This window comes from Tachypleus tridentatus, chromosome 7 (assembly GCF_004210375.1).
Source record: "Tachypleus tridentatus isolate NWPU-2018 chromosome 7, ASM421037v1, whole genome shotgun sequence".
Taxonomy (NCBI): domain Eukaryota; kingdom Metazoa; phylum Arthropoda; class Merostomata; order Xiphosura; family Limulidae; genus Tachypleus; species Tachypleus tridentatus.
Window position 1 is genome coordinate 57,237,111 of NC_134831.1, and position 210,694 is coordinate 57,447,804.

The 210,694-nt window shown below is 32.5% G+C and overlaps 3 protein-coding genes and 1 non-coding gene across 10 annotated transcripts; 2 read left to right on the plus strand and 2 right to left on the minus strand.

Moving 5' to 3' along the window:
* The first annotated feature begins 31,134 nt into the window (after window positions 1–31,134).
* On the plus strand, window positions 31,135–62,272 carry LOC143255732 (neurocalcin homolog). 3 transcript variants are annotated; one of them, XM_076511869.1, is made up of 4 exons: window positions 31,208–31,288; window positions 32,603–32,746; window positions 47,931–48,360; window positions 57,907–62,272. In XM_076511869.1, exons 3-4 carry the CDS (start codon window positions 47,983–47,985, stop codon window positions 58,102–58,104), a joined length of 576 nt encoding a protein of 191 aa, XP_076367984.1. In that variant the 5' UTR covers window positions 31,208–31,288; window positions 32,603–32,746; window positions 47,931–47,982; the 3' UTR covers window positions 58,105–62,272. The 3 variants fall into 3 exon arrangements, with proteins under 3 accessions (XP_076367982.1, XP_076367984.1, XP_076367983.1); XM_076511868.1 differs by lacking the exon at window positions 32,603–32,746 and adding an exon at window positions 46,730–46,835 and having other exon boundaries at window positions 31,217–31,288; XM_076511867.1 differs by lacking the exon at window positions 32,603–32,746 and having other exon boundaries at window positions 31,135–31,288.
* A 141-nt stretch (window positions 62,273–62,413) lies between these two features.
* On the minus strand, window positions 62,414–80,293 carry LOC143255733 (peptidyl-prolyl cis-trans isomerase FKBP1A-like). Of its 5 annotated transcripts, none has more exons than XM_076511871.1 (5): window positions 80,201–80,293; window positions 78,388–78,435; window positions 77,563–77,675; window positions 71,746–71,884; window positions 67,530–68,901 (listed from the first exon to the last, which is right to left on the minus strand). In XM_076511871.1, exons 1-5 carry the CDS (start codon window positions 80,214–80,216, stop codon window positions 68,873–68,875), a joined length of 345 nt encoding a protein of 114 aa, XP_076367986.1. In that variant the 5' UTR covers window positions 80,217–80,293; the 3' UTR covers window positions 67,530–68,872. The 5 variants fall into 5 exon arrangements, with proteins under 5 accessions (XP_076367990.1, XP_076367986.1, XP_076367985.1 ...); XM_076511870.1 differs by lacking the exon at window positions 80,201–80,293 and adding an exon at window positions 79,878–80,129; XM_076511874.1 differs by lacking the exon at window positions 80,201–80,293 and adding an exon at window positions 79,878–80,096 and having other exon boundaries at window positions 67,530–68,895; window positions 71,811–71,884.
* A 5,498-nt stretch (window positions 80,294–85,791) lies between these two features.
* On the minus strand, window positions 85,792–192,423 carry MED23 (mediator complex subunit 23). Its single transcript, XM_076511876.1, is given in 34 exon segments — window positions 85,792–86,057; window positions 90,991–91,076; window positions 91,375–91,495; window positions 94,329–94,540; window positions 99,330–99,402; window positions 107,151–107,310; window positions 107,983–108,120; window positions 116,617–116,715; window positions 117,061–117,179; window positions 119,079–119,188; window positions 119,697–119,756; window positions 122,157–122,267; window positions 124,481–124,552; window positions 132,759–132,867; window positions 138,186–138,239; window positions 140,002–140,068; window positions 142,532–142,729; window positions 145,315–145,484; window positions 147,062–147,236; window positions 148,015–148,169; window positions 151,660–151,834; window positions 152,423–152,505; window positions 153,342–153,544; window positions 155,589–155,675; window positions 158,554–158,757; window positions 166,935–167,030; window positions 167,730–167,842; window positions 170,569–170,638; window positions 170,772–170,876; window positions 174,913–175,017; window positions 186,322–186,433; window positions 186,925–187,049; window positions 189,128–189,247; window positions 192,186–192,423. Coding segments are annotated over 34 exon segments (4,080 nt in total). The 5' UTR covers window positions 192,240–192,423; the 3' UTR covers window positions 85,792–85,918.
* A 5,191-nt stretch (window positions 192,424–197,614) lies between these two features.
* LOC143258284 (U2 spliceosomal RNA) lies at window positions 197,615–197,799 on the plus strand. The gene has a single exon (XR_013032253.1). It is a non-coding gene; the product is annotated as a U2 spliceosomal RNA (small nuclear RNA).
* Window positions 197,800–210,694: the final 12,895 nt, after the last annotated feature.

The following is a 210,694-nucleotide window of genomic DNA, read 5'->3' on the forward strand; positions in this document are numbered from 1 at the left end:
GTCACATTATAACGCCCCCACGGGTGAAAGGGTGAACATGTTTGGCGCTTACAGGATGTATAGTTTCAAAAACGTTTTCATATTTTACTTGTAATTCTGTGAAACGTATTCAAGACTGTACTCACTGTCAATATAATGACCTAGCGGATAAAATATATAAGAATATTCTGGTTATTTTATGAAATATTCTTACACAAAGGCAGTACTTCAATAATAACCATTTTTAATGATTTAATTTCTGCGTTAAGAACTCCAGTAAAAAAAAGTTATAATAGCTACAAATTGCAGTTGAATAATCGAATCTATCATTATTCGATACTTGTTTTCATTTGTTTTCAGGTTATGGAAGGTCAGTGACGTGTAAACATAACCTCCAGTGGAAAAAGACTGCATAGATATATACGTACCAAAGTAACTGCGCTGTGCAGTGAAAATAAAATTAGAAAATGCATTTAAATTTATGCACGAATCTATTCGTGTGATAAGATTCTTTCAAGTTAAAAAGACTAAATATATAGTTTTCTTGTCTGTGAAGTAAGGCCCTATTTAGACTCATGAAACTAAAGCTAACTCTTATTTTTACGGGAGGAAGCTCTATTGATTGGTCTCAGTTGATGACTTATTATTGAGGACGCTTGTCTTGTAACATTAAGTTGACGTTTGGAAAAAAAACACACAAAACACGTTATGTAAAACAGTACTCTCGCAGAATCAGTAATAAAACAACGTGTACCATAAAAACATTTGCTCGATTTTTATTCTCATAACATGTGTAAATTTCGCTCAAGTAAAAAAGACTAAATATATAATATTCTTGTTCGAGAAGTAAGGTACCATTTAGGCTCACGAAACTAAAGTTAACTCTTATTTTCATGGAAAGAGGGTCTTTTTGTGTTTATTGGTATTCGCATGTATACAAATATATATATAAAACATGGAATAGATTGGTAAGAGATCCCAAATACTTGCGTGTAGACCTATTACAATTCTAAGATAAACATTGAAAGAAGTGTTTGTTGATATTTATTAAAAAAATACGTATTGGTATTAAAAGCATAATTTGTTTAATTAGAGACCATGAACATTCATATCCTTTTGTGCGTTTGTTGTTGTCTTTTGTTGCAAAATAACATTTTTCCCGTAGCGAAGAAAACCAATGTCTTGTTTTTGTTGTCTTCCCATAAGCCCAGCGGTAAATCGGAAGACTTATAATGCCAAAAGCTAAGTTTCGCAGAGATTTTCTTCGTGTGCAGTTGATCACAAATATTTCATCTGTAAAAATATTTGTGTAATTAAAAATTCACCTATATATGTAAATTCAAGCGGATAAGTATAATTGTTTGTTTGTTTGTTTCTGAATCTCGCACAAAGCTACTCGAGGGCTATCTGTGCTAGCCGTCCCTAATTTAGCAGTGTAAGACTAGAAGGAAGGCAGCTAGTCATCACCACCAACCGCCAACTCTTGGGCTACTCTTTTACCAACGAATAGTGGGATTGACCGTAACATTATAACGCCCCCACGGCTGGGAGGGCAAGCATGTTTGGCGCGACGAGGATGCGAACCCGCGACCCTTAGATAAGTATAAAAAACACATTTAAGGTTATAAAAGGTTATATAAGGTTATAAAATTTCCTTTCCGGAGTTGTTAAAAATGTATTTACTAGAATATTTTTCGTTTTTGGATTATTTGTTACAAGGCCTGTTTATTTGAGGTGTAATAAGATGTCATGTAGTAGAAACTAATGTAGGTAAAATGTAATTGTGAAATCAAGAACATCCTTAAGAAACGCTCTCAAGTTTCGATACCCGTGATTGAAACAGCACAGATATTCCATTGTGTAGCTTTGTGCTTATTAACAAACAAACAATTGCTTGTGTTTGTTGGTATTTATGTGCAAATAAATATATCTATAAAACATGAAATATATTGTAAAAAGTCTCATATATAGCATTGAATGTAATTCATATATAATATTTTTTTCTGGTTATATCACAGAAAACGTTATAATGATCCAAACAAAACGTATATGAGCTTCCAACATTGGAAAAACATTTATTAATGTATAGCCCATCAAAACAAAAGCATTATTATTATAAAAGGGTTCACCTGTCTACCTACCTTTGTATTTATACATAAAACTTATGAATTCTAGTAATTTTGTTTCTATAATCCAGATGTTTTACTTTACACAAAAAACACTTCTGAAAGTTTGTGAAAATAGTCGTGGAAAGGAAACTATCACACCAAGAAAAGTAATTTTGTGCTAAAATTGGTTTCTGTGCCTCTTTAATAAAAGAAGATTCCGTTTCAACACACTACGGAGAATTTTAATATCTTATCAGAATCACGTGGAAATAAACCCTCGTGGAGAATATGGTAGCCTGAGTAGCTTAACGAAGCACGTGAGGAATAGTGTGTCGTTTTTAACATAGGTACTTTATTCTCTAATGGCCTAAATGGAAAATTCTATATTTCTTTTATTAAGATTACTTATTAGATTTTTTCTAACAGTATTGTTAGGGACCCTTCTTTTACGCTTGTTAGCATGCATATATAAAACAGTTCTATTGAGCAAGAGTTTAAGCCCTATATGTTAAGAACGTTGCCATTGTGTCATATATTTCATTCTTCCATCGTTTAAATATCTTAACAAATTTTTAACAGAACGAAAATATCAAATAGAAAAACAGTAACTTAAGTAGTGTTTTACCAAAATAATTATTTGAAATAAGGTATACAGGCTTTGCTACAACCTAAAAGTAACTTAGAAATTATAAAACATACGATTATTTGAAGTATAAATTTTGAACGGTTTGTTTGTTTGTTTTCGAATTTCGCGCAAAGATACATGAGGGCTATCTGCGCTAGCCGTCCCTAAATTAGCACTGAAATACTAGAGGGAAGACAACTAGTCATCATCACCCACCGCCAACTCTTGGGCTACTCTTTTTACCATCGAATAGTAAGTTTGATCGTTACATTATAACGCCTCCACGGCTGAAAGGGTGAGCATTTTTGGTATGACGAAGATTCGAACCCGCGACCCTCAGATTACGAGTCGAGTCCTTAACCACCTGCCGGGCCCGTTAACTTTTCTGATGCTAGAAGTGATTTGAAAGTACGTACTTTTTGCTATTAAAAATATTTATTTTACATTTAAATGTTAACAATGATATACTTTAATATTTGATGTAAAAAAGCTTAATTATTATTTTTATTGAACAATTATTTATATTATTTTATTAATTAATAATAGTTAAAGTTTTAGTGAAATTTTATTTTTATGTTCTCCTTTGTGAAATATGCTTCATATTTTTTTCCATTGAGTAACGTTTTTTCTTAGTTAATAGTGATGGTTAACTAAAGCTCGATCAGCCAATAAGAAGCTGCGATTGCTCGGTGATTGTATTTTGTCTTAATTCTAAACAGCACACTACCACCCAACTCTGAGTTTTTTCGCACTGCTTCTAGTACTTACCAAGTATATAACACGTACATGTTTATTTGATCTCCAGTGTAAACTATTATAGATAATAGCTATTATTTACTTCGATATGGGATTCCCTTCTGTTTTATCATAAATCACCAGAAGATGAGAAGCATTTTCTAGAAAAAAAGGTGAGAATTGTTTGTCTTGGCAGAAACTTTGGGCAAGTTATTGTATGTTTTGTTTTAATTTCGCGCAAAGCTACACGAGGGCTATCTGCACTAGCCGTCCCTAATTTATCAGTGTAAGACTAGAGGGAAAGCAGCTAGTCATCACCACTCACTGCCATCTCTTGGGCTACTCTTTTACCAACGAATAGAGGATTGACTACCCCTTATAACGCCCCCATGGCTGAAAGGGCGAGCATGCTTGGTGTGATGGGGATTCGAACCTGTGACCCTTAAATGACGAGTCGAGTGTCTTAACCACTTGGCTGTGCCGAACCAATTTTGCAAGAAAAGAGAAGAGAAGCATGTTTCTTCGATAATAATATTTTAATTACGAACATTTTTATTGAATATGAATTTATCGCCAACGTTGTTTAACAAATATAATATAATATAATAACAAGTATAATAACAAATATAATTATTCAATTGCAATATTGAATAAGAGAAAAAAAATAATAGTAATGAGAGAGAGACAAAGAGACCTTTTCCTTTTTTTTCCACTGCTATAATTCTTCATCATTTCTAATACATTGGAAACGTACAGCAAGTACATAGAGTAGTAAATAGTTTTGAAAGTAAAAATCATGACCAAAAACAATTACAATAGTGATAGATGGTATGACATAAATATATAGTAATGCCAGTTATTTTATGGAAACTGCTGTATTCACCAAGAGGAATAGTTTTAAATATATTGTGAATGTCTTGAAAGTTTGTATATTTCTTTGATGATGTAAATTTCCATTTTTGAGCTGCGTGTTTTTCGAGATATTTTAGTTTATGCAAGTATGAGAAACAGATCAAAAAGTAAAAGGATATTTATTAAAAACGCCCCTCTATTATACATTCTTCGATTACTTTTCTTGCGTATAAAATATTAGTACAAGGCATTCAAACCTTTTTTAGTTCATATTTCAATATTGAGATATGAGAAGAATGCATAAACCATTCGTGGTCGATGATTAAAACTAGTCTTTCCCATAAACTTAGTGAACTTTATCTGTCAATTTGTTTTCTATTTATTGAAATTACTTCTCAAAAACTCGATGAATTTTGGTTCTATTTTTTGTTTGACTGTTAATGCACGTTTTTAAAGAAATTTAATGATTAACTTATAATTAAAAATTAAATATTGATTTTTGTTATTTTTTTTCAACATTTTTCAAATAATATATTTTTGTAACGCTCAAGACCTGACGTTCAAACTCTGAAGCGGTCAACGATTGACTTAAGTCATGACGCTATCTTAATTACAATTGACGTCAATATTTTAAACGATTAAATATTTTATAGCTGAAACAGAGTCAGAAAACTGGGATTTTATCAGAATTTTCATCGTGTATTTGATTTGGAGTACGGAATAACTTAAACATTAATTCACGTGATTAGTTAAGTTAATTATAATGTAGTGAAATCAAGGTAAAAATACCATATTTAGTAAAATTATTGTAATGGTTTTCTAGTGAAATGTTTCACAAAATTATGTTTAAAATTCATATAATTCACATAGTATTAATTTTTAATAATTATTAATTAAACTATATAAATGTGATTATTATACACGTATTTTGTTTCTAGAGGCCCGGCATGGCCAGCAGGTGAGGGTGATCGACATGCTCGCCCTTTTAGTCGTGAGGGTGTTATAATGTGACGATCAATCCCTCTATTCGTTAGTTAAAGTGTAGCCAAAGAATTGGTGGTGGGTGGTGATGACTAGCTGCCTTCCCTTTAGTCTTACACTGCTAAATTAGGGACGGCTAGCACAACTAGCCCTTTTGTAGCTTTGCGCAAAATAAAAAAAAAACACATTTTTTTTCAGGGTAATGATTATTACTTGTGTACTTCTAGTCATTTTTTTTGTGTGCAAATGTGAGAGTTGGCTTGCAGTATATCAATAAATTTCGGACCTTGAGAGTGACGTTCGATTACGTACGATGCTATAAAATATTCCCTGATTGTCATTCCTTCTTAGGTTTTTATAAGAGTGATAGTCTCCCCTGTAGTTAGTGCTGTATGTATTTATGGCTGAACCAAGCCACATTTTGATAATGATTTATAAAGTTTACTTGTTTTACTGGTCAAACTTGCTTTTCAATGATGTTTTTCGTTTGAATTTCTCCCGTTTTCGGTGCGGCGTGGCCAGGTGCATTAAGGCGTTTGACTTGTAAGCCGAGGATCGCAGGTTCGAATCCCAGTCGCACCAAACATGCTCGCCCTTTCAGCCGGGGGGCGTTATAATGTGACGGTCAATCTCACTATTTGTTGGTAAAAGAGTAGCCCAAGAGTTGGCGATGGGTGGTGATGATTAGCTGTCTTCCCTGTAGTTTTGTACTGCTAGATTAGAGAAGGCTAGCACAGGTAGCCCTCGTGTAGTTTTACACGAAATACAAAACAAACAAACAAACAAAAGTTAAGTTAGTCTTAGGGCATCTTCTAAGAAATGTTATATTACCATTAGTATAACACCTCTCGCACGTTTAAGTCCTCCTATATCTCAGTGGTATTTCTGAGCAATTATAACACTAAAAATCGAATATTTTAACTACAGTGGGAAGAGCATAGTTAGACCACTGTGCGACTTTGCTCAAATCAACAAACTTACTCTGCATTATTATACTTTGTAGAAATTCAGATGTAGTTATTACATATATTTATGATAGATACCAAATGTAATTTTTATAATCATCTCCAATGTGGGTGGTGATGACTAGCTGCCTTCCCTCTAGTCTTACACTGCTAAATTAGGGACGGCTAGCGCAGATAGCCCTCGAGTAGCTTTGTGCAAAATTCAATAAACAAACAAAAACAAACTTCTCCCGTTTTTTTGTTATATCCAATGTAATGTTTTTATGTCTATCAAACAGGGTAAGTCCAACCGAAATGTTTTTGCTTTTATTTACAAGTATTCTAATAAAGTATTATCTTTATATTTTCAAAATAATTATCTAATTATGCAAAACACCTTTTCTCCTAATGTGACTCGTTTTTTCTTCGAGTTTTTTTTATCAATTGGATCAGCCAAAGTTTTCTTTCACAAAATTATTCGGCCTTTTTTTATCGCCACTAATGGCTTTACTGTAAGTCTGAAATCTTATAACTCTAAAACCCGGTTTTGATACCAGTGCTGCGAAGAACTAGCCCGTTGTATAACTTTGTGCTCAATAATAAACTTTTGTTTTTCATTTATTTACAATTATATAAGTCAATATTGTTAACTACATAGAATCCTACAGATTAATATTATTATTTAATTATAATTTTCTAAGTTAACATTATCACTTGTTTATAATTCTATGTGTTAATATTATTAATTGTTTTACTTTTATGGGTTAATATTAATTTTTGAACACATTTTATAGAAAATGTTGCCCTCTTTTCGGAGGCTCAGCAATACGCTTGAGAACTTATCATGTTAAAGTTCGGTAAGCACACTCTGTAGGAGCACTAAATAAAACACATACGTCCATCATCGTATTCGGTTCTGAAAAATTACAAAAATGTATCCGTATGTCCGTATGTTATTAACGGACACAGACTATGTTTTGCAGGACAATGTGGAATAACGTTTCACCAAAATCAGATAATTTCGACTAAGTTACAGAGCAAAAATAGTATGAAAATCGATACCCACGATAAATATTTGTTGGATTTTCTTAACCTCCCTGAAACTTTAACCATCTAAAAAACTATACACTTTTAAGTTAGGTCATAGTCCAAATGTATTCCACTTTCATCCATATCCATTCAACCGTTTTTGAGAAATCGTGCTAACAAACGCACTCACAAATAAGGATGAAAATATAATATCCGTCCACATTCGGAAGCGGAGGTAATAAGGCTAAGAGCTTAAAATGGTTTATTTTGTTAGTATTTATAAGACACGAAGTAAACATTTTAATGAAGTAGAGAAATGTAAAATAAATTAAACGAGTTATATTATCTTTCAGTTAAGTCTAGCCACCTACTTAGATCAAAAATTAAAATAACCAATAATGCTAATTTAAATGTTTTAACCTTCTCATTTATAAATATTAGGATGCATTATCTTGTCCTTGGATACCTTAGCTGTTAACGACATTTTCGGCCGTAAACCCAATAATATCTCAAGAGGTTTGGATAGATAGGATATTTAGACTAGGTCTAAATCCAAATACTAAGTTAACAATGAAAAATAACCTGTCAAATAAAAGCATAATAATATAAAGTAAAATAATACAACTAACTATGTTAAATATTCCAGTCAATATTATTAAATAAAGTAATATTAGCGAAATAATAGTACTTTACTTGCAGAACACATAAACACTAGTTGTTAAATTCAGATATTGTTTTAGATTTAATGTTTAAACATCTGATTAGTATGGTTGCTTATATACGTTTTGCGTTTCGGGGAGATATTCAGAACATCATTTTGATTAAAATAATTCGTTGAGTGACATTTGTCAATTGTAGTGTCATATGACATTCAAAATTTAAAAACAAGCCGACAGAATACAAATATTTGAAATGTTCAAATATTATTTCAATACATAATACCACACTTTGAATGAAAATGTTAAAAATCAACTTTTAAATAATCAAAAAATGTGGAAAAGGATATTTAGAACAAAAACAACAAAGAAATGGTGATAGACTAATATATTTTTAAAACCTTTTGCTAAAATATTTAAACAGTTTTCAACACTAAAACATCACACGGATGAGCAGTCAATATAGAATTACCTTTTCATTCTTGGAGAAAATCCACTTATCCATGTGGTCTATTTCAATTAATTTTAAGGTAAGTTTTCAGGTTTAGTGTTATCTGGGTAATGTAATTCAGAGTTTCTATGGTATCTCAAGAGCAAATTAGTATATGTAGATAATCATTGTAGAAGTTACCCAAAATGTTTAAATTTGCCAAAGATATCAAGGTCTTGGGTGTTGCTAGCTCTGGAGACGACACTCTGTTTTACAGTAGAAATTAGATCGTTTGATGAGTTGCACGAATAACGGGTAGATATCATTCAATTAAAATATATGCTGTGTCATGCAGGGGCGTATTGCAGTTTAGATTATAAATATGATTTTAAGAGAAATAACCTAAACAGTAAAATGAAAGAAACGGATGTTGGCGCTTTGATTGATTAGTCTCTTAAGGCTTAAGTCAGGGGTCACCAAACTACAGCCCTTGAGGTCATTTTGTCCGACCCTCCAGCAGCTAGCCGCTTGGAAATAAAAAGTGACATTTAATCAAATGTCCGACTGTCCTAACAAAATAAATCACACCGATGGTCGTTTTAAGCTGGCAAACACAAGACGTTATGGTAAAAAGAAACAAGGTTGTCACGCGCATTTTTAACCAATAGGAAAATTCTTCTTTCGTCCTTGCTGCCCGTTTATTCATATCGAGGCACGTATCTATGAAAGCATTAGGTTTTCGAAAACAAGTACAGACTTAACCCTCGTCCTATCGACTTGTCTTGTAAATTCAGCGGCCTAGGGTTACCACTTCAGCAAGCTCATTTCTCTTAGTAGTCGGGTTATGCGCTTTTCGTAACTCGTTCTTAAGTAAATATAGTGGCAAACGTACGTTTCAATATATTTTGTTCGTGCATTCTTGAACCAGTACAATACTTTTCTCACAGCGTTCTGTGTTTTTTTATTTTCATATCCTGTTTTATTTTCACCCATCGTTATGGCTGCTTTTAAAAGAAAAAAAGTGGACTCTGAGTGTCGTGAAGAATGGGGAGAAAAGTACTTCTTTGTGGAAACAAAAACCAGAAAGCTACTTGTGTGATATGCACCGAAAGTGTTGCCGTTTTGAAAGAGTACAATCTTCGGCGTCACTATGAAACAAAACATCTATCAACATGTATGAAATTTTCAGGAAAGTTCCGTTCTGAGAAATTTGAATCTATGAAACGTGTTTTTTGAATATCAAAAGAATCTCTCCACGAGAAAGTTTGCTGAAAATGAATCTGTCACTCGTACAAGTTACAAAATAGTGCATAGGATGGCAGAGCGAGGAAAACCTTTTACTGATGGCAACTTTATCAAAGTGTATGATGGAAGCAGCAAATGAGCTGTGTCCTGAAAAAGCCAATTTCAGTATCAGCCTTTCAGCAATTTCAGTTGTACAGAGAGCAAAAGAACTTGGAGAGAACATCGCATTACAGGTACGCCAAAAAGCTAGAAACTTCCTATGATATTCTCTGGCACAGGATGAATCTACTGATCTCTCGAGTACGTCTCAACTTCTCGTGTTCATTCGTGGAGTTAATTTGGACTTTCAGATCACAGAAGAGTTGGCATCAGTTTGCAGCATGCACGGAAGAACAACTGGAGAAGACATTTTCATGGAAGTGCATAAAACTTGGCAAGACTATAACCTTCAGTGGAATCAGCTTAGAGGTGTAACAATTGATGGAGGAAAAAACATCGCTGGAGTAAAGAAGGGTCTGGTGGGGCTGATCAGGAAACAGTTGGAAGATCTTCAACTCCCAAGCGCTCTGTTTATACACTGCATCATACATCAGCAAGCACTCTATGGAAAAGACTTAGATATTTCTTGCGTACTGAAGCCAGTCATTTTTGCAGTGAACTTCATTCGGGGTCATGCACTTAATCATTGCCAGTTCAAGGCGTTTTTTGAAGAAATTGATTCGGATTTCTGTGGTTTGCCGTATCATACGGCGGTGAGGTGGCTCAGCTGCGGTAAAGTCTTGTCTCGTTTTTATAAGCTGAGAAGCGAAATAGATATATTTGTTATCGAGAAATATAGAGCCTATCTACTTCTGTCGGATCCAACCTGGTTGTCAAAGTTGTCATTTTTGGTTGGCATCACATCCCACATAAATGAATTGAACTTGAAACTTCAGGGGAAGAATAACCTTGTCTGTGATCTCTATAGAATCATTATAGGATTTCGGAGAAAGCTGTCGTTGTTTGAAGCACATTTGGAAGGTGGAAACCTCTCTCATTTTCAGTGTTTCAATGAGTTTCATGCTGAAATCCCAGAAGATGTCAACCTGGAGTTTCAGAAAAAGACTATTGGTGATTTAAATAAACATTTTTGGAGAGATTTTCGGATCTCGAAAGAATCGAAAGTGACATTCTCCTTTTTCAGAATCCTTTTGATTGTGTCATTGATGACGTGCCAGTAGAACTTCAGCTGGAGGTCATCGATTTGCAAGGAAATGACTTGTTGAAAGCAAAACCCAGAGAGAGGCAACTTATTGGATTTTACAGCTGCATACCTGAAGATGATTTTCCAAAGCTGAAGCAGTTCGCATCTGGTATGGCATCAGTGTTCGGAACAACTTATGTCTGTGAACAAGCATTTTCAAAAATGAAGTATGTAAAGTCGGTACATCTATCAAGATTGACTGATGAACATTTGGAAGCAATTCTAAGGATTGAATGCAGTAATTCAAAACCGAACATTGAAGATATTTTGAAAGCCAAATACCAATTTCATAAATCTCACTAACTTTTTTGCAGCTCAATGAAATTCAGATATGTACTCACTGTGTGCAATGTGACAATTGTTTTTGCTAATGTTACCTTCTTTGATAATCTTTTGGTGAATAAAAATGTTGGTTGTATTTCTGTCTGTTTTTTATTATATGTGTGTATTGCATGGCTAATGTGGCATCCTAAACTTAGTGTTAAGTCTTTTACAGAGAAATTTCGTTCTAGCTTACGAGTATTGAACTTAATCATCATGCGGCCCACGCTTCTCATTCCCCAAGTAATCTGGCCCCCTGTGAAAAACGTTTGGTGACCCCTAGCTTAAGTTATCCAAGAAGTGTACTGTAAGTGGTAGTAGGGAAAATATGATTTTTGTTACATTTGCAGCAATATTGAATATAAGTGTAAATACGATATAATTTCTATTATATATATCACTGGTTGCGCCTCATGCGGTGTATTGTGTTCATTCTCGGACGTTGAATGGTCAGAAAGTATTTAAAGACAGACTACTAGGGTGATAATGAGAGAGCAGAAACGTTTAAAAGCTAAACTGTTAAAGTTCATGGAATTTCATAGTGGACTTTGTTCAAGGACGTAGGTAATACTATTATTTGTTGTAATATGTGTCAAATACTAATAAGTTGATTAAGTAACAGTGGCAAATAATATTATTAAAGAGTTGGTAGTGACAAACGTTAGCTTAGACTTAACGTACAACTGAGCTCATTGATAAGGTACAAAACATGTTTTGCCACATAATTATCATCAAAAGACTAATCACTTGTCTCTTCTTATTTTAAAGGTAAATTTATCAACTTTAGTGGAAATATAAGGTAGTGATAAAAAGCGTAATATATTGAACTCTAATTTCAGGCTTAGCAATGTTGACAATAGGCTACATGTATTTAGTGTTGATTATTTATACTCAGATTGCAATGGTTAAGAGTTGTATATGTGTCACTGCATACAATTTTAATGGTAACATAAGTGTACAGAGTGCGTTTTATTTGGTAACTCTGGAATGGCATACATTTTTAAGGAAGCTACGGTGCCTTACGAAAGTATTCAGCCCCTACTAAAAATGTTTGTCACATTTTGACAAAATACAAAAAATGTAAAAATCTTTTTAATGAGCTTCTTTTTATTCAAAACTATAAAGATCAAACATAACACTGTTATGTGTGAAGGAGACTGAATTTCAGCAAAACTTGCAAAAAAAATATAAACTGAAATTTTTTGATTGCATAAGCATTCATCCCCCTAAGTCAGTACTTGCTGGAAACACCTTTAGTAGCAATTACTACGGTGGGTTTTGTAAGACTTATAAAGGTTAGCAGCAAAACAGACAACCAGTTGAAGCTAAGATGCCGTAAAAGAAATGTCGGGATGCTGTAGATATAAGTGTCCCAAACCAATTGTGATATTCTGGCATATTTTTAAAGTCACAAAAAATCATTGAATTAAGAAAATAACATTTTCTTTGGCATCAACTCAGTGACCAAGGTCTTTATGGACAGTTCACAACAGCAATCCAGCTCAGTTACTGTGCGCAGAAAGGGAGAGTATTAGAAGCTTACTTCTTTAAGTCTAATAACCAGCAATGGTTTAAGATAAATAACTTAGAAAATATGTTTTGGCCAGTATTAGAATTAATCAAACAACACAGCGTTAGAACGCTCAGGAGTGTTACCAATAAACACTATTGGTAATGCACAGTACATCCTTAACATCATCTTTTTTGTGTGTGAACTAAGTAATAAAGTTTTAATGTTTCAAATTTTACATAAATTAAATTCACGTTACTTGCAATTTCCTGTTAAAAGGTTTAAGCAACTGTACTTTAAAAATGGCTTTGGTGTTACGTTGCATCAGTTAACTTCGGAAACTCTTAAGAATAGAACATCATTTTTCTCTATACTGACAACATAACATAAGACTGAACACAACACTCCAACGTGCCCTAACCAAAAACCTATACAATGAAATTATAACCTCTCAAGATTTTTGTTCAATATTTCTGCTGATACAACCTAAAATCTAATGTGCCCAGCCACTATTAACAGCATGCTGCTTGGATAGCTTAAAACACCGATTAACTATGACACCAAGATTCTTTTCCTCCATAAAAACTGTTAACATTATTCCAATCAAAGTTATAGTTATATTATAATTGAAATCATGGTATCCCACATGCATTATCTAAAACACATTACACTATGTAACAAAGTTTTTAATTTTTCTTGTTCCTGGGCAGAAACTGTTATTTCCCATCGCTCATGTCTAGGTAAATGGGAAAGACCTATTTTTATCTTCAAACTTTGGTTTTGTAACTTGGGTAATGACATTTTTAAATTTACCCATTTTCCAGAACATTCCAAGTAGATTCAGTGATGCGTAGCTGACAGATAATTTTCTCAAACTTACAAGAATGTTCAAGATTGTTGTAGAACTTATGAGAATTGTTTCAGAACTTTCCATAGTAATATATACACAGGGGCTCACAACTCACTTCATCAGTTTAGTTCTAGATGCCTAAGTGAACACATAAACCTATCTTATTTTATCAGAGATGGCATTAAGAAGCTGCAAACAAATTGGGCTTTGTTGATAGTGTAACTTAATGTTTATGTTGCTCGTTCTAAGTTTGTAATGGTTTGTTTGTTTGTTTTGAATTTCGCGCAAAGCTACTCGAGGGCTATCTGCGCTAGCCATCCCTAATTTAGCACTGTAATACTAGAGGGAAGGCAACTAGTCATCACCACCCACCGCCAACACTTGGGCTACTCTTTTACCAACGAATAGTGGGATTGACTATCACATTATAACGTCCCCACGACTGAAAGGGCATGTTTGGTGCGACAGGGATTCAAATCCGTGACCTTCGGATTACGAGTCTAACGCCTTAACCCATCTGGCCATGCCGGGCAGTTTGTAATGGGCAGTAGGATCTTGTTTGTATTAAAAAGGAAGCTATTAGCTCGAAACTGGGTCCTGTTTTAAAGAATTCACTCCAATAAAAGCTGCCAACGGCAATGGCCGAATCAGTGCCTTTGATATTTTAAAACCTTTAATGAATCAATGATATGTATAAATTTAAAGCATTTCCTCTAAAGTAATGACTACACAATGTAAATTATCGGTAGTGCCATGATGTAATATAATCATATTTCTTTATGCAGTTATATATTAAATTGATTTTTTTACGTTTCCATCCAGTCCCGAATGTTACAAAGTGCATGTGCTAACATTTATACACAGGGAATGTTATATATTATAACTTTTGTTCACTTTATCCCACCTTTCCGTTCCGCTGGCTAAGTCTCATAGCGTCTAGTTCTAACATTAGGGTTTCAATAACCACGGTGGGCCGAGCACAGACAGCTCATTGCACACAAACAAACAATAAAAGTTCACTTAAATCCCAAGTCAGCATGTACGTGTTTTTGTATAGACTATCTGAGAAGTTATCTTATATCTGTTAGCATCCTATGCATCAAAAACATTTTCTTGTGAGCTTACTGTTTGTTTCAGTGGAATTTTAGACAGAGTAAACAATGGACTTGAGAAATGGATTTCAACTCCACTTTTCTTCGTTGAAGTAGAGGCTCGCCATAGCCAGGTGGTTAAGGCACTCGACTTGTAATCTGAGGGTCGCGGATTCGAATCCCCGTCACATCAAACATGCTCGTACTTTCAGCTATGGGGGCGTTATAATGTTACGGTCAATCCTACCATTCGTTAGTAAAAGCGTAGCCCAAAAGGTGGTAGTGGGTGGTGATGACTAAGCTACCTTCCCTCGGGTCTTAACTGCTAAATTAGGAACGGCTAGCGCAGATAGCCCTCGAGTGGCTTTGCGCGAAATTCAAAACAAACCAAACCAATCCTTGGGGTGGAGGTGTTTCAGGCAATGAGTCTCCACTTTTTTACCTTGATGATTTATTATCTTTTATTTGGTCATGATATTTAAGCCTGATTTTATCGTTAAAAGTCCATAGACTAATATGTGTGTTTTCTTATAGCAAAGCCACATCGGACTCTATGATGAGTCCACCGAGGGGACTCTTGTTTTTCCAGTATCATATAACCAAGAGTTCCATTATAGTTTGATTATAACTTGACCTGTACTATTACACAATACAAATTAAAAACAGGTGAATAAAATTTAAGATAAAAATAAATAAAACGATATTTAAAATTATAAAAACTGAAAAATATAAATTAAAATAATAAAATCAAAAAGTTCAAATTAATAACAAAATAGACTGAATGAAGATTCATATTTCTTTTAAAGTTTATTTTATTTTTTATTTCTTGTATAATAATTAGACTTTTTCTTTTTTATAATAATTAATAGTCATATTCTTTAATCGATCTTTTATAACTGATATCGAGAATTATTGATGTGAAGACTTAACAAGTGTACACATTGGAGACCTGGTCGCTAATCTTAGTACACATTTTTGTATAGTTTGTGACATTCTTATAATATGTGGACTTATTTTTCACCAGGCCACTCCAGCATAATTTATCAAATAACTTATATACACTTTTGTAAATTTTAGTAATAGCTTTACTCGAACACCCGTTATGTTTAGCAACAATTCTTTGCATATATATTTAGATAGATTCACCATAAATTGCACTATAATTCCAAATCCATCAGAGCCAGTTGTAAAATGACTAAAAAAATAGTGGTTATTTTCCCAATATGTGTTATTAGTAGCCGTTAAAACTTATTGGACATCGAATTTCATTTGTGCACATGCAGAAAAAAGTAGTGGGATTACTACTCTACCTGATGATACGACTACTTTTCAGATTTAATAATATTAATTCTAATATAACTTAATCCACTCTTTATAAATTATTTTTCTATTTGACTATGAAAAACAGTAATTTGAAATCAAAGACCAGTTTGTAAAGCAATCCGTCAAGACATGTTTTATTGAATGCCTTTTCCACGTGAAATAAGACGGCTCCGGTAAGATGTCTCTTACTGAGAGTGTCTTTTCTTATAGGAAAGCCACATTAGACTATCTGCTGAGTTTACCGAGGGGAATCGAAACCCTGATTTTAGCGTTGTAAATGCGTAGACTTACCGCTGTACTAGCGGGGGACGTTTGTTATTGAATTAGGCTGTTAGGGAATTTATAAGTCTTACTAGCTGTTCTTATGTATGAATGATGTTTCTTAGAGCAAGTTTGATAAATGTTTAACATTTTTATTATGTGCAAGAAACATCAATAAACTATTATTAAATACTCTTTCGAAAAGTTTAAATAAACAGCAAGTCAGGCTTATGGGTTTGTAATTAGACAGATCATTCTTAATCCTATTAGGTTTTGGAATCATGGTTATATAACTTATTTTACGACTTATAGGAATATATCCTGATTTCAATGATAAATTTAAAAAAACTGGTAACTTTGTTAATTATTACCTCTTTGTATTTTTAAGCATAATATATTGTATATCATCGAAGCCACGGACAGTGTCCTTTTTTATTAATTTCAAACTACACTGCATAACAATTGTTTTGAAAAGTTTTGCTTCCTGAAAAGTTTTGCTGATTGTGACAGGTACCTGGTGGGTATGCACAAATATAGTTTTGGTTTTGCTTCATCACGTAGGAACTCTGAGAAATATACAGTTAACTGTTTGCCGGCAATAACGCATTTAATTGCGTTTATGTTTCTAATACGCTGTTAAGTTCAACATAATTAAAGTGTTTTGCTCCTAATTTTTGTTTGTATTCAATGTCCGGTTCATCACGTTGCAGTGTCCAACAGTAGTAAGCAAGCCCTTGACGGATTCCAGTTGCCCTGATATCGTTTTTCCATTGTAGCAATGTCCTGGTGAAACTGAAGATTTCGATGAAACCATATGTGAGGGACAAATCTGGATGTGATTTTCGTGATCAGCAGCCAAAAATCTATAAGGAACACCCAACAGTGTTCAAGGAGCAAAAACTTTGTTGTGCAGTGTTATTAGTCCTCTCACTAAAGTTAATATCGTTACAATCAAAATGTAAAGACTTGTTAAGAATGTACTTTAATTACTTGGAGTTTTCCAAAAAGGCCGCGCTTATGTTTACAAAGTGCTACACAAGAAATTACACCATGCGCTTTCTTCAAAAAACACTATTTTAATACCAACTGGTACTTTTAAACATTAAATATAGCTACAGCAGAGTGACATAATAACTAATACATGTCTCAACTGGTCGTTTTGGCCACCGCTTAGCTTTTCCACACCTCTCTACTACATCAACACCAATTGAACTACAAACAACTCAACGGAAAAGAAGTCCCTCAATGTCAAGATCCACGTACCTTCTCTGACATTTTTCACAGGTTTCCGTCAATACAACTAGGAGAAACATAATCCATCGACTCAAACTTAAATATAAACGCGATTTAAATATTTTAAAATTAATACAAGATTAGTAAAGATCTATTGGCCAAGTAATAGATGGCCTTATTAAAATTTTATTTCTAATGTAGATATTAAGTGCACAGTTTGTTTTGTTTTGAATTTCGCGCAAATCTTAACGAGGACTATCTGTGCTAGCCGTCACTAATTTAGCATTGAAAGACTAGAGGGAAGGCAATTAGTCATCACCACCCACCGCCAACTTTTGGGTTACTCTTTTACTAACAAAAGTTGGAATGATCAAAACATAATAATCCCCACCCACACACACGAAGGAAAGACCGCGTATATTTGATGGGGTGGATATTCGAACCCGTGACCCTCAGAGTGTGAGTCAAGCGCCCTAACCATTCTTACATGCACAGTGTGGCAGTAATTGTAAAATGATGTAGGCCTAAAGTGTAAACTAGTCATGACTTAATTAAGTATTTTTTAATTGTAAGTAATAAATCTTTTTTTTTTACAATTAGTATAATATTAACCGGTCGTTTAACTAGAGTACCTAGTTAAATATTTACTTACAGATAACATTAAAACCAATTAGAATTAATGGTACAAAAACTTTTCCTAGTCTGTCGTTCTCAACTGGAATCAAATTGATTTTACATATTCTTGCTTTAAGGACAATTTAAAATTCGAAGTTTAAAATTCATAAGAATAATGTCATAAATACTTGAAGATAAATTAAAGGTGCGATGCGCAATGCCTTACCAAAGCATTTACTAAATAATAATAAATTACTGAAATTTTCCTGGTTTCATAAGATAAAATAAATACTCCACGGATATAACAGAGCATGAATCAATCAAATACAGAACTATGAGGCTATATTTCTTGTCATGATTACAAAAATGAAAAAAAAAAGACCCTTTTATGTTTACAATTCTTACTCTGTGAAGTTAAATAAAATGTTGTGTGCATCTTTGGAATAGACCAATCAGTTTCTTACATACGTAGTTTGTAATTAAGCACAAAGTTACACAATGGGTTTTCTGTATTTTGCTCATCATGGGTGTCGAAATCCGTTTTCTAACGTTGTAAGTTCTCAAACACTCCGCTATACCATTGGGGATTTAACGTTGTAAGTCCTCAGGCATTCCTCTGTGCCACTGGAAGAGAACAGACATTTATATTGATGATAGGGCAAACGTTGGATAATGGTTAGCGTACTGGACCATGAAACGAAAAACCCATTATTTGAGCCTCGCTCTGCCGTTCAACACACTTTTAACTGTGACAGTTAATCTCACTATTCATTTAAAGAGTAGCTGCATGAGCAGCGAGTGTTGCTGATTGGTTAACCTTCCTCGGTCAACATTTCTGAATTAAGAATGACTAAACTTAAGTATTAGAAATCTTTATCCTGACCTTATAGCCGTGTATCGTATAAGGTTTGGTTCAAGTTAAAAATACTAACAACTATAATTAAGACTTTTTCAAAAACACCTATTGTTTTTGTGATTTATTTATTGAATTTCACTCCCAATGCTGTGGTACACTAGAGGGAAAACAGCTAGTCAACGCCATCTACCACCAGTTCTTGGTCTACTGTAACTAAACAGCGGTATTGATCATCTCATTATAACGCTCACACAGATGGAAGTACGAAAACATTTGGTGGTGGTGTTCGAAAGCACCACATACAGGTTGTAAATCGAGTACAGTAACCATTAGACTAGGACAGGCTTGATAACGTGTAGTGTGAAAATTATGTGTAATAATAAACGCTGGTTCATTTTTCGTTAACGTAAACTTGACGTTTCTAATTAACTGAAGCAGGAGCAGAAAATGTCACCTGACTTTGAAGTTAAAGTTAACTTGTTAAAAGTTATCTGTAGTAGAATTAAACAAAATTGGGTGCTTCTACTGAAAATGATTATTTTTTATTGGTTTGGTTTTTATCAATGGATACAGCAAACAGAATTATCTGTTATTTTCTATTCTGTTGTAAACACAATTGTATTAGTTTCTTTGTTTTCTTTTTGGAACTAAATCACGTGTCTGTAAACACAATGTACCACGTTCATAAAAGGTGTCAGTCTTAAGTGTCTATAAACACTAAATACCACGTTCCTACAAGGTGTCAGTTTTAAGTGTCTGTAAGCACTAGGTATCACATTCCTAAAAGGTGTCAGTCTTAAGTGTCTATAAACACTAAGTATCACATTCCTACAGGGTGTCAGTTTTAAGTGTCTGTAAGCACTAGGTATCACATTCCTAAAAGGTGTCAGTCTTATATGTTTGTAAACACTAGGTACCACGTTCCTACAAGTTGTCAGTCTTAAGTGTATGTAAACACTAGATACCACATTCCTGAATAAATTATTGGGAATAAAAATTTGCACCTCTTAAAGAAAATACATTCCAAAACGAATAAAATTAAAATATAGCTAACTTTATTAATCCAAACTTACACTCATTACAAGAATAAGTTATTGAAGTTTAAGTACTGGTATTTTGATAGCTAAAAGTAGTTTCTAAGATATGCTATTAGACGATAAACTTCTCATTAATTTCTAGCTACTTAACTATATTATCTGTACTTTAAACATCTTTCGAAAACTACAGAAAGTACGTTTAATTACTATCCTTATCTAAACAAAGATGAATCTTTCCTTTTTCTATATTTTCAGATGAATTGGAAGTTTTCCATGGATAATTTTGATATATTTATTTGGATTTTTACGGGAAAGTTATTTTGTTGCTGATTTACATCAGAAGCACGTTATAAGATTGGTGGTGATGTTATCTGTCGGTAGTACGCCATATTGTGTAATATATGTATGTATATATATATATATATACACACACACATATACATTGATCGCTGATGAACAAGATATACATTAAACGGTTGGCTAACAAGCAGGACCATCCAATGCCATTATGAAACTATTAATTAAGCTAGTTTTCTGGAACACCACAAGTGCAAACTTCAATCAAGAAAAACAGCTTTTAGACGATTCTACGATGGAAGCCTCATTTGTTTGTTCGCTTATCAGCTTTAACGCAATGCTATACAATGGGCTATCTGTGCTGTGGCTGCAGCGAGAATTGTACTCTGAATTTTGGCACTATAAGTCCTGAAGCTTGCCTCAAAATTACTTTTTACTTCATTTACATTATGTATATGTAAATATACATTCTTTCTTGTTTTAAATGCAACGTTTTGTTATTTGAAGATATTAAATGAAATAATATTGGTGAATGTTAAACAAATTTGAAGCATACAGTTTTGTGGAATTTCAGACATGCAGTAGTTCAACGAAATAAGATGCCAGTGCATAAATATGCATATATTTTGTTGTGGAAGATTCGAAAACAACTGATATAGACAAGGCTAAAAGCTAGAGAAACAATATCTACCATGAAACTCGGAATACTTAAATCTACCAGTACACAAAAATATTAGTGAAGGCTCCGACAGCCACTACAAGCCAATCACTGGAAGCACTATAATTTCTAAAGAGACTTCAGTTACCACGACAGCTGTATATATACAGTGCAGGGGGTGCAAAAGAATACAATTTTACTCTATTTCCCAGCCAGAAAGAGCTCATCATAAAACATTAAATAAAATTCCTTGCTCTAGGAATAAGACCTTATATAGAACCACAAGAAGATTAACACTTCAACCGTTGCTATGTGAACACATCTGATAGCATCCTTTACAAATACAAATCCTTCTAAAAGCTAGCAGGCTTATCAAGATTATTCTTAGATTCATATAAATAAAATAGAAATTTATAAAAACAACGATCCATATGAAACGTGTCAAACCCAGTTCAAGATTGTTTCTCAAGGTGAATGGACAATATAAATAAGGAAAGTGAGTTCTTCATCTCTGTATACTGGAAGGGTCCAAATGTAACAGATCTAACTAATCTACAACAGTAAAGTCGGTTTAATTACCAGACATCAGCAGATGCTCCTTCCAATGTGTTCAGGGCGAATTCATCAGAATAATATATTATGAATATACTGATCATATACTTAATAAAGTTTTAAGCTCTTGACAAGCATCATTTCATAGCATTCATTTTCAATATTGGAAGCATTTTTAGCACGATAAAATATAACTGCTCATTCTTTATCTGTAACCTTTATGTTTTGATTTTTTCTCATGGCCAAAAAAGAAGATGTAACTTGCTAGTCTGTCGTAGTTGCAATGAAATGACAAAAGAGTAGATCACTAGTGTGTTGGTCATTTCTAGCCATCTGATGAACATTGGTATAATACAAAAGGTCTGGCTGGCAAGGTATATAGAAGGTATAGCGTGCTTAACATATGTTTACACATTCTTCTTTATTTTTTATTCTTAATCTCTTATGACTTCATGATAATAATTCCAGACTGTATTTTAACTTTAGATAGTGTATTTACGTTTTAGTATTTAAACATACCGTGCATTTCTAGCTTCTTGTAATATCATAATATTCTGTGTTTGCCAGGTTTCACACATGTGATCGAGAAACCACTGAATTTATTTTATTCTATACTACCTTTCTTTCTCATTTGCTGTTTCCGGAAACAGATAATACCTGTTACTGTCCAGGAAGAATATTGCTTAGTACTATACATTGTGTAAGGAGATCACAGCAATAACTATTCATGTGACGTATAGAGGTTAAGGATCAATCTGTATTGTAATGAGAATAGCCATCACGTGAGTTATACTGATCGCCATAGATGAGTTTGAGGTTTTTTGCACACTAATGAATGTTAAATTTAGTCATTGTGTCTGTAATGTCATATTTACACAATATGGGCTTTAACATTTCTTGGAGTGACCTAATCAAGGGGAGAAAAAGAGTTAACAACAACTGAAAGTATCCAATTAGATAAACGGTCAGTCTTGTTTATTCAAGCAAGTAGACATACACACCATGTTTGCGATTGGTATCCTAATAAAGAAAGTATGTTTATTTCATTTTACACCGACTCAAGTTGAAAGAAGTTTAGTATTATTTAGTAATCAATATATTGAATGACTTTTTTTTTATCTGGTGGACCTGTTTAATATATTTTTGCAGTTTAATCAGTTTTATCCTAATATACCATAGTTTTATGCTATTTAGTATCGAAAATCATACTTTAAAAAAAATACTAGTGGTATTTTTACGGTTTCATGTGATACAGGTCGGTGTCGTATGCTAGAGCATTGTATTTTTTGGAAGATAATAACGATACTTTTTATAGAGTTTGATCATGCAATGAAAGCATTAAGTAACATTCAAGTTACCATGCGAATGTTTAGAGGGACCAAAGGTGTGTCCGATGATTTTTCAACAGGCGACTAACATAGAACTATTAAAAGTAAGAATGAGTACAAACATTGACATGTGTTTTTAAATGTTAGTCTAATTTGTCTAGTGACGTCAGTGGGAAGGCTTGGAGGAGTGTGCATTCTCACACAAGTTTTACAGATACCTCTAAACGATAATATTATTCAGTAGGCCTAAAATTTGTAATTAAAACCATGTAAACTGCATATATTTTTTCTCATTTAAACGTTTGTTTGTTTTTGGAATTTCGCACAAAGCTACTCGAGGGCTATCTGTGCTAGCCGTCCCTAATTTAGCAGTGTAAGACTAGAGGGAAGGCAGCTAGTCATCACCACCCACCGTCAACTCTTAGTATTCTACGAAGAGCCTCTGGAGCAGCTACTTTCTGAAAACAAAAGATAAACCTGAAATACTATTTTTACACATGTCTGACTTTGAAGCCGAAATAGACAAATTAAGAGCAACGTGAAATAACTACCAGCAATACGGTATTTTTATCAAATTTTTAGTCCTATTGTTTTTCAATGCTTTGTTAGCTGTTTACGTCTAAATCGTAATAATGTTATTAATACTTACAAAAAGTGAGACTACATGAAAAATAGCGGTAACTCATATATTGTAGTGAAGACCTTTATATTGTTTTAACTGGGGTTTTAACGCAAGTTCATAACTTTATAAATTTCTAGCCTTCTTTCAGTAGAGTGAAGTGTAATATGAAAATGTATTAATCTACATTGTGAAAGATTTATTTTGTTTGTTTGTGGTTGAGCGCAAGGATACACAATGGACTATTGATGTTCTGCTTACCACGAGTATCGAAATCCGATTTCTAGTGTTGTACGTTCGCAGACATATCGTTTTGCCACTGGGTGGAGTGGATTTTGTAAGAAATAAACTAAAACACCTATACCGGGACTCGATTAAAATTTTACTTCGAGTACTATTAGATATGAGTTTTTATGTAATTTTATATCACTAATCCCAAATATTATGATGTCGTTATATGTCTACGCCTCTCTAAAAATAATGTAGACTGTTTATGTCTGCTATATATACCTGTTCCAGATTGCTCGTATTTGTCATGCCTATAACATTCACACACAACTAATCTCAAAGTGTTCTTTAAGAATTATGTTTAAGCGTAATTGTATCATTTTGCTCTGAAACTTCAACATTCACAACATTAAAGTCTATTGTTCTCAACAGTTAGAAGTGATTTGTTAAACTGACGCAGTTTTTTAACAACCTAGGTTGAATTTCGTTAAAAAATACCCAAATATTATGTGCGTGGTCGTCCCTACCTTTTAAGTTATAAATTAGAAGTGAGACAGCTAATCAAAACCAACCATCGCCAGGCTACCCTAATCAAATAATGTGATTTTACTGTAACTCTTATAACACACTCATAATATCAAAATGTGGAGCTTCTTTTCTTGTATGGGAGGAGGGGAGATCAGATACCAAATAAAACTATTTATAGTCGTTTGAAGGCCATGTTTATTTCAAAAATGATCTATTAACGTCATCATACTATGTATACTTGTCTAATGACTTTACCGGTTGCAATGTTCAACTGTGAAACTCTTGGACGATGATTAATCACCATCTTATCTCTCTGAATTGATCGTTTCCTACTTAATATTAATCATACCACACATGAGTAAACAGAAGCTGACGTCAAACTGTCAATCTCAAATATTTTAAACTTTACACATTTCTAAAATTATCATTATGTAAGAAGAAACAGGAGGGCACGTAATTTCACATTGAAAAATAGTTTCTTCGAAGATAACTGTGTTGCAACATAAAAACGAAGGAAATACACTACGTTTCTTACAGCACCAATAATGTCACAGTTAGTTATACCTCGACCAATTAATCGACACACTGCTTATTTATTTGTTTGTTTCTTTTAACACAGAGTAGCACAATTTCCGCTATGTCCATGTCAGGGAATCTAAATGCGCAATTTAGTATTGTAAGTCCTTAAAATTATCGCTGACTCACAGGAAGACCGATTCATTTATCCTTGTAAAAATCGAATATTAATTTTGTATTAATGTATATAGACAGATATTCGATTAGAACTTCTGATTTTGAAACAGTGAGCTATTTTACAGCAACTCTATCACAATATTTAAATCTTTAATGAAGTGAACGTGTTAAACAACTCTAACAATACGGTAATCTGTAATTATATATTTAAATATCAAGTTCATTTACTAAGGTACAAAAATAGCACAGTCTTGTGTCGGAGAGGTGAATTTTAAAATTCATTAGGTAACTATACATTTTATTAAACGAACAAAGGAAGCATAACAAAATCACGCATACTTAATTCACTACGATAAAATCAGGGGTTAGATTTCCCTCGGTGGACTCAGCAGATAGCCCGATATGACTTTTCTAGAAGAAAACACACACATGTTTTCAAAAGATACCTTATAAAAACCATGCTCTGCTAAGTTCTTTGAGCCCCGACATGACCAGGAAGTTAAGGCACTCGACTCCTAATCCGATGGTTGTGGGCGTAAATCCCTGTCACACCAAACATGGAGGCGTTGTAATGTGACGATCAATCCCATTATTCCTTGGCAAAAGAGTAGCCCAAGAGTTGGCGGTGTGTAGTGATGACTATGAAAGCAGCCTCAACTGTTTAAGAGTGAGATGTTTTTGTCCATTTTGATTTTTCTAAAAGATTCAACACAAATCCAATCACTGATACTAGAGATTGTTTTTATAACACATTATGTGAAAGCTGAACACCTAAATTGACAGGAAATGCTCCAATTTGTTACATATCAGAATAATTAAAATTAGTAGAAGCTGAAAGCGACGTTTTTTCAAAGTTTACTTTTATATTAAAAACTGAAATGTTACATTAGCAAATAATTGTGTTATTGATTTTATTTTATCTCCTGCAATAATTCCAGCTTTTGTCACTTTACATGTGTATGGTGCCATGGATATAATCAAGATTCCTTTATTCCTCAATAGATGGGAGGACTACACAGCTTTGATGTAAGACTTTTTTTTTTAATTTAATACAAATAAGTAGATATTAGTATTTTTAACCTTAGAAGCAGTTATTGATAAATTAATAGAGATATCAATAAAGAAATATCGTAATTACAAAACTAATAGAATCTATCCATTTGTAATGGAGTTAATCAAACTTAATTTTTTTAAAAATATATATAATACAACCGGAAGAACAGTATTCTAACCATCGATGTGAATACTACTTAATTAGAGCTAAAACTTTCTTTTCCGAACAGACTTAAAGGCTGGTAATAAAAAAAGGAAAAAACAATTCAGTATTTAAAACTTGTACAGTTTTGCAACAGATCATGGAAATCCAAATTTAAATACTGAAAAACGTATTAAAGCAAAATGTACCTCGTACCAAATACAAAGGCTGACTAGACAAACAACAGTCCATCCGATTTCACAGTATTCTTATGTATATGAAGAGTCATTTTGGACATTATATATTTGGAACAGATATGTGGTTACAAAGCGCTGAAGTAAGTTGTTGTATGAAAGCAAATGGGGAAAATATAGTGTACATTTATGAAGTGGACTTGGATTACAACTTCTCGTTTTTTACGACTTTGTTTAAGCTACTCTTTTCATTTACTTATTTTTATTTTATGTGAGAAACATGAACACATTGAGCTGTGGTGTACCTAGGAATAATTGAATTAACCTTCGAGCAATGAGATAAGTTAGCTTAATAACAGAAGTTTCTGTTTGTTTGTTTTGTTTGTTTTTTGTTGTTGTTTTTTAATTTAAACGCAAAGCTACTCAATGGACTATCTGTGCTCTACCAACCACGGATATCAAAGCTTAGTTTCTAGTGATGTAAGTCCGCAGACACCGCTGTGCAACTGGGGGCAGGAGATCCTGAAGGATATTTACTTGCGAAAGACTAGTGAATTTCTGGGTTCGTGAAAGAAAGAGACTGGACGCAATGAAAATAAACAACAGTACTAAATTAAGAAAAAGTTAATATTTATCTAAGCAACCGAACAGATCTGCTAAATAACTGTAGATTTCATCAGGATATTGATTACAAAGTATTATTAACACTCTTACATGGTAGGTGGGCAGAGAACAGACAGTCCAGTGTATAGCTTTGTGCTTAATTCCAAATAAACAGGCCCGGCATGGCAGGGTGGTTAAGGCACTCGACTCGCAATCTGAGGGTCGCGGGTTCGAGTCCCCGTTACACCAAACATGCTTGTCCTTTCAGCCGTGAGGGCGTTATAATGGGACGGCCAACCCCACTATTCGTTGGTAAAATAGTAGCCCAAGAGTTGGCGGTGAGTGGTGATGATTAGCTTCCTTCTCTCTGGTCTTACACTGCTAAATTACGAACGGATAGCGCAGATAGCTCTCGAGTAGCTTTGCGCTAAAATCAAAAACAAAACAAACGGAAGAAGAGTAATTCAAGAAAGTCTTGATAATCAAACATGATCAATTATTTTTTCACTGATAAATATAAATCGAATTATTATTTGACTTTTAGTTCAAAACTAATTTTGTTTCTGATTCAGATCTGATTCAGTTTATTACGTTATGTATTATAATATATCCCAGACGAATCTCCGATTTATTATGTCACGTATATTAGCGTATTAGGATTCCAAATATCCGAAAATTTTAATTTAAAAGTTAATTGAATGTCAATATGTATTAAATTTATGATATTGTTGTATGAAACACAAATACAGTTTAATATATAAATAATAACGCAATTTATAAAAACGGTTATAACAAATAGTTATTAAGAACGTAGGTTCATATACAAAATTCTTAGACACACACAAACAATATTTAGACTTCTATGTGGTCTAGAGCTGAATATTTTATCAATGTTTCAGACCCATGAGGTTTGTTTTGGAATCTCGCACAAAGCTTTGTTTTTGTTTGTTTTTGAATTTCGCACAAAGCTACTCGAGGGCTATCTGTGCTAGCCGTCCCTAATTTAGCAATGTAAGACTAGAGGGAAGGCAGCTAGTCATCACCACCCACCGCCAACTCTTGGGCTACTCTTTTACCAACGAAAAGTGGGATTGACCGTAACATTATAACGCCCCCACGGCTAGGAGGGCGAGCATGTTTGGCGCGACTCGGGCGCGAACCCACGATCCTCAGATTACGAAGCCCACGCCTTAACGCGCTAGGCCATGCCGGGCCTCAGACCCATGAGGCAAAAATTACTTTTATGTTGATACATAAATAGATTTCACTTGACGGGAATGCTGGCTAGTTCTGTTCTTGTTCGATCTAACGTGGTTTACAAGCTACTATTTACCGAGAAAGATATATAATGCACGTGTAGAAATACTAACGTCTGAAGGTAATTATCTGAAGTTGAACGGCTCATAATGTTCGAAATCTATAAACGTTCCTGGTCGAATATGTATAGTTTTGCGAATAATAAGCGTTAATCACAATTATATCTTCCGAGGATTGTAGTATACTGACTGTAGCTGACCAATAATATAAAAATGTCTCTTGGAGTCTTTTGATGGCTTGCTTTTATATATCAATCTCTCGAGATTCCCGAGCGTTCAGTAATGTACGCTGGTATTTTCGTAAACCAAATATTCTCTCGAGAATTTTCTACAAACTTAGAAAACGGAGGGACTTGCGCAATACACATCCAACAATATACATCAAATGCATAAAAAACTGTATTGAAACAAACGTAGGTATTAACATAAATGTTTAGCAGAAAATATCTTACAACACACTAAGTTGTGATATATTTATTAATAATTGAGTTACCCTTCGAGCAATGGGATATGTTAGCTTAATAATAGGAGGTTCTGAAATATGTTTATTTACAAAAGACAAGTAAATTTCTGAGTTCATGAAAGAAAGAGACTGACCCAATGAAAATAAAAATAAACAACAGTAGTAGATTCAGGTGAGCTGAATGTTCATTTAAGCAATCGAAGAGATCTGCTACATAACTGTAGATTTCATTAAGATATTGAACACATACAAAGTATTGCTAAAACTCTTATTTAACTGAATGGACGCTAAACAGAATAATGAGACCGGTCACAAGCCTAAACAAAATTAATAATCTATATTTAAGTGTAAAACACAAACACACTGTGTGATTGCATTTTACAATAAGCTTATCTCAGGTCAAGATTATTGGCTTACTCTCTTCAGTGATGCTTTATATAAAATTGATAAATAGAAAGTATTTTTGGTGTCAAAGAAACCTCTTCTTTATCAAAAGTAAAATACACCTCCATGTAACCAGTCATTTTTATTACATAACCATAGGTGGAACCACAACCTCTAGATATAATTTAAAAATATTTGAACGATATTGCTGTCAGTTACACAAGTCTAACGCCCCCCGCTAGTACAGCGGTATGTCTCCGGATTTATAACGCTAAAATCAGGGGTTCGATTCCTCTCGGTGGGCTGAGCAGATAGCCCTTTGTGGCTTTGCTATACAAAAAACACACACACACACAAGTCTAATTTATGAAATATTCTCCATGGGTGCAAATAAAATTATATATTTTGAGAATAACAAGGGAAAAAAGTTAACTCGAAATAAAATCATTTAATGATTTTCTTTAACTCGTGATATGTTAAATCTGCAAATATTCAGAACAAAGTCTAGAAAACTTATTAGATCACCAGTAGGAGATAGAAACACGTGATATATTCAAATATCATGCAATCGTTACACTATGTAACACAAATTTTGTTCCTGGATATTATGTGTTATTTCTTAATTGCTTATGTTGTAAAAGTGCAGAAAATGGCCATTATTCCTTTCAAAATTTGCTTTTGTGACCTGGATAATGAAATTTAGAAATTAACCTATTTTTCTATGTAAAAACGGGCAAATTTGCACATTTTCATTCACATAAGATCTGAATAAAACAACATAAAAATCGAGATTTACATGTATTTATACTAAAGGTATACAAAAAGTTTCAGACGTGAGTAGTTTTTTTGAGATTTTCGACTGTAATGTAAATCACTTTCACGTATCATCCCCCATATATAGTTTCCCATCATGTTTTTGTTTTTTTTGTACGCTCCTTGTTAGCGGCGTTCAAAGTCCAGTATATCTTAATGTAAGCGCTCGCCTTTCTCCTATGAGTACACTTCCATGATCTCCTTGAACTTATCAAGAAGAGTGTCAAGGATATGGACTTTCAGGGACATTCCTCAGCCCATTTTGCCGTAGTTCTTCACCAGAACCTCAACCAGTTCCACTATAATTTTCGGACTTGTGCTTGCCCAAGAAGCCCGAATCACTGCGACAAAGCTGCCTCAAGCTTTTTTTCCTTTCATACTGAGCTTCTTGGGGAATTCTGTGCACTCCAGGATCTTCTGTATTTGTGATTCAACGAAGACACCAGCTTTGATCTTTACCTCAGACAACTTAGGGAAGAAGTCTCGAAGGTACTTTAAGGCTGCAGACTCCTTATCAATAGCTGTGACAAATTGTTTCATAAGACCCAGTTTTATGTGCAATGGTGGGAACAACACCTTCTGGAGATCCATTAGTGGCTCAGACTTGACATTGTGCCTCCCCACAGAGAACTCGATTTGTTGTGGTCAGTGCTTCCTGTTGTAGTGCGCTGCAGTAGTATTTGTAGTATTTTTGGATAAGTGAAATTATTTGTAAATTGTTTACTTTCTCTGGTATAATTACAGATATCACTTTTTGATTACTTCACATTCAGTAAGTTGAATAAACTGTAAATATTATAAAATTACGATAAATTTAGTATCAAGAGCAATATTTGCTGAAAAATATCATAAAATTTGGAGAGGGCTGGAATGAGTGGTGATTTGACTTGTTTGAATTTCGTGTAAAGCTATACCAGGACTATCTGCTCTAGCTGTCCCTAATTTTGCAGTTTAAAACTAGAGGGAAGGCAGATAGTCATCACCACTCACCGCCAATTCTTGGGCTACTCTTTTACCAATGAATAGTGGGATTGACCGTCATATTATACGCCCCCACGGCTTGAGGGGCGAGCATGTGTGGTGTGGCTGGTATTCGAACCTGCGACCCCTGGATTACGAGTCGAGTGCCTTAACCACCTCGCCATGCCGGGCCAAATGGGTGGGTGGTGAAAGAAATTTTTTACACGTAACAAATGTACAATTTTTTTTTCTCCTACAAAAGCTTGTCAAATCGTTGTGTTACAGTTTTTGTCTTTTTTTCATAATTAAATCGCTTTCAGTACCCTTTCAGGCCATCTCCAAACCTTTTTGTTTTTTAAATGAAAGTGGGTTTCTGATGTTCAAATTTAACTGAAAAGGGCAAATGTATCTAATTGCAGTCAGCGTCATCTGTATAATACCGCTTGGGTTTGAGGCTTATGAGTTTGCTTGCAGTATTATCAGAGATTGTATGAAAATGTACAAATTACGAGTTTTATAATATAAATTAAAAGGTAAGAGTAATGTATTTAGTTTTTACCTAGTCTATCAATTATATCTAATGGTCTTATTGTATGTTTACTGTATATTTTCATTTATTCTTTTTATGTATTAAAGTTGAACTTAAAAGCTTACTAGAATTTGAACACTTGTACATTATTTATTATCACTACTGTTAGTAATGTTAATAGTATTGTTATTGTTGGTATTACTATTAGTATTACGTCATGCAATTACAAATTGTAGTTAAACGGTGATACTGATGCTGTAATAGATGGTATCCATATAGTCTAAACATAAAAAAAATCTTGATATAATTTCAGTAGAAATTATGAATTTTATGATTATTAGTCATAATATCTTCTTGTGTTTGTGAAAAATGCTTAGTATGTTCTAATTGTATGCTAGTTTATGTGATGATATAAAATAATTTTAACTGTTTATATCAAAAGGGGAGAATATTATTCTCAAAAGTTTGAAATTGAGTGTTTACCATGGTCTTTATACAAATTCAGACATTGTCATGTTACCATCTTTGTTGACAGCTCGAGTTATTAGTGGTCTATATTGCTTATAAGTTATAATCATAGTTTTTGAAGAGGATATGTAACCTATAACCATGTGTATTATTCAAAATAAAATTTCTATGCAGTTTTATAATTTTGAGATTATATGTAACTACAAGTCCTAACATGGAAGAAAAGTCCAAGTTTAAGCCTGTTAGTGTTACTGTAAAGATTTTATGTTCTTACAATGTTTGAATTTCTAAACAGAGTGTAAAACTGTTAATATAAAGTCATAGAAATATCTGTGTACTTAATAAAGTGCATTTGGTTGATTGTTTCATGTAAAATATTAAGAGTACATCAATGCATATATATGAATAAAGATAGAAAATAGTTGAAGTTCTAGCTCTGATTAATTAGTCTCACCGTGTATCCTTGTTTTTTAAATGAGCCAATTAAGATGTAGTGGTTAGTGTGTTGGGTTGTGGATCTAAAGTTCTGTGGTTTGGGTACTGTTACTTAAAAAAAAAGTTCTGTATTATGGAGCCTTGTTCGTTATAAAAGTGAAGGTCAAGTCTCACTATTTAGTCTGACAAACATATCCAAGAATTGGCAATTGGTGATTTTGACTAGCTCCTATCCACTTTGTTTATCTTAGCAAAATTTAGGGCAGCTGGAGAAAATAACCTTCAAGTGGCTTTGTATAAAGTACAACAAACATGTCTTAACCCTTCTATACCTAATTTTAATAATTAACACTTAAAACACATGGGCATCATTGGTTTTAAAAGTTAGTTATAAACATCCTTAACTCTTAAACAGCAACCATCATCAATTGATGCTGCTACCTACATTTCCACTGTGTAGGGTCAAATACTGTAGCTGTTGTTTTGTTGTGATCTTCAGTAGAAAACTGTGTTACTGAATGAAACTTGGTTATTTTGAGACCTCTCTCTTAACAATGGTGTAAGTAATTTATTATTTATTTTGAAAAGAAGAATGTTAATGCATACACACTTGAGAATAGGACATTACCACTTCAAACATTTTAATGTGTTTTGTTTTAAATGATAAAAATTGATTTTTATAGCATAACAAGATTGGAATCAAGATTAAACCTTGTACTTAAATATTAAGTCTCCATATATTATACTGCTAAGTTAAAGGGTTAACAGTTTGTACATTATTAAGCTATTATAGAGTACATATTTGATAACATTAGCTTTTGGAGATTTATGTACAAATCGAAATAAATGGTAAATGAAATTCTTTTATACAGTATTAGAGTATTATTGAAAGCTTTATTTGGAATGCTTTAATTTACATGTTAGCTAAAGGGCAGATCTCATTAAGTTCAATAATGTTAATAGAAGTAATCCTAAAAGACATATTTGCTAGAAGTGAGAATTCAGCATAAATATAAGTAGTTCATGACTAAGAGAAGATTGGGTTCTGTGAGCTAATCAGTAAGATAGTTAGCATTTCTTACCAACCTGTGCTACTTGTTTCATGTTTTTAGTGATAGATATAAATGAGTAAGAAATTATAAGGATATATTTTCCTTAAGTACTTATTTCACAATTTGAGAAAAAGCATATGTTGTTGTTTTTAATTTTATATTTAGGTTAATTTGTAGCTCATTTAGTGTTTTTGTTTCCATATTGTTGGGCCCTCCAGTGGCTCAGCGGTATGTCTGCGGACTTACAACGCTAAAAACCGGGTTTTGATACCCGTGGTGGGCAGAACACAGATAGCCCATTGAGTAGCTTTGTGCTAAATTCAAAACAACAACCATATCGTTGGAAATAGATAAACTTATTGAACTCAATGTAGAATGGCTTCTTTTTTTATTAACTAGTAAAATAATGCAAACTCTAGGCCACTTGTTTGCAATGATACTTTTTTTTTTATAATATTCTACAGGCCAAACAAAGAAATTTAACAGTTGCTTGTTAAAAGTACTTTCATGTCTACAGGACTGAACTAAGTAGCTTACTCAACTGATTCACTAATTGATTGATTAATTCACTTGTTTTTATATAAATATACATATATATCATAATATTTGTTTTTTTCAACATTTCTTGAAAATTCATAATGTTGCATGAAGATCAATATAATTTTAGTTTAATTTTAGACAGTGAACTTTATTTATTATATTCTTAGTCCTCAGTTAAAATTGTCATAAAATTTAGTGAACTCCTAAGTCATTAAATTAATCTATCACTTTGTTTATAATGAACAAGAATTTTGTCATCTTTTACTCTAATCAAGACATAGCATTACATAAACTTAAGCTAAACTTTTTTTGTGGTAATAGTTTAAAAAACAATTTTGAAATTTTAATGATGTATCAAAAATCATTATGCAGTGGTAATTTTTGGTGATTTCTTTCTTGTCATTATTAAAAACATTTTTTATAAAAATTAAACTAAGTATATAAGTAATAATAAAATTATAAGTTTACAAAGTACCTAAAAGTTGTTAATTTAGAGAAAGGAATAGAATCACCAAAAATTTCAAAAATAAGCTGAATCAAAATACAAATTTTATATTTTCAAGTCTACAACTAGGGACTCCAGAATAGTAAACCAGCTACGTTGGAAATGGTATCTACATTATTTCCTCGAGCTAAAGACTGCTATTGTGACTTCACAGAAATTGATAATTACTTCATACAAGAGTCAAAATAGGGATTTGTATCTTGAAAGTAATGTAGGCATTGTTTCTAGCCTAGATTTAGTTGTAAGCTTGAAAACAATTTTTTGCATTTTTATTCATTTCTGTATTTTGTTGATGATCCCTCTTTCTCTTTTTAATTATCTTAGTTCTCAAGATTTGTATGGAATATAAATTGTAAGCTACATGTGTGCAAGTACATTTAGTTAAATGTTGCATATTTTTTTAACAGTTACTGCTGCATTGGCTTTTTTCCACCCAGCCATTATTTACTGAGCCATGAGGTTTTGTGTAAACACATTTTTAACAAGCGTCAAGTAAGAAGGAAGCTCCTCACAACAACATTGCATATATTATGTATTTATAGTCATGTGAATCAACTTTCAATGCAAAATAACTAATTTTTAATAGGTCATGGACATTTGCAGTGTTTCTTGAAGCATATCTATCTAGATTTAAGAGCAGTATACCCACTTAGTTTTTCTGTAGGCTTGTGAAGCAAAAACATGAATAATAATAAAATACATGCTCACAATTTCATTGAAATATGAAGATCAGTAGAATATCTGCTATGGCAACTGTATACTGTAGAAAATTCACTGAAATACTCAGAGGAAACCATTTAGATACAAAGTATAACAGTGAACTTGAGAAATAATAAATCTTCAGCTGGCAGTTTCCAATTAGTGCACCATAAATTGAACAAATTATTTTCCAGTTAATGCATGATAGAAAAACAATTGATTTTGTCAATGTCAGGAGATGAAATAATATTAAAACTACCCTATGATATACTCAATACTGCATTCATTACTATTTTCCAGGTTTCTGTAAAATATTCATAGCCATTTTTTCTGTAATGGCTTGTAAAACTAATCAAAATATGACTGGAGATACATTGTTTACTCTAATAAAAAGGACCATTTCTGATTAGTAAAATGATGCTTAAATGGCTTCAAAGAGCTTATGTTGGTAGCAAAGAAGTTGGAAAATTTTAGAGACTGGAAGTTTCAACTTTCAAGAATCAACATAAAAATAACCTAACAGCCTTTCCAGGAACTGTACATAGATATTGGAGCAGCATACCTAACTGTTTTAGTTGTAGGCTTAAATGCTTGAATGACTTCGAAGAAACACTTGACCAGTATCTATGAAAAACTAATAAAAAATAGTCCTATAACCTGTGCAAGAGTTATTTTCTAGTAGGTTTAACTAGGTTTGAATAAAACATTCTTAGCTGTTTTTCTGCAGGCTTGTGGAACAAAAATTTTATGAATAGTGATAATATTAAGAACAAATGGATGAATTTTGCCTAACAATCAGAAAATAATTTTTTTTTCTGTTATCAGTATTGAAGCAGCTTTACTCATTGTGACAGAACAAGTATTTTTTGAGATGGTGTTTGCTTGTATATTGTGTTAGAATGTTTATGAAATTTCTGAGCGATCTCTTTTATGAACCATTATTGTGGTTCATGATGATTAAGACCATTCTGAAAGAATGCACTATAGAAACTAAAACCTTTATTGGCTGAAATATACTGAATATCAGTTAGGTGACCTTATTATCAACGGTTGTTTTGGAATAAGACAGCTAGGTGCTTGGACAGATATTTGTTTTAAAAAAGAAAACATTTGTGTGTAACTTTTTAGTTGTACTTTCACCTACCAAGAATGATAAACATAACTTCTGCTAGAGCATAGTTTTATTAAAAAGAGATGAATAATCTTAAGTCACTAAGATAACATGTTCAGCTATACTATACTGGAACTTAGTAAAAGGTATCTGGAATTTATGTAGAACTGTTTATAAATATATTTTCATACATCTCACATTTTAAGTTAGTCACATGTTTCTGGTGTCGTGCTTAAATGTTTTATTCTGTGTAAGTCATGTGATGTATTTGTGGATACATTTTGTTTGTAATTAGAAATTAAAACATCTTGGAAGTATTTTCTATGTCCAGAGATCTTATACCCCTGTGCCCCTCTGCCAACAGTTTCAGTGATCATAGTTCACTCTTATTTGTGGATCCTGATCCCAAACATCAGGCTCTCAGTACATTGGTACCCAAAATACATTCTATCCATATACAAGGGTTCTACTGATTGGTCAGATCACCAGAAGTGTTGGTTATTATTGTACACCTTCAGGGCCTGTGGTGGCTTGACTCAGAACTTATGGATATGTGGGAATCTTAACTATGCATGTAAAAGCACTGCAGACCTTTGAGTTAGGATTCATCATTCAGTTCATCAAACCTGTTGAGTTTCCATCTCTCACACATCATCAGATTTGGAACTTAATTCTAGAGCTATCAGAGTTTCATTGGTCTGGGGTTAGTGTGTTTTGCTAGTTTTTCTGAAGCTTTATACAGGGTACAGTCATCAATATTTCTTATTTATATTCATGCTTATATTATTCAAGGTTCGCAAGCTACTCTTTTGTCAATTTGATTTGACAGATTTTACTGGGATTGAAGATGTCTAAATTTGCTGCAGTTGTATCCTATCTGCACATTGCCATAGCATCCTGTCACTATATGCATTTGTTGTGAATAAGGCTCAGGTACTGCTGTTCCATGTTTTTACCTTTTAACTTGTATTTGTTTCACATGATTTCAACCATATCTTACATATTTTTTCATCACTTCTATTCTGTTGCACTGTGATTGCACCATTACATGGAGGACTGGTTTATGCTAGCACTACCTTGTCAATTGTCAGAACATTATATCCTAATTCTACTTTCAGATATGACCAAGGCAGGCTTCATTTTCAGGGCTAAAACATCTGTCTGGGTATTTTATATTTTTCATCTTATTTTTCACTTGGGCTCAGTTGATTCCCATCCTGCTCAGTTCTCTGGAATAAGGTGTTAGACTCTTACTACGCATCTCAAGCATGGATGGCTTTTTCTCTTCTTGGATTGTGGGCATTACTTAAATCCCTTATGCCTTTGGGATGAGACCACAAGAACTCCTTTTAATGGTCTTTATGCAACCAAGTTATCATAAACGTCAATTCACTGAATTATCCAGTTTCCTTAGTCAGGATCATTCTTTGATCTTGAGGGGTTGTAAGTTGAGACACTACTGTGATATATGTTTCTCTGTTGTCACCTTTCAAAGGTTTTCATCTTTTCACAAATGCCTTGCTTCAAATAAGGGTTGCTTATACCAATAGTCTGGAATTCCAAGGTTTATGTACGAACAAAGACATTTCCTTGTACAATGTTTCAGTATGTTTTGCTCTTCAGCAGGTAATGAATGCCTCATGGTCTGGGCTTATTAAGGGAAAGATCATCAGACTTCTCTCTGCTACTTCTGTAGTGGTGTCTTTCTCATTAAGGAAGCACTTGATCCAGGGCTCCTTGTTTCTGATTTTTGGACCTCTCTTCTTGAGACTGTTCCCATCTTACCACCCTACTAACTTGCCATGTTCCAAGGCAGCAGATAGCTTATTTCAATCATCACTGATTCTCCAGAATATAGATACTGCATTGCAATGCTCGGCAAGTTAGACGTCAAAGCCAGAAGGAATCTTGGATTAAATACACCTCCAGCATTTCTTCAACAACCAGCACAAAAGTTGTATGGGATAAGATCCGGAGGATGAGTGGATGATATACTTCTGCCCCCTCTCTATCTTAATATCTGATGGCCACAAAGTTGCAGATGCACAGAGCATTGCCAATACTCTTGGGGACTTCTTCACTCATGTATCTAGCTCTTCAAACTTATCCCCTTCCTTTTCAGCCATTAAAACACAAGTGGAGCATCTGCCTCTTTCCTTTTCAATTGACCATTCCTATGACTACAATTGCCCTCTTACACTGATGGAACTCAAACTTGCAATTCATCAGTCTGGCAATACATCAGTTAGACCTGATAATATACATTATGAGATGTTACGTCACCTTTCCCAGAACTCTTACTATTCTCCTAGCTGTCTTTAATCAGATATGGCAGGAAAATGTCTATCCTGATGCTTGGCGACAAGCTATCATACTCCCTATTCTGAAACCTTGGAAGGATTCAACGATTCCTTTGAATTACTGTCCAATTGTTTTGACAAGTTGTCTCAGTAAGATCTTAGAGAGGATAATCAATGCTCACCTCATTTGGTTTCTTGAATCAAACAACCTCCTCTCACCTACTCAGTGTGGGTTCCGAAGACAACGCTCCACGATAGACCACTTAATTTGCCTTGAAACATCAATCAGAGAAGAATTTTTAAGGCAACAACATCTTGTTACTGTTTTTTTTTATTTAGAAAAAGCTTACGATACAACATGGAGAAATGGCATCTTATGAGACCTTCACTCATATGGATTGTGTGGCAACTTACCTCTTTTCATCTTCAATTTTTTTCAATTCTTAATGAAGTGCCAATTCCAAGTCTGTGTTGGCTCAACACTTTCTCATTTTTCCCACAGGAACTTGGAGCCCCTCAGGGCTGTATTCTGAGTGTCACACTTTTCATTATAAAAATTAATGTCATCATTGAAAAGGCACCCCCCTACAGTTGCAGATGATCTTTTTGTTGATGACTTTCACATCTCATGTTAGTCATTAAACATGAGGTTTATTGAATGGCAGCTATAAACTGCAATCAATCAGACACTGAAGTGGACCACGGCAAATGGTTTTAAACTTTCACTCTCTAAAACCGATTGTATACACTTCTGCTGCAAACGGGGAATCCACTCAGATCCAGAATTCCGTTTTGATGATGCTGTACTTCCTGTCGTCCCTGAGGCTAAGTTCTTAGGTCTTATATTTGATTGTAAATTAAATTTTATATTGCATATCAAGCAACTTTGTATCAAATGTCTAAAAGTATTGAACATTCTTCCGTGTCCTCTCTTCTACTTCTTGAGGAGCAAATTGATACTCCATGTTCAAAATTTATCATGCCCTCGTCTGATTTAAACTTGACTATGGGTCTGTGGTTTATGGTTCTTCCAGACTCTCAGTAGTGGAAGTGTTGAATCCTGTCCATCATTAGGGGCTTCAGCTTTGCATTGGAGCTTTTCGTACTTCTCCCCTGCAAAGTCTGTATGTGGAATCTCATGAACCCCTTCTATATATTCCCCATTTGCAACTCTTTCTAATGTATGCTTCCAAACTTTGATCCTTACCACAACATCCTACCTGGAGTTGTGTTTTCCAACCACAATGGACCACACTTTTTAATAACAAAAAATCTGCCATTGTTCCTTTTAGTCTCTGTATCCAGGCACAATTAGAAGAATTGGATTTATCCTTGAATAACATTGCAGTTTTTTCAAATCAGCCTATTCTGCCATGGCAAATTACTGTCCCTAATTGTAACCTATCTTTGAGTCATCTGAGGAAAGCAGATACACCCAATTGGAAATATCACTCTTTCTTTGCTGAACATCTTTCACATGATCCATCCATTCCTATATATACAGATGGTTCCAAATCGAGCAACTCAGTGGGCTCTGCCATGGTTTGTGACAGTTCATTTGTGGCATGCAGATTCCTCCCTATAGTTTCTGTTTTCACTGCTGAATTTTATGCCATCTCTCTTGCCTTAAATCATATTTAAATAATGCAATATACAAATTGTACAATATATACAGACACACTCAGCTGTCTATTGGCCCTTGAATCTTTCCATGATAGTCACCATCCTCTTCTCATCACTATCGAAAACAAACTGGCCCATCTTTCTATCTCATTTGTCTCCATCCAATTCTTTTGGATACCAGGTCATGTTGGTAGTTGTGGAAATGAGCTGGCTGACAGAGCAGCAAAGTCTGTCTATTCTGGATCTATCATTCCAGTACCCATTTCATACATGGACTATGGTCCAGTTATCAAATCCAGACTGTGCACTAGATGGCAGGCAACACAATAACAAGCTTTTTCAAATCAAACCTTCTCTAGGTCTTTGGCCCTCTGCTTCTGTAAGGATCGAAGAGAGGAGGTTGTTTTGGCAAGGCTATGCATTGGTCATAGTTTTTTAACCCACCACTTCCTTTTATCTGATACTGCTGCACCAATGTGTGGTCTATGTGGTACTCAGATCACAATCACTCACATTTTATTATCATGCCATCATTACAATCTAGAACAACAACACCATTTTAACGGTATTTGTAAGGCAGATTTGCCCTTGACTTTGGTCCATGCTATAGGTGATACTGCCCATTTCACTCATGTTTTTACATTTTGAAGAGCCATTGGTCTTTTACACTTAATTTAAGTTTTTTTTTATCAGACTATATAGTGTTTTAGCATGATTTCTTTTACACATTTCAATTTTTATTTTGACTTGAACCCAGGACTGGAAAGGCCAACTTCAGGTGACTGACTGCAAATTCGAGCTTGATGCTTCAGTCTTCCTGGCAGTTCCTAATTTTACATATTTTACTTTTTACCTTAATTGCTCTATACCTCCACTGTACCACATCTTGTCTGGCACAGATAGCCTTGTAGCTTTGTGCCAATAAACATTGAATACCTACCTACCTACCTACTACATTGCAAGGTTATGTTGCATTGACTCTAATTTTTGAGCTCTGATTGGTGGGTTGGCATCTCACTGTATCACTCAACTATTGACAATTTGGTCTCCAGTGCCTCATCTTTGGGTTTTGGCAATGGATGCATTCTGCCACGACAAGGTAGGATTAGAATTCTAGGCCTTGTCCCGTCTTCATATTTTATGCATGGTACTCAATATGAGGTGTTCTAACCTATTGCTGGGTCCTGATGATAGTACCAGATTAGCTGCTACATTATGGTTTTTGCTTCATAGTTTCAGCCCCTTCCTGTTTGGTACAACCAGCTATTCAGAAGCTCAAGTTTTAAGCATGGAGATTATGCAGTCTTCCAAATAGCATTGAGGGTTTAATTGCTAAGGTTTCTATGTACATTTCTCAGTTTTTGCTTATTTTGAGATGACCATTTGCCATCCAAAATGACTTGCTTAACAGCAATAGTGTATTGAAAGGAGGTTGAAACCATTTTGGAGAGAAGTGTTAACCCTAACTCATTTTTTAACCTGGATATTTGGCAATGGTTTTTGCTTCTTGCACAGTTGCCCTGTCTAAGGCAGCCTTATTGATTGCCATTCAATTATCATGGCTATGTAAATTTTGAGTCTCCAGTACTCTGGATTCTTCAAGTAGCTTTAGGTCCTTGGGCCTAAATTACCATTCCAGTTGCCTGACAGGTATACTAAGATTACAGTACAGCCTTTATCTTCTACACCTATTTATGCTGTGACTTGTGTCATGTATTGCCTTTATCTGCAGGTTTATTTTTCATGGCTGTTGACCTACAGGCATCACTAGCTAGAATGATTTGCACTGTTTATCCACTGACTGCTTACTCATTTTCTGTACAAACAGAAGTGGGGTTTAAAGTCCTTTTCATCTATTCATGTTATCAGTGAGAGTTTTGAAGTTGTTTTTTTTTGCCTGCTCTAATGTCTTTAGAGATGCTAAACAACAACTTTTTCAAGCATCTCTTTGAAGATGAGGGTTCTTTTGCGAGTCAGGTCTAATCAGATTTGTCACATTTCTGTGTCTTTGAAGACCTAGTAAAATTGCCTACTGGAAGTTCTTGTGTGGACTAGTATGTGAATCTCCCCAATACTTTTATCTCACATTATTTGCTTGATATGGCAGTCCTCGTTTTAGGGTTGAATATTCCTTTTTGCTACCTTTCAGGGTCCCTTCCCTTGTTTTCACATAATTCTACTCTTTGGCAAGTGCTGCCCAGACAGGGGTACTTTTATCAAACCAATTCTACACTAGGAATCACAAATTCAGTATACTTTGTATATGTTGCAATAGGTTCTTTAAAAAAAGTAATGTTCCATAAGACCACCTGGAAGTTGACCAACTGGTATTACTTTACTATTTTGGACTGCCACTCGTGGAATATTGTGAGTAAAACACAAGGGGATCCTGCCTATCCCTACTGATCATTGAATTGAATAAATCAGGGTTAGGTTGCTTTTAAAAATTTAGAGACCTTGCTTCACCTATTGCACTGTTTCCAAAGCAGTGTTCCTAAGGGCTCCATAACATACATGTTGATAGGAGTGGCACCAGCTTAAGCAGAAAGCCTACCCATAATACCAGTTCAGATTTGATGCTTCACAATTTGATTGTGGTGAGTATGGCTCTTTTGTTTGACCAATATAGATTTAGTAGATTGTTCATGGAACATCTACTGTCTCCTCATAATTCTGAATGCAAAGTGATCCCATCCTAGGTTATCATAATTTTTTGTGCAAATGGAATGTACCTTGTCCACAGTTTGGGAGTGAGGATGACTGTTCATAATTCCAGGTTAGATGAGTTTTGTTTCCTTTGTTTGAGTAAGGCATATGTGATCTTGTCATTCCAAGCCTTAGGTGTTGCCTTTTGGGCTTCTTTAGGTAGAAAAGAAGGTTTGTACACTTCAGTGTTGCTTGCTTTCTTGTCATGATTCCAGCAGAACAGAATGCATCACTTTATGGTTACAGGTTGAGATCCACTTGTAAGTATATATAGGTATAATGTTGGGGTACAATTGCCCTAGCACTCAACATGGGATATACAGACTAAAACCCCTTAATTTCAACTCTGAATAGTGGAACTTGGCTATCTGGTATATTACTTAATTCCATGATACAGGAATTAAGTTCAGGGTGAAGATCATACACATTGATTTGTCTTCTTATAGTTTGTGCATATATTTTTTTCTCTTGGTTATATTAAATTTATTTCTTAAATATGTGTTTGTAATTTCCTTTCAGTTCAACAAGATTGTTCGTTGAAAAATTGCTCATAAAACAACAATAACTCTCAAACTGTTCTTCAAATATAAGACCCCAGAAACTTTTCTAATTTTTTGTTCCATGCAGTTTATTTGCAAGATAATGTTTACTTAGAATACATTCAGTCAGTTTCTTCTATTAACAAATATTAATTCAGAATATTTCTCATGGAAAGAACTGAAGTTTTGACATAGCCTTACCTCCTTTCTTCTCCCATGTGTTGCTAAAAACTTTTAAAGCTTAGTCCACCTGCCTATATACCCCTCATATTTTGTCATTCATACATATAGTATGTGACATTGTTTCTGAGGATAAATATTACCAAGGAAAAGAAAATTGGATTCACTTTTTCAGGCACCTTCTTAATTTGGTCTGTCACACTATACATCTTTATTTTTGTTTTTAAAGCTGCTTTATCAGATATGTAGTATATTGCATAATTCCTTTTCCTCCTAGTAAATCATTCTAATGGATGCTACTGTAAAGGACAGGCAATGTATTACAGACAAAGACAGTGTCGTAAATAAGCACACTTTGAGAAAAATGTCTATTGAAATGAGTTCAAAGCTCAGGGAGTTGAACCATAAGGTTTATTTCCCTTCCAAACTTCATTCTGTGGATTAGAAGAAAGTAATAAATTAGTCAGTAAAGCTCCTGCCATTCATTTGCCAACTGGCCTATAAGCAAATGAAGATGTGAATGTGTAGGGGTTGGTTTAAATTGAAAAGGTGGCAAACCTACAGGGTTGGTAAAAGTACAATAAAGGATTGTTAACTAGGTGAAGTGGTGATCTGTATTCTCTATTTAGTCTCATATGAAATTTATTGCTGGTACACTCTGGGGACAGTCAGAATCAGATTGGCCTTTCCTCTCTAAGACCTCTTTTGCTATGGAAGGCCATTTGGCTTTCACACCAGTTTCTGTACCTTTTGTCTGTCACCTGCACTTCCATTCCAGTTCCAATTGTATTCCTTGTCAGGCTTGCTCCCTATAGTGTTATGTGGTATGCACTGCCTCCTTTTAGGATTTGCATTTCTGACCTTTTATTGTTCAGTTTTCTCTGATCTATCTCCATCACACTGAGTTGTTGGGTTCATCAACTCCTTGGACTGGTGTATTTGGATTTATCCATGGAAGGTCTCCATCTCCTCAATATTTCTTTTTATCAGATTTGCCATGTCTTTGGCTGCTTTTTTTTTCTGTCAGAAGAAGAAGTCATTCTGGCCTGTATGTGGACTACTTCCTATTTTTTCCTTGCTCATTATTTACTCTTTCTGGCTGTATCTTTCTAAGGTAGAAATTATCTTCCTCCTGTGGTGATTCTGCACCTTTATTCGCCTTTGATTTGTATATGTATTTTCACAGAATACACTGGTAGAGTTATGATTGTGGAACCTCATCTTTCCAGTTGAGGTTTGGTGGATAAAGAGTCATGGTCATTTGTTTTTCTATATCATTATATTTAGGTAAACCATTTCTTGATTTGCCATTTCTCCCATGGATATTGAGTTTGGTTCAATTTTTTGTGTTATATAGTGGCTCTTCACCTACTGAAACTGGTTGTTTTCTGGTGTGATTTGTGCAATGGAGGATGATTTGAACTCCAACTGTATTTTACTATGAATTGCACTTATCAGAATGTATTTAGCTTGTGCACACCCTTTTTTTAGCACATGTTAGATTTATATCCTTTTTATGGACAAAGACCTGTTCCAGAAGCATTCCAGTGCTGTGCATGTGTGCTTCAGTTTCATTTCTGAGCATACCAGTAACTTTATTGCTAAAAAATTAAATTCCTAAGTATACTTACTTCTTCTTCCATTACAGCTATTACTAAACAACCAAGATTTCTTTCTTTGCCCATCTAAGCATTGACCTGATTTTTATTTCATTTCCTCCAATCTTTTATATCCCTCTTAATTGTCCATGGGGATATTTGTCTTGCGACACTCTCCACCTATGTAAAAATAACTTCTGTTCTGATACTGTATGTAAGCACCTCATTCAGGTATGTTAATACCTTTTCTCGACAAAGCATCACCAATGGGTTCCCCAATGCTCAGATCATTTGGAGATACTTTGAGTGTTCTTTATGTTACCGAGTTAATTTAAAAAAAATGGATTGGTAAGCTGATTTACTGTATGAAATTCTTGATTATTTCTGGCATGTTGCAAAGGGGGTCTCTCCTATCTCACATTTTACATCTAGTGTCACACAACAATTATGGGGGAAAATCACTTGTGGATGAGACTGTTCATGATATTAGTCATAGTGAGATGGAGACATGCTTTCAGTTCTGTGATGTTCTTCCAGGGAGCACTAAGACTTCAAGTAAAGGCAATCCATAACATTTGGATGAGAATTTGCATTGGAATTTTCCTGCACTTTCCTCTTGTTCAAGTGAAGTAAGGAGAGTACCATTGTCCAAAATTATTTGGGAGGTTAATAGTTTCACTCTGGGTCATTGTAATTCCACTGATATCAGACAGACTGAACATACCTCTTGATGGGAAGTGGGTCTGGGATGTTTAATGGAGGTTACTTAGGGGGTTAGGCCAGCTATATGGGTCTTATGCTCTCAGAATGCAGATCTAGGATGATTTCTTCTTGTACCTGCTTATTCTGACATGTATTTCATATGAGTATTTTTAAAGTGCCATGCAGCATGACTTGTTATCCTATCCACACTACACATATGTGCCCTGTTGATTGCTCAAGATATAATGGCTGATTGCCCAATTTTCTATACCAACCACCAATGGAATACTTTAGCACCATGCAGAAGACTTTTTTACAGCCCCTTAGCTCTACCTCTGAGTTATAACCCAGTGAGAGTAACACATTTAATTTTTATACATCCAGCATTTCTTCCATATCATGGAATTCTTGTGCTTTGTTTTGCAGAGTACTGTTGTAATCACTGTTTCTGAAGTTAAAATTTTTCTCACCTGAAAACCTGTTTTTGCCTAGGAGCTTGCATCTCTGTAAAACCACTCTATTCATTCTTCCCTGTTTCCACTGTATTCACATTATTAAAATATATATATTTATTTATTTATATAGTTATTGTATCTCATTCTTTTATTCATATTTTTCAGTCTTAACAAATAATTAATTTTGCATTTACAGTTATTTTTACAAGGTGAAACAAAAAAACGCATCTTTTGTGAATGTTCAGCATTTCTGAAGCTTTAATGAAGCTGTATTTATAAGTATACTATGAATTATTTATTTTCTATTCAAAAATGTTACTGTCACTCTTATTATCTTGCATCAGTTTGTAATTGCAACTGGAAAAAAAGAATAATTTATCACCTCGACTTGTTTTTGCAGTTTTATGAAATAAATTCTAGTGTTTTATTTTTTGTATGTTATGACTATTGATTTGTAAATTTATATTTTAAAAAATCTGTACTTCTGTTTCTTGTAATGTTCTCATAATTTTACTGTTCTCATCATTTGTAGAGAAATTCTGTCAGTGAAGAAGGGATGCTTCTACATTGATAATATGATGAACACATCTTACTTCCTTTGTAGTTGTAATAGCCTAATTGGAAACACTCTTGTACAGGTATAATGACAGCTCAAGTTGCAAAAGTTTTTGTGTGTGTATTCTTTTTATTGATTTACTGACCTTGAAGTTAAGTTGTTATAAATGTCTGTGAAAACTGAGTATATTTCAGATGTCCTTTGTTATCACAGTCATTAACAGCAGTTGTAGCTATCATTTTGCTATACTTATATAAGTGAGAACATTAAAGTTTTCTAAAACAGAAATAGTTTGTGAGATTTTTCTGATAATTCCATAAGAAAGAAGTAAAACCTAGAAATTTGTGTAATGAAATGTCTTAAAGGTTCAAGTGAGACATTTTCAAACTTTTATAGGAATGCATCCATGAACTATTGCTTCAGTCTTGCTTTGTAAACTGCAAAGAAATGAAATAGATAACTAATACCTCACCAACTATTATAGATTTTGTTAGCCAGTACAAACACAATAAAGTGTGCATACATAAAACCATATTCTATTAGTACCTGCTTAAGAGGCAAATAAAACTTGTGCAATTTTGAATTTAAACAATATGTGTAAATAGCAAGATTCATATGTTTCCCAGCATATGGCTGGTTGTGATATTATGGCATGTGGAATTGGCTCTATCTTGGTCTTCTGTTGGGCATATGACAGTTTAATAATATTTATTGAAAAGTCAATCAGTGTTGGCAGAAATCACGTTGGTAACCTACTTGTGCTTATCCTATTTGTGTTTTCTTATAGCAAAGCCACATCGGGCTATTTGCTGAGCCCACCGAGGGGAATCGAACCCCTGATTTTAGCATTGTAAATCCATATACTTACTGCTGTACTAGCGGGGGGGGTTTATCCTATTTAATTATGTATATATTTTTATTTTTGGAGTGTTGGTTAATACTATAAGAAATAAGATTAATTGGAATTGCTACAATTTTAACTGTTTTAGTGTTGGACTTATTTGAAGATAATTATACTTTTATTGGCTTCAGTATATTACTTTCTTTCAGTCTCAGTTCCTTGTGAATCCATTTTTCTAAATACTTGTGTTTTTGAGAAACTTAATTTTTTTTAAATTATTGAATACCCTGTTTGTCACCTGTTAAAACACTTTCCATTTATTTTTATTTTTTTCAGAAGAAAGACAAAAAGTGACCAATATACAGTTTTATTTATTGTCTTATGAAGGATGGGGAAACATAATAGTAAGCTCAAACCTGAGGTTCTAGAGGACCTGCGGCAGAACACAGAGTTTACAGACACTGAAATTCAAGATTGGTACAAAGGGTTTCTGAAGGATTGCCCCAGTGGAAACTTGACAATAGACGAATTCAAAAAAATTTATGGAAACTTTTTTCCATATGGAGATGCATCTAAGTTTGCAGGGCATGTCTTTCGTACATTTGATGCCAATGGTGATGGAACTATAGATTTTAGGGAATTCCTTTGTGCCCTTAGCGTTACATCTCGAGGAAGGCTGGAACAAAAACTCAAGTGGGCTTTTAGCATGTATGATCTTGATGGAAATGGTTATATTTCAAGGCAGGAAATGCTGGAAATTGTTATGGTAAATGTGTAGTATTTTGAGTTGTTTTTTTTTAGCTGACCTGATGTTTTTTCACCATTGTAGTTTACTTTGTATTACCAAGAAAAACAAGTCATTGGAGTGTGAGGCAAATGTTGCAAACAAAACCTTGCTGGATAGACAAGCCAGCTCTAATTGTAAAATATATTTTGATGTTATTGTGACTTATATCCTTACTATTTAAACTCCCTGTTGTCATTTCATTTGTGGTTTAATTTTTAGGTGATGTTCATGTATTTATATTTACATGCATCATTTTTAAGTAAGGCTTCTCTTTACCGATTGTTAAAATATTTTCATTATGAACTATAAACAAAAAATGTGTATACCAAGATTAATGAATATAATAAATTTAGCATATATTCAAAACTTTCAACTAATTGTTCTTAAATATGAAATTAATATTTTATATTTTTTGATATAAAATTGTTCTTAACACCAGTTTGTCTTGTATGTCAATATTTAGGAATCATGTAGTGCTGGTTATAAATTTTATATACTAATTAAGGTTTAATTGTAATCATTCCATTTTACTACTTGTTAGTATGACTAATTTCTTGCATAAGTTGTGTTCTAATAGTGACTTATGGAGGCACATTCACTTAGGATGTTGTAGCAGCTATTGTGGATATGATAGTGTGTTTCCTTATGCTGCCAACTATTTCAGTTCCAATCCCTTCATCAGGCTTTCCTTCCTCTCATTTGTGGAGTGACTAAGGATGAATATGGTCATTCCTTCAGTTGTTTAGCAGCAATATTTTTCTTAACAAAAATGAAAAATAGTTGAATTACCATTAAAAAATGAAAAGATATAACAGAGTTGAGAAAAAACAAGACCATTGTTTTTTTCACAAATGCATCATTTATTCATGTCTATGGTTTCACCAGTGAACACATCATCAGGTACCTTTACTGAAAAAAATCATGGTTATGAATAAATGATGTACAAACATCTTATTTCTTCTCAATTTTCTAATTATGGAGTTTCACTAATTAAGATAGTTTCAAGTATCAATTATAGAAAATTATTACTTAAAAGAAATGAAAATAAATATGTCAATATGGTACTTACCTATTCTCATTGTTATATATTATGATTTAAATAGCCTAAAACTAAGTTAAATGATAATTTAAATTTAGAAATATGTTTTCAGTATCGGAAAAGTATAATTTTTTTTTCAAAAGGATCACAAACAAATATTTTAAAATGTCAAAATAGCAACAAAACAAATAGGTTTCCTGGAAAAACTAAATACCAAATTGTGGTAATTGGGCCACAATTTTAATGTAAACATTAATCAAAAAACTACAGGTACCCTATTTAAATACCCTTCTGTACATGTCACACAGTATTACTGAGTTGCATTCAAAATTTAATTAAACCAATTTGCTCTCAATGTATTTTACTTAAATTAGCATTTCCAAATGTGCTGTCATTCATAGTTTTGTATTAGTCAAGTTAGTTTGTTCCTGAAAAAAAGAAATCTCTGAAACAGAGTTAAGCTATTGCCCATGAACTTCATGAAAATCATAGGGAATAACAAAGAAAGTATTTCTCTGTCACTGATAGTGGGACAAATATGAAAAAAGTAATTTTTTTAATGCTTGAAAACTGATAAACATTTATTCACATGGAAAAATTTCAACTTTCAACTAATTTTCTCTCAAAGGCAAATGTTTTAAATTTTCTTATGATAATGAAAAGAGTAGTAAGAATCAGTTACAGATGTTACTGAGTTTACTAGGCATAACTCTGCACAAACTAAGCCTTATTGTCACATACTGAAAATCATAATGCAGACTTAATTACTATGAATTAGTTATATTTCTGATACAGTACTTCCCCCCTCTCAAAAGATTAGCTATTCTTGTCCAGTGATGTCCTCTATGTACAATTTTTTTCTTTACACATGTTACAAGCCTTCTGCTCCTCCCTATGGAATCAAGTGACTCCAATATGCTTCTCATGCATCACTTCTCCACCAAAGGAGTGTGACATACAATGCATGCGACTTCTTCTGCATACCTCTACCAAACTATTGAGAGATCATCCAGAACTCTCACGACATTCCATTTCAGAAGGAGCTGATGCAACTTGATGCCCAGTGGTTGCTATGGAATCAAGTGACTCCAATATGCTTCTCATGCATCACTTCTCCACCAAAGGAGTGTGACATACAATGCATGTGACTTCTTCTGCATACCTCTACCAAACTATTGAGAGATCATTTGGCAGTGCTTGTGTTCAGACATGTTCCTTTGTTTGTTCCATGTATGGCTTTAGTATACTTACAATGTGATTTTTATTTAAATTACTTCCAAGTTTATTAAGACTGTTTCTTCAATTTAATTTAATTCCAGTTTATTGCAGACATATTATTATTAATAATTTCAATTTTTGGTTGACTCCTTTCAATGAGAAATTCTCAAGTTCATGTTACCACTTAGGGAGTCACACCTTTGACTAGCTCTGTATCACCAGCCTGAGGAGCAGGTAACCCAGTGGGAGGTTTATCAGCATTTATTTGCAGGTAGCTTAAATGTTACATGGGTCATCTTTTATCTCCAGACCTCATCCAACTTCCTTACAAATATGCTGATTCTGTTCAGACTAATGAGGACTTGTATTGCCTATTTCCACCTCCTGATTTTTCCATGCACCTCTTGAAGAGTCTTTTAGGTCTACTACAGTCTTTATTATTTTGTTTCTCAGCTATGTAATGTTTTATCCCTTTCCCCTATTTCCTATGGCCTGCATCATTCCTTACTTCATGACCAATCTTCATATCCCTAATTGGTTCCTCCCCTTCTCAGATATTCAGGTACATGTTGACCAATTTACCTCAGTTAAGTGAAAGGATTAGCATACCTCACTCCCCAAAGACTTTGGATCAGTTTGTTCTTCATATCATTATACACTTGTCTTTTTCTTGAACAATAATTGTTAGGTTCTAGTTCTATTTTACCTGTCTGGGAGCATTCTTTGAATCTCCTGTAAGTCTGACCCATGCCCAATTAAGTCTTCATATCACCTTTTTAACTCTTTTACGGTATTTTTCTACCATTCATTTCCTCTCTGACACTCTCCATTGAAATTCTAAGGGGCATTTTGGTTAAATCCTCTCTTTTCTTTCTTCCACAATGGCTCATTTGTCATCTTTGGCTTTGCATACATGATTTCTCTGTTATTTGAACCTTCTATGTCCTGATGCAACCTTCTCTCTTTTTAAATAGTAGTGCAAATCAGAGAGCTAACCTTATCTCTGATGTACTAAAAGCCTCTCCTTCTTCAGTTTGAATTCATGGTGTCAAAAGAATGTGGCTAAAATTTCCAAAAGCAGAGCATGTGTTACTTACTCATAATTATCTACACTCCTATCTGCCTTATTGCACAAACATCAAGGAATTTTGTGTGCTCTACTTTCCCACAATAATTAAGTTTTTCTTTTTAACATTTGTGCTGTTCATCTTGCTGCAATGGTCTTTCTGATGCAAATATTTCCATCATTATTGTATTTCTATAATTATTAGGAGCTTTACTTATGCAACATGCCTGTAGTCATGTTTACACCAGTGGATAATGATGATCCTGATTAATATATCAATTGCGTAGATGTTTGATTTGCAAATTTGCATAACACCAATTTGTTTTTGATGAAGCTTTTTTTTTTTTTACTCAAACCTAATTTCCTTTAGCATCTGCAGAGGAATTGTTTGTTACAGTGCTGTCCTTAAACCTGACAGAACTTATGCTGGTCTTTTTTTTTTAATATGTTATATGTTTTCAGTATTGAACCTATTTTTGTTACACATAAGGGTGCATAGCATGCAGGGGCAGAAAACTGATGATTTGTTTCAAAATATTTTTGTTTTATATCATTATAAGTTATTCTTCCTCCCTTCTCAGTCAAAAATATGTCTTCACAGATGTTGTCAAACCATTGGCTGGTCTTCTATACACACTCAGTATTGATTGTCATCATTACAGGTGTGATCAGAGGGGTTTTGCTTGATAGTTTTCTCATGCTGAATTAACATCCCAATTAGCTTCTCTGTAATGAATTGCTCATCAGTTGAAATCTGTTCTTATGTCTATTCAATGTCTTTGAATGCATATATTTTAAATGAGTTTGGAATTTTTTGTGACCTGCATGCTGTATACAACACACATTTAACTGCTGGAAGTAGACTGTACTCTATATGGCAAATTAGCAGTCAGTGGGTTAACACTTTCTCGGGAACTCTTTACCTTTTCTTTTGGCTTTGCAATCCCTTGATGCTATATCTTCACACATGCAGTCAAACCATTAGCTAGTCTTCTACACACACACACACACACACACACACACACACACACACACACACACATCAGTTGTCATCATTATATGAGAGGATTTTTACTCAGTGGTTACCTTATACTGAAGTGGAATTCCATTTAGTTTCTCTGGAATGAATTGCTTGTGTCTAGTCAGTGTGCTCATTTATCTGTCATTTTGTGTTAATACTCTTTTACGAGCTCTTCACCCATTTCGTTTATTCTTGCAATCCCTTGATTTTGAGTCTTACACTTTTCGATCTATGAAATACATCTTGTCTGATTCAGGAATGATAGCTTTTCTTTATGAAGCAATTCTCATGAATTGTGCTTACTTAAGATACCATCAGTGTAATTTTGCCCCATTCATGGAGTTCACCCTCAGGCCTGTTGTCTATTGAAATTTCTCTTATTGAAAATTATCTTCAAGTGTGGCTCATTAATAAGTTTTCCCATTGAAGGCTACCTTTTTCTTCCACTTTCTCTAGATATGAATCTTTGTACTGGTTCTCTCTCTTTAAGACTAGGATGGTATATTAAAGGATTATTATCTTCTCACAATTTATATTTTTAAATCTTTCTGTTTTCAGGCTGTTATATATGAAATGTTGGATTGTCATATGCAAATTTGAAACTTTTTTTAGTGGCTGAAACAGGAGCATTATAATAAATTTGTCAGAATAATATAGTATACTGCCTTGTTCATTTCAAATTCATTTTAGTTTTCTTATTTCATAAACTAAATCATATTTATATTAATTTTTGTCACCATAAATAAAACTGATATTTGTCTAATTTTCTTGTATGAGTTCAAGCTTGGTCCAGTGCAGCAACAGCAACTCGTAATACCAGTCATGCAATTGGTGATGGTACAGCTAATTAGCACACAGCACAGCATTGGTTTAGAAGATTTTGCTCTGGTTACACTGGCTTTAAAAGTGAGCTTTAGGGCCACCTCCAAACATCCATTAATGAGAAAGAATTTAAGACCTTAGATGAATCAGATACTTGTTAAACCATGATAGAACTTGCCAACAAACTCAATGTTCATTATTCAACATTTTCTGAGTGTCTTGAAGCAATTGGTAAGGTGAAAGAGCTTGATAAATGGGTACCTCATGAATTGACTGAAAACTATCAGACAAGACAATTTGAAATTTTTTCCTTTATAGAATTTTCACCTGTGATGAAAATTGGATTCTTTACAATGATCTGGATGGTGGCTTGGCTATGAAAAAAACATAAAACTAGCTCTTCACCATAAGAAGCTTATGGTCAGTGGTTGTAGGTCATCAACAGGTGTAACCCATTATTACATCTTAAACCAAACAGAAATGATTACAGTAGAAAAATATTGTTGTGAACTTGAAATTATGCATTAAAAATTATCATGAAAACATTGTACAATAGTCAATCTCGGTGAACCTGTACTGCTTTATTATAATGATCAACCTCATGTCTCACATGCTACTGTCCAAAAACTAAACCAACTTCAGTATAAAACTTTACCTCATCTGTCATATTCACCAGATATTTCTCCTATAGCTTATCAATTTTTAAACATTTGAACATTTTTTAAAGGAAAAAACCTTTGCAAACCAAAGGTCAGTTGAAAGTGCCTTTGAAAATTTCATTTATTAAAGGATGACCATTTCTTTAAAGATGGCATTTATAAACTTACAACTCATTGGCAGAAGTGTATTTGAGTATAAAGGAGCTTATTTTTTTTAAATAAATTAAACAACAAAAAGATGTACTTGTTTCCCATTTTCCTTTAAAAATCTGATATTTCATATGCAACACCATGATAGAAATGTAGGTTGTTCCATATAAATATCAGGATTTTCTGCCCTTACTACACTAGTGCATTTTAGCACTCACAGACACTTCAATAGGCAGGGTGAGATACAATCTTCTGTTTCTTTGGTTGTATCAGTGGTTTAGTCATTCTATGCTTGGTGCACTGTTGACAATGATACATCATCTCTTGATGCTTTAATCATTTTCAGTCCAGCTTCTCTAACAGTGGTTGCTGCAAGTACATCTTGGGAGAATTTTTCTTTGTCTATTCTCTTCATCGTCTATTTTAGATATTGGCCATTATCAGTTAGTCCCATTGTTCAGTTTTTTTTACAGTCCCATGTTGGACTTCTCCACTGTGTTTTCCACTCTTCTATTTCAAGAGATGGTCTTATTCCATTACTTTTTGGTACATTTTCCACAATGACATTTTAACTCCAGTTTTCTAACTGGCTGTTGTGTATTACTTTGTTAGTGAAGCTGGATTCTCTTCTTGTGTAATTTGAATGTTGTCCTATTTTATTGCAAATGTTTCTATCTGGCAATATACCAGTCTCATTGATCTATCTCGTGAAATTGATGCCAGCAGAATTCTGTTTTTTTTATTTTTCCAGTAGCTCATAATATGCCTTGTTTTTTTTTGTTTTATTTTCCATGTACTTATTTCATAATAAGGGCTTATGTGTTTATATTACAGTTTACCAAGCTACACATTTAGCCACTTTCAGTTGCCATAGAAGTCATGGCTGTGTTATCCCTCCTTTTTTATTTTTTTTATTCCTTCCCACAAGTATCTGGGCAGTATCTTCAGTAGGATTTAGGCCTAGTCTTCAGATGCCTCTCTTCTCTTTTTGAATCCTTCCCAACTTGTCACTCTACCATCTTTCTGAAAACAATTTAGTTTCTTACTTACTTCATTGATGTTTCTTGTACTCGTTTCTTTTTTCCAGGAAAGCTTTGTTATATCCTAAATGAACCATCTTACCAGGGGTTTGGAATGTAACAACTGGTCAGTAATTGTTTTTTCTCCTGTTGAGTTGTCTACTCTGGTTCTCCCTTTCAACTAAAGCTTTCTGTGTGTAGCAGGGATTTTTGTTACTATTTTGCAAGGATGGAATTGATGTCTAATTTACATTTTGTTACAATTTATGTGGCATGGATCTTCCTCCATTTACAATAAATAAATTGGTTTGTGCAGGTAATCCTTCTTGTTTATCATGACCTTTGTGATCACCTTAAGCATTGAATTTCAGGTTACTTCTCATCACATTTGCAATTTTATATTCATTTCAACACCGTGTCTTGCATTCCAGAATTCTATTTGCTACTTGTGATTATTCTCCAAGCTAGATGGAATCTCTTTCTTGTAAGTTTTTGTTTATTATGCCCAATTCCCATTGTTAATCATATCTAGGATGTCTGGGAATGAATAATTTTGACCTCCAAAAACACAAGAAGTGTAATATTCAAATAGTCTTTTCTTATATACCAAGAATCTGTATTTATATTGATTTCCTCTAATAGGGCTCTTGCATATTTTTATATTGTCCAACAGTCATGTTTACAAATCTAGAATTATCTGTGGTTGAAAAATTATTTAATTATATAAATAAAATATAATGAAAAATTATTATCTTTCTTTCTGTAAGACTTCAGGTATGGATTCATCCTTTGGGACTTGTATCTCATGTATACTTCTGCATTTGTCTTAGACAAAAATTACACTGTATATCCTAGAGAGTCATGAGAAAGTGTAACTTAACCCTTTGAAAATGATGTCTTGGGTGGCTTCATTGAATAATTTTCCCACCACCATGTACACATCCTTGCATAGCCTTAGAGATATTAAAAACCACTTCCAACCAGTTAGACATCTGGTGATGATTAGTTCCACTTTTATTTATTTCTTTATGTATGTTTTGATTTTCCTGTTGCACTGTTATCACATTGTTGAGTCAATCCTCAGGGATAACTAAGTTCTTCATGAGTATCGACCAGTTTTGCTGAAATGTGATTCATTGGCAGTTTTTGATAAAATTGAACAAGATGTACTACTTCTGTTGTATGTCCTTTTATAATACATTTTAGCCTATGGTGGTGAATGAAATATTATCTTTGTAATATAATACAAAATAATATAATACTTTTCTGTGCATACAGAAAAGTAGCTTTTATATGTAATATGGAAATTGACAATTACATGTATGCTGGATGATAAATTTATTAGGAAATATATCTAATAATGAGGTGGGCCCTCTTTTTGCCCAAAAAACAGCTATTTAGTCATGAATGTTGTATGGAATTCATAAAATTAGATAGGTAAGCAGAAGATGGTGATGATGAATGTCCTTCATATTTATCTCACACATGCTCAAATTGTATTGAAATCCAGGGATTGTGGTGGCTATGAAGGTGCCTCTTGTCTCTTATTTCATAAACCATGCATACACTGTTTGGGCACACTGAATAGAAGCATTGTTGTATTGAAAGATTCCATCCCCATTGGGGTACACATGAAGCAAATTATGAGAGTTGATGCTGAAAAAAGCTTTGGCTATATAAAGGGGCCAAGGGTATGCTGGGAAATTATGCTCCAAACTGTCACTTCATCACCAGAAGCTTGAATAGTTGGATCAACATAAAAGTGGTCAATTATTCTTGTGTTTTTCCAAACCTCTCTTCTCCAACCCAATGGAAAAAAAAATGAAAACCTTGATTCACTGTACAGTATTACCTTTCACCAGTCCTTATTAGTACAGTTTCTGTGCTCTTTAGTTTGCTTGAAGCATTTTTTTTCTTGTTGGTAATTGAGTCCAGTGGCTTATGCAGTAGTCTTCTATGGTCATAATCCATTTGTTGCAATGTTCTTCATAAGATGTAACTGTAGATGGGTGAATTACCATACACTGAATGTATATCTATTTATGATGATTGGCCTTTTTCTTTTCTTCCTTATGTCATTATGTGTTTATGGTTGCAATCCCTTCTTGCAGCAGACATTTTTATTAAACCTTTTTCATTGCTGATAAACACAATAACTTGTGTCTTGGAGCAGCCTGCAAATGAAACTCTCTTGGCAACTGTGGCACAGACAAGGCAAGACATGAATCTGTTTTCATGCAGCATTATCTTTACCTCCCACATCTGTTAGACAAACACAAATTTGTTTGTCTTAGTTACTTATAATGCAATAGTGAGTCACTTGGCATATTGTGTGATCTATCTAACTTGCTTCTGTGAATCTATAAGAGTACATAGTTCTTAATAAAAGTAGCCAGCAAGTATATATCTATATATTCTTGTAAGAGAAACATACTTTGTGGAATTTCTGATTTTTTTAATAGAAAATTATATATATTCTTTTATTTTATTTACTTTTTTTGTGGTGGTATTCATACTTTGTTTTTAATTAGGCTATTTACAAAATGGTTGGATCTGTAATGAAAATGCCAGAAGATGAGGCAACACCTGAGAAGCGTACGGACAAAATATTCCGTCAGATGGATAAAAATGTTGATGGTAAGCTGTCATTAGAAGAATTTATTGAAGGAGCTAAAGGTGACCCATCTATTGTGAGATTGCTGCAATGTGATCCACAGTCATCCCAATAATACTTTCTGGGGCAGTTCTTAGTTTAAATAAATTGATTTGTAACTTTTTGGTCTACCATTAGTAGAGGGAACCTCTTTGAACCAATTCATCAAGATTGTAGATAGTAGTAAATGTCTTGAGATATTTTACTCCTTTTAGAACAAGATCTCAGAATAATTATCATTAATAAGTCAGTTTATAATGTGATGTATTTTTGTTATGTACAAATTAATTATAAATGATTTTCATTTAAATTATGATAAAGATTTTTTATTAATTGTTACATTTTAATATCTTAATGCATTTTATGATATTTCAAAGCTTAAGATTTACTGTTAGTTTTTTAACAGTTTTCATTTTTTTTTCACTTATTTAAATTTCTATTGTAAATATGTTCATGTTGATAGTATAATGACAGAAATCCTTCTCATCAAAATGTTTTCCATGAAGTTAGTTGTGATTTTATAAAAGTTTTATGAAACTTTGTTTACAAAATTTTATTTTACTCGGAAACAATAAGAACATAATTCAACTTCTGAATGAAAAATGCTATATTGCAAAAGAGCAACAGTAAATACCAAAGAGAAGATTGTAGTCTGTGTAGATTGTAGTAGACATTTAATATTTTAAAACTGATTGCTAGAGGTGACAACTATACAATATCACATTAGTTTGTGTTGATAATGCTTTCAAAGCAATAATTTTTTAATTCATTATTTTAATGTGGAAAATGGATAATGAGCCAATATCCTATATTTTAATTTGTTTTGAATGTAACAGTAGCCTGTTTAATAGAAATATCTTCTATTATTTATCATAAGCTTTGCAGTAAAACACTAATCCTTCCCTTCCTCCAGAAAATTAGACATACTGTACATTGTAGTATGATATTAAATCAATGTAAAAACTAGCAACTTTCGAATTATTTAGTATGCTTTACATAATTGGTAACAAGAAACAAAATCTATAAAACTTTGCCAAATCATCATCGTTTACTTTCATTTTGAACACACACACACACATGCAGAAAACAAAATTAATCAAAAATTTACTGGACTAATTTAAATAGAAGTATCAATGCAAAAGTGACACCCTCCAATTTAAAAAAAAAGACTATTCAGGCTTAAACTATGCAATACTTATTATAGTTTGTTTGATAGAAATGTTTAACTCCTGACTAACTGAATTTTTCTGTGTGCAGCTTATTTTATAACTTTAATGGAAATTTACAAATTGATGCAGAAAAGATATGGGAACGGTATGGTGTAAGTTATGTCTGCTTTTATTTTTCACTAAGGAGACTGTTTTACACAATGAAATTTCATTCAGAAATCACTTATTGAACATAATATAATTTCATATTCACCACAACCAGTGGATATTATAACAAAATATAACTCTTATTTTCTTTACTTTCACTACAAGTTCTAAGAATTATTACTGTAGCTTTCTCCTATTAATGTTGTGGTTGACTAATCTGCTCCAGTAACAAGATTAGCTCAACAATGTGCTAGTTCTTCTGAATGATAGTAAATTTAATCCAAACAGAATAATAATAGTAAATAAATGTGATTAATCCTTTCCCTGAATATGTGATTTATTAAGGACTTAATTAAAAATTTATAATAATAATAACTAGTTTACTTAACCTAGTTCACCTCATAACAATTCTTGTTCACAAACACTGGTGGCATATCCAGCTGGCCTGATAAGTCCTGGTATTGGTTGGAAGGTCTCATTACCATTGGATATGGCATATGTAGTGTGGTTGATAGTATTAGTTAAAATACTAAAGATTATTTAACAAACCTACCTAGATCATTATTTTAAAATAAAACACTAACTGATAATCTGCCAAAGAAGGATAAGTGTGCAAAAGGATTGTATTGTACACACAAAATAATACATTCAGTTAATACTGAAATAAAAGTTGGTGTATAATTAGAGACATAAATTGACCTATATAAATTCTAGACTGTAATGGTTACATTTCAAAATATACTGGAAAAATTAAAGTGCTTATAGTATTAAGAAATAATAATGTAAATAGAGACAAAATACTTTGAAATAATTTATTTTTATAGGTAAGTATAAAATTGCAACAAGAAATTTTAAAACCCTACATAACTATGATATAATAAATTATATAGAATAAACAAGATTTGAAACATGTTCAGTGCAGCATGAGTAAAAATAATTCATTCCTCTCAGATTGCTTTTCTTATTATTACTGGAATACTTTCCTTACCTTTCTGATTTTATTTATTAAAAGAATTATATGCAATGTGGGAAACATTCTTTATAAAATAAAATAAACAGTTGTTTAGTGTGGTTTTTTACATATTTATAAAGAAATAATATATGAATAAATTAAGAGTAGTAACATTTCTTGACCTACTGATTGGATTATCATTAAATAGCAACTTTATTGGTTGTTTTTACTTCTGGTAAATATTTTACAATGTACTGTTGTTGTAAAGTGATATTAAGTTTCAGTACAGAAAGTGCTACAAGATACTGATATAAAATAAGTAAAAATATTGTGCATAGTCAGATATTAATGATTTAAAAAAATACTGAATATGAAGTAAATATTACTGGCATATGATATTTTGGAATTTAGTCATAGTGTTATATGAAATTTAATAAAGATATCTTGTGAAAAATGTAATTTTAAAATGAGAATATATTAGATTTGATTGTAGTGGAAACAGTAGCAGTTTTTTGTTTCATTTGTATGTAATTACAGAAAATTGATAACTTTGAAGGAAGAGAATCAACTATGTAGTGTATTCTTGATTATTCTACATTTAGAGTAAAAACAGTAACAAAAATATTGTGCCACCAACAAATGAAGTTACTTTTAAAAGTTTGGAAGGTGCTTGCATTATCATTAAAATATTGCAGAAACAATGATGGGGGACTTAAATAAAATTTCATGTATATATGCACTATGAAATATTTAGAAAGAAAAGATGGCATTAGATAATTTATTCATGTATGTAAATGTAGTTGCTTCTAAAGCATTTGTTAATATCTGTGTGATAACTTAGCAGTATTTTAAAGTATGTTTAACAGCAATAAACATTCCTGTCAGTGATGCTAGTCGTTTACTGAATTTGACTAAGGATGGATAATCAAATGCAGGTATTTTGATAAAAGTTTTGTTGTTTCAGTGGAGAATGTTGACATCAATAATTAAATAATTTTTCCAGAATTTTTAAAATGAAAGTTGCTTGTACAATTGAAATCTTTCATTAGCTTGTAAAATTAAAAATATTGGCTTTTTGAAACTGCAAGTATGGAAGCTTTAAAGTATAAAGAAAATTTCAAATGGGCAAAAATAAATATTGTGAATTCTTTAGTTTTTGAGACTGTGGTGCTGGAACCTTAAGTATCTGATATAACTCAGGTGACCCCCAAAAAAACTATTTTGAGAAATAGTGATTATTTTATAATTAGCAGAGAAATTTAAAGGATGCAGAAATGTGATAGGATAATAAATTATGTTGAATTTATGATTTGGAAACAAGTTTTAATGTTTAGTGTAATAAAATAAGAATACTTTTTGAAATGTGATAGGATAATAAATTATGTTGAATTTATGATTTGGAAACAAGTTTTAATGTTTAGTGTAATAAAATAAGAATACTTTTTCCTGCAACACTACATAAAAGATTCTGGGTTTAAATTATGTTACTTAGTAAATGGATCATCATTTCAGACATCACAGAATATTTTTATTTTTTCCACAAAATAATGCTTCTTTTGGTCGGCATAATATTTTAGCCATGGTAGTGTTGCAGTATTATGATATAAGGTAGGAGAGTAAAAATGTTGTACATATTCCATATTTAATTATTCAGTGTAAATTAAAGATGTTTTCTTAATATACAGTAACTTATTTTATAATTTCTTGTTAGTATTTCATCAAGATTGACTTGTATATTTTGATGTGATTATTACACTTTGAAATATATATAATGATAGTGTAAAATGAAAAATATTACTTATAAGGTTTGTTTTGAAAGAGAGAGAGCACCAGAATTTCCTTTTGGAACTGGAAAAAAATGTTTATTTCGAAGTGAGTAAAACTGTAGTTCATTGTTGATTACTGTACATTTGGGATATAATCAATGCCAATACTATTGTGCCATCAACAATAAAACTACTTTGAAAGCAAAGAAACTGTGTACAATATTATTAAAGAAATAATGAGAATTAAAAACAGAGACTTTCCAGGAGTGCTGTATGAAATATTAGAAAAAGGAAGACAAGTAGGCATTTCATTGATATACAATGTTAGTGAAGTTGTTTCAGAAATTTTTTATTAAAGTAATGACTAATAGTAGTAAACGTGTATGTATAATAAATTGAACTAAAAAGTTAGGAAATTAGATTATTTTGACAAAACTTTTCTTTTATTAGATATTATTATTGTAACATTAATAGGTTAACCTTTCCTACTTTGACTAGTTGCTGGAGATCTTTTGATAGTTAATGAAATTTAAAAACTGATTTTCCTGAACCTGTCAAACCTGAATAAGGTTTTGGTAAAAACAAACCTAATAATATGTAAAGTAGAAACAAATATATTCACTAAAGTTTTTGAGACTGTGAAGAAACCATAATTACCTGATACACTTCAACAGCCAACCCCAAAAAAATATGTATGGAGATACCTTTATTTAAATAGTTTTTAGGAAAAAATTTAAAAGGATTTGACTACTTTAAAAAATGCCTGAGTTATATATTTAACTATATAAACATAAATTGAGTATTGTTTTAAACAAAAGGATAAGTGTGTCGTTTTTCACCATAATTTTGTGCAACATTCATATCCTGAAGAACTGAAGGATAAGACTTATTTCTGTGATGTGCAGTTAAAGCGATATTCAACAGGTAGCCAAAATTTCCAACAGAATCCCAGGTTCTGGAAATTATATGCAGACAATAAATTGAACATATATAACAAATAAATACAAGTAAACAAATAAACGTAGATACAAATATGTGAAATTCTATATTCAAACTGTCCACCCTATCTTACTGCGTGAAGGGCAAAATCAAGGGACAGAATAAAAAAAAAAAAAAAAATAGGAAAAAATTAAGAAAGTGAGAATTGTTTGGATAACTCATTTTTATAGTGGCTTTAATGTAGTATCCCACAGATTTGTTTAAAAAAATTGTTTGTACTTTATACAGGTTTAGAAAGGTAAATTTCCTATACATCCACACAGTACATAAATAGATTGAGATTTGAGCAATTCAGACTCCAATAAATAAAGGATGAATAGAATTATGTCTAACTTCACAAACAAATTCTGAATTACATTTATGTACTTTACAAAAAATTGTTTTAACTTCACAGATAAGTTCTGAATTATATTTATGTACATCACAAAAAATTATTAACCTGCAACTGAATGCATTTTAGCATAAAATTTGTAGGTTATGACTACTGTCTTCAGTAATATATGCAAAGTTCAATATACATCAACAAAACATATTAGTGAAATATTCAGTTTTTTTCACTTTGATTAATATGTAATTGTGATTTTATTTCATAAAGATATTCTCATATTTTGTGGATATCTTGGATGCCTCATCTGCAACTTATTCTTTCAACACCAGTGAAAATGATTGGTTTACTATGTCTTTCTCTTGGTGAAATGTATTTAGTTATATTCAGTTTAAGAATAAATTGTTTACATTTATTATGTAAATTAAGATAACACAGAATACCATAATTATCTCAGTGCTGTCCAAGCTAATGAGGGTGTAGAGCTATGTTAATAGCCTAGCTTTCTATTTTATTCATAAACAATTTCCACAATCCAAGTGATAATGGGATGCCCATGCTTGAGCTGTGTGTGTGTCACTAACTATAAAAGGCTTCTTCTCTTTGTTACTCTTTTTACTTTTTATGTCATTTTTACAGCTGGTTTGTTACTTTATCTTTGCATGTCATTGCATACACTTGAAAACTACATCAAAATTGCACCTTACGTAATAGTTGTAAAGTTTGTTGAGAATGTTTTGGAATCCTAGAACACCTTTATCCCTATATTAATTGTTATCATGCAATGATTTGATCAGAAAATCAAGCTCATTCTTATAGCTGTCACAACTTGAAGTGATATAAACTGTGTTACAAAAGTTATTTCTATAATTATTTAGATTATTTTTAATTATTTTTACAATGTGTCAACTATGAATTCTCCAACTGTCATCAGGCGTTATAACAGATATTTTATGTGCATCATAGACAAACAGTTTTTGTGTAATCTTCTTTTGTTTTACAATTACGAATTGAATTATTTCATCTCGCAGTTGACTGTTTACTTTTATACACTTTGGTATACCTCTTCCTGTTTCCATTTTTCAGAAATCTGAAGCTACAGATGGTTTTCTACAACTTTATATAGTCTTTTGTATTTGATGAATAGATCTTTTTGTTGTTGGTTCATATTTTATGGTTAAGTTTGTTCAAAGAGATTTCTTTTAAATATATAGCCCCTAGAGATGGCTACTGATACTGTAGGAGTTAGTTGTGTATAGGTTTTGCAGGGCTGTTTGTATGTATAAATGTTTAGAAACGTAATTTTATTACATGGTCCTAAGGATACCTCAAAATACTGTACATACTGTACAATGACAGGGTCTACCTATAGGACTTCTTGGATTTAGTTGATTTCTTATGCTAAGTTTCTACTTATAGATGAGCATGAAACTGAAGTTTAATTAATTTTAGGCCTGTTGATAACCCTCCCTTGGAGTTTGCTGTAGTTAATGACACCTTTTGTAAGGAGAAGAAAACCATTATATACTGTAAATAAAAGTCCAGGGATACAGTTTTTAGGGGAAACAGGACCCAGTGTAAACATTAAGATCAAAGAACATAACAATCTTCCATCACACATTTACAAACATAGCATGAGGAATCAACATCCAATTAATACTAACAACTTTACTATGCCATGAGAACAACATTAATATGAGAAAAATAAAAATCATCAATATTTCTAAACTAAATCATAATTTAAATCAAAACACAAGTGTCACCCTATACATTTTCTAAATTGGAGCAAAATGCTCATGCAGTATTTCACTCAGTAGATGATAGTTACCTAATGATAGCCACATGAATGGTCATACTGTTGTAATAAAATTAAACAAAAAATAATCTACTCAAAAGCTGTATCTCTGAAATTTAAATAAAAATGTAGAGTGGTTTTCCTCTCCTCACAACTATCATCTTATGGTACTGCAAAATCAGCTATAAAAATGTAGGTAAGTATTCTTTCTATTATGCATTTTCTTTTCACTTATGCTGTGTTACAGCACAAGTGAATTCCATTACAACTCAAGACATGTTAAGCAGTTATCAGACCACTGACAAATGTCTCCCTATCAAATATTTCACTCAATAGCTTGGAAATACAGTACCGTGTAAATGTGTTAGTACACAGTTAAAAATGAGATTTCAGGCAATTTGCAGAATAAATATCAAAATTGTATTAATCTTAATATTTAGTGCAATATAAACTCTGGAAATGCTTAAGTTCAGTAAACAGTTAATATTTTTTGTGTATCCCTTTTTCTTTAATAACTGCAGACTGTTTTACAGGCATTGCTGCTATACATTTAATCAAAGTCTCTGAAAGTAACTTTTGATTTGTCAAATCCCAGATTTGGTCAATGAGTTGAGATTGGTGCTCTGTGGGATCTATTGCTTCATTTGAATGACTTCAGCAGCTTCTTTCTTAGCTAAGTAATTTCTTTATAGATTAGATGAGTGTATGGGGTTATTACCTTCTTGGTAATAGAATCCTTTAGCAATATGGTAAACCACTGGGTTTATCATAGCATAGCAGTATCTGATGGTAGTTGTGCAGGACCATTATTGCATCCATTTTCCAAATATCAACTGTTGCTTCAACAGAAAAACACCCTCAAACCATCATATTGCCTCCTCCATGCTTCATGGCAGGTGGTATGCATTGAGATAAGTAACTTTTGCCTTTCTTCCACCAGATATACAACATACACCTTGAACCAAATATTTGAAACCTGGACTCATCCATCTATGGCCCATTTTTCCAGTTATAAATGATTCAGTTTTTGTATTTTTTAACAAATTTCAGTCTCTTGATGACAATATTTAGAGATCAAAATAAAAAGTTTTTCAACTGCTACATGACCAAATACTTCATTCTCATTGAATCTTCTTGATACTGTAGATCTGGAAACTTTTCTGTCATTTGGTGCATGATCGTTTATCTCATGCTTCATATCAGTCGTCTTCCTTTTGTCCTGACAGTGAATAAACAAAGATACTTAACATCAGTATCAGAGTTTAGTTGCTCTTCCCTATTTTCAAATTTACTTGTCATGGTCTCACAATACAGGATGTATTTGACAGTGTTAAGGAAGCATTTTAAATAGGCACCAGTTTGTCAGAGTCTGAAGAGTGGCACAAGCTTTTATGTGAACTCTGCACCACTGACAATTTTCTACGTTTTTGGGCCGTGGCATGACAACATAACTTTATATATTGTATTAAACACTATTTAATATAATTTCTTTTGGCATATACTACTACCATATGCTAGTTTCTTTCTATATAGTTAAGATACTATATGGGGTACTATGACAGTTATTTCTGCCCCTAAATTTGAGTTATACATATTCAAGCAAAACCCTTTTAGTACATGCCTTTAGTACAAGTATATGGGAATTCTAAAGTATAAGTATTCTTAATTTAGCCCATTCAGTTGTTAACAAGGATCAGTGAGTCATTACCATAGTCTGGAAAGATTAACAAAATATTTTCTTGTCTTAACACTTTTGCACAGTAAAGGTTTTAATACTCTTTCAATTATTAGTAATTGAAACATCCAAGTTTATTGTAAGTTATAATAATTTATTTGTTAAATATGTAAAGAGTTTGCTGCTTTTCTTGTTCCTCATCACACCTCTTCCTCCTATAATTTCCACCATCTATTTAAATGTACACAGATGCAGTTTCCCAACACCATTTTCAACAGTCTAGTCATACAGAAATCCATAGGAATTTAACTGGTATGTCTTTGTAATAAATAGCATGAATACCCATTTTATTACACAGCCGCTTGAGACGTGATGGTTAAATGAGGGAGGTATGATTGGATGCCTTATGGTGAACACATACACTATGGGCCTTATTTCCAGATGGTGTTACGTATTAGATGTGGGGCACAAGGAGAGCATTTACTACTCCTGTTTGTGTTTATTGATTCTTACATATTACAATATAAAATAAATACAGATGCATAAAATGTTTTTTGTTGTTGGTTTACGTGTAACTTTACCCAAAACCTGTAAAAGCAAATTGAATTCAGCATACAGTTTTTTTATAGGAACGTGTATTTCAGTCTCATTTCACAAAATAAAATAACTTTCCTATTGTTATAAACATTTATTTAGTTCTATGAATCTTATAATTCTTGATTTTCATAATGTTATGGTTTGCCATTAGTTACATCAAAATCTTAAGAGTAAAAATTAAACATAATAGCACATATCCTTAAAAATATCCAAGATATTTAAAATAATTAAAGACTGGTATGACTGACTTCCTAGTTAAAGGTTTATCACAAATACACAGATGGAGTTAAACCCTCCCATCAATGAAGATTATTGTCTAAAAATATTATCTGCAGCTATTTCCTATTTATAAGTCAGCATTATCCCAGCTAAAGTCTTAGATATCATAAATTAAGTAATTTTTTCCACATTCATATGGAGAAATAGGGTGGTGTTTTATAGGTGTGAGCACCTTAGTTCAACAGCAGACAAAATACAAGTTTGGATTTTTTTTAAAAGGTATATTTATGGTGGAACAAATATCTTATCTATCATTATTAAAAATTTGTACTTTTATGAGCCAACAGGAAATCACCCATGTTCAGTAGAAATATTCATTACAAAGTGATATGAAAAAACTTTTAAAAATGACTATTTTTAACACATTCTAAATATATTTAATAATTACTATTCAATTATGTTGCAGATATTTTTATGAAATATACTGCCAGATATATACACACAGGTTTATGAATTAAGCTGTAAACCTACAGATGTATCCATCCTTCATTTTTAATAAGGAACATGGGTTCTCAGTAGGAAGTTTAATAAATACATACCACACAATTGAATTATATCATAATAACAAAATACTTAGAAAATAAGGAACCTGTTCAAATTGTAATACTTCTTTAAAATAAGTTTTTTTAGCAAATAAAGGAACTTTATTTATCAGTAATTAAAAACAAATCCCCTTGAAATAAAATTGTTATAAAATTGTTTTTTTTAATTTCAACATACCATGATTTTCCCATTACTTTGCAATTTTATATTTGGAAGTCATGATTTATTGCTGCATATCTACATCTCATATACTCTTTATATGTGGATGTTCAGATGCCCTCTAATGTGGAAATTTATTAGCTTTTTACATTAAACACCTTTTTTTTCTGTCAAACAGCTCGAAACACTACATGGGTTACCACCATTAAAACATTTGTACCAAATGCACCGATACTACTATTGTCTATAGAAGTTCCTGAACACCAAGTATTATTTTATGTTGAAACACAGTTTTTGATAATTGTGGGTAAAAGTGTTTTCATTTTATAAACTTGTTAAGAATAAAAAACAGCACTGCAGGTCTCCTAAGGCTCGATAGCAGCATTGAACACAGAACAGTTTCCTGTTACTCCAGTCGCAGTAGCTCCACATCGAAAATTAGGGTTGCATTAGGTGGGATAGTAATCCTGATTAAGGAAGTATATTTTTTTAGAGATATAAAATCTACAGTTCAAAAACAAAAGCAAAACTTTACTATTCCTTAAATACAAAGTCATCTCATAAGAAACACTTCTGTAAATACAGATAATCTAATAATTTCTAAGTGCACGAATATTCAAACATACGGAATTATATTACTCAAAAAAATTATATTTTGGTGCTGAATGATAATTCAGAAAAAACATCACATTTTCCAACAATAGCAGAAAGTATTGAAAAATGAAAATTTGAGTTTCAATGAATACATGACCATCTGAAAAAAGCAGCTCAAATAAGTTCTGGTACTGCACACGATTGATTACAAATAATTGTCTGTACATTCTTGTACATGAAAGTATTGGCATACAAAAACAAAATGACTAAACAATCACATTCAATAAATATATTACACAACTGATTACAAGCTATTAAATAGTTTTTATAAGGTACTTTTGAATTTTTAACATGCTTCAAAATAACATTATTATTGTAAGAAAAAACACCACATGAAACACTAGTCACCAACTTTAGGATTAAACATTCTATACATAACCTGACAAGAAACAAAATAATAGGTATTTTGTTTGATTTGTTTTATAAGTAACAGTACAGTATTCTATAAAACATTTAAATCAAAAGAAATAATAAAATTACATGCCTATAAACTCTAAACATTATACACTTTATATTGTAAAACCCTGAAAATTTCCCTTAAGTAATCAGAAAGGTGAACAAAATATTATTAACACTTTCCTCATGAGGGGGTGTCTTTATACTTCAATTTGTTGAATATTAAAAGTTCAATCTAGAAACTTCTAAATAGGGTGGTTCTGGATGTATCTTTTGAGAGAAATTTTCCTTTGTTAATTAATAAATGTTTAAGTGAAACACAGTATCTCAAATCTACATACTAGCAGGTACTAAAGTCGACCCACTGGGAATAAATTTAGCATACATCAATAAAGCCCCATTCTCAACATCACTAATAAAGCAATTGCCAACCTTTTATGTTTAGCTTTTAAATGAAATATAAACAATTTCACATGCAATTCAGTAAGGAAAGCCAAAGTATCATGATAGTCAGCAGTGGGATGAGCAGAAAGGAACAATGTGAAAGCAGCTAAAGGCATAATACTGTACTTGGCTTGCTGCACAATATCTACACCAAGGTAGTTCTAACCAGTTCCTGCATACCTGTGTGTCATTTGGAGACTTCCATGTTTCTTGTGTTTGACTATTAAGATTATGATGAGCTGATGGATTTCAGTCACCTTGCTACTTCAAATCACTTTTTGCAGTCCCAACACTAAAATAGTATGGGAAATGCCTTCTTTCTACTCAATAAAATGTCCAAACAATTTCACTTCAAACTGAGAAAACTGGACCAAGTAATTTTTTCTTTTTTTCCCCAACAAAAATGTCTTGCTGGCTCATGATTGGCCAATTAGTTTGTGTGTGGCTATAGATGGTCAAAATAGTATTTATGATATATGGAATACTTCAGATTTATCAAATAAAATTACACCACTCAAAAGGACAAGAAAATTTTGATTATTAAGAAAAAAAGTTACAGCTCATACTTTAATTTACCAATGGATTAAAGATGAATTAAGATTTAGTGTTAAGAATACTTATTATAAAGACATTACTGAAAGAACTACATTATGTTTATAAAACTAAGCATTAAGCTAAAAATTGTTGATACAATAAACTTTTGGTTATCCAGCTATGAAACACTTAATCTTTTCCAACCTCAGTGGCTTATCACCAATATTATGCATTTTGACCATTCATAACTAAGCTATTTTTGAAGTGCTCCTTGCCCCTTAATATGACTCATTCACCCACTAGACCAAGGCACATCACACAAAGCATGAAATATCATTACAGGAAAGGTTAGTTGATAATCTGTACCACCATGCAGATACATTTGAAGGATTTAAGAGGAAGATTTTTCACTATCCATTTGACTATGGCAAAGGCATGTGAAGCAATCAACACTCCAGAAAGCTTGCTTACAATCATGTTGGGGGTTTCAGAAGAAGAGGACAAAGACTTTGTTGACCTATAAGACGTTAGCAGTGGCAGAAAGAAGAAAAAAACAAAAGGCACAAGGAAAGAACCATTGAAGTAATTAAGGTACCAGACAGAGAAATTAGAAGAAGTGGAAAAGGAACATTTAGAACACTAGATAGATTGTGATAAGGATACTCCTATAACAGAGGATTTGAATAATAAAAATGCCATTGATTTACTGTAAAATCCACACCATCATACATTTCATGATGATTCAGAGAAGGATATTTTAAAGAAAAAGTGACATGGAAAGATGAAAGAAGTCACATTGAAGTATATACATTTATTTAACACAGCAAAAACTAAGATATCAGAAATTACACAACTACAACACATTTGCCATCAGTTTTTTTTAATTGGGAAAAGTGAGACTGAAGCAGCAGACAGTTTTTGTACATGTTCAACATGGTTTCAAAGAAGTGAGTACCAGTCAGTGGTCCAACTCTTATATCCAGGACCATCTGCATCAAAGGATCTCAAAAATAGGAGAGATATCAGTAAATGTTGAAACTGAATTAACAAATCCAGACCTCACAGTAGATGTCCTACTGCAATAACTTCACAAATCTTCCACTTCTCCACATCCCAATAATACTTCTTCAAAACAGCAACAAGTCTTAAATCAATTGAATAAATATATGTATAAACTAAAATATACATTTACTCATATAAAGTTTCTGAAATCGGTAATGTATCTTTTTATGAATCTTGCACCTATTAAAAGGATATCTCCTCAAACAGATATACTGATATACCTGAACAATGTGAAAAATAATACAATGAGAAACAATAAAATCTTGATAGCACCATTAAAGGATATATTCCTGGATATCCAACATCACCATAACCAAAGTCAGAAGAACATGTCAACTTGGCACGTTGACCAACACTCATCTAAAGAAAAGTTTTATAACAAATTAAATTTTGCTTAATATCTCAAAAACATTGTAACAGTAACTTGAAAAAATTCATATAAGTATAATGGTTCAAATTTTGTCTTGCCCTACTTTCACAGTAATTTATGATGCATAAAGAGAAAACTGAACTCAGTATTTGCTTCTCAATCAGTCAAACATGAATACATTTTAAGGGGAAAATTTACTTTTAATTTTTTAAAGCAACAGCTGAAAGAGTTTCATTTTCTGAATAAATTAAAGTTCAGAGACTGAGAAAAATATAAAGCATGATTCTCTCATAATTCTCTTGAAACAGTTTTTTATATTTCATTACCTTTTGAAGTTAAAATTGCAGCCAGAATTTATGTATTTGTTCACTTAGATTCATTTGAAACTGTCATTCCTTTCTCAGAATACAATTATAAAAGATATAAAAATCAGTTCAAAATCTTATACATGCTAGTTCAGTATATTAATTCCTAAACTAAGCCCAGATATGTTTTTGAATATCAATTTAGAACTAATAAATTATATTACTAATGTTTGGCTAATCATAATACTAATTAAACATATGATGGTTGACATTGATACAAAAGCATGAAACAAATAAAGCTAAAAATACAAACAAGAATGAATATATCACTACAAAATTTAAAGCTTGCTAAATGCTGATACTCTTGACTATAGTTAACTTTACATTTTAACTTTTATTAAACCCACACACATTTATAGAACTTCACTTATTTGTATATGCAAATTATTTATGATAGTTAGAGGTGTGCAGTTAACTCTTTTAACTCATTACTATGAGCATCAATTAGTCGCATACAATAATGAATTAATTGAAATTATGATTATATTGACTGACTGATTTCACAGAAATATATAAAATTAGTATATCCTCTTTTTATTACTTTTGATTATTCCATTATGTCATATCAGAGTTGATGAATGTAATCAGTTAATGATGTGGTATGCGATTGCTCAAGTCCAATAAAAAGATATAATTATACCATGATTAATCTGTTAAACAATACAGTAAAAGCAATGTCCTCTCCAATTATCAAAATAGCATCACATATAATTTACGAATATTTGTAATAATATTATAAAATCCTTTGTTTTACTAGCTTTCAAAGATAATTCTCCAAAACGTCCATCACAGGACCAGCTGAAAGGAAAGATGCCTTTCAGTGTGACTGTCAACCACTAATTTTTAATTGAAGAAAATTATGGGACAGTTTTGTACAATGCAATAAACATTATATTGTGCTTTCACTGAACAATTTCTTTAATCCAACAAAGACAGGTTCATATGTTTCACATAATTTTGTAATGACATGCAAATGCTAAACTACATGTACTATATTTAATTCAATCATAAACCTAATAATACAAAATAACATACATAAGCATAGAATATCTAATAACTGCTATTATTTAATGACTTTCTAATTAAGGTATAAGTATTGTAAAATAATTCAATTAGCTGACTGAAAAGAACTCTGCAACAGAAAGATTGTGGTCCCTATAATTCAAAAGGTGTTGTAAGAACAAGCTAGCTTTATATTTCAATCATTAAATTTAAACCTTGTCTTTCTATTTGTTACAATTTATAAAAGACAAGATGTGACAGGTCAGTACAGCATGTGGATTTGGCTTTCTAGTTTATATCTTCATAAACAAAGTAGTTTGAGGCTATAAAATTAGATTATAATATAAATATATAATTTATATCTTATAGGAGTTATGAAAAACAATGTGCAAGATGGTGAGAACAAGTGCCATGTGACAGAGGCAAATGAAAACTGAAAGTTATTTAAATATTTCCCTTTCAAAATTAAAACTTACTTAGTATTAAGAGTTTAGTTATAAACTACTTTTGATGTTAAGTTTATTTGATATACATTAATAATAAAGCACTTTAATCATATTTTAAATACAAAAGGTTGTAGCATGCACAACTGTTATTTGATAACAATTCATATATATATACATAGGCACACATGGATGTGACATACATTGGTTTTGTTTGTTTTATTCTTTGAAATTAAGCATAAAGCATCACAATTGGCTATCTGTGCTCTGCCCACCACGGGTATCAAAACACGGATCCTGGTGATGAAGTCCACACACATACCACTGTGCCATTTGGGACCTATAACTTGGTAAACATATACACATACTTAAATATCTTTTTAACCCAAAAGATGACACTAAATACCAATGGATAGGGATACAACAGTTTCTAAAAAGTAATGCATCTACAGGTATAAGTAAACAAGTAAGAGTATTAAAAATTATGAATTTTAATATGAAGTAAGAATCCTGCTACAAAACATAGTAAAACAATAATTAATCCTACAGTCACAAATTTACAAAATTTAATCTCTACTTTGGCAGCTTTGTATACCTATCTGAAAGTCAATGTAAGAATTCAATTTTATAAATATGCGATTGTGGTTTTAATTCTTGTAAAAATAATAGTTATCATGAATATCGCTATACTTACAGTTTATAAATGTTGTGTCCATTCCATAAACATATAATAACTGAACAAATCAATAGGAAACTTGAAATTTCAATGAAAAGTAGGTGTCACTGGTAGAATTACCATAAGTATCCAAAACAAAGTAAATGCAACAATAAAAAGTACACAAACAAGTCGAGTGATATTAGTTAGATAGATTTTAAAACAATTTCAACTAGCTGGAGTGTCTGTCACCTAGACAGAAGTTATGTAAGTTCATAATTTATGAAAGGTTATTTTCAGACAAGAAAAGTTGTTTCCTTCTATACAATTATAAAAAAATGCAAAAGCACCCATAAAAACAGCAAAACACAAACTGTGAAACTGCAAATTTGCATTTCTCTCTACATGGATACAACAAGCATTCAACAGGGACAAAGCAGTATTGTGTTTGTATAACTTTTACTGCAGCATTTATTTTGTTTTGAATATTTCTTATAACAATTCTACATACAACTAACAATCCATAATTTCCTTCCTCCTATCCTCATAACAGACAGCAAGTCTTTTTATTCCTTTAGAATAGCATATAACATCTAGTGTGTACCTAAACAATGTTTCAAACATGTCTATCCCACAATGTAGCATTTATGTTCTGACAGCCAAGAACTTCAAACATGATAATATTATAATGCTCTGAATCCATATTTTCAAAAGCTGGTTTGAAAAGCACAAGACTGACTTCAGTAAACTTCATTAACCTTGAGTTTGCCAAATTTTAATCAGATTAATCATCTTTGGAATAAATGTTTTTTGCAAAAACTATTTTGTATTTACCACTGTAATCTGCTGTATTTATCTTTGAATAAATTGCAGACTATATTCCTTGATGAATAGGTTGCAATCAAATAAGGACACCTTCTTGCATTTTGTAAAATACATACCATGCTAAATCTAGGCTTTAATGATAGCAAAGGATGGCCCAACATAGTATGTAGTTTAGAGAGGGTCTTAATAAAATGGAGTCATTGTGACACTCACCAGGCAAAAAATAAAACCATAAAACACAGATGTTTATCAATATAACAATAAACTTGTTCACACTACTTAATTAGCTGAAGGGTATTTTAATATTCAAAAACATATAAAAGATTTCCAATTTACCAAGGCTTTAGAACATAAATATTATACAAACTGTAATATCCATTAATTATTAGCAGTAAGAGTAATATGTGAAAACTAGTTAATATTATCTATAATGTTTCTATACATAGTCTTTGTGTCTTATGAATATTCAAATTCACATTTAATATAATAACCATTTGATTTCTTTTTTCCTGATTATACTGTATGAATTTTCAAAAACATTTCATTCACTGATGAAAATAACATCCTAATTTATTTAAACCTATAAAAAGTATTATTATTTAATGTTATTTTTCACTAATAAACATTAAGAACAACAACCACAAATGCTTTTTTCATTTGTGTATTTGCCAGTGTTTACCTTATTGCTTATCAGGGTGGGTTCCCCTTTGTTTGTTGTCTGCAAGATACAAACTTGTTTTCTGCAAAATGACAAGTAGTCCAAATAACCAAGCTTCAGAATATTAAGAAAATATATAAATGTGAATCTGTATTGCAACTGCCTTTTGCACCTACTTGGACATCTATGTTTACTTGATTCATTGAAGTCCTTCATAACTGTGTGGAGGCTCTAGAGGCTCACAATATTCACAAAGAAAATGTTTAAACAGTCATGAGGAGACTCTAACAATGGGTAGGTCATAGAGCTTGGGGGCCCTCAGATTTAACCACACCAAGTTATGTGAAAAATTAGTATTAACATATAAAGAGACATTCAAATTTAGCTTCTACAGTATATTAATTTATACTGAATTTTTTGTAAACACTGGCATGTACATGTATAGTGTTATTGAAAATAAGTATCAGAGTCTAGGTTTTAAGATTTCCATATTGGGTTCAAGTGGTTTTTACAAGAGGAGAGAGAATTTTAATTGGTTATTTAAACTGAAAAAATATATATATAAATGGTCATTCAAAATAAGGTGTGCCAAATTTTGCTTTGTCGTGAATTTTCATAGGTGATTTACTAATAGTACTCCTACATTAATTGTTAGTTTATATTGAAACATAAGCAAGTTTTACTTTATTACAGCTTACACAACATAACATTTTAAACACCAAACATACAGCTTTTGTGGATAGAGTAGAATTGGGGTTACAATATTGTGTATGTCCATTCACATACCTATTCTAATATCAAAATACTGTATTATTATTATTATGCTATTTTACAGACAAATGTTCATGATGTGCTAAAAACACACAGGTCCAAGAAGTCTTGATAAAACTGAAACAGAAACCCTTATAACCCGAGCACTTTCAAAAAGTGAACCATTCTTCTTCAGGGGCAATCTGGGAACCTGTCCCTGAAGAAGAATGGTCCATCCACTTTTTGAAAGTGCTTGCGTTATAAGGGTTTCTATTTCAGTTTTATAGTCAAATGTAATAGTTAAGTACAAGAAAATAAACTTAAGTTACCAAAAACAAGATTAACCATCACAGACTTACATCAGTAATTACAACAATAAAAAGAAAATAAACCAAAGCAGTATGAATCAATAACAATTCCAGTTATAATAATAAAATCCATAAAGACCAGTTTCCAAATTTCTCCAATATCTGTCACACATCAATATGGTCTTGTGATGAACATTCTAATTATAATGACTTATTTGTATGGTGTCTCACACAGTTGTTTTCAAGCTGGAGAAGGCAATAATCCTACAAGATATTTCAGTCACACATCCAAACACATAAAGCATTTAAAAATTGCTTGATCAAACCAAAATAAAAAAATGTTATTAAACTGTTACAGAACTGGCCTAGAATAATTGGGTTATACACATCCTTTTTTAATTTGATGACACAGTTGACATGTTAATCCAAAACAAAATACAGCTAACAAATGTCATGGTATATTGACTAATCCTGCTTCCACAGTATGATATTCATATTATTTTGATGTTTCATTTAAACCTTCAAAACAAAAACTTTCAACTTATGATGGAGCATTTTATTCCAAATAATATTCAACTGTTTTGTTTGGTACTAATGGTACAACAGCTTAAACTCAGATGCATATACAATTATGTTACTTATTTCTAAACAAGGACATTTACCTGTGACACTCCATGGTCCCAGCCTTTGATAACTTCCCCTTTGCCTATTTTAAACTTAAATGGTTGACCTCTGTCTCTAGAAGAGTCAAACTTAAAACCATTGGAAAGAGTCCCTATAAAACAAAAGTGGACAATTTTCACTCAATTATTTTTAACATTACACATACATTGTTCAAAATTTCTATTTTAATATAGGATTAGCCAAAAACATTAATACAAAAACATAATATAAATAAGTACCTACTGTTGTGTAGCCAAATATGCTTTGTTTCAAGTGCTGAATTATATTACTCCTAATAAATATTATAAAGTTAATAAAACATTTCTTCTTACAGCTATACTACTAACTATTGTAAAGGCTAGCACGCAAGTTTTTTATTAATTAATGATTGTTTGCACAAATGAAGGGGGGTGTATATTGATGAATTAATCAAATGTAATCTATTAGCAAATAATACTAATAACTCTAATTACTAGCATGACATTTAGTAATATCTATGGTTTGATTTTACACATGCATTACCTCTCAAAATAACAAGTTTGCAATTAACATATAGACGAATGACATTTGGACTTTCACAAAACCATATAAGCAGTGAATGTTGTGCTTATTTTTGTTACTTGTGTATATGTAACACTAAAATGTGAAGTATTACAAATCCATGATTTATAAAAATAATAGTATTAATTTAAATTGCTTTTATGAAACTTAATATTTATTACAGCCTAAATTTTTGTTTTAAAATTATTAAACAATCTTATTATTTTGAATCACATCTGAAAAAAACCAAACAAATTTGTACTGACCTTATTCTTTAGTCTTACCTGTATAATGAACTACTACTGTCTGACCTGTTTTGGGATAAGTCTGACCTGAATAAGATGAAATTAAAAATCATTATATTTCTAATTTAGCTGTACAATAAATCAATCTTAATAGTATAGAACATTCCATGTTAGTAATTTAATTTTCTTTTTTTTGTCATCAAGATACTTTTAACTTTAGATTATAAAAACAGAAATTGTTGACATGAAATATAACAAGTTTAGATGATGTCACAACATAAAAAACACTAAGAAAATAAAGCTTCACAATCTCCCAGCTTGTTAAACTTTGATAATAAATGTACAAGGAAACAAACTCTCCAATTAAACTTTTATTTAACATTCTTACGGCTTTTAATAAGAACTTAAGATTTCCTTTAAATCAAGGAGTATTAACTTTCATTAAAGAACTAACCTTTTTGCTCAGAAAAGTGATTAACAATTATTATTTTCATAATAATGCATATACCACCCAAACAATATAGGAAATCTGATTTAAAAAAAATTAAACTTCGTAAAGATATACCATATACATCATGTTTATCAAACTGATTAACCACAAGAGTGGTATTTGACAGATGCAAATCCTGACGATGACCGAAGAAGGTCGTTGTTCGTTCCTCTACGTAAAAAAACAGTCTCAATCCAGATGATGTCGAGAAAACCCACTTGTAGAGAAATATATATGCAAAAACGGCTCGTTTGGGTTGAGAGAATATTTTACATAGAAGAGCGAACAACGTTTCGACCTTCTTCGGTCATCGTCAGGTTGTTCGCTCTTCTATGTAAAATATTTTCTCAGCCCAAAAGAGCCGTTTTTACATATATATTTTTTTCTCCAAGTGGGTTTGATCGACATCACTGATTAAGTTTAAAACGTTTTAAATTAAATCCACAGGATCTGGCTATATATGGCTAGAGACTAAATATCTACACTTTCTTTCCAACGCCCCATTCTTATCTAACAATTTTAAAGTTTGAAGGCAACTGCATAGTTATCTAAGATTAAAGTGTGTAAAACTTTAAATGATATAAACATTTAATAGTTTATTAGAAATATATTTAAAGAAACTATCGCCGTTTCTACACAAGTTCTACAGACTTCCTCTGTTACAAAAATGGAAAAATAAAACTTTATAAAGATTTCAAAAATACGAATGCATAAAGGCCCATTTAGTGTCGTATATTCGATACGTCTAAAAAAAGACACGCTGTTTTCAGAACTTAAGAAACAGAAATAAAACAAGGTAAGACATGGATTCAAAGTTAGATGAGACTTTTAATGTATATTATAACAACACACAAACATTATAAATATTACTGTTAGGCCTAATTTAAATTTCAATATTATAAAATATTTCTACTAAGTTACTGACGTCCTAGTTAAACTGTACTTTGGAAAATATCACATTAATTTACTGTTTAGATATAAAATATTTTGAAATAATTAACATAACATATCATTGTATCAGAAAAATTTAAGATCATACCATCGCCTGGCGTGAGTGTTTCGATTTCTACTCCCATCTTATATCGTAGATACCCAAACTTTATAAGAGAAATCTTCAACCTCCTCAAATGAACCCAAAAACAAACTCTTTTTTTTTTTCTTTTCACACCAACTAATATATAGTGAATTCCCTTTTAGTACGCATGCGTAGAAGTAATCTGTATGATGTCAGAAATCGGATGTTTTACTCCAGGACTTAGTAGATGATGCGAGTTAGTGCTTAATCTTTATATGTAAAATTTATATTTTGACTTTTAAAAATTATCCCAAAAAACATAATACCTTATATTGCTCGTATAATACCTTTTGCTTTTTCCATTCATACCATTTGAACAAATCTTAAGTACAGTTATGGCGTACGATGACGAAAAGGTTTATTAAAACATTTAATGCGTCGTGGTTGGACGTTTTTATCAACGTTATCAAAACACACTAAAATATTTATAGCAAACATATTAATAATATAAATAATCGACTTTATTCATCAAAATGTTTTTTTTTTTTTAAATGAAACACTCAACGTTTCGTATTTCAGAACGGCTGGTATGACTATTAACACTTTTATTGACAAGGAGAAAACGACGTTTCGACCTTCCTAAGTCATCTTCAGTTTAAGAGAGTTTGAATGTGACCGTTGACATTCAAACTCTCTCTTTCTTTGAGTCCAATTATTATTTCTAACTCGACTTTACTGGTTCCAGTTGGACTCAATAGGTTTTAGCTGACTTCAGTGAGATAACATCATTGTCTCATTGATTGTTTGGGAGAAGAAAATGGGAATAGTACATGCTTTAATGGAAATTTATATTGGCAGCTAGAAACACGTTGACATCCAATTTGTTCCAGCTGACTTTAATGTAACAAACTGAATTTCTCCTCGAGAAATTATTCCTTTATCTTTCTGTCGGGCCATTTATCTCAGTTATGCTATATTTGATTTGTCTCTCAGCCATCATGGTAGTAAAATATTTCACTGCCTATTACTCTAAACTTTCTCCCATGCAGTTTCTTCGAAGTCAGATCACTGTGGTGCTTACCCCGAAGTAAGCCCGAATTACGGGAACCAGCTATGTTCCTTAAATACCCAACACAGTAGCATAAGCAAATTCTTATAGGGAGAAGGGTGCGTCGAGAGCAGGTAGGAGTGCGAGGAATAGGATTAGGAGGGGCGAATGTAGGCTTGATCTTTCAACTCATTTAGTTTCTTGATGATCTCATGTGGACGGAGCAAGAGGTCTGAGTCATGGATCCCCTGCTCACCCGTGGTTAAACTACTTTACACACATTACATGATAGCACACAGCACTCAAAATGGTACCTCTAATGCCATGGTAACCCCTCTCTGAGCTTTTGTAGCTAAGCAGATATACTGGTAACGTTAATAACCAAAACGATACAACATAAAAATGTTTGTTTTAATTTTGCGCAAAGCTACACGAGGGCTATCTGCGCTAGCCGTCCCTAATTTAGCAGTGAAAGACTAGAGGAAGGCAACTAGTCATCACTACCGTCAACTCTTGGCTACTCTTTTACCAACGAATAGTGGGATTGACCGTTACATTATAATCTCACCACGGCTGAAAGAGCGAACATGTTTGGTGCGACGGGGATTCGAACCCGCGACCCTCGGATTACGAGTCGAACGACTTAACCCACTTGGCACGCCCGGGCCATAGAAAATTTGTAGAAAGTTTTGTGAACAAGTTTACTCTATTAACAATATACTGCTCTAGTTCAAATCAGTAAAATATATGGTGAAGATAATGTAGTGTGAAGTTACAAGAACCAGTTTCTTCATCCTCCTAAATCTCCAGTAATGGATGCGAGCCAGGAACCATCATATACATAATGTCGTCACGCTAACCACTAAGCCACATCTGACCCAAGTTAATATGATTTATCAAAACAGATAAATCAAATTATATTCTAAATGTTAGAAAAAACTCCTTATTGATATAATTTGATTCTGAAAATTTAATCATTTAGTTTTAACTTCAGAACAATTTTCCTTTAAAATTATCAGCCAAACGAAAAATCTGCTTTAAATATTCCAAGCTACTTCCAAAGAATACTAATCACTATAATTGTATTCTGTATCAACACAAACATCATATAATATTGGAATAAAAAATTACTATTTATTATAAGTTACGTTCTAGATTTTTAAACATTCAAAAATGAAATTGATTTATATGTTTTTAACTTACATTAGCGTGTATAAATTACACATTTTACAAATGATATAATAAATATTTATACCATAAATATACTAGTAAATATTGTAACGTCGTAAAACGTTTAAGTTAACGTAATTTTACCAAACTACATTAAAAATACCGCTTTTGGAAATTCTACATGAAAGGGTAATAATCAAAAGACCAGTATTCCAATGGATACGCCCCTCAGTGGCACAGCAAAATGTCTGTGGACTTGCAACGCTAGAATTCGTGTTTCGATACCCGTGTTGAGCAGAACACAGATAGCCCATTGTGTAGCTTTGTGCTTAACTTCAAACAAATAAATAAAATTTCCATGGATATTAATTACACGATGTATACTAAATAATCTCTTCCTTTGAGAAACAAATTTCTTTAAAAACGTTCTTCTTATGTAAAGCAACAATTATCCATTCTTTAGTCCCTCAGTGGGGCAGCGGAAAGTTTATGAGTTTACAATGCTAAAATCTTGGGTTTGATTCCTCACGATGGACATAACGCATACAGCCTATTGTGTAGTTTTGCGCCAAAACATCAATATCAATTAACTATGAAATAACAATCTCATACATTGAGAAACTTTACTAAAACTGACGAATTTTCTGATGATGCACGTACTTATAATTTGAATATTTACTTTCCCATCAAACTCGCAAGTAATATCAATAACAAAAGATGGTGTTACATAGGGCATGATTTTAAGTGAAACATCCCGACTTTAAAATCTTCTATTCACCATCCTTGAGAAAAGAGGCCACTGACTTTTGTATCTCATTCTCGACATGAAACATTGCTTGATTGTTTGTTTGTTTAGAGATTCACAGAAAGCTACACGAGGATAATATGCGTTATCCGTCCCTAATGTAGCAGCGAAAAACTAGTGGGAAGAAAACTAGTAATCACCACTCGCCGCCACCTCTTAGGCTACTTTTTTGACCAACGAACAGTAGAATTGATCGTACTTTATAAACGTCACCACCCACGCCTGAAAGGGTGAGCATGTTTCATGGGTCGGAAGTTCGAACCCACGACCCTCGGATTGCAAAAATGTATTGATCTTAATTTCAGACAAAATCACTGATTTATGCAAGTTTGTTAGAAAACTCTTAACGTCATCACGTTTTCCTCCATTTTTACAAGCCATGTAATGTTAAACAAACAATTTTGTTTTCAGAAAGGTAATTATCAATCGATGTTTTAATGACTGATAGCTTTGGTTTAGTTTTATTCCATCACCAGATGTTACAATTGGTGTTTTTATACACATACCGGAAAAACGTTTACAGTACCTTTCAAGTTTTACATTTATGTTAAAAGAAGATAGAAAGTAGTTGTGCATAAAAATATAATTGTATCATGTATTTCGTTACAAAGCATTGGAAATAGCATCGTTCTATTAGAATAACAAATAAGTCTGTCTTAACAGATAAGTGTACAGTCGAGAAGTTTGTTTGTTTTGGAATTTCGCACAAAGCTACTCGAGGGCTATCTGTGCTAGCCGTCCCTAATTTAGCAGTGTAAGACTAGAGGGAAGGCAGCTAGTCATCACCACCCACCGCCAACTCTTGGGCTACTCTTTTACCAACGAATAGTGGGATTGACCGTCACATTATAACGCCCCCACGGCTGGGAGGGCGAGCATGTTTAGCGCGACGCGGGCGCGAACCCGCGACCCTCGGATTACGAGTCGCGCGCCTTACGCGCTTGGCCATGCCGGGCCTGTACAGTTGAGAAAAATATTCACCTTGTATCTTGTGTTGACCTTTCATTTTGTGCATGTTTGTTTCATCTGAGATTCATTACTGACCTGTATTTTATTCATACTTATCTTGTACTATATTTCTAATCTATACAAAGAGTTGCTAGAATTCAAGAAGCATTTTTAACACTTCAAACTACTTGGTAAAATTTTCTTAGAGGGTCCGTATAATCAGCTACAGATACAGGAATTTATCTATTTACATAAATATATATAAAATCGCATACCTTTGGGAGTTGACCGGTATGGCCAAGTGGTTAGGACGCTCGATTCGTAATGAGGTTCGCGGGATCGAATCACTGTCACAACAAACATGCTCGCCCTCTCAGCTGTGAGGGCGTTATACTATTATGGTTAGTCTTACTATTCGTTTGTAAAAGAGTAGCCCAAGAGTGGGCGGTGGGTAGTGATGACTTCCCTCTAGTCTTAACATTGCTAAATTAGGGACGGCTAGCGCAGATAGCCCTTGTGTAGTTTTGCGCAAAATTCAAAACAAATCAAAATTTTAGGGGTCTGCAATATGAGGTGTCCGTTGACTGACGGAACGGCATTAAATACGGCAATCTAGGTGCTTTTGTACAGTGTCAAGATTTAGTGTTAAAACGTGGTGTTATTTGTATATAGTTCTTATTGACAAGATGCATTTATACAAAAAGTCATTTCAAATCCCATACAATTATACTTATTAGACGTACGTAGTACGTTACTCCTATTTTTAATAGTGTTAAAGATAGATTACCAAGTCTACACACTTATAACTTAAGTATCAAATTAAAACCGTATATGTAACCTTGCAATATTTACAGATTAGCTCACTTAACACGATGATATCGGTCTGTAAATTCCATTATATGCCGATTTATATCATCTTTGACTATTAACAAATTTAATTTGTGTCTTAATTTTAATTATTCTGATTGAGTGATAATTGATTTTATAATTTAAATATGAAGGGGTTGTAACAAATATATTTACTTCTTTAAAAATAGATCAAATTATACAATAACTTATTCTTGTAGAAGTTGAGTTCCCACGATTGTTTTCTTGACTTAACTTTTCTCAATTTAAACAATGTTTATGAATTGGTCCTATCTTCAACATAGCTGGTCGTTGAAGCTTGTCTAGAAATATTTTCCTTAAGAAAATATTATGTATCTTGCTCTCCCATAGTATATATTTACTAGTTACAAAATTCTTATTTAAATCTCTCTCAATTCTGAAGTTATACATTCTAAATCTGGTAGATATGCAAAACACTCAACTTGAGATATTACGGTTTTTGTGGCTTCACCAATCAAGAAACATTTCTACTGTTTGGGGAATGCCTTGCAGTTGTCACAAGTAACAGATCTTTCTACATCCTCAAACCTTCTTCTGAATAGCCAGTTTATGAAAGGTAGTCTTTGCACTCTAGATGAATGAAAATTGAGTCTTGAGGAGAATAGTTCACCTTTTAGAAGTCAAAACTCATTGTGGCAGTCTATCCTGTGTGTGTATCATCTTTGTGAAAGTCTATCCTGTGTATCATCTTTGTGAAAGTCTATCCTGTGTATCATCTTTGTGGCAGTCTATCCTGTGTATCATCTTTGTGGCAGTCTATCCTGTGTATCATCTTTGTACCTGCTGCTCATGTGAGCTGCAGTTGAACCAATTTCATTTATTTGCTTTTACTATTATCATTTTTCTTTGAAATAGTCCCAATGCACTGAAGCTTAACAGTACCTTCCAGCCTTTGCTAGTGCAATAAATAGTGTTTGGTTTTATTTAGTTGACTTCAAACACAATTTCTTGTCTCTTTTATTCCACTTATAAATCTCTGCACATTCGTTCTGCAAATCAGATCCACAAATCTTTCACTTCTGCAAAGATAAGGTAGCTTGATTTAGCACAAAAGTAGCACACAAAACAGTTAATCTTGATAACAGAAATATTTTTATTTTGTTTTTATATAAAATGTTCCTTTCAAAATGGAATGAACACAGATATATTTGTACATAATAACAAAACCACTGATTTCCAAGGACTACAAAGTCAAAGTGGTTTGCTTTATGTTAGGGCTGGCTCTTCAATGTTGAGATGAGTAATGAATCTCAGTTGCTTCTGTAAAGAAGGGCGCAGCGTCCGTATAATCCCTTCAATATCATTCTTGATGGAGTCTCCTGTAAACATATACTTTATATGATACCTAATTTTTCTGGTTATGGAAAGAAATACTTGAAAGGCCAGGGAAACCTTTCTAAAAAAAACAAATATTTAAATATAGGATAATTATACACATGACAAACAATGCAAATTTAATGGCTTCAATATCAGATTACAAAAAGTATTAAGAAATTATGTATAGTCAACATATTGCATCATAAGACTTTCTTTTATTGATATTTTTTTCTTAATCCAGTCATTTTCTTTCTTATAGATAACTAAATACATCAAAGCTCATAAGAAAAATAAGTAAGCAAGCTTCTCAAAACCATGGAGAATTTTTTTGCATTTCTTGTAAATTTATATCTGAATAAACACAAAGTTTTTGCAAAGCAATTAACTAAATACAAAACAGTGTTCCACAATTTTAAATTCCATGGTTTCTCTTAATAAAATATTTAATAGTAATTATAAGTATAAATTACCTTTCCTCAATGTTAAAAAACTTTTATCAAAAGCTTTTGGCTCTCTTACTAGAGTCTTGATCGTACAGCAATGCACTATGTGAAGAAATACGTTAAACTGCAGAAAACTGCTTTAAAATATGTATCTAGGTTATAGTTGTGACAATAACTGACACATGGTATTAAAGTTATTACACAATACAAGTCGACTGCTTTAATACAATAAACATAAGGAAAATGCAATAATATGTATTATACAGAAAAAAATGAAAATAAAGGAATTTATAAACTACAAATGATACCTCTCTCTCAGGATTTGGGTAATCTTATATACCCTGGAGGATCAGGTATACTTTGATCATAATACATGTAATATTAACCTGCTCAGGCCGTATTCCTGGTATAACAAGAATGAGAAATGCCCACATTTAAATGAGGTCAAACTAAAAATAAATCAGGCAATCAGAATTAAGGTAGGTTGTGAGTGCAGTATTAATATTATTTTGCAAGTGGCAGCCAATTTTGTTGTTTTTGTAAATATATTTGCTAATTTTTTTCCATGAAGCATAGCTTCATGAAACCAAGCACTTTGAGTGAGACAAGACAAAGGCCTAGGATGTTTACAACTGCCAAAGTACTGCAAAAATTAGATGAATCAGATAAAGATGAACAGGAATTCAATCAAATGTATTCTGAGGATGACTTGAAATCAGCTGAAGATGAAGAAAGTTTAGAAGAAGAATTTGAAAGTGATGATGGTATGCTTCAAGCCAGATTGATTGATGGTAAGGGTGATGCATATGTTATAGATGCAGGTTTGAGTAATATTTTTTCTGCACCAGAGACTGATTTACAGTTTGATGGTAATAATGCAGGCACATCTGGAAATCATATATGTGTTGAGTGCAGTGAAAAACACCTCAAATATAAAAGAAACCATTCTGGACATGTTGGGAAGACTGGCACACCAAGGTCCAGTATTGGTACTAGATTACAGGTGAATCTATTACAGATAATATCCTCAAATTTTGTGTGCTTGTGTAGTAGTTTCATGTAACCTCTGTTTCTGCAACTCATGCATTTTTATGCATTTTTGCTGTGGAGCTCAGGCCAAGGGACAATTTGGCTCCCTTGGGTCAGGGCTGATAGGGTTAAACTTTGAATAATTTATAATTTTAAAATTCTACATATTAATTTACCTACATTATGAGTCTTCAACAGCAGTATTCATCGTCATTAGTACTTTTAAAACTACAGGATCTCAACTTGAAGTGCCCTTTAGAACACAGTCTATTCTTGCTTTACTTAATCAGCATATGTTAGGTTCATTTTCTTAATGTGAAATGGCCAAGAGATATTTTACAAATTTTCAAACTGAAAATTAAGACACTACTAAAAATAATGTTTCAAATGAGACCCTCAGGCTTTGACATAATTAAATGAAGTTTGTGAGTATTTTCCCTTCAATAGAAAGAATCTACAGAACCTGAAATATTTAAAAAAATTCTCAAAAGCTATATGCAATTAACAACATTGATAAAATGTATTAACCAACAAAATATATCACTACTAAATTTAAGTGTAAAATACTGAATAGTATCACCTGATTACTAATACTAAAAATATACTGGGAGATGATGAACAGTGTATATACCAAACACTTTAAATGACTCTTAAAACGATTAGAGGTATAACACAAAAATCATCCCAAGATTCATGAGATATGTCCAAATTTAAAATAATTATGACAATAAAAATTCTTCTTCCTATAAGTTTGAACTTTTATGATATTCTCTTAAAATACAAAGTGTAGCATATACTTTTAACTCACTACCTTCCTACTGGTGTGAATTATTAACTATACTTAACTCTGAACTATGAGCTACTTACAATGATTAAATATTTACTTCCTGCACACATATGTAAACCAACAACTATTATTATAATCATATACTAACTCCTCCCTAAACATATAAAATGTGCATACTCTTACAAGAATAGATGTGAATCAATCATATATCTACCTCTTTCCAAAATGCTTAAATGAAGTCTATGTTGAACATATTGTTTCTATTGATGACTACCCATATCATTATTGAACTATGACCAACCACACTCCAGACTAGATCTTGGTGTGATCATCAACACAGAGGGTTAACTGACAAGTACACTTGCAAAAACAGTCTGCATATATTAATGCAGTGGCAAGTCACTACACGTAGGATTCATGACATCTTGGGTGACACGCTATCACCTATATACAAGTTAAAACTGAATTTTTAAGCAACTGGCATTGCAGTGCCAATGAACTAGAAACTTGGAGAAAACATTCAAACAGTGAGAATACTAAATGATTGATAGCAGTTAAAGGATACAAAATGTGAAATGAAACAACCTTTTGATTGCATGGAAACAAAAAAAGAAGTTATGAAAAACAACAATAACGTATGACAATAAAGTCAGAGCACTGAGGCTGGACACATCATCATATACAATAAATAATGTTTTGGAATTGATAAACTTCCAAACAAATGGGTGTTTTAATGAGAAATATGAGGGAAGAAACTGAAACTACAGCAATCTCATTCTACCATATACTTGTCAAGTGCCTTAACCGTTGAGTTTTATGAAAGGTTGTTGCAAGCCTTTAAGATGTGTGGTCTGAAACTGACTTTGCTGTTCACTGAAAAAGGTTGTTACAATTGAAACTGTGGCATCAAGGAACAACACATAATCAGTACAGACTGAGCAAAACCAATTGAACAATTAACGAAACAGTTCCAAGGGCAGCATAAAACCCAGGATGTCATTTTTAAAATAGTCAGTATTGTAATATATGAAAAGAAAATCCAAATGATTATTATTACATTTCAAGAAAATTCTATGTACTTTCTATTTCCATTTAAATTCTTAAAGTGACTGTTTTATATACTGAGCTTACCAGACTGTTAATATGAAAAAATAATACATTTTAAAAGATTGTGCCACAAACTCAGATGTGATATATAAAGGTCATTACTATTCTCTAACATACTAGACTTAACTTATAGTCCTATGTATGTAAAACCTGGTTATTAGTTGAGTGTTTACAGTGACAACAAACATTCCATCTTTTGAGGAACAAGATAATAACTTATGTTGTAATTTTCAGTTTTATGAATTGAAGGATGGATTAGACTGCTTAAAAACTAATGATTCTAACTGAGACAAAATTCAGTGCATTGAAGTTTAAAATGTAGGATATAAAGTTAGAAAAGGTATATCAGTATTTTCATTTCTTTTACAAAGATTACAAAACTGTACTCAAAATAAAACAGTTATAAACACATTCTTACACAAATGTGTGTTACTAATGCTTTAAATACTGAGGTAAGTGGAACCATAAGTTATATAATTAAAATTACTTTAACATAATTTAATATTACAGTGTCCTTGAAACACTTGTGAGTACAAAGTAAATTCAAATTTACTGATGGTTAGATCTGAGTGGTCAACAATCTGCTTGCATACCCTTTATTAAAATAATTTTACATCCATCTTTCAAAATTAAAACTTAACTATGATTACCATATGCCACCAATCCTTCTTACAGACAAGCTCTGTTTATGACAGACAAGAACGTAGAGTTTGAGTTATTCAAAAGATCTTACTAGAAGCTGTTAGTCAGTTAATCCTTTAACCCAGTTGGTCAAGCACTCAGTTAGTGTGATAGAAATCCAAATACAAAAAATTGAGTGGTACACACACTAACACCTTTCTTCATGTTTCAGTTACCTACCACTACATATGTAAAAATTCTTCTTCCAAGTTTGAATTTCTTAATACCACATAAACAAACTTTTTTTGCAGATTTGAATTACTAACCCTTATTCTGAGTTTATATTGCTTATTACTATATATATATAAATTATTTTTCCAGATTTGAATTACTTATTGCTAGGAATACTAATAACTATTCTTCCAAGTTTAAACTACTTATTACTACATGTTCTGACAACCATTCTTCCAGACGTGAATTTTATTGTGCTAAATATAACTTTTTTCTGGTAAGTTGTTATGCTCACATTCATAAAATATTGTAAAAGATAGATTTTCCCATGTTGAAAAGTTTTTAAAAGGTCCAATTTAATATTTATTTAAAACATTTATCATTAAATCAAGTAAGTGAAATACTGTAGGACACATAAATACAATAACATTTTGCTAATGTATAAAAATGCTAAAATATATTTCAAGAATTTATTTACATAAAAACTAAGACTAATTATTTTTTATACTAGACACAGGCATCTGTATTCATAGATAATAACATTTTAAATCTTATTTTAAAAAAGTAATTACAGGATGTAACTGTTATAGAATTGTAAGCATTTCTGTTCTGGAAAGATAAGTGATTCATCAAATAGCACTGAGTATTTCAAGAACAGATCAGGTAATACAGAGCACATACAGTTAAAACACTGGTAAAGTAATAAAAAAAAAGCAGTTATCATTATTACAGCATAAGGATACAGTAAATCACAGATAGGAACCAAATGATTCAGGTGCTCGCAGGACTGATCAACCTTCTGAAGAATCTGGTATAACTCTAAAGTGAGCTGAAAAACAAAACTTGTTCCATTAAGAGTGTAACATAGATTTAGTGGAAGCTGAAAGAAAAGATCAAATATCACATTCAAACAAAGACTAAACATCAAAGATCATGGTTGTATAATCATAATACATGTGAATCATTACTTTCATTTAGAATTATAAACTCCAAGTTACAGTGCCTCATATCTGCTGAGTAGAACATATCTTTTAACAAATAAAGATCTAATTGTATCATGCTAGGTATATTTTTTTCCAGTTCTTCTAGAAATAACATTCCAATCAAAGGCTAACAACGCAACTTACATCCATAACAATACGAGTTCGCTCAGACCACAGACGTTGAAGAAAAGGTCCAACTAAGTGGCACAGGAACAAAAACTGTTCTTCATTAGTTATTACAGGTTTCACCTGATCCTTGATGAACCTTAGAAAAATTAATTAATCATGGTAAAATCTTATATTTTGACCATTTTAGTAAGACTTAAGTTTTGTTTTAGAAGTATGTACTAAAACCTACTAGAATACTTAAAGCATGCAGCAAAAACATTACAAACACTTCTGGTACTCAATCATTTAAACATATTATTTTGATTCAATACCAGTACAAGATTTTTAAGTGGATATAAAAAATAGTGAATATGAATATAAAAGTCACTTATACCTTGTTAATGTTGAACAGCAAGTTGGACTTATATAATAATAAAACCATGTTTAAATGATTAATTAAAGATTCTACTAATTAACATTAATTTATACACTCCATCTAAATACATTAATACTTGTTTAACATTTACTTGTGACTTAACAGTATTTGAGCAATATAATATTTAACATCATTTCAAAAACTATCAGCTATTAAAATGTTATTAGGAAAGACATGACCAATCATAATGTCCAACACCATTTCAAGAACTATAACCTAATAAAATACTATTATATGAGACACAAGCAATCATAATATTTAATATCATTTTAAGAACTACTGATTAAATAAAATTATAAGAAACTGTCCTCAGGATATAGTATCTTCTGAAGCAACCACTCGCAGCTAATTTTTATTTCTATACTACTAAAGGCCACTCTTGAATGCTATATATCAAGTATTCCTAGAGTTTTAATATAAGATATTAAGAACTAAAATGCTATCATAGTGATTCTCACTATATTGTAGAATATAACCTGAAGTTAGGGATAAAGAGCATTTTTGACTTCCTCTTTTATATCTTTAAATACATTAAACTGCCAATCCTACCTTGTTTATTCATGAATGTAATAAAATGTGAGAAAAACCAATGATGCTCTAAGTTTCCAAATCCAGAATATCTAATATTAAGTATCCAAATTAAATCCTCTGTCTGTTTCATGTATGACCTTATTAAACAGATCTATTTTTAGAGTTTTATTAATCACTATACTAGTACTGGAAGAATGGCCAGATAATGAAATGAAGTTCATTTTAGTTTTAATAAACAGTTTGTCATAATTTATCAGTTGATTTAATAGTATGTCAGTAATACATATTACAAAGACAAATAACATGGCAAAATTGGATTTACCAAAAGTAAATAAATCAGGAATTTTATCAAAATCACTTGCTTTTTGAGTAATGCTATTGAAAAAAAAATAGTACTAGGTAACAAGACTGTTACATACAGATGCAATATATTGCAGTAGGGACTGGTGTTAAATGAAAGGAAATAGAAACTTTTAATTTTGTAATGTGTAAACGTCAACTTTTTCATTGCTGAGCCTAGAGATGACAGATCAGTTGATAGCCAGAGAACCTCATAAAAACAAGCCTTAAGAGTTTAACACTGAAGATTTTGGCCAAGAATTACACAGTGAAAAATAATTGTTTATTTTTCTCTCAAGCTACTCTGGGAGAAGGTAAAAAAACTGAAAAACAAAAAGAATGATAAAAGAATGAAGGAATCTAATTTCCAAATCTTTAATATTAAATTTGAGTTTTATTATCCAGACCATTTCAAGGATTGAAAGTATAGTTCCTTTCCAATAATAAAAGGACTGCTGATTTTCTGAATTTTAAGAAAATTTTCCAAATAATTTGATATAAACTGATACATAAAAACCTGACATTTAGTTTCCTTTAAATGTGTAACATAAAATAAAAATCATTCTTAAAAGCAATTAATGTGAAGTTTAATGAGCCTTATTTAACACAAAAACTTGCACAACACTACACACTAGATATATAGTCATAATATATCTAAAAAATTCCAAATATTAATTTTTTCTTCAATATGAAAACTTCAAGAGAAGTACCCTAACTTCTGGAAGAAAAAAAAAACCTATTCTTACACATATTTAAAATGTACCACTTATTATAGGTATCATGCTTGGAAATAAAGTAAGATCTACTTTGGGAGGAAATTTAATTATTACATATTCCTATTAGGTCAAGAGTTCACAAGGCCATCTATGAATGAGTAAAGAAACTAGTATAATTTCATGAATTATTTAGTTACTGAAAAATTTAAAAGGGATTAAAATCAGCTTATTCTTAATATGTCAGGTATTCAGCTTCTTGAAACATTAAGCAGTTTTTGCTATGGACTTTGGAACATTATACACTTCAGGTTGTTGTTAGATGTTGAACAGTTTCTTTCAAGGATTAAAACAATTAAAAAAAAATTTTAGAATATATGTTGGTAACTTAATTTTATAATAAACAGCATCCAGTACCTCCTGGAACATGGATTGACTTTCCATTAATTAATATGTATACAACAAACTTTCCAATATTCAACCAAAAACTACATAAAAAATATTTATGGATGAACCTATTTTAATAACTGCAAAAAAAAGGTTTTTGTGGAATGTTTTGTTAGGCATATATGATTAGAGCTCTTCATATGAAATAAATAAAAGTTGAAAGCCTTAAGTTTCTTCTCACACAGATGGTAATATAAAAAAATATATAAATACATAAATTTTCATACATAAGTAAAATTTTTCATAGCACTCAAAATTGAGAATAATTCTAAATGTTTTATGAGAATAAATAAAACATGCATTCAAATATAATTTTCTGTGATGTAATAAATGAAAAGGTGAATACTATATTATAATGTTTGTAATGAATTAATGAGGAATAAGAGGAGAAAACACAAGTGAAGATCTTATTATGTTTGTAAGCTAACTTGACAATAAATTTTATATATCTACCATAGCTACAGATTATTCTAAAAAAAACAAAAACCTATCTATTACATAAATAAATATACAGAAGGCCTTACTGGGGCAAGACACTCATCTGACCAATGCTTGCATGGTACCAAACTGCATGTGTAAGAGCAACAAGATAGCTACACTGTATTTCACACATGCTCTCATGGTTGCTGCTAAAGTCAAACACTTGGAACACATCCAGAGTAGGAGATGGAGAACTAAGAAGTGGATTCTGAATCATTTCTAAGATCTTATTGTGCAGAGCAGACCAGTAACTCTCCTGAAACACACAAAGAACATCTTCTTTGCTTAGCAAAAAATATAAAACAAAATACAGTTACTACAAACAAATCAACAGTTTAAACAGCACTTAGATTAACTTCCTTTTAAAATATTATTTCTTTAATTTAATTACTGTTTGGACCACAAAACAATGACGTTTATAAGCTATTCTGCTAAGCAACATTTAGCTTGTTTGTAAGTTACAAAAATACCCCATATAATTTCTGTAACTTACAAATAAGCTAAAACCCACTTCAAGTAAAAATGCATCTCAGAACGGCTGATATGGGTATTAACACTTTTATTAATAAAGCATAGAACAACATTTCAACCTTCCTAGCCTAAAGATGACCTAGCAAAGTTGAAACATTGTTCGGTGCTTTATTAGTAAAAATGTTAATACCCATACCAGCCATTCATGATTCAACCTTTGAGGTCTCAACTTAATTATGTTAGTACATAAGTCACCACATGATTTACTGTCATGAAAGTAGCTGAGACACAGTGATAAACATACCACTGTAACAGCCATGACATTGTTATAGAGCAGTAGGAGTAAGGAAAAAAATGTTTTATTTACTTTAGGGACTCTCTGCACACACACACACACACATACAATGTGCATGATTTAATTATTATTGTATGTAAATATTGCTTAAACCACAGCCACAATTCCAAATGGACAGATTTGTCAAAAGTCAAGAAATAATCAAAACTATTAACTTATCAGCATTAACAGAACTGTTGAATATGACTATTAAGAGACTTGCACAATATTCTTGTTAAATGTCAGTAAAAAAAAATAACATTCTATGCACACCACTGCTTATATGATAATCTAAGTTTAATTATTAATTAAAGCAAGCATTAAACTAATTACTAATGTGATGAAAGGAACTGTTATTCAAACCTAGGTATTCATGATAAGAAAGCCAGTTGTTCTATCCCTTGTTCCTTCCTGTCAGCATGTAATAGTCATTGTTAAGACTTCATTAAGGATGGTAGCAGTTGAAACAAAGGGTAAAACTAACTAGCGAGTAGTGAACTGCTATAAGCCTTGAGAATGCATTTCTTCCAAAAAAATTGCACTATTCATTTACTGATATATAACAATGTTTTCTTTATTATTACTATGGTAAGTGTTATGCTGCATCAAAAAGTTATTTCATTGACAAAATTTAATCAAATATGTCTTATACACCTGATCATGATCTCAAATGTAGACTGTTAGTTAATCATTCACATGCAAACAACATAGCAACAAATGTGATATTACTGTAAAAGATTTACACTTGTCCTCATTCGTGTGTTTTTTGGTAATAAGCCTATGAATGTTCCGAACATACATAACTAAAAAGAATTTAATACTCCGAACTAGAAGTAACTTACAGAAATAGCTCTGAGAGTTCCACAATTTATTTTTGATGAGCAATAAAAAAAATCTGGATTCATATATGTTTTATAACAGAGTTAATAGGAATACCAGAAAATAACAAATGTTTAATGAAAGTGTTGTGAAGGTGATCAATCAACCTTTCACAAACTTTACAAGAGTCACCAAACTTATGGCTCTCGAGGTCATTTTGTCCGGCTCGCGAGCAGCAAGCCACTTGGAAATAAAGAGTGACATTTCATCAAATGTCCAACTGTTCTAACAAAATAAATCACACCGATGGTCGCTTTAAGCTGGCAAACACAAGACGTTATGATAAAAAGAAACAATGGCTGTCACGCGCATTTTTAACCAATAGGAAAACTCTTCTTTCGTCCTTGCTGCCCGTTTATTCATATCGAGGCACATATCTATGAAAACATTAGGATTTCAAAAACAAGTAGAAACTTAAACCTCATCCTATCGACTCATCTTGTAAATTCAGCAACTTAGGGTTACCACTTCAGCAAGCTCATTTCTCTTAGTAGTCGGGTTATGCGCTTTTCGTGACTCATTCTTAAGTAAGTGTCGTGGTAAATGTACGTTTCAATATATTTTGTTTGTGCATTCTTGGACTAGTACAATACTTTTCTCACAGCATTCTGTGTTTTTTATTTTCAGATCCTGTTTTATTTTCACCCATCGTTATGGCTGCTTTTAAAAGAAGAAAAGTGGACTCTGAGTGTCGTGCTTTCAATGAAGAATGGGGAGAAAAGTACTTCTTTATGGAAACAAAAAACCTGAAAGCTACTTGTGTGATATGCACTGAAAGTGTTGCCGTTTTGAAAGAGTACAATTTTCGGTGTCACTATGAAACAAAACATCTATCAATATGTATGAAATTTTCAGGAAAGTCCTGTTCTGAGAAATTTGAATCCATGAAATGTGTTTTTGAATCTCAAAAGAATCTCTTCACGAGAAAGTTTGCTGAAAATGAATCTGTCACTCATACAAGTTACAAAATAGTGCATAGGATGGCAGAGCGAGGAAAACCTTTTACTGATGGCAACTTTATCAAAGTGTATGATGGAAGCAGCAAATGAGCTGTGTCCTGAAAAAGCCAATTTCAGTATCAGCCTTTCAGCAACTTCAGTTGTACAGAGAACAGAAAAACATGGAGAGAACATCGCATTACAGGTACGCCAAAAAGCTAGAAACTTCCTATGGTATTCTCTGGCACTGGATGAGTCTACTGATCTCTCGAGTACGTCACAACTTCTTGTGTTCATTCGTGGAGTTAATTTGGACTTTCAGATCACGGAAGAGTTGGCATCAGTTTGCAGCATGCACAGAAGAGTTGGTATCAGTTTGCAGCATGCACGGGAAGAACAACTGGAGAAGACATTTTCATGGAAGTGCATAAAACTTTGAAACACTATAACCTTCAGGGGAATCAGCTTAGAGGTGTAACAGTTGATGGAGGAAAAAACATGGCTGGAGTAAAGAAGGGTCTGGTGGGGTTGATCAGGAAACAGTTGGAAGATCTTCAACTCTCAAGTGCTCTGTTCATACACTGCACCATACATTAGCAAGCACTCTGTGGAAAAGACTCAGATATTTCTTGCATACTGAAACCAGTCATTTCTGCAGTGAACTTCATTCGGGATCATGCACTTAATCATCGCCAGTTCAAGGCATTTCTTGAAGAAATTGATTCGGATTTCTGTGACTTGCCTTATCACATGGCAGTGAGGTGACTCAGCTGCGGTAAAGTCTTGTCTCGTTTTTATAAGTAGAGAAGAGAAATAAATATATTTCTTATCAAGAAATATAGAGCCAATCAACATCTGTCAGATCCAACCTGGTTGTCAAAGTTGTCATTCTTGGTTGACATCACATCCCACATGAATGAATTGAACATGAAACTTCAGGGGAAGAATAACCTTGTCTGTGATTTCTATAGAATCATTAAAGAATTTCAGAGAAACTGTCATTGTTTGTAGCACATTTGGAAGGAGGAAACCTCTCTCATTTTCAGTGTTTCAATAAGTTTCATGCTGGAATCACAGTAGATGTCAACCTGGAGTTTCAGAAAAAGATTATTGGTGATTTAAATAAGCATTTTTAGAGAGATTTTTGGATCTCGAGAGAATCAAAAGTGACAGTCTCCTTTTTCAGAATCCTTTTGATTGTGTCATTGATGACGTGCCAGTAGAACTTCAGCTGGAAGTCATCGATTTGCAAGGAAATGACTTGTTGAAAGCAAAACACAGAGAGAAGCAACTTATTGAATTTTACAGCTGCATACCTCAAGATAATTTTCCAAAGCTGAAGCAGTTCGCATCTGGTATGGCATCAGTGTTCGGAACAACTTATGTCTGTGAACAAGCATTTTCAAAAATGAAGTATGTAAAGTCGGTACATCTATCAAGATTGACTGATGAGCATTTTAAAGCAATTATAATGATTGGATGCAGCAATTCAAAACTGAACATTGAAGATATTTTGAAAGCCAAATACCAATTTCATAAATCTCACTAACTTTTTTGCAGCTCAATGAAATTCAGATATGTACTCACTGTGTGCAATGTGACAATTGTTTTTGCTATTGTCACCTTTTTTGATAACCTTTTGGTAAATAAAAATGTTGGTTGTATTTCTGTTTGTTTTTTATTATATGTGTGTATTGCCTGCTACTCCCACATGGCTAATGTAGCATCCTAAACTTAGTCTTTAACAGAGAGCTTTTGTTCTAGCTTATGAGTATTGAACATAATGATCATGCAGCCTGCGCTTCTCATTCCCAAAGTAATTTGGTCCCCTGTGAAAAAAGTTTGGTGACCCCTGTTCCAGTCAACAGGGTAGATTATGGATATTTTTGCAAGGTTCCTGGTTGAGGACTCAATTTTTCTGTTGGAATGAGCAAGAATCCTGAAATATTGTCATAATATGAAATAAAAACCCTATAACTTGGGCACTTTTGAAAGCTCCTGGGTTATAGGGTTTTTTATTTCATTTTTATCAAGACTTCTTAAACATATGCATTTTTCTAACATCATGAATGTTGTCATAATATAATGTTCTAGCAAAAAGTGTAACCATAAAAACCCTTCCAGATGATGCCCTTTTGTCAGTCATGTCTCTTAAACATCAGCTGTGATGATTATGACATGAGATGACATTTCTTTCACAGATACTTAAAATTATAAACATGCACTTATTGTTTTAACTGGATGATCTTCTCACAGTTAAAGACACTTGTGAAAGAAACATACTAAATTACTTGATATTTCACAAGCTCTAAGTAGCTATGAAAAAACATTTATATATATAAATCTGTGAGGGTTATAGAGCTAAGGAAATTATTCCTCCATAGCCAGCTCAAAACTAGGGAAATTTTGATGTCTTAACTTACAGGTAGGGCTGTGAGGGTTAATCCAACAGCATTCATCCAGGATGAAATGTTTGCTCGAGGTAATACTGCATGGCTAAAAAAGAGGAAAATGCAAAGGTAACATCTAGATTATTCAGAAAATAAAATATGTTTACTCCTTAAGGAATATTTATGTGTAGATATGACAAAGCTATTGCACTGTTTGTGCAACTATAATAAACAACAAGAATCATTGTTTCAGTTTTAACCTCATGTTCTAAGGCCAATATAAAACCCACACACTGTGATGTACATATGAATGAAACTTACAATCTAAATTTCACTTTAAGTTTATGTGGGATAAATGGTTAGGTTACAGACCCTCAAGATTCCTAATTTTGAATTACTAACAAAAGAGAGGGCAGCCAGCTGGCAGCATCTGTCACTACAATAGTTTTATCAAAGCTTTCTTGCAGCAAATAAAATTGACTGTGCCACTTTTATAACATGTCTACAGATGAAATTGCACTGTGTATTCAGTGGTACAGTGCCTCAACCTAAACCCTCCAATCTGTAGATTGATGTGCTAACAACCAGGGCACACTTTGTTCAAAAGTGAGTACACAAAACCAAACATTGTAATGTACTAACGGTTATAATTTTCGTATACTGAAATTGTATTTCTGATAGTACTTACTTCCTGTCACATAAATAACTATTCTTGTTCAGTGCTGTCCTCTATATGCAAAAACATTTTTTTAACATGTTACAAGCCTTTTATTTCTTCTCCATTGGAATTGACTGATTCCAATGAATCTTTCATGCAAATCACTATATGTCAACTTTCCATCAATGAGCATGCTCCATACTTTCATAATGCATGTGATTCCCTCTAATAATTTCTACTGATCTATTACTTCAAGTTTTGGCAGATGAAAACAGTAGTGTTCAGTGGGAATGAAGGTTGAAAAGTGTGAGAGGAGGTAAGTATCTATTGGAAATACATTTTCAGTATAGGAAAATTATAACTTCTGATATAGTACCATACCTCCCAACTACCATTATCAAAAAGATGTCTGTATAATGTAAACCATCTTCCTGAGAAGTGAAAATGACCAAAACAGCCTCAAGCACAATAACATCCTCAGATTAATAAGCATTAAGGGATATCAGAAGGGAAATAATTGTAATAATTTGCAAGTATCTCTACTGTGACCCAAAATATGGATGGAGTATAACTGATGGTGGAATATAGATATCTATAATACATGTGTATGGACTTAATATTGATTGGTTCAACTATAAATCCAAAACCCAGCCACTGGGAACTGACATCCAGTAAAATCCCAGTAGAAGAGGTGAATTGCAATTTCTATGGCTTACTCCCATTTATGTGTGTTTTATAATGGAGATATCACATCATTCTATATAAATTGTCTGTATCTGTATTTCAATAACCCATTCCAGAGGACTCCTCCATGATTCATCACCCCAGCACCTTGGAACTGGAAAGTGGTAAGGATTTTCAAACTCCACTAAAAGAAAAAAGGAGAAACTTGATTGAAAGTCTGGAGGAGCATCAACATTTGAGAAAGTGCAATGGGTATTCATGAAGTCCTATTTTTAAACGTGGTTTATTCAGTACAAGATATGGTAAAGATGGGGAGCTATCCCTTCCTGTTTTACCCTTGTAGACTATAGGTGAATACCATCCAGTATGGAGAAAGTTTTTTAATTCCATCATGAGGATAAAGCTACAAGCAACCTTATGGAACACCCCCATCTCTGCAGTGTGCATTATATGACCATGGAAATATAATATGTAGGTTGACATGGTCTTATAGTGCAGATTTGATCTGTTAAAGAATATCTGATCAGATGCCACTCACCATAAGTAATGAGAAAGAATGAAAAGGAAAAGAGGCTCCTTAAGAGGAAAAAAATATGAATACATAACTTAACCAGAATTCTGAAGAATGGCTACAAGTTAAAAACAATAACCCAAAGAGGAAGAAAACTGCAATCTGATGCAAATAGTGAGACATGAACATGTCACAGGTAGTCCATATGCTCAATTAAAGAAGTACTTCCAATGGACAGTGAAGGTAAAATACCAATAAAAAGGTAAGATGTTGAATTGGATGAGAAGACACCTGGAACAAAGATGACAAGATGAAACAAGCCAACTGAGTCAAGAGCTGAACCCAATTGGCAAAGATAGAAGGAGAAAGATCATAAACAGAGGATGGCTACCAAGGAAAAAAAGGCAGGAATGGACACCACATAATAAAACCATGTGGGTAATATAACACAGAAGAGCACATATGGGACATAGAAATCTATCTGGATCAAACTAAGGATAGATAAGTGAAACAGAAGGAAGGGAAAGTGGCTAAATGGATCAGTTATTCTTATGAACCACCAAAAAGCTAGGGAGGAAATATGATCCAGAGAAAGAAGGTATGTATAGAGATAAAGAGTACATGAAGCATTAACAGAAAATAAACAGACCACTAATATCCACAGGTAAAAGAAAGGTGAAACAAGAAGCTCTGGGGGAGTGGTGTGAACTTAGGAAAAGTGAGACAGTGCGTGACCACATTAACATTCCCATCTGTAAAGCCAACAAACAACAAATTTAGTAGAAACACATTAACAGGCAAAAGTGTAAGAGAGATAAAGACCTGTGGAATTGGGAAACAAAAAGTGTAAGACATGGCTACCTGATAATCTGAGATCAAGAAGGGCCTTGATCCAAAAGTCATGTGAGGAAATCCACATGACAAAAAAAAAAGTGTGCTGACCAGGTGAAAACCCTACACCCAGAAACTCAGGACAAAAAATGTCCCATTTGCAGTAAAAAACTTTCAAGGGGGAAGGGTGAATGAAGCAAGCCAGAAAAGAAGATAATCATCTGGAGATGCCTGATCTCCTTGTCACTGACCAGAAGAAAACCAGGGGTGAAGACACAGGACAGTAAGGTCCAGGTGAAACCCTGCTGACTATGGGTGGCAAAGAAAGGACAAAGTCAGAGGAATGGTAATGGAGAAGAAAGTTAGAGCTGGAGAAGTCACAGTTAAGACAATCAGGAATAAACTATAAGAAGGACTGGACATGGAGTATTATAGATGACTGAAATAACTCAAGAGAAAAAGGACAATGGGTGGACAGAAAATGAGTTGGTACAATCTTGGCTGAAAACATCAATAGCTAGAGCATGAAGACAAGAGACTGAAGACCAAAACCCAGGCACCTGATACATGACAAAAGGATATGAATATTGAGTGTGTGAATCAAAAAAGAAGATTCAACATATGAATACAGATGGATCAAGACCAGGTGCCACTCTGGTGATAGAGATGAGCAACCACAGAAGAAAAGTGGAAATGAATCATTGGTTTATGATTTCTGGCCAGATAGATAAAATGAACCAAAACATGATGTAGAACAAGAGGTTTCATGATGATGATAATACCTCTCAGCCACAGACTAAAACCCCAAATATTCCCATTGATCAACCCACCCACCCTCATCCCAAAAGGGATATATCCATCAAATATATAAATCTGTATAAATAGCAGGAAATGGGACATCCACTGATTTGTGAGTTGTGTCTACCCACCAATATCTCAATGCCAATCATCAGCAAGGGTAGAATAAATGGTAATATGGGCCAAGAAAGAATCCCTTGTGAGATTCCACTGGTTGTGAAGAGCCCATGAGCCCTGCACATGAGCCTGATCTGAGGGGATAAAGATTACCATGGAGAATGACATCCCTAAAAGCAACAGAATCAATGCCTCAATGCCAATCATCAGCAAGGGTAGAAGGAATGGTAATATGGGCCAAGAAAGGATCCCTTGTCAGATTCTACCAGTTGTGAAAAGCCCATAAGAGCCTACACATGAGCCTGATCTGAGGGGATAAAGATTACCATGGAGAATCACATCCCCAAAAGCAACATAACTTTGCAAGTTGTAATAGAACTGAAAACCCATTGAACAAAGTCAAAGAGAAGAGGGTTAGACTTGACTGAGATGGGTGTTGAAAAAACAACACCCAAGTGAACAAAATATTGAACAGTTCACAGTAAGGACTTTTTCAACTTGATTAACCAACCACTACAGCCACCTACAACAGTAGCTGATAAGAACAATGAACAGAACCCTGCTTGGAATTAACTAACAGTAGTCAATAGTCCACAGAAAAAGGAAAGCACAACCTGAGAGCATGCAAGTAAGAAAGAAATCCTCTGACCTCCCAACAAATAAACAGGACTGAAACAGGTCCAAAGGGCAATGGACACAACAGACATACCGCCCTTAGGAGAACAAACCAAAATGAGGGTCTTGAGTGACAAGATATTGAAATATACAAATACACATTTGTGACCTTCTGTATCATGATTTATAAACCTGCAGAAAATGCAATCAAAGACTTTGAAACAGCTAGAAGGCAAAATAGGGCACACTGAAAACTAAACTGAGGCAGACTATTCTAGTACAGGCAGCAATCTCTGGTTTGTCATGAGGATAACAAACAGCCTGGAATAAAAGCCTGTAGAAAGATGATGAACAGGTGCAATGTCCTTTTGAGACAGGAAATATTGTACTGCCTCGGACAGATGCTGGCTGATGACAGGATCTTCAGTCAAGGGTAAGAAAATGTGGAAAGAAATAGCAGGGCAAATTCTTTTCATAAAACTTGAAGAATTCATGGACCTGTTTTAAAAGATGCCAAAGGATAAGAAAATCATACATTTAAGCTTCTACTTGACCAAAATACACTGGTTTATTCCCAGTACTTTGGGCAACATGCCCACTGATGTTGAGTAAAACTATAAGATGAAAACCCCAGAAGAAGGAACAGGTAAGGGTAGATAAGGGTCAGGACAAGAAAGGAAGAAGTGCTTGTCATGGTTCCAACTGAGATAAATGCGCAACCAAAGAGTAAAGAATAGAATGTTGATGCACAAATTACATGTGTGATTTCAAAAGTCTCAGATATATGATTGAAAACATACTGTTAAAGCAAAAAAGGCCATATGTAAATCCCTAAAAGAAAGATGCAGCAAATAAACCTGGGAAAAGATTGAAATGTAACCCAGAAAATCCCAACAACAGTGAAACTGTTTGTGTGAAGTAAAAGCCAAAGACAACAAAAGACCAAAACTGGAGGTAATAAGGAAACAGAAAAATGAGGAATTGGATAAAACATCACGTACCTAAGAAATCATGTTGAAAAATCCCATATTAGGCTTAGCTGAATTTACAGAATGGGTAGAAAGAGACAACAAAATCTGGTAGTGTAAAAAGGCTATAAAATCTTCCTCAGCCTGAGCAGGCTTGGCTTGTTCTTGAAGATTTTCACGAAAAAGAGGTTAACATATATAATCATCAATCTCATGGCAGATAATAAATAGCAGAAAAATCCAATGACATATCTCCCCAACTGTAGTCTGTAAAAATAGTGCTAGAAGTATAATGCCCAAAGTCAGAACACAAACCTCAGAATTCACTGTGAAAATACATAAATGAAAGTATTTGATGTAAAATATGAGTGTGAGAAAGGAAAAAAAGATTGGGAAATTAAGTTAAAGCAAAAGATTTCTTCAATGTAAAGAAAAGAAAATGAGGAAGAAATCCCACTTAAGAAATTAAACTATTAAAATCACAAAAATGATTCACATGAAGAACACCAAAATAAAAAACGTCAAAACTGCCAAGTGAGAAGTGATAGTTCGATGGAAATGAAAAGAGAGATTCATAGGTGCCATAAGAGAATGTCACACACTGGAATTAGTCAATGGAAGTGGAGATAAAAGGTTTGTGGCATGAATCAAAAATTTACTTTACATATAGAGGACAGCACTGAACAAGAATAGATGTTTATGTCAGTGAAAGTCATGCACCATATTGAAATTATGAGGTATCTACACTTTAGAAAGTGTGAAGTAATTCAAGATTCATCAATATTATTAAACCCAGTTCTGTTCAGCTGTACGATCCTGTATCCTTCTTGTTTATATTCATAAGATTGAACCATTATTTTTCAGTAAATAGAAGGAAACTATTACTTTATTACTTTAATGATTTCACCTGGTGCTCCCTTAGCAGTAATGAACAAAATAGTTAGTGAGCTTCACAAATAACTTGTTTCATAAGATAGTTACTTTCAAGGAAGAAAATCATTCATAGTTTTAAATATGCATAATACATTTATGTTTCTACACAGAAATAAAAATTCAAAGATAAAATAAACATATAATCAAACAACTTCATTACTACTAAGAAAATTCACAATCATCTTCTGCAATTATGCTACCAATAATTATGCCAGTATCATAAATAATTTTCTATTTTTGGACTTCAAAAAATTAGTAAATTTATCAAATGAAATATATATACAGATATCAGACAAAAAGGTTTCAAATATTAAGCAAAATATTTATGAATACCATGAAACCTTTTAAAACATTAATTAAAAGTAATAACTGGGAAATAAATGTTAAAAACTAGATACAACAAATAAACAAAGAGGAGAAAAATTTGCTTTCAATGCAGGAATTTATTTTGTAACTAATTTTCTTATTACTTTTTTTTTAAATATTATTGTAAACTATTACTGTTAGTACAGCTAACAACCAAATTTATTGAACTATTCTTTTATTTAAATTTTTACGTAATTTCCTATTTTTATAGTTTTTTTTTTAAACCTATTTTACAAGTTCCTTTCTAATTTTTCATAAAAGGTAAGCCACTTTTGAACAACTTTATAGATATCTATTGAATTTTTCTTTAATCATTAGTTTAACAAGAATATTTCCAAATTAAAATAATAAAATACAAAGAAATGCTCACTTTAACATTTTCTACATCATTCAATCATTTATTACAACATATTTCTTAATCTGTTATTACCTACAAGTAGTTACAATATCTCACAGTTGTACCCCAATTTAATACTCAAAAGAACTAGTAAAACCTTTAAAAATTAATTGAACATTATAAATGCCATTTCCTTTTTTAAGTTCCCTACATTTTCAAGTGATAAACAATACATGCTTCCTAACTGATGTAAAATTCTAATAATCACCATAAGTCCTCTACCATTACAAATATGTAATTACGTTTAAATAATACAAAATTTACAATTCCTTATATTCCAATTTATATGATGCAGAATACATTTTTCTATACTGATGTAAAGTTCATTTTAATAATCTCTTTAGAACAAGATAATGTATTATCTACTCTATACAATTTATCTGGGACTATGAATCTAAAAAAAAAATAACTAAAGAAACTTGTTTGGAAAGAGATTACCTATTATCTCTCTAGGGTTATAAGCAAATATCAACCAATTAAGAACCTTAATAAGAATAAAATAATCTATTATAAATCCTAGATAATAATATCTATACAAGATCATGAACCAACATAAGCTAAAAAGATCTTGACTAGAAAACAATCTCTTGTCTGGTTCAGGTTTACATCATCATACCTAAAGTTCAAAACCTATTACTAACAAGAACAGTTTTTAGGCAATTCATTCCTTCCAACCAGAAATTTCTGTCAGTAACACAAGTTCTTTTAGTGCATTAACAATACGAGAAGCAATCTTTCCTCTGGTCATGTTGCTCAACATCTAGTCTACAAGAAAATTCATTATTCAATTAAATAACAATTACCTCTTACTAAACAGCCATATACAGGATTAACTGAATTGCATGAACACTTGCATGTGATGGGTAAAATCTAGTGAATATTAAAATTTGTAGACCAATGTTGGTCACTTCTAAATACTCAGCATACTGTTGTATCCTGAAGAAAGTGTTGAGTAAAGAAATAACTATTGACCTACCCTTTCAGGACCACATCAAGTAGGTTGGAACCCACTGTACTTGCGGACACTGGTAAAGCCATAATTTCCACACCAGTAATATGAAGAGCATGGGCAGCTGGATTTGGAAACTCATTGAAACGCCAGTCCATGTGTGGAAAAACATGCTTTCCATTAATTGCTGAGAGATTTGGGTTAAGAAATGAAAAAAGTAAGTTCAGTAGTAGTGCTAAATATATTTGCCTACACTCATACATAAAGCTGAGTTGCTTGCATGCTTCATTTCACAAATTGTTATGAGGAACTAGCTGAACCAATTTTGAGAATTAATACATCAGTATATTTTTTTCATACTTGGGATTTACATATGTACAAATATCATTTATATCTGTAAAAAGTACCTTGTAACAATCAAGTTATCAAAGTTCTTTATTTTACAAATCCTTACTGAATAAAAAAGTATTAATGTCAGTCAGAAATGTTTCTCAAAATAAAATCTTATTCCTTAAGGAACACCTGAGGTTTCTATGTTAACTGTGATACTCAACAACAAAAATATCATTTCCACTGAAACATTGATGCTTATGTACAACAGTAATACTCTGTAAGAAAATGCAATGCAATTTATACTGTCAAATTGCTTTGTATTTTTGACATGATATACTTAATGGATATACCAATATCTTATTAACATAGATACAAAAAGCATCAAAAGCTATCTACTTCTAAAACAAATAGAAACTACTCTTTTAGAACAAACAGAGTTGTTAACTCATTTCAACACAACCTCTTTTATTCACTTCATTAAGAAGTTTGAAAATTTAAATTTTTTGGTACTTTAAAAAAATGATACTGTTTACTAGACGTTCCATAAGACGAACATAGTAGTCAAGCTCTGGCATCCAGTTGATGTCTTCAGAAGGACGTTGGGCATAAGCCAAAAAGTCTTCAGTTAATGCCCAATCTCGAGGACGGATGTCCTTCAGAGAACCTAAACCAACACGTTAACGTTTCATCATTACAATTTAGAGATCTGTATATACTGAAAGTAAATACTTTATAAAAATAATGGTTTGTGTCTGAAGTTGCTTTTTGAACTACTGCTTCCATTATCCTGCCAGTCTGATGAATACAATTACAAATTACTGTCTAAGATAATAAATTACATTGTAATATGAATCTGCAGTGGATTGCAAAGTTTACCTTATATTACAGCTCATGATAGACTTTCCAAAATCTCTGTATTGCACTTGGACATTCACTTCCAAGGTCCTTTTTAAGTAAATCAAAGGTACAAAAGTCCACTCTTGACTTCACACACACACACACACACACACACGTTTATATATATGTGTTCCATTCGGATTGCATGTGATTCCATGGAAAACGCTGAAAGCTTTCTTTTGCAAAATGTTGTCTTTTGGCTTTAACTACCTCACTGTGCAAATATTTTTCCCCAGATAGTGCTATGTCATATGCTTTCAGCCATAACTGTATCCATGCAGTGTTACACTCTAAAATGATTAACAATTCACCATGAATCAGGTGTATTTGTAGTAAATACACTGCTTGTGGTGACACACGCTACATTTTAATGTACAAATAAACCTTACTAAGTGTGACACATTTGGTCAACATATTCAATTATGCTGTCACTAAGTTTAGCACAAAATCAGTTAAATTATAACAGAATAAGACATATTTTTTGTGCATATTATTGGTTTGTAAATTGCATATTTGAAGTAAATAAAAATTCAATAAAGTACACAACCTTGCCAAAAATTAAGGTTAACTTTTATTAAGACTCTTGAGTGTAAAAAAACATAAGACTTTCACAGAAATACTAAATTTATTGTTTTTATGCACATTTATTGCTATAAAAGTAATTAAAATATAAAAACCTGAAGTTTATTAGATTAGATAAAGAAACAAAAATTAAAAAGAAAACTTCTCAGTGAGGCATACACACGTTGCAAGAGTGTTACATAATTCAGTAATTTACTTATCATGAGTTATTTACTCACTGAGTGACTTCTCGGATTTAATAATTAGAGTTGGTTCAAAGAACAATGAAACAATAAAATAAAAGAAAAAGTGAGGTAAACTGTTACAAGCCCAAGACTGTTTAGGATAAATAATTGTTATAATCTGCAGTCACTCTAGAAAGTAAAAAAAGTAATTTAGATTTATTTCCTTTTTTGTTGTGGTGTTTGAAAGATCAGTCAAATCAAACAAGTTCATAATATGATAGGGTGGATAAAAATAACAGATAAAATATAAAATTATACTGAAAACAAACTTTAGACATTCACTTGGAAAGTTCTAGAGGTTAAGCAAATTAAAGCAGAAAACTGTAAGGTGAAAAACTATAAAACATATAAACTCTTGCATCTTTGACTTTTACGTTACCCATAGTACAACATAAATTATGACAAAGAGTATATTAATTTATGGTTGAATATCTTGCACCAAACTACTTAATATTATTACATTGTGCTTTACTGTCACATAATTTGTTTTTAAAAGTCTTACTCTTGTAACCATAACAATAACATACTAAAAAGAAACTCAACACAAAAAACAGGCTAACGAAAATATAAAATACAAATAACCGTTGGTTTTTATGAGTATCTTCAGATATATATGCAAAGCTATTTTTTAAAAGACTATCAATATCTAAATGATAATTTAGTCAACAGTACTCAACTTTAACTCTTAGGCTACTACTGTGTAACTGAACAGTGGAATTTGAATGCTATCATTGTAACATACCCACAGACAAAACTTTTTATAGTAGTGGGATACAAGTGAAGAGCCCACAAATCCATAGTTTGGAATAATAACCAATGGGCTGTGTTTAACCCAATAATATTAAAAGAAAAGTAACATTGGTTTATGAAATAAACAGGAAAAAAAATACACTGGAGTTTGTCAATAGCAGTTTTCTGCAAACACTTGTTAAGCAAAATATTTGCTAACAAATTGTGTGTATGCTGAATAAAAGTAAACATTTTTCTATAAAACTTGTATTAACAATTGTGCAAATGGTCACAAGGATGTTTTACACTGAAAATGCTATTTAATGATGTATATAACTGGTTATGTATTGAAAGTTCACAAATTGGAAAGAAATATAAACATTTGTCTTTTAACATTTAATATAATTCATTCACAAGTAGACACTATATAAAATTCAAGAACATATCAAAATATAATTTTTAAGCATTTTTTTGCTCTTTAAAAATAAAACCAAATAACAAGATTTATCTACAAACAAGTTAATTCACACTAATAGTATTACAGACACATGAACAAATATTTTATGTAGGTAGGTATTTGATCACTATCATACAGGTACTTTATCATTAAAAATAGTAGTGTAAGTGTAACAATGAGACCACATATAAATAATATGTAAAAAACAAACAAACAAACCCCAGAAACAAATACTTTCCTACTTAAATCTTTCCAGATGGGTCATCACATTTGTTGAATAGTGTACAAAATTTTATTAAATTATTTCATGAATTTATATCAATAAGTTTGATATCAAGCTGTAGGTTATAATTCAAATTTTAGTATTATACATTATCCAATTTCTTAATTTAAAAATAAATATTAAAATAAACACAGTTAAATATCGATTTCTGTGTGTTAACATGGTATGTTAAATGGAGCATTGGTACAAATTATGTTTGTGATGGCCAAATACAAAGTCTATAGTTTCATATAAATTAGGAACTTAAATTATCAATACTGATAATAAGAACATCATATCTTTTCATTTTACTGAGATATCGTTTACTTACTGAATCAAAACAGTTGCCTCACTCATTTCTTTCCATTTTTGGAAACATTCCCTTATATACACTTACTTCAATACATTTGTGAATAAGCAAACAAATGCTCAGAATATTTTCCTGGTGGTTTTCCCAACTATTTTACTGTGTTAGGAGGCCACCTCATTCTTTCAAATCATAATTTCAAGCAGGTAGGTAGTGTATTTAGCCTGTTCAGTGCCATAGATGAGATAACTCGTCCAAGCCGATCAGTAACACAGTGCCACGGACGAGTAAATTCGTTCTCAATAATACCTAACTTCAATGCTACATGTCAGCACCATACATGCATTTGACCTACTTACAAATTGTTTCACTTTCAATCCAAAATGGTGTCACAAAAAAGTTACAAAATGAAGAAGCATTAAAGTTGTAATGTAGCAGCTGAAATACTTGGCAGTCAACAGGTTAATCTGCTTGAAATTTTATATATTTTTTAGACCAAAAAAAGGTTAGTTACTAAGCTTGATAAATTACAGTGGAATTCTATGGTATTGATATAATTTATGACCTTTTATTCATTCAACATACAAGAATTATTTTCATTTTATATCCTTTGTGTGTGTGAAATTTTGAAAGGTTTAGCAACTTGTATCAAGAGGAAACCAAGTACAAAGGTCACAACAAAAAGCAATAATTGTAATTATCTGCTTTACTTTCTTTATTTATGTTCTATATTTTAAGACAAATATGTTTAATAACTTATTTCTAAATAGTAATAATCTACATACATATGTAGATTTAAACTGAAATGTGTCTGTATATTACAAAATACTAGTCTGATAAAACACAGCCAAGATAGAGATATTTTGTAAAGACTCAAGGTCAGTTTCATATTATTAGATACTGTAGTATGAGTGCCACATCATTGTTACTTCTGTACTGTTAGCCAGACACAGCTGAAATGTCAATACAATAAAAATAATATATTAAATATATATATATAAATGTATAATGTTATGAGATTTAAGCTATTTAGTCTAAACATTTATGTTTTTGTGTTATAATCTGTTGTCATTCCAGAACAAAAGAAGAGTAATTTATATTTATTTCCCAACTTTTTTTATGGTTGATATGAGATCAGTCAGTTCTAACAAACTTGTATAGAAATTTCTTAGTGAAATTAACAAATAAAATAAAAGTTTTTTCCTGAAAAAAACATTTGATAACTATCTTCTATCTTCTGATGCATAAAAGCATTTTTAACCTTAAAATATATTTACTTTGCAAGTTGGACAGGTAATATTCAAAAAAGAGGAAAAAAAGGCATGAGGAAAACTTTTAATATTTTTAATGATTTAATATATGTTTGTTTTTAATTAAGCAAAAAGTTACACAATAGGATATCAGTTATCTGCCCACTGTGGGTATTGACACTCAGATTCTACTGTTGAAAGTCTGGAGACATACTGCTGTGTCACTGGGGGGCATTTTACATATGAAAGTATTGTAATGTTTACTGACAATCTCCAAATTTTATCATATGTTTACTAATTTAAAAGCTATGGCATGAAAACACAATATTCAAACTTAATAAAAAATTGACTTAAAACAAGCACAAAATCGTTACAAGATTGGTTCCAGGAACTCAGCCCATGGTGAAAAATTTAAGAACTGTAATGTAAATGAGCTGAATATTTGATTTTGCTTGTTTCAGAATTTCCACACAAAACTACAAAAAATGTTACCTGTGCACAAACACTGTTAATTTTGAGCTTTCAGGTTACAGGGAAAGCAGCTAATTAATAGCATTGTCCATCAACCTTTTGGCACGGAGGATGTCCAGTGCTCTTGTGCATTTGACTTGTAGCTGCTTTATGTGTAGTGTAAAGGTCAGCTTAAGGTCAAATATAAGCCCCAAGAAATTTGTCTCAGGAACCATGGGTAGCACAACTTCAACAAGGAAGTTCAGGATCAGTGGTGAATACCCCATTGGCAGCAAAAGTGCATGCAAAAGGTTTTAGAGAGAGAGAAGTTAAAACATTTGCTGTGGTCCACTTCAATAAACAATTGAGGGCAGTTTGTAGCTGCCACTCAATATACCTCACGTTTGACAACTAACATGAGATGTGGAACATGTTGACTTAGAGCCCATTTGTAAGAGTAAGAGGGAGTTGTTCAGTGATGGCATAAATCTTTATACTGAAAAGTGTGATACTCAAAACACAGCTCTGAGAGACTCCAAGTTCCTGTAGAAAAGAATTGGAAAGTGTTGCACCCACATGAACGTGGAATCGCCTGCCCATTAAAAAATTGTAAATAAAATTGTGTGGTTCCTCGGATGAAACAAGACGAGCATTAACCATCCTCACTAAGGTCTTACACAGACAGCTCATCAAAGCAATTGGGTGGTAGTTTGAATGAATCTTGGGATCCTTCCCAGGTTTACAAAAAGGTAAGACAACAGCTTGGTGCCATCCATCAGGAAAAACATTCTCCTGCCAGATCCAGATCCAGATAAATACAAACAGAAGAACAGCAAGAAAATCACAAGATAGATGGCACAGCATCTCATAGTGTACATCATCAGGTCCAACCAATGAAGGGCCAGTTTGAGTTCCACTAGTGTAAAGGGGCAATTATAGTCGTAGCAATGATCAGCTCAAAAGGAAAGAAGTGATCACTCTGCCTGAGTCTTGATGGCCAAGAAGGTGGAGGATGAAGCAGAAGTGCTAGGTATCTGGCAAAAGCTTCTGCCGAGAGTATTGAGGATGCTCTGGATATTAGCTACCTCCTGGCCATCAGAGACCAAGATCGAAAGGGTGACAGAATTATATTGCCCACTGACCTTTCAAATCTTGTCCCATATGACCTTGAAACTGGTGGTAGAAGAGATGTTGGTTGTGAACTTAATCCAAGATTCCTTCTGGCTTTGAGATCTTACCTGCCAAGCATGTGCAAGGGCCTGCTGGAAAGCAATGCCATTTGAGAATGTGGTATACCTACAAAATATATTTGAGCCTTCCATGCCATGTGACAAGCTGGATTCCACCATGAATGAGGATATCATGGAAAAAGTGTTGAGGCTTTAGGAATACATTGAGCAGCTGCCTGTATAATATAGTCAGTCACTGTTGCCATTTATTTATGGCTTACAGACAATGACAGGATCAAGTTCTTCAAGTGCAACAAAAGAGAGCCAGTTGGTTTGATCAAGCTTCCACTGTGGCACATAGATCAGGTGGCATCAACCACAGCCAGTCTTTCTCAAAATGATAGGAAAATGATCACTGCCTCGTGGGTTACTGTCAACCCTCCATGAAAAGTGGGAAAATAGTGAAGGGGAGCAAACTGAGATATCAATAGCATAAAAGGATTGACTAGGTGCATGAAAATAAGTATAATAACTAGTATTGAAAAGAGAAAGGTTGTGATCTGAGAAAATACGCTCTATGGAGTGACCCCTCCCGTCAATATCAGTACCTCCCCAGAGAGGATTATGTTCATTAAAGTCCTCCAGAATTAAAAAAGGAGATGGCACTATCCAATGAGAGCATCAAGGTCTGACTGATTATAGGTCTCTTCAGGAGAAAGGTAGAGAGAACAAACAGTGATGGTATGACCAAGGGAAACAAGAATGTCTGTGGCCTCTAAGAGTGTGTTGAGTTGCAAAGACAGGGTGGGCACATGCTCATCAACCAACAGTGCCACCTCTCCATGCACTCATCTATCACACAACCTGCCATTTCAGTACAAAGAAAATGCTGAAAGGTGACTGTATCGACAGGTTTTAGGAATGTTTCCTGTAAGGAAAGACATACAGGATGGAAGGAAGCAATCAGTGCCTTGATATCATCCAGATTAGAACATACACCTTAACAGTTCCATTGTATCAAAGTGGCCATTTTTATTTACGTGTAGGCGAATTGGATGGAAAGCATTTCTGTTTTTGATCATGCTTTCTTCTTTATTTGAGAAAGGTCTATCAACCTCCATGGATCCTGCCCTGGGTCAATTGGGCAGATTTCTGTTGTCGGAAGAGGACTGCAGTGACTAAACAACATGAACAAAGGATCATTTTGCATCTTGGGTCAGGAGGAGAAGATGTACTTGAGGAAATGCCAAGTACCTGGAATCAAAGGAAGTGGATCTTGGAATTTGCTGGAATGAATGTTAGGAACAGAGATGGGTGTTGACATTGATTTATCAACTTTTAAAACCATGGTGGTCAAAATACTTTTCATATGGTTTGAGAATGATTCTTTCAGAGGTATGGACAGATTAATCTGCACTCCCATTGTAGTAGTGGAATGAAGTGCAGCAGCATACATCCTAGATGAAGTAGTGGACAGTAACTTTCAAGCTTCAGGATGAGTAATGTTTTGAATAATTTTCAAATGCTGCACCTCTTTTTCTTCCAACCATTTCAGGCAAGAATAAAAGTAGAATGGGTGAGAGCCATTACAATTAATGGAATGAGGATCTGTTTCACACTCATAAGCATTGTGGCCCTTGCCACCACAACGAGCAGATGTCAAAAAACTATGACATGATGTCTTCGAGTGCCCAAACCACTGACACTGGAAACATCTGAGAGGGTTTGGAATATATGGTCATGCCTTGCAATTAAGATAACCTGCCTCGATGGTAGCAGGTGGACACAGTGATATACATGTTAAAATGAGGACACTGGTCAGCATCATAATTCCATCTTTGCAAGTGGAGATATGCCTCACTCCAGAAACTCCTTGGGTGGAGAAACCAATAAGAATCTCCAACTTTGGGATGTTCTTCAAATCCCTCTCAACAATAACTCCTTGTGACAAATTCAAAGTAGCATGGGGAGTAACCTCAATGGGTATATCCCCAATTGCCTATGAATGTAAGAGGAGTTCACTGTGTTTAGATGTGGATGTTTCCATCAATATGTCACAAGAGCAAAGCTTTTTGACTTACTTAGGAGAGCCAGCAAGTCTTTCTAGTCCCTTCTGAATAAAAAAGGGAGATGTTTGCCCTAAAGGTTCATCTGAAAGAGAATGTAATATAAGAAAATAAAGTACAGGCATTATAGATATTGAAGATCACTGCTTAGAATCTTAAAGATGTGGTTGTTTACCTATGAACTGTTTTTTTCATTATTTTACTTAAGTTTTTATTAGGGAGATTCATAATAAAGAAAGAATGTTTTGGTGCCTACCAACCCCACTAACCATGGAGCCCTATGAGGGGACACACTACAATACCAAACAAGGACACTGCAGTAACACCATGGTTTTGTGAGTACTACACCCAAACACCAGCATCAGATACAATGTCCACAACATCTGTTGAGAATATCTAACATTGGTACTTGGTTGACCTTAGCCTAAGTGGACGACTGACTCTAAGGAGGCCACCACAAGGCCACCCATCTAGAGATGTTTTAGGGTTAGACCCCTCAACCACAAGGATCCTCTCCTCTCCTTCTTGAAATGCCAAACATGTGGGTGGATGTTTAGATCCCAAAGGAGGTAAAATGAAAGAATAGAACCTTCTCTAGGAGGTCCCCTCAACATGTACAAGAATCAACACTGAGGGAAATAATTCTAAAATATCATTAATTTAGGCTAAGTTAAAAATCAAGATTAAGAAGGTTTATGAAAATATGAATATGTAACAAGAAAAAGTAAAATATGCACCAATTTCACACATTTTTGCCTTTTACATACCAATAATTGAAGAAACTAATTTTCTCTTCAATGTTGACCTGTCCTTCAACTTCTGTTCATAGTAATGAAGGGTATTGTACAGATATGTAACAGGATGATCTGGATAAAAAAAACATCAGCACATACAATCTAAAAAAACTTTACAAGTCTGTCGTAAAGCTAATTCTTAAACTGTATTAAACATTCCTTTTTTTTTCTTTTCACATCGTTATTAAATTTTTTAATGTAAAAGTGACCAATCATATGTATAATTAATAAACAAAATACAAAAAAAAACATATTGTTAAAGTAAAAGTTGTTTCATTGTCTTTTTTCTTCAAACTTTGCAAACAGCTTTTACAAAAAATAAAATAAAATACAGGAATACAAATAATTATATTATTTAATGAGGAAATCTACCATCAATAACAGGTAAAGATATTCAATGTCTCACATTTTTCTTACCATGGAACTTGTAAAGGCAACCCAACTGATCCAGTAATCCTTCAACAGACATCGACACAGGAGCCACTGGTGCAAGCTCTAGGAAACGATGAATCACTATATCCATCACCTAAGAAAAACTTGGGTGATTATTACAAAGCCAATGAGCAAACAAAACAGTGTACATCGATTAGTATGTAACAGTAATAGCAGATTATTGTTAAGCATTCAAAATCAAAAATGCAAAAACTATAAACTATATCTATAACACTGGAAACCTAACTGATGGCTATAAAGTAGCTAGTGTCAAACACAACAATGATATCTGTTAATTATAGAGAATTATAAATAATTTGCTATATCATAAATAAAGGTTAATATTTATTAACATGGAGACACAATAAAACTTGATTAATAAACTTTTTCAGTAGGAACACACCAAAAATGTTGTAATTAAAATTACAGTAATAATAACCACCATTTTCAGGAAATTCAGTAACAGATGGTTATGTAGCAGTTATAAGTAAAAAATGATTACAAACTAAGAGAACAATAAAAACAGATGATCATTTACCATTTATCAGTAATACACAAAGTAACATCTGCCATTAGCTTTGCTGTAGTTACATGTTCACTTTACACAAACAACAAACTGAACAACTATCTTCAGGCATACTGTAACTGTCTGTATACTTCATATAACAAACTGAACAACTGCCACCAGGCTTACTTTAGCTACATATGAGCTTGAAACAGAAACATGACAATATTAAAAACTGTCACCAGCCTTACTATAGCTACATTTAAGTTTGATACACACAGAAAACAACTGTTGTTATAACCTTACTGTAGCTACATGTAAACTTTACACACACAAAAACAACAAACTTAACAACTGCCACCAGCTTTACTACAGTTATATGTAATCTTGACAGAAAAAAACAACAACAGCCATCATCAGCCTTACTATAACTACATGTGAATGCAGAAAGAAAAAAAAAGAAAAGAAAATGAACAAGTGACAAGATAACCTTTTGCTAACATGTAATATAAATTATCACCACTTTTAAGCTTATTTAATAATATGTAAAGTGTGTGTGGCTAATTACTTTATAAAAAAAGACAAATTTTAAAAGCTTATTTTTTGGTCAATGAGGTTCAACTTTTAATTCTGTAAATAAAAAAACAGATGTTGATTCACATATTAAACACAGGGAGTTTCCAGTTGAGAAAGCTTCTGCTATTGCAGCATTACTCACAAAATGAAGTACGTCAAGTTAATATTTTCAATTAAATGCATAATTCTTATTAATAAAATAATATTTAACATTTCAAAACAATAAGAAAGAGCCTTGTTTTTGTTCTTAAAAGAAACTAATTTTATTTATAAGGTTTTATTAATAACTCCTGATCAAAAGTAAACCAACAACACAGATATGAACTAAAAAGTCAACTTATAAATTAAGATCCTGGATAACCATTTTTTCTGTAGAAGTACAAATTTGAACATTTTTATACTATAAGTAAAATTTTATATGTTGGTATTTCAACAGTTACAAAATTAAAATTATTAGTCTACAATTCAAAAACAGAGAAGTCAGCATCAATTTTAAATTTTAATGACATTTCTATAACAATTTTTATGACAACTCAACATTATATTCAACACCAATATTTTATAACAAACTACCAACAGAGAATGCAAATATTACTACAGAAACGTACATACATGTTCAGAAGAAATACACACATTTTAGTTCTTACAAAACAATTTCATCACTTGAAAGTATAAGAATAATTATTATAGTCAATTTTTCTTAAACAAGTTAGTGAAAAAAAGGATTCTGATAGATGAATGCACTCATACACAAGTGATTTTATTCAACATTTCTATCTTGAAATGGATTTTTATCTATATTGTACCAAAACTGCAAGTTAGATGAAACAAATCCTGTAACAGTCAACACCGATGTATTAGGAATAATATTATATAAAATCCTATACTTCAAACACTCAATGGAGTATTAAGTAAAGCTTACTGGAAGAAATCGAGACAGACATTTCCAAAGTAAACTGGATGGTATATGTGTTGGCTGCCTTGTCCACTCATGTCTTGAAGTCCTTCAAAATAGAACTTTTCGGGATATTTCTGAGTATATTTTAAAAGACTCAAGTTTGTTTACTGTATCTTGACAACATAATTCAAAATATATATTTTGCTTTTCTTACAAAAAAGGATTTTCTGAATATTCTTAAAACAGCTTTTATTGAATAAGATTTTAAGTTTCAGAAAGCATTTTTTGGTGATGTGATCTCAGTTCTCACAATATGTTCTGAATTTATGTACATCTTTAATGTTTTGGATCACACGGATTTGAATCAGTGACCAACAAATTTAAAAGCCACATAACATATATTTTTTCTTAAGATAACTTTTACTGTTTCATGTTAAATAATAGTAAAATAATGTAAACTCTACTATAAAATGAAAAATATAATTAATTTTCTCATAATATTATGGCAACTAGTGTTAGGTCAAATATACCTAAAATTTAATAAAAGGTTTAAACATTTTATCACAATTTCTTCAAATAAATCATTGATTGTCACAAAAGTTACTTTTAAACTGGTAGTAAACATAAAGAAGTAACATGTACCCGTTGAAACATCACATGGTTTTCATGCCAATTGGTTTGTTTCCAATGTTCTGGAGAGTTCTGTAATCAAAGTAGCATCACAGCTTAGTTACAAGGAAGATTAATCAGACTGGTAGTTCTGAAATATAGCTACAATGGAATCTTAAAATAAAGGGTAGATATATACAATTTTAACTGTATATATAATTTTGATTATATTTATGTTGATTAATTTTAGCAAAGTAGTACACTGAACATAATTCATATCTGTAATGCAAGGTTACTGAATCTTCCTTGTGCAAAATATATTAAAATAGACTTTTAATTCAATAAAATTGTCATATTCTGATATATGTACACACACGTACATACATAAAACTAAAACATCACACAAAATATAATTTTGAAATTACCATTTTGCATTAAACACTCTAACTTTACTTTTTCCAGACTTGCACACAGTAATACATATAGGTCTAATACAGCTATATTTAACTGGGCTCAATACTACATGGTAAGAGTGCAGGAACATTACTACCTGGTATTAGTAACAATGAAAAATTTACAACAATATTAAACATAGCTGCAATAAAAATCCTCTCTAAAGCAGATTTGTTTCTCAAAATATATGGCTTTATTTGATAAGGTTCACACAACTGATATGACCACCATAATAACTTAGAAAAATATTATACAGAATGAAGAGTATGAAATTTCACACACATTGTTTGTGTTTGAAAAGTTTTGTTCTATCCTTGCAAAGCATTTCTTTAAAAATCCTTGAACAGTTGATTTTTAATAGAGCAACCTTAACATGCCTTAAAAGTAGAAATATATTTCAGAACAAAGGTATACAATTTGAAACATTACTGCTTTCCATGTCAGTATTGTTTTCTTCTCAAAACAAACTGAACTTTTGTAATCTTTAGCATTGCTTTGTGAAGTAGAATACAATAGCAACTGAATAACAGTAAATGTTATAACTGTTTCTTTGGTACAGTCTTTCCACAACTGAAACATGATAAAGTAGTTTTCAATGCATGAACTTTCAATAACAAGTTATTTGACTACTGGTCTGAAACACTGACTTTAAACAAAAATACAAATGTTTTATCGAAAAACAAGATAGACTTTTCTCATGTACTGGAGCAATTAGTGTAAGTTTCAGGATGGTGAAGTTTCTTTGTTGATGAATGTTGTCAAAGCTACTTGAGATCTACCTGCACTGACAACTCTTCAGTTTGAAATGACAGAAAACTCAATAACACCTAGCACCAGCTTGTGGGTTAATCTAATGAAACAGTGGGATTTGACAGTCACTTTTATAACACACTTATGACTTGAAAGTGTATTACACGATTTATTTTTAGTGTTAACAGGGCACAAACTACAAAACCTCAGAGTGACAAATATAGCACATTAACTACTGGTCCATGTTTGACCCACGTTTTAGGAATATTATATCAAAATTCAAAGCATAACCATTAACATACTACAAACCTAATACACAAGATAAGAACAGTTACATTTAGTTAAAGCTAAAGCCTTAGATTACATGGATTTCTACAGTTTTTTACCTACTTCCTATGAAACATGGATAATAATAATAATAATAATAACATACACATATAAAATAGTCTAACTTCTAGCATGAATCATTTGCCATGATTGGCCAACAGCACATCATATGGTATTAAACATTCTTTGATGCTATCTTGAAAGCTGGACAACAATTTCCATCCATGTTGCCTAGTTGTTAAGGCTGTTGCCTTGTGTGCAACACCATAGCAGAGATACCCAAATAATTTTTGTAGCACAGTAAAATCTAGCTGCCTTATTTATGTCTAATTACATACAATTTGCTCAAATCCATTAAAGTGAATGTGGACACAGTGTAACATTTAAATTACTCATAAACAAAGACTTGCACAATTGTTTAGGCAGAAGAACTTTGTAGATGGCAACTGTTTTGCAACACAGTAAAAATATATTGATTCATTTAGCCCTAGTTTACAATCAACACTGGAAATCTTACAAGAATTGTAGGCAAATTTTATACTGAATTTAGACTGGTGCATATTTCATTTGTTTATTGATATGATTACATGACAATGGAATGTTATATTCTGAAAATTAAACAACTTATAAATATGATTGATTTATTATTAATTTTAACATAAGATCAAACCAGTTAATGAAATGTTAAACTTCAAGACTTCCACGTAGGCTAAACACATTACGTGACAGTGCTAATTAACCACATTTTAGTAAAACTTAAAACAACTATTGAAAACAACTGGTGATTTCAAGCAACAGATGATCATTTCCTGCCCTCATAACTGGACAATAATTGTTGAGTGCAGCAGCAAACAAAATTCATGGGCTATACATCTATGGACACAGCTGTACATACTGGACAAAAATAATTACTATAAAAAGTGCATTATTTTCAGTGCTTTTACAATATGCACTTATACTCACATCTTTCACAAAATCATATACTCTGTTCTTAAATTCTTCTGGTCTCAGTAAGAGCATGTGAATGATGAAGAAACAGACCTGAGCTTCATTGCCTTCAAAACTTCTCAGAGCCTATGGAAACATTTCAACCAATGATTTAACAGTAAGAGCTCCTCAATTTTTTTAGGATAAATTTATGCAATGTATTTAACATGTTGATATTTTTTACAGATTCCTTCTGTTTTTATGTTTGATCTTTATGAAGCTGGATGAAGAACTCAGCATGAAACCCAACACACATAAAAAGTTATGGAAGTCCATGTAAAACAGATACAGTTTAACAACAGATAATACTTATTACAACAATACCCTGACCTTCAAATAGGATTTTACAAACAAATCTCAACACACTAACATTTAACAAACAACATACCATAAACAGTTTTTATTGTCATGAAAAATACAAACATATCATCACCTACAAATGTGTAATAATAAAAACGTAGTTTTATTGTAAATACTAAATCAACAGTTGTTTTATTGCCATCAATTAATTAATTAAAATAACGTTCACTAGATTATTTAGAAATAATAAAAATGCATAGGGTACTTTAAGACTTCACAACTACCTAAAAGTAAGATAAAACTCATTACACATAAAATTAGTAAGCATTAATTCTTATGTCTTGGCAAGGTTCCAAATTGATAATACGCAGAATATATTTAGTTTATACTAAAATGTTACTGTGGTACATAATATAACATCAACATATTCTGAGTTTTGAGAAAACTTAAACTGTTAATGTAATACAGATAATAATGCACCAACAACACACTTCAATGGACAGAAAAAACAATCACTTTTTGTAAAGTAAAAGACTTGTATGTTAACAACTGGTTTAAATTTACTAGGCACTCAGTACAGAGTGGTAACTGATTTATATTAACATGGCAATCACAGCACAAGTTAACAATCAATATTCATTGTGTGTCTTGGCACTGTTACTAAACTATAATGAATGGACTATTTTCATTTTGACATCACACATAACACCCATAGTATTCTTGATACATGATTTAACACCCAGTCTGCAAGTCATAGAGACTTTTCAGGGGGTTTGATCCCCCCCAACCTTTCTGGTACTCTCTTTTTAAATAATAAATTAAGATTTGAACTTCCTGTGGTAAATGGAATGTGATTTGTTCACCAGTGAGGTTACATGCACACTAGTTTCCAGGCTATGAGGGAGTAAAACCCACACCCCTATTGAAGCCCCACATGAAACATGTTAGTGACCATATAAGTTGCATCACACAAGTTTTGGGTCCGATTTCCCATACTGTCATTTCTTCCATTACTTTCTTGAGTTATGCCAGTAAAGATAATTACTGGAAAAGCAGTTCTTACAAATGATTTACAACATGTTGTGGCATGACTGAATTTCACAGGTTCCTTCTCTTTAATGATAATACAGTGAATACGTGTTTTGTTTTTGTTTTGAATTTTGCGCAAAGCTACTTGAGGGCTATTTGCACTAGCCATCCCTAATTTAGCAGTGTAAGACTAGAGGGAAGGCAACTAGTCATCACCACCCACCGCCAACTCTTGGGCTACTCTTTTACCAACAAATAGTAGGATTGACCATCACATTATAATGCCCCCCATAGCTGAAAGGGCAAGCATGTTTGGTGCGACTGGGATTTGAACCTGCGACCCTTGGATTACGAGTTGAATGCCTTAACACACTTGGCCATGACGGGCCCAGTGAATACATACATGATCAATGTATGTACAAAAGGTATTGTAGGATATCCTGTCATCCCTGTCTTTGTTATCATTGTCTCAGCTCAGAAATACAGACAAATACTCACCAGGCTCAATGCAGTAGCAGTACAAGCAGCACCAGAATGGTATCTGAGAAAATATATATCAATCAGTGACTGTATATCTGTTCTAGACCAATAAAGATCTGGCAATCAATGTGTTCTTTTACTTGGTCAGTTGTAGTACACCAACATAAACACTTCTTTCTACTTCTTGCAAGAAGAACACATCTATCCAACCTCCAAAACTCCACATTTTTGTAGAGAAACACCATTGAAAGAAAAGTTTTTTTTGGCAGTAAAGTGTAGTTTTATTTAGGCTAACAGATTAAGCCCTTTATTGGAGTATGTATGTTTCTTTTCTAACTTGAATACAAGAAACCTCTCTGTTACCCACCCATTCCTACAAGTTGATTCTCATGGCTCAAAGACTATGTATTAAATAGAGAAGATAATCATGACATTAGGATTAATGGAAACTTTTTGATCATGATAAAAAACTAAATTGAAAACCTACTCACCAGACACAGAATCAATCTATCCAAGGTAATGACATGGCACTTCCAAATCAGGTTATTCAAAGCATCAATATACTGCAAGAGAACAGAATTTGTGATGACAAGAAACCCACTTGAAGTATAAATGTATCTCAGGATGGCTGACATGGATATTAACACTTTTACTAATAAAGCAGAGAACAACTTTTCAACCTTCAGGTTAACAAAAAGAGAACTTGCAACTGACCATTGCCAGGCACACCTTGGAGACAAAAGTGTAAATAGGTATGTGATTGTAGAGGGTGTTGCAGTTAGATGTTAAGTTATTCATTAGTATAGGAATAAAGGTTCCTTTATATTGCTTTAATTTTGATTTCAGTTGTTATATAAGTAGGGCTTCTTTGGTTTTGCATTTGTTTTCCTACTTAGATGTTTTCTATGGATGTTTTCGATGATTATGTTGTTTTTATTTGATTTGCAGTGTTCAAAAACTTGCAAAGATGTGTTTGTTTTCTTTGTATGTGTTCTTTGAATGTGGTTTCCATTTTTCTGCTTGTTTCTCTAATGTAGAAGTTGTGGCAGTGTTACACTGTATTTTATAAATAACGTTGGTGTTGTGTTTGTCATTGTAGCTTTTACATAGTATCGGTTTTAGTTTTTTACCTGGTTTTTGATTAAATTTGGTGTTTACTAGAATGTTGTGTTTTGTTATAAGTTTTTTTTTCCAAATATTGGTCATTTTTTTGCTAATGTCAAAAATATATGGTAGACAGCAGTGAAAGGTTTTGTAGTTCGCTGTATCTTGGGATTTACTGTTGTTTGTTTGTTGTGTGCGTATAATTTTTTTCCACAGTTTTTTTGAGGAAATTTGCTGATGTTGATGAAATATTGTCTTATTTTGTTGATTACATTGTTAATTTTACTGGGTGAGCATAGTTTTGTTTCATGTGCCAAATCCCAGGGGATGTGTAGTCCAGTATGGGTGATTTTTCTGGGGATTTCTGTTTTGAACCGTGTACAGGTTTGTGTGATCTTGAGGTTGAGAAATGGTATTTGGTAAGTTTTTTTTCCTGCAAATGCCAACAAAACAATGGAAAACAACTACCAGAAAGAAGACAATTTCAACAACAATTCCATTGACAACCAACAATCTACCCATCTTTCCAGGTAGAACTGAAAACATCTATTTCCCCAAAACACCTCAAAACAGTATCTGAACAACTTTTTCAAAGAATTTTCATGCAAAACCATCAGCATAATTTCACAATAAATTTGGTGTTTACTGGAATGTTGTGTTTTGTTATAAGTTTTTTTCCAAATATTGGTTATTTTTTTGCTAATGTCAGGAACATATGGTACACAGCAGGGTAAGATTTTGTAGTTTGTTGTATTTTGGGATTTACTGTTGTTTCTTTGTTGTTGATTTTTATGTGTGCATATAATTTTTTTCCACAGGTTTTGGAGGAAATTTGCTGATGTTGATGAAATGTTGTCTTATTTTGTTGATTACATCATTAATTTTACTGGGTGAACATAGTTTTGTGGCTGTGTTTATTTGGTTTCTTAATATGTTGAGGTTTTGTTTTGTTTCATGTGCTGAGTCCCATAGGATGTATAGTTCAGTTTGGGTGATTTTTCTATAGATTTCTGCTTTGAGTTGAGTATCGGTTTTTGTTATCTTGAGGTTGAGAAATGCTATTTAGTTAGTTTTTTTCCTGTTCACAGGTAAACTTCATGTTGGAGTGTATAGAGTTATGGATGTATGGTTGAAAAAAAACTGTGTTTGTAGATGTGAATCCAGCAGTTGTATCATCAACATACCTCTGCCAGTATAGCAGTGGGTGTAAGGCTGAAATGATCACTTGAGATTCAGTCTGTATCATGAAAATGTTGGCCAGAACTGATGATAGAGGATTCCCCATACTCAGGCCATTTATTAAACATGAAGAGAGTTTTGGTGGTAGTGAATTCTATAAGGGTTGCTAATTGGTTGCTGTATCAATGAGTTTGAGTCTTGGATAGAAAGTTCTAAAGCTATCATGCAGACTTTAATGGTTGGGACTTCTGTGAAGAGGGAGATTACATCAAAACAGACCATTGAAGCTTTATGATTTAGTTGACTATTTAAAGTTAAAAGAGTCTTTGAAAAAGGAGCCAGCTGATGTTACATATTTAGAAAATACCCACACTATATATTTACCGTGGTTGTAGTCAAATGATTCATAGGTCGACATAATGGGTTGTAGTAGGCAATTGGGTTTGTGAGTTCCATACAGTTGTGGTGTATGTGAGTTGGTCCTTTGTAGGTAAGAATAAAGGTTTTCTGAGAATGTTTTGTTTTTCTCATATATAGTGGTATTTTGTTTAATTGGTTTTCACGGGTTTTTGTTGGATTTGTTTGTATCTGATAAGATGTTTTTCATTTTTTGAATGTTTTTGTATTCATTATAACTGTAGTGTTGCATTTATCTGCTTTTAGGGTTGTGACGTTGTTGTCATGTTTTAGATTTTTTATAGAATTAACATCTTTTCATGTGAGGTTTTTTTAGTTTTCTTTTCTCTGAAATTATACTGATGGTTTTACATGAACATTCTTTGAAAAGGTTGTTCAGATACTGTTTTGAGGTGTTTTGGGGAAATAGATGTTTTCAGTTCTACCTGGAAAGATAGGTAGATTGTTGGTTGTCAATGGAATTGTTGTTGAAATTGTCTTCTTTCTGGTAGTTGTTTTCCATTGTTTTGTTGGCATTTTCAGGAAAAAAAACTTACCAAATACCATTTCTCAACCTCAAGATCACATGAACCAGTACACGATTCAAAACGGAAATCCCCAGAAAAATCACCCATACTGGACGATACATCCCCTGGGATTCGGCACATGAAATGAAACAAAAACTAAACATATTAAGAAATCAAATAAACAATGCAACAACTTCTATATTAGAGAAACAAGCACAAAAATGGTAACCAGATTCAAATAACATACACACACACACACACACACACACAAAAACACACATCTTCACACGTTTTTGAACACTGCAAATCAAATAAAGACAACATAACCATAGAAAACACTCAGATACTAAGTAGGGAAACAAATATAAACAAATACAAAATCAAAGAAGCCCTACTTGTACAGCAATTAAACCTAAATTTAAACCAATATAAAGAAACACCTTTATACCTACACTTATTAATAACCTAACATCTAACTGCAATGCCACCTACAATCCCGTACCTATTTACACTCTCATCCCTAAGATATGTGTCCAGCAATGGTCAGTTGCAAACTCTCTCTTTGTTAACCTGAAGATGACCTAAGGAGGTAGAAACGTTGTTCTCTGCTTTGTTAGTAAAAGCGTTGATATCCATATCAGCCATCCTGAGATACACAAACAGAATTCATCTTTCATACAGAGTAAACTAAGTTCTGGAGACTGATAATCTCCAAGATGAACACTTTAAAAAGATTAATTTTACTATTTGTATTTATGACAAAGTTACCATGATACTTGCTACCATTCAGTCATCAACAGAGCATCATATTATTCAACATCCAAGCTAAGGAACTGACTGTCACTCTTATAATTATCTCACACTTAAAAGTGAAGGGAAGTTTTGAGATGTGACACAGATTTGAATTCAGCTAAGTGGCTTGAAATTCCAGAGATCTACTACAGCCCAACCTGCATCACCTTAATCTCAATAATAGTTTTAAATTTTCAAGTTTACGCACAACCTTTGTTTTTACTTTATTCCCTGACAGGGAAATCTAAAAGTAAAGTTTTAGTTCTGATCTGTACGATTAGAATTGGATTAGATTTTTTAATAACATACAATAAGGAAACAATAGTATATTGAGTTTATTTATTACCTTAATATTAAGCATTTTTGGTGACTAAATATTCCAAAATATTTTTGACAAGTCAAAAAAGCCAATCATTACTGTTTTAAAATTTAAAGGTCATTGCTTTTTTAAGGAAACACATACAAATGTTTTGTTAGAGTATTTGCTGTCATGCAATACAAAGAAAACAAAAAAATTACCTGAATTCAAAATTAGATATTTCTTTAAACATTAAAAATGTTTCTTACATTAAAATAGAGCTAATCTCACCAAAATGAAATGACCAAAAGTGAAAAACAAAATAAAAACATACATATAAAATGATTGCAAATAATAATTTTTATTACTTGTTAAATATTTGAATAAATTAATCTTCATCTGTCTTTACCATTTGTGCATGATTACTCAATTTCACTGCTTGGAAACTTGAAAGTTAACTTTTTCTTTACCTAAGAACATATTTTTTAATAGATATTCACTTCTACACACAGTTTATTTACCTGTACATCAACTTTAAAAACTTGCATGCCACTAGCCTTGAGGCAGCTCTCACCTGATCTTGCATGGTCTAACATGAATTGTGCTACTGCACAATCATGCAGCAAAATCCTCTCCACTGATAGAGGGAAACACACCTCTAAACTCAACAACCCCTGATAGGCATTTGCACTGAGAGAACTTCATTCTTTGATGATGCAAGGAATTCAAAAGTTTGTTTGAGGTTGAAAAATTTAATGAGTGTGTGTATGAAGAGGTATATATTGGAAATACATTTTCATGTAAGGAAAATATCAACTTCTGAGATACCATACCTCTTTAAAAATTTAGCTAGAAACACAGAGTGTAATGCTGGAGAGGCCAGTGCAAAGTGTTACCTTGAGAAGACCTCTCAGAAAGCACTCATGGAATGTGATACCCAATGGCAGAGGTTCCCATAGGGGCACACCCATGAGAAACCACATTTCATCTTATCCTGGAGTAACTATTTGCCCAGAAAGAAAAGGAGGAAAAGATAAACAAGTCTTATGTGTTACAGGGATGAGCAGAATAAGAAAGTGGTCATCCAAGTACTTGCTCGTAAGAGGTAAAAGAGCCAATGTGTAGTATGCCTACCAGAACACTACCATCAGATTTTATTGCACAAACACAAGCAGTGGGAGAAGGTCACAAGAGCCATGCCACAGAGAATGAAATAATGTGTACATGTCTCAACTCAACAGACATGGCATAGTGATGCATGCTTACTTTGACTCAACTGGACAGATTCTAGCTGCAGGAGAAGGACAAAAGAGGCATGTATTATATGTATAGTTATATGAAGGGTGATATAGTCTACAGCTATAGTGTCACACCATCCCTCTTCCCACCATATTGGTACTCAATAGTTCTCCATGGTGCACTACTCCAGTGCCTAAGAACTGGACTGTGGTAAGGGTCTTTCATGTATTACTTGTTGGAGAAGAGGGTGTCACAATGGGAAGACCAAGAGAAAAAGATTCCCACTGGTTCTTCAGTTTGGAAAATTTTGTTTGTTTTTTTAAATACGGGAGTCAGTACAGTGAGTGACTGCAAAAACCTATTTTGAAATCTTATGTTAATTATAAAATCTTATGAAACCGACCACAAACTAAAAAAAACTTTAAGTGATTCTGACCACTACAGTGCTAAAGAGAAAAATGAAGTTCTTGAGTGCAAATGGATGAAGGGGTTGTTGAGTATAGAGGTTTGTCAACAACCTCCTGCTGATGGATGGTTTGCCACATTATTATGTTATCATGCAGATGCACAATTCATGTTAGATCATGTGAGATTAGATGGGACTTGCCTCAAGATTAGTGGCATGCAAATCTTTGAGACAGATGCATGAGGAACATAGCTAAACTATATGAAGAGGTGTGGCATCATCTCAGATGATATATTAATTTATTAATTTTGCTTTTTGTCACATACACACAATCAAGAATGATCCTTTTATCACAACTGTATGGTATTTTCTAATGATCTCTGAATTCTTAACACTAATTAAATTTACTGAAGATTAATCAGTTTAATATGTTTAATGCTTTCTTGAGTATATTATTTCTAACTGGTATTTAAGCAGGGATGTACTGAAGTTGTAAAGTGAAATGTGTTGCTACCAATTGTCAGTGTGACCTATTACAATCTCAATAAACTTGGTCTCTAACAAAATGTATAACTTGTTTGTATTACACTAATGTATAAAATACGAGTAATTTGACAGAACAGCCTTCATGAATCTTTATGGAACACGTTTGTATTTGTAAAAAAAAGTAACTACGTCTATTTTTGGCTGTCCAAATTTTCAAACAGTGACCAGAAGAAAGACAGCTAGTCAAAATGCTAAAGGATTAACTGTCACTCTTATAATGCAAAGGATAAAGTAGAAGGGATGAAATATTTTGTGGTGTTACAAATTACTGAGCATGGTTTGTCAACTCCAAAATAAAGAGCTCTACCACAGGGCCAACTTATACCTCGTTAATTTTGAAACTAGCAGGACTAAGTTTAAATTTTCAAATTTAAACATATCTGGAAATATATTTGTTTTTAATTTATACTCTGAAGACAATAATCTAAAAGTTTGTTTTTAGTTCTGATCTATTTAGTTCTTAAAATTCATTAAACACATGGAATGAGGTTTTTAATAAGCTAGTTTTATGGTGTTTAAGCAAATAGCTATGTAGTTCTATTTTAAATGTTATCTTAAGTTCATCATTCTTCTGTGTATTTTACTACTGAAAATGTTTCACAGGCTTGTTGAATATTATTCCACATTAAATCTGTTTACTTTACTCAACAGCATTGAGTAACAATAAGAACTGCATGCTACTTAAACAATTTTTAGTTAAGCAAATATATAATTTTGTAAATTAACAAGTCTGAATCCCTTTATGATTTTAATATATTAACTCTCTCAATAAGGGGTTGTTCCTAGTAACCAACCATGGGATCATTTTCCCTTGTATATAGTTTTAATACTATAACTTTTAATACAATATGTGTATCCTCACAAAATATGGCAGACTTTTAGTACACATAAGTATTTTGTACACAAAAAAATCTGTGTTCTTAATAAAGTATCTTTATTAAAAATTTGTACTTGTTTTGAATAGTCCATGAGCAAAGTGATTTTCATGTTAAAATTAAAAATACTTTTCTTGAACTCAGAAATTTCAGATTTGATTGTGTATCCTCTGAAACCTCTTAAATAAATTTCAAATATTCGTTTTCACTAAAACTTTACATTTTATTTTCTCTACCCTAACTTTATACAACATTGGTCAATTTGACTGATCTTGTAACGACAAAAAACAACAAATCAAATGAAATGTAAATTCACACTTTTTTCTTTCTAGAATGATTTCAAATTATAACATGAAACTACATTTGTTTATACTAAGTAGATTTAAACTTGGAAGAGTATAGATCTATTTATAATTAAATCTTATGGTTTTCTTGCCCTTTGAACAATATCTAACTACTATTTGTGCCATTAGAAGATGTTAATCACTTGGGGAACATGGATGTCTCATTACACTATCAAATTAGACTAATGGAAGTAATGCACTAAAAATTTTTACTTAATGAAATAATAAACCAAAGAACATAGACTAATATCAGTCAAAAAGTGGACAATTTCCCCTAACTCTCACAATAGTTCTAATTTTCCAACTATGTAACAAGAAATGTTAGAAATTCATCCAAGCAAGTAATTATTTTCCCTGTGTGAATGAAGCTTGTAGTAACAGTGATGTTGACAATTTGACAATTCTCCATTCAGGAAACAATATCATACCACATGTCATTTGAAAGGTGAAAAACTTGGCTTTCTATTGTTTATAGATTATATAAACTTAAACGTAAAAGAGAACTATTAACAAATTCTGAAAGAGAGGATGTGATAAGAAGGGTCTGATTTCTGTTTGAAAGTTTTGTAACTAAACAAAACTGATGACTATAAAAATTATGGTTTACCTAAGTAACAATTTTTTTTATAGCGATTTAAGTTTAATTTCATACTTATCTGAAGAGTAGTAGATAAATTAAAGAAGCTACATAGATATAATGTGTCACACTAGGGGATATTCAGGATTTTATAAAATACTGTCTATTAAATTAAGAACTTAAAACATATATTATTAAACACAAACAAAAATTAGGTTAAAAAAACTATGAATGTAAGTCACTAAAATCTTGTGACATTATGCAGTAAAAGATGCCCATCACAACAGGGTTAAATGATTTTTTATCCTTATTTTTAAGATACGTGTACATTAAGCTATGTAAAAGCAAGGTTCCTAATTAGGTAAGAAGTGTGTGTAAATGGCACTCAAAATATGTTAATTCTTCAGTTGTTTAAGTACAATAACAGAATTTTCAAGATTTCTGACTCACACTGTTGGTATTCTGCAAAAGATATTTAGTCCTTACCCTGTTAACATATTGGCCACCAGGAGAGTTTGCAAATTCAAAAACAAGGAAATCTGCAAAAGTTCTCAAGTGAGCTGAAAGAGCACGAGCACCTATTCTATCCAAGATTCTGTATGGAGAAAGTACGTTTTTTATGAAACCTTTTACAAAAAAGAAAAATATTACTGTAAGAAACAGAAACACTTATAGGTTTTATCTTCTCAGTAGTAAACAAACTATCTGCAACAAATGTGAATTAGAATATGAAGAAATCTAAAAAAAATAAGGTGCTGATCATTTAAAAAAAAGTAAATTTTCATCTAAAAATGGATAAAATGTTAAACAACTGCCACATTACCTATAAGTTCAAATGCAAAACATCACTATCATTTTATACCTGATAAAATCAGAGTTTCTCTTTCATTTTTCAAAAATATATTTACTAAAACAACAAGAATAAAAATATTTTAAGTGTAAGTTATCTTGACCTAATTTTCCAGTTTTTATATTGATAAAATGGGTTAAAAATTATGTGTAGATCCAGAAGAAAATGATTAACTCCAAATCCATCACATGAAATTAAATATTTCTGAAACAATAATGAAAATAGGGCCACATTTCAATATGCTATAATTATTGCCATCAGCATGAAAAGTGGTGAATGTAATAGCGGAACAATATGTAAGTGGTGTATGTCTAATGAAAAACAGTTTTCATCAAACAGACTACTCGACACATTACCTGTACATTCTGCACCACTGGTCAAACAGACAGAAAACTTCCAAGATGAAGACCAAGCAGTATTTACTAGTTATTTAAACATACTCATCATTACTGATGAAGTAAACAGTGTTCAACATGAACAAAATATAGATTTAACTGCCCCCAAATGTTGCACATTCAGGTGTAATGATAGAAATAATAATGAATTATACCCTTCCAAAACTACTTTAGAATACATCTCCAGTCAGATATATTCAGGCAAATATTTCTAAATTTTCATACAGGTGTTCTGCATGTAATTCTGACATTCTAATTAAAAGAATGTTGAAGGTTTATAAGCATGCACAGGTACTAATTCTTTCATTCAGATAAAGGCTGTATAAGCCAACAACTGGAAATTTCTGGAATATGTAAGCCAATTTTAAGGGGTGAAATAAATACTTGTACAAACTATTAATAGTTAAGAATTTTCTTCCCTCTAAATGTTGTATGGTGTAGTAACAATGGCATAAGGAGCATTAGCTTCTGATATACCACACTTTTCATGTATGTTTAAGTTTAGGCAGTATTTCAGAATTCAATGAAATTATAGCCTACTGTAGAGGGTTTAACAAATCAAAGAATATATTAATCCTCTAAATCATTCATAAATTCTTTCTTATCACTGATTACACATTTTGTATCAAAATTAGTCTCAGACTTCAGGAATATACTGTTTGTCATTAAAAAAAAAACTTCCTAATACTCTAACTTTATTTTTCTTAATCTTTTATTTAAGACCCACATATTTTGAAAGTTACCATTTTACTCACCTGAAATTGTATTTTTGACAGATACTCACCTCTTGACACAGAAAGCTATTTCCCTGTGCATCTGTATTTGAGATACTATACTTTAGGCAACACTCATCTAAACTCAAGATATTTCTCCTGATTTGTGTTACTGCATAATAACATTCTTATACTACAAAAGCCCTCCACTAATAGAAGTACAACACTAGCTCCCATTATGCATCTACAATCATGATCTTCATTCTATTACAACACAAGAAATCCTGAAGTGCAACAAAAGTGGGGAGGATGAATGTAAAACATGCAAAAATGGGATCCAAAGAGGCACACTTGTGGGAAATTGCATCTTATTTTTTCTAGGGTATGCTTTTCATCCAGATTGGAAGAGAAGAAAAAGGGTGGAAAGAGAACATATTTGTCCAGAAACTTGTACACAACAAGTTAAACAGTAAATACGTGTATCATGGTTGGGGCATACTCAGACTGTACCAAGTGCTCATCTCAACTATACAGTCAAAATTACTGGACCAACACAGGCTGAAGGAGGAGGGCACAGGAATTATGAGTTGTTGTTGTTCTCAACTTTACCATCAGAGCTCTTGGATCGACACCAGCTGTGGGAGGAGTGAACAGAATAAATGCAAGTGTAGTGTTTTGCCACAACTCTATTTTCAGACTCTTAGATGGATACCAGCTGCAGGAGGAGGACAAGATATGCAACTCTACTGCCAGACTCCTGGATCAACATCAGCTGCAATAAAAGGGTATGGAAACTGTGACAAATAGTATGTAATATGAAGAATGTATGCATCAATTCCACTGAACAATCATCAGCTGAAGGATGAGGGCACAATTTGTTTATAAATGTTCACCTCAACTGAACTGAGCAGGAAATGACTGCAAGATGGAGAAAAATACAAACTGTCTTCATCACATCACTAGGAAGCAGAAGAGAAAAGCAGCTTCCATTCTGATAACCCTGGCAGACCCAGGCCATTTGGCAATCTAACATCTAGTTAACTGTAAAATTTTGGAATGAATGTGGTAGATTAACTCTGATAAAAAAAAACAAAAAAAACAACAAACTAGGCAGTGTAAAGAATGTTTGTCTAATTCACAATAGGAAGAGGATCCCTATCAATCACACATATGAAGACTTGTGTAGGCTAGTCCAACAATGATCCAACATCAGCCTACTTAAATACTAATACCTGGTTGGTGCTGGCATTTTGTTGGGATAATTATAGGAAGGATGACTTATGCTACACTAACAGTGTCACCACCACCCAACATCCCACAGATCACCACCTTTTGTTTAGCTACCAGCTGTTAAATTCCAATTAATGAGGGGTCTCCACTGTAATACAGAGCACCCCTAGTGCTGGATTTTTCCAGTATAGTCCATGAAATAGGTACAGTCTGAAGGCAAGTAAGCAGGAAAGGCAGAAGAGGAGAAGCTACACTGAAGAACCATAGGGAACAAGAAACATCTGCAAGTTGCACTGAGGCACAATAAAGCACTTCAGACTTGAAATATTGAGGGGATATGTGAAGAAGTGTGATAAAAGGGTCAGGGAAAACAGGAGTATTGGATACTAAATGGTGAAACCAAGACCAAAAGTCTGCTTGTTCAAAAACATAAGAGTAATCTCAAACACAAGAATCTCAAAAATGGGTGGAAAATAATAAAATTAAGAAAAAGAACACAAAAAACAGATATATGGAATGAGATAGGCTTAATATGTGGAAATGGTCCAGAATTGGTAAAAAATATAAGTTATGATCAGTATTATGAAGGAAGGAACAAGCAGAAGAATATAAGATAGGTGAAAGAAAAACAATACCTGATAAATTTAAATTGAAAAATGTGAGAAAGTTTAAAGTTCTCTTCAAAAAGGAGGAGAAATTTCCAAAACTTATGCAGGTTACAGGTGAAGAAAAATCAAATTCATCCTTCTCATTCATCCCACAAATGAGGGGAAAGAATATCTGAAGAAAACAATAAACTGAAAAACTTGGCAGCATAAGAGAACCCACTATCCTATCTGCAATGGTTGCCACATCATATCAAAAGAACTTCTCTCCATGAGCTATCATTATTACCCAACTTGTGTCAAGAAATTAATCAATCACACAAGCAGAAGAACATGGTACATGAACTAGTGTTCATAGTTTGAAAAAAAAAGTAAACTAAGTTCCCTCACACTGCAAAACTCATTTCATTGACAAAGAAAAACTTTTCTGATGTATTTAGTGCCATGGAACAGAATTAAAATCATAGAGTGCAAAAGTACAAAAGGAGCTATTGTGCAGGAATGTTGTGTCACCTTCCTATTGATAAAGTTGTATGCAGTGGTATAAATCATAAGGAATCTTGAGAGTTTAGGTGGAATTTGCCTAAATGCTAGTGGCACGTATATCTCCGAGGCAGATGCATGGAAAAGATACATTACTGTGGGAAGAGTATGTATTACCTCAGAATTATTGTTAGCTCAGCTAAAAGTTTTACTTTAAGAGCTACACTGTCTACCAATACAGAAAGAAAGAATCAATTTAATTTATAAAACTCTTTACTAGTAATAGAATATTTACTTTAGCTTGCATCTTTTCACTTCATCTACAACTGTCTCAAAGTGATAAAGATGTCTTCTAAACTTTATAGCAGAATTCTGATTCTCTTTAAAAACAGATTTCTGATACTCCTTAAAGTTATGTTGGTAACTCTGCTGATGCAGAGGCAGAGCTTGAACCAAAAGCCAAGACTGTATAGTCATGATATCCTTAAGAAAATCTGGGAGCATTCTCTTCCAGGAAATTTTGTAAATTTGAAGCTATTGGAAACACCATTTCCTGCATTCGATGTTTGAATTTATATTATATGTTTTACATTTACTGGCACTAGCTGTACATTTAACTGCTCTTGTCACTCGGACAGTGTTTCTGTATACCACATTAGTTAGAAAATTTGAAAATGTTTTTTCATTCATATACGTTACAGCTTATCAACTAACCAGTAGCAGTATTGTTGTATTTCATTATGCATGGATGAGCACAGACTGGGCATTAAACACATAACAATAAATGTATTATTGTGAGGTATGTACTGTTGTAAGTTATACTCTCTTAAACTTTTCATTCACTCAGAAGGATCAGGAATAGTTTCAAAAATATTTGAAAACAATTTATTCAAGGACAAGAGATCTTGAAAATTGCAGTTAAATTGATACTGCTGACTGAGTGTATTAATGTGTATTGAAAAAGTTACCTTACAATGAGCAACTTGTGTAACATGTAAAAAATACTATATGCACCATTAAAAAAAGAAGGTTAATTGCCCATACGCATTAATTTTCTAGTTTTAAAATACAATTTCTGGGAACAAAGCCCTCAAATCATCTTGCTGAGAGTATAACACAACAAAATAATAGAATCATTCCCAGAGTGACTGTATATATATAGTAAAACCAGATAATAATGAAAGATTTTTAATTCAAATACATATTTAATGAAAGTAAAGATAATAAATAGGGCTTTATAAGGACAGAAGACCTTACTTTTGCAAAAAATAAAATACTGCAAAATAAAGTTCATTAAAAAATTGCAGAAAATGTTACATAATTAAAATATTCCAAAATATTAATATTACATTGCCCAGTTAGGCTTAAATTCACAAAGACCTATAAAATGAGGCAGAAATAAAAACAAATTGAGCATGATCTAAGATCTCAAATAGAAGTGATCTTTCACAATAGTTGTAAAGTTAGCTATGAAGATTTCTGTTCTTCGTAACATTAGAACTGGCCAGCCATACTAACATTGTTACCATTAGCAAAATACTATTTTTGGTTAAAGAGAAAACTGCAAGTTATATGTAAATATATGTATTTACCATAGTTCAAGTAAAATATGGAATGAAGATTAAAACACCACTTACTTGTATGCCAAAGGACTTATCCTATCATTCTCCAAAAGCATTTTCCACAAAAGGCTACAAAATTGGATAAAGACAAGAGAAAAGTGCAGAATGAAATGTATGAAAAATGGGAAGAAAATGAAAAACATCTGAAGAACTGATTATAAACATTTTGAAACACAGTTTGAGAACTTTAATAAGACTAAAAATATCTGTTGAAAGAAAAGGAGGTGAAATTTTGACTTCTATACCAAGACCTTCCTCAGGTCACTGTAGGTACCTACATAGTGTCTTATAAAGGTAAATAGAGTCCTGTGATAAAAATCAAAATGTATTGGTTGAATAGATGTTGTTAGTAGGCCTATGACATCATCATATTATCTGTAGAGTTTGTTTAGGATGGTTGTCCACAGATCAGTGTTGGACAAACTATTGTTTCTCAATTTCAGGTTGGTGTTCTGTAATGTAGATAACTTGTTTGACTCTTCTTTTTCTTTGGTAGTGAGCTCTGTCTAACATTCTGTGTTAATTCCAATTTCTGATATGTACTGCTTTGTATTTATGTTCAGCCAAAGCCACTTTATATGGGTATGTTATCTGGATGTAAGCTTGAGATTACATATTACTAAGTTTTTGTCTCTTAAAACTTTGAGATAACACAGCTTAATAGTACATTTCTACTGGTTACTGTGAATATCTTCGCATTTGTCAACAAATTAGATATATATATATATATATATATATATCCATTGGTAAATAAATCTTGTCCAAAATCAGGTAGACACCAGAAACTGGTCTATAAAATAACCACTGAAACCAAACTTGTATTATAAATGATGCAAAATCACACATGCTCAATCCCTTCACTTCTTAAAGAAAAAAAAAAATATTTGCCTTGTTTTCTTCATAGACCTAGTTCAGACATTACTGAAAATATGTTAAAAAAAAACAAAAGACAAAATATGACACATGACAATGTAACAACAAAATTAATTTTATTAGTCATGAAGATATTATTATTACTCAACATTAAAATGAATGCTCTAATACTTAAACCAATACCTATACAAATGTACCTAACCTTTTATCATCCATGGAAGGGTTTTTCTAAATGTGCAGATGGAAATGATGGCTAGCATGCATAAATACACAGGTAGAGATGATAAATGGTTACACAGGATAACTATACAAAAATTAAGCATTTACAAAAGCCACTCAATATAAGGTAATCTAAGCTGATATCAAAGATCATATTTTCAAAGCTTGTCTCAGAATATTTAAATGAGGAAAATAAAAAGGGTAAAAAACATAAAAATCTTGATAAATATGACCTTATTAAATCTTTCAGTTATATATGACATCAATCTGAAAACTGTCAGAATTGACAAGCAGAGTATTCTCAATTACTTCAACTCTTAGTCAACACATAAAAAGACACATCAGTTAGCTTATAAGCACAACACAATGTTGAATGCTAGAACAGTGGTTAGAATGTCAGGAAATAGAACACAAAGTCTTAATTAAGGTGGCCTAATGGTAAAAATTAAATATAAAAATCTGGATGATGGAGATTGTGATTTGTTAAATTTCATTTATTTCTACTTTCTTTATTTTGTTAGAAACTCTTTGAAAGTTTCATACTTTCAATGTTATACGTTTTAGGAATTATCAGTGCACAAACTTCTAGATCAACTTACACTGAAACTGTCCTTACAGTTTGTCCTGACCAATAACAACCAAAGAGCTAAACACAAATTCCAGTTAGTTTCTACTTTGATAATATTAGCATATAGTTTAAAACTTAAAATGTAACTAAGGTCATCTTAAAAAAACTTACCAAAGAAAGAGAGGAGTGGTTTTCTGAAGAGAGAAATGAGCAATAATGTCATTTTCATTACTCATTGCTGCAAAAAACAACAAATAAATGTATGTTTATCTATTAATGAAGATACAAATCAGCTGTTAATTTTAAATTCTAAGAATAAATAAAAAAATCATCATCTTAACTATGATGGTATCTTAAAGACCAGTTTTATAAAACAGGCCAAAAAGAAATTATTCTGCACAAAACAAAGAAAACTGGATATAATATATAAAAAGTGGAGGGAAGTAAACAAGCTCTCAAGTAAGAGATGTTTATGAAAGTAAGACCCTTTAGTGACAGAGATACAAAAACCACCATTAGATTGTGAGTAAGTAGTTCATTTTATATATAATTTTAAATAGAAAAAAACAACAGTTATATCTTAAGTCAATCACATTATATCTGTTTTACTCTTACCACAAGTCAATACAACCTTGGTTAACTAGCATATCAGTGTTAACTAGTTTTTGTAGACACAAAGACAACCAAGTAAATATTTTAATTCTACACTGAATATAAAAGAAGACTTTCTAATGTTTACATATTACAGTACTGAAATTAGTACATATTATTCTTATCATCATTATGTTGTTTGTACAATTCTGCTGATTAGAACATTAACTAAACTTCAGTGACATCTTTAATGGTGTGTTTTTATTAACCTGTTTTTATTTTGTATCCAATTTTTTTTAATTTTCATTAGAATTAACTAACCTCGCATAACTTAATACAGATGGTAAATAGATATCTTACAATAGAAATCTTGAGAACTTGAAGATCAATATCTTCTCTTAATTTCCAAATGTCCAAAGGTCAATAATATTACTGTCAAAAGAAAAAAAAACAAGAGAATACCAAAGAGAGGTATGGAAACAACCCATGTATACCCTCCATAACCCAAAACACAGAAAGAAGAATTGAGGGAGAAAGCTAGAGAAATCAAAGATAAGGACAAGAACAATCTGACAAGGGAATGTGAAAATAAGCTTTGGAGATGACCATTTTGGTCACTCAAAGACCTAGAGAAAAAGCCCACTGAAGAGTAAGGCAGGATCCCATGGTGAATCATGGGGCACGAACTTAATGATTGAGGCAGGACAGGTCAATGCCTAGCCTTCAGTCTCTGGTCTTTTTTGAGAACCACAAAAATGTGGGAGTAAAACCACCCCAAACACTGGTGAGACAAGGAATCCTGAGGAGGAAGAAGGAAAACAGGCACATGGATAAGGGAAAAGGAGTAAGAATTGGAAGGACAGAATGTTCTGAAAATATCCTGTGAACCCAAACATTGAATATGAAATGGCTCCACTGATGAATGAAAGCTGTCAAACAAGTTCCCACTGGACCTAACACATCTGACAGTCACTGTAATCAATGGTGGTGTACCGTGCATTGGGGGGAGGTGAGATGACCAAAATCCTTGTCAGCATGGCTAGAATTAAAAGGATAACAGAAAGAGGGTCAATGGGAGGAGGCACAGATTGTCCCATATAATGCTCAAGTTTTCTGTGAATAAATGCCAATAAATACCCCAGTGGGTCACTTGCACCTGTGGCCTGGAGTATGGCACTAGGTGAATAAAATGAATCCAAAATGGTAATATTAACTTTGGAATTCCTGCTTGACATCGAACAAACAATTAAAAGATTTTATGACAAAACATGAGTAAATAATTTCTTTCAAAATGAAAGTGAAAGTTTCTTGAAAATAGATGAAATAAAGTGTAAGTAAACCATTCCATAGAAGAACTAGAACAAAATAAAGACATCTGAATTCAAGCTCTTTCAAACAGTGGTAGATTTAAGGTTATGTGGGCCAAGAGGCTAATAATTTTAGTGGACTTTACATCCCATTTAATCTTACAGATAATAAAATTATCTATGAGCCTCCATTAAGACCATGAGACTCATGGCTGAGCCCCTTCCAGCTTCTACCTGATGCCACTGCTACCAAACAGGAACTGATGATTTGGTAGTGACATATATAGAGAGAGTCACATGCATCACATGATGATTTGCATTAGAGGCATGTTGAAATCTTTGCTTCCAATGAGGTAATGTAAAGAAGACTTGTGGCATACGTTATAAAAAGTTTGCATATAAAGAGTAGCACATAATGGGAAAAGCTAATCTTGTAAGTGAAGAGATATACTGTATCCAAACATTATGCTTCTAATCCACTAGTTTGTTTAACAATAGCAGACTGATTTATCATAAAGTAGCAAAACATGACTAGGGAATTCAGTTATTTTTTAAAATTCTTGAAGTTTCCTTTTCACCTCAGAGAAAAACTTATAATATTCACTGTGAAACAAAATTCAAATGCTCTCTTAGCCTTAATCTATTGAAAAAAAAAATATTGGTTCTCTTCCTTCCCTTAAGCTTGAGCTTTAAAAATATTTGAAACAAAATTCTCAATCCTTTACTGAATAATAAAAAAAATACATGTACAAGCACCAAGTAAAAATGAACTCATCAAAACATGCAATTTTTTAAACCCTTACTTTTCCACTTCCTGTATTCTTCTTCCACTGAGCGTTTAAGTTGTGCTTTGTTTTCTTTTTGGACTTGATACTGAGTGAAAAAATCAGCCAAGACAGGAGGAAAACACATCAGAGTGAAATTAGACCAGCTGAGAGGGGTGTTTTGCATAATATTACTCAACAAGTCTTTGCACCAAGTGGCTGACAGAGTTTCAGATCCTGATTAATATTAAACAAAATACAGTTAGACACCAAGTTGCACCACTTACCTACCACAAGGAATGGGACAACTGCATAAAATTAACTTTTATATAAATGAATAATAATACCAGGTGATCAACTCAAAATATTAGTATTTTGTCCAATTTAAAATAAAACATATCACAAACAAACACCAAACTTTGACTCAAGCTACTATACTTGTAACATCACTAATCAATGACAAAAACATAAACTAGTACACTCTTGTACAAATTGTAACATAATGTTAACTATGGAGACATGTGAATAGTGCTACCATAATTCCATACTTTAAAAAACTATAACTTGTTTTACTAGTTATGACCTTTACAGAAGAAACAGGAATATTCTGTCTGAAATAAAAATAAGCATGCCAACATATTCCTATTACATAGCTTTCCTATATTCAAGAGAGTAAATTCACAGCTACGTGGCAAATTCTGAGATCAAGAACATAGTTTTCAGGGTCATGCACGCTTTTTAATATTTGCTTGTATGCCTAATACTGGAATTTATTCCATCCAATATATGCTTTACAATTCCAAATCTTATTAAATAGATTCATTAACCTTTTCATGATGGGTCACAGGTCAAAGGCTTTGTCAGTGTGTTTGATGACTTGCATTCAAAATTTTCTTGAACTACTATTTTATGAATTTATGTCAGTAAGTTTAGAATCAAATTGTAGATTATAATTCAAACTTTAATGCTATATATAAGTTAATTTCTTAATTGAAAAGTGAATATTAAATGAACATAGCTAAATATAGATTTTAGCATGTCACGTGGTATGCCGGATACAGCACTATTTAAAATTAGGTACTCAAATGAATAATACTGACAAGCTAGAATATAAAATAACCTCATATCTTTTTATTTTGCTGACATTTGGCCAATGTACTGAATCAAACACAGCAGCCCTGTTCACTTTTTTCCATTTTTGGAGACAGTTCCTTACACACATTACTTCTATACATGACATGTGAATAACCAATCAACAGCTTAGAATGTCCCTTTTGTAATTTTCTCAGCCATTTTAGTCTGTAAAAAGGCTACCATGTTCTTCAAATCAAGATTTCATGAAGGTAGGTAGTGTCTTTAGTCTGCTTGAAGTTTCATGTTTTTTAAAATTTACATTAATCTTAGTTATTAATCTTAATAAATTATAGTGGAATTCTATGGTACTGATATAGTTTTTTATGATTTTATTTTGGTTATTCAACTGTATATATATAAAACCTAGAAAGAAAAAAAATTTGTTTCATACTTTACAAATGTGAAATTTTAAAAGGCTTAGCAACTTATGTCCAGTAGTAATTGAGTTCAAAGGTCATAGTGAGAAGAGATAATTGTGTGCTTTCCTTCTAGATTTACTTTTCTATATTTTAATAAATATAAGTTTAATAATCTATTTCTAAATAGTAATAATCTATATACATATATAATGTATAATAACTGAATGCAACTGTATATTACAAAATATTAGTCCACTAAAACACAGCCAAGATAGGGAAGACTACAAGTTTTATATTATTGAATACATGAGTGCATGTGCACCATTGTCAATACAAGTTATGTAATATTAGCTAAGCATGACTGGAAGATTAGTATAATAAATATATATAAATGTATAATGTTATGATATTTATGCTATTTAGTCTAAACAGTTATAATTTTGTGTTATAATCTGTAGTCATTCGAGCATGGAAAAAACAATTCACATTTTCTTTTTTGTTATGGTTACAAGGTTGGTCAAGTGACAGCCTCCATAGTTAGAGTATAGAAAATAACAAACATTTAAAATGTATTTAGGAGGTTAGGCAAACAATATACGAGATTTTTGGAATGAGTAATAGTTTTCTTAATCATAACATGGAATCACTTTGCACCCAGACTAGTAATGAAACACTCTATATTCACAAACTAACCTAGTAAAAATACTTCATTAAAATATCTGATTTTTGGTGTACAAAAAACTTGTAATCTTTACTAAAAGTCTACCAAATTGTGTGAAGATACATGTACTGTATCAAAAGTTATAGTGCAAATATTTAATTGGTGCAAAACTGTAGACAAATTTGTGTATATTATACTGAGCCCATAACGAAATGGTCAACTATTAAACACATTTATAGAGGAAGGAACATAAAAAAGAACTTATAAATTATTAAAGTCAAGGATAAATACATACGAAGGGGTTAGTACAGAAATGGAAATTATTAATATATTTTGGGTCTAAAATTACAGTAATTTTATGATTTTCAATTCATTCAAATTCAATACTATACGTGGATAGATTCACAAATATTGTTACTATTAGGCTAATTCTTTTTCTGATCCAGTAAAAGTTTCCAATAAAGGTTTGCATATTATCAGAAAGAAGTTTACTTTGTGACATAGAAGGATCTTAAGAAAGTGATTAGAGCAAGACTTTAAACATATAATAAATATAAAAGCAATACTTTAGTAGATTACAAAATTTGATTGATATTAGTTGTTCTACATTTAAAGAATTAACTATAAACACAAAAGTAAAGACATGGCCTATAAAATACCAAAATCACCTGTAACATGAATAGCTCGTGCTAATGTAAGAACAAGGGCTTTGTTGAGCTCTTCTGATTCTGCAGAGATGACTGGTTGATTTCTGTTCTCACTCTGAAAACGTGATAACTGAGGTTGCACCTCTGCATTACCAAGCCTCATGATCAATTTCAGTGCTGTACTTTCCATACTAACAGAAAATAGATATTTTAAAAAAAGGCACTTACAGGCATTATTGAATCAAGATCTTCTACAGTCTAATTTTTTCTTTGCAAATGTTTATATGAAAACTTGCTTTAAAATGTAAATTAATTTTCTTTCAAGTACCTACACAAGAATCAAATTAGAATTATAACCTTTGTGATTTTTGAAGAGCAGTTTTCATTTAGTGCATTTTTAGGTTCTTTGTAATTCAGTAAAATGTGTAATTATCTAGTTGGCATAAAACTTTAAAATGTATTGTTTTTCTACTGATATGCAGCTGAGTCATGATAATGTTACACATAACATAAAACCCTAATTTTAATACTTTTGTACAAACATTTCATGGCTTTAAAAAATTCTCCACTGCCATGATTTCTAATAAACATAATTAAAAATATGAAGGAAAGTCTAAAAAGTGAAAATTTGGCAAATATTCTTCATTAATTCAAGATGTTGCATGGAAATACTGCCTTGAAGTGAGTAATTAGCTTGATTAATCAATATAATTAGTTGCTTATAAGTATCATATTTTCCATCAATTAGCATTATGTAAAATAAATGATTAATCAAAATTGCAACTAAGACAAAACTAATCAACAAATCTGAATTAATGTTTCCAATTATTAGCATTTTCAATCATTTCAACTATCTAAGTAAGCCATATATTGTCATTCTGTTTTCTCATTATTATTTTAGATTAATTCCAGATTATTCAGCATAATTATTTGGACCATGACTCAAAGAAATAACCAATTAATCAAAACTTGTGTTTCTCACTGTTACTTTTTTTTTTAAATTATTCTAACTATCCAGGTTGTTTGTGAGAACAATCAGTTATCAAATTCTTCTAATCACCTAACAATAATACTGCCACAAATTTCTTTTCCCCTTCCAATATATTTAATAATTCTGGTTTAACATGCTGTAGCTCTGCATGAAACCATGATACATGAAGAACAAAGTAATTACTATGTGCTCAGACCCATTTTACTACAATATGACTAAAAGATATAAAATGTATGATAATCGATAAACACACAAATGAAATGCATGTTACACGCTATATTCATTTCTTACGTTTCTCTTGAATAAATTCATATGACAGTAACTCAGGCTACTAAATAATGTGAAAAACAAATTTATTATAGCAGAAGTAAAAATATAATTGACTCAGAAGTTTGATATTAATTCTGATTAACTTAAATAAAATCATTAAAATTGCAAGCAATGCCAAAACAATGAAGAGATAAGTTAATAACTCTTTATACAAAAAGTTTTCCTGGTTGTTCTGAAGAAATATTGTTAGATTATAAAAGAATGAAGAGATCATCACTCACCACAGAAACAGCTGAGTCTGGTTAGTCTAAAGAATTATTGTTAGGTTATATAAAAATGAAGGGGTAAATAACTCACTACAGGAATAGATTAATCTGGCAGATCTGAGAAAGTATTGTTAGATTATTAAAAAATGAATAAATAATAATTAAACATGAAAACAGCTGAACCTAGTTGGTTTAAAGAAATATTGTTAGGTTATAAAACAATAATGAGAGAGTAACTCACCACAGGAACAGTTGAATCTGGTTGGTTTGAGGAAGTGTAGCTAGGTTTTGAAGATGTGTGAGTAAGTGTATGCGATAATGAGGCAAAATGTGATGAAGTCGGTAAGTAAACATTTCCAACAAGGTGTGCAAGGTCCCCCATGCCTGGTGCCGTAACACATTCACAAGTAGATGAGCTAAATCAAAATAAGTTTACAATAACATGTAGTACTCACACAAACTTTCAAATAATGAATAGATCCTTTTTTGTGCTACCCACCAACTCTAAATTCCTCATGATGTAATTCAATAATTTAAAAATGGTAAAGAAGAACTAAGTCTTTACAGTCACCAACTTTTCACCTGCCAGTTGAGGAAAGAAAATTAATACAAAAATGTTATATGAAGTAATACTTTCAGCATTTTACACAAATCTTAATTTAATTTTACTAATCAAGAATCATAAACAAAACAGATAACTTATTCAAAGTTCTAAAGAAATTATACAAAAGCTAATAAATAACATAAAATCTGAATTAAACCATCAAATTGTCACACCTCAACACAAAACAATATCCATTCCTAATGTTTAGTAAATAGTAGTACCAAATAAGCATGATTTCTCACAGGTTACTATAGCAAAACAAAGTTATGATTATAATTTTCAATTAATAAATGCACTTCCTATTCAATGTAACTTTTTGTTTCTTATATCAACAAACTACACAAGCACCAACAGATTGACAACATGAAAAATAACAATTAAAATTTAAAACTATTATGTTCAATATAAAGAAAACAAAAACAAAAAAATGTAGGTGAGCTTATTACCTACAAATATTAAGGACATAAAATTTATAAGTAAATAAGTAACAATTTCCTTCAAACATTTTATTTATAGATCATATATTATATTATTTCACAGCAATCTGCTTTTTAAAAAATTAAATAAAAACTTCTAAAAATAAAACTTACTTATAAAACCTTTAATGCCCAGGGATTCAATTTCATTATAAACCAAAAGTCTACTATATGTCTCTACTAGAGCAGGGGCTAAAGGTGTAGAAGTCTTGCTTTGAACTTGTTTGACAACATGGGTCACAATGTGGGACATAATGTTGTGGATTAGGCTGTCAATAAAGAGTGAAATAGTAATTAACTTGCAACTATTACATCAATTCTGTGTTTATATGTCATGAATTCATTGGTATGATAATGATTTTAGTTTGTTCACAACACACTTTAAATACCTTCAAATATATAACTTTTTTATGTTCATGTTATACACTGGTTCACAATCAGTAATTTATGTTAGCAGTTTTAGAACTGGTAAAATTAACAGCTAATACATTAGAAAAATAATCTTCCATTCCACATTTTGACTAACTTTTGAAAATTGATTCATTGAACTGTATGATTTGAGTCTATGACATTTATGTTGATTGTAGATCAGCATAGCATATGAAGAATGTGTTATGAAATTTTCTGATGTGCCTCTTGGTGGACAGATACTACCTTCCAAACAGGGGACCTCTAGAAATATGTCTTATTTTTTAATATAAAAAACTAATAACCAAATAGTGGTAGATAGAAAAGTAAATGTAAAATACATTTTAATGTATCAAATCTTTATATGTTTAATCCTAAACAGAAAAAATAAATGAGGGAGATAATGGGAAGGAGCGTTATTAGCTACTGGGGTCGCATAATAAACTGTGCTAATAAAGTAAATAAAATAACCATTGAACTTGTATAGTAAAATGTTCAATAGTCACCTACACTATGAAATCATGACACATTTAGTCAAATTTACTAGTGTATTCCAAACACTTCATCAGTGTAAGGTATACCTTGGGCATGCTTTCAATCACATAAATGCTTCTGAAAGATGTTTTTCAACAGAAGGGAATCCTTTATCTCTTGGCCATATCTTCATGTTTAACCCTTTGTATTGATAAATTTGATGTGTTATGTTATTACCAGCACAAGTTCATTTTGGCAGTATGATGTTATCAGAGCAAGCTTCCAAGTTTGTTGCCATAATACTTGTCCTGATTTTATTTTCTAGTGACAAACTTTCATCTCTCCTGGCACTTCATAACATTTCACTTTGCTGTGCAGTGCCATTCTGACAATTAGTCAAAGATGTCTGCTGTTGCTTCTGCTGAGAAAACAGATGAGTCACACACCTATTTATCTCAGAAAATGACTGAAATTTGTATTCATGTAGGTGGTGTACTTTTGTGTTTTCATCTCTTCAGCCAGATGGTTGTGCATGAAACTAACAAGTATATCATGATCAGGACCAATATTTTCCTACCAGACTGAGCATCATACACTGGATGCCTAAGCCCATCCAAGAATAAACTCATCTGTATCTTCAAACTTTGAAACCTAAATTATACCACTCTACTTCATATTTGGTGTGACACCTAGGGAGCAGGTAGCATGCATTTGCAACTTAATGGCTAAGATATGTTGCTTGTAGATGCCTTCTATTAATTGCTTAACTCTTAAATATCAGGATGTATAAATTCAATATCAACAACAAAAAATAGTTGAAATACTTTGAAACTTCAAAATTACTTTCTTTAGGTTATGTTGCATATCAAAATAAAATATTTTCTTAAGTGAAGATTTGAAAATATTTAATTATAATGTTCTCACAATGCTCACATTTGTTGGTATATCTTAATTACAGATTTTTGTGTCTTCCTACATTCTTCTAAAATTTTTCAAAGTTTTATCTTTCTTTCAATTAAAAAAAACACGTTTTACCATACTTACTATCATCGACAAACAATAAAAATAATTTTTTTTACCATAAACACATTATCAAACCAACTTTTTAAAAAACTGTTAATAAAAAGATTTATCTCATAAGTTTTAAACCAATTTTATATTAATCTATATATAGTTGTTTCACATATCTTTCCATGATTTTTATTGCTTACATAAGCAGTTTTTAATATTAACTTCTGATCAAAGCAAGTTTCTTACATAGATACCATATACTGACTTACTCATAAAACAGAAGAGCTGTATCAACAGCAAGCTACACAGTCAAAGGGCTAGTGTAAATACAATAACCATGTTGGTGAAATGGAACTGAATGTTTAAGTGCAAAATGACTTAATTAAATCTAATTCATTTTGTTCCATAAGAAACATTTTACATTAGAGAGAAACATTATAATTCAAAGGAAGTACAAAATGGCACAACAAGATTTAGAAAAAAACAAAAACATCAGGATGTATATGTCAAAAATTTTCACAAACATTTTCTCTTAGACAAATATCACACACCCAGACTTTTATTACTTTACTAAAATAGAAGATATATTGGGTTATACAGTTGCAAAAATCAGAAAAAGAAAACAGAGCTTTAATCACACATTCAGATCGTTAGCTTATGACTCCTCAAAGCTGAGATAAAAGCAATTATATTATACCATGATAAACAAGATTGAGGAATGGCAATTGGTTAAAATCGATAAAACTACACTTCTACTGAAGTTACAAAGCAAAATTAACACTTTTTTTTTCTTCAGACTATTTCAAGTATTTCTTAAGATCTACTAGCACCAAATTTTATGCTCAGAAAAAGCATTGAATATTCAAAACACTTAACATTTTTGTTTACAGACATTACGTTCAAAACTTGCAAATCTTCTCATTTTATGTATAAAATTAAATAAAAATAACTTAATGAATGACTTCCTACCCTGAAATTTTTTAAGTGTGTAGAAGAATGGAAGAATGACTAAGTTTATTTTGTATAATGTTTAAAATCAATGGTGCAATTTTTAAACTCAAGACAAAATACACTCATCTGAGCATGATAGATTTGAGGCCCCAATAAATTTTGACCAAGACACATCCATATATAGTCAAAGAAAAAAACACTGACAACTAAAATCATATATTTTATTTTATTTTTATTATACAAGTAATGTTAACAGTTCCAAAACATGGCAGCAGTGCAACTAGTTTTCAATATAAAACTTTATTTATGTAGAGTAAGCATATATTATAATATACTTATTCTTGGCTGGAAAAATATGTTAAGCACAACTAATCACTTTTAAAGTCAAACAAACATTGGTGCTTTGCTTTCTCATGTGAACTGACTGTTAATCAACACAGTTCATTATCATTAATTTCTATTACACTTGCATAATGTTAGATGCATAACTGCAACATTCAGCTTGATTTAATCTCACCAGAGGTAACCATTTCTGCAACAAGTTACATTGAAACAAAAATTTAATATCAGATGACATTTAATCATTCACTAGTTACTACCTACACAAACAATGATTTAAGAAAAATGTAAGTAAGAGGTTAGAGTATGTATTTGTGTATTTTTTATAGCAAAGTCACATTGGGCTATCTGTTGAGTTCACCGAGGGGAATCGAACCTCTGATTTTAGCATTGTAAATATGAAGACTTGCTGCTGTACCAGCGGGGAACAGAGGTCAGAGATCTTTAAGTTTTCATTAAGGTATAATATTTATGAGAAGCTATGAGTAAATTTAATTTTTTTTATTTGTGTACAGTTGTTGATAAAAGGACAAAAAGCTTTTGCTAAAAGCTGTCATAATCTATTGAAAACAATACCTCATTTTGGTGTGAACTGTTAGAGAGTCGAGAACAATCATGGATAGTGGTTGCACTGGGCCCAAAACAGTGGAGCTGGATGTGTTCAGAGCAGCCTGTTGAGATTTCTGATTCCCGTAAACAGCTTCAACCAGCACCCCCATAGGCCGAGAAAAGTAGTCTTGGTTTGTGCTATCTAAAATTTTCAAGCATAAGATAAATGTTTCAAACTTCCTTTCCATTCAATTATTAAAATTTATTTAATATTTATTGTATATGATAACACAGGCCTGCATGGTTTTATTCTCTTTAAATTTTTACTTGTTCCTGTATGCTGAATTCGAAAATCATATCTATCCATTTCTTCCATCTTTTCACAAAAAAATCATATGTATGTTTACATAAATGAATCACTTTTATTGAAATCAGGCCCCATTTTGTTATGCTTAAAATGTTGGCAACCACTGGCTATGGTTTTCTTCAGAGCAATTGCATGCAAGAGTTTTATCAATTATTCTAGAACCCATGAGAAATACACTGCTAGTGCATAAACAATTAATAGGCTGCCTGACATGTCATTTCTTGATAGTATTTGTTTGTGTGTGCACTTTGACATTATTTTCTTCTTTTCAATCAATTAAATAACCCTATCATATTCCATTGTATTTTGGGTAAATTATTATCATCACTTTTTTTAAATGGCAAAACATTATAGAACTAGTAAAAAAAAGTGTATTTACAAAATGTAACTGTTTCTAAACCAGGACAAAGCAGTCAGACTTACAAGCATTGCATAAGAGTGACACAGTGTAGTTTGTATTCAAGCTAATTGGCAGATCAGTACTCATCAAACTGCGTTGCAAGAACCTGAAAGAATAATTGTATAATTTAGTATTGAATTTTAAAGCCATATGATTATATCTTATCCCCACTAGTCTCAATGTCTAAGCTAAATACTTTTAAATAAAAAGTGTACTTTTTATCTAAATGTAGATTAGTTTCATGGAAATCATTATCCCACAAATATATATAAAAGTTATATTTTCTTCTAAGATATAACACTACATACTTATGACACTAGAGATATTTTATTTATATTCTTAGAATTCTCCAAAATGATGGGCACTTAGAAAATTACAAATTATCTTTGACAATCATATTTAATTGCATAGAAAATTTATAATACAAGGTGAAAATATCTGCTTTTTACTAAATAAAATGATACAATACATACAATTAGTTGTAAATAAACACTGAAATAAAAAATTAACTGCATTAAGTAGTATAAAGCACGTGGTGACTTTATCTACTACATTCCATGACATGTCTTGCTTAACATGCAACTAGACTTCTGACAAAATATGCATTAGTGTTACTAATCAGTCTACTTTTTTTTACATTAATTTCTAAATGTTTCTATTAAGTGGCCTCAAAGTCACACAATAAATCAAGATATTACAGAAGAAAAAAAATCAAATACCAACACTAATTTTATTAAAAGTTTAAATTTGTACTTAATTTATGATGTTTTTCATATCATCAAGTAACAGAGAAAAAAATATTTATTGCTGATAGTCCTTCAAATACAACTTAATAAAATTATAAGGTTACAAAAACTACTACACATTTTTAGAATACCAATATCATCTGGTGGTGGAGGAAAAATTACTAGACATTACAAGACTAATTAAAATAATACATACTCTAAGTGGGTCTTAAGAGCTTGAGGTACAGGTCTCTGAAGATTAACTTTATCCGTCTGAACTCTTTTCATAAGATGTATCCAGATCGAAGTGATGGCTAGACTATGGGTTGCACTAGCTTTGGTTACATCTGGGAGGGGTAGTGGCTCTTTCTCAGGGTACAACAGATCATACAGTTTGAGGACTGGAAGAAAATCATTCAACTAGAAAGGAAGAAACAAGTTTAAGAAATTTCATGTTATTAAGGTAATTCTTTATACTATTTCTTAATTTTAACAATGATCATATCAGCAACTAGGCTGATAAAATTGGTGGGTTTTGGGTGTGCTAAGGTAGTAAAATCTAAAAGGCTTTTAAAACTAATATGGGTCAGGTATGGCCAGGGAGTTAGGGTGCTTGACTCAGAATCTTTGCATCACAGGTTTGAATCCCCTTCCCACCAAACATGTTTGCCCCTACCTAAGGGCATTATTATATGATGATCAATCCCACTTTCCCTCAGTAAAAGAATAGCCCAAGAGTTGACAGCAAGTAGTAATGATTAGTTGCTTTCCCTCTAGTCTTTCACTGCTAAATTAGGAACAGCTAACACAGATAGCTCTCATGTAGCTTTATGATAAATTCATAAGAAAACTAACACGTGCATATAGTTTTTGCTCAAAAACATTTTGGTGGTTAATAAAACCAAACCACCAAAGTATTGTAATGCAAACAATTCCATAGAGAAAAGAACTCTTCAGACTTTCTTGTGTAGATAAATTACTTGTGGTATTTTAGGAGTCAAGGAACAAAATTCTATGTACTATTCAATCTCATTTGATTCATTGAAAGTTACACAAGGCAAACTGGTGCAGACACAAACCAATACCATGAAAAGTTATGGTAGATTGTTTATGGAGAAAAACATCTATATTCTGTCACTTTGCAATTCTGGATGTTTGCCCCCGAGAGCAAAAATAATAATAGTTTATGGTGTTCAAATTTTTAAAGAAGTTCATCCAAGGGATATTTGAAGCCTCTGAGCCATGGTGTCAAAAAGAATAGAGAAAGAGATTACAACAATTAAGTTTATTTCAAATTGCTGAAGAACTCACAAGCAATATATTCACTAATATATGGCCATTATCTACATAACAGACTTCCTGTGGAAAGACCTCACCAGTAGCTTTCTCCATGTTTTCAAAACAAATTTAATGTAGTGGTCATCTTGAAAGTATGTAAAGAGTTCTAAACACATTGTTCCTAAAGAGTTTTAAGCACGTCACTAACCTAAGAATTCCTAGGATATCAGATCTGGGAATTTTATCTATAGTCTTTGTAGATGTTTTTCTTGTTACTGATACTGGATTTGTTATTTATTTTTAAAACTACAAAAATAGTTCTGAACTATAAAAATTCAGATAAGGATATTCAAAGTTTGAAATTACTGAAAATAAAGGAAGTTAAAACTGGTTATATATATAAAATATGTTTCTGATCAATCATAAATGAACAAATCCTGACTTTTATATATTTCTTTTCTATAAAAGTTTTATTTTACATTGTGTAGACCAAGGAGTATACACATTTCCATAGATTTCATTTCAACAAAATTAGAATTAGAGAAAAAAATATTTTTAGACTTAAATCTAACATAAAAAAGTATAATAAAAAATATATTTATTACTTGCATAAAAAACATATTTTGGAGTTAATTTTCTTCAAATTCAAAAGCTAAAAATCACATAAACACAAAATATAATTAATGTTTTTAGTTACATGGTATATTCTTTACCACATTTGTGTCTTGTGCAATATTATTCTGTAGTTTGTGTAACCAACAAAACTGGGGTCTGTCAAATTGATAGATTGGTTCATAGATTTTAAATGTTATCATGCTGAAAATAGAGGGGGGAGGACAGGGAATATCCCTCCAGTTTATAAAAGGTTAAACTCACCCAATCCTCATTCATCAATTAAGAAAATATTTTAAAGACATACATTAAAAGTTAACTTATTTTATAAAAAGATACAAGTTAGTTGAAATGATATCCATAAAGTTAAAAAAAAGAATAAACCAGTTTTGTATGTTCTTTATAAATACAAATAATACCAAAATTAAAAGCTACTTCTGATAATCACAACATTTAGTAATATACTACAAAATGTCCTTTGCACAAACATGTACAAACATAGACTTAAGTTTCTAAGCAAGGGTAACATTATGCAAATTGTTATTATAAAAGTAAACTAATAATAAAAACATACTGGATGTTTCTGGATACTTCCTGATATAAACTGCAATAAAACCCACATTAGATGATCACGACCTTTCTTCAGGTTTCTTCCAGCTAACTGCACATATATTCAAAACAACGTGTTACACATGTTCTTCAACTTCACTGTTTTTCAACAAAAGTAATTGGACATAACTGGTTTTACAATATAACCTTAATAATAAAAATTTTATTAAAACATGTTATTTACATCCATTTATTCAATAACTACAAAATTAAAACAGGCCATTTTAAATACATAAAAATAACAATAAATCAGGTTTTTCTACCCTGCTAAGACTGTTTATTATTAACTGCAGATGAAGTAATTATTATTAATATAATAATTACTTTTAAATAAGACTTATGTATTTTATTTCAAAGCCATGCCAATCTTGTAGTTTACACACACACACACACATGAAACTTCAACCTAAAACAAAATACATCCATTGTCAGTCCTTGTCATTATTAACTAATTCATAACATGTCAAAATATTAGAGTTAACTAATTTTTCACAACTGGCTGAAGACAACAAAAAGAAGTAGGACTTGTGACATTATGGGTCCATGCATTCAGTTCCTAACCCCTAAAGTTATCTTCAATAGCAGCTACTACTTGACATTTGCAAAATTTGCATTTGGATTGATCTGTCAGACAGAATATCTCAAATTGTTTCAGGTGTTACAATCACAGATATCTTATTTTACAAGTTAATAAATAATAAAGACTAGTATTGGACACATTTTTCTTTTTTTTTTAAGATTAGAATCTCATAAAAGACATCTTGGCTTAAATTTTTATACAACTTTCATCAGAATTATTTTTGACTAAAAGACTGACTACTTTATTAATCTAATCAAATTTTACCCAGATATTGATTTCACTTTTTATTTTTTAAATAATTAAAAAACAGAGAGAGTTGAATGATAACCACAGAGTTGTATTTTAATTCACAAGTTCAATGTAACAAACCCAATCTAATTGATTTACTTAAAAAATGTCTACCTGCCCAAAATATAATTAAAATAACTGGCAAATGTAATTGATCATGATGCGTGTAAAAAACTGCTTGTTTATCCACCCTCCATGCAAAAACCATTGTGCCCTGTAAGTAGAGCTGGGCAACTAGCTTGATTAAGGTCTCATAAACTAAACAAAAGTATATTTATCCTTTCCCAGACCATTATCTTGAACGTTTACAGAAGATAAAATGAAAAAATCAAGTTTTGAGAAGTTTTTTTTCCATTTCTTCCTTTGCATTACCTCCAAATAAAATATAAAACTGAAATGTTCAAACAACATTTTGTTTTCATATATGACTTACTAAAAGTTGTTTTGCATAAAATAATTACAAAACAAATACTAATAGCACTAATTATCACTTTTTACACTCTACCATAATATTATTTTGGATGGCAGAAATAGTTAAATTTCCTGCCTATGTGGTACAATTTATCAGTGGATAAAATAAATCAAAGAAATGTGAAGATTTTTAACAACTTTTTAATATCTTATTTTCAGATCAAAAACTTTGAAAATAGAACATTTTTGAAGTTGGTGATATCAAACACTGTAAAATTCAGGTATCTGCACATTTTGTTTTACAAACTGCAAGTTATTAAGCTGACAAAATTTAAAACATGGGATTATTCTCTTGTTACAATCTAGTCAGTGAAAAATCTCCCTTCTTTATCTAATATCAAATGTAAATCACCAAATATTCAGCTTGTACACACTGAGACTTGATCATCAAACTATGTTTGATATAGAGGAAGTTGCTAATCATTTTGTATTGCTCGTGTAATAATGAAACTTAATGGATTTCCCCATATATTTTATTCAAATAAAGATAGAAGATTTTTGGCACAAAAGAAATATCACAATGGTAGCTTGACACTTAGTGAAAAGGTAATCACTGATAGAGTACAAAGTCTGAAAGGCAGAGAGATTTACTCTGTTCTCTATTTCTTACAATTTGAAACAGCTGTACAGGACAAAGATAAGTTTACTGTATAATGTAAAATAACACAAGTACTATAATCACTGATAGAGTACAAAGTTTGAAAGGCAGAGAGATTTACTCTGTTCTCTATTTCTTACAATTTGAAACAGCTGTACAGGACAAAGATAAGTTTACTGTATAATGTAAAATAACACAAGTACTAAATATTAATATTCATTTAAAGGTTTTAGAAGACTCTTTGTTGCACCACTTTTCAACAACTGAACTAATCCATAATGTTTTATTTGTATTCAGTAAGCTGTGAGGCCAGTTGTGTTTGAAACATGGCTTTTAGGTCAGCAGTTATGCATTTATTGCATAATGATACAGTACAGAACCAGGTTTGTATTTCATTTTAAAACCTAAACTTACTAAAAAATCAAATGTTGCTCCACTCTGAATATGTCACAAAAAAGACATGTTTTTGCCCACCTTTGCTTAAAGGTTCCTTACTTTCTCCCCATCTCCCACTTTTAACCCTTTATATGTGGGTACCCCTTTTCTGCAAAACATCAGGGAGTTTTGCCAAGTTACATTAAAACGTAATTAAACTACTTTATTATTATTCCACAGAAATAAACCTGGTAACAAAACATAGTTACTTAATCAAATTGTAGTACTAATTAAGTTTTAAATACATAATTTTATAATGATATATTTAAGTAATCCTCAATCTTGACTTGTCTTCTAAAAGTTTTAAAGGTATTCTAGTTAACTACAATGCTATACATAAGCCTAAAATTACTGCTTAACATAGAGCTGATGATATTTACTCACAAATGACACCTAGTCTGAAGAGGATTAACTTTTAATTCAGATACTAGAAGGATACTATGTGAAAAAAAATCTGTGTGTAAGCAAAACAGAGAAAGAAAAATGAAAGTTACAGAACTGAACATTTCAGATAAATTTCCATTGGCTAGTATATTGTTATGTGATTGCCATATTCACCTTATCATGTAAAGACAGCACCATCTGGGGAAAGCTTGTATATTGGAAAAGAACAAAATAGATGAGCTGACATGAGAGGTGTTGCCACAACAACTGTGTGGAAGTCCAATCTTCATTACTATCTGCTTCATTCTCAGATCTTTCCATTGCAACAAGTAGCAGTTCCACCAACTGTTCTTCAAGAGCTTGACAACTTTGCTTGTGCTGACAAATCATAAAAGTACATTAGGTGTGCAAAATAAAGCATATTAACTAAATAATTGAATGTTGTTTGTTTTATTAACCATAAGATAATTACAGAGACCTATTATGAATATATTAGCAGATTGATTCTAGTGTGTCAAAGAACTAATACAGCCAGTTATTAGAAAAACTTTTCAAACAATGCTAAATTATCAATTTCAATGATTACTGATGTGATAATGAATCAACAGTTAATACATTACATAGGCTTCTCAATGAGGTAAATTATTTCCAGATAAGTTTTCTTTTAAAAATAATTGGTTTTGAATTTTTTGCAAAGCTACATGAGGGCTATCTGTCCTAGCCTTCCCTAATTTAGCAGTGAAAAACTGGAGAGAAGGCAGCTAGTCGTCACCACCCACCACCAACTCTTGGACTATTCTTTTATCAACAAACAGTGGAATTGACCATCACATTATAATGTCCCCATAGCTGAAAGGGTGAACATGTTTGGTGAGATGGGGATTTGAACCTGTGACCCTCAGATTACAAGTCAAATGCCCTAGCCACCTTGCCATACTAGCCCTATTGCAAATAAATGAGAAATCTGAAATCAAAATTTTCACATTGCTACACCAAATCACAGAGCCAATTTACCACTTTCAAAAAATCAATTATATTTTATTACAATATATGATATACTTGTAAAGTGCTACACAGTTCTCAAATAATCAATAGTTTTAATTTCACAGGTCAATAATTATTTTTATTTACCCTTGAAGCAGAATACGTTCAAGGTCTCTGCAGTAGTACATTTACAATACTTAGATCTTTTCATAAAGTTTTCTGTTCAACTTTACTCACATTAATCCTAATTTTACAGTTCGGGTTGGGGGTTGTTGTCAGTGTACATGTCATGATGTTTTACATTTACATTCAAAATTTCTTTAAATATCTGTATTATCTATCTGTATCAATAAACTTAGCATCAAAAATTAGTCAATAAACCAAATTTTTTACTTTATAAGTTCTAATTTCAAAAGTTCAATAAATTCTTAGTCTTCACTCCTACATATGATGTGATACTTTTTCACTTATGATAGCCCATCTGCAATAAATAAAAATTCAATACAGTACTAATAACAACAGTACCAACAATTAAAGTTTACCTTTATTGAGCCTGAATGTAAAATTGTACAAGACCCACATGTAATCACTAAATTTCATTCTATCTAGTATATTTTTTATGTTGTTTTGAAAGTGACTAAAAATATAAAATTCAAAAACTTGTTAGGTTAGATAAGAAATCATAAGTTATCATTTTCTTATGCTAAAAAGTAATTTCCAATAGATACTTATCTCCACTAACTTGTCAATCATTTACTGCCCTCTAATCCATTGGGGTATAAAGGCTGGCATGCAACAACCCTCTACCAATAGGAGCATGACTACTCAACTAAAGCAGCTGGATCCCTCTTTTCTACTTTAAGTGAACCTCACTTTCAAGATTGAGCTCACAAAAAACAAAAGAACACCAGAAGTGGGGGAGGAAGTGTGAGAGTGGAAATCTGTTTTCAACATAAGAAAATGATAACTTCAAATGTAATGCATACCTCCTCTCACACAACAGTTAGAATCCCACAATGAGTAGGTGGAGGAAGGCAGATGATATCTAAAAGTGATAATACAGCCAAGTGGTGTAGGTAATGAGCAACGTAGGTATGAGGAGTAGCCCACATTCCAGAGTATGATGAAAATGAGCCAAGAGACATGGGGATATGTCAAACCCAATGAGAAAAGACGTGATAAAGATAATATCTTTTCAAGGAAAGGGAAGAGTAAGCAAACCTATTAAGCTGACAAATTCAACCCATAAGGGTAACAGAAGAAAGGTCACATGATACAGAAGAATTCCAGGGAATAAGTAAATAAGAACAGGAACCACAAAGGGAAACCTGGAGGGCTACATAGTACCACAAGAATTGCACAGGACAGAAAGGATGATCTGGATCTGACCTGGAATAAATATGGAGAATGGAAAAAATGAAGTGCCAAAGCAAAATCACTGTCATGGGCAGCTGAGGTATTGGAAAAGAATAGTGCAGGTACAACACAATATATGTATTACAATAACAGTTAAGGGAAACATCTATCACAAAAACATCATACATACAACGACCAAAAGCTAGAAGGAGAAGGAAACAGATCTTGAAGGAAATAAGTATGGGAAACATAAAGCCAAGGGTTCAAAGGAAGGTTGGGAAAAGGCAAAATGGATAACATCAAGATCCAAATCAGGCACAAGAAAATCATGGCAAAAGTGAACATGAACATACCAGCACAGGAGGAAAAAACTAATTCAACAGGAATGCCATATATCTAGAAACTGTTGAAACATAAGAATCCTGATTGAACAGCCAGGTGAAGAACCAGGAAAGGCAAGGAAAGGATGGGATGAGAGAGGCAAACATTGTGTTGGAGAGATCAAAGATGAAAATTAACCCAAGTTCATTGGTAAACTGACAACGTGGAAGATTGGAATGAGAGGGAATGTAGAAAAGCAAGATGCAATGTGTGACAGATTTATTATTATATATTTATTTTAATATAGATGCCAGCTTCACTTAAGTATATATTTAAAAATACATGCAACTTATTCTGTTAGATCTTTATTGAGAAATTCACATCTATTCATTATAGTTGTAGAAGATCCTCAAATGTAAGAATCAACACTGTATGTGTGTATGTAAATACCAGTATTGTTCTGCAAACTGAAATTTATAAATTTAATCTCATAATACTTTATAAGCAGACATGCCAATGACATTTATGAAAGAAAGAGGAAAAGGTATATAGCCTGGCGCTACAGCGCGACGCAGCTGCGCCTGACTAGGGGGGTCCGGGGGCACGCCCCCCGGGAAATTTAAAAAAAAAATGGATGCTATTTGGTGTGATTTGGTGCAATCTGGGACATAATTTATTTATGTTTTTTGACATTGCAATGTTGGAAAAGTACACAATATATATCATATAAAATAACAAAAGGAAATTAAAAGACTAAATCAAACTTATAAAAACTATAACTTTCATTTACAGTTTTTAGCAGATTGATTTATTCTTTTAATTTGCATTCATTTTTTAGAAGATATATCAAAATATCTAAAATTAACAAATAAAATAAAAAGTAAATAAATGAAATTTAAGATTGTTTATTTGCTATTTATTCAGTTTAATTTTTTTCTAAATCAAAATATATTAGTAATATGAGTTAATAAAGCCAAAATAACTCTGTAAATATTTCAAATACAAATCATTTCATTATTATCCTTTTTGTCATCAATAACATCATCATCATCAACTACTGGTATGCTGCCAATTAAATGTTTTACAGTCATTGCCAATAACTACTTCTCTGCTGCATATATTCCATACAATTTTCAAATCACATAAAATTACTCTTTTGACTAATCATGACTACCTACAGTTCAAATTGTTCATCTATGCAATCTTGTCATTATACTACTGGTACCTTAATGTCAGTGAATTTTCCATTCTTTCACCAATTGACAATACAAACTAAAACAGCATATGAAGGAAAGCTATGACATTGCTTAAAAATTCAACTACTGATATGGTTCAATATTAAACTACAGATATCAGTGATATGCCTCAGAAATGAAATTTTGTACAGTCACTGACATCAACAACTACTACTCTGCTGCATGTATTCCATTAAAATTTCAAATTACTTAAAATTACTCTACATGACTACCTACAGTAAAACTTGTTCATCTATACAATCTTGTCAGTAAATTACTGGTACCTCAATATCAGTATATTTTTCATTCTTTCACAATACAAACTGAAACAGCAAATCAAGGAAAGCTTTGACATTGCTTCAAAATAAAATTAATGATATGCTATAAAATAAACCACTGGCACTGTATGCTGCAGATAATAATAAAATATTTTCAGTCACTGATATCAACTTCTGCTCTGCTGCATAAATTACAGTCAATTTCCTTTAATCAATCTTGGCTACTTTTCTATTTTTCGAGACGAGGGTTTCCAGTGCTCTCTTCCGAGCTTTTTTTCTCTCCTTCTCTGAATGGGCAGCTCTCTGTGCCTCTGCAGCTTTCTGGACTTTTTCTTTAGCCAAGGTGGCTGGGCCAGATTTCACAGAACCATAGGCCTCAAGCCTTTCTGCCCTTTTCTTCTGATTCTCCCTCAGCTTTGAGGTATACTTTGAAGCTGCTGATCTAATGTCCTTACACATTCTCTTGTCTACAGGATCAAAATGAACATCTTTCCTTTTAAACATTTCAATCGCTGTTGTTTCTTTGGAGCGTAGAGAATATTTTACCATCTGGTATGCACACGATACCAGACCAAGAGACCTGCAACGAGACTGCCTCCAAGATGGCGGTCAGATTTTTTTTTTTTCTGCAATAAACATTGAAAAAATACGATTTCTCCTTAAAAACCACCTACCCGGCCCCCAAATCGCTCATATTTTCTCCTCGAATTTACACGAATCTCATGGGTGATCGTTGGCCGTTTGAAAACCTCGGAAATCCGTGTTTCAGCGAAAAAATGGCATGCATGTATAAGCCAATGCTATCTGCCAATAGACAGTATGTATTAGTGGTTTCCTACAATCAGTATACTTTAAACCTTGGAAGCTATAACTATAATTAATGCTTATTAATTGGGAACTTCAGACACTAACCAGGAATGTTTGTAGGTTTCAAACACTACATAAACTATTTAACTTCAAAAAGTTAACATTGAGTGGTAGTATTTTTATGAAAACATTACATACCTTCATTGGTGATAAACTCAATTTGTATTTGGTGTGTGATCAGTGAAGAGCTAGCTAGCTCCCCATAAAGTAAATTCTACTCCTGACTGAGAACATCTACTACCTCTGAAAAATGATGAGAAACAGGAGATCAAAACTGAGAAAACTTTGTATGCAGATGAATGACAAAAGCATTCAAAACTAGAACACCCCATTAAGTACACAGCTTCTAAAAGATGTGAGGATCCAAAGACTATGACTCTCTTAAGATAGCCAAATGCCTCATCATCTAATTAGAGATGTGCATGAATGAATTAACGAGATTCCAACTGTCCCTATCTTATCTACTATCTAGCAAAACCACAGCCAAGCTTGGATAAATCAGCCAGGAATGTTCACTCATCCGGAATACGACATGTTAATAAAATGATGTAATAAATGTCTCCCCTTGCCTAATAGTGAATGAAACAACTGTAGAATTGTTGGAGTGTACCATCACCATTCAGTCTCAAAAAGCCTGTGGTAAAGCTTGACAAAATACAAGAAGTTCCAAATGACTGACATCAAGAGAGGCTTCAGAAAGAGCCCATCTCTTTGAAACCTCCAGTCACTAGGTGAGTTCAGTCTATAATGAAGGCAAAAGAGTGACAGGGGTGTCTAAAGGATCCAAAGCAAGACCCCATTGATATATCATTGATGCATGTGAGCATGATCAAGATAAGTGAAGGTTCTAACAAAGCCCAAAAATCTCAAGAAAGAAAGAATATGTCACACGGTAGGATAAGGAGAGGATGAGACACTGCATACTAAAGTAGAAAAGGGTGAGCCCAACCAATGAAGAAACTGAAAAAACGCCCTGAAATGAACCAAATATTGTATGATCGTGATGAAAGACATCTTCACTTTGATAAGCCAACCCATCCTTGCAGCTAACAGGAGAAAAAATTGAGTATGTAAGACAAAATCATCTTGTAAAAAGGCAAGAAGCCAGTCATCTAAGTAATTGTGGAAATGAAAGCCTCTGGAATGAAGCAAGTAGGCAAAAGCCAGACTACTCAATACAACACATAAGGAGCTGAGGTAAGTCCAAAAAGAAGTCACAAAACTGAGACATATGTCCTTGATGAACAAAGCAAAGATACTGTCTAAATGCAGGGGAGATGGAGATATGCATCTGACACATTAACCTCCATAAACTACAAACCTGGAGTTAAATCCAATGAAGAGCTAAGTATGGCTCCATGGTGAACTTAGGAATGACTAGGAAGCAGTTCATGGATGATAAATCAAAGAAAGAACATCAATCCTCCATCGTTATAAGAACAAAAAACAGACAATAATAATATGGATGAGAAGGGTCTCCAAATTCGATAACACCTTTGTAAAATAAATCTTAAATTGCCTCTGTAAAATGCTGCCTACAAATGGCATTGTGAGTCAACATGGTAAGTGAATAAAATTGGAGAACTAGAACTTCTGTGTCGACTTTCAGAAGTCATGGATCCACAGGGAAGAACTTTCAAACTTTGATAAAGTGAAAGATTCTGGCCTCCACCAGCTCTGACCTGAGAACATAGTCGTTAAGGAAAAGGTAGAGTTAAACACAGTGACGGGAACAGGTTGGTAGGATAAATAAGAGGCCAACTGATGATAGAGAGGTGAGCAGACAGGCTAAATCAGCCCTCATCTCCAAAAGTCAGTGATATCTCCAAACACCTCTTGATGCAAAACAGGTGCCATACATAAAGTAAAACAGAGGTAGGAAGTAAACAAATCTTAAATAAAATGATATTCATACCTAGAATATCACAACAACAAAGCAATCACATCTGTAATGCCAGAGCTGAAGAGGAAAAGCTTGCCATTGTAGCAAATGGAGATTTTGAGTTTCACCTGAAAACCTTTTAAGAAAATGATGAACAACCTCAGATAAATAGTGAAGGGAGAATAAAGAATGAAGAAGAGTTGGGAAAAAATAATTAAAGTATTGGGGACCAATCTCCACATGTGATAGGCAACTCCAAAGGCTGTGAGTCTAAATAAGACAAGTCAGAACAATAATAAACAGCATGATCGTCCATAGTGTATCAAGGCTGAGACACAGTGACTCACAAAATTGTGTCCCAAAATGTCTTACATAAACTACAAAATCCGAGGAAGAAATAAATGCCAAAATAATGACTCACAGGAATGTCCCTGATAAGGACAAGGGTAGAATTATAGAAAACAGGAAATAAGGACAATGTAACATACTCAACAATTTCATAAAAGAAGAAGTAGGTCTGTGAAATTACCCCCAAAATGACATATGACTGAGAGGCATACTGAAGAGACAGTAAAAGACTGTACAAATCTTTTTTTCTCCAATCAATAAAACCCTGAGAAGGGACAATAGGACCATCAACAATGTGTTATGAATGTTGCATGAAATTGATCATTTTCAGAGCCATCACTTCATAAGCTGATAATCATGGGTCCAACCTAGTAGATGTGGTCAGTAAATCCACTGCAGCAGTAGCAGAAGTTGTAGTTGTGATAATTCAAAACTGCAAGCAAATAACTCGGGAAAGTGAAGTAGGAGAGATGAGATAAAAGAATCTTAACTCTCAATGTAGAACAAAAATGGGAAATAACAAATGTGACTGATATAGAAAAGTCGTCTGGAAATTAGAAAAAGTTAAAACTTTTGCATACGTTAACTGTGAGTGAAAAATATGTCTACACAAGACTGCCAGTTGAGAAGTGGGAGTATCACAGGCTTGTGATAAGTGAAAATTTGTGCAGATAGAGGGTAGTATAAATCAAGAAAAGCTTTTTCTGAGAAGAGATAAGATTTTGTATCAGAACTATTATGTACTAGATACTAACTGATATTGTTCTTATTACACAAGTCAAAGGTTTAACTAATGATAACCAATCAAACTAAAAGTGAAAATATAAATTTCTGAAGTTTGGTTAATTAATTCAGAATTTCTTTCATTGAATGAAATAAGTGAATTGAACTTTATTCTTAAAACTTATAAAACTATAACATATAACAGAGTATATTTTCAAAATAGAAAAAATTCAGTATTTATGTACATAAAAGTCATTATCATTCTCTAAAGATTCTACTTGATATGAAATAAGCAAATTGAAGGCAAGAATTAATGTATCAACAGAAAGATACATGAAACTAGATGGTCAATAGCAATGTATGAAAATCTTTGTCTAGTGCACTTTAAGTTACTTTGTATAGTTTTGTAACATGTTTACATATAATTGCAAAAATAGTAGTAGGTATACATTATCAATATAAAGTGGGTCAGTAATCTGAGCTGGCTGAGTTATAAAACTTTTAAACTTCTGGAAAATAACAACCAAACTTAGGTTTCACTGAAATAAATGGTTTACCAACCTGTTTGCTGAGACCCAACATTGCACAAACCATTTCTCGTGAGTAAGGCTGCTCTAGAACATACTGTAAAAGTGCTGTTTGGGGAATCAGCAAGTCCTAGAATAAATATCATATGATTACAAAATATTCTTGTTGTTAAACATGAAACAAAAAACATCATCCATCAAAATTACCAGTCATTTCTGACAATAAAAAAAGACAAATAATCAATGTTTGTTAAAATCCACAAATGATTCAAACCATTATTTTAGGAAAATCAAGAAGACATGAACATCATACTTAGTTTAAATAACAAACTTTTAGAATTAACTTTAAAAAAAATGTACAATATGTATAGTATTGTGAAAGGCTTGCATTGCTTATCATTGATGTATACGGTTGTAATATCAATCTGTCTTCCAGTTTGAAATTTGATTTTTCTGCTTTAGAGTAATGATAGACAGAACACACCTATGATTTTTTCTCTGTTAATTTTCCAACTCAATAAAGTCACACAATACCTTAAGTATTTTAGTAACTATTTGTGTTACCTAATATTTTAAAATTAAAACTGTATTTGTTAATACCAAGAAACTAAAATGCACTCCTATTATTTAACTGGACAATGGAAAAACACACATATTTGGCTAACTGAAGCATGGCCTTGTTTAAATCAAAGTTAGTTCACCATTCAACATTTCAGTATTGTTATGATAAATTTACAATAAATATCCTAAACTTTTAATGTTCTTAGAACATTTTTTTATACTATTTAGTTGTTGTTTTTTTCATCATTAAAAATGTCAGTCAACCTACCTTTCTGAATGGAAGACAACCTCGCAGTGAAAACTTTGCAGTGGTTGGATCAAGCTTCCAAACATGTCCAAGTCCAACTGAATGCCCAACAACTGGTAGCAACATGGATCGACCTGGAGTTGAATAAAATACTAACAAGACTAATGGAGGCTACTGATTTCTGTTTTACACAATTGTAAAACTACATGTATTACTTTTGAATGCTATGATTTAATCACAAATATTATTTGTTAATGCTGCCCAGAAGATTTGTTATTAAATTTACTATTGAAAAATTGTTTCTGTGAGAAACTTGGAGGTTAATAAAGATCCATGTGACAGAATGACTAGTTTATCTACTGTTTTTCACAATCTGTAGTTAAATTGTACCATGCAATAAAAAATAAGACATTAATAAAGCATTGCTTGCATAACTTCAAAAACTCTATTAAAGAACACCATTTTCATTTCTTTAATATAACATATTCAAAAGAAATGATTTTATTGAAACTACTATCATTTTTTTATGTAGAAAAGTAAAAGCAAATATACAAAGATCATCAGTTTTGTTACTTCTTTACAGTTATATAAAAGGCATGAATAAATGTATACCTTTATACACCATATTAAATGTTGATTGGCAAACAAGTGCACACAAAAAATTAAGCAAGCACAGAAATAAAAAATTATTAAACAATGGCTAGCATCATATTAAATGTCAAACTTTTACCACATATTACAGCATTAGGTGAAATTAATAAGTAAATATGTACCAAGTGCCACACTTAAAACAGAATCACAACACAAATCTGTAACAAGTACCACAAAGAAGATCTGTACTAAGTAGCACAGCTATGATGGAATCACAAAGTAAATCTGTATCAAGTACTACAACTAAGTTGGAACCACAAGATAAATCTGTACCAAGTAACATAGTTAAGATGGAATCACAAGACAAAGTTGTATTGCAAACTGCGATTAAAGTTGAATCCATAGATACAAATGCAAAGAATCACTGTCTAAGATAATGTATCACAACCAAAAGTAAAATGGAATATAAAAATCATACAATAAGCCTGCCCTATTAAAAATACTTTATTAAAAATATGGAAAAATTTAATTATTTGGTAATGTGTAAAATTAAGACAACTATCTTGCTGGGGAAGCAGCAAACTAAGTCTACAATTATAAAATTTTGCCATTATATATTATTATGTTAAAAGCTATTCCATGCCATATAACACAAGATTAAGCTTTTACACCACAGTCCATGTTTAAACACTTTTATAGTGAATTATTTTGATATCAAAGAAACAATATATTTTTTATTACAATGGTGTCATTAGTGTTTAAAATACTGATTAAAAATATACCAATATACAATCTTCAAAGATTCTCAGAAATGATAATGCATTGTTCCATGAGGTCAAACGTTTAGAACAGTTGCCATAATCTATATATTTTATGTACAAGTTACAAGGAATACCAGTTCTCCTAATAAATATTAAACATTTTGGATTATTGATGTAGGAAAAAAAATGAAATATCAAGAAAAGTTCTACCATATCTCTCAATGTAAATAATACATTTTATTTATGCAAACTGTCTCTATTACTAGAGATTTCCTTGAATAAGATTTTACTGGTGACAGGTACATTGTTCATTGGAGATTACAGCCTAGCAACAAGCCTAAAATAATCAATGTGAAAGCTAATTATTTTTTATTTAATTTCTGTAACCCTAGCAGATGTAACTAGAAATACTGCTAAGTGATGCATGAGTGTACATATTTATCTACTATCAGCACTTAAAAACAAATCAAGCAGCAATTAGATACAAATCTTACTAGAAGTATTGCTAAGTGATGCATGATTGTACATTTTTACTTTCTATCATCACTTAAAAACAAATCAAGCAGCAATTAGATACAAATCTTTCTAGGCAAATAAAAGCTTTCCTAAATACTTGCATGATTAATGTTATTTTACCTTTTCTGATGATTTTTAACTAAGACAATAAGCTATTCAAATGTTTCAAAACATGTTGACATAGATGGATTTTTCTTAAAAACGTTTGCTACTTAAGTCAACCTTTTGTTTAATTTCTTGTAAGAGAATGAGTAAAACCAACAAAAAATAAATTACAGTTAAAAAAAAAGCTTGTTCTTCTACTATTGGTCATCATATTGTCATTTAGCTTTAATAAGTATATAGGTGTTGTTAAAATGTTTAATATCTCAAATTTTTTTCATATTTTAAAATCAAATTACTATTCCAGCACTGTCTAAGGTAAGTAACAGTATTGTGAATGGTTAAAATTTATTTAAGCTGTTCAAAAAATAACACTAGTAAATCTTTTGAACAAATTATATATAAAAATAACTTTCTAAACTTATAATGAATGTGAATTATAAAAAAAATCCAGACATTTTTCCATATGTTGTTTGAGATTTATTTGAGGCTAGGTTTAAATTCCAGTGTTAAAATTCTCATTACGCTTAATTTGTTAGCACAGTTCTCACTAGACTACTTTCACGCTACAGCAAGTTTAAAATACAAGTGATGTAATCTAGATGATTGAAAAAAACATATTTAGTCATTGAATTTTATTTTGAAAAAAAGAATAATATTGCATAAAAGACAAAAAAAACACTAATAACAAATACAATAGCATCACTTTCCTAATAACATAAATTTTAAATTTTGTTGTTCAAACCTTAGGAAATATTCTTTTTAAATAGCATAAATTAGTATTCAGAGCTAACTGAAATGAGCACGAACGTAAAAAGATATTGTAAAATTAATATAGTTCTGTTAATCTAATATCAGTTCAGGATAAAAGTAACACTAGAAACACTTACGTGTGACTGACACCATCTGTGCAGTAGGCTGGAAACTATCTATAAATGATGATATTAGCTTAGAAAATTTCTGGAAAAGAAAAACAGAGAAATTTCTAAAACAATAAAATATATACAATATTTCAAGAAAATGTTTTGTTTAATAGACTACTAGTACAATTTGGCTATTTGATTTTCAAACATTCATAACTTACAAAACTTACCCAATGTGGCCAACCACCTTTTGGGCACAACCTCTTCTGAACCTCATCAAGAACTAAGTAACTTGGAAGGAGACTAGCATTTCGATCAAAAATATGTTCCATTACCTACAACAAAGAGTAACAAGTAGCTTTATGAAACCAGACTTTTTCAATCTCAATATTACTAAGAGTTGACCTCAAAAAATTGTCAAAGCAATGTAAAGACGTGAATGATTTGTACATCAAAGAAACAAATTTACAGAACTTAAGATGTTCATTTAAAAGAAAAAAATTAAAGCCAGTTGAACTTTCATTTATTTCTTATATTTCTAAACTTCAAAGAGCTTTCAGAAAGTAGAACCGTCTTTTCCCATGAGGTGTATTAATTCTAAATCTAAATTTACTTCTTTTTTGTTCCAATTATTTTATCATACACCATATGAAATTATCAGAATGCTAACATATAAAGTTTGTACATGGACCTAGCTGATTGTTTGAGGCATTAATTCTCAAATATTTGTCTGCTGCAACTATTTTCAGACAAGTAAATAATATATATATATATATATTGTATATGTAATAAAGATCTAACCAGTTGCAAAGGAACTTAAAATACTGTGCTAATGATTTTTAAAATTTTTACAAGTTAATGATTCACACCCATCTTTATAGAAAACTAAAAATTATAAGAAAAAAAAATCATAATGTCTTGGATGACAATTATTAAATATTTAAAATAGCACAAGAACCTGAACTCTTGTGTTTTGTATATTCATATCTGCACAACAATAATGCACAGACTGACACTGTAACATCAAAAGAAATTCATTATTAGTATAAAGATGACTGTTTCCATGATCTAAGCATGATTCATGCACACAAAACACTTCCCTTAATTATCAAAATCTATTAGGGAACATGGGCAGACCATCAGAATCAAGCTTGTCCAGAACTTGCATTTACATGCCTTTATAAGTAACAGAATACTTTCAGCACAATGTTTCTCTCTCTTTTTTCGCATGAAGTTAGTCAATGGAAATCTATGTCCATCCCAGGGAATTGAACATCAGATTCAACATTGTAAACCTACATGCTTAATGCTGATCTGTTGGAATGCTATCCAAATTGAACAGTATTTCTGGGTACATAATTATGTCCACTTGTGTGTATGTACATATATACAGCTTTTTATAATTTTTTTGTTAAAAACCTGCTCACTCTGTCATTCTTTTATTTATCTATATTCTCATCTCAGATTTGCCAGTGCCCATAAAATCTTTCCAAAAAATTAACTATCTTTGTATACAGAAACATTTATTGTCAATTCATGAAGGCAGATATTTTATGTTCATGTTTATATAATAGGCACATTTCTAGCTGCATGTACATTCACTGAACATGAAGAGAAGGATCAAACAAATTTCTTTTCACTTGACCGTTTATATTTCAAATTGGCAAACACTGACAAAATAAGCAGAAGAACTTAAGAAGTGGTTTCTTTTCTGAAGTATGTACTGTAGAATTTAAAATCAAATGTACAGTATCATTTTCATCTCAACTTTCTTAATCCTATAGACTTGGACTATGTATTCTTACACAACCATCATCAAACAATAAAGGTGTACATTCTACAACTATAAAAATACTTCTGTACCTTTACAAAATTAAATGAGCTTTTACTAAACATTACAAGTACTTCATATATTAAAAACATGATTATTCAATACGTAAATTTATTAAAAATATGTTTGTAAATACATGGAGTCAGAGTGTTGACTGCCTCCAGTACAAAGTGATATTTCTGTTAAAAGTATTTTTCTTCTTCTGAAAATTTTGAAATTTCACTTGCATAACCTATAAAATCTCTTAAATCAGTAATAAGTTTTTTTTTTCACTTAAACTGTATTTTATCTGTTATGTTCCTTCCATACCCTGACTGTACACAGAACTCTTATGGTAGGTATGATGCCATTTTGACTGGCATCATAACTACCATAAGAAATATAAATTATCCTTTTGAGAATGACTGCAGATTGTAACAAAAACTGCAACTGTTTATTAATAGCTTAAGAACTATAACAGTTTACACTTGTTATACTTCATTTTATCATTTAACTATATCTAATTAATAATACCATCATACAAGTTGTAAAATCACTCTGTGAACACAGCTAATATCACTACATCAAATGTCATAATGCAAAAGTTGCTCAAAAGCACACCTCCTGAACAATTTTATTATTATTATTCATTATCTACCTAGCCTAACTTGATATGTTTCTATTTTTACATTTCAGTTACTTTCATAATGATGAATAACAAGCATAGATAAAGAAAAAATAAATATAGTACTTACCACCCTTCAGATGCCAATGAAATTTAAGCCTACTTTTTATAATGATGGTACTAACAAACAATAACACAATGCAAAGAGTAAACAATGTTCTTTAACTATTATAATTTGCATTACTTTCAAAGTAAAACAATAAAGGTGTAAATTAACTTCCTTTGCTGTTAACATCTGAATACCTTGAGATAAACACAGCATCAGATAGACAAATAGTGAATGAATGTAGACATAAGATGAATCAAATGCTTGAAAATTTAAGTACACAAAGGCAATAAAGAAAACTCTAAAATTTGAAACTACCATTTCAGCCATTACTCTTAATTTGAATACACAACAGAAGACCACCAAATCAATCCAAAAAGACATAGGTCTTTTACCAGCTATTAATTGTTATAAACAACACTGCTGGGAAAGATTTCCAGATATGACCATAATTAATTTAAAATTTCAAAATACATATTTTTAACATGGATACTTTCATTAAATCACTCATTATAAATAGGTCAAAATGCACATGTTAGTATTATTTAGAGTTACATTCAATATTTAATTAATCTATTTGATTAACATTGTATAACAAAAACTTGGCAACAAAACACAGATAATAAATCAGTTTTTAATATAAGTTTTATTATCTATGTTTTGTTGCCAAGTATTGTCTATTTTGATATTTAGTTTAAAAAGTTTTCTTATGGGAATCACATTAATGAGCTGATTAGCTAAATTTGTAAAAGCTCTTATTACATAATTAGAAAGCTACAAAAATTATGATAGTTATAGGACATTCTTTGCTTTTTACATGATATTATTTTGTGTTTTTTAGCTGTGTTATGCAAATAGATAAATTATTTAGTGTAGTAGTATCATTAATATAAAAAAGTAAGTTTCATCGACAGACTGGAGCAATAAAAAAAGTATATCTTTTGTTTTTCATGTTTGTTCATTATTACAAAGGTAAACTAAAATATAAAATCTGGAAACTTGTTAGGTTATACATGAATCAATTAAATAAAATAATTAAAAAAAAATTATTCACAAAGTATGCTCATGAGCAGCTCATGCAATACATAATTTGATATGGTAATGTGAACTGTGCTTTTAATGAGTGATTTATAACTTCTATGGTAAAATCATTAGTTAGACATGGTTATGAGCCTTAAGCTATTTAGAATAAACAACTGTAATTTCATAGAACAATATGCAGTCATTACAGAAAGCAAAAAAGAGAAATTTAGATTTCCTAATTTTATATAGTGGTTACAAGATCACTTAAATTGTTCAAATAAGTACAGTAAGCATAGAGAAAATAATAGATTAAAAAATTAATATTTATTTAGCAGGTTTTACAAATTACGTTTATTGAAATTTCAATTTAAGTTAAAGAAGAGTATCTTAAATCTGAATATGAAAATCACTTTGCAATTGAAGCAGTCAACACTTTGACTTCACAGGTTCATGAACAAACTTTTAGTAAAAATATTTAATTGAAAATCTGATCTTTTCTTTACAAAACTCTTGTAATGTTTACTGAAAGCTTATCAAACTTCATGAAGATTCATAAATTATATAAAAGGTTATACTATGGAAATTTTGGTGGTCAGTTTGGGATCATGAACTTTCTTGAATTGACCAAGCCAATAGCAACAAAGTTAATAAGTGCATATCATTTGATTTGCATTCCACTGCAGTCATATCATTCTCAACATTTGTTATTATGCTAATCAGGTTTTTTTTTATCAAAGAAATTAAACAAATAAAATGATACAAATTGATTTTAAAAAACCACCCAAACTAAAATCTAACTATTCTTACCTGCTGAAGAGCATTCAGTTGATTCAGTACTGACACATTAATATTGGATGGGATTATAGATGTATGTGCTTTTCCAAGAATAATTTTCAGCAAGTCTCGTACACCCTTAAAGAAACAAACATATACTTACTTTACATTGTATTGAACTTGAAGGCCACGCTTTGGGCTAATGAGTATCTCACATAAAGTAGTGGTGTTCAGTTTAGCCAGTCAAATAATGATAATCAGTACCAGTTACAATGGAAATAGAGATAAGAAATCACGATTTATTTACATTTTTATTGGTGTAAAATACTTAATTTTAAATTTTAACCAATAATATAAAGTTCAGTTTAACCAACAACACTAGAATCATACTCAAATGCAAGTTAATTTAAATAAAAGACGTTTTCTTTTAAATTTGCCATTAGCCTAAAGGAGCAACATAATAATATTCCTTAACAAATTACACTGTTACTGTAGCTACAGTTTTCCAACAAATAGATTCATGAGATAAGAAATATGATGTTGAATAAATACAATTAATGTCTTTTATTATTGAATATTGTTTTAAGTACTCAAGTGTGTTACTTAATCAGTAAAAACAGAACATAAAACCATAAAAATAGCAAAATCTACACTACTATTTCCTCATTTAACTCACTATATCCGTATCATTTCATACCTACATCTGAAACTACACACATTCCATAAGATGGCTATATAATCATGAAATTGTTTTTGAGGAGATGGAGCCACAAGTATACTCTTCAAAAAAAGAAACGCAAAAGGGATGTTTTTTTATTTTAAAAAGAAATATATGTAATAATGTTACAAGCTCAGGGTATGTGATATTACATGTGTTAAGGCACTGATTGTCAGACCAAAATGACAATAAAAGTTGTGCACTTTGAAAACGGAGGAAAACATCGGATTTTTTGCCAAAACGCATGCGTGTCCAATAAATTTGTTTGAGAGATCTGCATGTTCTGCAAGTGCAACATGTGCAAAATCCCTATATAAGTGACGGGTTCTTGGTTTCCATAGCTCAGTGTTAAGCCACCAACACGCAATACAGTTACGCCAAGACTGACTGAAGCACAACGCAACAACGCCATTGGTAGCTTGGAAGCAGGTGAATCTCGATCAGATGTTGCCAGAGCTGTGAATGTCCACCCAAGCACCATCACAAGGCTATGGAATCGTCACCAACAACATGGATCAACTTGTGACCGTCCACGATCTGGCAGACCTTGTGTGACCACGCCCACACAAGATCGCTACATCCGGTTACGTCACCTTCGGAATAGGACCACCACTGCGATGTCTACTGCCTCAACCATACCAGGACTGCGTAGGATTTCCGATCAGACCGTATGCAACCACTGACGAGATTTTTAGGCCCAATGTGCAACCCATCATGGTGAACATCAACGATGTTTTTCAACATGACAACGCCCGTCCTCACACAGCCCGAGTCACCACTGTCTTCATGAGACACCACAACATCAACGTTCTTCCCTGGCCCTCCAGATCACCAGATTTAAACCCCATCGAACATCTTTGGGATGAGTTGGACCGACGTCTGCGACGGCAACAACCTCAACCGCAGACTCTACCTCAGCTTGCAGCAGCTTTGCAGGCTGAGTGGACAGCCATTCCACAGGATGTGATTCGTCATCTCATCGCTTCCATGGGCAGAAGATGCCAAGCAGTTATTGATGCTCACGGGGGGCATACTCGTTATTGACGTTGAGTGACGTTAAACTTCAACTAGTGAGCATGGACTTCGACTTGTGAGCAGACTTTGGATGTTGAGCAGTGAATGTGCAAAGTTTCACACATGTCATACAGAACTACCCAGAATAAACTTGTTAACAATATGTCTCAAATTTTGCCTTTTGAATTTTTTTTTTTGAAGAGTATATTTTACTCACAAAGCATCAAGCCTCAAATAGTGGTACTGTTGAATTAATCAGTCAAACAGCACCAATTAATTGCAAATTGGCAAAACTGCTTATATTAAACCTCTACCCAACAGATTTTCTTTGTATAATTCACTAATAATTTTCATGTGGACTCAAGAACAAAGTGAAAAATGTTTAAAAATACAAACTTAATAATAAGCACATATTTTTATGACAATTAATTAAGAACACAACAGCAATGTAAAAAAGCATTTTTACATTTTCTTACACAACATTAGTACTGAAATTTGTATATTTTTAACTGGGATTAAATAATGCCAAAAGATAATTTTGTTACTACACAATAAAATTAATGTTAGTGTATTTCTGAAAATTAACAATTACAAAGACTTGCAATTTTAAACTTCATAAAAGTTGTTCTGGTTTTAATAACAGATTTTCCATAATTTAGCTATGCAAATTTTGAATATATATATATATATATATTATATATATATATTTATTTATTTATTCTATCATGTAAGGATCTTTTACAAATCAAGAAGAAAAACACTTAGTTAAATCATTATTTCATTTACCACAATGAACATTTTTTATTATTACAATCATCATTAAGATATGATTAATAAGACTCTCACGTAGTGATTGGTCCAAAGAAATCCATAACCAGTGGTTGTTAGCATGTTAAGTATAACAAAATGTGACTCATTTCAATGAAAACAAATCACTTATGTGAAAATAAATGACATTTTGTAAAAACTCTGTATGTTATGCAGAAAAATAGATATTTTTAGATTTGACATAAAGAAATTACTGTAAAACATACAAACATTTCAAAACAAAACCATCATAGGCCTTTGTTATGGTTCTCTGCTTCTTTCTGAATGCACCAACTTTCCTAATTCAAGCTTCTCATCTCCAATTTATTCTCTAATATCACTCTTCTTCCTTCAATTTTGCTCATGAGCTCTTGCAACTTTTCCCGAGAGTTTCCAAGAGAATAATGCAAAATTGTAAATACCCCACTAAATTTAGTCCACTGTTTAACACTAAATAAGGAATAAAATCTGAAGCATCTGATCCAACACATTATAAGTTATAATTTCTCATACAGAATATGCATTTTCAGCAATACTTACCTCCCTCAAAAGATTAACTATTCTTATTCAGTGCTACCCCTTATATGCTCATGTGATGCATGTGACTCCCTCTACACTCCTCTTCTAAACTTTCACTTCAAAGTCTAGCAATAGGTGTGGAAAAAAATGTTGGAAGTGTAGGAGTTGAATGGAGGTAATTACCTATCAGATCAAAATTTTCAGTATGTGAAAACTATAATTTCCAATACAGTACTTCCCTCTACTCACAAGGTTAGCTAGAATCCCATATTTAGCAGAAGGAGAAGATTCCAGTGCAAGGGAACAACAGAAGAACCCCCAAAATCATTCAAAGGATACCCCTGACAATGAGAGAGAGAGATTTGTAGAACAGAATAGGGAAATTGCACCACTTTTAAGACAGGTATGCTTTTCTCCTCTGTGTAACACAGAAGACTGGAAATTGTGAGGGGTAGAGTGGTTTGGATATGATGAGACTGTACTTGGTAACTCAACTACTTCCAAAACCTCCTTATGGACTACCAACATCCACATAAGGGAGAAATGAAGATCATACTATCTTTTCCTCAAACCACAAATTGGGAATTAAGTCCTGCACCTATTTCTAGGTATGTCACAAGAATCATCTGTGATCTAACAATGTGGGAATTGTCATCTGGTATTGCAAAAATGTCTTGCATGGAATCAACTCCCCAATCATAACAGAAGCCAAACCCACCAAAATGCAATAACATCCTTTTAAGATGAGAATGAGGGATGATCAAGAATAGAACCAGGAACAACCCCACACATCACTGTTGTGACCCAAGATACAAACAGAGCAACTGGGGAAAGAAGACAGACAACCTGATGTGTGTGAGGACTTATGGTGATTAGGCTGGTTGAATCCAAAACCTCAATGCTGTGAAACAACTTGCATGGAAAAGAAGGATGAAGGCTCCCAATCAAAGGGGTGAGCAACAATTATGACAGATCAATTCCAATGTGTATTTAATGAGTATCTGGGAACCACATTGCCCAGTAAAGCAACAGATTAACTCTACTGTTTGTGCAAACAGTATTAAGAAGCCACATTAACCAGGAAGATGGCTGCTCAACTGCTCAACTCCAGTGAGTGAAATGGATTTAAGAAGACCACATCCACCTGTAAGGTAACTGCTCAACTCCAGTGATTGTGTAAATGTTATTAGGAGACTGATTCATCTATTAATGTGATGTCTTGACTCCAGTGGTTGTGTATATGTTATTAGGAGACTGATTCATCTATGAATGTGATGTCTTGACTCCAGTGGTTGTCTAAATGGTGACTGAGGGTCATGTCATCCAGTAAATCTGATCAGAAGGCTATATCAACTACAAACATGATGGCTCAACTTCTCTGGAGTCCATGTTGCATCTATGCCAGAAGATCAACCACTACCCTACTCTCAACTGAATGGTTCTAACCTGTTTCTTGTGGAACTCATTCAGGAGGGTGCATCCAAGGTCAATTACCCCAGCAGCTTGGAAGCAGAAAGTGGGAAGGACTATCATACTCCACCTGAGAAACAAGGGTGACAATGCAGTGAAGCCCAGATGAACTTCATCACTGTAGACAGTAGAATGAGTGAAAATGACCCTAATTTTAAAAAGCAGACCATATCAAGTTATTCACTTGAGACATGGCAGAAACTGGCAGCAATCCCCTTCTGCTTTAGCCATGCAGACCATAGATGTTATGGCCCACAGGGAAATATAAGGAATTATTCAGTATGGGAAATATGTAACACTGAAAATCAGAAAATGATTCAAATGGAGGTAAAGTAAGGGAACAATTGACCATGTTAATGACCCAATCCTGAAGGGTAGGATGCTGGTTAGATCAATATATCTGGGAGGAATGCAGGAACAGGAGAAGTAGAAACACTACGGTAATAGAAAAACAAAAGGTATGGGAAAAAAAAATCCCATAATATCTGGAAAGTTAGGAGACCAAAGAATCAGGTGAGAATTTCTGCTACACAAATCAGGGTAGGCAGGTCAACTAGAAACCCCCAGACAGTAAATGAAATATGGAAAAACTGCCACTTGCTTTATCTACACCACCATGTCAAATGGATGTATGGAGCTAGCTAACAAGTAGCAACTTGATGTGTGAAACTGAATTGCCATGCCAAGGACCTAACATAAGGCAAGCATGAAGTTTACAAAATGTAGAGGTTGGAATGTAGAACATGTGGTTGGTTTGGCATTTTATGGCACAAAGCAACTAGGCTATCTGCACGAAGCATCCAGTACAAAGTTAAAAGTAAAGTAAAATTATTAAAATTCATTAAAGGAATCAAGGTAAAACAAAACAAAGTTTAATTTTTGAATTAAAAACTTAAAATGTTATATCCAATATTTACAGCAAGTTTACAGCAGTAAGAAAGAAAGTACAGTAATACAAGTTTTTTTTCAGCTGCCTTAAGGTAATATTTGGGGATTGTAATAAGCCATGGTGTGATGGACTGACCAGTGAATACAGCAATGTTATCCAAGGACAGCCCCAATTTATCCAACTGCACCTGGATACAAAGGCCAAAATAAACAAAGGCAGATCATCTGTTCTGAAAAAGCAAGGCCAGGTGGGATGCTGTGGCAAGGATCAAAGTTTCAAAGCATACAGTAAAGACAGTTGCAAATGGCAGAGGTGAAGAGGTGGCTTATGAGACAATGTACAAACTCTAGTCTGGGGAGTGTGGAAAGCCCTTATGCAGAGCCAAAATCCCTGATGATGAATGGTGCCCAGCATTTTCAAGGCCAAGGTCTTGGCAGAGTCATAGACCAGTGACCCATAGTCTAGTTTCAATTCAATAAGAGCACAATATATTTTTAGCATAGAACATCGATCAGCTCTCCAAGTGATGGAAGAGAGGGCATAGAGGATGTTCAATGCTCTTGTACATTTGACTCATAGCTGCTTGATGTGTAGTATAAAGGTCAGCTTATGGCCAAAGATAAACCCTAATAGCTTTGTCTAAGGGACCACAGGTAGCACAAATTCACAGATATAGAGTTCAGGAACTGAGTAAATACCCCATTGGTGGCAAAAGTGCAAGAAAATCGTTTTAGAGAAAGAGAAGTTAAAACCATTTGCTGTGGTCCACTTCAGTAAACAACTGAGGGCAGTCTCTAGCTGTCGCTCAATATATCTCATGTTCGACGACTGACATGAGATGTGAAAGTTGTCGACACAGAGCCCATTTGCAACAGTAAGAGGGAGTTGTTCAGTAATGGCATTAATCTTTATAATGAAAAGTATGACCCTGTAGAAAAGAATGGGAAAGTTTCGAACACACACAAACTTGTAATCACCTGTCCATTAAAAATTTTTTAATAAAAAATGGGCAAACGACCATGTAACCCATGTAAGTGGAGGTCTCGCAAAATGCCATACCTCCATGCAGTATCATAAGCCTTCTCAAGGTCACAAAATATTGATACAAGATGTTATTGTTTGAGAAAGGCTTCTATAATAACATGAAGTAAACTGTGGTGGAGTGCTGTCATTGGAACCCACACTGGTTGGGTAAGAAGTTGTTGTTTGATTTAAGGAACTAAAAAAAATGAGCATTAACCATCCTCTCTAAGGTCTTACCTAGACAGCTCATCCAAGCAATTGAACAGTAGTTTGAAGTAATCTTGGAATCCTTCCCAGCCTCAGAGAAAAGCAGGATAATAGCCTGGTTCCAGGCATCAGGAAAAACATTCTCCTGCCAGATCCAGTTGAAAACAATCAGAAGAATAGTAAGAGAGACAGAAGATAGGTAGCAAAGCAACTCCTAGTGTATATCATCAGGTCCAACCAATGCACTGTCAAACCGATGAAGAGCCAGTTTCAATTCCTCCAGAGACAATCAGCTCAAAAGAGGAAAGATGTCTGTTTTACATTCACAGGCGTCGTGGTCCTTGCCACCACAACGAGCACACGTCAAGGAACCACAACATGATGTCTTCGAGTGACCGAACCACTGACACTGGAAACATCTGAGCAGGTTTGAAATATATATGGCCATACCTTGCAGTTAAGATAATCTGCCTAAATGGTGGCAGATGGACGTGGTGATATAAATGTTAAATGAGGACATTGGTCGGCATCATAATTCCATCTTTGCAGCTTGAGATACATCTCACTGCAGAAACTCCCTGGGTGGCAAAACCAGTTAAAATATCCAACTCGGGGATGTTCTTCAAATCCTTTTCAACAATAACTCGTTGTGATGAATTCAAAGTAGCAACTCAACAGTTATATTCTCCAATCACCTTTGAATGTAAGAGGACTTCACTGTGTTTACATGTGGATGTTTCCACCAATATGTCACCAGAGTGAAGCTTTATGACTAACTTTGGAGAGTGAACAAGTTCCCTCTGAATGAAAAAGGGAGATGTCTGCCCTACAGGTTTGTCGGAAAGAGAATGTAATATAAAAAAATGAGGTACAGGTGTTACAGATGTTGAAGGCTGCTGCTCAGAATCTTCAAGACATGGTCATTTACTTATGGACTGTTTTTCACTATTTTATTTGAGTTTTTATTTGGGAGATTCATAATAATAATAAAAAAATTGTTTTGGTGCTTACTGACCCCACCCACCATTGAGCCCTATGAAGGAATGTACTACAATGCCAAACAAGGACACTGCAACAATGCCAGAGTTTCCTGAGCACTATACCTAAATATTAGCATCAGGTACAATGTTCACAACACCAGTTGAGAACATCCAACACTGGTACTTGATTGACCCTAACGCAAGTGGACCAGCTGATTGACCCTATAGGGGGCCACCCCAAGGCTGCCCATCTATAGGATCCACTCCTTCACAGGTCACCATGCATGGCAAACATGTCGATGGATGTTTAAATCCCAGAAGAGGTAAACTGAAAGAACAGAACATTCTCTGGGAGGTCTTCTCACCAAGTGCAGGAATGCACATCACGGCGTAGAACATGTGATCAAGATTGACAAAGAAAGAAGCAGATGAGGGACTGGAAGGAAAGGAGCAGTCAACCTTGTAAACAATGGCTAATCTGATCAAGAGGGAGCAATCAGAAGTACTTGACAAGGAGTGGACAAGAAATAATTCAATGAAGTAATCGGAAGGATGGGGCCATGTACAGATGCTAACGTGACCAGTCCAGACTGAAGCCATTACTGTCAGAGCCAGTGGATGAGATACAGGCAACCAAAAGAGAGGGAACTTGATGTGTAGGCCTGTAGCAAAATATCTATGTGTGAAGAACCCCACTGCTGATAAAGAACCTTGGAAACAAGAGGATCTAATCCCCAATCTAATGTTAAGTGGGATTTATTCAGTCAGAGCACAAAAAACAATCTGCGACCAGATGAAAGACACTGCATGTGACTTGAAATAATAAGAATGTGATGTGCATGGCCCCAGTAAAAGAGATTCAATGACCAATTCTGGTTGTCCCCTGAGTATTTGATATGTGCTACTGCCATAGAATTATCCAAACAAACCATCCCGAGACAATATCGGGTGACAAGAAAACTACATAATGCCCAACACACAGGCAGAGGTTCAAGAATGATGATATGAAAACTGCTTGAAGTCCACAGACCACTGGTCTGAAACTTTATTGTGATGGACCCATATTCTCTATGCCTGAATGGAAGGATCCATAAAAAGATATAGATGATGTAGCAAAAGAAAAAACACACCAGCAGCAGAGGTATTGGCACCCACCAATGCAGAACATCTTGTTGGGAAGGAAGAAGGGAAATGGGAGTGGAGAGAGGATCCCAATCAAGGTTCTATCTTTAATGAAATGCCCTCTAAAGGGATCATAAATGAGCATGACCAAGGGGAATCGATGAAGTCACTGAATACCAAGTCCCCAAAAACCAAAAAAACCTTACAAGTAGGAAGTGACTGAAGACATGGTGGACTAACATTCCATTAAAGAAGTTGTGAAGGAGAAGGCTGTGTTTAATAGATATTAGAGCCAATGAAGACCCTCAAATGGACAAGACATTGAGTGGGATTGAGGAAGGACTACTCCAATTTCACCAACTAGCCCATCCAAGTCATTACAGAAGTAGTTGCTGAGCATAAGTGGCCAATTTCTGTTTTAAATGAGTTAGAAGAATAACAGTTCTTAAAAATGGAGATGATATGCAAAAGCCTAGACGATTAGACCAAACCTGTGAGGTGCTGAAGCAAGTCCTAAAAGAAAGGCTTAAAAGTTGATTAACCAATCCAAAAGGTACAAACTAAATAGAAGGAGAAGAAAGATGTGATATAAGCACAGAAGTGAAGCACAGGAAACATCTATAGGTCATATCCACAACCCAAGAGAAAGACATCAATCTCAGGGAAAGAAGGACTCCAAGGTGAACTTGGAAGTTGATACAAAGAGGTTGAGGCAGAAACAACTGATTACTAGCCACTAATCCCCTGTTGTCTTGAGGACAAAAAAAAGGCAGAAACTGATAGACAGGGGAGGGGGGTGAGATGAAGGTATACAAGGCTCCAACAGAGACAAATAGCTACAATATTTGTAAGGGTGGAATGTCGGTGGACCAGTGACATCCAAAGCACAACAATGCTGGGACTGAATCAAAGACAAAGTCACCAAACTAGGGCCCTATTTAAAACCCTACAATAAATCGAAGTTAAACAGACCCAAGCCTATATATATCACAACAAACTTTAATGCCCCAACAAAAAAGAAATCACATATGTTACACTAAGAGACTTAACACTGAAAGCTGTCACTCAAATTGGTAACAAGAAACTTAAAAACTACTGATCTAAAAACTGATAGACAACTCAATGAAAGGAAAGAGCAAAATATGCTAAAATCCTTAAGGGTCACAACTTGCTAATCCCCTCACAAAACTATGAAGCTAAATGATCAGCATGATCCAGAATATCAAGGGAAGGAAAATTAAAAGTAAGGGAAGATTGATTGTGTAATAAGTAAGAATTAAGTGAATAATAAATATGTAAGTGGCATGGAGAAAACATCACAAACCTGAAGCATAAATCCATCAAGAATGATCTAGACCTAGAAGTCACTACAAACTGGAAACAGTAATGATCAACAAATTTTGGAGATGGAAAAATGACAGACAAATTCCTTGTCAACCAGCAGAGGCTCATGAGTGTTAGTGGGAGCTACTGTGAAGACTGGAAATAAAGTTGGACCATGTGACATTCCATCTCCTAATACAAAAGAGCAAATAAATCTTTCATTGGGTTTTCTGTGCCTGAGACCCATAACTCCTGAAGTGATAATGCTAACTTTGAAATTCATAACAGAGTTAAATAAATCAAATTTAGTTCAAAATTAACCACTTCAGGAGAAAAATGGAGTCAGCAATAAAAACCAAAAGAGCAAGTGCAAATTCAAACACTGTCAAATGAGATGTGAAGGTTTTGCAGGAGAGTGCTACCATTGGTTAAGAGATGTTGCATAATGATTTACATTAGAAACGTGTTAGAATACAGTAATTCCAACAAGTAGAGTGTAAGGTTTGTGGCAGACATAAGAAAAGTTCACATATAGAGGGCACCACTGAACAAGAATAACTAATCTCATGAGAAAAGTAAGTACCATATTAGAATTCATAAATTGTTTTGACTGAATATCTGGCATTTCAAATACAGTTATAAATAATTATACTAAGTTTTCAAGAACTCAAAACATTGTAAATTTGAAGGTAAACCAAACTTCCATTCTTTGTTATGTTGTATAAGCAATTTTAGCCAAATTCACTCAATTATTTTGCATTTTTAATTAATGCTAGTGCTCAACAGATCAGTTTTCAATGTCTTATAGTGATTTAGAGTTTTTAATACATTAATATTTTAGAGAAAATCAGTTAGATAGTTAGCTAAAACAAACAGATACAGTAATGCTATTTAAACTCCCTTGACAATTCTGCATTAATTGAGTTCCAAAAGGAGCCAAATATTTCTTGTTTACCATTTTTTCATTTAAGCTTTACCCCTTGTAGTGCAATGTATGTCTGCAGACTTATCTTGCTAGAAAGTGGGCTTTGATATCCTTGGTGGGTAGAGTACAGATAGCACACAGGGAAGTTTTGTGTTTAATAATAAACAACAACAACATTTAAGCCTTCAATCATTCACTCAATTTTAATGCTGAAATGTAACTAAGTATTAGTACAAAATTACTCATAGAATATATAAAATTAGCATAAATGCTGGATGAATAAAATGTTTGAGGAAATGCCAGTAAAAGAATAATTAATACCACCGAGATTCTTACACCTGAGTATCACCTCCAACACAAAACAAAATTTCACAATTTTTGTATTAATTTTACATTTACATAAACATTTATTTATCATATTATACCTATTTTGGGAATTTTATACCTTATAATCAACTCCAGAGATAATTCTTCTCACCAACTGAAAAGTCTGTAGCCAGAAATGTTCATTTTGGTACTGGAGTTTTTCACACGTAAGCAGTGTCTCACAGACAAGTATGTAAAAGAGAGAAGAAAAAAAAATATATATATATATGTTACATTTATCACCATAATCCAAATAATATATATGCATAGTAGTTGCTAGATTTGAGCAATTAACTGATTAACTAGTTTATAACTGATTAGCTGAAATTATGATTAAATGAATTAATGTCATACAAATAATCAGCCAATCAAAATTAGTGTTTGCAATTGTTCCAACTTTCCAGTACTCAAATGACTGCAATCATGTTTTTTTGTTAGACAGAAAACTATATAGTGAACTGTCTATGCTCTTCTTATTCCAAGTATGAAACCTGATTTTTAACTGTGTAAGTTGTTTTTTAAGCCATCTTACTGAAGAATAATGGTATTTTTTAAATGATAAGCAAATTCTACTAATTGCCCAGCTCTGATCTCTTTAATTTCATAATTCAAATGTTATCACTGACACAACTTAATACATTTACTCAGTTTTGGCAACTTTAAAAATAAAATTAATTCTTACTTTGGGGAAAGAAGATTAGATGATACACCAAATTCAAGCATAGAAAGAAGAAGAGTGGCCTGTCTCTGACTGCTTAGTTCAGATACATCTTTAACATACTGTTTCACTGCTGATTCAATCGAATCCTGCAAGAATAATAAATTTGTAGTATAAATACATTTTACACAAAGCATAACAAACCTGTTACATATTAATAATAGCAAAAAAAAAGTTCAGAAGTATTCAATATTATTATGAGGTTAAGATATTCTTTGATGAAGTTGCTGAATGCCATATGAACATAGCAATGATGTTTATAGACAGTTTCTACATTACAATTATGTATGTTATTTTTAAAAATGTACTAAACTTTGTACTCTTTAGTTGTTTTTCTCCCCTTTTGTATTACTAAAGCTCCTGTAGTCTCGTTTTCCATAAATCATGTTTGACCTGGTCTGTCCAAATGTGTTATTTGCTATTATATTTGAAGTGATTCATTATGACTTCCATAGTTTAGTATGTATGCTGAGCTCAATCTTAAATAGTTTACTAAGTTTAGAAAAAAGAACAAGAAATTAATTTTGGTTTTATTTATGCCAAAAAAACCACAAAATTCCTGTTAAACAGAGTGTGGCATAATGTTAGTAGGAGTAGTGCAATATTACAGCTGGTAAGAGTTACTAGTATATCTATTATGCAATATGCCAGAGGTCAGCATGCATTTCTTTTTGAGAATATTCAACTAGTATATCCAGCTTCCAAAGATTGTGTCTATATATATAAAAGACTGTGTAGTATAGAGAGTATTAATTATTTTGTGAGGTATATTTCATGAATGTTTAGTGTTTTTTTAAAATAAGACAGTTAAAAACAGACAATTGTTGGAAGTTGTGTTTGTAAGCAATTGATGTCGAGACTAAAGAGATTTCTAGAATGTTTCAGTTAGACATATAAATAGTGGCAACAAGACAAGAGACCAGATAGTTTGAAGAAAGCCAAAAGAAATCTCAGTGAAAAAGAGTTTCAGTCAGAGAATAGTTAGAAAACAAAGTTAACCAACATAGAAGTGAACAGCCTAACGAATGATATGTTAAAAATGAGATTAACAATGTTCAAACATTTTAAAGAATAGTTTGTTTCATCCAAGAGGCAATTAAAACTGCTTTTGTGAACTCTGACAAAAATGAGACAATTATTTGAAATAGGTCTATGTGGGAAAAGTGGACGTTTATTGAACGCAGACCTAAATATGAAAAAACAGATGAGTACCAGAAGTTCAAGATACAACTGCTGTAACTCACAAGGCAACATAAATGAAATATAAACCAATACCAATGTGATAAAAGAAAAAAAATAGAGAGAGAAGAAAAGGAATAAGTAACTTATACACTGATAGTGTTTAAAATAAAATCAGAGAAAAACTGTTTGGCTTGTCAACTGAAATTCTAAAGCAATTAAATTGGCCTAAGTGGACTTTTGATAAGAAGAGAACTGCATAAGATTTAATATACAACTATGATATATATATATATATATATATATATATATATATATAGCATAAACACTTTTTGTACATACATTTAACTTGTTTTGAGCACTTACATTATTTTAAAAACAAATGGTGAATGCTGTTCATTTACTGTTCAATTTCTCACTAACAAGCCATGGACATGTTGTACAAGAATCCTCAGCCAAACACACCTATATATTTAACTTATTACATATGTTATCAAAAATTATGTTTTTGACAGTGTTTTGTTACTCAGGATGCTTCATACATGTTTTTACTTTATTGCCATTGCTACATATATGCAATAACAAAATAACATATTTTCTCAAATCAATTTGGAAACATTTAAATATGTTCAATTTGGAAAGATATTTCATTTAGAAAAAAACATCTGTGTTAAGATCATCCTTATTATTTATATTTTATATACCAGCTGTAAAGAATAATAACTGCATCTATGTTAAAGTTATTAGAATTTGATTTTTTTAAATTGGCATGCACATAGAGTATAAATGTATCTTACTATAACTACAAGAAATAAGTAATTTGCAGAAAACTTGCATGTCCCTTAGCCAGTGTTTACATACAATAGAAATCCTAATTTTTTCAACACAGAAAACCACTTTTTTATAACTTCACATAAGCATAAATATATTAAAGCATAGTACTGTGAATACCTTGAGGTGTACCTAGTTTAATGATTTAGTAACATACATGAGGTAAATTAGAAAACAAGTTCTTCAACCCATCTTCATATGCTTTCATCTTCCATTTTTCCTGACCAGCAGAGTGGATGATAAATGAATTGAATGCTTCTTCAAGACTTTCAGATTGCTGGTTTCAGTATAAAACAAAAATATTCCTTTTAATTATAACAACCACATTAGATTAACTATTCTACAAATATAAGTACATTATAGTTAAGAATAAGTCAAAGCTAAATTTTACAAAATAAAAAAACCTATTCATATTTTAAAATCTTTCCTGTTTATTTATTTTTTCCATTGGAAAGATAACTTCTAACAGATTTAAATGACTTACTTCAAAAGTATATAGAAACAAGAGGTAGAGGAAAAACAAAGTGTATACAACTTGGGCCTTTACTTTACTTTATTTGCATGCATGATATTGGAAGGGATATAGTTAAAATTAGTGGAGCTTGCTAATGACATTAAACTCTTGGGTATTTCTCTTGGGAATAATATAGTAAAATAAATCAGTTTTTGAATAATGAAAAGATTCATACAAGAATGTCAATTTTTTACTCTATTATTTTTTGCTTGGTGAAATTCTCATGACACTTCAAGCAAAAATGTGGAAGTTATTGGTTTACCACAAGAGTTACAAATCTGTATGTACTATATAAACAATTTTTTCAACCAATAAATGTTTCCTCTGGGATGAAGACAAACTAGTGAATAACTTACCTTGATTTTTAAATTGACAATCCAAGAAATGAGAAAAACTTGAATGCTATATATATACATACACACACTTCCTTTCTTGATTTACGAATAGCACTGTGACGTTTGGATAAAATATTCTATCTTTTATGTATCATATGTTACTGATTTGTTAACATTTCTCCTATATACCATACATACTACATGTAAAGCATTTTCATTCTTTCAAAGGTATTGCTACTTGGTATCTTATAATATGGTGTCACATGATTACCCAAACTGGAAGACACTCTTGAAAGGTTACTGTTTTAAAATACTCATGGGAAAAGGTAAGATGTTTTGAAGTTCAAAAACTAAAAATTTGATATTTTTATTCTTCTGTTTCAGGTCAAGCAGCTATTCATGACTGCAGAAGGAAAAGAATAAAAATTTTGAATGTTTCTTTTAACAACACTAGAACTTTCACACATAACTTAAGCCTTTCATAAAGCTCCATCCTTGAAGTGCAAAATCAGACATTTTTTCATACTGATTTTCTACATTGTGAGCCTGTTATTAAGACCATAAAGATCTTTTTGAATAAGAAAATCAGCCTGCAATCAAAGGATTGTTCATTAACCAGGATCTTATAGATAGTTCTAAACATTCAAAGGTATCACAGGTAGCATTAACACAGTGTCAGATTTTTTTTCTCTTGTAAACAAACAATATATTACAGTATTTGAATAGTAATTCCACATTATATGAAAAACTGGAAACTAGTAGTTATGGTAATGTCATAAGTAAAGTATGCAAATTAGTATGATATAGTAATTCCACATTATATGAAAAACTGGAAACTAGTAGTTATGGTAATGTCATAAGTAAAGTATGCAAATTAGTATCATCAAAGATTCAAACCTTTGTTTGGTTATATGTTCCAAACTGTTGAAAAACAAAATTTACTGTTCCTTATATCTCTAAATATACAGAGCAAAATTAGTTGTACGTTGCTGCAATAAATAATAAACAACAAAGATCCTAAAACAAACCACTGAATTTTTTTCTATACCCAATAGCAAGGCTCCTAAAACTAATTTTTCACTTTGTTTGACCAACTGACAACAGCATCACAGTGACTGTTTAAGCAACAAAACTTGTCTGTTAATCAGTCTTTTTTTGTCACATTTTCTTTTTCCATTTCTTTGCTTTTCTTTCATTTTTTTCTTCATTTTATTCAGAATTTTTGCTTTTTTTTCCTCTTTTTCCATAACCAAACATTCATTTTAAATTTTGAAACCTTTTCTGTATCTTCTCTACACTTATTTAGAAAAATATTTACCCTGCTGAGTAACTTTCTTACATTCATATCCTTTTATATTAGAAAATACCAAATCATCACAAGTCCTTGCATTCTACCATATTCAAAATAAATGTTCAATTCTTAATTTTATAAACATCCAGCTTGCAAACCAATCTTTTAAGAATCATTTTGTCAAAAGCTATTTTTAAAAACCAAAATAAAGAAGATGGAAGATCTACCAAAAAAATTTAATTTTGTAGAGCAAACAAAAATCTAAGGCCATTGTGAGAATCATTAATTAAATCAGCTTTTCAAATGCTTTTTGAAAGTACTCCCTTTGCTAAGTATCTTCTTGACTTTAAGATATATCTAGTAAGGGTCAAAATACTGTTATAGGTAGTTTTGCAGTCTTTTCTATGAGATCTTCAATAATGTTCACTTCACAATAAATATTCCTTTGAAATATAACATCCAATAACTCTTTAAAAGCAATAATATCATTATAAACTTTAATTTTGCAATTAACATAAGCACAATTTTGATGTCAATTATTGAAGAGTGGAGACTGTGCTTCAAGTTTTTATTAATTTTTTTCAATATCAATTTTGTGTGTACTACTGGTAGTGAATTTCGTGTGTTTGTATCAAATTAGCATAATATGTACAAAACATAAAGGCTGTTTGGTCCCTCAAATGTGTCCTTTTACAACACGCTTGGGACAAAAGTAAGCATTATAACTATCTTTTATTTTCCACTACAGTTGATTTTCCAAAATGAAAAATGGGTGACTGACTTGTAAAGTGAGATATGATCGGCACTGGTGGAGGCCGAAATTTACAACTGAAGCTACAAGTTACAATAGTTTAATAATATTAATTCCATTAGGTGATTACTTGTGAGTAGTATACACTGTGACCTAACTAACATGGTCTTCATTTTGCTTACATATTTTAAATGACTGAATCTCCACTTTCAAATAGACTCATACTGGTAACAAAATATTCACTGAAAATCGCAGCTTTCAGCAACAGGCCAAGAATAATTGTTGAACTAAAATTTATAAATAAAGCACTTCGATAGAACTTACCAAAACCGAATCAACATAGCGGTTAACCAGTTTTTCTGTATTTTCTGATGTCATCACGATAACCAAGCATTTAAAACGTGTAATTATTATTATATTATTTACAATATGTTTCTACTTAAATACTTTCTTTAATTTCCCATATTAAACATTTAATACTAAATTCCTCACCAATGTTATTATTAATCTACCACAACTAAACCAATCTTTTCGCCTACTGTATACTACTGCCATCTACTCTCACAGAAGCCTAAATTTATATTTCGTGATAAATAATTATTTGTTTTTCATAGCCATCTACTCTCGCAGAAGCCTAAATTTATATTTCGTGATAAATAATTATTTGTTTTCATAGCCATCTCTCGCAGAAGCCTAAATTTATATTTCGTGATAAATAATTATTTGTTTTTCATACCCATCTACTCTCGCAGAAGCCTAAATTTATATTTCGTGATAAATAATTATTTGTTTTTCATACCATCTACTCTCGCAGAAGCCTAAATTTATATTTCGTGATAAATAATTATTTGTTTTTCATAGCCATTTACTCTCGCAGAAGCCTAAATTTATATTTCGTGATAAATAATTATTTGTTTTTCATACCCATCTACTCTCGCAGAAGCCTAAATTTATATTTCGTGATAAATAATTATTTGTTTTTCATAGCCATCATTATATTTGTTTAGCATTGCATTGTTTATGTATTTAAAAATATATGCATACATTTTATTTTTGCAGATTTCACTAATAATTACAGAAAAAATATGTGTAAAGCATTGTTGTGTAACAATATCATTTATTTCACTCTCCTGGCTTAGCAATAAGTCGGAGAGCTTGTATTGCTGAATATAGGGTTTCGAAACATACAATGAGTAAAACAAAGACAAAATCCTTACTTTTTGTCTACCAGTAGGTCAGCAGTAAGTTTACGGACTTACGAGACTAATATCCGTGTCTCAATTCACCGTGGTAGAAAAAAAAACGCAGATAACTTATAGAGTTGTTTTCAACTAAAACCAATAAGAAAACTCACTTTCTTTGAATATATAGAGGGATGAACCAAAAGGTGATTTCCATTGAAAATGTTGTTAATTTGTTATATCTTTATGAAGACGAAAAGCGAAAGACATTCGAAATGTCGTCTTCTACATTTATGTCCCCACAACAGGCACTTGCATCCATTCTACAAAGTTTCATCACAAATACTCTGCCTAAACAATCTATCAAACAATAAACATGTATGGTGTTGTGTTTTCTTACAGCAAAGCCACATCGGGCTATCTGCTGTGCCCACCTAGGGTAATCGAACCCCTGATTTTAGCATTGTAAATCCGAAGACATACCGCTGCACTAGCGGGGGTAACATGTATGGTATCCAGATATCTCAATCTCCTTTAGTGTAAAATTCATGTTAACAGATATTGTATATATTTTTTAAATTCTCATTTGGAATGTGTTATATATATTATTTTATGAAAGTTATGTGCTAAAGTCACATACTAGTAATTTTTAACATATGATATAGCATTATGTTTGGGCACAACAAAAACTTATTGATCCATCTCGATTGTCCTGTCCTCCAAACTAAACTAAAAGTATGAAAGAAAGAAATATAAAATAAATATTAAAGCCAACTCTCATTATTCACACAGCTATAAAGCTTTTTTTAAAAATTTTCTTAATTACTGCTTCCACAACATCCGAAGACAACCCATTTTAGAGGCCAACCATCCTGTTAGAAAAAATAAAATTGCCTTAGCTGAAGATGATCCGTACCCTGGCAAAATTTATATTTTTGCCTCCTAGTCCCACTATTCTTGCCTTTAAGTATGAAAAAAGATGATGCATCAACACTATCAATTCCCTTTACAATCTTAAGTACCTCAATCAGATCTTATCGAACTCTTCTTTTTTCACGAGAAAACAGTTTCAAAGATCTTAATCTCACTTCTTATGACAAACATTTTATCCAAGGCACCATCCTAGTAACCCTCCTTTGAATCCTTTCTAATGAATCAATGCCCTTCATAAGTTAAGGAGCACAACACTGAATACAATACTCAAAGTGTGGCCTAACCAGTGACATAGGCAATGAAATTATAATCTCTTTAGACTTGTATTCACTATTTCTGTAGATAAAATCTGAACTCTTATTTGCTCTACAACTAGCAACATCACAATGCATGGATGGCTTAAGAGACTGATTAATCATTACACCAAGGTTCCTTTTTTCATGACAATGTTTAGGCTATTCCAACACAAGATATACTGATAATTCAAATGATGATAATTCATATGCATTATCTTTATTTATTATTATCAAACCCATCTGTCATTTATTTCCTCAACTCACTAAATAAGTTAAATCACCTTTTAAAGCATCCGTATCCTCTTCACAGCCAGCAACACCAAAAACCTTATATTTAAATAACTTATCGACCATTCCTTCATCTACGTCATTGAAGTAAATTAGAAAAGCAAAGCTTCTTAGAGTGAACCCTTAGATTTCCTACTTGTGACATTAACTCAGTTTGATTTAGCTCCATTTATAACGACCTTCTAAATTTTCTCCATCCACCTACCCTTCTATCCAATTAGTTATCCTTCCCTACAGCTATAGAGATATTTAACAAGCTTTTTACGTAGCAGTTTGTCAACTGCTCTTTGAAAATAACGATATATCAAATCTACACCCTTACCCTCATCTAGATAAGCAGTAACCTTTTCAGAGAATGTCAAGAGATTTTTAAAGCAAGATTTTTCTCTTGGTGAAACCATATTGACTATCCAATAAAATTATAAAGTTTGTTAAATGACTTTGCAAGGCATATTTTATCAGACTTTCCAAAACGTTTCTCACCACTGATATAAAATTAATGGTATGTAATTACAATTTTTATCACCTCTCTTGAAAAGAGGAAAACATTAGCTAATTTTCAATTCTCTGGTGTATGCCTAATGTTCAAGGACTAATAAAAAAAAAAGTAGTAAGAGGCTCACATATCCAATCTTTAGCCTCCTTCAAAACCACAGGAGCTATTTATTATCTGGCCAAAGAAGTTTTATTTTTTTAAACTTCACAGATTTTTCTTAACCAGTTCAAAATTAATGTAGTCTTCTTGTTCGATCTATCAGCTGTTCAAGGTGAGGAATATTGCTTAAATATTACTTAGTAAAAACTGAAAAAGCCGAATTTAATTATCCAGTCATTTCATAATCTCGTCACACCAAATATGCTCGCCCTTTCAGGCGTAGGGGCGTTATAGTTTTACGGTCAATCCCACTATTCGTTTGGTAAAAAAGTAGTCCAAGAGTTGGCGGTGGGTGGTGATGATTAGCTGCCTTCCCTCCAGTCTTACACTGCAAAATTAGGGACGGCTAGACTAGATAGCCTTCGTGTAGCTTTGCGCGAAATTCAAAAAACAAACATTAGATAACCAGCAGATACAAGCCCTTCTCTATTATGTTACGTATTATAATTTATTTCAGGCGAGTCTCCGATATATTATGTTAATTTAACAAGTGTTAATCACAGTTGTAGCTTTAGAGGCCTGTAGCACATTGACTGTAGCTAACCAATAATATTCTTCTGCCTAGCAGCGTGTCGGTTTTATATGCCAATCGCGCGAGTTTCTAGAAATTTCAATAATATTTGTGCGTTTTTGTAAAACAAATGATGTTGATTCTTACTCTCAAGAATCCTCTACAAATTTTGAGAACAGGCGGGACTTGCACAATACACAGTCAAGAATATACGTCACATGCAAAAAAGAGAAAAGTATACAGAAACAACTGTAGGTATTAAAATAAACGTATATCTGTAAATCCGTTACACATCACTCAAGGGTCCTACCCACATCCTAATATTTTATTTGTCCTTAATGTATTTAAAGAAATCGTTACTATTAAATTCTTTACATTTTCAGCCAACTTCTTTCACACATCCTTACTGATGTTCCGTTTGACCAACTTTCTTGATCTTATTTTAATCTCCTAAATCTCCTGTCATATCAGTCAATTAAATTTTTGATGCTTTTCTTTAATTTGAACTCTTATATCCTTTGTCACCCTACATGTTTTTGTTTTTACTTGCAGCAACTTTTTTTTCTATGAACAATGTATTTGTCTTGAGTATTCAAATATTTATCATTAAAAATTTTCCACATTTGGCCAGTGTCTCCAAATAACTCAACTGCCCTATTTACAACAAATACGTGTTGTCGCATCCCTTAAAGGTGTGCTTAAAAAAAACAAAATGTCAGTATTCTCGATCTCCATATGTAGCAAAACATTGAATCTAATATAAAAGAATCCCATCAAATAACTAAGTATTGCTTTATGTTCTACTATATAATGGGACTACTTTATGACTACACGTGGAGAAGTGATGTTTCCAGATGCCTTTTGCACGTTTTATTGACTGATAAGCTACAAAAAGAAAGTAAAAGGTAAACTTAGCATCGTTATTTTGATACAACACATTGAAAGGGTCAAGATTTTATGTTGAAGGCGTGACATATTTATCTTCCTTAACAGTCCTTTTGCTGACTGTTTGTTTGTTACTCTTTAAGTAAACTAACATGAATATTCTCCAACTTATTTCTCATGAAAGTTTTTATTATTTTAAAGTAGAATTTTCTTAATGTATCTTTCTTTTTATTTTAACTCTTTCCTTATCCACATCGTAATAGCTTATTACCACACTCTCGGTTATTATTTTGTAGGAAATTAAAATGTTTATTTTTGTTTCAACTTCACACTGGGTGTAATCTGTTTCATTCCGTCTCCAACACGTCACCAAACCTCTCTTTCAAAATATTTGATTCTTCAATCTCACATTCTTAGAAGGATCTGGTAACAGTGTTCGTAGTTAATCCATGGAGTTTCTCATGAATATTTTTTTGTTATTAAAGCACTTCATGATCGTATACAGTGAAGAAATAAAATAATTTACACAAATAATTTTTATTAAGTTTGTTTTGTTGGAATTAAGCACAAATATACACGCTGGGCTATATGTGCTCTGCCACCACGGGTATCAAAACCTGATTTCTACCGACCTGAGTCCGTAGACACACCGCTGTGCCACAAGGTGTTATTGAGAAAAAAAAAGGTGTAGAGGATATTTTGTTTCATGAACGGTTAAGAAAGAAATAAAATAAAAATATACTTAAGTGTTTAAGTAAAATAAAGGCGACACCTTGAAACTGATAGAAAAACTAACGTCAAGCTAACTGATTTAAACAAACAGGTAAGGAAAAATTATCCTAAATATATAGCAAGTTTTAGAAAAATTAGGATTCACGCTACATGAAAGAAATAAGCAAAGAATAAAAATTATTTTTCTAACAGAGATGAAACCAATTATTGTAAAACACTTATTCCAGAATCCAGATTAATTCCACAAGATTGAACAGTGTTTAGATTAACAATTAGTTTCTTTCGGCGAAGATCATAGTGCTTTATTTGTTGTTATCAATTTAATATCTGATACGGATCTGATCGGGAGACTTGACATTAAACTTATTTTTGTAAGTTGGTAGCATTTTAAGAAATTGCTTCATCTCTATCACGAAATGGCTCAGTAATGGAGTACTCTGGATTAACTCCTACAATATTAGGTCATAATAATGACCATTTGGGAATATCGGGTAATGATAACATTAGTATTGTCTCTGGCCGTAAAAGTGGGTTTAATGGGGGTACTCCTTGAACTGTTGGATCTTGTGATCCCAGCCCAGAACAAGTGCCCTAGCACGTGACGTAAACATTAAAATTAAATCCAATGTTATGTTCTAAGTTGAATACTCTTTCAGTATAGTTTATTACTATTAACTATGATAATTTCTTTTTATCTTAAAAATCATTGGTGTATTACATGCCATTTTTAAAGACAAGAACTCGTTACTTTATCATAGCCTTGGTCTTAGCAGCCAGTCAAGGACCACTGAGCCGATACTCAAGCAGCCGACGTCACCTGTACACACCCCACAGGCTTATAATTTGCCGTTCCATTCAAGTTCAAGCCACAGCCAAGTCCAACTCTCGTCTTTTCTTCCGTCTTTCTCGTCTCATGGCTTTTCTCCCGAAGCTGCATGACAGTTAGAAAGTTATTCTGTTGGTAGTACTCAACTTATTAAATAATAATATATAACTCAATGCTTAAAAATTATTTCCAGCAATTCGGTATGTATCACACTTGCCATGTAGTTTTAATATCTTCTTATTCCCATTATAAGATAATCTTAATTTCACGAAGTATGACTGAGAAAAGAAAAACAACAGTTTCTGAGAGCCACAGGTTTTTCTCACAAGCCTTGTGAAGTCATCCAATCTGTGAAAACCTTTTCTATACAATATGATGTATGGGTAATTGACATTAAAGAGAAATGCTTTTGCATATAGACTTCATGTGGAAGATACAGATATGTGGTTAGATTTATTTCAAACATACTCACAGCACATGACCACTAAATTGCTGTGTACTACGCCACATTACATCACAAGTAGCAGCACATGCGGAAGTGCAGTATCGTGTTACAGACTGTTTATGGACGGTCTTAGTCTGCCTGTGACCCCGGGAAGAATTCACTATATGTAGTCTCATAATGATAAGAAAACACAGAAGTAGATTATAAAGCATAGCATCGCGGACCTTTTCATCTGTGAGACCTCGAGCCATTTCCCAGTTTACCCAATAAGTAAGGTCTACTATGAGTCTATTTCTTTAATTTCGATATTTTATCTGGAAAGAAGTTTAACGTAAGGTGATGGAGTTCCCTCAATCTTTAAAACATTTTTCAAAGTTTTAAAAACAACTTGAACCATATACTCGAATGAGTTAGAATAGATTGAAGTGAGTAAGTTCGTTTGTATAGGTTATAGAGAAAGTTTGAGAATTTAAGATCACTTTTAATTAGTTCTATTTTCTCGTGATGACGAGAAACCCACGTGAAGTAAAAATGTATTCTGAATACGGCTAGTATGGGTATTACAACTTTAATTAAAATACAGTCGAAACAATGTTTCGACCTTCTTAGTTCACCCTCATCTTCTTTGTTTACCTGAAAATGACCTAAGAAAGTCGGAATGTTGTTTTGTACTTTATTTTAATTATTTCAATACCCATACCAGCCGTCTTTATAATGCATTTCTATTTGCTGCTAAACAACAATACAAATATCTAGAAACTCTAGATAAAAGCTTATGTCATAACAACATTGACCCGGCATGGCCAGGTGCTTAAGGCACTCGACTCATAATCCGCGGGTTCGAATCCCAGTCACACCAAACATGCTAGCCCTTTCAGCCGTGTGAGCGTTATAATGTGACGGTCAATCCCCCTATTCGCTGGTAAAAGAGTAGCCCAAGAGTCGGCGGTGGGTGATGATGACTAGTTGCCTTACCTCTAGTCTTACACTGCTAAATTGGGGACGGCTAGCGCAGATAGCCTTTGTATAGTTTTGCGCGAAATTCGAAACAAATCAAAACAATATTAGTACATTATTAGGAAATACTTTATTTCTTCAGCAAATGCTCGTGACACGATTCAGAATAAACCATTAAGTTTTTATGTACATGTTTATGTGAGTCACCTTAAAACATTTAATGAAATACAATTACACAAAAATATATTCGTACTCATAAATACTTTAATAGTTGTTACCACAATCTTTATTTCTGCGACTATTTCCAGACGATGTTTAACTTCGTCAGCACCTACAGTTACAATGGGTGTTTAGTCTTGCAAAATGTAAATTCTGAACAGAGAAATCCGCTTCTAAAGTATTGTATAAAAACAAAACTTTAGATTTCACACAAGAGGGGGTTATGTTCTTTATACTGTTGAAGACAAAATATTTCAGTGCTAAAAATGAAATTATGACAGCACACTCCAACTAATTACAAAACTCATTATATGTGCTCTAATTTAAAAGTTGCAATTTTTACTATTATTGATCGTTGTGCTCGTATAAAGGCATCGAACAACGTAATATTACATCAGATAATATCACAACCACAACATTTTAGAGATGAAAAATACATTAGTAGATTAAAATAAAATATTCAAAATGGTATAATCTTACTTTTTATAACTACTGTATTCAAGCACTTTAAAGTTCAAACATAAAATACATGAAACATGAGAAATATAAATAAAAGTCAGATAATTTTATGTAAAGTTTTATCAAACAAAGTAATAACTAAATAATACTATAGATACTGTTTTAAAATATAATCATTCATATTTGCAATGTTATCCAGAGGGGAGTGGATAAGCTGGCTAAGCAATACCCTTTGATCTCTATATTGTAATAAGTATAGAAATCAGTGCCGCCACCCCTTACACAATATCCTGGAACAGTGCAGACAGTTTCTAATAAATGTTTAGTTACAGGGTAATATCCATTTTTATTTCATATAATTGTTTTCACAGCTATCAGTACTTAATTAAAATCTCAATTTCTATGTGGATACACGCTAAGAGGAAAATAATACAAAGCTTAAGAGTTGAGTGAAATGATCAATCGTAAAAGATCCTTTGAAAATAGGTTCGTCATGCTCACTTATAATCTAACCAATGTTTCATTAAACGCATACAGATGTACACAGTGTATCTAGAATATATTGTACGTATGCATGCCATCAGAAATATAAAAAAAGCTTGTTTGTGAATTCGGCAGAGCAGTGATACGATTACTAACTAGTTGTGAATTGAGGTAAAATTTGCCACAGGTTTATGTACGATTTTATAGCTATAAATTACGTATATTTGATTTTAAAATATCACAATAAAAATATTATTACTAATAACAGAGTAAATCATGATAGAGTCAGAAACTGAATCACAACTATTAGATACGTCATAACTGCACTGCAGACTGTAACCATAAACGCTCGATTAACGGTGAAAAACTTCCAACCAGTTAGTTCTATGTTTGGTACAGTCAACTGATGAAGAAAAGAGTGGTACTGGTATACAAACTGCAGGTCGTTTGTTCGTTTCAATTCGATTTTTCTTTGAAAATCAGACAAAATGGTGTTTATTTGCATATTAACGTTTGATATTGACAACGATATCAATAGAAAAGCCATTACAGCATGCATAAGGACAAAAATTAAAACTGTATATAAGCCAAGAGAAAACACCAAACTAATGGGTTTTTCCATCCATTTAAATGTGACTTCAACGCATACAGTAAGAACCATCCATCCATACCACACAAACACAATAGGTGAAAACACATGATCCATGTCTGCCACTAATTCCATCATTTTTCGATGTTTGATTCTTAATTTCAGGAGAAGATTTGGAGTGAGGAAAGGGTCCTTAAGTTTTTCTCTGATGTACTCGTTGACATTTTTCTGAACTTTATGTAAGACATTTGCTAGAAAAACGTAGAAAACTTGAAAAGATATCAACATTCCCCATATAAAACAATCTGACGAGAGCATTACGAGCATGCAGCCTACCCTTATGCCTACTTTTCCAATGTCTTCGACAGACAATTTAAACAGTCTGGTATTCGCCTGAACAGTAAGTGGTATGAACATTTCTGAAATTATTGTAACGACGACACATCGTAATATCACTGCAGTAACCATTCCAGCAATAGATAACTTTATAGCGATCTTTGCTTTCTTTGTTGGCCTACTTTTGAAATTTAAGGCAATCTCGTTTAGCTTGCATACAAAATCCCAGAATGACTGCTTTCGAAGGTGCCACACGTCAGTTGTTACCACTAGCGTAAAGCATAAAGCTAAGTTCCTAACACCCAACCAAAAATCATCTGAATTGATGCTCATAGCTGTACTAACTCCAACCACACACATGACAATATGAACGTATGTCAAAATTATTAAACTCCATAAATTCCACATGGTCGCCTTCCAAGTTCTTCTGTTAGCCCTAAGACTGTATGGTTGGATTCCCATGATATGGAGAAGAAAGAATAGTGGTTGAAGATCATCGTACAGAGTAAGGGTAGTGAAAACTGACGGTACTTTTTTAGCATCAAAAATTCCTTTTTTCATATTTATGGTTTCTTTATCAACAGAAGTTGAAGTCACCACAAGCCTCGATCCTCGAAACTTTGATTTTTAACTAAAGTGGAAAAAAATAACCTATTTACAACAGCATAAACGAAAAGTGACAAAAACTTCGGAATATGAAATAATGAGAAACCTTGCGATCAGGTTACAGGCTATAGTCATTGTCAAAAACAGTACCGTGTCATTATTTGATATTAGTCTTTGTCATCTATTCACCAATAATAGTTATCACTATATTCGACGTTGCTAAGGCGTGTCGTTACTTTATTGCATCAAATAAACATAAAGAAATACGAAACGAAGAAATAAAAGCAAAATCAATAATAAAGTTAAAGTATGAGCGTTAGTGTTATGACAACGTGAAAATTGAACTACATGGACAGATGTAGTACTAAGTCACTCGACAAACAGTTGGCAGGCTCTTAATGATATTAATGCAATTTTAGAGATGTTTCATTACATTATCATAAACCGTTTACAGAGACAAAAGGTACTTTAATAAAACTTAACACAAACATGTAGGACGTATGTAACTGGATCCAAGCTGTTGACTTCAATGGCATGGGTGGTTCTTTTTATATTGTATATGCAAAAAAAAGTAAACATTTACTTTCAAAATCCCGAATAACGTAAAGATACGAAACTCGAATGAATAACAGGTTAAATAATAAATAAAGAAAACACTAATTAGATGAGTTTCGAAAAAAATAACCTATTTCTAGAACTTGCTGAGAAAATATTAAAACGTTATCGTAAGTAATAACTCCACATCACACAATATACCCATACATGTTAATAAATATACAAAAGCAACTTGATACCACGTTCAATAGTAAACTTGAGAGGCTTGAAGAAAACAAGAACAGACTATGTAGCAGCTTTCTGATTTAATAGCATTAGCAATCCTTGATTGATTTTTATTTAAATTATATTTGAACGCTGATTTAATTAGAAGTTATAGTGGAATGATATGGACAGAAAGTTATTTTAGTTCTCTCTAAAATAGATAATATTTGTTTAGGAAATACAATATAGTATGATGCAAATACTTCGTTTAATTTCTTTCTTTGTATCGTAATTTCAGATGTTTTGAATAAGAAAACTAAAATTGGTACCAGTTTAAATCTGCTTGTGGCGCAGATAGCCCAGTTTCTTTGCACCACAAAACACCAAACAAACCAACGAACTGAATCTGCTTACATTTATCACTAAACTGCAAGCGCCTGTTGTTTTTTGTTTGTTTGTTTTTATGCGGGAATTTTAGACAAAATGTGAAAACATTATTACAGGTAACTGTTGTTCACACAATGTTTGTTTACATGTTAATAGCCAGGCAACAGTGGTATTCCTTGGAACACTGAGTTCGAAATAAGGCAGATCAGCATCCATGACGACGAATATCAGTCATATTTAACATAAATGCTTAGATTTATTATGATGCCTACTAATCTAATTTGCCTTCTTAAACCATTTATTTTGAAATAATATGAGCGACAACATTGTCTTCATAACAAATATCCCCATTGGCACAGCAGAATGTCTGCGGACTCCCACTGCTAAACACCGGATTTCGATAGCCCTGGTGGGCAGAACACACACAGCCCATTGTGTAGCTTTGTGTTTAATTCCAAACAAACGAACAAATACTTTATAGTGAAAAGTAAAAATGCTTTATTGTTAAAGAAAATGAAGAAATCGAATTCACCAACTGATAAAACAGTCTTATTTATTGAGAAAACAAAAGGACAGATTGTTTATTTATATATTTTTGTAAGTTTTTAACAAGGCATCTGATTTCTCTACTCTCAGTTAGAAGTTTAATACTAACCTAAATTATCATATATCACGAACTTAAACTCTTCAGGAACTCCCTGGAATTAAACGATTCCCGACTCCGGTAAATAATGGAAAAGGACATTTATATAAATTAAACTTAAAATACTTGAAAATTACCAACTCACAAGCAAAATAATAACAGTAATAACTTCCAACTTTGCTAGAATGTAACTCTTTATCAAAGTCAAGTTAAGATATGTGTCAGGATAAATCAGAACCCTTTTATTTTAGATTCAAAAACTCAGAGAAACCGTCAGAACAAACTGCGCAAATACGTCACTTTTAACATAATTTAATCTTGGTATCACTTTCCCCTTACAGAAACACAGTGGTGCGTCTGCAGACTTATACTGCTAGAAACCGGGTTTCGATACCAGTGATGGGCAGAGCACGGATAGCCCTTTGTGTAGTTCTGCACTTAATAACATCTTATCACGGGTATTGCCTTCTTGTGGCTCAGTATTAAGTCTGAAGGTTTACAATGATAAAAACGTGGTTTCTATACCAGTGGGGCCCGGCATGGCCAAGCGTGTTAAAGCGTGCGACTCGTAATCTGAGGGTCGCGGGTTCGCATCCCGGTCGCGCCAAACATGCTCACCCTTTCAACCGTGGGGGCGTTATAATGTGACGGTCAATCCTACTATTCGTTGGTAAAAGAATAGCCCAAGAGTTGGCGGTGGGTGGTGATGACTAGCTGCCTTCCCTCTAGTCTTACACTGCTAAATTAGGGACGGCTAGCACAGATAGCCCTCGAGTAGCTTTGTGCGAAATTCAAAAACAAACAAATCTATACCAGTGGTGGATAAAACGCAGATAGTAAACTACATACCTGTGTGTTTAACAAGAACAACAACAAAACTTAAAATAAAAACTCCTTCTATATTACATGAAGAGACACTTACCTTCCTAATATTAATTTACATTTATTAATTAAACCATTAAATTATACTAGTCACTGTTCCTAAAACCTACTTAGGCCTATGTTTCATCAACTTAAAATATGCTTACAGCTATACGGGAATTAGAAAGTTTTGCAAAATGATTAGACAGGTCATGTATTACTTTTTATATCTTTGAATTTTACTCAAGGTAATTAAGAAGACAGGGTTTGTTTTGTTTCTTTTGAATTTCACGCAAAGCTACACGAGGGCTATCTGCGTTAGTCGTCCCTAATTTAGCAGTGTAAGACTAAAGCTACTCTTTCACCAACGAATAGTGGGAGTGACCGAACATTATAACGCCCGCACGGATGAAAGGGCGAGCATATTCGGTGTGACGGTGATTCGAACCCGCGACCCTCGGATTACGAGTCGAGTGCCTTAACCACCTGATCATGCCGGGCCAGAAGAGAAGGAACATTTTGTACCATAGCTCCAATTCAAACAGTCTCCCATAATATAAATTATTGTTTAATAAAAACTGAAAAAAAAAATGGAAATGGATCAGAAGAAAACAAACGAAAAACATTCGATGAAAAATGACGAACACGAATTATATAAGATAGGAGTCCCGTTTCGATGAGGTAAGAGAACGGAGACACCTTTTCCTTGAATTGTATATTCTAAATTACCTTTTTCTCTGTTTTCATGTGAAAAACAGCAACTACAGACGATAATATGTTTAATTTCATTGAAAATATTAATTAATTAAATAACAAAACACTTTGAAGTTTTCTAACAATTGACCTGTAAAATTTTCGCCTTTGGGTATTGGTATGCTTGTCAAAATATTTTCTGTGCTCTTAGTTGACACTCGTTTGAAATTTCTTTTGGTTTCAGTTTTCCTTTTTTTAGAAAAAATTCTACCTGAAAATAAGTATGAATACAACAAAGAGAAGGCGCTAAACTTCTCCGTTCTATACATTACTACAAAAACGTTGGTTGTTCCAAAGCAAGATATACCATTATTTTAGTAATAAAACCAAATATCAAAAGATCATTTCCTTTACAATGGAAGGTAAAATCACGAAAATGTCTATTTATAAGCTTTAGTACATTATCACTGTCACTTTAAAAATGCTTTTGTTAGTGTAAGAAACGATTTTTACGTTAATGTATATACATAAATCATTTAACGATTTCATCTAAACAGATATCAGGCATGCACCTTTAAGCCCTTTTGAGGAGCGACATAGGAAGTCAGCGTTTAGGTCAGAGCTATTCCTGTAAATTCTCAGGTTCATTTGTCAGTAAAAACATTCTACTAACTAAAGAAGGTAAGAGATATAAGGTATGAATCTGCATAACACATAATTACGAATGTTCAGGAAAACCAGGTCATAAATTATTGTGCTGAGCAGTACTATTCTTTTGTTGTCGTTTAACAAATATGCAATTTTTGTGTATTGCATTTGAACTTTTTTACCAAACTGCAACAGGTATTGAGGGAATTAGTTTTTACCGTGAAAAGAACTACACCACAAAATCATAACGCCCACGTACCTAAGAACGCTTCCATTGTTTACATTCGTGTTTTAATTTAATGGATTTTAACATACTATATCAAAATTATTTTTTTTATTTCTTTGTGTACCTATACAATATAATCTGTAGTGACCACATTAAGAGACCACTTTAATATCTGCGAATATTAAATCCAGACGTTTAAAAAATCGAAGCTGTTTCGACCAGAAAAGTGTAGCCCAGTAGTTGTTGGAGATGGATCCATAGCAGCCTTTCAGTCTGTTAAAAATAATAGACGGCTATGTACAGATAGTTCTTGTGTGGTTTTTGATATTTTGAAACAAACATTTTCGCCTTCTTTGAAATATATTATGTATATCGTTACTTTGTTTTTTGGAATTTCGCGCAAAGCTACTCGAGGGCTATCTGCGCTAGCAGTCCCTAATTTAGCAGTGTAAGACTAGAGGGAAGACAGCTAGTCATCACCACCCACTGCCGACTTTTAGGCTACTCTTTTGTCAACAAATAGTGGAATTGACCGTCACACTATAACGCCCCCACATCCGAAAGAGCGAGTATGTTTGGTGCGACGGGGATTCGAACCCCTTACCCTCAGATTACGAGTCGAACGCCTAGGCCCACCTGGCCATGCCGGGCCGTATATCGTTACGCCCTGTTTCTAGAAATATTTTATGAAATAAAGTAATATATATATAATGATTTCTCGTAAAAAGAACAGAAATTTATGTGACATTATACCATCTATCTTTCTATAATATATACATGATGTTTCTTAAAAAGTAACACAGCTGCTTTCAAGTTATTTTTAGAATATCTTTAACAAAAAAGACGGAATTTTTTTATTCAGCTGATCTTAAACCGAGGACTAAAGCAACACTTTAGAAACTGAAATGATCTAATTTATTCCAGAATCAAAATCACTGTATAAGGAAAATCAACGATCTTGAGTTTTAAGTGTTAACTTGTTTGTTTGTTTTGGAATTTCGCACAAAGCTACTGGAGGGCTATCTGTGCTAGCCGTCCCTAATTTAGCAGTGTAAGACTAGAGGGAAGGCAGCTAGTCATCACCACCCACCGCCAACTCTTGGGCTACTTTTTTACCAACGAATAGGGCGAGCATGTTTAGCGCGACGCGAGCGCGAACCCGCGACCCTCGGATTACGAGTCGCACGCCTTACGCGCTTGGCCATGCCAGGCCAAGTGTTAACAATCTCACAAACGATAGAAAAAATAAACAACAACAACAAAAAGATAAAAGAATAAAATCTTATAACACCAGCACTATCGTAAAGTAGACCTTTCTTCACCACGTGCAAACTAGCAGAAGCAAATTATTACTAGTATGCATTTTCTTTTACGTTTGGTTGACCAAAGCCTAGTTTTCAGTCTGTCCAAATTATGGATCGAATGGTCCAGGGTTTGAGACATGTTGTACTTGCACACACCTCATAGTTTCAGCTTTAGAGATATTATAAAATGCAGGTCATTCCAGTTATTCGATTCCAGAAGCCTGACAAAGCTTTTGTGACGGTGAGTACTGTTGACTAGTGGCCTTCCCAATGGTTAATAGTTCAAAGTTACAGATAACTGTACCTGATCATTAGGATGCCTCTGACCTGGCCTTTGTGAGGTGTGTATAAGGTACTTAAAGAGACCGACAGTTTAAAGTTCAATTTGGTTAACCCACGTTCAAGTACAGGTGATCGTAGTACTCGGAATTTCACACCTATAACAATGTTCTATGAGATAATTTGTTTGGTTTATTTTGAATTTTGCGCAAAGCTACATGAGGGCTATCTGCGCTAACCGTCCCTAATTTAGTAGTGCAAGACAAGAGGGAAGTCAGATAGTCATCACCACCCACCGCCAACTCTTGAGCTACTTTTTTACCAACGAATAGTGGGATTGACCGACACATTATAACGCCCGCCCCCACGGCTGAATGGGCGAGCATATTTGGTGTGATGGGGATTCGAACCCGTGACCCTTAGATTACGAGTCGAGTGCCTTAATCCCCTGGTCATGCCGGGAAAATTCTATGAGTGATTCTATTTCTTTACTGGTACGTATTCACAGGGCTATGTTTCTAAATTACGAAAGGGAAAATAATTCTTTAGTGGTTTGTTGTATATTTAACTGGTAATGAAACCTTTATCGTCGGGTGACTTAACTTGCTGCTGAATCTATCGAGCTGAATCGAGCCCTTGATTTTAGCATTGTAACTCCATAGACTTATCGCTGTACCAGCAGGAGACTACATCTTAATAAACCGCACAAATGATCACTTATTTTGAACATTATCGAACAATTGCACGAGGACTATCTATGACAACCATATTTAATTTTGAATAGATGGGAATAAATGAAGGTAGCTACCCATGACCACCCCTCGCCAATTCTTGGGTTACTCTTATCTGATCCACGACCCCAAAATGCAGAAAACAAAACGCAATAGGAGATATTTGAGAAATGGGTGGAATAATGGGCCTACACAAGTACCATCAGGTACTGATCCGTCAAGATGTACCTAGTGGTTTGCGTATTGTTGGTAAAGGATTCTACTACAAAGAAAATAATGACACCAAATACTCATTCAACCCCTGCAGAAATTACTCAGCTAAGAAGCTGCTGGAATCATTCAAATCATGCAATGTCTCCCACATAACCTCCATCTCAACTCAGTTGAGTAGATCTGAGGTTTAATAAACCATAAACTTGACGAATCAAAAGTTACTTGCAAATAAACTTTATAGGAATGTATTAGAGACATTTAGAGTAAAATCCCAAAGAACACTGAATAAATATGTTGCAACAATGCCTGAAAGACTGTCTGCATGTATTGAAACAAAAGGAACACACAAAATATTAACTGTTTCTTTAACTCAAGTTCTTCCACTGGAATCTCTGTGGAACTAAATACGAAGATTAATGAAGTTTTAATGTTTCACTTGTGATTTATCTTCCATTGTTCTTTGAAAGTAGCCTGTAATCTAGTTTTTGACTCTGTTCTAACACTTTTGCACAGTGTATATACTGCTTTTCAATTATCCAGTGTTCTAAATCAACAACCGGCGAATAGAGAGAACTGTTCATCATTATCATCTTTCTTCAACAGGCCTAGCACCTACATAGTCCTAACAGTAACTATAATTTCATCATCATTTGTTAGAGCAAAACAATTTTCATGATATTTTACTACATATATTATTATGTGCAAAATTTATAAAGCTTTATAATGCACTCCATAACGAGCAGATAGCCTAGCTGCTTTGCGCCATAAAACACTAAACCACTCTATATAAGTCAGTAATACACGTACGCTATATTATAATAAATAAGAAAAAGTATAAGGGAAAAATTATAGTTAAATAAAAAAACAACAAATAGGCTACTGAACTTGAAAAAGGGAACTTAACAAGATAGGGATTGAAGTGGGACTCATCACTTGGGTGGCTAATAATCACATAACAGACTAAGCTATCTTGACGTTTTAGAACAATAAAACCACGTACCTCTCCTTTTCACACATATAAAACTTCGTCGTCATTCATTTTTTATCTCGAGCCCAGCATAGCCAGTTGATTAGGGCGCTCGACTCGTAATCTGAGGATCGCGGGTTTGGATCTCCATCATACCAAACATGCTCACCCTTTCAGCTTTGAGGGCATTATAATGTGACAGTCAATTTGACTATTCATTGGTAAAAGAGTAGTCCAAGAGTTGGTGGTGGGTGATGATGGCTAGCTGCCTTCCCTCTAGTCTGACATTGCTAAATTAGGGACGTCTAGAGCAGATAGCCTTCGTGTAACATTGCGTGAAATTTAAAAATCAAATAAACAAACATTTTTAACCCTAAATTTGGTGGTGGATTACACGGCAACCAAGGCTATGTAGATTAAAAATCTCGCGTTTTAATATGCTTTTGTACAGCTCTCAGTATTAACAGTAAATAACACTATTACTGTATTATTTTAATACTGACTAGTTTTCTTGGCAATTTAGAAAAAAAAATGGTATTGTTTCTTGACTTTACACAACGGACAAGCTAATATCATAAAAGTGTTAATAAATCCAAATCGTATAACAACCCTAAACCACAAGGTTATGTCAGAGTTAGAGATATCTTACTGTACCTTGACCTTTACACAATGAAATTGTTAACCACAACGACTTAGAGTACCGACTATGACTTTTGAAGTC

Bases quoted from the DNA above. Each gene is read 5' to 3' on its own strand.
- LOC143255733 (XM_076511870.1), bottom strand. From the start codon at position 79,914: ATGGGAGTAGAAATCGAAACACTCACGCCAGGCGATG. The intron at 77,676-78,387 runs GTAAGACTAAAG...TTTGTTTTATAG, and splicing joins AGTAGTAGTTCATTATACAG to GGACTCTTTCCAATGGTTTT. The intron at 68,902-71,745 runs GTATATCAGTAT...TTCCTTAATCAG, and splicing joins TTATTTTTCACATTGTTCAG to GATTACTATCCCACCTAATG.
- LOC143255732 (XM_076511867.1), top strand. From the start codon at position 47,983: ATGGGGAAACATAATAGTAAGCTCAAACCTGAGGTTCTAGAGGACCTG. The intron at 48,361-57,906 runs GTAAATGTGTAG...GTTTTTAATTAG, and splicing joins AAATGCTGGAAATTGTTATG to GCTATTTACAAAATGGTTGG.